At 44.8% G+C, this 253,270-nt stretch overlaps 18 protein-coding genes and 5 long non-coding RNA genes across 37 annotated transcripts; 12 read left to right on the top strand and 11 right to left on the bottom strand.

Moving 5' to 3' along the window:
* Positions 1–827: 827 nt before the first annotated feature.
* Positions 828–1,496, top strand: LOC133951868 (claudin-4-like). The gene has a single exon (XM_062386093.1). It carries the CDS (start codon positions 828–830, stop codon positions 1,494–1,496), a length of 669 nt encoding a protein of 222 aa, XP_062242077.1.
* A 3,882-nt stretch (positions 1,497–5,378) lies between these two features.
* On the top strand, positions 5,379–8,990 carry LOC133951873 (claudin-3-like). The gene is made up of 2 exons (XM_062386099.1): positions 5,379–6,060; positions 7,825–8,990. Exons 1-2 carry the CDS (start codon positions 5,562–5,564, stop codon positions 8,460–8,462), a joined length of 1,137 nt encoding a protein of 378 aa, XP_062242083.1. The 5' UTR covers positions 5,379–5,561; the 3' UTR covers positions 8,463–8,990.
* A 4,172-nt stretch (positions 8,991–13,162) lies between these two features.
* Positions 13,163–18,428, bottom strand: LOC133952303 (THAP domain-containing protein 5-like). The gene is made up of 5 exons (XM_062386688.1): positions 18,260–18,428; positions 17,295–17,478; positions 15,750–16,486; positions 14,918–15,104; positions 13,163–13,659 (listed from the first exon to the last, which is right to left on the bottom strand). Exons 1-5 carry the CDS (start codon positions 18,325–18,327, stop codon positions 13,540–13,542), a joined length of 1,296 nt encoding a protein of 431 aa, XP_062242672.1. The 5' UTR covers positions 18,328–18,428; the 3' UTR covers positions 13,163–13,539.
* A 1,019-nt stretch (positions 18,429–19,447) lies between these two features.
* Positions 19,448–26,202, bottom strand: ppp5c (protein phosphatase 5, catalytic subunit). The gene is made up of 13 exons (XM_062386545.1): positions 26,060–26,202; positions 23,875–24,116; positions 23,024–23,171; positions 22,753–22,874; positions 22,600–22,665; positions 22,327–22,425; positions 22,073–22,178; positions 21,747–21,889; positions 21,399–21,486; positions 21,266–21,306; positions 20,978–21,156; positions 20,806–20,887; positions 19,448–20,542 (listed from the first exon to the last, which is right to left on the bottom strand). The coding sequence occupies exons 1-13, from the start codon at positions 26,154–26,156 to the stop codon at positions 20,480–20,482; spliced, it is 1,476 nt and encodes a 491-aa protein (XP_062242529.1). The 5' UTR covers positions 26,157–26,202; the 3' UTR covers positions 19,448–20,479.
* A 15,010-nt stretch (positions 26,203–41,212) lies between these two features.
* tgfb1a (transforming growth factor, beta 1a) lies at positions 41,213–50,898 on the bottom strand. 2 transcript variants are annotated; one of them, XM_062385901.1, is made up of 6 exons: positions 48,882–50,898; positions 44,138–44,413; positions 43,784–44,024; positions 43,109–43,259; positions 42,505–42,615; positions 41,213–42,401 (listed from the first exon to the last, which is right to left on the bottom strand). In XM_062385901.1, exons 1-6 carry the CDS (start codon positions 49,210–49,212, stop codon positions 42,354–42,356), a joined length of 1,158 nt encoding a protein of 385 aa, XP_062241885.1. In that variant the 5' UTR covers positions 49,213–50,898; the 3' UTR covers positions 41,213–42,353. The 2 variants fall into 2 exon arrangements, with proteins under 2 accessions (XP_062241885.1, XP_062241884.1); XM_062385900.1 differs by having other exon boundaries at positions 44,138–44,416; positions 48,882–50,893.
* Positions 50,899–54,430: 3,532 nt separating this feature from the next.
* LOC133951566 (cyclin-dependent kinase-like 1) lies at positions 54,431–60,517 on the top strand. 2 transcript variants are annotated; one of them, XM_062385579.1, is made up of 10 exons: positions 54,431–55,137; positions 55,809–55,993; positions 56,466–56,587; positions 57,341–57,413; positions 58,089–58,179; positions 58,515–58,715; positions 59,155–59,237; positions 59,331–59,387; positions 59,479–59,631; positions 60,366–60,517. In XM_062385579.1, the coding sequence occupies exons 2-10, from the start codon at positions 55,826–55,828 to the stop codon at positions 60,459–60,461; spliced, it is 1,044 nt and encodes a 347-aa protein (XP_062241563.1). In that variant the 5' UTR covers positions 54,431–55,137; positions 55,809–55,825; the 3' UTR covers positions 60,462–60,517. The 2 variants fall into 2 exon arrangements, with proteins under 2 accessions (XP_062241563.1, XP_062241565.1); XM_062385581.1 differs by having other exon boundaries at positions 54,433–55,137; positions 58,518–58,715.
* Positions 59,931–65,639, bottom strand: LOC133951565 (cytochrome P450 2F5-like). Its single transcript, XM_062385578.1, has 9 exons — positions 65,417–65,639; positions 64,732–64,894; positions 64,418–64,567; positions 63,810–63,970; positions 63,550–63,726; positions 63,100–63,241; positions 62,373–62,560; positions 62,148–62,289; positions 59,931–61,910 (listed from the first exon to the last, which is right to left on the bottom strand). The coding sequence occupies exons 1-9, from the start codon at positions 65,582–65,584 to the stop codon at positions 61,726–61,728; spliced, it is 1,476 nt and encodes a 491-aa protein (XP_062241562.1). The 5' UTR covers positions 65,585–65,639; the 3' UTR covers positions 59,931–61,725.
* A 1,227-nt stretch (positions 65,640–66,866) lies between these two features.
* On the bottom strand, positions 66,867–79,096 carry LOC133951410 (uncharacterized). Its single transcript, XM_062385333.1, has 18 exons — positions 78,857–79,096; positions 78,600–78,762; positions 78,352–78,501; positions 77,562–77,722; positions 74,237–74,413; positions 73,914–74,055; positions 73,633–73,820; positions 73,415–73,556; positions 73,147–73,325; positions 69,655–69,894; positions 69,398–69,560; positions 69,150–69,299; positions 68,482–68,642; positions 68,218–68,394; positions 67,920–68,061; positions 67,659–67,846; positions 67,441–67,582; positions 66,867–67,351 (listed from the first exon to the last, which is right to left on the bottom strand). Exons 1-18 carry the CDS (start codon positions 79,025–79,027, stop codon positions 67,170–67,172), a joined length of 3,018 nt encoding a protein of 1,005 aa, XP_062241317.1. The 5' UTR covers positions 79,028–79,096; the 3' UTR covers positions 66,867–67,169.
* An 818-nt stretch (positions 79,097–79,914) lies between these two features.
* LOC133951562 (uncharacterized) lies at positions 79,915–81,991 on the top strand. 2 transcript variants are annotated; one of them, XR_009920480.1, is made up of 3 exons: positions 79,915–80,368; positions 80,537–80,604; positions 81,863–81,991. It is a non-coding gene; the product is annotated as an uncharacterized LOC133951562 (long non-coding RNA). The 2 variants fall into 2 exon arrangements; XR_009920481.1 differs by having other exon boundaries at positions 80,477–80,604.
* On the bottom strand, positions 81,811–85,899 carry si:ch1073-83n3.2 (uncharacterized). Of its 2 annotated transcripts, XM_062385577.1 has the most exons (6): positions 85,395–85,899; positions 83,843–84,101; positions 83,700–83,733; positions 83,384–83,570; positions 82,192–82,590; positions 81,811–81,946 (listed from the first exon to the last, which is right to left on the bottom strand). In XM_062385577.1, exons 1-5 carry the CDS (start codon positions 85,447–85,449, stop codon positions 82,235–82,237), a joined length of 891 nt encoding a protein of 296 aa, XP_062241561.1. In that variant the 5' UTR covers positions 85,450–85,899; the 3' UTR covers positions 81,811–81,946; positions 82,192–82,234. The 2 variants fall into 2 exon arrangements, with proteins under 2 accessions (XP_062241561.1, XP_062241560.1); XM_062385576.1 differs by having other exon boundaries at positions 81,811–82,590; positions 85,395–85,898.
* On the top strand, positions 82,586–85,018 carry LOC133951564 (uncharacterized). The gene is made up of 2 exons (XR_009920482.1): positions 82,586–82,899; positions 83,357–85,018. It is a non-coding gene; the product is annotated as an uncharacterized LOC133951564 (long non-coding RNA).
* Positions 85,900–89,371: 3,472 nt separating the features above from the next.
* On the top strand, positions 89,372–117,757 carry LOC133951857 (tyrosine-protein kinase receptor UFO). Its single transcript, XM_062386070.1, has 20 exons — positions 89,372–89,911; positions 93,524–93,734; positions 94,097–94,197; positions 94,279–94,461; positions 97,537–97,617; positions 97,716–97,831; positions 100,082–100,277; positions 104,581–104,720; positions 105,288–105,432; positions 105,697–105,714; positions 107,131–107,254; positions 107,529–107,620; positions 110,017–110,112; positions 110,333–110,410; positions 110,802–110,894; positions 111,304–111,425; positions 112,086–112,195; positions 112,580–112,739; positions 113,398–113,534; positions 114,424–117,757. Exons 1-20 carry the CDS (start codon positions 89,752–89,754, stop codon positions 114,881–114,883), a joined length of 2,823 nt encoding a protein of 940 aa, XP_062242054.1. The 5' UTR covers positions 89,372–89,751; the 3' UTR covers positions 114,884–117,757.
* Positions 117,758–117,843: 86 nt separating this feature from the next.
* On the bottom strand, positions 117,844–122,661 carry LOC133952113 (galectin-4-like). Its single transcript, XM_062386404.1, has 15 exons — positions 122,560–122,661; positions 121,536–121,624; positions 120,797–121,001; positions 120,188–120,301; positions 119,980–120,063; positions 119,864–119,896; positions 119,760–119,804; positions 119,616–119,675; positions 119,505–119,531; positions 119,359–119,394; positions 119,202–119,228; positions 119,087–119,116; positions 118,434–118,522; positions 118,165–118,330; positions 117,844–118,069 (listed from the first exon to the last, which is right to left on the bottom strand). Exons 1-15 carry the CDS (start codon positions 122,602–122,604, stop codon positions 117,923–117,925), a joined length of 1,197 nt encoding a protein of 398 aa, XP_062242388.1. The 5' UTR covers positions 122,605–122,661; the 3' UTR covers positions 117,844–117,922.
* A 1,210-nt stretch (positions 122,662–123,871) lies between these two features.
* Positions 123,872–181,006, bottom strand: ryr1b (ryanodine receptor 1b (skeletal)). 7 transcript variants are annotated; one of them, XM_062385780.1, is made up of 106 exons: positions 180,807–181,006; positions 169,121–169,243; positions 168,915–169,016; positions 166,224–166,298; positions 166,053–166,131; positions 165,854–165,966; positions 165,662–165,761; positions 165,447–165,543; positions 165,263–165,337; positions 165,026–165,182; positions 164,743–164,907; positions 164,492–164,613; positions 164,213–164,399; positions 163,936–164,071; positions 163,747–163,842; positions 163,336–163,454; positions 163,002–163,135; positions 162,642–162,883; positions 162,354–162,546; positions 160,847–161,063; positions 160,640–160,744; positions 159,956–160,059; positions 159,785–159,868; positions 159,549–159,708; positions 159,228–159,375; positions 158,920–159,125; positions 158,651–158,825; positions 158,343–158,551; positions 157,915–158,261; positions 157,691–157,823; positions 157,411–157,571; positions 156,929–157,091; positions 156,735–156,821; positions 156,333–156,559; positions 155,798–156,242; positions 155,154–155,708; positions 154,863–155,063; positions 154,567–154,678; positions 154,329–154,472; positions 153,850–154,123; positions 153,593–153,710; positions 153,350–153,482; positions 153,167–153,261; positions 152,941–153,076; positions 152,681–152,864; positions 152,449–152,560; positions 152,208–152,328; positions 151,945–152,114; positions 151,633–151,853; positions 151,413–151,503; positions 151,075–151,215; positions 150,826–150,989; positions 150,234–150,312; positions 150,050–150,139; positions 149,781–149,921; positions 149,579–149,656; positions 149,427–149,502; positions 149,224–149,347; positions 148,901–149,016; positions 148,736–148,803; positions 148,437–148,558; positions 148,123–148,172; positions 147,293–147,353; positions 147,022–147,148; positions 146,836–146,944; positions 146,675–146,756; positions 146,407–146,537; positions 145,990–146,310; positions 145,605–145,845; positions 145,303–145,390; positions 145,111–145,203; positions 144,711–144,725; positions 143,052–143,222; positions 142,823–142,882; positions 142,586–142,720; positions 142,381–142,493; positions 142,202–142,298; positions 142,008–142,114; positions 141,866–141,917; positions 141,715–141,777; positions 139,278–139,377; positions 138,969–139,048; positions 138,779–138,855; positions 138,589–138,662; positions 138,107–138,124; positions 134,915–134,995; positions 134,239–134,327; positions 134,029–134,157; positions 133,837–133,941; positions 131,150–131,231; positions 129,757–131,066; positions 129,589–129,668; positions 129,024–129,198; positions 128,858–128,944; positions 128,380–128,652; positions 128,152–128,282; positions 127,980–128,022; positions 127,753–127,886; positions 127,604–127,664; positions 127,374–127,520; positions 127,131–127,265; positions 126,895–127,051; positions 126,129–126,193; positions 125,906–126,006; positions 125,702–125,753; positions 123,872–125,608 (listed from the first exon to the last, which is right to left on the bottom strand). In XM_062385780.1, exons 1-106 carry the CDS (start codon positions 180,852–180,854, stop codon positions 125,513–125,515), a joined length of 15,198 nt encoding a protein of 5,065 aa, XP_062241764.1. In that variant the 5' UTR covers positions 180,855–181,006; the 3' UTR covers positions 123,872–125,512. The 7 variants fall into 7 exon arrangements, with proteins under 7 accessions (XP_062241764.1, XP_062241761.1, XP_062241765.1 ...); XM_062385777.1 differs by having other exon boundaries at positions 141,697–141,777; positions 180,807–181,005; XM_062385781.1 differs by lacking the exon at positions 144,711–144,725.
* A 4,507-nt stretch (positions 181,007–185,513) lies between these two features.
* Positions 185,514–198,743, top strand: rasgrp4 (RAS guanyl releasing protein 4). Of its 2 annotated transcripts, XM_062385574.1 has the most exons (17): positions 185,514–186,004; positions 191,544–191,716; positions 192,957–193,068; positions 193,278–193,340; positions 193,455–193,586; positions 193,716–193,857; positions 194,615–194,788; positions 194,878–194,994; positions 195,398–195,673; positions 195,766–195,846; positions 196,106–196,210; positions 196,312–196,421; positions 196,520–196,670; positions 196,757–196,793; positions 196,932–197,063; positions 197,154–197,356; positions 197,507–198,743. In XM_062385574.1, exons 1-17 carry the CDS (start codon positions 185,988–185,990, stop codon positions 197,615–197,617), a joined length of 2,136 nt encoding a protein of 711 aa, XP_062241558.1. In that variant the 5' UTR covers positions 185,514–185,987; the 3' UTR covers positions 197,618–198,743. The 2 variants fall into 2 exon arrangements, with proteins under 2 accessions (XP_062241558.1, XP_062241559.1); XM_062385575.1 differs by lacking the exons at positions 185,514–186,004; positions 191,544–191,716; positions 192,957–193,068 and having other exon boundaries at positions 193,423–193,586.
* Positions 198,744–198,790: 47 nt separating this feature from the next.
* hnrnpul1 (heterogeneous nuclear ribonucleoprotein U-like 1) lies at positions 198,791–209,078 on the bottom strand. 2 transcript variants are annotated; one of them, XM_062385572.1, is made up of 16 exons: positions 208,907–209,078; positions 208,218–208,480; positions 207,103–207,573; positions 206,165–206,378; positions 205,953–206,026; positions 205,574–205,713; positions 205,030–205,129; positions 204,808–204,920; positions 204,412–204,678; positions 204,169–204,291; positions 203,957–204,085; positions 201,880–202,048; positions 200,835–201,104; positions 200,474–200,622; positions 200,119–200,367; positions 198,791–199,735 (listed from the first exon to the last, which is right to left on the bottom strand). In XM_062385572.1, the coding sequence occupies exons 2-16, from the start codon at positions 208,444–208,446 to the stop codon at positions 199,619–199,621; spliced, it is 2,814 nt and encodes a 937-aa protein (XP_062241556.1). In that variant the 5' UTR covers positions 208,447–208,480; positions 208,907–209,078; the 3' UTR covers positions 198,791–199,618. The 2 variants fall into 2 exon arrangements, with proteins under 2 accessions (XP_062241556.1, XP_062241557.1); XM_062385573.1 differs by having other exon boundaries at positions 209,023–209,055.
* A 1,159-nt stretch (positions 209,079–210,237) lies between these two features.
* Positions 210,238–213,893, bottom strand: opa3 (outer mitochondrial membrane lipid metabolism regulator OPA3). The gene is made up of 3 exons (XM_062385569.1): positions 213,755–213,893; positions 212,921–213,134; positions 210,238–211,293 (listed from the first exon to the last, which is right to left on the bottom strand). Exons 2-3 carry the CDS (start codon positions 213,060–213,062, stop codon positions 210,968–210,970), a joined length of 468 nt encoding a protein of 155 aa, XP_062241553.1. The 5' UTR covers positions 213,063–213,134; positions 213,755–213,893; the 3' UTR covers positions 210,238–210,967.
* Positions 213,894–213,963: 70 nt separating this feature from the next.
* Positions 213,964–215,128, top strand: LOC133951558 (uncharacterized). The gene is made up of 4 exons (XR_009920479.1): positions 213,964–214,049; positions 214,469–214,588; positions 214,745–214,847; positions 215,051–215,128. It is a non-coding gene; the product is annotated as an uncharacterized LOC133951558 (long non-coding RNA).
* On the bottom strand, positions 214,583–216,516 carry LOC133951557 (uncharacterized). Of its 2 annotated transcripts, XR_009920478.1 has the most exons (3): positions 216,381–216,516; positions 215,219–215,370; positions 214,583–214,867 (listed from the first exon to the last, which is right to left on the bottom strand). It is a non-coding gene; the product is annotated as an uncharacterized LOC133951557 (long non-coding RNA). The 2 variants fall into 2 exon arrangements; XR_009920477.1 differs by having other exon boundaries at positions 214,583–215,370.
* On the top strand, positions 216,455–231,533 carry ppp1r13l (protein phosphatase 1, regulatory subunit 13 like). Its single transcript, XM_062385568.1, has 13 exons — positions 216,455–216,592; positions 222,920–222,982; positions 223,083–223,207; positions 224,433–224,928; positions 225,600–225,692; positions 225,785–225,873; positions 226,181–226,529; positions 226,616–227,073; positions 227,270–227,407; positions 227,955–228,088; positions 228,909–229,075; positions 229,564–229,757; positions 229,856–231,533. Exons 2-13 carry the CDS (start codon positions 222,946–222,948, stop codon positions 229,889–229,891), a joined length of 2,316 nt encoding a protein of 771 aa, XP_062241552.1. The 5' UTR covers positions 216,455–216,592; positions 222,920–222,945; the 3' UTR covers positions 229,892–231,533.
* Positions 231,534–232,198: 665 nt separating this feature from the next.
* Positions 232,199–235,029, top strand: LOC133951398 (5'-3' exonuclease PLD3-like). Of its 2 annotated transcripts, XM_062385324.1 has the most exons (4): positions 232,199–233,870; positions 234,036–234,090; positions 234,227–234,431; positions 234,636–235,029. In XM_062385324.1, the coding sequence occupies exons 1-4, from the start codon at positions 233,847–233,849 to the stop codon at positions 234,787–234,789; spliced, it is 438 nt and encodes a 145-aa protein (XP_062241308.1). In that variant the 5' UTR covers positions 232,199–233,846; the 3' UTR covers positions 234,790–235,029. The 2 variants fall into 2 exon arrangements, with proteins under 2 accessions (XP_062241308.1, XP_062241309.1); XM_062385325.1 differs by lacking the exon at positions 234,227–234,431 and having other exon boundaries at positions 234,036–234,226.
* A 707-nt stretch (positions 235,030–235,736) lies between these two features.
* On the top strand, positions 235,737–237,797 carry LOC133952119 (zinc finger and SCAN domain-containing protein 12-like). The gene is made up of 2 exons (XM_062386409.1): positions 235,737–236,520; positions 236,978–237,797. The coding sequence occupies exons 1-2, from the start codon at positions 236,310–236,312 to the stop codon at positions 237,493–237,495; spliced, it is 729 nt and encodes a 242-aa protein (XP_062242393.1). The 5' UTR covers positions 235,737–236,309; the 3' UTR covers positions 237,496–237,797.
* A 323-nt stretch (positions 237,798–238,120) lies between these two features.
* On the top strand, positions 238,121–240,893 carry LOC133951369 (uncharacterized). The gene is made up of 3 exons (XR_009920448.1): positions 238,121–238,350; positions 238,782–238,896; positions 240,664–240,893. It is a non-coding gene; the product is annotated as an uncharacterized LOC133951369 (long non-coding RNA).
* Positions 240,894–253,270: the final 12,377 nt, after the last annotated feature.

Genomic DNA, 253,270 nt, shown 5'->3' with positions numbered 1-253,270 from the left:
AGAGTTAGATTTTTAGGATAGAGAACCAAGCATTAAGTCCCAGGCTTGTGTTTTAACGGTTTTAACGTTTGCCATTAGGATCCAGAGGAGTGTTATCGGCTCACACCAGTTCACCGATGTTCCCAGTTTGTTTATTTGGACGTGGAACCACGCGGCCTCCAGTCTGAGGACAGGACTGAAGCAGAATGAGTCCCTGTGTCTCTCTCTCTCCTCTCAGGTGGGGTCGAGGAGCGGAGCAACAAAAACAAGGCCGGTCATTGTTGCTCTTCTCATCTTGCAGGGAGATCTCATTCAAATGGTGACTCAGCACTTCTCTTCAAGGTTGTCACACGTCCGCTTTCTCAAATTTTGAAAAATACTTACAAGAATCACTCGTGTTTTAGTATAATCAGAACTGAGTACGTAAAAGTATTTGTGTACTCTGTGTAAATGACGTGTGGAAAAGGAAACACGTTCCTCCAGAGACCAAGTTTAATATTTTAATTGTTCTTCACAAGATGGTTTCTGCCGGACGACTGATTTTCAAACATTTAAAGGTGTTTTTACGTACGTATAGAAATTTGAAGTGTCCCCATGTGTAGTTTGAAGGTAAACATGATTCCACCTGAAGCTGACTCCACCTTCAGTCGTCTAAGCTGTATAAAGAAGGTAGAATCTGTCCCCCCCCCCTCTCACCCTCACTAAAACTCTTAGGCAGGACTTAGAGTCAACGAGATCCGATATCGCCTCCACCTCAGGAGGGTTGAGCCTCGGACACAGAGGGCCTTCTATCCACTCAGACCTGGCTCACGGTCTGACCGGCTCCTTCTTCCTCCCCGGCTCCAGCCATGTACTCCGCCGGCGTGGAGATCCTCGGCATGATCCTGGCGGTGGCCGGGTGGCTGGGGGTGATGGTGGCCTGCGGCCTGCCCATGTGGCGGGTGGCCGCCTTCATCGGTCAGAACATCGTCATCTCCCAGGTGATCTGGGAGGGCTTGTGGATGAACTGCTCGGTGCAGAGCACGGGTCAGATGCACTGCAGGGTGCACGACTCCATGCTGGGGCTCCCGGAGGACCTGCAGGCGGCCCGGGCCCTGGTCATCGTCTCCATGGTGCTGTGCATCGTGGGCATCGGCCTGGCGGTGGCCGGGGCCAAGTGCACCAACTGCAGCCGGGACGTGAGCAGCAAGCCGAAGCTGGTGGTGGCAGCCGGAGGAACCTTCGTGGTGGCCGGGCTGCTGCTGCTGGTGGCCGTGTCCTGGACGGCCCACGCCATCGTGCTGGGCTTCTACGACCCGCTGCTGGAGGAGACGGGCAAGAGGGAGTTCGGCAACGCTCTGTACTTCGGCTGGGCTGCGTCCTGCCTGCTGATTATTGGGGGGGTCCTGTTGTGTTGCTCCTGCCCCCCCAGGCCGGCCGCGGCGCCGAGGGGGGGGGCCCCTGTGCCGCCGCGTGAGGACTACTCGGCTGTCAAACCCCTGTCAGTGAACGGATACACCAGAAGAGACTACGTGTAAACGTGTGTGAGCGTGAAGAGGAAACATAACACTGACTGATCCGGGGTCAGTGTGCGGAGGACGACGCTGATTCTACTGCCACACGTCGGGTTCCAAGCTTCATGATTTGATGATGTCACAACCATTTGTCTTATGTTTCTTTCATTTTTGTGTTTCATATGTCATATCCTGAAACTTCAAAAAAGGCATTGAGAGCTTTAAATCTAATAAAAAAGGTTTTGCTTGATTGAAGCTAAGTTTTGAAGCATAATGTTTTAATGTGGGCTGAAAAAAACTAATCTCTGTTATTTTGTATTTGAGTTTTCCTTCTTCAATGCTGCATAACTCTATCAACACCGTTTCTCTACAGACCTGTTCTCTCATCAGTGCATCCTTTGTCTTCCAGGGTTGAAACCTTGTTAATACTGATCCGAACTGTTGCACGTATGTTTGAAAAAAACTACAACCATCACTTTCCAGAGATCTGTGAGCTTGTAAATCACGTTGTCTGAACTGAAACCAGGTCCAGGGTCACGTGTTCCATCACATGTCGGTCACTGGGTTAACAGGGATTCACTGATCCACAAGCAGATTGTCTCTTTTCTAATTCAGCTGTCTTTGATATCCAGATGCAGATCATCTCAGATTAAAACTTTTAAACGAGAAAAGAAAAACCTTCTTCTTGTTATTTATCAGATTGCAAATTTGCCAGCGGGGTCAGACGTTGATATAAAGTGTAACATCACGAGCACTGAGGTATGTGGCAGCTGTGGCTCCGACCAATGAGCGCACACAAAAATTAGGTATTTAATTTCAATGCAAATTGTGGAGAGGAACAAAGGGGGGGCTTGTTTCAGAAGATCAGCCTCTGCTTCCCTTCCATTGTAGCCTGTGCTCCATTTGTGAGGGTGAAACTGACTCAGAGATAAAAAAGAAAAAAAGAAAAAGTGTGTATCTGTGAGGAAACGTGAGCCAGAGTGCGGAGCCACAAAGACTCTGTTGATCAGCTGCTCACTTCCTGAGACACACTCACTGGTATCGAGACTCTGCAGCTCGAGTGCTGTCGGGAAAAGAGCCTCTTAGGATAAACAGGTTGTGTAAAACTGGAATTTTTAATAGACTTTATTTAACAATAACAAAAACCATGTTGATAAGGTGAAATAAAAAATGCAACTTGCACATTATTTTTGCCAAAAGAAGATAGTGCTTAAAAAAGGGGCCGATTAGATGAAGCAATCTGTGTCATAATCATAGAACTGTTGCTTTGACAAGAAACGGAATTCTGCGAAGAGATAAAAATCATAAGAGACATCTGAAGAGCTTCTGGCAGAGACTGGGTCAAGGTCATGGAGGTCGAGCAATCAACACACAGCTCTATAGATCTGTGTCCTCAGCAGGAGAGCGGGGGGGGGGGGCAGTGTTGTTTGAGGCTGACGATGAAGATGAGGTGAAATCTGAGCCACCAGCTGATACAGAGATGAGCCGTCCTTTGTTCTCACGGGTGGAAGCTGCATGAGCGACCAAATGAAGAAGGTCCCGGTAACCTCCTGAGAGCTGGGCCCCCTGAGAACTGGACCCCCTGAGAACTGGACCCCCTGAGAACTGGACCCCCTGATGCTGCTTGTTCAGCCTCTGACCTGAGGAACCTGCAGAACCACGATGAGATGAGAGGAACCGGCTTCATTCAGTTATCTGTTTGTCCTGCAGCTGATTTTCTGTTTGTTGTGTGAATGGCTCCAGTGAATTTTGTGGCAAATGTTTCACAACATGATGATCGTTTGCAAACGCTCGTTAAACTGGAGGCGTCTCCAGCTCGTGGTCACTGAGATGTGTGATGATGCACAATAAAACAAATAACTGCAGATCTTATAGTAGTTGTACATTAATAGCGTCTTTAGCTGTTGTCCAATAAAAGTAGTTTGTCACTTTCAATGTTCTTTCTAGCACAGGTGTGTGTGTGTGTGTGTGTGTGTGTGTCCCCTCCTCTAATGTGAGTCCGTGCTCGCTCAAGCCTCCCTCTACTCTCCTTGTTGGGTTTGTGCCCGCTCATGCACACACTTTCAGGGAGTGTGGATCCTATTTCACCTTTTGTGTGTCTTGTTTGTTCTGTCCCGCGACTGTAACTCTTTTTTTTCCTCACGTCAAAACGATGCCTTGCTTCATTCTGGGGCAAAATTTTCCCCAAAGTCCAGTAAGGACTTTTATTATCTATTACAGATAAATGGTAAATGGCCTCAGAGCACTTTACAGTATCACATTCACCTATATTCAATCAGACTCTGTTTTTTGGAATTCTGTATCACTCCGAAGAGCCAGAGATGGAACCACCAACCTTCTGGTTAGTGGACCAGGAGGTAGATTTTGCTTTTAGCGATGAAGATGCATGTGTCCAGGCCCTTACCGGGAAAACAAGGTTTCTACCATAATAATTTACTAATGAACAGCAAAGGGGAGTTTCGAAGCTGTAAGAATTATTAATGATTCCTGAAGCTACAGGAAGTGGGGAGGGGGGGGGGTAAATAGAGGAGGGTCTTTTCTCCTGTGGCACGTGCAGCAGTTAAACTGAGGAAGAAGCCCCCGATGCTCTGTGACCTTCAGAGCAAGGACACAGATAACCCCCCAACACACCCATGTGCACACACAGAGGCACACACACACACACACACACACACACACACACACACACACCCATGTGCACACACAGAGGCACACCAGCTATTGTTTCAGACCCACACTCTCTTTGTAACACTGGAAACATGTTCGATTCCTGACAGAAATACACACTGGTTCATAAATGATGTGTTTATCAGTTGTGTGTGCACATGCTGCGTGTGTACAGAGGGTTTGTGTTGTTTGCACTGCAGCTCCCACATGTGGTCTCCGTCATGAAGCTCCCACGGTCACCAGTGAAACAGATTAATCACAGAACCCTGTCAGGGAAGCTGTAGAAAGCACATAGCTCAACACCCCCCCGATTCCATTATATAATATTTTATCCTCTTGTTGTTTTAAGTGAAAAGAAACAATAGAAGAGAAGTTAAATGCCTTATTGATGGTCAAGGACTGTTTTGAGAGAAATGTTTTCTTCATCGTGTCTCTAAAAGCCTTTTTCCTCACCACCTCTGTGTTCTTCAGTATTTATGAACTCTCTCTGCTCCAATAAAAAATATAATCCGCTGATTTTTTATTCTGATCTGCCACAAATTGGGAGGAAGGCAAAACAGTTACCGATCGTAAATTCTGAGCTGCAGGAGTTCAAACCCAGAGACTCACTTTCTGAGATAAGCTTCAGATTCTCAGAAGTTTGTTTGAAGACGAGATGTTTGTGTTATGATGAGTCTGGTGTGAGTTCAATTCAAGTTCCTTTGGCCTAAAGCCCCCAGTGCCCCTTAAAAAGTCTTTGGGCCATTTATACAATGATGGTTACAGTAAATTAAACTTTAAGAGACATAGTTTGAGCAAATAATCTGAGTAATGGTCCTTTTAACCCTAATTCCCTCTTCCACAGCTTCATTAAACATAGTTCATAGCATCATGAGAGCACCAACCTCTGCCCCAGCAGCCCCGGTCAATTTCACAGCCTCATAGAAATCAGTTCCCAAAATATATCTGATTTTATTTCATCGAGATTTGTTGAAAATGTCTATGTATGTGTGTTCAGGTTAAAGTCCTAACATCACAAAATGATTCTAGGTCAGAAATGTGAAGTTTAAATCTCCTCAGATACGAGTGTAGAGGGAAAGCTGGTTCCTTCCACTCTCAATCATTCATCCACAGATCTTAACTGTGTCAGTTATCCTTTAACCACAGCCCTCTGTTGACTCTCCCCTCACCCAGACAGGTGGGAGCGCTACCGGGCCCGAGGAGGATGAATGATTAAGCCGAGGCCGTTCACATGCCAAGGCTGGTGTCCTGTTTGTTTTGTTCAAACGAGGTGGGACACAAGACAATCTGAACTCTTCACTGGCCAATAGCCAGCGAAACTCCCCCCTCTGCTCTGGAGAACTGTTGTGTTGATTTGTGCGATCGGCCTCACTCCCTCACTCCTCTTCTGTCTGACCCCACGCAGCCACACAGAGCTCAGACATGCCTTCAGTGGGACTGGAGATCCTCGGAGTGGCCCTCGGCGTCCTGGGATGGATCGCGGCCATCATGTCCTGCGCCCTGCCCATGTGGCGAGTCACCGCCTTCATCGGGGTGAACATCGTCACGGCTCAGGTCACCTGGGAGGGCATCTGGATGAACTGCGTGGTCCAGAGCACCGGGCAGATGCAGTGTAAGATCCACGACTCCATGTTGGCTCTGAGCGGCGACCTCCAGGCGGCGCGGGCCCTCACCATCATCTCCATCCTGCTGGGAGTCCTGGGGCTCATGGTGGCCATCATGGGGGCGAAGTGCACCAACTGCGTGGACGAGGAGACGGCCAAGGCCCGGGTGATGATAGCTGCTGGCGTGGCCTTCATCCTGGCCTCCCTGACCCAGCTTGTCCCCGTGTCCTGGTCCGCCAACACCATCATCATGGAGTTCTACAACCCCATGATCCCCGAGGCGCAGAAGAGGGAGATCGGCGCCGCCCTGTACCTGGGCTGGGCCGCGGCCGCCTTCCTGCTCGTCGGGGGGGGGCTCCTCTGCTCCAGCTGCCCCACGCAACCGGAGAAACGGTACGGGTCGCCGTCCAAGATGATTTACTCTCAAACCAGGTCGCTCGCCCCGAGTGACTACAACAGGAGAGACTATGTGTGACCTCAGTCCTGCAGCTTCCTCACGCTTTACCACCACGGACAGAAACTGCTCTGAGACGGGAATCGAACTGAAACACGGATCTGAACTGTTGAGAGGGAGGAACCACACGCTTCCTCTGTTAGTGTGTCTGTTTGGAAGAGTGAAGCTATGACTTTGTGTTAGTGACGTGATGTTTATTTTATACTTTATTAAACTATTTGTTTCCTACACTATGAGAACTCATTCTGTTGTAACTGTGTTTCCGTTGTGTAATGTGATGCGTCTTTGTTCAAATCTCCTCATCTGCATTGTTGACATGTTTTTTCATTAAAGTTCTTGATTTTGACTGAATTTGTCTGTTTCGTTATTATTTGAGGCTCAGAGGCGAAAAAAAATCTGTTTTTAAGAAGTTTTGAGGAAAATCGTATAAAATAAATTTTTCACATTTTTTTGTGATGTACACAAAGTGAATTTTTGAGTATTAACAAAAAGGATCAAATTCAAAAAAGTAGAAAAAGGACAAATGAAAAACAAAAAGCTTTCAAGTAAAGCTCGTTTTGAGGGATGATTTAAAAACCTTTCGATCTTCAGTCTGAACTGAGGAGTTTTTACAAAGCAGCTTAAAAATAAACCCAGTGAGATGTTTGATCTGTACATCAACGTGAGCAGAGAAAAGTGTTGGACTGGTTCCCCCCCCCCCCCACCCCACTCTGTCTATGGGAGTTTCCATCCCAGCATCTTTTCACCTGTCTCCCACATGTCTGTGCTGCTCCGTGAAAACATGAACCGCTGCTTTGTCGGCTTCTCCGCACTCGGCTCCCTGCTCCCAGACAATGGACCCGTTTCATGTGAGGGGAGGGGGGGGGGGGGGGGGGGGGGGCATTGTCAACACCGGGGCCACAGAATGCCAGAGGGAGGGGGGGGGGGGTGCTAAAGGGAGACAGACCCTGTCCCGAAGAATTCCAAGGGCAGTGGGCAGACAGGTAGGATCATTAGAGGAGGAGATAAGACGAGGAGGAGAGTTTGAGAAAGTTCCTTGTTTTTATGAAACCTTTTCTCCAAACCTCAGCATGACCTCATCGACCTGGAGGTGAGAAGTTCTCTGACACGCTGGTGCTCTGGATGGAGCGAGAGGTTTTCTCCACAGAGCGGTGATACAGAGGCAGAGACCTGGAGGAGCATCACCGGAATCCTGCAGAAGTTTATCTACAACCGAAACTAAACTGATCTTATACATATGAGCCGCTCCCTGTTGGATAAGGTGAACATTTGCTGTTGCTCTGGTTCAACCCACTCGTGGCCTCTCGGCTGCACGGGGCCCCTGAGCAGTCAGGCCCATTGGGAAGTCGGCCATGTAAACTGATAGCAGCCACTGCTCAGGTCCTTCCTCCCCTTTTTCATGATGTCAGCTCCTTCAGGGACTCCTCCCCTCCGCCTGCGCCGCCTTATAAAGGAGACTGGAGAAGTCCAGGCACCAGATCATCACAGTCCCACAGATCCGAAGCCTGAAGTGGTCTTAATTGCAGGTCGGGTCTCAGGTCGACTCTTCCCCCTCTGTGCAGATCGAGTTCTTTGTGTGATCTCCTCCTCAGCAGAGGAAGAAGAAGACGTGTCAGGATGTCTGCAGGGCTGGAGTTGATTGGCATCTCTCTGGGCATTCTGGGATGGATTATTGCCATTGCGGCGTGCGCCCTCCCCATGTGGCGGGTGACGGCCTTCATCGGCAGCAACATCGTGACGGCGCAGATCATCTGGGAGGGCCTGTGGATGACCTGCGTGGTCCAGAGCACGGGCCAGATGCAGTGTAAGGTCTACGACTCCATGCTCGCCCTGTCCCAGGACCTGCAGGCCGCCCGCGCCCTCACCATCATCTCCATCCTGCTCGCCATCCTCGCCGTGCTCATCGCCATCGCCGGGGCCAAGTGCACCAACTGCATTGAAGACGAGGCGTCCAAGGCCAAGGTGATGATCATCTCCGGTGTCTTCTTCATCGTCTCCGGGGTCATGCAGCTCATTCCCGTGTCCTGGTCGGCCAACACCATCATCAGGGACTTCTACAACCCGCTGCTCACCGACGCCCAGCGGCGGGAGCTGGGCGCCGCGCTCTACATCGGCTGGGCGGCGGCTGCCCTCATGATTCTCGGCGGCAGCCTCCTCTGCTGCTCCTGTCCTCCACGTGAGACCAGGTACAACCCGTCGAGGATGGCGTACTCTGCCCAGCGGTCCGCTGGAGGCCCCGGGCTGGAGAGGAAGGACTACGTATGAGTGACGGTGGGAAAAGGAACTGAACTGCTCGGACTGAGGGAGCACTGAGGGAGCAAGGAGACAAGGAAGCAAGGAGACTCCGCGATGAAGGATGTGTTTGAATCCACCTGTAGTGTTTAGGAGTCTGTGAATGAGGCTCTTTGTTTTTCTGAGGCTGTAAAAGTTCGCTAAGGACATTTGAGTGGAATTTATATTTTTTTGCTTTAAAACTAAATAAATATCCTCAGTGCCTTTTTTTATTTTTTACATCAACACAATAATAATGATTTTACAATCCCTTATTTTTTTTAACGGAGTCCAGGCTCCCTTCATGTTTACGACTGAATGTTTTTTATAACTGTTACTGCTTCATGTGTCACCACCTTCATAATAAAAGCACTTCTGGGAACTGAACTGAAGAACTTCACGTGTTAAAGGATCATCGACAGGTTCACACGCTGTAAATACTGAATAAAAACCATGAATAACCTGTAACGACTTGTAGTGACTGTATTAAACGCAGCTTTTTGTGCAGTGGAGTTGAGGGTGTGTGTGGGGGGGGGGGGGGGGGGGGTGAGGACGTGGCAAAGGCCTTTGAATGTCTTTGTGTCTTATATTCCACGAATGTACATGTATCTCACAAGTGTTTTTATAAATAAACGAGACTTTTTCTACGACATCTTTTCTCATTTCTCTTCACCCGTTTGTGTGTTTGTGCTCATGCTGCATCAGAGGTTGTGTAACTTCCCATCCTGCACAGCGTGAGTCACTGAGACGCTGCCAGGTGCCTGTGTAACGGAGCCCTGACATCTGATCCCCGGGACCACGTTACCTGGACATTTAACCACACGCGCTCCCAACGATTAGCCGCGGGATCGGCTAACGGGCGGAGGTGAGAAGCGGTGAGCTCAGAGAGGAGAGGAAGTCGGGCTCCACAGGTTTGCGTGATCAGTTCCAAAATGATCGTTACACATATTTAAACAGTTACACAGATCGGTTGGTGGGAGCTGCCGTGTTTCACCACACTCCTGCTGGCCGACGAGTGGGATGAAGGTAGAGGAGTCCGGCAGCAGAACTTTCCACTCCAGGGTTTTGTGTCTTCCAGGCAACTGAGAGGCTTTAAGTCCTCGTGGCAGCTTCCTGGATGGATCCACCCAGGCCCAGCAGGCCTCTTCAAATCACTCACACACTCACACACTCACACACTCACACACTCACACATTTCAGTTCCTTTCATCAAGATCTGTCGATTATTATCAAAAAAACACCAAATCTCACGATGTTAAAGATGAAACTTTCTTCTCAAACCCATTCCACATCCTTTTACCTTTAACTTCATAAAAATCCTTCAGGTAGTTTGTGTGTAATCCTACTAACACACAAACACACAAACACACAAAGAGGGGTGAAAACACTGATCTGTCCAATCAGCAACAGTTTCCATGACCCCAGAGTGTCTCTGTGTGGTGGACTCACACCTGGTGATGGAGGCCTCTTGAAAGATTCATGAGCATCTCATAGTAAATATGGGAGAGGAGCCTCGATGCTTCTCTCAAGTTACGCTGCAGGATCAGTGACATCTGCTCTCCCTGAGTCACGGTTACATTAACTACAGATCACAGATCAGTTTATACTGAGATGAGTTTATTCAAGAAGATGAACTAGATGTTATAAATGCCTTAAATATAAATAAATAAAATAAATCCCACAATTTCTATCTAGATAAATCATAATGGATAGAGTCCACATAGTAAACTTCATATTTCCATGTTTACTCAAATATCTTTATGTTTGTACACAACAAATTAACTTTAGATTTGTGTTAAAGTGAAGTCATGTTTGCGTAATAATGTCATATATTATATATTTCATGATGAATCCATAAAATACAAAAACACTATTGTAATATTATCAGACTTCAAAATGCATACATGTAAATCATTCTGTGAATTTAACTGCTGTTATAGACAATAACTATTTATTTGCTGATTCAAAACATTGGAAATCAATCAAACTAAAACTCTTTCATACTCTGCTGCTGTTTTTTTATATATTCTGTCATCATACGTGTTGTTTTGTTGTTGGTTTGAGTTTCCTTCGTTTGTATTTTGTGATATTTTGATAATAGTTTCTGAAGTTGTGATGAAAAGAAGTTTTACCATTTTTCACCTGTTCATTGTTCATTTATGTTCAGGTGAAGTCAGATCACATCAAGTTATAATATATGTCATGATAAACACATATAATCAAAGTTGTGTGACATGGCTGAAACATTAAATACATAGAATTTGCAGCATTCTGTGAATTTATTTAGTTTTATGATGATAAATGATTTATTTGCTGATTAGATGACACGTATTCCCTTAAATACACATCTATTAAAGACTTGACCCACATTATGTTTAAACTGCTGTCATTTTAATATCCTGTGTTATTTGCGATGTTTTTGTTTTTTAGACAAAACAACATTTAGACAAGAAACCTGTCAATCATTAATAAGCTAAGTTATGTGAGCAGGTAGAAACTGACTCAGGAACTCTGTGAGTCTCTGTGGTCTCGCTCCGCTGGCTCTGGTCAAGCTGTGGTCACGTGACCGAAACTAGGGAATGTGAAGGGCAGAGAGGTTTCCTGGCACCTGAAGGCAGAGAGAGAAAAAGTTTCAAACGTTCTCTCTCTCTCTCTCTCTCTCTCCGCATGTTATTCAGTTGTAGGTTCAATGAGTGACACATTCCTGCATCTACTCAACTCTTCATCATCTCCCTTCAAACTGTCCAATCAGAAACCCTCACGAAAACACAACACAACCAAAAAAAAACAATACACAAGGACAGTGCGTGTATTGTTGAGTTGTATGATTTGTTGTGTTTCTGCTCCACCGTTCAAATGTATTTTAACATTTATTTCCCTCTAATATCAAAAAAGCACAATATCATCTGTTGAGAAGTGAAACGTTGAGTCTCCACCGAACTACTGAGGGAAACCAGCATGAGAGGGATGAGCCACAGGTTTACTGAGGTCAGGTCGTACTGGTAAAATCTATTTCTGTGTGTGTGTGTGAGTGTGTGTGTGTGTGTGTGTGTATGAGCTCATTGGTGAAGCAGATTTATGTGCAAATGTACCTGCCGATAAATCTGGATCCCTCCCTGCACATTCCAGCCGTGTGCCTGAGCTCAGATAAGGAACTCTCCCTCTCACCCTCACGGCTCGGTGCCGGGGTCGAACCACTGAGGTCACGGTTTGGTGTTTGGAGAGACGCCGGCCGAACGAGAGAGAGGATCTGTGATCACAGGTTTCAACAAGGAAGCGATAGAACAACACGTTTGGTAAAGAAGACAAGAAAAAGGGCTGAGAGAGGAACTTTTAAAATGACCTGAAATCAGTAAAAACAACCTGTCACCGACTCGATGAGAAACGTTCACCCAAAGAAAGAATCAGAACAATCTGCTGCCCTCCTGTGGTCAAACTAAAAACCTGCACCAATTAGTTGTTAAAGGATTTTACTCTGTTGTTACTGTGGAATAACACAATATCTAACTTTTGGTTCCTTTCTCTTGAATCAGAATTTTTTGCTTGCATTGTATTTCAACCCATCGTCATCTTTTGCTTCTTTATCTTTATTTTACTATAATTTACTTGATATAAATCAACATCATTGTAACTACTTTAAAAATCTAACTTGTTATTCGTTGTTATTTGATCTTGAACTTTACATGTGACCAGGAGCCCGAGGGGAAAATGAGCCTCTTGGTTAATTCGTGAATATTTACATTGTTGTTATCAATAAACACTGGACCTGAAAATTAACTCTGTGAATGAATTAAATGAGAAATACATCTTTCTCATCTTAATTTTCAATGTTGAATTTCAATATGAAAATCAACAATTAGAAAACATTAAAATCATTTTGAAAGTTCATTTTCTAAACTATTTTATGTATAAACTACACAAAATAAGTTGATTCTGAGATGAAGAAGCCAAACATCTAAATTTAAACATCACTGAATATTAGATGTTCATTAGACAAATAAATGATTTATAAAAATTATAAAAACATTTTCGATTTTCTATCACCCAAATCCCAACATTTAAATTGGACGGTGATGAATTTTACAGTGTGATACAGCTGCCTCTGCTGCCACCTAGTGGAGACAGAGACACCATGCAGTTCAAACCAGAGGTTGATTTTTTTGACATTACATTACATTTCATTTAGCTGATGCTTTTATCCAAAGCGACTCACAATAAGTGCATTCAACCCAGAACAACAAGAACAAGAATGTTTTCTTGATAACTAACTCAGATCTGGAAAACAGACACGAGGAGAGTGACACGTTTTACTTTTCACATTAAAGTAAAGTCAAGTACAGTAGAGTACAGTAACCATGTGGCCTGAGTGTAAAGTTACATTTCCTGGAATGAAAAATACCGACTACAAATACAATATTTCATATATATATATTTTGTACAACTTCTAAGTAAATTTATATATTTAAATAACTTAAATTCCATTGTACTTGATTCTTAAACAGTGAATCTGCTTCAGGAGCTGAGAGCTGTTGTTCCAACCGGCTGGTCCCCGTCACTGCTGAGTCATCGTGTACAAGCACAAATACACTTCCATCGACCAAACCTGCAGCCGTCACACAACAACACAACAACACAAGGTGTGTGACGAGGCGCCTGCAGGATTTCATTCCCTTTATTCCACCGCACAATGGAAACCCCCCCCCCCCCCTCTCTCTCTCTCTCTCTCTCAGCAGCTGCAGAAAGAAGCTGAGACGTGAACGTGCAGAATCACAGACACATGACTTTAATGGGTCAGACAAGGGGGGGGGGGGGGGGGGGGGGCTTTATAAAACACAACATTCAACATCGTCCCTTATTCCTCATCCGTGTTTATGCAAAAGCTCCCAGCAGACCCACCACCACACACACACAGACACACACAGACACACACATCATCAGGAGACTACAAAACAACAGGTACTCTAGGTAGTGCTTCGTTTTCAGCAGCATCAACCGTGTCATGGGTTTTTTAACAGAACACACAGACACACACAGACACACACAGACACACACACACACAGGATGTGGACAGTCACAGCTCGTCCTCGGCGTCCTCCAGTGGCGTGTACAAGAGCGCGGCCGTGTCCTCCTCGAAGACGATGGCCACAGTCTCTCCGGCGTCCATCACCGCGGCGCTGGTCTGTTCGTACGCCTGCAGAGAGAGGGACAGAAGAGAGGGACAGAAGAGAGGGACGGACGAGAGGGACAAGAGAGAGGGACAGAAGAGAGGGACAGAAGAGAGGGAGAGACGAGAGGGACAGAAGAGAGGGACAGACGAGAGGGACAGAAGAGAGGGAGAGACGAGAGGGACAGAAGAGAGGGAGAGACGAGAGGGACAGAAGAGAGGGACAGAAGAGAGGGACAGAAGAGAGGGACAGACGAGAGGGACAGACGAGAGGGAGAGAGGAGAGGGAGAGAAGAGAGGGACAAGAGAGTGAGGCAGAAGAGAGGGACAAGAGAGAGGGACAGAAGAGAGGGACAGAGGTGAGGGAGAGAAGAGAGGGACAAGAGAGTGAGGCAGAAGAGAGGGACAAGAGAGAGGGACAGAAGAGAGGGAGAGAAGAGAGGGAGAGACGAGAGGGACAAAAGAGAGGGAGAGAAGAGAGGGACAGAAGAGAGGGACAGACGAGAGGGACAGACGAGAGGGAGAGAGGAGAGGGAGAGAAGAGAGGGACAAGAGAGTGAGGCAGAAGAGAGGGACAAGAGAGAGGGACAGAAGAGAGGGACAAAAGAGAGGGAGAGAAGAGAGGGACAAAAGAGAGGGAGAGAAGAGAGGGACAGAAGAGAGGGAGAGACGAGAGGGACAGACGAGAGGGACAGAAGAGAGGGAGAGACGAGAGGGACAGAAGAGAGGGACAGACGAGAGGGACAGAAGAGAGGGAGAGACGAGAGGGACAGAAGAGAGGGACAAGAGAGAGGGACAGAAGAGAGGGACAGACGAGAGGGAGAGAAGGGAGGGACAGAAGAGAGGGACAGAAGAGAGGGAGAGACGAGAGGGAGAGACGAGAGGGACAGAAGAGAGGGACAGACGAGAGGGACAGAAGAGAGGGACAGAAGAGAGGGAGAGACGAGAGGGAGAGACGAGAGGGACAGAAGAGAGGGACAGAAGAGAGGGACAAGAGAGAGGGACAGAAGAGAGGGACAAGAGAGAGGGACAGAAGAGAGGGACAGAAGAGAGGGACAGAAGAGAGGGACAGACGAGAGGGACAGACGAGAGGGACAGAAGAGAGGGACAGAAGAGAGGGACAGAAGAGAGGGACCGAAGAGAGGGACAGAAGAGAGGGAGAGACGAGAGGGACAGAAGAGAGGGACAGAAGAGAGGGACCGAAGAGAGGGACAGAGGATAAGTCAGCGTCTCACATCGTCCCAGGACAGCGACTCTACGTTCTACACTCGGTTCTCGGAGGTACCCGCTCCAGCAGCTGCAGCCGCTCCTCGTTCAGCAGGTTGCTCTGTCTCAGCTGGGTCACGGTGTTCTCCAGACCCAGGAGCTTCTCCAGGTGACGGCGGTGACGCTGCTGCAGAACCTTCACCTTCTTCTGCAGCTCGGAGACGATGGCCTCCAGCTGCTCTTTGCTCAGACTGCTCCTGTGGTAGCTGGAGACAACGTGGGAGGAGCAAAGAGACGGGAACGCTGGTGAGATCCAGGAATGATTTTTCTATACTTTCAAAGTTGTGAGATAAGTTTTTACATTTTGATCAATTGATGAGAAATAAATAAATCAAAACATATTTGGGAGACAGATATTTATGAAATATAAATCTGGACCGAGCAGATTTAACTGTTTAAATCACAATTTCATTTTTCTATTTATTTGTATTCTGTTTATAAATCTGAATAGTGATACGAGTTGACTAATTGTATAGAAATACAGTTTATACTAATTTAATAGATTATTTAATGTTTCTTTTAATGTTATCTGCTTTAAAGCAGCTCACATTTTCTTTGTATTTAATCCTATTTTTATATTTTGAAGTAACTAGTTATTTTTTATTTGATCTAAAATGTCCTTCAAGGGGATTTTATGGATTTCTGATTTCATTTATTGTATTTAAAAAGCCTTTGGTTGTTAAGCTTAAAAACTGCAGAATAAACAACATTTATGATTATTATTATTATTATTATTCATGAGGGGAATGAGTCTTTGCAGCATCTGTGCAGAAGTTTGACTCTGTTTCCATTTGTAAGAAAAATCTTAAAGAATCTGAATAAATCTTGAAGTTTCCCCTGAAGGTTCTCACCAGTGCTCCTCCAGCTGGTGGTCCTGCTGCTCTGTGTCGTCCTCGTCTGACTTCCCATCGTCCCCCTCGTCCGTGTCCAGTCTTTCCAGCGTGAGGACGAGGGACGTGGGGGGGGCTGGTGCGTGTTTGGACACGATGGGCACAGTGGACGAGATGGGCTTGGAGCTCAGAGCGGACGACAGCACCGTGTTCGGGGAGAAGACGAGCCGGGCGGGGGGGAGGACGCTCGGTATCGTCTCGAAGACGGCGATGACTTCTTGTCCTCCGTGGAGGCTGATGGTGTCCTCTGTCACGTCTCCTGCCCTGAGGGACGCCGCAGCCTCCAGGGTGGAGTCGTGGCCCTGAGTTAAAATGGCGGCTGCGATTCCCTTCACCAGCTCATCCTGCCCTTCAGCCCCGAGGCCGTCGGACATCACCACCACCTCCGTGTCCCCTCTACTGTCCTCAACTGTCAAAGTTAGAGGGAAACTGGTCCCTGTTTGGAATCCGTCCCCTGAGGTCAGCGAGCTCAGGTCTGCGTGGAGAGACTTGACCCCGTGGCTGGACTCCACCAGGCCGGTGCCACCGCACTGCGCCGGGTCGACCGTGATCTCATACAGGTGAACCGTGCGCAGCGAGTTCTCCACCTCCACAGCGTCCACAGCCGCCGTCCTCCCGTCTGTCCCCGGGACGTCCTCATCCCCGTGCAGGCGAACACGTTTTGTCCTCTCCTCACTCTGATCCTCAGCTTTTCTTTTCTAGAAAGAAGCAGAAGTTGTGTGTTGGGACCGATGCAACACTCACTCAATGCACAACGCTTCCCCCTTCTCTTATTGGTTTGACCCTTCTGGGCTCCTGTAGCAACATGGCCGCCCCCGTGGAAAAGAAGCAGCTGCTGATTTAAATACAAACGACTCATTCTAAGGTCATGAAAACACAATGATCCCTCGTTCCTCTCATGAAGACATAGTTGTGAATATTAAGTTTAATTTCTGCTGATGCATCACCAGAAATATTTCACACTCGACCTTTAAGAATTAAACATCTTTGTGATATGAGAAATGCGGAGAGGTGTGTGTGTGTGTGTGTGTGTGTGTGTGTGTGTGTGTGTGTGTGTGTGTGTGTGTGTGTGTGTGTGTGTGTGTGTGTGTGGTCTGTGTGTCTGTTGGTTCTGGAGCTCGACAGACCAATTCATCAGCTGATATACAAAATAAATAAAGAAAGAGTTTCCTTTAAATGTTTTTATCAAACTCGTACGACAGAGAAAGGGAATTGAGGGATTACATTTTACACTTTAACCATAAACTTTGTTATTAATAAGTATAAATACAAATAAAACACAAATACAACCAACCAAGTAAATAGAACTTGAATTAAGAAAAGAAAGATTCTGGTTAAATAAACATTAAAAACGTATCCGAGACTTTTCTGCTTTGTTTATTCTGTAAATAATTAGTTTTAAAATCATTGATCAATAAACTGTTTATTGTAAAGCAGCTTCTTAACGACTCAAGTCAAATAACATAGTGACCGTGTGGCCGGCTCCTCGTTCTCTTTTCTCTTTACCTCGACCTGGTGGAACAGCGTGGGCACGGCGTCGCTCTCCAGGTAGCGGATCCCCCAACGCACCCGGAAGCACGACGCCGCAAAGTGCTGGTGGCAGATGTACTGGTGTCGAGAGGGAGCCCAGTTCTCACGCCCCATGTTCCTCAGCCACTGCTGCAGCCGCTCCGGCTCCTGCAGAGGGAACCTGGGAAATGAGGGACGAGTTTAATATCATGTGAGAAACATGGAGAAGGCAGAGAACACGTGGAGGTCTGAGCATGGACACTATGATCATGTGATCATCGACACTGTGATCATGTGATCATCGCGTGTAATGTGATTCACCTCCAGTGTATTTACAGTCAGTGGTGGGTTTACGTAATAAACCAGTTTCTCTTATACATGACAGCTGCACCCATGGGTGTTGGTTCTCTGCTGCTGCTGCTTTCAACCACACCCCCCACACATACTTTACATCTAATCTATTTCTACTTGTGTTGTGGGAGATAAATTAATAATTAAACACCAGCATCACAGAAATGCAGCCTCCAACGTGACTTTTAACTAAATAAATACAAATAATATGATAATTAAATCGTCCTCTGCTCATGAAGAAGAGTTTGAACCCACACCCTTCACTCAAGAGGAGAAACAAGTCTTTAAACCCAGAAGAAATGATAATGAGACATTAATCCTGATGATTATTGATATGAACTGATGTGAAAACATGAGTCTTGATATGTGAGGTCTGAAGTTTCCTTCCTGGGGGGGGGGCAGCTGTGTTCAAAGTGTTTGACAGATAAACCCTCTGATGGCTTCTCTTCTCTTTCTCCTCGAGGTTCTTTCAGGAGTTTCTACGATCATCAGGAAACCGCAGTTCTCACACAGAGATCCAGCTTCTCGACTTCCGGGCAGAGACACAGGAAGTGAGACTGAAGGTGAATGAATTAAACGAAGCCCCTGGTTCGGGTCGGTTCGGGTCTGACCTGTAGAAGCTCCGGGTCCCGATGCAGGACTCGGTCTTGCAGCTCGGGACCGAACAGTACTTCGGCATCGTTCGGTTCCGCGGGTCCAGCTCACTACACAACAACAGGAAACTCGTGTTCCGTGTGTGTCCGTGTGTGAGCTGTCAGCTGGAGGCGCCTTGTGACGTCACGCGATCAGCTGCTCCTCAATCAGGAGCGACGTCATAGGCCTGCGACTCAAAGGGCCGTAAACACGTTGTTTTTTCTTTAACTGAAATAAAACATTTATTATTTTAAACAATGAGAAGAGAAAGAAGTTGTAAAAGTTAAAAAGCAAGAGATGGAATAACAGGAGGATTGTAAAATAAAATAAATGAAATAAAATAAAAAAAAAACTATTAAAATAAGTTGTAATGACGATAAAAAGCAAAAGCGAAAATAGGATTGGGCTAAAAATTAATATAAAATAAATGAAATAAAATTAAAAAAAACTATTAAAATAAGTTGTAATAACGATAAGCTAAAGCGAAAATAGGATTGGGTTAAAAATTAAAATGATGAAATAAATTGTGACTATTTTCGATTGGCGAAAGCATGTGCATTAAAATAAAGCTGCAGATCCATGAATTTACATTGTGATTGTCTGTGTAGCTGTTGAATAACATTATTATATTGTTTCGATCCACAACACGGATATATTGATTCCATCAATAGCAAAAGAATTACACAATTAAAATAAAATACACAATGATAAATTAATGATTTCTACACTTGAAGTGGTTTCTAAAAGATTTGGTTTTGAGAGCGATGAGTTTTCTGTTAAGTGTTGAAACAGAACTGTTAATTTCATAATTCTATTCACTAAAGTTGTCAAAAAAATTACTCACAAAAATCTACAGTGAATTTATGACATACTGATAATCCTGGATATAATTTATAATACATCCAAATAAAACCAATCCACTTTTCTCTGATATGAAAAAGGATTTTCTCATTTGACCATATTTGTGAGGTCACAATGTTCTTGACCTTTTTACCATCAAACTCTGTTGGTTCCCAGCATTTGATCCCAATCTAAAGAAATTCCTTGATGTTGTTCTCGAGTCAATGTGTTCACAAGAATCAGATGAACAGATAAATCCTAATCATCCACAGATAACTACAAAACAAACAAAGACAATATGGACCAACATAAATAAAGATACCAGCTTGTTTCTAAAATCACAGGACTGGATTTTTTTATTTAATATTTTTCTCCAAACATTACACGGAATCTTTAAATGATACAGTATATATACATACACGTCGGTGTATTTCTTTATCTAAAAAGTTGAGGGCCGTTGGACAATGCAGCTGTGCGTTTCAAGACAGGGTTGCATTTTGGACGTTTGTGTACTGAAGACATCCACAGAACGGTGGTGGTGGTGGTGGTGGGGGGGGGGGGGTCAGAAGTTACCGGGGATCGAGTGCCATCAGTGTTACACCAGAGCTACGTTTGGAGAGTAGAGTGTGCAGGAGCTGCCGGGTGAGTGGCACCATGACGGTCAGGGATGAAAACATGAAGAGCAGCAAAACCTTCCCTCGGCAGGAAGCGGTGCAAAAAGAAAAGTTACCAGCTATATGACGGAACCAGCTAACTACACCACTAATGGCAAACAGCACCGTTAAGAGTGTACCCAGAGACACGTGACAGACTGGGATCACACACGTAAGTTTAATTTGTGATGACTGACATACTGCCGGATGGTTTGAGAAACACTGATCCACATGCTGCTCCTCGCTGGGCACGCTGGGTTTCAGAGTCACAAGACGCTCCTCGTACAAACTGAACAATCATCTTGAAATCACAGATCTTTGGTACGTACTATCTACTTGATCCCATCTGCTGAGTGTGTTGAACATTTAAAGACCAAGCAGCTCTGAGGAGACTCGTCTTTAAATTCTCACGGCCGGTGTCTTTACCCGGTGATGGAACTCATGAACAGACTAATGACAATGGAAACAGTATTTTTCTTAAACAGATAACTTGATCCAGTTCTGAACTGGGCCGGGCTGGTACGAGTGATCTCTCCCCATCTCAACTACACCACGTGTTTTTTTCAGCATACAACTAGCGGAGGTTTGTCAGGGAGAGGGATCCCAGAGGCTAAGCCTGGATGAGAGCATGTCCGAGCACTGGAGGGAGTGAGGTGGCCGGGATGGTTCGGGTCAGATGGGAGGTTGTCAGTGTCACACATGGATCTACATCATCCCCATCTGCATTAGCGAGTTGGCGTACGCCATGGGCTTAACATTCGGATGAGGCTGTAGAAGAAAAACATTAGATCAAACTTTAACATGTGATTTTTAAACGATTTGCAAAATTAGTCATTCTTAGCCTGTTGTAATGTAAACTTCTTAAAGTACAAGTCAGTGGTTGTTTAACTGATATATTATTTTTATGGAAATGACAATCAAATTAAACTGGACCAACCTTTGCACAAAAAGTACAGAAGTCTTATAGTTATTAAAACCACCATTTCCCAAGGTTCCAGTGAACATTACGGACTGGAGAACTGTATACTCACCACAGCATTGAACTGGTGAAATTCTGGCTTGAGGTCTGATCCCCTGAGATGGATATACGCTCCTTTGTTTGCCATCTGGTCACTGGAGGAACAGATCACACGACAATGTTAGTGAACCGCTGCAATAAAAGCTGAGTCAACACTTGTAGGTTGAGCCGAAACCAGTACGTACCAGTAGTTGGGCGCTGAGAACACGGTGATGCACTTCCCTGAGTGAGTGATCTCGTAGCCCTCTCCCTTCACCTCATGACTACGCACAATGAAGTCGAGCTTGTTCTGTTCCAGGAAGCGCTCCGTCACATCGGGACCGAACTGACAGCTCACGCCTCGCTTGCTGACCGACCGGCCATTCTGCAAGAGAGAGAGAGAGATTAGTGGTCAAGCTAATTCTTAACCAAAAGATAAGAGATGGAGACAATGAAATAAACAAGTGTATAATCTTCGGTTGGTGAAATCTAACCTGCGGCTGTGGATCTGACCAGAGGAGGTCACACATGGGACCTGTGGGGAGAGAGGAGGAAGGATGAAGAGGTTGTTTTGTTTTCTTAGAGCCAGTTTTAAACCGATGACACTGATTCAGAGTCGGACGCTACCTGAGTCAGGAGGCTGTCGGTTCCTCTCAATCTTCCTGAGGTCATCCAATGTGACGCCATCTTCACTGAACAGCCCCCCGTGCATAACCTGAGAGGGACAGTGTTGTTAGAAGTGAGTGTGAAACAGAACAACACATGAAACCACCACAAAAATCATTCTCAAGATTCAGGTACGATATGGCTGTTGTTCTATTATACAAAGAACAACAGACACAGTCTCCAGTTACTTCAAATTCCGAATCAAGATGTCCTGACAGGAAAAGTTATCACTGATCAAACCCCTAAAACTTGTGGCAAGGCCTCGGTGAACAACAACAAAACAAGTTGCTCATCTCTTCCACCGCTCACCAGTATCTTGCTGTTGATGCACTGGGCCAGAGGCAGCCACTGGAAGACCTCGCTGAACAGCTGGAACATCTGGGCTGTGTACTTGGCCTTGACCTCCCCTTCGAATCCGTACATCTGGTTCATGTTGTCGGTCTCGTGGTTACCTGCAGGTGCAAGCCTGGTTATTGTATAATGTATGTTTCTGATTGAACAAATTTCAGTATTGTGCATAGACCTTTATGATAACACATTCATTGTGACACATTAATATAACAGGGACAGGACATGTGTGGATATCAAAGATGCATCCACAGACTTGTACAGAGGCACAGAGGGCGTGTTCTCACCCCTGAGCAAGAAGAAGTTGTCTGGGTAAAGCAACTTGAAGCCGAAGAGGGTGAGAATGACTTCAACGGAGAAAGAGCCACGATCCACGAAGTCCCCGTTGAACAGCTGAGTTCTGTGGTGAAGGACTGGGCCGCACAACGTTTGGATTCAGTGCTTTGAGAAGGTTTTTGTGATGGATATAAAAATGACATAAAACAAGTCGTATAACTACATTGAACCAAAATCTAAAACCAGATGTTTTAGGGAAGGATACGTAAATGTTGGTCTCTGAGGGTAAGCCGTTCAACTTGAAGATGTTGAGGAGATCGTAGTATTGCCCGTGGGTGTCACCACAAATAGTTATTTTTTCTGTCTGTGGCAAAGAGAAACAGAAACACTTAAATTATTTAAATCTTACATTCTGGTCTATTTACTGCTGTGAAAAATGAATACGTGGTAATCAGAGAATAGAACCATTCCATTGTTTTCTTGAAAGAATGCAACTTTAATTCACTTCACTAGTGATCATAAGCAAAGTGCTGCTCACCTCTTTTAATGTGTTCTCAATGAGACTTGGTAGCTTCGAGAGAAGATCTTTAACTTGCACCAGAATCTGAAAGAGCACAAAAAACAGTTTAATTTACAGCTGCGAGTTCGATTCCCTCTGTGAGCATCCTGGGTGTCACATGACCAAGCTTACCTGATAAGCACACTTTCTGTGCAGTTTCTTCTGGTCTTTGAACCAGTCCATCATCTCAGTCATGAACTGAGCTGTGATCTTACCATCATCCAGTTTGGGGCCTACGTAGTCGTCCTCAATCGCTGCAACACAAGGTGACATCAATGAGTGAGAATCAGGGGTAAAGAAAATGGAATACTTTAAACGTTGTTATCCCTTGCTCCTGTTTCACATGAAATATTATGTCTTTGATTAGAAAAGAACTTATATTTACGCAAAAAAGGAAACTTACTCATGTTTTCAATGTCCAGAGAGTCAACAACAGATTTTCTTATCTCATCGCTGGCGATGGCTCTTTCAAAAGCCTTTTGTTTCACAATCTTATTACATTCCTGAAACTTCATCTTCGCATCCTTGTCATTTGGTCGAACCCTTACTACCTGTGACCAGAGCGGGAGAAGAGAAGGACACAAAGATAACACAGGGGTTAATTTAATAAAACAGACTTTAAAGCAGAGAATTTAATGTAAAGTTAAAACAGTAGTTTAAATATGAAATTGCTAACTTATGCAAAGTTTCTTCTGGAGTTAAAGTAGTTTGCTGTGTGTGATACTGTACAACATTTAAACACAGTCCCACCCTGTCCTTGAATATACATGTGAACAAACTACATGTCATATATATAGTTTCAGTAGGATTCTATAAATAGATATGAATCTTGTTCCAACCTCTCGGAGCTCCATGAGGATTAACTCATTTTTTGTCGCCATGGTGCTTGTTTTCGAGTTTTGGCAATAAATTGCGACGGCTGAGCTTTAGAGTCTTTGTTGCCACAGCCCTGGTTTAAATTGCCCGTTATGAGAACATCATGCACAACAATAGACCCTAAATTATCTGCGGTATGAGAGCCTACACACCGGATCTAATTGGCATCATGGCTGGATTTAAGGATAATCCCTATTTTGGGCTGTAAGGCAACATGAGGAGCCTAACTCTCGGTGAAAGACCAACAGATGGAAGAGGGGAACTCGTTTCCTGAGAGAAAAATGCAGGCAAACACATTTATAGCCGTCCTATGTGATCACACCATATGGTAGCTTAAAGCGCGCTGCCACTAATAGACACGAAAGCAACACATCTCACCGTCTCGTAGTCCTTAAGTGCTGCCTTGAACTTGCCCAGTGCCATGTTGGAGGTGGCGCGGCGGTAATACCCCTTGATGTAGTTCTTGTCTATCTCCAGGGCCTTGGTGGCATCTGCCAGGGCGTAGCCATAGCACTCTGTGCGCAGGTATGCCAAGCTGCGGTTGCTGTAGTAGACGGCGTTGGTAGGATTGACCTCCAAGGCCTCCGAGTAGTACTTGATAGCATTATCATAGTCTTTATCTGAAAAGGCAAATATCACAAGATAGAAATCGGTGCTCAGTTGGTTGATTAGTGTTTGAACAGTGGTCTTATTTGTTTTAAGTGTCTGTATTCATAAGAGACACGATGAGGACATCGCTCTGGGTTCTGGTGTCATGTGTCTGGTATTCTATGTTTGAAATGTAATGATGATGACACTTTATTAATCCAAAAGGACTTTATACATTAAACATAAACAGCATATTTGCAGCTTTAAATAAAAACAAACATTAACCTTCATTTATATAATCTTCACTCCTGGATCAGTGAGTCCAGGAACAATAGTTTTGCTTCATCAGGATGTTACAGCGATCAAAACCACAGATGACATTTTGGCTCAAGTTACCATATCAAGAGTTTTGAAACACAATCTTTTAGCTCCAGGGGGAAGTTATGAGATAGAGAAAATCAAACTTTGATCCCATTAGTGGGCAAACTGTGAGGATGTAACCACTGCTAACCCAGTGCACTCAGGATACACAGCTGTCTAGTCTGGTTCCCAGTGAGCGGCTGTGAAGTGATGGAAAACCTGCAATGGCTTAGCAGCCAATCACAGCCCTGAGGCCTGCTATTATTATTCCCACTCAACACAAGTGAAAACTTCATGGCAGAGGAACGTATGAAATTTAACATTCAATATAGTTTACAAAACACAGAACGTAATTACATTAACGTGCTGAGTAAATAGAGCTTTTAGTTTAAAAATGAAATAAACATAATATGGTTGTGAATTCATGTTGATGCTTTAAATCAATTCACAGGGTTGATTTCCACCCACTTGGGACTTGATCTGACTTACAATACAAAAATTAAGTTATAACAACTTCATGGACAGATGATATACTGATCTGTATGTCTCCCAAATAAAAAAGGCAATAAAACAAAATCTATAATGCCTCTACGGTGTTTATCATATTGTGCTGTTTCACAGGGTCAAAGATCAACCTTTAAAGTTAAGAGAAATAAAAAAGAGACATTAATTATGATAATATTTGCCATTATTGATCAATTTTTGGCAATATTTCCAGCCCTACTTGTCTTTGTCGACGATTCACATTCCAGAGTATGTGATAGCGTGAGAAGAAGACAGCAAACACACAACTCGTGGCACAGTTTGTCTAGTTTGACCTGATGATTTGACATAACACTCGCTCCACGTGATTATTTTGAATAACTAACTTTGCCATGCTTCTGATTTTTGTGCAGAATGAATTCAAATCAGACACTCCTTGTTTTTTTACAGCAATCCGTGACACACCTGGTTATGTCATTTAGAAACCAGTCAAAGTTCACTCTCCAGGAAGCATCACTCAAAAGGCCACTGGAAGTCTCTGTGTGTCCCTGGGGCTGAAATGGGCTTAAATCAAGTTCCAGGTCAAACCTCAGTTCTCGAAACGAAACAGAAGCAAAATACGACTTTGAATCAATAATTCACAAAATGAAATCACGTCTTCAAAGATGAGAACAATCCAGAATCATGAATAATAATGGAGGGGGACAGAAAAGTGCCTGATAATCAACAGTGAGCATCACGAGCCTTGTTGCTGCTGCTCACACGCGTCGCTGCTCAACAACGTTCATTTCCAGTTGTTGCATTTGCGCAGAAAATCTACACAAATCCACGAGGAACAAAATGTCGCCACAGATTCGGAGGGAATCGAACCCCCTGCAGGTGTTTGGGGCACATGTGGACAGCGTGCGTCAACACCGCAGCTTTAGCGCTTAGCCGCCGCAGCTAATCCAATGAATGGGGTTTACCGCTAGCATGCTGTCCGAGCGTTGCTAGCTTAGCCTGACGTTAGCTCCCGGCTCCGGTTTGGAGCTTGGCGCGCCCGCGACCACGTCCCCCCGCGGTTCACGGTCACACCCGTGTCCGTTGCAAACCACCGACAAAAGCCACAGACCTGACAAGCCCTCCAAATTACCTTTAAAGTACTTATTCGCCTTCTCCTTGAGCAGCTCCGCATCATTTCCACCCTCCGCCATCTTCTTCTCGCTGCCGTACGCCGATCCGTGCGCCATTGACCGAACTGTCGCAAAGGTCGGGAAGTCTGTTTTTTTCTTGTTACTGCGCGAAGAAATAAATGATATTTAAAATGGTAATAAAACATAATTATTATTATTAACTTACAGTGAACAAAATACAGGGACATATCAATTCAGATAATAAACACACGCAAAGGATTTAGTTGAGTTTTTCTAATAATAATAATAGTATTTGCATTATATTATGAAAGTGTTCATATTAATATCAACAAGAAATAAGTAAGAATGTATGTAATAATTAGATTATTATTATTATTATGAGATAAGCTAGTTGAGTAAACGTCTTTAGAAGAAAACTTGAAAACATTTCTCTTTACTTCAGCCTTTAACATTATAATTTTTTACCACTTTCCTTAATTCCTCGATTTCACATTTATTTTTATTTTCCTTTTCTTTAAGTGTAATTTTAACATGTTCTTATGTTACTTAAAGTCTTTTGTCTTATACGAACTACATATTAACATGTTTTTATACTGTACTATACTTCTGTGGTGTATATAAATCCGTTTGAGCTGCATTTCTTGTATTAAAGGTGCTGTACAAATGATTTATTTATTTATGATTATTAATATTATTATCATATATATCATTGTTAATATAATTGCCATCTCATTTTGATACATCAGGTTAAATTACAGCCTTCTGTTGTTAATACATATTTATACATTGTCCGACAATCAATGTTCGACAATAGATGTTCAATAAAAGTGTGTATTAGAGACACTGATAATATCGATTTCAAAACTTGTTATTATTATTATTAAAATATCAAATATGAATATTTCCATTTGAGCCCTTAAGGTTCAGTGACCAGCAGGGGTCAGTATAGACTCGTCGCTGCAGTAGCTACTCGTGACATTGAGCAGAAATGACTTCAGTGAAGCTGCTGATCGAGGGAGTTCCATTTGTGAGGTTAACCAGAAAAATGTTCAGATTGTGAGTAATGACTTTCAAGTGAATCATTATCTGATAATTAGGTAAACGGTTCATATCAAAGCCAAGTAATGACTTTATTTGTCAGTAGTAATAGTTTGTCCTCGGGTGTCTGCTTCTGTGACTGAGTGGCAATACATTTCCAATCCATTAAAATGTGATCTCACGTGAGAGGAGAGTACAGGTTGGGTTTCTTCCAGATGCCTCCAGGCGAGACAAAGTCGTCCTCATCAAACCTCACGAGGGGACAAACATGGCACAGGTGCACGTCTCTACAACTTTAGTCACTCACACATGGAATCTGACGCACACCGGTGTCACACAACTGGTTTGAACCAACATCACGCAACATTTAAGCACAAACACAACCAACACGAAACATCTTTCCTTCAACAGAGGGTTAAAAAAAAGGGGCAGTGGAGTCAGGAGAGGCACGAGGAGAAGGCAGCGCTCTGAGGAATCGTCTTGTGGTTTGGTGTGTTTGGGTTTTTGAAGGTTAGGGTTAGAAGTTCAAGAGAGAAGGAGACGTTGGAGAGACGCATGTGACACGGAGGATCCAGGCCTGTCCAGTCTGCCGCCCTGACTCACAAGCAACACCCCGCAGTGAAGAGTAAGAGGCCAAACAGCCGGCTGAGTCACTGCGACCCCTGTCGAGCACTTACCAACCCCAGAGAGTGAGTTCACTTTCCCTTATAGCAAGATTACCTATGACTCGCCTCTTCGTCTGAGCCCTAAGACGTCTAGCTCCGTGATGGTTTTACTATAATAGAGCTTGGAGGGGAGGAAGAAGAGGAAAAACACACAGGACGAGACTGACTGTGAAGGAGCTGACGTTACTGCCTCGGCCCCACATGAGAGTAAACGCAGACAGTGAGTGGGAGAGACAGAGTGGGAGGGAGAGAGGTAGAGAGACTCTGGCCTGCTGGGAGCTCGGAGGAGGGAAACCGCCGTCCTCTTGGGTGCACGATGCGTGAGCGTGGGCTTCGGAGGGGTCCTGAGAAAGTTAAAGCAAACACATAATGGACGAGCGCGGAGATATACGAGCAACCAGAGAAAGGGACGGATGAAGGTCAGGGAGAATGTGAGTGACATTCCAGGGCCGCGAGCCAATGAGCGATGAGGCCTCCGAGCCGAGTGTGTGTTACACAGTCCTGATCCAGACCTTATTGCTATTTATTATCCTGGAGCATGCAGGACCCAGTGACACAGGGTTTTGAACACCACACTTTAATCTGTGAGGTTCCTCCATCACTTCAACCGTCATGTCTGACTCGGCCAGAGTCTTGGTTCCTCCTCCTCTGCTCCACTCAGTCCAAATAATTCACTAATGAGAGCTGGACTTCAGGGGGTCTGTCGGGGGGGGAGACGCTAATTTGAACCATATGTTTTTCTAGCAGGCAGGGCGAAGGACTTCAAGTGAAATTAAAGATAAGTGAAGAAGAAAGTTATCCTCCGGAGCGCCACCCTTCCTCCTCTTTTCTTAATTCCCTCTATCTTGCTTGTGCTCGCTCACTGGCATCTCTCTCTGTCCCTGATATGGTTTCTGAGTCATCCGCTAATTGCTCACACTGTTCCTCAGGGTAAACAAAGTCTCTCCTCCAGCAGTTCATGTGTAAATCAACATCCTGCAGTGACACATCACATCTATTATTTGTTATGTTAGTTGCGCGGAGCTGGAAATATGAAGCAAGTGGAAAAAGGGAACGTGAGGCATACCTGCTACCGGCTTCACCTTTCCACACTCAAACCTCCTCTGCTCCGCTCCTGTGCTTCTTGGCCTTGTAACCCCGGTGGTTATGGGTGGGGACTGGAGCAGCGTATGGAAAGCGATTGTGTATATATTTTGTGTAGCGTCTGTTTACATCTTGTGTGGGGCTGTTTTAAGTATAAAGTCAGGTTTCTGACCTCTGTGCCTGAAATGGAAACAGCTGCAGTCGACCACAGATGATTTATATAAGATTCTAAACCAGATAAACACAATTGTTTGTTTCTAAAAAACGATTTTCGAACTTTTTGCACGTTTTAGACAAAGTTCCTGAACTTGTTATCGTACTTATATGTGAAATATGTGTTTTGCTGGTATTTATCCATCATTTCATAAAACACTGAGGGTCTGTTTCTGTTGACATGCACATCTAAACCTTATACTCCCACCAATTTAGTCTCCATGTGGGTTTTATTACATTTATATATATTAATATGTATTTTTTTATCAATTATCAGTTATTCATTTATTTGTATCTATTGTTGTTTACTTTAGTTTGCATTAGTCTCTAAATCTGATTATTTCAAACTCACTTTAAACCTCATATGGTTTTTCCATCACCTGTTAAGCAGCTTAAAATGCATCTGATCTGTTTGAATGTGCGATGTAGATAAAGTTCTGATTGATTTGTTGATTCATGTTGTTTTTACTGGTTTAAAATAAAAACTTTTTTATTCCACGGTCTCAAATGACTCCACCATCCCCCCCATCATTTATGTTCCTTTTTTAACTTCAGCACTGTAACTTGAATAATAAAAAGCAGTGTCTGGTTTTACATACTATGGGCTGCAGTGTGTGTTTTCTATCCCTGTGGCTTTCTCTCGGAAAACTTTCCAATCAAACAGGCAGTTTTGACTCATGGACTAATACAATAAGGATAGTCGCAGAAGCCAGTGAAACCACAGCTCCATACCTGAAGCCCACACACGAGTGGAATCAGTTCTCGATGGTGGAAATGTGAGACAGACTGCACGGAAGGTTTTTAAGAGCTCATAGCCTGCAGCCCCCCCGATCGACTGGCACCAGCAGCTTGTTAAGGGAAATTTAGAAAATAGGCCGGCTAAACAGATAATTATAATCAATAAAAGCTAATTGCCATGGGGAGGGAAAGCAGCCTGGATTCCTTCAAAAAGTAGATTAGGATGGAAAACGATCTTGCAGCATGGCACAATCCTTATTTGGCCATATCTGTATATATTATATTATTATAATCAACCACTTTCTGTTTCCCCCTCCTCTTTCCTCTGGTTTTCTTTTTCCATCCACTGTCCTCAGCCTGATTCTTCTCTCGTTCACATCTCCTCCTGCCATCATCCCCTCGTTTATATTCTCTCTGTCTCTCTCACCGACTCTTGAGCAGCACAAGCGTTTCATGTGCACCGGGCACGAGAACAAGGGATCGGGTACACACCCCAAACAGGAAATGAGAAATTCAAACGAATAGGCCCGTGAATGCTTGTGTGCCTCAGAGAGAGAGAGAGAGAGAGAGAGACACACACAACATGCAGGGAGGAATGCAGATAGATAGAGCTGAGCAGACGGTGGAGGATGTGAAATAGACACACGATCAAGAGGCGGTAAGTATCTGATGTGAAAAAGGTTTTTAACAAACTGTTTGTGAGGAAAGACAGAGGAGGAACACCCAGGGGACGATATTTATAGACAGTGACCTCCCCAAACACTGATGACATCAACCGTCCTCCTGAACCACCGAGACTCACAAAGTCTTCATTGCACAAGAGAGCTCCTCCAGTCACCGGCTAACTCTTTCTTTCCAGAGCTCCTTTAAACAGCAGCAGCTCAAACATGTCCTTTCTGGACAGACACAGCACACAGCCGGGGGGGGGGGGGGGGGGGGGGGCAAGGTCACTAAAATGTCATACTGGGAACCAGCATTCAGGGTTTTGATCGTTTACCTATTTGTGGTGTTTAGGATAAGTTCAATACCATCCATCCATCCATCCATCCATCATCTAGAAGCTACCACGTATTCTCTCGAGTGTCGTGGGGGGAGCTGAAACCAATCCCAGCTGACATATTGGGGCGAGACACCCTGGACAGGTCGCCAGTGTTTCAGAGACAAACACCCATTCACACTCAAGTTCAGACCTACAGCCGGTTTCTGTGTCTCCAACCGAGTCCACTGAGTGTGTCTTTGGACCGTGGAGAGAACATGGGAACTCTACACAGAAAGACCAATGATTGTGATTACATGATTTAGAAAGTAACACAATTAATAGTGTTGCTTTGTTTTCGTCGGAGAGTGTGAAAAGAAAAGGAAATGCTTTTGTTCGACAGTGAGAACTCAGGGTCAAGATCTCTGGAGATTCATGTAGAGATATTCTGCCAGAAGTTATATTCAAAAACATATGAAATACATCTTGTGGAGCCAGATGACAGCAAAGTCACTTTCGTGTCTTTCTAAAAACATTAAGCCCAATTTAAGAGCAGCTCTCAGATCTCCTGTTCATCATCTCCATTGACGTTTCAGAAAATTCGTATAAAAGCTTCATAAGCCATGAACATTGACCATAGAATATTTCATCCAGTGCAGAAAACTATTGGGAGAAACAAAAACAAAAGTACAAGACTGAATACATAATTATTTTTAAGAGTTAAGGAACTTTACATCCCATAAACCATTTAAATGATCCTTCCCAGCGACTTCACTACTTTCCGCGATAACAGGAAGCTCCACCAATGACAGCCACCACCACTACACCTGAGGATTATGGGTAATGTAGTACGTCTCCTCGATATCCCAAATAAAACAAGAATTTCTTAAAATCCTTTACAGACTTCTGGCTTCTACAGGAATATATAACATGATCCTTCCCACCCGGGTCACAAACTCTTTGAGGTTCTTCCCTCGGGCTGGAGGCTGCGGCCCATCAGGACCAGAACCGCCCGCCACAAGACCATCTTCATCCCGGCTGCAGTTGGCCTCATCAACAAGGCCCGGGACCCCCACCTGACTCAGACTTTTAATCCACCCCCACACCTCAAGGATGTGTTAAATTAACACATTATCTCATTATACTGCATTATATTGCATATTGCAATCTGACACTGTTCACTGTTTGCATTTACATTTCCCTTTTATTTCTTTAATCTTTTATATATTTTTATTTAGATATGTCTAAATAAATGTTACTTTGTATAAATATTAGAAAAAGTGAGTAAATAATAAGTAAATAGTGAGTACATTTGTATTGCTTTTTTTTATGTGTTTTGTATTTATTGTGTTTTTATGTTTCTTTGTTCATTGTATGCACCAATAACCAGAGCAAATTCCTTGTAGGTGTAAACCTACTTGGAAATAAGTACCTACTGATTCTGATTCTGATTCTGATTATAGCTTACGGCAAGTCTACCACGGATGGTTAAAATATTATGGCTGATAATCTTTTCAGAAAATGAGTGGGGTTCTAACTTGTGCTGCAGTGGGATCAAATCGATGAAGCTCACTCGCTCATCTGGGGAAACACCAGCTTGGCGACGTCACCCCCCCGGTGACACAGTCGCGCTGACGTTCAAACCTCGAGCTCTTGACCTCATCAACTCAGAGCCCTGAGATCATCCGTCATGCGGAGCCGTGGTGGGACCCGCTGCAGCCCTTTCATCTGGCAGCGCGTTTTTGTTTTCACGCCAGTTAACGGTAGCGGCGACACGTTGTGGCAGCCAGTTTGTTTTACATCACAGGAATCGCTCCGACTGTTTATGAGCACAGAGCGCTCGGGGCTCTGCACACACGGCACAGCTTTCCCACAGAAAGGAGCTGGCATCAGGAGTGACTCAGGGCGTCTGGGAGGACACACGCTGACCATTCCATGACTACAGGGCTTAAAAAAAGAAGGCAGACCTAAATAGAGCCTCTGCACACGAGGTGGAACGAGGCTGGAAACCACGCCGGGCCTCCTCTGACTGACCTGTCTCTTGAATAACTGGGATGTGATGCGGCGAGGCAACAATAACAAACAAGCAGCACAGCAGACAGACTGTTTCACAAGTGTTCAGGACAAACAGTCACCGGCACAACATCTCTTTCACACAGGCGCTGGGACACAGAAGCTTTCTGAGTTCCTAACGAGACGCTGAACGTTTCCCAGGCCAATGACAGCTGTGAGGCAGAAACACAGACGCAGAGAAGTGTGCACAGTGTCTGAAAATATCTAGTCACACATTGGCCGTCCATCCAGGATGTGTGTGTGTGTGTGTGGGGAGGGGGGGGGGCAGTTTCCTCTTCCTGTTGCTCTTTCTGTTGGACCTTCCTGTCAGTTAGCATTAACCACTGACAGACCTTTGGGTGCCGTCCAGACTCATCCCTGGGCCCTCTCTATCTCTGGGGAGTGGAATTCCTCGCTGTCAAGTATTAGACCACATCCTGTGAACCTGGGTGGCCGGGGGGGCGGCGGCGCATCGAGGTTCTTCTCTGAGGAGCAGACAGCCGCCTTGCACCTATTTGTGGGTGAAACGGCATTAGAAAAACAAACACCCGTAGTCACATGTGTTTATCAGGTGGAGGGAACCAAAGATCCACCGCAGGTACCAAACTCTCACCGGACCTCGGGGGAGCCCAGTCGTCTCTCTGACCGCCGTCTTTATCATCGCTGTGGTCACGAAAAGTGAAGTTTATCAGACGTTGCTCAGATGATACGTGGGAATGAGTGTAGTGTGTGTAGTGTGTGTAGTGTGTGTAGTGTGTGTAGCGCTCAGTTTGTTCCAGGGAATTAAACTGCAGCCTTTGTGAATCACTGTGGTACCGATGATACGATGTGAATGGATTGAATCACAGCCCAAGTTGAAAGTCTGAGTTCTGTTATACCTGCTGGTTGTTCCTGTTCTCACATGTGTTAGCTGTAAATGAGTGTGTATATGAGTGTGGTTGTGTGTGTGCGTATGTGTGTGTGGTGTACTTTGTTTGTGTGTGTTTGTTTACGCCATGGCTGTGGCTGGGAAGAGAAGAAAAAGGAATGTGAAAAGGAATAGTTTTAGTTTTAAACCTTTTATCAATAATATAAAATAGTTCTGATTTATTACCAAGAATATGAACTAGTTAGAATAATAAAATACGTAAAATTATATATTGGGAAAAGTTACACACTGTTCTAGTTAGTTCTATCTAACTATTATAACTTGATATTTTATTATTATAAATACAATGGTCCCAAACTATGGTGCATTAATGAGGAAATGATGAATGAAGCTTTAATCTGCATGTCGATTATTATTTCCATATTTTATTTACTAACATGTTTCATGTAAAAGTAAAAATCTGCTGTTTCTCTCTATCTGTCTCTCTTTATATTTATATTTGAATAATGTATATTGCTGCCTGAAATGTAGAAGAGACTAAGTAGAATGAATGAGTGGAAGTTTAATTGGGATATGCTTAGAATACTCATGTAAAGAGCTGGTACCTCAAAAAGTACAACAAATATGATATATATACCAGATGAAGTGAAAAAGTAGTAAAGTAAAAGTTAAAAAACACACTTTCCTAGATTGAGGGAGGCAAAATGCTCCGTCAGCATAATTACATTGTGTGTGCTTCTGCCCATATACTGTAAGTATGAGTTCATATATGCGTGAGCATGTGTGCATAAACATAAAGTGGGCCCCTGTGCGTGACTTGATTGAATATTTTCCCGGGGAGGGGGGGGGTGCATATATGATATGATTGCGTGTGAGACGCAGAGCTGGATGGGAGGAGAAAGAATTGCATAAACCAAACTCGTAATTTATCTGCGCTGCTCGCTCCCAGTGGTGCCCTGGTCACAGGAAGTGGGTGTGAAGGAGTGACTCAGCTGGCTCTGACCTCCGTCACCCCCGCGACTCCCTGACACCCCCACACACACACACACACACACACCCTCTCCTCCAGGGCGGCTTCAGTTAGAAAAGCAACTCGTTTGTTTTTCTCCGTCTCAACATCCAGTCTAGTCCCACTCAATCTCCCTGTTAAAACCAGCGCATCCCAAGTTTGGTGATGAGTCATAGCTTTCTCCTCCACCCACCGCTCCCATGCACTCTCCCTCTCTCCCCCTCTCTCTCTCTGTGTGAGTGTGTGTGTGTAATTCGATTGGCCTAGATTCCGCCCTGGGTGCAGAGATGTAGAAAACAGCTGTCACACAGATGTGTGCCCCGATCGTACCTGCTCAGGTGTGTCCAATCTGCACAATACGCACAACACGCTCGAACACACACTCCGACTGTGGCGGTGTCATGCTGAAACGTTTATGTGTTCGCCAAGGCTCAGTTGCTCAAGGCTAACTCACACAAACACTCACGCACACACACACACACACACACACATTCGTGCACCCATGCAAATACACGTACACAAACACTCACCAGGCTGCTTCAAAGGATGGCGTGTCATAAACAGAGGGACTGGGAAGGAGGAATGTGTTGTTCATTGGGGAATTCAGAGCCGGTGGGGAGAGGAAGGGGGGGGGGGGGGCTGACCTAATGTCCCTCTGTGGAGCCTATGGAGGAGCCTCTCTCTCTCTCTGCTGTCATAACCCTTGTACGGCCATCAACACAGCCCCGCTGACACAGGAGGCCACAGATCACGGCTGGCTAATCCAAACCAGGCCCCGCCGCCGGCTCCCCCTGAAGACCTGACACCCCCCCACCCTCCCATTTGTTCAATACGAGGAGTCGGGTTTCCACTCGATACGACAATATGTGTGTATGTAAAAGTGTGTGTGTGAGTGATTGTGCGTTCACAGAAAGGAAAGATAATATTTTTTCCTGTCCACTGTGTCAGCTTGACTCCGGTGTGTAAGATTTGTGACTTTGGTCACACCTCTTTTAATTTGAGGCAGCAGCCTGTAGTATCTGTGTGTGTGTGTATGTGTGTGTGTGTGTGTGTTTGTGTGTGTGTGTGTGAAAAGAGTGCATTTGAACTTTAGTATGAGCTCAGCCTCCCTTGGCTGTTCCCACTGTGTAGTTTACACAGCAGAGTTGTCCACATCATTTTATCTTATTTTGTTGCTGACACCAATGATCCCACAATGCAACACTGAAAGTAGAATATGAATCATGGCAAAGAAACAGAAACTATGTGAGTATGTGTAACATTTAGAAAAAGTTATACAATAACTATCATGTCGGGAAACACCTTCAGTCAATAATGATCTGATTATCATGTCTCCACTCTGAGCACAGCTGCGGCCGGAGGAATTGTGGTTTTGAGTTGTCAAACAAAGCTGCAGGATGGAAAACACAAATCTGCATGTACAGCTCACACCCACCAGCTCACTCACTCAATCAATCACTCACTCAATCGCTGGAAGCTTCATAGTCGGCATAGAAAGCTGGACGATGTCCCAACAACGTCTTCAGTCCAAGATGAGATATTTTGGTGGGAGGAAGTGGAGGCACGTGCTTATTTACAGTCTATGATCTATCTGCAGCCTTTCAGCCTGTTGTAGTGTTTTGGTTTGATTTACCCAACAGCAGCTGCTGGTTTCAGTTTTCAGTTGAAAAACGGTCTGATACTTTTATGAGGAACCGGTGAAGAACGATGCACAGCAAACATTCATATAGTCAATGTGAGACTATATGAATGAAAACAAGTGAACAGAATTTGTTTGCTCCATGGCTTGGCCCTGGCTCAGCCTCAGAGAGAGGGTGAGGAGTCCTGAAAGCCGGAGGGAGCTCAGAGTAGAAACCGCTGGAGTAGAAATGGTTGAGGCATCTAATCAGGATGCGTCCTAAGCAGTTTTTGGGTAGAGGTTTACTATGAAGTCCTGCTCTAGGAGACCCTGGGGTTGACCCAGATCTCGCTGCACATATCCCATCTGGTCTGGGACCTGGCTGGTTAACTCAGCAGCCTGTGCCTGGAGTAGCAGAAGACAATGGATGGAAAAACAGAAATATTTTGTCCTCAAGTGACCAAAGTCCTCGAAGGCAAGACTCGCCACTCGCCTGCCATCTTGGAAATGGACCCAGTTATTCTGGGCCGACAACAACCGGCTCCAATCTGAGTGAATGGGGAGAGAGAGTCGTAACTGTGAAGTATCACCAGGAGAGAAAAGCTGCATGATTGAATCAGCATAATCAAATCTAATTTAATAAAGCATAAACAGTTTGCCTCTGAATTAATCGATTCCATTCTTTCTTCTTTGTTTCCCCTCGTACAGCGAAACCCAGAACGAGTTTACAAAAAGAAAACCTTCTATTAAAAACTCATCGACTTGGCTCGCTAGCTCGGGGATGCTTGGTGGCAACCTTACAAATCTCAACCAGCACCAGATCTCCTTCCTCCCCGGCGTCCCAGCCGTCCACTGGGGGACGTTCCTGTGAGATTCACATGCTATTTAGATCCTGTGGCTCGGACCCCAGAGAAGGACCTCTCCCTCTGTGTATGACCCCGGGAGATAGGGGCTGTTTGTCGGGTTGAACGTGTCCCAGAGCCGGAGCGAGGCGCAGAGGGGAAAGAAGGAAGGAAGCGGAGGGGCGGCACCGTGAGAAGGAGCCGGGCCGGAGATGTAATTGGTACCTTTCCTTTTTTTAGAAAACATTTCTTACTCAGTGAAGTCCAGCAAATGAGTCAGGGCTCTGTAACCGCAGTCACACACTCTCTCATGGTTTATCGTGTTTTCCCCCTTTGTACTTTTCTCTTTGAAGAGGCTTTGAGTTCCTCCTCCATCTTTGATCCTGCATGTGTTCACGTTAGCTACCGGTTAATGTGAGTGAACCCCTCATCCTGGGGAAAGGAGAACGAGCTCTCATTAGTATCTCATGTTTATTATTTGTTTTCTAAACATTAAACCATTTGAGCTGGATGCCGATCCAGCGGAGGTGTGTGTGGTCTTTTATTCTCTCTCTCTCTCTCTTCCTCACTCATTCCTTCACATTCATCTGTCTTCTGCCCCTATCGCTCGCCCTGTTGTTTGGTTCAGGTGATAAGTCGGGGAGGAGGCTTCAAAGAGCTGCCAGCCGTGTACAAAGGGATGAGAGAGGAGCCGAGAGAAAAGAGGCTGAGTCAGGCCGTGATAACCATCTCCACTCAAAGTGCAGGTGTGAAGTGAGAGGGATGGAAGCACAGACAGGTGGACGAACCGTCTGCTCAGCTCTGTGTTCACTGGTGCTGCTCTATGAATTTATGCTTCATAGAAAAACAGGATATTTTTAGTTTGGTTTGTTGTGTCAAAGTGAAAAAACAACCAAATAACTTGTTATTATTTAATATTTTAAACTTCAACTAAATCAGCCCAAGTAAATACTGCTTTACTTTACTTTAAGGTAAAGTTAATACTACAACTTCTACTATAATAATACAATTAATAATAATATAATAATTGTAATAATAATAATGTAAATACAAAAATGAAGATGTTTATAGTAAAACATGACACAGATCTATCTATCAATCTATCTATCTATCTATCTATCTATCTATCTATCTATCTATCTATCTATCTATCTATCTATCCATCCATCCATCCATCCATCCATCCATCCATCCATCCATCTATCTATCTATCTATCTATCTATCTGTCTATCTATCTATCTATCTGTCTATCTATCTATATATCTATCTATCTATCTATCTATCTATCTATCTATCTATCTATCTATCTATCTATCTATCTATCTATCTATCTATCTATCTATCTATCTAAATATCTATCTATCTATCTATCTATCTATCTATCTATCTATCTATCTATCTATCTATCTATCTATCTATCTATCTATCTATCTATCTATCTATCTATCTATCTATCTATCTATCTATCTATCCATCCATCCATCCATCCATCCATCCATCCATCCATCCATACATCCATACATCCATCCATCTATCTATCTATTTATCTATCTATCTATCTAACTGTCTGTGAGTAGAACTTTAGTTTTTTTACTTTTATCAGGGCAATGTAAATCAATAAGGATGTTATTAGTAAGCAAAGTCTTAATTTAGCCAAAACACAATTAAAGTAGAAATAATATGTTGCGACATCACAGTCATAACTGTGCGAAGGAAATGTGTGTTTGTTGATATATGTTTATTTGTGTGTGTGTGTGTGTGTGTGATTCAGCACCTGGAGCAACAATGGCTCGGGGCAGCTGTGTGTTTGTGGAGCGGAGCTGAGCAGCAGCAGGACACCGGGCCGTGTTATTAAGGTCAAGCTCCGTCTGAGTCCACAGGCTTTACACCAGGCCGCTGCACCGCTCCACCTCTAACGACCAGTTGTGGCAGCAGATCGGTGGACGTATAATTGCAAATGTCATAGATGTTGTAATAAGACAGAACCCAAAATAGCATTTGGAGGGCCTGGCTGGTTGTGGCTGGAATCAGCTGGAGTTCAGCTCGGTCGGACTCCGTCGTGAACTTGTAGAAAACGCTCCAGGCGGCGCTACATGAAAGGGGGAGGGGGGGGGGCTCTCATTTCTGCAGATGCACAAAGAGGAAACGCGGCACATGGATGCATTTAAAGGCCCAATTATGTCAGATGTGAATGACTTATCTGCTCTGATGAAGTGCATCAACACAACGATCTTCCTGTTACTCAGTCCTATAAACGCGGCACGTGGATTGTGTTAGTGGTAAAAGACGAACACCTGCTTGACCTTGAAATGCTGCAGGCGTCCGTCTTCACTCCTTTCTCTTGTGTAACATTCATAACGCAGCATTCAAGTGCCCCCCCCGTTTTTTCTCCCTCTATGGATGGGTCGGTTCTGGGATGTACTTCAGTCTGAGGCAGGGGGTGTCAGCAGTTTGTCCCATAAAAAGCCTCGAGGCCTTGAGAGGAAGCAGCTGCTGAGAAATGAACATTGGTTAGGAGGACAGGCCTACTTGAGTCTGACTTCCCTCTGGGACCGTTCCATTAGCGCCCTGATAGATTTATGACCCTCTTGACATTCATACCCTTTCTTTGGTCATTACAGGGAAAGTCAAGCAGGTGGAAGCGCCGGGGATTTCAGGAACTGCGTTTAATGATCTGGTCTCCTCCAACCAACCTCGTGTTTTACTTGTTTAGCTTCGGTAATGGTCGTGTTTCCTTGGTGAGAAAAAAGCCTTTTAGTATTCCAATTACATTTTGCTCTGCCAAGATAACACAGCACACATTGTGCCTCCACACCATTAAATATCAAAACTTGGCAGCAGATCAGTCTGAATCTCACTGAGAGGTGAGAGGAGCGGCCATTTCATTATGCCGATCATGTTTCATTTTACTTTGTTTATGTGCTCTTTCTAAACAAGCTCCCTCAGTGTAGGAGAGAAACATTCCTGTGCTTTCCGGAGGAGGCCTGGGTAACACAACCAGCGCTGGAACAAGATAGCACAGATCACTGTCACCTTGTTAGCCGCACAAGTATCCAGCGCCCGGCTCGCTCGCACAAAGCTTATGTAAGATGCTTGACGTTGATGTGCGAGTGTGTGTCAGTGGGTTCAGTGTTTTCATGTGCATGTGTACAGTATGTGTGTTTAATTTTCCATGTAGTCACTGCCCTTAAGTCTGGGACTTACCAACGGGTCTGGACCTGCTCTCCTCATTCCCAATTCAGCCTCATGGGCTGCCAGTAATCCCTTGAGTACTGAGGGAGAGGGGTGGGGCTGGCAGGGTGGGGGTAGAGTAGGTGCAGGGAGATAGTAAAAAAAAAATGAAAAATGTTGGGATGGTGTGCATCCCTTCGGGTGGAGGCAGTGCCAGGAACGGGGCTGCGCGTCCCGGAATCCTGATGTTGGCTCAGCCGTCGGCTTGCTGCTCGTCTTCAGTCAGACTCCAGCCGTCCAGAGTAAACAGGCATCCACTGGCTGCCCAGAAATAGACCACACGCACCTGGCACACGCCCACGCCTTTCCACTGGAGATCTCTCCTTTCTGACGGACATTCATTACTTAATTGCACAACCTGGGCTTATAAGATTTGCTGAAAGAAGCGTATGTGTGCTGCAAGCTGAGAGAAGCTGAGAGAAGCTGAGAGACATGAAGTCTGAGCCTGAAGCCGGGTGGGAGGAGAGGGAGGTGTGTGCAGGTGGGGACATCCACGCCTTGAACTACACATCTACTCAGTTTCAAGTGTTTAATGATAAAGAGTTTTTACCTGAACTAACTGTCCTCTAAACCAGTTGCAGCTGATAATATTTCCTATGACTAAAAGTATAGAGATAAAACCTTTCATTCATATTAGTTTTGTCAGTTCTGTCGTCAGTTTTTAAAATGTCCTCTCTCCTTTCCGTCAACACAAACACACAAATGCGAGCATTGACAAGTGTGATACTCACACCCTTACACAACTCAGCCCTCTGACAAGTGGAAACACCTCAGGTGGTTTTATTTTGCCAAATAAAAAAATCTTCCATTCTGACGTGATAATTTAACACCAATGTTTATTTCAATTTTTTTTAAATATTTACAGATACAAATTTCAAATGGCAAGTGCACTATAAAAGAGAGTAAACAGAAAAAACAACAGGTTGGTTCCTTTTCCTAAAAAACAAATGCTACACGATTGATTCATTCTGGAGCAAAACGAATCACACTTCAGTCGAAAGTAAAAAACTGTCCTGATAAAAAAAGGGCAATAAAATGGTTTAACAAAACAGCAAAGTGTGAATCAGGTCCTGAACGGCTTTCCCCCTAAAACCAACACCACAACCACATCCCCTGACCCACACCATCTAAAGACAACACGCCGGCTGCAGGTCCCTGGAGAGGAGACAACAACACGGAGTCATCACTCTCACAGCTGGTGATATCACTCGCTTGCCCGAGGACAAGCTGACGTTCAATCACGAGCACAAACACAGTGACGAGGAAGCATTGTAAAAATTCACGTGGGCTGAAAAACAAACAGGTAAAACTGATGGACGGCTCCTGTGAAGCGTTCAGGCGGCTGACAGCTGCTCGGGGGGGTTTCCCCAGGTCGGCCTGTCCCTGCTGTGTCTCGTGTCCTTTCGCTGGAGCTGGAGCCGAAAACACCTGCAGCATTATTGTCCAGGGAAAACCCCCAACAACCCCCCTCCTCCCTTCCTGGGGTTTCACGCTGTTGACTGTGACCTTTGCGGGAAGAGGATCAACGTGAAGACAGAAAGTTCTCTTCCATCCGGGTCGGTCCTCGTGTTCGCCGGCGTCTTTTATCCAACTTTGTTTTTATTCATAACAAATCCTTTTGATCCTTTGTGAATCGCTGCTTTAGAAATCTGTCCGACCAACAAATAAATTAATTCATTTCAAGACAGATATTTCAGTACTGCAAAGAAGAAGTATATACACATACAAATATTATCTATAAAAAGAAGTCCATGGATTGATGTGCTTCTCAAATGATAATGGCCGAGATGCAGCAGGACTGCTTGACCACAAAGATCCTGATTACTTTCACTACTTGTTTTTCTTGTCTTCTTTATTCTCATCCTCTTCATCCGTGCGCTCCTCTGGTCTCAAACGTGACTTCTTCTTCTTCAGTTTACGTTTGAGGGGATGCAGAGCAGGGGGCCATCTTGTTTTTTTTTAGCTACACTTGCAGGACTTCACGCTCATATTGGACAGCTGCTCCACCTGAAGGTAAAAGATATACAGCAACGTGAGAAGGTTTTCAAATCAGAAATGCTCTGCAAACACTTGACCTGAGAGTCGGGTTACTTGGCTGCAGTGAACACACCTTGTGTTGCCTGCCCACGTAGTAGAGGATTGGCAGTGGCTCCAGCGCCTGGGGGACGCAGCAGGGCTGGGCAGAGGCTCCCGGGTTGTGATGCTTGTACAAGGCCAAAATCTGTGAACCATTAAACATGATGGAAATACAAGAACACAAAGAAGTGAGTTTCATGACTGCAATTACATGTACAGGTATTAGCTTGTTGAACAGTCTTTGTATGTTTCGTTTATTTATTTATATTTTCCCCAGTTTGTCTGTTTGTTGGTTCATTTGCTCTTCAACAAATAAAAACAACTGAACATTTGGGACATGGGCCATCGAGGCCGCTACATTTTTACCAGAGAAACTATCTTTAATCTTGATGGAAAAGAAATCAGGGATATTTAAAGGACTGAAATGTATGAGTCTGTCCAATATGTTGCAGTTCAATCGACTTTTAATCACTGTAGTTTTAATAAGTGATATTTTAGAGGCTATTCCACTCTGAAGAGAAAACAGTTCATAAAACTATATGTTTCGAATACACATTACTACCAAAAAAATGTTCCACAAAGTCTACACCAGTGCCTCTGAGGTCAGGTTTCTGTAGCTGCATGCCGTGGCACTATACCTGAGAATATTTGTTTTCAGCATTCCAGATGTAGGTGCAGGATCCCATGCAGTAGTTGGCGTGGTAGCCCGTCGGCTTGTGTATCCACTTCCAGCCCAGATCTTTCCTGAAGTCAATGTACAACTTCCTCACGCAGCAGGTCTCCGTCTGGCTGCAGGAGAGAACCCAGGGAGAGCGAGGTGAGATGATGACACGCTACAGACAGAGTGTCTGTAGAGCTCCCATTTTTAAAATCAGTCAGTTCTCAAGCTGCAGTAACCATAGTTTTAATTTAAAACACAAAATGTCTCCTCACAGCTCCGAGCCAGTGCTCCGGAGCAGTTGTGGTCTAGAGGCTTCAAGGTTTGTGGTTTGAATCCCAAATCCTCCGTTCCACACATTTAGGCATCCTTGAGCAAGAAAACACAAACCACCAGTGATCCTGATGGTCAGGCCATCTGCCTCGTGTGGCAGCGTGGCCTTGTTTCGGTTTGTGGGTAAACGAGAGGAGCATTGTGTTTTATCCTATAAGGCTGAAAACTTCTACGCAAACACTGTGCATTTACAGATATTAAAACCAACACAGCCTTTTGAAGTGGAATAACTGGAACAGCTGACAGTGAGCCGCCATTTCTTTATGTTGTCAATGAAATACAATCAGAACATGTAAACAGTGTGATGTGTAGGTTTGCTTACGCTGTACACGTGTCCGTCCCGTCTGTGGAGCGCTTTCTGCGTGAGCTGAGGTGGGTGCTGGTGTTCTGAGGGATGGACATGGTGAGGATGTAGGGCGGTTGCTGCAACAATGCTCTCAATTGTCCGATGTCTCCTCTGTCCTTCGTGAGGCCAGAGATTTCAAAGCTGAAACTGCTCTCCGTGCTCGGCCCGTTCTCGCTGCATCCGCAGAAGAGCCTGAGCTGGAAACTCTGCTCGTCCCCTGGCGGGACAGAAATTTAAACCATAACTGCCTAGTCACTCATCAGGGAACAGATAGACAAAGGTCATAGCACTAGATCACTAGATGAGCTGCACTCGTTCACTGGAACCCACCTGTGTCTTTGAGCCAGGTCTGCATGGTCTCAGTGACATCGAACGACAACCACTTGTCCTTAAAATCGTTCGTGATGAAGCGGGAGGCAAGATACCGGGCTGACGCGCCCTGACCGCGGTACAGCTCCACCCGCTGCTCCTCGGCTATCGTGGTTTTCTGGATGAGCATCCGCAGCTCGGCACTCGTCAGCAGGCGGTAATCGCCGACACTCTGTCGTATGTTAGAGATGTTGAAGAACATCGGGATGGATTTCTTGACATCAGTGTCGTTTCTTCCTGCTATTTAAAAAAAGGACAATTGCTTAGTTGGAGTTTTTTGTTTTGTTTTTTTACAGGCAATAAAGTTGTTTAATTGCATATTTGAGAGACGTGGAAAACAGAGTTGTTCTATGAGGTCATCTGCTTGTTATCCCTCATCAGTTTCTGATCCGTTGTGTATTGCAGCCCAGCTGTCTTATCATCTGGTGTCTCAGTCTTCTTTCCATAAAGATGGGGGAACAACTATAAAGGGGAATTATATGTTCTTTTTTAATCATATCATAAAAGACAAAAACAACTTCTCCCTCCAAAGCTGTCATAATCATAATCGAGAGGATCATCCACTGAGGTCCCACCAAACAGTTTCTTCTGTTTTACCACATTCTCTGGAGAAGGTCTCAAAAACAAGAAAGAAACCAACCTTACTTAGTGTCAAATGTGTTTTAAATTTCCCTTTTTAAAGCCATGTGAACACTGCACTGTTTTATTATGTAAAAAACAACAACCATTAAATCAAGACTATGTGAGTAGATCAATGGAAATCTACGCTTTCCCTCTATTCTCTGTTTTGTACCATTTTGTGGTCGTGGGGTGGTTGGTTGAGCTCTGGTGTGTTTTTGATAATTGGCAAAACCTAATTACAGTAAAAATGCAGTGAACTTAGTACTAAACACGAAAAACATTGTGCAATATCTCTTGGCAACAGAGAGTATGAATTCTTTCATAATAGAACATGGATGGCAGTGGGACAGTTAATGGACGTGAGCTAAAGAATCAACAAACCACTTAAGATTCTGCCTCCTAACGTTTTTAACACTATAATGAAAAGTCCCTTTTAGTATTTACTTTATAACCTGCATGCTCAGCACATTCAACACAGTAATTTACTGCGCAGTATACTGTAGTAGTGGGAAGTTTACTACTCATAAGTTAACTTGATGAAAAGTTCTTGGGGAAAAAGGTATTTCATAACTGTTTGTACACACGTTCATATACGGGAAATGCCAAGTTCACGGCGTTACCCAATATTCGTAAGGGCAGCAAAAACCTGGTCTCCTCCAGCAGCTGTAGAGTTGACCATAGACCATAGAGAGCGTCTTGTTTTCTTACAGTAGTGCTGCCCATTCCAGCAGCTTCTATGCCTCGGCCTGCCCATAACATGACAGCAGGAACATTCCCCCGCACAGAGCCTGACGGAAAACAGAGCCAAGCTACTGAAGGCTCTAAGACCGTAAATCTTTTAGCGTTACATTACAGCGGATTCAGTCACATCGAGATGTGCAAAGATAAGTGCAGGAAGGCAGGAGAGCGAGAGTGAAACGCTGTGTAGAAAGAGAATGACAGGAGGTGGTTGAGGGAGGAGGGGGGGGGTATAACAGGGTCAATGCAAAGAAAAACAGCAGAGTGAAGAATGCACTCATGTGAATTTCACTCTCAGCGGTGAGCAGAGACGGGTGCGAGTGGGAGGGCGCAGAGAAATTGGAGAATTGAAGCCCAGGCCCCGAAAAAGTCAACTGTGCCTCGGCCCTGCCAAACGTGGGTATCTCATACTCTCAAGTCCGGGAAGTACTCTCTGACAGCAGCTACACACCGCAGCACACATACTCTGTGCTGCATAGTTGATCCTCGTTGTCAAAGGCTGCGTGTGTATCGTTTACCAGTATCGCCATCTGTGTTGCTGCTTAGGTAGAGTTTCACCCCGTGTACCGAAGCCAAAGTGAAACTGAAAAGAGCTGGTGTGGAGTGCAACGGGAAACGAGATGACATTTCACCGGTCCCACCCAGAGCCGAGTCGTAGGTTTGGTTGTAAGAGTGTGAATGGAAACACACAGCGTCACCGGCGTGTGTAGTACGTGTGTAGAGCGGTGACCTATAATGATGATGTACCGAGCAACACCGGGCATGGAAAGTCATCGTCTCTCTAACTAGTTCTAAGTAAACTGCGATGAATGTTTTATGGGTGAGAGGAGTGTTTACGAAAGAGGAAATTAAGTCACTTCCCAGAGGAAGCATATTGGCTGCAGCAGCATAAATTTCTATCCTCACTTCTACTTTGTAATTAGCACAGCTCGCTTCACCTTTGGCCGATTCTCACTGAACCGTTCGTCGAAATAATGTAATGGCAAATTTCTTCGACACGACGTCCAGGACCAGGCCTCGCTCTCTCAGATCGGGGCAAAGACAGCATCTGAGCCGGCGCACTGACATGGGTGTGGGGGGGGGATTTGTGTGTTGAATCAGGGCCTATCCGCAGGACAGCTGTTGCAACAGGTAGGGAGACAGCCCTGTAATTACCAGTGGGAGGAACCAGATTCCAGCAACAGGCTAAATACCTGCCTCCTTCATATGCTCGGCTCCACCTTCCCATTCCCCACTGGCCGATGTCTTGCTTCCCCACCTCACCCTGTTTTACACACGGAGTCTCGGACCCCTGTTGCTTCTCCTCTCCATCGGAGGGTGGCAGGACCTTTACTTTCCAATAAACATGATAATTAGTCTGAAGTCGTGGTGTTCACCTCAGTCCTGGGGCGGATTTCCAAACGAGGAGAGAGTTCATTGGACGAGCACCATATTAAATATAAGAGGTCAATTTGTGTGGGCATCCAGGAAGGGTGTTACTGCAGGAATTCAGCCTCATCCGTCACATAGTTACCACGTTGGATATTAAATCTATTAGGCTCTAAAATGCTCAGCATATAACGATGCGTCCCTGACGGCTGCTGTGGGGCATCAGTAGAGTTAAGTCAGGGCGTGCAGTAAAAAAAAAACATAAAGTGAAATAAACCACAAATAAGATTGTTAATGAAGGTTTCAAATAAAGTACAGAAGCCCGATTGCCTCCCACACACGCTCGTAAAAAGGTAGAGTTTTTATTTTCTTCACTAAATAATTGCAATTACACTTGGCGGTCGCCCTTTTCCCAATGTAAGAGGTTGGGTCTGTTTTTAAGAAGCCTCGCTGCGGGTTGAGAACAAGCAGGGCTGTTCACTGGCATTCCACAGAGGTAGGAAACACATGCTCCCCATGGGCACCGCTTGCACCGGACCTGAGTCACTCAAGATCTCAGTGGCCATCAGCCTGCCTTCCTTCCTGCCAAGCTGCCCTGTCACAAACACGCTGCAAACACACTGATAATAGGCTCAGGAAACCCGGCAGAGAGCGGCAAGGGGGGGATAGAGCCGGATAATCAAGGGCAGGGAGACATGAAAATGAAATAGAAAATGGTCGGGGAAGAAAAAGATATGATGGAGAACAGGTGACAGGATAAGCGAAGGGAGAGCCCGATGCTCAAGTTTCAGGAAACCCCCAGTCCCCAAGGGACGGAGAGAGAAAAACACTCAGAAAATGAAAGAGAAGTGGAGAGGGTGAAGGAGTGCACTTCATGTCTTCTCTCGTCTAACTTCTTTTCTGTTTTCCCTTCCTGCTCTTTGGTTTTCATCTGAGCAGAACAAACATCGTGCCCATCGTTGTGAAAGTTTCTTTTGTTCTCCCTCGGGGCTGCACACGGTCCAGCCACTCTGTCTTTTGAAGTGGTGGATGAAAGAGGGATAGTGTGGATGCCTGCCTGATAGAGTGAGGAGTGTAGGCATGTAGAGAACAATGGAGTGAAGAAACAAAACCAAAGTAATATGTTTATCATAACAGCCTCAGAGTCATTGGATGATCGCAGCCCAAAAGCATTTGGCTGCACAAACAGTGCACACATGCTCGCCAAACAAACAGCGCTAATAAAGCAGTAAAAACGCTGTGGATACCATGAAGGCCACACGAGAGCATCGGAGCAGATGCAACTCACAGCCCTGCTAACGCGTAACGCATGTGATCCCTGAACCCGTCAAGCCGCCTGAAGATGTTGGGTGGAGATCAGAAGGGGAACACGTGTTCAGGGAATTTATAGATGTAGATTGGCAATGACACCAAGTGATGATTAATTTGGGCTGGAGCTGCAACGTCCGTCGATCCCTGCGATTACAATGTTGAGTCGGTCGAGCAAACAAAGCGTTTTGGGGTTTTTGGTACTTTTACATGTCGTCATTCTGGTGGACACAGGTTCATTTCCCTCCCACCGCAAACAACTGTTGATGTGAGATTAGAAGAACGACCGCTTTCAAGAATAGAAGAGGTGTATCGCAATATATCATTTTCCTCACTTTCTGACCCACTTTCAATTGGCTGTTTGAGGGTAAAAACGTGCTTTTAAGGTTAGATTTCGGTTAGGGTTAGGGTTAGGCATCTAGTTATCATGGTTTGGGTTAGTGGCTACAGAAAGCCTTATTCTCACTAATACAACGTGCAGTGTTAGGGTTAGGGGTTAGGTTTAGGTGTGTGCTTGTGTGACTGTGTGTGTGTGTCTCAAGTGCCTGTAAATGTAGGAGCATAAATCAACCATTACTTGACAGTTCTAGTGGTGTAGTAAATCCATCAGTAGCGGGTGTCCACGTGTGCACAATACACACAACTTATGTTTGAGTAAACTGGTACTCACTGGTCATGTTGAACTTGTGCACCACCTTGGCAAAGTACTCCTCCTCCTCCTGCTCCGTGGAGATGTCCGTCTGGACGTCGGCCTGCTGCTCCTTCAGCATCTCCTTGGTGCTGTTGTAGAGCGACAGCAGAGGGACGGGGATCTCCTCTTTGTCTCCGGCTTGATCGGGCTCTGGCTCTTTGGGCAAACGCAATTTGCTGAGGATCTGGCTCCTAATGGCCTCAATGCGCTTTTTCTTGACCATCTCCAGATCCACCGTCTTGCAAGTGGACATGCCGCTCACATGGCCCACCGCGTAGACGACCATGAGCGTCAACAGTGCCAGCTTCATGGTGCCGACCTGACTGTGACTTCTTCTGTGCTTCGGCACTCTTTGGTCAATCCTCCCTCACCTTCTCTTTCACTGCCTGCCTCCAACGCTCAGGGAATAGTGAATCAGCGGAGAGGTGTGACTGACGCAAGGTGTTTACTCACAGCAGGACAATTAAAGCAGTGTTGAGAGTCCTACAGGTTCGGGGCTACCAGTGCCACTGCTGCCAAAAACCACCCTAACACTTGTGGGCTTGTTTGCATGGAGGCAGGTGGGAGAGAATCCCAGTGGGCAGGCAGACTAGGGAGCGATGAGCCAGCCTCTGACTCAGCCTCGCAGGTAACTCAGTGACGTTGAAGTGAGTCCAGAGACGAGCTGTCAAAAGCAAACAGCGCCCATCCAAGCCTGCACACACACACCCAGCGCCTCCAAGCCTCAGAAGACCTGTGCACCAGCCATCAATCTACCAACACACAACAGAGGTGCTTCTCTCCGACTCACACGATCGAATCCTATCTTAGTTAAAGTACGTATATAAACACCCCCCCCCCCACGTGTCAGCTCAGGGCTGTATTGCTCAACAGTCGGTCTTGTGTGTGATAAGGGCTTTACAACGTACTTACATCTGACACTACAGCTTTCAGCTGACACGGCTTCCTGTCCTCTTTGACCCACGAGGTCTCTTCAACCAGTCAGGATGGTTCTGTACATGGATGTTAAGTCTGACGCCTCTGACAAAGAGAAGATAGCCACGACCCGTTAACCTATTTTTTAACTGTGCAAAAAATGGATTTCCTATTTCCCTGCTGTCGAAGTTTGATGACTTCTGGCTTCCTTTACAACCCTGGTAAAACTCTCCGGGGCTGTGCGTCAGTCCAGTGCTGATCCAGTATCCACAGTGAAGAGGATGAAAGTAAAAAAACGTTTAAATTCAAAAAGTTTCCGCTCTTGTTCTACAGCAGTGGGAAACCTATGTTGTCAAGACATAAATAAAAGTCCCCTCAGCTCTGACTACCTCTTTTTAGCAGCTACAGCATGTGATCTGTGTACAGCTGCTTTTCAGTGCCTCATGCCTGCTTCACAGAGACAACAGCTGTCTTTCTATCTGTGTCCTCATTCTCAAATATGAAACAACATGTCAGGGGACATCTCTCAGAGGATAAAACACAGCAAAACTCTCCTTGTCTGAGTAAATCTGTCCTCCTGTGATAAAGTATGAAGCTTGACAAACCTTTCTCTGTAAATGACCGTATACCATCCAGTCACAGCAGCAGCAGCAGCAGGAGCAAAAGTAACAGTCCCTCTCCGGCTGCTTAGGGAATCAGATTGCAGTCTCGTCTGTGTCCTGTCTCTCCTTCTATCCATCCATCGGTATCACCTCGTTTATGCCCCCTCCAGCTCCTTCACACCCTCCCTCGTGAGTCTCCTCTGACACGACTCCCTATTGACACCTCTCTCTAACTCCCTGCCTTCTCTCCTTGTGCGCTCCCTCTTTCTCTGGTGCTTGTCAAAGCTTGCTGGTGACAAAGTGATTTGTGGGAACTCAGCTAACTTCTCTACTGCACTCTCTCGCTCTGCCTCTGCCTCTCACTCTCTTTTTTGGTTCCTGTTACTCGTCTAATAGAGCGAGGAGCTCTCCGCCCAGGAAATGAGGGTAACGGCCACAGTGTAAAACATCTGCTGTTTAACAGAGTTCTGCTGCCGGCCGCCCGTCCACATCAGGAAGCCAGGAGATGAACGCGCTGAGTTAGAAGCAGTCAGAGGCACCAGCTCTCTCTCACACTCTCTGGCCAGTCTGAGGCTGTGGCCATGATGACTGACAATGTCAACAAGCATTGTATGGCATCGAGTGTCTCGCCAGCTGACCGCCACATTTACCTGGTGGCTGTGAAGGTGAGCGCCTGCCAGGCCAAAGAGCTGAGGCACCTGGCACGGGTTCAGTCTAAAAGTAGACATTTGAAGGGATGGAGAGCCAACAGGGCAGGACCGTGTGGTGCCCTCTCCGAGGTCTGCGTGCTTCTCAGAGGCTGGGTTGTGTATTTTCACAAGAAAGACCAGACTAAAACAAAACCTTTTGTGATTTCAATCATCTTGTCTCCATCTGAGGGATGATTCAACAGGGAAATAAAGACAATAAATTGCCATTGTGGTCTCTGAGCTTTTTAGGTTGTGGCCTTGTTCCCTAAGGGCGTCTATTGTTAAGATGTAGAGAAGGATCTATTCATTAAACCATGATAATAAATGGTGACATTCAACATAAGGAAGCTGAAGCGAAAAATCCCCTAAAATACCAGCTACACAAACAACAGAAAACGATGCCAACTCAAACAGAGACGTTTCAGTTAATCCATCATTCACATCCGCATTATCTCATTGATTGACCTTTAATGATAAGATCTTGAGAATAAAGTGGAGGTGGCTATCAAATGTCAACAGCCACCACTGTAACTTGTTTTGTTGTGTGTGGGTCTGAGGAAATGTAAGTGTGCACTGCCACCTCCTGCTCAAAGATGGTATGACACTCACATGTTCTCTCATTGCTTTATTCTTAATGATGAGACAAGCGTTTGGGGTTGTCATCAAAATAATGTTTGTAGTTATATAAGTTTATTTTTTGCATGAAATAAATCTGTGGTGCAAAAGGTCATTATAACTGTAGCATAGAAGAGGCAGAGAACACAACAGACAATAATAATATTGTCACAGATGAAACCAGATCGATTTCACAGAAGCGCACAAACTCATTAATATAAATTTCCTAAACATCCCTCATACTTTAACAAGATCCATTAATTATTCTCAACAGGCAATCGAGATGAAAACACAACCTCCTTTGAACTTTACATGTTAAATTGCCCCGTGGCAGTAGTAGCAGTAATATAAGTATATATCCTGACCTACTTTCTCTGCTCTCCATTGGTGGTTTTGACACTGGCCCCTGAACACAACAACCCTGGTGCCGGACTGACGCCGCACAACCGACACGTCTAACCAGTCTGCCATGGGGCATTTCATACCCTTTGCCACAAGGTCCCCGTGCCAGCACCTCGAGGTGTCTGTGTGACTCTGAGCACAAGAGTGCAACATGCTCTGTGTTCCCATCATTCACTGGGAAGTCCTGGACGACTCTGCAGAGGATCCCAGAGAGCCGTGTGGCAAACACCGGCCTTTGAGCCAGATGAGCCGAGGGAGGACGCCGGGAGAAGAGATATTCACAGTGAACCGAGAGAGCAGATAGTTCATAACTCATGTGACCACATCAGAGCTGGTCCTGCAGACACTTCAGGTCTGTGGCCGAGTGACATGATGCTGCAGCAGCTTCTTTAAACAGTCTATACTCAACTGGGGGAAATATTACTCTAGAACAAGCTGGTATAGTGAAAACCTATACTGGAGTATTTGTAGTAATATGAGGCAAATACTTATAACAGAAGTGCCTCTTTTTACTCAAGTATAGATACACCAATTATACCTATTTTAAAATGGCTTCCTTATTGTTTTAGGGTTGATTTAAAGATATCGTTTATCACCTGATTATATGTCAGATCTTTTAATCCCCTACAAATCAATGCATTGCTTCAGATCGTCAGGCAGAGGGCATCTTACTATTATATTTAATAGAATGAGGGGACAGAGCCTTTGACCTCAGGGCACAACATCTCTGTGATGACTTGTCAAACGAAACAAATCTGCTGAGTCATTGTCACCTTATAAGTTCCTCTTTAAACCTTTCCTGTTTATTAAGTATCTACATTTTCCTTAAATTAATACAATTTACTTTTCAGACTGAAACGTTGCGAAATCGGAATTGGCAACTGTGGTTTTAAACTGGAATTATAAATAAAGGTAATAATTATAACATGTTATAATGTCTTTAGGTATAACTTATATTATCATCTTCCTTTTTCCATTAATTATAAATTGCGTGTTATTCCATCTGTCTTTGAGTTGGTACTTTATTGATTTCACATGATATCCTATTACTTACCTTCAATGTTTTATACTGGAGTTCATTTAAAGTTGTATTAATATTATTATTATTGGTAGTAGTAGTAATAGTAGTATAAGTAGTTATAGTAGTAGTAGTAGTAGTACTAGTAGTAGTATAAGTAGTAGTAGTAGTAGTACTAGTAGTAGTATAAGTAGTAGTAGTAGTAGTAGAAGTAATAGTAGTATAAGTAGTAGTAGTAGTATAAGTAATAGTAGTAGTAGTACTACTAGTAGTAGTAAAAGTAGTAGAAGTAGTAGTAGTAGTAGAAGTAGTAGTAGAAGTAATAGTAGTATAAGTATTAGTAGTAGTAGCAGTAAAAGTAGTATAAGTAGTAGTAGTAGTAGTAGTAGTAGTAGTAGTAGTAGTAGAAGTAGTAGTAGTAGTAGTAGAAGTAATAGCAGTATAAGTAGTAGTAGTAGTAGTAGTAGTAGTAGTAGTAGTAGAAGTAATAGCAGTATAAGTCGAGTAGTAGTAGTAGTAGTAATAGTAGTAGTAGTAGTACTAGTAGTAGTAGAAGTAGTAGTAGAAGTAATAGTAGTAGAAGTAGTAGTAGTAGTAGAAGTAATAGTAGTAGTAGTACTACTAGTAGTAGTAAAAGTAGTATAAGTAGTAGTAGTAGTATAAGTAGTAGTAGAAGTAATAGTAGTAGAAGTAGTAGTAGTAGTAGTAGTAGTAAAAGTATTAGTAGTAGTAGTAGTAGTAGTAGTATAAGTAGTAGTAGTAGTAGTAGAAGTAATAGCAGTATAAGTAGTAGTAGTAGTAGTAATAGTACTATAAGTAGTAGTAGTAGAAGTAGTAGTAGTAGTAGTAGAAGTAATAGTAGTATAAGTAGTAGTAGGAGTATTATTAGAAGTAGTAGTAGTAATGATATTAAAGTGTCATTAATCACGTTTTGGATTCAAACGCTTAATTGTCGAGTACATAACTACAACAGATGAAGTAAAGTAAATAAAGTTTAATTCAAACTCTGCAGAACTTCAGTTAACGAACAAATATAACTAATCACTGATTAGAGGCAACAACAAACTGAAAACCGTGAGAACAGTAGATGTGAGAGGTCCCAGTACCTGAGTGAGTTCTCCACGCAGCTCATCCTTCATTCAAATGTAGAGAATAATCTTTAATAACATCTGAATCACGAGCTAGCTTGATTAGCAGGGAAGCTAACGTTGTGTCACCCGTCTCCGCGGACACAGCGCACGCTTCTTCCGTTGCGCCGTCTCCATGGAGGCGAGCTAAACATCGCAGAGAGCGACGCGTTACTTCCGGGTTCGCAGATGAGTCGTGATCCTGGAGCGGAGATGAAGAACCACCGGGACCGAGCGGAGGAGAAGTAACCGAGAAGAGCGAGGAGGTCCCGGCCGTCAGGGAGGAGAGAGTCCCGGGGGAGGAACTGAGCTGACAGCGGAGGACTGGAACCGATAACCTTCAACTGGTAAAACTCACTGGAACACATAACTTCCAGTGAAACAAATAACCTTCAACTGATGAAACTCACTGGAACAAATAACTTCCACTGGATCAAATAACCTTCAACTGGTAAAACAAACTGGAACCAATAACTTCCGCTGAAACAAATAACCTTCAACTGGTAAAACTAACTGGAACCAATAAATTCCACTGGATCAAATAACCTTTAACTGATGAAACTCACTGGAAAGAGTAACTTTCACTGGACCAAATAACTTTCAACTGGTAAAACCAACTGGAAAGAGTAACTTTCACTGGACCAAATAACTTTCAACTGGTAAAACCAACTGGAAAGAGTAACTTTCACTGGACCAAATAACTTTCAACTGGTAAAACCAACTGGAAAGAGTAACTTTCACTGGATCAAAAAACCTTCAACTGGTAAAACTCACTGGAACCAATAACCTTCGTGGGTGGAGTCCCACCCTCGATGAGGAGCCTCTCTGCTCAGGTGTTTGACCTCAGATCCTCCAGGTGATCAACAGGTAATTAACTTTTATCTCACTTATCATATCAGGAGAATAAACTCAATGTGCTTCAGGATGAAAAGCAACTGTTCTCGTCAAATACATGAACATGAATAGAGATAGGAGTTGATAAAAAGTTCTTAGTCTGTGATAATTACAGTATTATTAAAAGCTTTAAAAGACGATATGATAATATGACTAGAACGGCACCCCATTGTGGCTCCTTAGGAAACAACATGTACATTCAATAGATCATTAGATAAATAAAGACTCAATAGCAATTAATAAAATAAAATAAAGAGGTGCTCTTTAACTCTACCCCCAACTCTTAGAATGTTTTTATTGTAAATGTTTTTAGGCCGTAGTTCAAGTCCAGAATTCCAGAGTGGGTCCACAATGACTGAAAGCACAATAAGCTGATTCAGAGTTTATTCAAAGTATTGTGAATATAAAGTTCCATACGTATATATATATATAAAGGCACTAGTTAAACAGAGTTCTACTCAAAGCGACATGGGGAATTATCTCAAAGGTTAAACATTTAGAAAAATTATATTGAAAACGTGCTTTATTTAGTTTTGTGAGGTTACTATGTCAAACTTTAACCAGCAGTAAGTAAACCTCTTTATGTTATTGTACCTGAGAAATGAAAAAGTACTTTAATTTGTCCTTTTTTTGACACGTGACAGCTAAACCAACCGCCCCAATGGAGAAATACGAGAAACTGGCAAAAATTGGCGAGGGCTCCTACGGCGTGGTGTTCAAATGCAAACACAGGGACACGGGTCAAGTAGTGGCCATCAAGAAGTTCGTGGAGTCCGAGGACGACCCGGTGATCAAGAAGATTGCCCTGAGAGAAATACGTATGCTGAAGGTGAGAGGAGATGAGTATCACTCGATAGGATCAGGTTTGTTCACATCTCACGCCTCCACACGCACTCATTAAGTTACTCTTATTAAGTTACTGGCTTCAGTCCCTTTGTGAAGAACTCATCACGCTCACCATCGTCTTACTATTATTACTATAATTAGCTTTTAAAGACTGATAAGATTAAAGATATTAAAATCAAAACTCTGCTGTGGCCCCTTATGACATTTATTTTGATCTCCACCGAATTGCACACACTCATAAATATCAGTAAACCTGAACATGACCATCAAGATCCTGGAAGTATTCTCCACAAGAAGGTCGATGTCATTCCACCAAGTTTCATGGAAATCCTACAGGTTAAAAGTTTTTTAAAGGTCTTCAGAGTTTTCCGCAGGCCTCAGATCCTCTGTAGGTTTAATTCAACTCTCTGTAACGCGCTGTCACTGAGCCTCCACGTCCTCTGCTGATCCCACAGCAGCTGAAACACGTGAATCTGGTCAACCTGCTGGAGGTGTTCAGGAGGAAGAGACGGCTCCACCTGGTGTTTGAGTTCTGTGAGCAGACGGTTCTCAACGAGCTGGACAAACACCCCCGAGGGTAAGTCCGCTGACATGTGACCTGAACGCGCAGAGTTGTATACTTGGGTACTACTCAGAGGTAAAGATATTTGTTATGCTTCTTTATACTTCTACTTTCTCTGTGGAATCAACAGGTACTAGTTACTTCACACACAAAGCCACTTGGCCTTAAGAGTGTGTTTGAAAATATGACACGTTATTCAATATTACATTAGTTAAAATAACTTGAATTGTATATGGAGCTGGTTATTTTTTTAATGCTTTTACCTGAGTGCAGTTTTAACAGCATTTTAAAATTGTTCATTATTCATAGTGTTACTTTTGTTAGTAAGTTAAGGATCTTAATATCTCCACTTGTACTAAAGTGAGCCTCCCATTTGAAGATGTCATATTTAACATTCAGTTTAACCATCATGTGTAAATTGTTTAAGAAAGGAAAAGAGGGAGTGAAGACTGTTGCAGAGAGATTTTAAAGACGTAGAGTTCTGGAGGTCGTGTAACCTGTGGTCATAGGATTTTATTTTAGCTTTTCGTGATGAAGACGTCACAGAAAGTCTCCTCAGCTTTTTCTATCCTCCCACGGGGCAGCAGAAACTCTAGCTGTTCCTGAAAACAAAGGAGCTGTCGCTGGTAGAGACCGGGCCTAAAGTTACCGGGGTGACACGAGGACTGCGTTAAGCTCCACGTCTTGATTTTAAATTCGCTGGAACCTTTGCTTTGTGTCTCCTTCACAACAACTGGTGTCGGTTTGTGTGTGTCTGTCTCTGCACAGGGTCCCTGAGGCTCAGCTGAAGAGCATCGTGTGGCAGACGCTGCAGGCCGTCAACTTCTGCCACAAACACAACGTCAGTGTATTTCTATAAACTGCTATTTGAGTTAAAACCTTGTGGAATTTCACTTTGATTTATACTTTGATTTATCACCATTGTGGTTTTTGTTTGTTCTAGAGTACATACAATAATACCTTTATACCTTATGTACGTTACATTTATCATTTCCTCTACTGGGCACAGAGGGATCAATTCCTCATGTGACTACAATGACAAAGTCCCCCAACATTACATTTCAGTGACTTTGTCCACCACAGTTTACTGAGTGGTAAGAAAGGGATAAATGTACATACGGCATCTGATTATTCTTTTACGATAGAACTTAAGTATGTGACAACATTTTTGCTGAATCATTACTTTATATAAAACGTCTTTTACACCAAAATAGCAGGTATACACCAGGTTTTTAAATTCGGGTAAACCTGCTAGGCATTAGGGGAGTTTGTGTCATATTCCATGTCCCTAATGCACCAACAACTGAGGGGAAAGGGGCCAAAGTTACTCTTAATAGTTATTACATCATGTTTGTCATTAACCGTTCCATTAGGAGCCCTTAGGTTTCCATAATCAAATGTGTAGAGGTTTTCTGATCTCTTGCTTTTGTTCCTCCACATGAATTCCTCTTCTTTACACATCCTTATAAGCCTCTTTTCTTTGTGTGTGTCATGATCCTGAGCCTTTATGTTCCAGTGCATCCACCGAGACGTGAAGCCTGAGAACATCCTCCTCACCAAAACCGGAGTCATCAAGCTCTGCGACTTCGGCTTCGCCCGCATCCTGAGTAGGTCGTCCAGAGAGCCGCGGCGTTTATGAGCATTTAGTGTTGATGTTCCTCTAATGACTTATTCAACGAGGAGCCTATAGCGTCTCCTGTCCACAGCCTCCACACTTCAGTGCTACAGTAACTGCACTACACAGGAGGAGCATTCAGCCAGTTAGTGCCCCTCTGTGCAGCGTGTCTCTGTTTACCCATCCTGCCTTAGGTTTCAGTGTTACGTTACCATACAATAACGTGTAGTCATTCATCCGGCCTTGTAATCCCCTCCTCTACAATGTGTGTGCGACTTAGTGTTCATTATTCAGTGCATCAGTGAAGGTGTGTGTCGGTTTACCCAGCAGGACCGGAGGATGACTACACAGACTACGTGGCGACCCGCTGGTACCGGGCCCCGGAGCTGCTGGTCGGAGACACCCAGTACGGGCCTCCTGTGGACGTGTGGGCTCTGGGCTGCGTCTTCGCGGAGCTGCTCCACGGGAACCCGCTCTGGCCCGGGAAGTCCGACGTGGACCAGCTCTACCTCATCCGAAAAACTCTAGGTGCACTGATAAGAAGCCATATTAATGAGCGCTTCAAAATAAGTCATCTACGTATGAATCCACTAATTTGAGTTTTACAATTATGAGGACATTACTCTCTTGACAGGTCCTGATATCAGCAAATGGAATTTACAAGTAGATGTTCTTTTTTTAATTCAGGCCAAACTCAAACAACACCAACAACACAGTATTGTGTTGTTAAAATAAAAGAAAGAAACCACAATAGCACAGACACAATACAAACCTGTTGAGTTCACTGCTTTTGGTGGCAGGTTCATTTAAATCTAAAGGGCAGATGCAGAATAGTTAAGCTGAAACGAGCAGGTTGGGAATGGAGGCGCCCTGAGGACTCGACTCCTCATCTACCAAACAAACACACACACACTTCCACATTGTGCCCCAGGATGAAGATCTAAACGTTTCTCCTTCCTGACCTCAGGTGACCTGATCCCTCGTCACCAGCAGGTCTTTCGCTCCAACGTGTTCTTCAGTGGAGTCAGTATTCCTGAGCCGGACACAACGGTACCAGCCCTCTGACGTGTGCCCTGCATGTGGACCAGAAGAAGACGTGATGTAGTCAAGTTGTTCTGATTCTCTGTTTGCTTCTGTTCTTAGGAGCCGTTAGAGAAGCGTTTCCACGGAGGCTCCTCTCAGGCCCTCCACGTCATGAAGGTGTGTTGTGTGTTCATGTAAGAGCCTGATATGTCGGCTGTGGTCATATTGAAGGTGTTTGACTCGGCTCTGTCCATGTCCGTGTGAGCAGTCGTGCCTGGTGATGGACCCGTCTCACCGCCTGTCCTGTGAGGAGCTGCTGGAGCTGCCGTATTTCCAGGAAGAAGGAGGAGCCAACTGGGGCCGCGAGGTCGAGCGCCCGGGAAGACGGCACGACAAAGGCTCCCGTCGCCGGCAGGCCGGGGTGAGTCTGGAACACGGGGACCTAACCGTCCCCACCAGTTAAAACTCAGACACTGGGCCTGCTGCTACAGTCAAGCATGTCCTTGAGCTGGTCACATGACCTTCACCCTGATCTCTGAGTGAAGAATCAACTTTTAACCACAATCAGTCGGAAGAATTCATTAATTATTAATAATAAGCTAGAATGAATGCCTCCGCCAACCAATCAAGCTGCTGGAGAGAAAAGACTTTGGTCAAATCAAACAACACACAGAGTAAATAACCAGTAATTAAATATTTACAGAAATTACAGCAAGAAACTTCAACTTTCAAAAGTTTATTCACCAAAAGAAAACAACGACCAAGGCATATGAAAGAGCTTTACAGTGCAGACTTTGAAGGAAGTTTTTATAAAGTATATTAAGTAAAGAATGTTTGTACGAGATTCCTTCATGTCACTATCGAGATTTCCCCGTCACCAGGCCAGACGTTTGTGTGTGAGGGATCAGTGACACTGACCCTCGACCAAGAAAACACAACCAGTTTATCCCTGAGTCCAAGTTAACACTTAATTCCCTCAAGGCATTAGTGACATATCACATTTACAGGTGCAGGATGGAACCCCCCCCCCCGAAAAACAATTACCCTGATACATTAAGGCATAGACAATTTTGAGATGTGCACAACAGATATTTGTGTTTTTACTTGTGTGATCTCTCTCTCCCCCTCTCTCTCCCTCCCCCCCTCTCCTTCTAGGCCCAGTACCTGCCTCAGTTACCAAACAGCAACATCTCACCAGCACCAGATATGAAGAAACTGGTGAAGCATAAATATCACCTGCCCAACATCTAGCAAACACTTTAGCACCTGCTCCTCGTGTCCGGGGTCGAGTTTTTACTTTTGTTTCCCTGAAATCATCTAGAAACACAATTCATGCTGTTTCTTCCTGGTGTGAGAGTCGGGTTTTAATCCTGTGATCACTTTCACTTGTTCTCTGTATTTTCCTTTAACAAAACAAATAGTGGACGAGGACAGAGGAGTTCGGTCACTGATCATACTAAACATCTCACAGGAGTAACAATCACCGGTGTGCCATCATCACTCAGACACATGGACCAGACTTCTCTTATTTTAGTAAAAATATAACTTCAATAGAATATACTTGTTGATATGTTTTATTATAGGAAACAATATATGCTGAATAATGCATTCTCTTTAGATTCTGTAAACGTGTTGTAAACTTTGTTCTATTAAAACAATAATATACTGCGGCACAATATTTTGCACCTAATACTTGACGTGTAAGATCTTAACCAAGTCTTATTAAGGTTTAATAGAACCTGCCATGACAACCGATACTCCGGGTTCCTCACACGCTTCAGCCTCAGTGTCGGACAATGATCCCTTAAGTCTGACACGGACGTTCACTCTGTTGCTCTGGAACACACATCTACACACATCTACACACATCTACACACAGCTACACACATCTACACACATCTACACACATCTACACAAAGCTACACACAGCTACACACCGACAGGCTGAACCGCTGCTCGATGGATCACCTGGAACTCATCAGATTACTGACATCACTCCAGGTCATGTCACTGAGCAAAGGGTTTAAAGGGCCCAGACTTATTTTAAATGATGGTATGTTACCTGTTATTGTTCATTAATATGTTATCATACAATCCTTCTCATGTTTTGTCATGTGATTCCTGCATTTTCTTAACAAAACAAAGCAAGAAAACAAAAAACTATTTCAGTTCACAAGTTGATGCTTCAAATAGTAGTTGATGATATATCATAACTTTTTACAGGAGCGGAGATCCTCTATTAGCTGTGTTTGTGAGTTGTGTATTCTGAGGTGTAATTAAAGTAAAACACGTGACTAAGTGATGTAGTGAGCGCTCTTTAAAATCTTTGGTAAACACTTTGTTAACATTTGACACACGAGCACAGAAGATATACAAGAAGATATACAAACATGGACTCACACTATTAGGTGAAGTCAAACATCAGAGTTATGGGCACAGGAGAAAAGAAATATGAAGTCCTCTGTCTGGACTTATGCTACCACGGAATTTATTTCCTTTGATATCAAATTATCCATTATTCCCGCGGCGTGGCGATGATGTCATACCTTCGGGGCACGTTGGCGAAGCTGCTGTACTCGGGGCTGAGGTCGATGCTGTCAGGACCTCCGGAGCAAGACAAGGTGAAACGCTGCAGAAGTGACACCAGGAAGAGGAAGAGCTCCATGCGAGCGAGGGACTCTCCAACACAAGATCTCTTTCCTGAGAAACCACCACAAACCAGAGAGAGTGAAAAAACAGGAAAGGCCTGAGACAGAGCTGCTGCAGGAGCTGGGTCTGTAAATGGCCTCTAATTAATATCATAGTCTAAATCATAGATTGTAAGCATGTTGTCATCCATGTCTTATGGCACAAACTCTAACATCTGTTCAACGAGAGCTGGTCCAATGTTCAGCCTGCTTCTCACGATAATAGATGGATGTTTAGTAAATTATTTACCTGCAGAAAATGGCAAGAACGCAGGATTTTTCTTAAAGCTGCCGTTTTGGTCCAGGAAGTGCTGCGGGTTGAAGGACCAAGGTGTGGCCCACTGCTTCTCCTCTTTGAGCACAGAGTGCAACAAGGGAATGATAAATGTGTTCTGTGGATTCACAAGATCGAGAGGAACGTTTATTATCTGGAAGAAGAAGGTTGGATGAAGAACACTGGATGGAAGCAGGATACCTTGGGGATCGTGTAGCCCCTGAAGGCGATGTCCTGGAGGGCGTAGTGAGGGAAGTTCATGGGAATAATGTCCATCAGACGCTGAATTTCATGGATGACTGCATCTGTGAAGGGGAGGGACTTCCTGTCCTCCATGTAGGGACAACGCTGCCGTCCAATCACAGTGTCAATCTCCTGCTGCATATCCTCTTCAGAATGAGGAAAAACACAAGTGAACACATTTAACTTGTGTAGTAACAATTACTAAATCAACAACAACAATAACACATTGTCATTTAACTGATTCCCAGTTCCAGCCTCTGAATTCTGAAGAATTGCTCCTGACATATTTTACACACACACACGTGATATTCATCTCAAGAGAGAGTTTAGAGATAGCATTTATAATGTTGTGTGTGATATGTGTGTTGCGTGGATCTGAATGCAGAGTAGTTGTGCATTTTTGTTAATACATTTCGTTCATAGATATTTTAATTTCCAGTTTTAGGGTTAGGATTTATTTAGAATAAAACTGTAAAATATTCTTCATTAAGATTTGATAATGACATGAATCAGGATCAGGAATCAGTGATTACACACAATAAAACAAGTCTCTTGAGGAATGTGAATCTACAAAGAGCAAGTTAAATCCATAGTATCAGAAAAAGTGTATTTGTTTCTTTAGTTTTTTCCTGAGTCACTGGACCAGTTTCCTTTTACAAACTGGTTTCCACTGGTTGGGACGTACCCTGTACTTTTGGATATTTGATAAACACACTAAGTGCAAATCTGATGGTGGAACTGGTGGTTTCTGTTCCTGCCAAATACAGATTCAACACCGTCGCCACCAGGTTTTCATGGTGGAACTCAGACGTGGGAACTTCCTTTTCCTAGAAGAACAAGATGACAACCACTTTACTTTGATCAAGATGGATGGATGACGCATCTCTACTTCCTCTTCTACATAAATCGACAATTGAAAACAATAAACAGTGTGATAAGAACTGCATAGAATGACTGAAAACATCTTTAGAAACATTTATTTAATGTGAATTTTTACTTTTAGGTTTTGTCCATGTCCTGTCCACTACAGAGCAGGAGGCCAGATTTACGACCTATACCGCAGACAGCCACCAGGGGCCACCTCATGATGTTATTAGGACCAGAGGCTACTTGCGGTTGATGAACTCGGTCGTACCTGACGGACTCTGAGCAGGAAGCAGTCGATGTAGTCTCTGGGCGAGCTCGGGTCCAGCGTGTCTTCGTGCTCACGGATCTTTCGCCTGACGAAATCTGTCAGAGCACCGACCCTGGCAAAGATCGTGTGCTGTCGACCCGGCAGCCATTCCATCAGTCGAGGGAAGACGTTATACAGCTGTGACGAGGAGAGGGAAGGAGGAGAGTTAAACCTGTTGTAGGGTCCACCCACCCTCTCCACCTCCTCCTCCTCCTCCTCACCTGACCCCAGGGACTGCTGCCAAACTTCAGGACTTCTGAGATGGTCTCCAGCAGGTAGAGGAACTCTTCATCGTCGTAGCTGAAGCGCTGACCGAACACCAAGCAGCAGATCACGTTGGACACGGTGCAGCTCATGTAGAAGGTCGGATCGAAAGATGCACCTGAAGGATGAAAAAATTACAAAGTGTCTGGTCTCACTGAGATAAATTCTGATTCACTTTCAACAACAAAGATTCACAGAACTAATTTCTTCCTGAAGAAGGTTCACAGGGATCGAGTGGCACCAGCTTGCTGAGTTTGGTCACAACAAAGTGAAAACTTCCTGCATGTCCAAATCTGTCCCAGCTGGCAGTTTGGACATTGAATTAATTATAGATCAAATCTATCAACTGGTTTATCAGGCTCAAAGGGACAAACCAGCCCAACCCTGTAGTCACTTAAAAACAAAAACAAGCAGACATGAAATCTCAAATATTTTCTTCAGCAGAATGTACTTCAGGACTTGAGTTAAAATCTCCTGATTAATTTACAGTTTATTTAAAGCCGTTTCAACCTGAGGGATGAATACGAATCACACTGACAGCTCCTCTGACACATTCTCCACATACCTTCCAGACTGTTGAGGCGTGCCACCAGATGGCTGCTCTCCTCCTGGATCCACTCCTCCATCCCTTTGCGTCCCATTCCAAAGTCCCTGAGCGTTGTGAGGGTGAAACGCCGCAGCTGCCGCCAGCGCTCTCCGTTACTGATCGCCAAACCTGGGAAAATGATATCTGGTCTCCACATTCAAAAGGAAACAGGCAGTTTGTTGTTGCTATATAAGAGTCTAGGGTGCAATAATCCAAGAGCAGATGTTAAACACAGATTGCAGCCTGCTGTTAACTACAAAATATGAACTGCGTCACTAAATTCCCATTGTTACCATAGCCCGTGGTCACTCTGAACAGGAAAGGAATCGGTGCTCTGCCCGTGAAGTCGTCTGCTTGGTCCACCAGAGCCTCCTTCACGGCGTCGTACCCGACCAGAACCACAGCCCGCTGAGGGCCCAGATACACGGTGATCACGGGGCCGTGGCTTTCACTGAGCTGGAGGTTAGATACCACAGCACAGGTGAATGGGATTCTTGTTCAGACGTGTGAGGGACAAACCAGTAAAGTAAACATGAGAGCATGTGTTGTCTTTACAAGTGAGGGTGACAATACTGTGTTTTAGTCCCAGAGTAAACAAGAGGGCTACTCATACGACATTATTAAAATAACCTTTATTTTTACATGTTCTATACAGATGTCCAAATGCAGTTCAAAGGGTTTTACAATAGAGAAACAACATGCAAAAATGTTTAGTATGAAAAACATGAAAACGATATAACATTTAATGTTACTTGAATGAGTATTATTTTTATATTTTTAATGTTTTTCTAACTTTAATATATTGTATTTATAAATAACATATATTCTAAATGTTACCCGGATGAAGGCATGAGGTCATGTCGATGTATTTTAAAGCTTCAAGCCCATCGAGATAAAGAAGTCAACAATGTGACCAACCGCCTTACTGTGTGTGTGTGTGTGTGTGTGTGTGTGTGTGTGTGGACGTGCGTCTCTCACTTTGAGCAGGGTTTTGAACGGGGCCCTCTTGTCCAGCTGCAGCAGGTTTCCTATGAGGGGGAGGCCTGAGGGTCCCGGAGGTAAACTCACCGGACCCCCTCTCTTCAGACCCAGCAGCACCAGCAGAGTGAGGATCAGCCCCACCACTAAAACCAGTGACACGTCCATACTGTCCCAGTGAACCAAGCCCTGTCCTCTCTCTGCAGGAAACTCTCTCTCACTGATTGAGCAACCTCCCTTGTTTTCAAAATAAAGAGGTTATCATGAGTAACTCCAGTTCTATGAGGAGTGACTGAGGACGTGCACTTCTACAACTGTGTCTCGTGTGTGTGTATTCACAGTTTTATGTTACATACATAAACACAGGTTACATATACACATATTATGGTTATTGTTTGTCTGTACGTGTACAAAATGACCATAAACTGTAACAATAGTACTGATACATTTATTTTTATTAGGCAGGAAACTGAGACTATACTCTCAGTAGGGTAAATATAGTCTGAGTAGAGTATTAATACTGTGAGTATCGGCTATATAGTGTGAGCACAGTTTACATAGTCTCACTATAGTTGATTGTATAGTCTATATACTAGAACACAGTACGACTGTTGTGTTTCCCTCGGTCTTTTTCATTTTGTGTTCAATCCCAGTTTCCCCTTGATGTCACCTGTTCCATTTGTTACCCGAGGTTCAGTTTGAGGTTCACACTCACTTTGTTTTTTGGGATTCTAACATTCAGCCTAAATTCCATCCTGTCATGGTCTCGACAGCTTTTCCAAACCTCCAAATTTACAACCAGCTCAATCCGGACATTTCAACAACCTGCTGTTATCTGTTATCAGACCATAAATAAGGACCTGGGAGAAAAGTTGGCGTCTTTAAAAGTTGATATAAGAGTGCGTTGCAACTCAGGTTCTGCTTTGTCAATGCTATCGAATGCTTGGAGCTTTTAACTTGAAAGCAAAAACGGTGGCCTTGGACTGTGTGTTTTCCTAGACGTCTCAGCCTGCTTACTATCTGGAATGTAGGAAACTCTGTGTCAATCTTTTCAATAATGTCATTCAATCAGTAACTTTTATTGACCTATATGAATTGTGAGGACATCAAGGAGAACAGTGAGTAGATTCAGAACGATCAGGTGATCTCCTCCAATGAGACACATGTTATCTGTTCAAATTAAAGCTTTAAAATCCCCTGTTCTGAGTCTTGTGACTGAAGTGTGTGTGTTTTGTAATGTGTGTTTACTTTGCACACAAACTGCCCGACAGAAAGAGATAAGGATTAAAGAGCTGAAGTAAAACAGATAAACACACAGAGCGATTCCAACAAAGCTTCCATACTGACCCACTGCTGCTTCCCTGAAAGTCGACTGCCCCCCCGTCACCCTCCAATGGTTTTATTCATCTTCTCTTTCTGCATCTGTTCAGTGTATTTTGCGAAAGGATATGAAACGCAACAATAAAAGTTTTTTTTACAGTTTTCTTTATTCTCAGAGTGACTTCGTTATCAGGGGTAAGATAAAGCTCTAAACTAATTAAGCTCAGGTTGTGCATTATTCCTGATCCACATTAACTGACTGCAAACACACTTTTGAATGAGTCTCTGCGAACCCCTGAGGTGATGGCTCCTCTTCTGGATCCACTGCTCCATGCCCTAACGTCCCAAAGTCTCTGAGAGTTGACAGGGGGAAACGTACCAGCTGGCGCCATCAGTAACAGTCGTGGTTATATTCAGCATGGAGCTCCTCGGTTCACCGCGGTGCAGCGATGACCTTGTATCTGCGAGGCAAGTTGGCGAAGCTGCTGTACTCGGGCACCAGGTTGATGCTGTCGGGGCCGTCGGTGCAGGAGAAGGTGAAACGCTGCAGCAGAGACACCATGAAGATGAAGAGCTCCATACGAGCCAGAGCCTCACCAACACACGCCCTCTTCCCTGTGAAGAGACACGAGCAGATGAACCACAGCTTCACACGAGGCTGTCAGGTTTGTTAGTGTCACGCTAAGTGCTGATTTGTGTTTTACCTGCAGCAAATGGCATGAAAGCAGGATTTTTCTTTAAGTTTCCATCTGGGTCCAGGAAGTGCTGAGGATTGAAGGTCCAGGGAGACGCCCACTGTTTCTCGTCTTTGAGCACAGAATGCAACAAGGGAATAATGGCAGTGTCCTGTCGAGACAACACATCAGGTCAGTGTCATATGACGCAGTGTTGCATGAATAAGACATTGTGAACTTGAGGATACCTTGGGGATTGTGTAACCCCTGAAAGAAATGTCCGTCAGTGCGTAGTGGGGGAGGCTGAAGGGGACGATGTCCAGAAAACGCTGCACCTCGTGGATGACAGCATCTGTGAAGGGGAGGGACTTCCTGTCCTCCATTTTGGGGCACCGGTCCTTTCCGACAACCCTGTCAATCTCCTGCTGCATCTTTTCTGCACAAGTGAAATAATCAGTTATTAAGTGTTTTAGTTTGCCATATCTGAGATAAAGAAGGTAGGGGCAGACCTTGTATGTCTGGGTATTTGATGAGCACACTGATGGCATATCTGATGGTGGAGCTTGTGGTTTCTGTTCCCGCCAGGAACAGGTTCAACACTGTCGACACCAAGTTGTCGTGGTGGAACTCATTCGTGGGATTGTTCTTTTCCTGAGAGACAATAGAAATCAAACTTAAAATATTTAAATAAAATGTGTTTTCAGCTGCTGGGGATCACAGCTCTTATGTTAACACGAAGATTGTTTCACTGTGTCGGAGCTAAATGAACAATATCACTCAGTGTGGTTTCCTGAAGTTCTTCCTGACCTGCTCACTTCGGACGAGGAAGCAGTCGATGTAGTCTCGTGGGGAGCTGGGGTCCAGTGTGTCTTTATGCTCGTGGATCTTCATCTCGATAAAATCTCTCACTTCCTCAATTCGGGCAAAAAAGTAGTGCTGGCGTCCAGGAAGACGCTCCATCAGCCAGGGGAAGACATTGTACATCTGAGGGAGAGACGCACACATCATTGTATGAAAACCAGACAAAAGACGTTTATGCCTCTCTAGGACCATCCCCCCTCCTCCACTTACCTGACCCAGAGGACTACTGCCGAACTGTAACGTTTCAGATATGATGTTGAGGAGTTGCAGGAACTGCTTGTCTTCATAACAGAAGCGTTCCCCAAACACCATGCAGCAGATCACATTGGACACTGTGAGGCTAAACTGGAAGGTCGGGTCGAAGGGAGCGGCTGGAGGAGACGAGGAGAACACGCTGTTAGTTTACATCCCAAGAGAGAAGAGGATACTGGAGAGGTCACCAAAAAAAACTACAACCTACAATGCATCCATCAATTATCAATTTAAAGTCTCCAATTAACAGGGAACTGCAGAAAAAACCCGGCTCTGAACAGGGAACCTTATTGCTGTGAGACAAACTACTGGTCCACGTGCTGCCAAACGTCCAAGGCTAAAAATTTACAAAAATCCTGCGTAATTCAATTAATATAATAACAGTTTATTATTCGTAGTCAAAGTAAAAGTTTAAAATAATGTTGATATTTGTTTGTGTGTGTTTATTTGCAGGTTTTGTAACTTATTCAGTGTTTACTTTGTACAAACTGCAGTCTGAACGAGATAAGGATTAAAGAGTTGAAGTAAAAGAGATACACACACAGAGCGATTCCAACAATCTCTTTACTGCACCACTAATTACAAACCAATGCGTGAAGCTTTAATAACAACAGCTGCAAACTCACCTTTGAATGAGTCGATGCGTTCCCTCAGGTGCTGGCTCTCCTCCTGGATCCACTCCTCCATGCCCTTACGTCCCATCCCAAAGTCTCTGAGGGTCGACAGGGTGAAGCGTCGCAGCTGGCGCCATCGCTCCCCGTTACTGATCCCCAGACCTGACCATCAGGAGGTGGACACAGAGACATTCAGGTGTGAAACCACTGAGACACCACTGCTCCTCGGACACACACACGGGTCTGTAACAGTCTGTTACCGTAGCCCCTGGTGGCTTTCATCAGGAACGGCAGCGGCCCTCTGCCCGTAAAGTCGTCCGCCTGGTCCACCAGCGCCTCCTTCACTGCATCATACCCGACCAGAACCACCGTCCGCTGCCAGCCCAGGTGCAAGGTCATCACTGGACCGTAGGTTTCACTGAGCTAGAGAAAGTTCAGATGAAGAAGCTGCAACTGAGAAACAGCTGCCTTTGGCTGTTTGTTACGAATTAGACAAAACAACAGTTGCTGAACTCACCTTGAGGAAACTTTTAAAAGGTGCATTTTTGTCCAGTTGCGGCAGGTTCCCTACGAGAGGGAGGGCAACAGGTCCTGGAGGTAAATTATACTTCCTCCTGCTCTTCACTGTTAAAACCCACAGTAGAGCTACTATTAGCCCGGCTAATATCACCGTGGTAGGAAAGTCCATGTTGCTCTGCTCTCCTCGTCTCTCTTCCACCCACTGTCCCTCTGTGACCTGCTCTCCTGTCTGGAGTATTTATACTATTGACAGGGAGCTGGCATGAGCGCTGCATTAGGTCGGGGGTGAACCATGTGATTCTATTGTAGACCTAGAGGTTTACCTGACTGTTGTCGTTTATTGGAGTGAAGCCAGTGATCTTTGACTTTACATGAAGAAAAGCAAGTCATTCACTTTCACCTCTCTTCCCTGAGGCTGATGCTGACGGACCAAATTAATTGTTTATGTGAATTAAAATATATCTAAGCATTTGTATTGATTTAATAAACAATAGGATTCAACTGTTCATGCTGAAATTTGGGGTTTGCAACAAGTTTAAAAAACAGATATCTGGTGACTGAGGTTCAAGCTTTAACTGAAACCCACTGGTTATGATCCACTTCACCGATTAGCCAGTTTCACTTCCCAGTATCTCAACAGATATAATATGGTTTACAATCCTGAATTAAAAAGGTTATAAACTTAATTTAGAAAGACTACATGTGGTTATAACCGACGCCTCACAGTTTGAACCCATGTACTTGTCTTCTTCTCACAATCATAATTTAATATATATTAATATGAATCTGTCACTGAGAATTAGCATTTTTCCAGTTTCTAGCTTTGTATTTTAATTGTTTTTATTTTTAGCAAGAAGGTTAAAGCAGCATTGCCTCTAGCTGAACTGAAAAATAAGAGTGTGAAATAACTGCAGGTTTTATAAATTTGAAATAAATTATATATATATATATATATATTTTTAAATCAACAAACAACAACTCTGGTAAACTAGAGTTCAGCTCTTGAAACTTTAACGGTTGAGCTTCACTTCTCACCAAACTTAGCCTGTTACTGTGCTTTTGTGTCAACATATAACTAAATTATAACGTCTTGGCAATCATGCAAAGTTGAGCAACAACTCTCCGAGCTATTGCATCACATTCATTATATGATAAGGACTCGTGCTGTCTGTGGTAAGGTCAAATCAATAATGGACAGGGTGAGTGTGTCATATGATTTATCTCACTTTGGAGATAATAGCATTAATAGGGCTTCAAGTTGAGACCTTCTTATATGTGACACAGGAAACCGTTGATCGGCCTGTGCAGCTGCTCTTACAGCCGGTGATGGTCTCAGCTCATGCTGCACAACCTGGTGCACAAAATTAGAAAAAACACACACAAACAAACAAAGTCCACAGCTTGTTCATTTTGGGTGAAGCAGATTAATTTAGCTACGATACAAAATCTCCGCTCAAACAGCCATTCAGGCTAATCAGTAGAGCTACAATTAGCCCGGCTAATATCACTTTGGTGGGAAGGTCCATGTCGGTCTGCTCTTGTTTTCTCGAGTAACAGCTGTCATTTCCCAATTATTTTTCCACATGACAGAAAGCACGCATGAGCGCCCCATTGGGCCATGGCTGAAGTCACCTGGTTCACCGAATTTATCCTTCGTGAACTGTTGTTTTCATTGGAGTAAAGCCAGCGTGAAGTGACTCAGCACCTTGTTTCATCGTGTGGACAGAAACAAGTTATTCAATTCCTCTGTCTTACCTGAGGCCGATGGACAAGAATATTAATAGATAAAACATGTCTATTAATATAACTTGTCGTGGCAATTTCTACAATCCCACCTTAGCAAGGAGGAAACGAGACACAATTCTCTTACAGTATTGTCACACTTTAATGCTCAGAGCATGATGCATACAACAGAGTTGAGTTTGTAATATGCACACCAGATAGGAAACAGAGGTTTGTTTTTATACATTTGGCTAGGCCCTCCCACTCGGGAGGGGGTGGTTAAACAGTTAATGACATTCAAGAAAGGCAGCACTTCAAACATCTTCAAGCTCCTCCTAGAGAGGAACAAACTTATCGATCAATCAATCAAAGTATACATAAGCATGATTATTTTATGGTCACATGTTACATTCCCCTTACAGTCTCCTAAGCTGACCCCCACATGTGCGCAGTTTTAAACACAGAAAGCCTACCGTAATTATATACTTGTCATTTCTTTCATTAAAACTTATCTAAATATAAAATCTGCCATCACAAACTCAATTACTCTCTATTCTCTATTCTCAGGGTTAGGACAGGACACTAATAGCCTGCAGGATTGATATTCAGGAGGAGTCTGCTCATGAAATCTGGAAGAACTTCCCCCTCTTGCTGTGTCCTGTACTCAGATGCTCTTAAAGGGTTATTTCTCAACTTTTGTTGACGTCATCAGAGACAGATTGATGAGTTCTTCTGTTTTTCCAACAGGTTTGAACAGCAGATATCTGCTGACTGAGTGTCCGGCCGCTAGAGAAACAGATTCAACTACAGTGATTCACTGGTGTCATATCTATAACTTAAAAATAAAACATAAAGTAATCAAGAAACAGATCGAGATGAAAATGCAAAGGTTGCATAACTTGAGATGGAAAATAAAACTCTGAATAATAAGATACATCAAATGCATGAATCCAAGTAAGATATATAAAAAAATCTAAAACATCTGTGTCAAATAAAATGACATAAAACAGTAGTGGTAGTAAAAGTAATTTATTTATTTTTACAGTGTAAGAAAGCACATCAGCAACAAATACAGGCAGCAAGCGATGATTATTATATGGGATATGAACGCAATTCATATATACTTATATATATATGAATCACATAATATACATAAATATACTAGTTCAATATAGATCTCTCGATACAAAATACATACATGAATTTACACATGAAAGGACAAACCTTTAAAAAAGGAAAAAACATTCAAAATTCTGCTCGGGGAGAAACTGATCCTTAAAATCCTGCTGGCTGTCTGCTATATACTCTCAGTACAGTCTGTATACTCGGAGTCTGTTTAACTCAAGAACAGTCTATGTATTCTGATATATTCTATATTCATGTGCAGTCTATATAGTTTGAGTATAGTCTGACATGTTATAGTCTGAGTCTACAGACAGTATAGTCGCAATATAGTCTGACATTGTATTTATAGCCTGGGTACATTCTTACACTCTGAGTATAGTCCACAGTATATATAACATGTAAAGTCTCACATAATTTAATTTTTATAAACAAATCTCTTTTATTTGTATTACTTGAACTTTAATGTATGTTTATTGTATTACGTTTTTACTGTTCTTTGGTCGTACCACTCCACCTGTAAAGCAGTTTGGTCAACCAAGTTGTTTTAAATGTGCTACATAAATAAAATTGACATTGACATTGACATAGTCTGTATACATGTATGAGAGTCATGTTTACATTCAGCATGGAGCTCCTCGGTTCACCGCGGTGCAGCGATGACCTTGTATCTGCGAGGCAAGTTGGCGAAGCTGCCGTACTCAGGCAACATGTCGATGCTGTCGGGGCCGTCTGTGCAGGAGAAGGTGAAACGCTGCAGCAGAGACACCAGGAAGATGAAGAGCTCCATAAGAGCCAGAGACTCACCAACACATGCCCTCTTCCCTGTGAAGAGACACGAGCAGATGAACCACAGATTAACACAAGGCTGTCAGGTTTGTTAGTGTCACGCTAAGTGCTGATTTGTGTTATACCTGCACCAAATGGCATGGACGCAGGATTTTTCTTAAAGTTTCCATCTGGGTCCAGGAAGTGCTGAGGATTGAAGGTCCAGGGAGACGCCCACTGTTTATCGTCTCTGAGCACAGAATGCAACAAGGGAATAATGGTAGTGTCCTGTCGAGACAAAACATCTGGTCAGTGTCATATGACGCAGGGTTGCATGAATATGACATTGTGAACTTGAGGATACCTTGGGGATTGTGTAACCCCTGAAAGAAATGTCCGTCAGTGTGTAGTGAGGGAGGTTGAGGGGGACGATGTCCAGAAAACGCTGCACTTCGTGGATGACAGCATATGTGAAGGGAAGGGACTTCCTGTCCTCCATTTTGGGGCACCTGTCCTTTCCGACAACACTGTCAATCTCCTGCTGCATCTTTTCTGCACAAGGCAAATAAAGAGAATCCACTCTGATCAGGTTTTATTGATGCTATTAGTGGGTCGTGTGGAGGGAAGGGGACCTGTTGTACGTACCTTGTATGTCTGGGTATTTGATGAACACACTGAGGGCATATCTGATGGTGGAGCTTGTGGTTTCTGTTCCCGCCAGGAACAGGTTAAACACTGTCGACACCATGTTGTCGTGGTGGAACTCTGTTGTTGGCTTGTTCTTTTCCTGAGAGACCAAATAAATCCAACTTCAAAATATTAAAGTGTACTTCACGCAGCAGGTGGCCAAGAACAACTGTTAAAAAATGTAATAAAGAACCAAACAACAAAACATGACACATCTTTGGAAATCAAGATATTACACATCAATGCAAAGGCCAGTTTGAATAAATGTGTTTTCAGCTGACCTGCTCACTTCGGATGAGGAAGCTGTCGATGAAGTCTCGTGGAGAGCTGGGGTCCAGTGTGTCTTTATGCTCGTTGATCTTTGTCTTGATAAAATCTCTCAACTCATCAATTCGGGCAAAAAAGTAGTGCTGGCGGCCGGGAAGACGCTCCATCAGCCAGGGGAAGACGTTGTACATCTGAGGGAGAGACACACACACCACAGCTTTGTAAAATGTTTCGAATATAGCAAATCGTCTAGAGGATGATATAAAGACACTGTATGAAAACCAAGCGGTAACATCCTGGGCTGAGCGATGAGGCCAATATGGAAGTGCAAAAGGCTGCAGTTCACTGGGTGGCAACTTGAGGGTGTTTTCAAGAAGAAGTCAATTCCCATTGACTCCCATGTGAAAATGCCAGACTCTAGAGCAGAATTCAACCTGTTTACAGCCTAGTTCAAAAAAAGGTTTCAGTCCCAATCACTAAGTTCAAGACAATTCTGAGTGGGGTGAATTTTTTTCTAATTCACTCATTTAAATTATATAAAGGTTTGATTTTATGAATAATTATAAAATTTATAACAGGCTAATCCCTGTCACTGAACATGACCTGAGTCTGTGGAGAGGCTTCCATTCACATATTGGATGAATAACACGTTTAATGTTCGGCTTGTTCTCCTGAACAACTTAAAGAGTAAAACATAAAGTAATCAAGAAACAGATAAAGATGAAAAGCTTGCATAACTTGAGATGGAAAATAAAACACTGAATAATAAAAAAAAATCAAATGCATAAATCCAAGTAAGATATATAAATAAATCTAAAAGAACATTGTCAAATAAAATGACATAAACAGTAGTGGCAGTAAAAGTAATACATTTATTTTTATAGTGTAAGAAAGCACATCAGCAACTAATACAGGCAGCAAGCAACGATTAATATACGGGACATGAACACAATTAAAAAGTTTATGAGGATGAGTCTTTTAAACTGAGATAGGAGACTGTGTGATTCTGGAGAATTAGCTCCACCACGTTAGATATCTAATGTTATGTAAAGTCGTTTCACTCGACAACCCATTTGACGTGACTACATTACACAGATTATTATTCTGCAGAAACAGAGTTACTGTGATAAACTAAAACGTGATTATTTAAAGTCACATCTGCATTTTAAGAGCAGCTGTTTAAAGTAGCATTACGTTTCCTAAAGCTCTTTATTCAGAGTATTGGTGTTGATGTGTTGTAACATGTGTTACAGTTAAAACTAAACTTGTCTGCTACCTTCAGTTTTTACATCGTTAATCTTAGGCAGACTTTACCGAATTATTGTGTTAAATCAGTGGACATGCAAAATAATGTATTTTTTTGTCAAATATAAATACATTTTACGAAGTGTAACTTTACTAGAATATACAGTCACATAGAGAACCTGAGGCTGATGTCCAACACATATTTCCTAAGCCGAAATGATTATGATCTGATGAACTTTGAAGTAATAAACTTATGTAGTAATAAACTACATTGTAAAAATGTATTAAGGAGTTAACCTGGCACATGTATGACTTTACATATCTGTGTATTTGTGTTTAATGTTCCTCTAGGATGTCCAACATGAGACACAACTGGAATCCAACCAGACTGAACACCGAGTCATCACTTCAACACTGACTCCAGGTACAGACCTGTTTCCATTACTTATGTGTATTGCACATAATACATCATGTTTTATATAATATATGCAATACTTTTAATGTGAAATAACTCAACACTGTACATTCAGTTTAATCCAAAACCATATTCAAATACAAAGTTGAATATCCACATAAAAGAAGGATACACACTTTGTTCATAAGTAACACTTCCTCTACAATAATGCCAACTTTACGTTTCCTATCATTTTATTAGGGACGGACGAGCCTGAAGGACACACTTGTGATGACCGTGTTCTGTCTCTTATGGCAAAGAAGAAAAATAAAACACTTGGTTCTTATCTAAAGTGTATCAAATCAGAAAATAAAAGATAAACATTGTTCTGATAAGTGTTATTTTTTAACCAACAATAAATAATATAGAAATTAACTCTATTATCCATGACACTTAGCAATGAGCCAACTCTACAGTTGCAGGCCGTCTTTAGTTAAGGGAGGAAAACATGAAGTGCAGATGAAGCAGGTGCAGGTGGTCCTCATGTTGACCAGCCTGAAGCTGCCGATATCCACCATGTTGCTGCTGAGGATATCAGGTGCTGCAGTGCTTCATCTAATGAAAAGAAGAAACTGACTATAAAAGAATGTTTTATGTTGTGCATGTTCCAGCAAAGGCTGGTTCTTAAAGTTTATTCTGTGTTCAGCAGGTAGAAGCACCACAGATGAACTGGACTCTGGGTTTGTACCCTCATGGTTGAATGCCGATCTTGTAAGTCGCTTTGGATAAAAGTGTCAGCTAAATGAAATGTAAAGTACTGAAACAAATGAAACATTGTACAAATAGATAAAATATCTTTCTACCTCATCTGTAATATTCAAGGTGATAATCTCCCACAGAGCTGTTGATAACAATCCCCATCAAGTATCTCCACTTCCCTCAGTGTGAAAACACAATTATATAATAACTGTTTACAATACTGGTGTGTGGAGATTATAATCATATCTAAACTGTCTAACTCACTCTAAACGCCATAACAGGCTAAATAAACAAGGTGGTAATAGTAATGGTGGTTGTACCAGCCTGTATCAGAACATTTGTCACATGCAATTTACACATGTAGCGTATTGATATTAACTTATTAAAATCAACTCACAACCAAACACACGACTCTGTAGATAATTTGCTTCAATCTGTTCATTAGACGTGTTAAATAAAAGGTAACTTTTATAAAAACCCACTTGAGGCATGAAAGGATATGATTATGATAATAAATAAATCAATAGGTTTTGTTGTTGTGTAGTTTCAAGGTAACTTACCTCTAGTGAGTTCTTTGTAAAGATTGTGACCATCCGGTAGCAACACCGCAGTGCTAGCCAGTTAGCAGCCGCGGGTAGCATGTAGCCTAGCTCCTTAGCCTGAGCTAGCCAGGTAACATTGAGCTGTGTGGGCGTGGCTCAGGTGTCAGTCTTCACACGCCCTCCACCTCTTTGCCCATTTATGGGTTGGCCAGGAACTAGGAGGAGTCAGCACCGGCAAGATGGCGCCGGGTGAACGCCTACTACTCGCCTCATCTTCACTCTTCAGAAACCAACGGGTGACTTCACGGACCCTACGTCCATTATATATATACAGTCTATAATGAAAACCAGACTAAAGACAGTTATGTCTCTCTAGGACCATCCCCCCCCTCCACTCACCTGACAGAGAGGACTACTCTCAAACTTTAACATCTCAGACATGATGTTGAGAAGTTTTAGGAACTGCTTGTCTTCATAACTGAAGCGTTGGCCAAACACCATGCAGCAGATCACATTGGACACGGTGCAGCTCAACAGCAAGGTCGGGTCGAAGGGTGCGGCTGGAGGAGACAAGGAGAACAACACGCTGTTAGTTCTCATCCCAAGAGAGAAGATGTTACTGGAGAGGTCACACAAAAAAAAATGCAATGCATCCATCAATTATCAATTTAAAATCTCCAATTACTTAATTAAAAGAGAACTGCAGAAAGAACCCGGTTCTGACAATGGAACCTTTTAGCTGTGAGTTGGCCGGGCGAACCACTGGTCCAACGTTCCGCCAAATGTCAAAAGCTATAAATGTATAAACTCTTTAGGTATTTTTAAAATGTTCCTGAGTATATTAATTTAATAAAATAACAGTTTATTATTCGTAGTCAAGGCAAAAGTTGGAAATAATCTTGATATTGATTTTAAGTTATATCGCCCAGCTCCACCTGGGGCTGTGCAGCTTTAACATCCCTGGTTGTGAGTCTTGGTAAATCAACGCTGTGACAGAAGTGTGTGTTTATTTGCAGGTTTTGTAACTTCTTCAGTGTTTACTTTGCACAAACTGCAGTCTGAACGAGATAAGGATTAAAGAGCTGAAGTAAAAGAAATAAACACACAGAGCAATTCCAACAATCTCTTTACTGCACCACTAATTACAAACCAATGTGTGAAGCTTTAATAACAACAGCTGCAAACTCACCTTTGAATGAGTCGATGCGATCCCTCAGGTGCTGGCTCTCCTCCTGGATCCACTCCTCCATGCCCTTACGTCCCATCCCAAAGTCTCTGAGGGTCGACAGGGTGAAGCGTCGCAGCTGGCGCCATCGCTCCCCGTTACTGATCCCCAGACCTGACCATCAGGAGGTGGACACAGAGACATTCAGGTATGAAACCACTGAGACACCACTGCTCCTCGGACACACACACGGGTCTGTAACAGTCTGTTACCGTAGCCCCTGGTGGCTCTCATCAGAAACGGCAGCGGCCCTCTGCCCATGAAGTCTTCCCCTTGGTCCACCAGCGCCTCCTTCACTGCATCATACCCGACCAGAACCACCGTCCTCTGCCAGCCCATGTGCAAGGTCATCACTGGACCGTAGGTTTCACTGAGCTAGAGAAAGTTCAGATGAAGAAGCTGCGACTGAGAAACAGCTGCCTTTGGCTGTTTGTTACGAATTAGACAAAACAACAGTTGCTGAACTCACCTTGAGGAAACTTTTAAAAGGTGCATTTTTGTCCAGTTGCGGCAGGTTCCCTACGAGAGGGAGGGCAACAGGTCCTGGAGGTAAATTATACTTCCTCCTGCTCTTCACTGTTAAAACCCACAGTAGAGCTACTATGAGCCCGACTAATATCACCGTGGTAGGAAAGTCCATGTTGCTCTGCTCTCCTCGTCTCTCTTCCACCCACTGTCCCTCTGTGGCCTGCTCTCCTGTCTGGAGTATTTATACGGTACCATGCAATGAAAAAATTCCCATCAGTTTCGTTTCTCCCCGTTGAGCCTTGAGGTTATTACGACACGGATTAGAGGAACGAGCGAGAGCTGCAATGCCAAAATAAAGTCCTTAAACAAACAGACAATCCCAGCTCAAAGGGCATCATATGAGGTGGCATATTTAATTGCACATGCAAAAAAGCCACACACACAGAGCTGCAACAAAGCTTTTCTTTTGACTGCACCACTAATCACAAACCAATGCGTGAAGCTTTAATAACAACAGCTGCAAACTCACCTTTGAATGAGTCAATGCAATCCCTCTGGTGCTGGCTCTCCTCCTGTATCCACTCCTCCATTATTGTATAAATATATACATAAATATGAGTTGAAATTAGATTAGATTAGATAGATTAGATTAGATTCAACTTTATTGTCATTGCACAGTACAAGTTATTATACAACGAAATGCAGTTTAGCGTCTAACCAGAAGTGCAAAAAAAAGGAGTTAAAGTGCAGAGTATTGTGCGTATTTAAAATGGAATGTAAATAAATAAGATATGTACAGTAGCAAATATGTATGGAATAGTACAGTATTAACAAGTATTGTATGATACAACAACTATGAGCTGTAATAAAGGAAATAGTACAGTATTAACAGGTAATGTATGATATAAGAACTATGAGCAGTAAGTAATATATCTGAAGTAGTACAGTATTAACTATAGTAATTATAGGTATTGTATGATATAATAACTTTAAGCAAGATAAATATATAAAAATATATAAATATGAATATACTTTAGGCAAGATAATACAGTAGTTAAAAAAAAAGTAACAGTGTAGTTCAAGTGTTCAAATGTTCAGTGGTTAATTAGATAAATTAGAATAAAACCATGAAAAAAAAACATTTCCATCAGTTTCGTTTCTCTCTGTTGACCCTTGAGGTTATTAGGAAACGGATTAGCAGAACGAGCGAGAGCTGCAAGGCCAAAAGAAAGTCCTTACTAAACAAACAGACAATCCCAGCTGCAGCTCAAAGGGCATCATGTGAGGTGGCATACTTAAATGCACAGGCAAAAAAAACAAACACACAATCGGTGAACCGTTAATTAAACCCGCTGCTGTAGCAAAAGTCCAGCCATGCATGGGGATAAATTTGCCCGTGATCTGGAATCAGGGCCGCTGTCTAACGGGACTATTCCCCGACGCATCACCAACACGGCCCAGGACATGACTGCCAGCTGGGGGATAGAGTTAACAAAGGGAAATATGCTTTACAGTAAGTTGAATCCACAGATATTTCAAACTCTGCCTAGCTGCTTGTTTTCATCAGATACAGTTTTGACGGTGTATTGGCTGTTGTGGTAACATTATATACCACATCCAGGGTCGTTGGGGGTCGCATTAGGCCCCAGGTGAACCACGTGATTCTGTTGTCAACCTACAGGTTCATCTGACTGCTGTCGTTCATTGGACTGAAGCCAGTGATCTTTGACTTTACATGAAGAAAAGCAGGTCATTCACTTCTCCTCTCACAAATGTTTATGTTAATTTAAAGCTATCTATGCATTTGTATTGATTTGATAAACAAGAGGATCGACTGTTCATGCTGAAATTTGGAGTTTGCAACAAGTTTGAACAGCAGATATCTGGTGCTGAGGTTCCAGCTTTAACTAGCTTTAGTTACTGGGAAGTGAAACTGATTGGCCGGTTTCATTTCCCAGTATCTCAACACATATGGTTCACAATCCTGATTTAAAAAGGTTGAGTACTGAGTTTAGAACCTTTCTGAGTTGAGTTTTTATGTTCTCCATGAACTTGTCCTCTTCTCACAATCTAAAGACATTTCAAATTATTAATCTGTCACTGGGAATTAGCATTTTTCCAGTTTCAAGCTTTGTATTTGAATTGTTATTTTTTTTTTAACAAGAAGGTTAAAGCAGCATTGCATTTAGATGAACTGTGAAATAAGAGTGTGGAATAACTGTTTTTTTAATTCGAAATAAAATAAAATATATATATATGTTATTTTAAATCAACAAAAAAAAACTCTGGTAGACTAGACTTAGGCTCTTAAACCTTTAACGCTTGAGCTATACCAGCCACAACACATAACCTTATATGTGCTGTTGTGTCAACAACGTCTTGGCATTCACGCAAAGTTGAGCAACAAGCCTCTGATCTATTGCATCACTTTCATTATATGAGAAACACTAGTGCTATCTGGGGTGAGGTCAAATCCATAATGGACACGTCATTCGAAACTTACTGGGTTTATAAGTAGAAGGATTTAAATTATCTTCTGAGTGTCACATGGTTTATCTCACTTTGGAGGAAATATGATTTTCTGTTCGATAAGGCTTCAAGTTGAGACCTTCTTACACGTTGCACAGGAAACCAGTGAGCGGCCTGTGCAGCTGCTCTTCCATCCGCTGATGGTCTCAGCTCATGCTGCCCAAACTGGTGCACAAAATTAGAACAACACACACAAACAAACACACACACAAACAAAGTCCACATCTGGTTCATTTTGGGTGACGCAGATTAATTTAGCTACGATAACAAATCTCAGCTCAAACGGCCATTCAGGGTTAACACACACAACACACACACACACACACACACACCAACACACACACACACACAAACATCATCCCTCCTCCAAAACCTGCCACACAACTAACACCATGCATGCAGAGAGAGAGACAAAGAGACACACAGTCATGATTACAGCAGGATTTATTCAGAGCTTCACCTTTGCACTGCGTTTCAGGGAAAAGACACCGGTCGGACCAGATGGCAGATGATCTGTTGATTTGTGAAACCAGGGTAAAGTGGAATCGAGCACCGTGCCAAACTAGGGAATGGAGAGAATGTGGATGATGAGAAAGTATTCACAGAGGTAATGAATATAAAAATATAAAATATCAAATGAAGAGGAGGAACACTACTGCAGGCTTAAATGTCAGGAGTCACGATCATGAATGTTTTAACCCGAGGAGCATGGGCATTACGCCAGGAAGAACACCTTCATGAAATATCCATTATATAAAACCCAACAGGTGATTAATTAATGCTCTTATATGATAAAGGAAAACCTACACAAGGAGAATTAAAGGTCTTTGAAATAGTTTCCGGGTCACGACTAAAAAGCAAATCCTCCACAGTCGAACGCGTCAAAGTCGGAGTCTCCCTCAAAGTCGAAGCTGTTGAAGTTGGGGGTGTCGACGTCCTGGCTGCAGGCGTGGAAGGAGCCCCCTGCAGGAAGCTCCGAGAAGACGCCCGAGCCGTGGGCCATCTCCGGGCCCCGGCTGGCCAGCGGGGAGGACGGGGAGCAGGAGCTGAGGTAGCCCAGAGCAGAGGAGGCCGCCGCCCCCCCCATCAGCAGGCACACCGCCCGCACCGCCCGAGCATCGCTGCTGTTACCGTGACGGAGACAATCCGACACGCGATGGGGGGGGGGCACGGAAACGTTAGGCAGAGGCCGTCGGGCTCCGGGGGCTGCAGAGGCAAAACAAATCAGGGAAGTGTCGGCTTGTTGTCGTGTTCACGGATTTTTTCATATTTTTTATATTTTATATTTTCTATATATTTATATTTTTTATATTTATTTTTTCTCTTCATCCTTTTGAGCCGTTCAGTCATTACACAACCAGAGCTGTGACTTTGACTGGTCCTTAAATGGACGACAAATCTCAACCGTCTCCCACTAGAGGAAAAAATGAAGCCAAATGATCTTGGACACGGGAGCTGCCATCTTGCTCTGATGTTACTTGGGAGCAGAGTGTGCACAGTAGTGATCAGGGAGAGGTACTCGGCTAATTGCAAGTCATTCTTCACTGTCAATCATAATGTCTCGCCTCATTTTTAATACGTCAAATAACTAGAATGGAGCTGAAACCTCTGCCAAGGTCCAACAGTCCCCTTATGGAACCACACTCAACTTCCTAGAAACGGATTTTCCTTTTGATCTGAACCAAATTGCACATAAAAATTAGATTTTTCTATCTCACGATGTTCAGTAGTTTAATACGCTTGGATGAGGTTATTAAAACATCCTCATCATTTAAACTTGAACATTAAAATAAATAACATGTACACTTACTTTTAGTTCGGACATCATGTATTTTTGCACAGTTGCCATTTACGTGGTAAATCAACCTCTGTGTGTTACTTTGTGATTCAGAATGTTGCATGTGTCTCTTTATTTTTTGTAAAAACAACCGACTGTTTGTGTTGTTTCCTCACCTGTATCTTCCTCCGTCAGTTAACTACAGACGAGCCACATACACACCTTGGTTCTGGCGTCTGTCTCGGAGCGAGCCTCCTGGTTCGGGGACCTGACCCAGAGGAGGCGTCCCCTCACAGATCCTGGGGGACCCGGGGTCCTTCTCACTGCCGGAGTCGGGCAGCGGGTCCCTGTCGGTGATGCAGGGGGTGATGCTGCAGCGTCTCTGAAGGGTCAGCGGGGACATGACACCCTGGACGGGAACAATATATCAATAAGGTTTTGAAATACACAAAGTGTTCCCTTTGAACACGTGACATAATTTACTTATATTATCAGAAAAGGGAAAACAGGGTTGAAATGAAAACTGCTGCCGACTCACCTCTCTCACCTTTCTGATCAAATTCAGCCAAAGACTGAAAGATAAACATGATAAAAACATTATTATATTTCACTCAGAAACCTGTGGATTACAATCGCAACACATAAGCACGATAGGTGCATATATAGAGTGTATACACCCACTTGCAGTCCTCTGGGTTGTCAGTGAGCAGCAGCAGGAACTTGTTCTGGGGCAGGATGAGGGCGAAGCAGCAGTCCCTTCTGCCCCCTGGAGGCAGCCGGGGCAGGTCCAGGATCTCTCGTCCCTCCACGATGGACCCACAGCTGGTCTGCAGAGCCACCACCTGATCGGGGGGGGATTCTGCGTCGCGGCACACCAGCAGGTTTCCCTCCATGGTCAACACCAGGTGCTTCTCCTTCCACTGTTTAAACATGAAGCCCCCTGCAGACAAACAAGACACAAGGTCCAGTTATAGATACTTATATACTTATATTCATATATTAAAACGACTGTGTAGGATCTCAAACTTTTAATGTGTGGATAAAAAAGTTTGTGTGTTGATAAATTAAGTTTTTTGAGGCTATGGTTTAGTTTGTACTCAACTTATATATGTTCTTTTTAGTTTTTGTCTTAATTGGACAAGTAGAAAGAAGAATTATTACAAATATACCACATAAAGAGCAATAAATAGCATTGATGCAATAACAATCAGTAATGGTTATAATGTTGGGCCGGGTCAGAACAGGAGCACTGAATATTATTACACTGCACAAGAGGATATTTAATGATCTGTTCAGAAACATAAAGTCCCCCCATGAGTGACACCTTAAACACTCATATTTAAAATAAGGGCTATTCTGAAATGTTATATTAAAGAGATTACTCGACAAAACAGGGGAGACTGCATATGGCTTATGATCTGAATTCTAAAATAACTGTAGAAATGTAAACTAGATATAAACAATAAAAAGAAAACTACGTGCAAATGATTACAGCAGGTGATTCTACGTGTCCTACGAGCTCTATCAGTCGTCACCTTCAGGGATCAACAGTGAAAACACGTTTCCAGGGCAGGACACACATGATGGATTGTCCCAGACAGCGATCAGCTGAGTAATAATGATAATAGACGGAGGACACATGTTGATGGATGGGGAAGACTCGCTCTAGTTCTCCACACAGAGGATTAAAGACGGACAGGTGGATTTTCAAAAGAGAGAGAGCAGAGAGGTGGAGAGGCCGAGAGGTGTGGACTGATTTATTTATATGACATCATGAGAGTGATATAGCAAAGTTAGTCCTCTAGAAGAGTGTCTGCTAGAGAATTGTGGATTTCAATAAACATATTGACTAAAGCTGCCAACAAGGTTTTCCTCTGCATTTGTGTGTCTCTCAATTGGCAGGACTACGTAAAATCAATTTTATGCATTATCACAAAAATATGGATGGAAAAATGGGTCGGGAAAGAATGTGTTACATTTTGGTGCAGATCTGTATCAGGGGACAGATCCAGCATTTTCTTTTTAACTGTTTAAGGGGACTGAAGTTTGTAATGTGCTGCAGGTCCACAAGGTCTACATCAAAACACAGGAGTATAGGGAGATGATTCAAAAGAACCTTTAAACTCCTACATTGAATGGACCAATACACATAATGCACAACATGAAACACAAGCTGTGTCTCAGATATAGAGTGAAGAACTACCTGCTGCTGAGGGAATCAAATCAGACCTACCATATTTCCTGAGGAAGCCTCGATGAACACCGGCTGTGCTCATGCCTGTGGTCATCACGGCACCAGGTACTGAAGTGAGGCATGGAGGCTTCTGATGATGAAGAACAGGGTGAGAGGGAGAGAGAGAGGGGTGGGAGAGAGAGAGAGAGAGAGAGAGAGAAAGAGAGAGAGAGAGAGAGAATAATCCGCACTATTTAGGCCTCCCCTCCTTAAAGCCGTGCCGCTGTGAGAGGAATTGGAGCCGTCCCTGCTGCACAGAGACATATGAGCCTCGGAGGGCGAATAATAATCATAACAGCGATGGACAAATCCCATCAGAGGGATCCTGAGATTTTCATCATGGCCGTCACCAGATGTCATGTTCATGTTGGGCCGTCCCACACTGCTCCTCTCTCAGAAACACAGATCTAAGCCTCTGTTATTTGAGGCCTGGGACGAACCATATGGGCGACAGGTCAACATTGAAATGTCATCAAACCTGCTCCTCGCACGGCCTCCGAGGAGACAGGGTTTGGATCACCTCCCGCTCAGGCAGATTAAAAAACAACAGATTATTATTCTTGCAAAGCTGGAAGCCTGTTGTTGTGGTGCTGAAGATCCGACCACGGTTCTAATCTGCCCGGACCTGGGACACGTGCCCTCACCAGTGCAACAACCTCCAAGATATTAACGGCTTTTCAAGGTCACATATCCAACCTGGATTAAACGTCTCTCATTGTCTCGGCCCGGGCTTGATTATCACAGTTTGAAAAACGTTATGTAACGGGAGGGATAAAAATCAAAAAACTTCCACTTCCAGACCGAAGTCAAACAGGTCTCAAGTATACAGCTTTCATGGAGGCTTGGTTTATAAGATGGAGCCTGAACGAAGACAAAAGGCTTAAAAATACACACTTTGATTAATCAGCGATTAAAGAGGATTCAGAACAACAATAAAAATGAACACAGAGTCAATGGATCTTTTATTTTCACTCTCACTGAGGTCAAACTACAGAGTCTCTCTCTCCCTGGTTCTCCTGTTCCACTTCAAAAGCGAGTATGATGCACATGTGCAATAGTCAACACTGTCTCCTAACATGCAGATGTAAATGTTCTGGGTTCAAACCTATTGGTCCATCAGGTCTTCATGGGTTTCCTCCCAAATTCCAAAGGCATGGTTCTTTGGGTCTATAATGTCTATATCTATCTGTACACATGTAGATCTGTATATAGACACAAACAGCCACTGACTTCTATCAGCCCTGTGATAAGGATGTTCTCTTCCTCTCTCGCCCAATGTCAGCTGGGATTGACTCCAGCTTATCCAAAGGATAATCGCCACAGATAATCAATGGATTGATGGATGATGGATGATGGATGATGGATGATGGATGATGGATGATGGATGATAGAATACAATCCTAACATTTCATCTTCTTATGGGACTTATGTCCTTTTTTGCAACCAGTAGTCGTGTTTTATGATGAATTAAAAAAAACCCATATCGATAGATTTTTGCTGATGCATCAATGACTATCGACACAAAACGAAAAATGTAACACAACTGTATGAATTCAAAAACAACAACCTAATAACAACAGGGAGGAGACAGTTTGTTTGTTTTCACGCTTACAACTTCTGAAATGGAAACTTTAAAAAAACAACTAAAACAGTATTCAACAAATTAAAAGCAAGAAATATAACTGAAAAATACTGTCAAACAAAGCTCCTCCCACTACCTCCCCCAAATCATTATCAAAGGGAAACCATTTGAATTGTGGAGGATTTGCTCCCATGTGAGGAAAGAGGGATTTTCCGTTTGCCGCCACCAGGGGGCAGAAGAGCCCTCTGAAACTCCAGGCAGTCACATGTCACGTCAGTTCCTGTGATGCATCAACAGGTTGGGGGAAGCACTTCATCTTTGGCTGCAGAAACAAGGAGGTGAAGAAGAGGAAGAGGAAGATGCCCCCCCCCCCCCCACGGGTGGTCCTGCGGCTGGTAGAGCAGCCCCGAGGTGTCTCCCAGGTCCTGCAGCCAGTAGATTCTCTCACTGGAAACGAACAGGTTGTTTTGTTCAGAGCCCACTGGGCAGAATGGTGCAGGAGCCCAACAAAGTGACTGTGTGACTGGTTTTGCTGGTCCGAGTGGCTTTTTGACTTGAGGCATTTCAAATCCACTCTCACTTCCTTTAAAATCTGTAAATCCTGAAGTCTGGGGGGTTCTGGTGGATCAGGTTTGCAGGATTTGGCTTAAACCTGAATGCTGATTCCTGCAGCTGACGCCCATCCCCCCTCAAAACCCAAACATTCCCAGCTTCCAGGTTCATCCAGCCCCCAAAAACTTTGTGTTCTGGAGAAGAACTCCCCTCTTTCTTGTACAGGACCCCCTCGGTGACCCCCTCTCCCCCCCCTCTCTGGGCTTCTATCTGGGAGCACTGAGAGCGCCATTGCTCAAGCTCCTATTGAAAAGGGAGCAGATACAATGGGGTCTTTCTCAGTCCCTCTCTGTCTCCATTAAAGACCCTGGGAACACAACACTGTCCACAGAGCCACTCTTAAAGGGCCAGTGGGACCAGGTCTCTCCACAACCTGCGTCCCAGCACCTCCCAGCACTTTAATGAGAGAGAGACAGAAAACAAATGATTCATGTGAACTCTGCAGGGCCTTCTCCCAGTAGAGAGGAGCTGCACCACCTCAGACATCCCAGTCCGATGTGACTGGACCTGCAGCATTTATTTAGTCTGCAGCTCAGGATGCACCAGTGGAGTTTCATGCAAATACAGAAGTTTGATGACTGACCTCTGTTTGTTTGAATCCCTTTATCCCATCAGGAGGCTGTGATTCTCAGCCTAAATAAGATGTTGGTTAATTAAAGGTTGAAACTTTTAGCAGCAAGTCAATAAAGTTCACGTTGTAGTGTGAATCCACTTAATTAGTTTTCTGGCCGATTGAGGAAATTCATTAGAAGTCGTTGGTTCTTCAGGAAGTCCTTTAAAGAGCTGACGGAACAAGTTGGTTTTTATTAACAATGCAAATTAATGAAGGTGTTAATGTGTATTGTGGCCCAGACACGGAGACTAATTCATTCATCCATTCAACCTTTGTGTTGACCTTAGGAACACAATGAGGTCGAGGTAATGATAGAGCTGCAGTGCAGAAGATAAACAAAACATTCAAAGACACACAAACCGAAAAGAGACGCAGTAAAATCTGCAAAGTAGAAAAAACAATAACAAAAGAATAATTTGAACAAAAATATCAACTTAAACAAATGGAGGTATAATAAAGTAAGATAAAAATTAAAAACTGTAATGTCCTAAGAATATCTGTTGGATAAATACAATATGGAGACAGTGATAAGTGTTTATGAAATCAGCTGCACATATGATTAATGTCTCAATTAATATGAGAATAAATTTAATAATCAAGAAAATGAAGTTTTCAATGTAAAACTCATATCATTTTAATCCTAGTCTCTAATCTCACTTTACTTCACCTCCTAATCTTCTTGTTTCATTTGTTTTAATTGATTGATTTGATTTCAATTTCATTTTTACTTTTACGTTAAAAGACTTTGAATTTTTGCTATTTTGCCAATTTCCCTGTTTCCTATTAGTGTTTTAAAAATAATCTGATTTGAATCTGTGAGTAAACAGACTCGTTCGCTCTCTGCGCAGGTTTCCGACATCAGACAGACTCACACACACACACACACACACACACACAGGCCACTTTGTTTCCAGCGGCAAATGGACGATTCACTGCGGCTATTTGCAACTTGTGTGGATCCGTGCGTAATTAAAAAGCGAATGGGGGATTGTTCGGAGACAATCAGCATGCCGCAGGGTTCCTCACATCCTCCGAGGGAAGGAGGGAGACCCAGGAGGAGGAGGAGTGAGAAGAGAAGGAGGAGGAGGAGGAGGAGGAGGGTGGAAAGAAGTTGAGTTGAGGAATTTGAATCCTGTTTGAAGGGGGGGAGAGAGAGAGGGAGAAGAAAGGGCGAAGGGGGGGAATGTCTGAGTGAGTCTGAGGGAACCGGTGAGAAGGAGAGAGGCTGCAGGGAACACTGGTTTGAAAAATAATACTCACTGGGTTTCTACAGTATAGACTGGGATTTGGAAAACTTCAGAGGGAAAGTTTGGAGTGCGCTCGTTTCGCCGCGCGCCCTTTGGAAAGCCGTTCGTATTTGGATCAAAACAAAACAACAACAACAACAACACAAGCGGGGAAGCGACCAGACGCGCGGACGTTCCTCTCTCTATCCACGATCTGTGTGAAATCGGATTTGTTTTGGTTCCGACTCGCGGATAAACCGGTTTCTGGATCAACTGAGTGGGGAGGAGGGGGGGCGGAGGTGTTGGAGCTGCTGAGATGCGGTGATGGAGTCCGGAGGTGTTTCCAAGATGACTGCGTTTCTCCTGAAGCTGCTTTTCAGAGGCGACCTCACGTCGAGAGGAACCATGACCGGGTTTCATAGATGGTCGCTTCTGATCCTCTTGATTTCCGCCTGGAGGCCGGTGGGCGCCGGTTCCCTGACAGGTAAGCTGGAGCCCCCCCCTCCCTCACTCCTCAGCGTTGTTTGGCAACTTCACCAAACATCTTAATGAGCAATTAGCTCAGTCAGCTTTCTGCTCCTATAACTCGTTAAATCAATTTGCTGTGGGTTGTATGAGTGGAACCGCAGCTGGAATCGCTTCAACATCTGTGGCCAACACCAAGGGAGTCGTTCCACTTTTAAAACAAGGTGATAAAGAAGGCTTTTAAAAAATCTGCTGGTGTTGAGACAGTCACAGCAGGAAAGTGTGTGTTTTTTCTGGAGAGCTGTTTTTCCACGATGATCAGGTGCAGCAACAAGCTGAGGGTTTCCTCCTGATGGGACGTTTGAGAGACATGTCTCTGCTCAGAGGCTTAAAATACACCCTGCTGGGAAAGTGAGGGGATGTCATTAAAACCCACTCCTCAGCCAGAAGAGCAAAAAGACAAACCTTGCTCTATAAATAGTGTTGACACTTACAGTTCATTTTAAACTACAGCCGTAAGTGTGCATGGGAATGCGGCCAGCTATCACCCAGAGGTCATTCTCTGTTCCAAATCCCTGACTTCTGGAGCCAGCGGATGAAAACACAGAGTCCCTACAGGGGCCTCCACCTGTCAGCTCATGTGTTTTGACCATTACAGCCACGCAGCCTCTCTCTGGGAGCTGCACCTCTGCCCTCAGTTAGATCTATGACCAGCAGGGACAGAGATTACTCCACGCTGCTGTGATTTAATAGCTTCACAGGAGAATTCCCCCTGATGTCTCAGTTCCTATTTGGATGCAGGTACGGCTTGGGGCCCGGGAGTTGAGGAGGAGGGGAGGGGGGTCGAATGCTTTGGTTTGTGAGTCAGAGCCGGTCTGACTCAAGCACTGGGATGATGGATGGGGTAAGGGGGCAAGAGCGCAGGAGAAAGAGCTGAGAGGGGAGGTGGCAAAATGTGTAGCCATGAATCTGAAGAAAGGCATGAAAGGGAGGCCAAATGAGAAAAAGGGCAAAGGAGAATGGAGGAGCGTCAAAAAGCCAGAGAGAGGGAGAAGGAGGGAGCGAGAGGAGGATAAATGCTCGGACTGTGTCGTGGTATTTTTTTTTTGGTATGTGCACGTCCACTGACATTTAACATCAGAGCATTTTCCAAAGACACAGAAAGAGGAAGGGTGGAGAGAGACAGAAGAGTGTGGGACCTCGGGGGACAAAAGAGGACAAAAGGGAGGAGATAATCACAAATGAAGCAGGGGCCACACACACACACACACACACACACACACACACACACTTTGACCATGACCTGATGCCACTGTCTACATCTGCATTCTCATAAAAGGTTTACAGGCTTATTATTACATGAATGCAGCACTGAAGAGACAGACAGAGAAAGTAGGGCTGGTTTTGTTCCGTGTTGCTGCTGAAGGGTGAGAAAAAAAAGAAGAGAGGAACGAGTCGGGGCCGAGCAGATCGATGAAAGGACTCAGCCAAGCTTAGGAATAAAGGGAGGAATGACTTTTAACGCCAAAGAGGCGGTGGAGCGGAGACTCAGCAGGCCCCTTGGTTTACTGCACGCTCCCAGATCAAGCTCTCTGAGTCGTGCATGTACGCGTGCACGTGAAGTGTAAAGACCATGTTCATATGAGGGGAACTAGACGGGCACCCAGAGAGCGTGCACATCCACCAAGGCCCAGCAGTCCCCTGTAGAGAAACCACATTTAAATTCATTCGATCTGGATTTTTCATCTGGATCTGCACCAAATGGCACAAACACTTACAAATATCAGAAAACACGTAAATGAAGTCACAACATCTGCTGCTGTTGTTGCTCGGGATGAACGTCACTTGTCACAACTGTGAATTGTCTCCACATTAGTCATTAAGTATTTGCACTGATTCATCTATTTGGCACTATAATCACACACTGAGGTTCATTTCCTCCCTTTGCCCTTTTGACTGTGTACTTACATGTTGTGTACTTACATGTCGCTTGTGTACTTTTATGTTGTCTACTTATATGCCGCTTATATATTTACACTGTGGATCAGAGAGAAACAGCATTTCAGTCCTGTATATTTGACTTTGAAAATGTTGAATAACATCTTGTACTTCTTGGTTCTGTGGTTTAATAACTGAAGTAGTTTTCTGCGTCATCCTGCTGACAAACACACAAACAGATGAAAACATAACCATAACTCTTATTTTTGGAAATCCTCGATCCTTTGGTCTCATCTTAACTTTACACTCATTGTATCAAGTGATGAACTCTGGCTTGTGAGAACCGACCGACTCCTCAGCGGAGGCCAAACGTTCTGCCAGTTGTTTTAAGGTCTGTGTGGTGCGGATGAATGATGAGTGTTTACGTGTGTTTTTCTCTCAAACCTCCGGGGTGAAGGGGTCAAAGGTCGGCCATGAAATAGACGATGAGGGCGGGCTGATGGGCTTGAGAAAATCTTTACAGGCGTCACTCTGTGAAACGTGTGATTTATTCCTGTCCAGTAATTCTAAAACTCCGGCCGAGTTGGAAGGTTCCCAAATCATTTAATCTTTTAAGTATTCTTATAAAGTGCAGGGTGCGCGTGCTTCGGATGCTCAGCATTTTTATTTGATACCTCGGAAGACAGAGAACGACCCGAGGACTAAAGGACCAAACAAACCCACGGGAGTGTCTGTTCTTTTAGTTTTCAAACCGACGCACATGATTTATCCTCAGCTTCATCTCTCGTTTCCGTTAAATGTCTGAAAAGCGAGAGAAGCCAGAAGCAGCCACGAGAAGTTTATAGTCCTCGTATTTCTGGCGATCTTCACGTTGTGGACGTTGAGCAGATTCCCAGTCGACCTGCAGCTCGAGGAGAAGCCCTGGATGTGTGTTTGCTCTGTGGGCTGTGACACTGGGGCAGTAACAAGGAGCCTTTGTCCCAGTATCAGCTCTGTGCTCCTCAGGTCAGCCCCTCTCTCGCTCACCAGATAACCAGACTCACCAGAGAGCCGCTGTGGTGCTGGGTGAACTCGATGCTGAGATGAAACCAGTCCTGCATTAATGGGCGGATTTATCAGAGCGAGCAAACAACACAATGACGGGTTCAGAGGTGAAGAGATCAGTTGATTCATCGACGTGTCAACATTAATATTGATCATCAATTACGTGTTTGAGTCGTTCGTTCAATCAAATTCTGCTGCAGCTCCCCAAAGTGTATTAATCTCACTTTACATAGAATTTCTGTTGGTTTTGCACATTTTCACCAATTTCACAGGGAATAATTCACAGATCTTGATGAACAGAACCTGCCATGTTGAGAGGACTGATAGTGAAAAGTGTGTGAAATAAAGTTTAGCAGAGGTATGCGCTCCACTCAGTGACTTTCTATGTTCCTTTTGGTTTTTACCTTCAAGAGAAGTCATGTTTATCATGTTCACACAATACGTTCTGATTGTGTTTGCAAGATTCAAATCATTCAAAAGCCAAAGATCTAGACTTTCTGTGTCGAATCCCATTTTAATATTGTATGAACATATTATAAAGTCAGACCTAAAGACCTAAGTCTTTAGAAGGGAAAGCTCCAGGTTGTTAGATTAGGTTTTACAGAAACACAAACACACTTCTCCTTCATCCTCCTTCTCTCAACCACAGATTTGGAGTTTGAGCGGAGTCCTGCTCATGTCATCTCCTCGCTGGGCCGACCCGTCAGGGTGCACTGCGTCCTGACGGGGTCGGGGGGCGAGGAGGAGGACCCGCCTGATGTGCTGTGGCTGAGAGACGGCGTTCCACTCCAGTACGCAGACACCAACCAGTTCCAAGGTCACACTGGCGGCCACAGTTGGACGATAATAAGCACGCTGAGGTAGGCTTCTTCCCTCAGGACGCTGCATGAGATCTAATAATGAATGTTGCGAGGCGGCCACACCTGCTCCAAACCTGCTGTGATTGTATTTTACTTCCTGTTCCTCCACCTTGTCCGTTCACCTGGCTGAACCAGTTCTGTTGGATCCGTGCACTGACTTCCAGCTGCTGTGGAGAGCACTTGAAATAACTGATTAAACCAGTAGAATCCCTGAATGTGTTTAATCCCTGCGTGATTGGATAGCAAAATGTGGAAGGGAAGTTATCAGGCTCGTTCTCCCTCTATCTCCCACTTTTGTCACTTTGGTTTTGTCTTTGCTTGATATTTATGAAAGCACTGAAATCATGTTCCTTTATGTGCAGTATCGAGAAGGTGCAGCTTCCTGACATGGGCTCCTACAGATGTGCTGTCCTGTCGGAACATCTGCAGGTTCTGTCTGAGGAGGGGAGCATCCAGCTGGAGGGTGAGTTCATCTCCTGACAGCCACAAAGCAGATTTACTTGGACTGTTAGTAAAAAGTCTGACTCCGTTAATCCTCCCTCAGGTCTTCCTCATTTCTCCGTGGAGCCCCATCACATGTCGGTGGTGGCCAACGTGTCCCTGAGCCTGAGCTGCGTGGCCCACGGCCCCCCGGAGCCGGTCAGGGTCATCTGGCTGCAGGACGGGGCCCCGCTCAACACCCTGTCGGACCCGGTGGCCATGTCGCCCTCCACGCTCAACCTCACAGGTATCAAACTCTACTCAGCGACCAAGGCCACATCTAGACAGTTTCTGTCCATGCCAAGGCCGGGAGGCTGGAGGCTTTGTTATCAAGTCGTCCGTCTGTCCGTTTCCATTGTTGTGAACACGATATCTCAACAAGGCCTTGAAGGAATCCTTTCAAGTTTGGTACCAACATTCACTTGGACTCACAAATCAACTGAGTAGATTTGGGTGGTCAGAGATCAAAGGTCACAGGGATTTACATTCCAGTAAGTTCTAGTTCTAGTCCAAGTAGCAACGTTGTTTAAATCACTCCAACAAAACAATAAAAAACATAATAAAAAACACCCTTGTTGCATTTCATCCATTTAGGTTGATTATAAATTGCTCTTTAAAAAGCAGCACTGAAACTTTCTTCTATAGTTTCAAAGACTTAAGAGATCCTCCCCCCCTTCATGGCTGAAACAAAACCACAGAGCAACCACCCTCCCCTGAGAGAGAGAGGGTCGGCTGGCCCACTGCCACTGGATCCATTGTAACTTGTGGTTTTGTGGTTGTTGGGTAAAGACAGAGCAGCAGGCACAAGATTGGACTAATGGGAGAAGAGGACATGAAGAGATAAAAGGACAGTTATAAAGAGGAGGAGGGCTCTGTTACTGGACCTCAGCTGCGTGCCAGAGACCTGCTCTGTGTTAAGTCCAGTAGTAGGAGGACAGGCTGAGTCAGACTGATGGAGTGAGGGGCAGGCGGCAGTGGTCCCTGTGAGGGTCTGGTTTGACTCATCCGAGGAGGCTGCCAACGCGCCGACCCGCTCCCGCTGCCGGGAACCTGCACTCACAGCTGTGGAATGGGCAGCTGCTCCGACCGACCACAGGTCCGCACCAACGCAAATAATCATTCACTAGGCTGGTGAGGAGGAATGACACGGACCTGCGAGGCGTCAAGGACAATGCGTTCCCCTGTTACTGCAACTTTCCACTCACATGTGATTGACAGTGAAGGAACTAAAACCCCTGTTGTATAATTCCCAGTGCACAAGTTATTACAACTTGAAGAAAGTCCTTACACACTGTTCCATGCTCGTGTTCTAGGGCCTAGAATCCACTGTTACTGGAGGGTTTTTGTGTATTTCTCTGTTTTGTATCTTTGCAAACTGAATATATTTGCAAGTTGGCAAACAGGACTTCATTGGAGTTTATGATGTTTCTTCTTAACTTCAGCAAAGTTATGACGCTTTACCAGAAGGGGGGGTCTTAAAGAGACAGGCGCCTCTAAACCAAGTGTTTCCGACAGAGGCTGGAAAGAGGAGCTGCAGCATTGGACAGTCTGAGGAAAGTCACGTTTTCTGGAAGTCCGAGCATGAAAACATTTAAAAGTAATGACACGGTTTGGATTTATGAACCTGAACCTTTCCAGAAAGTCGTTAAATCAACAATGACTATGACACATGTAAAACAAACCAAACAGCTGGAGTACATCTAAAAAACTATGAAAAGTACAGTAAGCCCCTGTCGTAATACTCTCTGACTAATATTGTTCAGTGCTGCGATGCCCATGAGCTCAGAGCTTCCTGTTGACCGACATCTTCTTCTGCTGCTCGCTGGATGTTGTGCTGCAGTTTGCTGACGGGGACGGAAACTGACAGAAGGGCGAGTGGCGCAATCTCGAGATGGCCTGATGAGCAGTTCATTCACCCACACAGCCGCCAGTGATCAGCCCTCCCTGCTCTTCCACTCTCACCCCCCCCCCCCCTCACCCCCCCTCACCCCTGCCTCACCCAGCGAGGATTGGACCCCCTGTTCTTTTTTCCGGCTGCAACACAATGGAGGCATGGTGCCGTCCGTGCAGAGCGACACACTGTGATCCTGTGTTGGTGGCTGGTGGTCAGTGTCGGGGTGTTAGATAACAGTGATAAAACGTGAACATCACATGTTTCAGCGTGTGTGAGTGTGTGTGTGTGTGTGTGTGTGTGTGTGTGTGTGTGTGTGTGCACGGTCTTGTGGTATGACTGGAGTGTGTGAGCACACTGTGACTCACTTCTGTCAGAGGACTCATTCTGTGTTGAATGGCGGTGTCACGGTGTCAGAGGAGCCTCAGCAGCTCCGACTCTGCAGAACCGATTCTCTCTGTTCTCAGATAAATGCAAGAAATGTTTCCACCATCAACGAGCTGCGGGCATGAAGAAGTGTAGTCCTCCAGTCTGAGATTAATGAGTGACATAATGAGTTCAAGGTGGTTTGAACACACAGTGTTTTCACCCTTTTACTGATTTACAGATCTAAAGATGAGTGGTTCTATTAAATATCCAGATCCACCGATATGGATGTTTTGGGGCCAATGCTAATACCGATACCAGAGAGTAAAAACTTTCCAAGAGGGATAAATTGTCCGATACATATATTTAAACATTATTGGATCGTCGTTATCAAACCCTTAATTGAACAGAAATGTATTCTTGAGTTTAACAATAGACTTTATCTTAAATAACTATTAAGAATACAACCAAGTATGTTGAACTTGAAATATCTTCTCATCATAGTTTTTCCTGTTAAATAAAAGTTGTCATGTAGGCAAACATGATGTTCCCACAAACTTCAATGAATATTTATTTTAAAAACCATATCAAGAAACAATAATGGGAGATGCTGTTGAATCATATTTCACTGTATTGATTCTTTATTAACATGTAACCTCAACGTCATGGTCAAGACAACAAACTGATTCAAATAATATCATAAACAAAGAAGAAGCTGCTTTAACAAGACGCTTGTGTTGAATGAAGAAAGTGAAATTTGATGCTTTTATTTTTTAAATGTAGCAGAAAGAGTCTCGACCTGTTTTATGTCTTCCAGCCCTTTAGTTTTTTATTCTCTTAAAAATGTCCTCACGCACACACACACACACACACACACACACACAGGATCATAACAGGGTTGACAGAGAGAGATCACGTTACCTTATGGAAACCATTACCCTCTCACTATTCTCACTTCACCTCAAACTTTCACCCCGTTTCTCACATAATTATTATTTGCGACTCATCCCCCTGGTTTGTGAAGAGCTCCTCACACGTGTGTGTTGTTCTGATTCTTCCGTCCAGGTCTGAACCGGACCAGCACCTTCTCCTGTGAAGCTCACAACCGCAAAGGTGTGGCCACGTCTGGATCCGGCACCATCACTGGTAGGTGGCCCGATGATCTCCGGTCCGGCCTCTTTAATAAACCTCTCCTGGTTTGTTGTTGTTTATCTAATCAGTCTATATTTCTGTCTTGTGTCTAGTTCTTCCGCTGCAGCCTCAGAACCTCCGAGCCGTGGAGGTCACTCAGACCAGTCTGCTCCTGTCGTGGCGGGTGGGGTTCGGTGGCGACTACCCGATCATCCGCTGCTCGGTTCAGGTGAGACCACGTGACACGACCAAGAGAGAGAGAGAGAGAGAGAGAGAGAGAGAGAGAGAGAAAACGAGGCTGGAAACCTCCCTGTGCCTGTTTGACCTGTGTGTTAAATAAACTCATCACTCTGTTTGTGGGACGCTGCAAAACAGAGTCGCACCTTTTTCCAGGGAGGATTTTTTTAAAGAAAAGAGGTCTTTCTTCTCTTTTCTTCTCTTAACTCATCCTCTACCCCTCCCTGCTTTATTCCTGCGCCAGTGGGTCAGGTTTCACTCTGGGAAAGTGGCCTCCTGGACCAGCACCGCTCCCTCTCTCTCTTGTTCTCTGTCAGTGTCTCTCTGCCACTTCTCTGGTCGCAGCAGAGCCGGGGAACTATTTTTCTTCTGGAGCAGTGCAGCACCACCCCTAAACGTCTGGTTCTAATAAAGCTGCCCCTCGTACCTCTCGCTGTTCTTTCCCTCCCCCCCCCCCCCCCCTCACCCCACCCTTCCCCTCGGTCTTCTCTCAACCCCTCCACCCCTCCACAAGGCGAGGGGCCAGCCTCAGCAGCACGGGGCAGAAATCATTTGAATTTAACTTTTCTTTGTGTGGCAACGAGAAACAAAGAAGGAAAGAAAGGAAAGAATGAAAAAATAAACGGAGATATTAAGGAATGAAGGATGGAAGAAACATAGAAACATAGAAACAAAGAAACAAAGAAACAAAGAAACAAAGAAACATAGAAACATAGAAAAAAAGAAACATAGAACCATAGAAACGAAGAAAGAGAAAGGTTGTGGGTATAGGCAGCAGGTACGGTTTGTCTGAGCCATGCGAGGGGAATGTAGTGTGACTCAGACTCACAATTAGATTAAACACACTTGTTTACAGGCTGCACGGTGATTCACCACATTTCTGACACACACAGACACACACAGGGCATTCATACACTCATTCAAGTAATCTAATATATCTCGAAATTACTCAGATAACTCAGACTGCTGTTGATTTTAAAAGTTACTGCCAAAGCAGGACACACACACACACACACACACACACACACACACACACACAGACACACATTCTGGTGACTTTCTTGTTATCTTATTCTAACCTTTACTTCTTTCCTAATCCTAAACTTCACCTAAACCAAACTTTGACCTACTAAACCCAAGTGGATTTGCTTTTTGTCCCCATAAGGAAGACAAGTCCCCAGAATGTGAGTGTATAAACAGACTTAGGTCCCCACAGCACGAGGAACACCCGGACCCCACACACAGTCACGTGCACACCCCACTCACGTGCACACACACGGCTAATCGGTTTCTGCTCATGTAATTTGTAGCTCCCCTGTTCGGCGCAGCTCTGACTGAGATGCAGCGTGTTGCCTGCAGCCGCCTCTCGATAATGAGCCGGTGCAGCAGAGAACAAAGAACCAGACACTTTGATGTGGTTTTCAAGATTTGTGCAATGAAGGACTTTTTTATTTCTTCTTCTCTGCTTTGTGTTCCTCTTTAAACGTGTTGTTTTTCCACCAGCGAGGCTTTGCAGCGGCAGCAGGTTTTCATGTGTGTGATCGTTGGGTTAATGAGTTCTGCTCACGGTGCACCTTGCTGAGTCGGGGTCACGCTCACACAGCGGTTACACAATTTTACACAATTAACACGTAACGAGCGTCAACTTTCCAACCGTGGTTAGGATCAGACAACAAACTCCTTTATCGCCCTCCACAATAAGTCATAAACTAGGGTCTGCCAGTGTGAGACTATGTTTTTTAATCTCGTTTTGACAACTTAACCCATTGTTTTCTATGAATTAAATTAATTAAGCATTGATTATTATAATAAAAAGTAATTTAAAGTCATTTTATACAAATTTGTTAAGAATACATGATAGATTTTCTTAGATAAGTTGTTGTCACAGCAGCTTTTTAATCCACTGTATTTTTCACAAATATCTAAAACCCTTAAATTGTTCAATAATAATAATTAATTAATAATATTAATTCAGATGACTTTTCCCTTTTGAATCCAGTTGCGTTCTACATGTTGTTGCTCTGAGTTTGTGTGTATTTATCCAGTTTAAGCGTTGGCTGGGTGTGTTTTAGTTTTATCTTAAATCGTGAACATGTTGGAACAGATTTCTCCGTCATATGAGTTATTATTAATATATAAAACCTATGCACTACAGGAGCAGCGTCCCCTTCCTGTTTGGGCCTTTCAGCAGTGAACCACATTCAACAACATGATATTTAAGTTTGTCTTCTCCGTCCTCCAGGCCCGGCAGGCGGGAGAGTCGCTCGCCGACGGCCCAGAGAAGATGATCCACAACCAGAACGTGAACATCCCGCCCTCCACCCACCTCATCGGGGACCTGGAGCCCCACAGCCTCTACACGGTGAGGGTGGCCTGTCACAGCAGCCAGGGCCCGTCGGCCTGGTCGCCCTGGGTGGAGCTGCGCACCAGTGAAGGAGGTGAGAGCTCGGCCATTCAAGGAGATGTTTGTTTTCACACTGGAGGTCGTGTGTGTGTGTGAGTCAAGGTCACGGCAGCGTTATCGTGCTACTGACTGGGATTCCAGTCCAAGTCTCCTCCCGTCCCCTCAGTCTGACGGGAACATAACAAACGCTACAAAACAGCTGATACGCACAATTGAGACACTTCTTAAAGTGCTGTGGATTGTTACATTTCATAGATTTCTCCGTTTCTTGGCCGTTCTGCTGCTTTCCACTCGCATCTCCAGTCGTAGATTCACAGATTTGATACGAACTGTTTTTGCTCAGCAAGTCATGTGTGTCAGTTGTTCTCTGATGATATCTTCTGTCTGTCTCGTTGTCAGTAATTCAAACTGTGAAGTTGTCTGTTGACTGCTTTTCATTTTGACTCCCAGCGGGTCCAGACACAGAGAGAAGCGACTCCTGTGATAAGCAGTCACTGTCATAATAATCCTTCCTGGGCCCCTTTTACCTTTAAGTCTGTGTTTATGAAAAAATACCAGACGCCAGAGTCACTGTGCCACCGTGAACTGGGATCCAAATGTAAACTCCTGAGGTGGAAGGCAGACTGGTACTGAAGGGACAGAGTATGTGGGACGAGAAGGAGGGAGAGAGGGAGGGAGGGAGGGAGGGAGGGAGGGAGAGAGAGAGAGAGGGAGAGAGGGAGGGAGGGAGGACGTTAAAGTCTCCTGAAAGGCCTCAGTTAAGATCTCAGCGAACTGTCCAAGCTGTAATGCTGGCCTGGTGTGTGTGTGTGTGTGTGTGTGTGTGTGTTTGTGTGTGTGTGTGTGTGTGTGTGTGTGTTTAGACTGAGGTGGGATTTTCCATGCCAGCTCATGCCGTCTCTATCCGCGGATGAATAGGAAATATGAAAATAGAGTTTACTAAGAGCAGAGATATGCCACGGCAGGGATGACGGGGGCTTTCCATAATGGAATCTGCTTACGACCTGAAAAACACAGATTCTCTCACGAGCAGCGAGAAGGAGAGAAGTAGAACTCTCTGTAAAGGAGAAGGAGAATAGTGGTTTCCAGATTCTCCTGTTGCTGTCAGGACCACAGAGTTTCAGTTCTTTGTTCAGCAGAGTTACAACAACCTCTGTTTCACTTCAGTGGAAAAAGGCTGTTTTTTGCCAAATTGTATAAATCCCCCGTCGGGCTTCTTTTTTTTTTGATTTGATCTGCGGCTGCTCTCTCGACACTTGTTCTAATGAGTCAGAGGATGAATTAAAAAAACATGAGGATGAGATTGAGCTGGTGGTCAGATGTAGTTCAGGAGGCATCAGAGGTCGGAGAGAGGTGGACTCTGTCACTCCCGTAATGTTTCTCATTAATAGATTGTGTAAATACTGGGTTGAACTCTTTCTAACATGTGGGCGAGTTTCCCCTTTGCTTCTCCTACGTCTCCTCCCTGATTCTTGAATGTTTGGATTCATCACATGAACTGAACTCTGCATGTTCTCCTGAAATGATCTGGAGACGTCAACTCGAGACTCCGCCCCTCGCCTGAATGTTCCTTAAACGTTCCTGTCGTGGAGAACGTGTCCGACCCTGACTATGTCCTGCAGCGTATGTCTCCTCATGTGGAAGCCAACGGGTTCATGTCTGCAAACGACCGCGCTCTCATCCTTCTCCTGCCAACTCGCTTTTATTTTCATATCCATCCTCCACTTCCCGAAACCTGCTCTCGTTTCTTTTCCTCTCTCAAATCCCGCAAAACACCACAGAGGAATTTATTCCCTGCATCTCAAATCGAGGCAGAGCGAGGTTTTCCAGTCTTCATCTCTTAGTTCCCCCCCCCCCCCCCCCCCCCCCTTTTCTTGACCCCAGGTGACCTGTGATTTGTGATTTCTCTTTTCAGAGCACACAGCCATCGGCACTGTGGGAAAAAACGAAAATAGCGGGCTGATGATGTGAGTAGGCGAAGGAAGACCAGGGAAATGGGGGGGAAGGGGGCGCTTTGAGAAAACACTCATTTTGCTATTTTCCCAAAGTCCCAGATTTTCCCTGGAGGCTGAGAGAACAGAGGGAAAGGGGGGGGGGATGGAGAGGAAGACAAACGACCCGTGTCACCCTCCTAATCCTGAAGTTTGCAGTGGGATTACGTTTTAAATGTCCGTTCTGTAAATGGATTTTCTTCTTGCTTCGGGAAAGAAGTAGCTCCAGAAATGAATCTTTCCAAAGCACAAAACAAAGGAACCTAACTACGACTGGTTGTAGAAACACACAGATCAGAAGAAGGATTGAAGATCCAGACCCATAACTCATAAACATTTCAATCATCTATTTTGTCGGAGCGTTTCTAGCCTCAGCTCTTGTCCTTTAATGATGCTGCATTCAAATACATGTCAGATCTGTGGAAGCAGAAACTTAATGTACACTTTTCTTTATTTCTATTATCCCTGCAGTTCAATGAGATTAATCAAAAACCGACTAAATAATATAACTCATGGACATTATGACACATTTTTCTGTATGTGCAGTTTGATTGGACTGTCCGTCCCTTTAATGTTAACTAATCCAGAATTACGGGACGTTCAAACTCACCACGCTGAGTCATGACGACCTGGCACAATGCACACACGAACACACACACACAGTCATATGTATTTCCCTTTAATGCTCCCGTCAGCAGAAAGGCCGCGGCGGAGCATTAGAGGACGGCCGATCTGCTCCGTCGTGAGAATCGATGAGAGTTTTGTGATGACACCAAACATTTGACCGATCTGAGAGGTTTCCTGTTCCGTGCTGAGCTTGTTTTCATTAAGAGAGCAGCTCCCAGGGTCGTGAGCCGACACGGCTGCTTCAATAGCAGGACACAACCCTCTGTAGAACAGTAGGCCGCCTTGGATGCAGATGTTAACCTTCGCTGTTGTGAACTAATTGTTCCTCAGATGTGTTTGTTTCTCGGCCTGCGTTGCCAAGCCAGCAACACTTTCATGTGGAAAGCAGAGAAGCGACGTGAGGCCATTTTCTTCTCTCTGCTTTCCAGAAAACAACTCCAGCTCACGTCTCGTTGATTCTGCAGAAACTTTCCCAAATCGTGCGACTGGACTTTTCTCAAGACGTCTCAGTTCACTTGAGCTCACAGTTCCATGACGTGAGAGAGAGAGAGAGAGAGAGAGAGAGAGAGAGAGAGAGAGAGAGAGAGAGAGAGAGAGAGAGAGAGGCATTACCGCAGGGAGGGAGAGGAATACTTTGAGATGGGGTCGTGTGGGATGGGAGGAGGGGATGGAGAGAAAAAGAGAAAGGATAGCAGAAAGGTGGAGAGGGAGGACGAGAGAGAGAGAGAGAGATGACGTCGGAGTTTGGTGGAGACGAACTTCTGGAGCGAACTTGACTCGGAGGTTGTTTTTGTTGCCGCTGGCAGAAAGAGCCGGGACCACATGTGGAAACAATCAGCCGCCAAACGCTTCCTGATAACATCATCCATAGGCTGGGCCATGTTTCTCAAACTCACACTGACTTGTAGAATGTGTGTGTGTGTGTGTGTGTGTGTGTGTGTGTGAGTCGGGGGGTGGGAGTGTTAGTGTGTGGGCGTGTGTGTGGGTGTGGGTGTGTCCACCTTGTTTGTGTGACTTTGTGAGCGAGACACAAAGACAAAGACAGTCCTTACTCAAGCACCAACAAAGGAAATAGACATTTTTGTTTCCTTGGCGAAAAGGTTCCTGGATCTCTGTGCTATCCAGAGCATCAATCTCTCACACCCACACACACACACACACCCACACACACACAAACACATTCCTCACACTATTTCTAGTATGCCGTTCAGCTAGATTTCCCTCCACTGGGTATTTCTGCTGCCAGCAGCCTTTTCATCGCTCTCTGCTCCAGGGAAAAGAAAAAGGAGGAGACGGGAGTGAACAAAGCAGAAACAGGGAAGGAGTCAAGGCAGCATGAAGGAGTCAAGGCAGCATGAAGGAGTCGAGGCAGCATGAAGGAGGCGACACAGGCCCCAGCATGCGTCCATCTTAGAGAGAGAGCAGTGGCTTCTGAACCCAGCTGATCTCCCCTGTCCCCTTCCCTCTGCCTCCTTGTTTTTGTCCTAATAAAGACGAATTCCCTGCATTCTCGTACATCCTCTCCTTCCAGTTGTTGTAGTCATCCACACCCCGGAGGCTCCAGGCTGTCAAAACAACACACGCCTGGCTCACCCCCGGCCCAGTGGCCCCTGACCGCCGAGCCTGCAGACACACACTGAGCTGCATGCTTATAAATACCTCGGCAACAACTCTGCAAACCCATAATGCCGTAATGTCCCTTTTTGTTGTGTGCCCCAGTTCCAGAGAACCCACCTGTGAACGTGACGGTGGCGCTGAACGGGACGGACGTGCTGATGGCGTGGGAGGAGCCTCCCGGGAAGCTGAATGGAGAACTACAGGGCTACATGGTGGAGTACAGCACGCCTGTCACTCAGCAGGTCAGTCACACACACACACACACGCACAACTACACACAATACAACATCATCATCAGACACTCCATCCATCTATCCTTCCGTCCATTATCAGTACCACTTATCCTCATGGCACTTAGGCACTTTTCTCCTATTTGCCAGATCTGGGCCACAAGTCAACCAAAGGTGGCCTGGATTTGTTTTGTGCTCTTAGGGCCATATTGACCATTTACCACCTGAGCCACTGTAGGTTCACATCCTGTTTCCACCTGCAGCACCACAGGTTGGACCTGAAAGCCCCACGTTTGTGTTCGGGATGTTTCTGTCACATTTGGGCAACTTTCAGCTCACATCCGTTTTGTTTAGGCCACAAGAACCAGAGGTGTGGCATCCTCCACATCTGTCCGTTATCTGGGTGGTGCACCACAGGACCACAATCAGGCCTAGGGTCAGTTTAGAGTCTCCAATAAACCTGACCCCAGCCTGCTTGTGGCCAGTGGGAGGACGTACCAGGAGGAAACCAGTATTCCCACTGTGCCGCCCCATCGTAAGATAACGTCTGCTTGATCCTTTATTTCCCTTTGTCGACAGGTTCTCAGGGACACTGGGTTGGACACTGAGCTGTCAATCAACCTGTCCATCCCCCTGTCCAATGTGACCTATCGAGTGTGTGCCTACACGGGGGCGGGACAAGGGCCGTGGACCCCGACGCAGACTCTCACACTCATCGTTCCTGGTGAGTGAAACTATAAATACTGCTACTGCTAAAAACTATAAATAGAATCATGTTTCCTGATTCTAAATCAAAAACAAATGTTGTTATTTAAACTTGTATAAAAGAGTTTGACACAGGAAACGTTGTGAAATAGATTCTTTAACATTCAGTATTTGAATTGTTGGTGTCAGATACATTTTCTTAAACCAGTGTCCTATTTGGGGTTTTATGTTTTCCTCCTGAAAGTCAAATATTGACCCAGGCCGTGTTTTGTTCTTCCCACAGAGATGGAGACGTTTCGAGGTGAGTAATGGCCGACGTCTCCCATGTGTCCTCTGTGGACACACTGACAGTGGAAGTGAGCTCAGCGTGTTATTTTCTACCACAGGACTTCTTGTTCTCACTCTCTGTCCTCAGCGACAGTTCCTTTCTGTGAAGAAAAGAGAAGGAAGAGAAAAAAGAGAAGAGAGAGATAGAGGGGTGGGGGGGATAGGGGGAGAGAGGGGGGGGAGGAGAGGGCTGTGAATGGGGAGACGCATCATAAATATTTATAACTGACAGGAACAGTGTTGCATCTCTGTTTGCTTAGTCTAATCGAGCCAGACAGACAATTCAAACAACAAGAATGGCAGATAAAGAGAGGGAGAGAGAGAGAGAGAGGGAGGTGGAGGGAGAGAGAGAGAGAGCGAGAGAGAGAGAGGGCGAGGGAAAGTTGGGGGAGGACGAGTGTGAATGGGAGGAAAAGTTGAAAACAGCGGGAGGAGGTTGTGAGTGTCGGACAGGAGCGGGAAGCGGGGGGGGGGGGGAGGAGACTGGAGACGGGACAGAAAGAACTCAGACGACTTTAGAATTGATTTAGTGAGAGAACAGAGATTTAGTTTTCGACTGTGAAGATGTTTTTCCTGAAGGCTTCTTCTGGGGCTGTGAACGAACACCTGTTAATAGTTAATCTCATTAACTGTGAGGAAACACTGGAGACAGAGCTCAGAGTAACACACTGATTTTCCATTTACAGTCAAATAAAATCTGAAATAAATCACAACAACCTCAAACAACATCTGAAAAATATTTAGAATATTTTTGCATTTTTCTAACTTGTGGATTATCCAAAGCTGCTTTCAGACATGCTCTGGTTTGGGTTTTCCATGAAGGAGTGTATGTGAGAAAGTCTGAGTCAGTCATTTGGACATTTTCTGTTCCTCCAAAAATATCTGGAACATGTCGGAGTGTGTGAGAAAACATCTGGAAAGAAATCCAGAGAAGGAGGGCGTGGCCTGTCACACGACAATGTTCCAGACTTTCACCTGAACATCTCCTGGAAATATCCGGATCCAATGTTTCCAGACATTTTCCTGGCGTTCATGTCTGAGAACAGTTTCAGTCAAAAGTTTGATTCTATTAAACATATTTTTAAAAACCACAATAATTCGACATTTTACGATGTTAGTAAAAGTCAAGTCACTGATGAACTCACAACACAACACAACTTTATTACTAACCAAAACCAGTTAACTAGAGTTGAGGGCAATTGCATGAAAAGAACACGCACACTGGAAAACATCCACTAAAACAATAACACAATAAAAGCAAACAGAAAACTTGTTGTGTAACATATAAAACACACATCATCTGTCACCTCAGGGCTCCGTGCTCCTGACTCCTCACCTCAGGGATAAAGACTGAAGTGTCCTCTGTCTGTGTCCACACCCCTTCCCTCAGGTCCGCCCGAGGCCTTTTCCTGGCACTGGTGGTACGTGGTGATGGCCGTCGCCGGCGCCGTGTCCCTCGCCGTGCTCATGGCTGTTTACGTGGCCAAGCTGCGCCGCAAGGAGACGCGCTTCGGGTGCGTAGGCTGTTAGTTCTGCTCGTGGGTACAAAGGGTGGAGCTGGGCGGCTGTGCCAAAACCCCAAAGAGGGTTTTTCATTTCATTTCCTCGGCCCGGTTGAGTCACCGCTCTGAGGATTTGGACGGAGTGGACAACATCTGTTTTGAAAGACCACCAGTCATTCCAGTGAATCATGGAGCGATGTAATACGCTCAGCCGGACTGACCTGTCGTTGTGTTTTGTGTGTCTGTGTGTGTGTGTGTGTGTGTGTGTGTGTGTGTGTGTGCACAGAGAGGCGTTCGAACCCATGATGGAGAGCGGGGAGCTGGTGGTCCGGTACCGCGCCCGCCGCACCTACAGCCGCAGGACGACAGAAGCAACACGTGAGTTCCCCCCCCATCCCACCCCCCCCCCCGGCCCTTCCTCAGAAAGATGACACTGTGTATTAGAAAACACCGGATGTCCCTGTATCCCTATCCCTGTGGCGTGTCCCAACCCGTCTCTGTCCTCGGGATAACAACACTGAACTGTAGCAGAGTCCTCACTTTCCCCGAACACAGGGAAAGATCCGTGGGAAGGAATCTGAGGAGAGGAACCGACTAATCATCTCAAATGTTTCAAGAAAGCTACTCTTGAGTCTCCTCCACGAGGTCACGTCTCCTCCACGAGGTCACGTGTCCTCCAGGTGGAGACACAAGGTCACATCTCCTCCACGAGGTCACGTCTCCTCCAGGTGGAGACACAAGGTCACGTCTCCTCCACGAGGACACGTCTCCTCCAGGTGGAGAGACGAGGTCACGTGTTCTCCAGGAGGAGACACAAGGTCACGTCTCCTCCACGAGGTCACGTCTCCTCCACGAGGTCACGTGTCCTCCAGGTGGAGACACAAGGTCACGTGTCCTCCAGGAGGTCACGTCTCCTCCACAAGGTCACGTGTCCTCCAGGTGGAGACACAAGGTCACGTCTCCTCCAGGAGGTCACGTCTCCTCCAGGAGGTCACGTCTCCTCCAGGAGGTCACGTGTCCTCCAGGTGGAGAGACGTGACCTCGTGCATGGCCGTGGTTTCTCAGCTCCTCCATCAACAGCGGCCTCATGATTACAGACGCACACTCGTACCTGTAAACACGGCACACACACGCTCACACAGCTGGGTCACATTGTCCCGGGCGAACGCACAATACTTGTGTCCTACGACAAGTCTCAGCTTGCCGCCGCCACAAAGAGGCCGGGGGGGGAGGGGGAGACAAAAACAGTGCGGAGACACGAGACAAGAGAGAAATGAGTCCAGCGAGTGAAACGAGAGGAGATGTGGAGATAAGTGAGTGAACGGTGAGAGGCATTCTGGGAATACAGGCCGGGGTCAGATCGGGGGGGATTTGGGCGGGACGATGTTGACCGGTCTTTTCTCAGGACCCTTGGGGGGGGGGGGGGGGGCTCAATGTTATTTCATGCATTGGCTAATATCTGGTCACGGCAGCATGTGTTGGAACATGCCTGTGGACTGAGCACATCTCCGTCTGACAGAGGCTGCGGCAGATTGATAGTGTAGCAGCAGCTGGAGGAGTGGGGGGGGGCGGGGGGGGGGGGGTACGAGCATGTCCTCGCCATGTCATATCCTGGGCCAGATGTGGAAGCTTAGAGAGAGAACGTCTGTAGCTACGTGCACGACGCGGTGATGACCAGCTGCTGGAAGAGAAGGTTATGAGAACCTTGCCCCCCCCCCTGCAGGGTCACATGACCTCCACACCTGAGAAAACGCTCTAAGGCTTCACGTCAGATTCCATCTGCTCGGCTGTTTGGTTTTATATTCGTATTTCAACTGCACTTAGGTTTTAATTAAGTCTGGCTCTGCTTTAGTTTCAGTTCAGGTTTTATTTTGATAACATCTTCATTTATGTATTATTGATTTTGTCTTATGTCAGATTTTTCACCTCTATTTTCACTGAACTGCTTTTTGTTGTGTGATGACAACCACGGCTTTCTATTCTATTATTTTCTAGTGTAGTATAACATAGTATAGTATAGTATAGTATAGTATAGTATAGTATAGTATAGTATAGTATAGTATAGTATAGTATAGTAGTACTACAAGCCGTTTTAAGATGGTTAATTGGCTGATTAGTCTTTGTTTATGTTTTCTGATATATACAGAGTTTTATTTGATATAACTTTATTATATGTACGTATCGTTCATCTGTAATGAAGTTTACGGTTAAACTGTAAAATATCAATCCTCTAGTTCTTTGGTTTACAGACATGAATTGAGTTCATTCTGTGGGAAACTCTGATATTGTTCAGGCTCTAACAATAACAGGAGATATTTAGAACTGTGGTTTTCTGTGTAACAATAGAATCCCAGTTTTGTATTCCATGACTGCAGCTTCAAATAATAATATGTCAGGTCCACTTCCATTTATTGTTTCTGGTCACATTCGATGACACAGCTCCTCGTCATACACAGGTGATTCAAAGACAAACGATTAGAAGATAAAACAGAGACAGGTCATCAAATACAAAAGATTTAATATGAGATAAAGTATGGAGACTAATAAAGACTTAAAGCCTGTTGTTGTGAGTTTTACGAGCAGCCTCCTCTTTGTCTGTGTTTATTAACTCTTTGTTTCTGGCTCGGGCGTCGAGCTCTGTGGTTCTGGGGAAGCGAGGGATTGATGTTGGTACATTCTGCTTCTCTCTTTCTTTTCTGTGTTATTCATTAAAGCGCTTTGGGCTCCGCAGCACCATTAACATTCCTTCTTCTCCTTTGTCCCTCGTCCCTCAGTGAACAGTCTGGGCATCAGCGACGAGCTGAAGCAGAAGCTCCAAGATGTGATGGTGGACAGACACAAGCTGACCCTGGGAAAGACGCTGGGAGAAGGTACAGCTCGGTCTGGGGCCGGTGTTTGAACGTCTGCATCATATCAGTACACGCTGCTGCTGAACCCTGTGATAGATGTGTGCACAGTACACAGTCAGGATGTTATCTGGCGGAGAACCAATGCGTGTTTTCCTCTTATCTCCAGCGATTACCTTCGACACAAATAGGTTCTGACCCTTGGTTCTGTCTGAACTGGGCGTGTGCTTGTGGTTTTCCTCAGGGGAGTTCGGCTCGGTGATGGAGGGGCTGCTGACTCAGGAGGAGGCGGCGCTCAAAGTCGCCGTCAAGACGATGAAGAGTGAGTAGAGAGCGAATCGCCACAATGGATCCCTTCATGTTGGGGGGGGGGGGGGGGGGCCCAGGCTGATTGAGGGACAGTCACGCCAAGTTCCAAAAATGTAGTTTTTATGGCTGAAAATCTCAGTTTTTTGAGGATAAAACAGACAAAGACGCAGCTTGTAACAAATGTTGGCAGAAGAAGAAGTTGACCCCGAATAAACCACGAGGCCAAAATAAAGGGAGTTGAATAAAAAAGCTCCAGAGTTTGAGAGGAAAGATGAATTCTGTCGTCCGTACGTTTTCCAGCTGTTTCAAACTGAGGCGAAGAAGTAAAAACAAACGTGGTGGTAAAAGTATGTGTTTCCCGCTTTGCTTCACAAACTCTCACCTCTGCACCGTCTCCTCTGCAGTCGCCATCTGCACCCGCTCGGAGATGGAGGACTTCCTGCGCGAGGCCGCCTGCATGAAGGAGTTCGACCACGCCAACGTCATGAGGCTCCTGGGTGAGTCCGGTGCTCCATGGCTCCGCACAGCAGGGGGTCCAAATGTTCAGTTCACAAGAAAAGCTACATGTCTCATGCAAACCCCGGAAACAGTGGTTTCTCTGCAAAGGTTTTGAAAAAGCTTATTTAGATTTAGAATTTAGATATCAGGCCCTTTAAATACATCTGGTATTTAGTCTGGATTAGGATTAACTTTATATTTGTCTAGATCTGTGCCAAAAAGATTCTTTCTGTGCTCATGTCCCGTCCTTCCATCAAGTTTTGTGAAAATCTGTTCAGTAGTATTTGGACAAACCTGCTGACAAGCTAACGAATGAACTGGGGTTATATCATAAGCAATTGTTATTCTGATCATTCTGAATATTTCTGGCGTTTACGTGCACAAAACTGATCCGAGGTCTGTTTACAGGTGTGTGTCTGCAGACGGTGGAGAGTGAAGGTTACCCCTCCCCCGTGGTCATCCTGCCCTACATGAAACATGGAGACCTGCACAGCTACCTGCTCTACTCACGGCTCGGGGACTGTCCAGTGGTCAGTCTGAGTGCACACACACACAGACACACACACACACACACACAATTCAACAGCTTAATGGGTTCAGGGTGTATAAGTGCAAGGGAGTGTCTGTCAGAGAAATGGGCTCCAAAGTTTAAAGTACATGTGAAGTACAGAGTCTCCACCCACATCTCCCTGGCAGCCAGTACACAGTGAGATCATGAAAACACAAGATGTGTGAGTGTGTGTGTGTGTGTGTGTGTGTGTGTGTGTGTCGTCAGTCGTCAGTCTCTGCCGTTTTTCTTATTAATGGATGAAGTGTTTTCTGGAATCTGAAGCCGTGATACGCAACAAGTCCCTGAAGAGCCAGAAGGAGAATCACGGCTCTAATGAAAACAAGAATTTGAGCAGAATGTTGAAACAACCATGAGTTTGGCAAACGTTCATGAAAACATGGCGTCGGTGCTGAACCCTGTTCCTCCCTGAGGAGGAGGAGGAGGAGGAGGAGGGGGAGGAGGAGGAGGGGGAGGAGGAAGAGGAGGAGGGGGAGGAGGGGGAGGAGGAGGAGGGGGATAGTGTGTGTGTGGAGCAGAGAGCAGAGGGGAACTACAGCGTCCTCTGCTGTCCATTAAACAACATGCATGACTTACCCCCCCCCCCCCCCCCACCCCCCTTCTCTCTCTGTGTGTCCTGCAGTACCTCCCCTCTCAGATGCTGGTGAAGTTTATGACTGACATCGCCCGAGGGATGGAATACCTGAGCAGGAAGAACTTCATCCACAGAGACCTCGCCGCTCGCAACTGCATGTGAGCACAAGGCCTGCTTCCGTTTTCCATTTGGTTCTATCTGAATATAACCCCAAACAAACCCTCTCTCAGTTCCCGTATGTGTTCTCACTTCTTGCTCTTAACTTTTTTAATCTTCCATGCGAGGGTTCGAGGAAATCTTTAAAAACAGCTCAAAGTTTAAATATTGGGTTCAAAACAACATCTGGGGAAAGAGGAAGTCCAGAAGAAGGAGCTGCAGGAGGAGCATGGCACTTAGAGCAGAAAGTACAGATACAGAAATAGAGATTGAATCATATTCTGAGAGATTATCCTTAATTATTAATTGATTCTTGAATCTGAATTTGCTTAAGAGTGCCTCAGAGTTGTGCTGTGCAGCCGTGTGACTCTGTGTCTGTGCCTCAGGCTCAATGAGAACATGAACGTGTGTGTGGCCGACTTCGGCCTCTCCAAGAAGATCTACAACGGAGACTACTACAGGCAGGGCCGCATCTCCAAGATGCCCGTCAAGTGGATCGCCATCGAGAGCCTGGCCGACCGCGTCTACACCACGAAGAGCGACGTGGTGAGTCGAGCGCCCGAGTGGCGGGCTGACGGGGGGGGGGGGGCACGAGGGATTTAAGAAGTTTCTATGAATGTTTTTGATATTTCTTTCCACTTTAAAAACTTGGATTTATTGGGATAGTTCTCCGTATAAGAAGAAAATACTAAACAATCAGTGTTTACAGGAGTCAAGTTGTTCTTAAGCGCTCATAGATTATGGGTAATAAGTGCTTTAAGGTTAATGTAAAGCAAATGAAATGTTCATTAATAAAATCAAGTTTAGTTTCATCCATCAAGAAAATGACAGTAAGACGATTCAATGTCCTCAAGTTACAAAAACAGAAGAATTTAAGTCAATTAGTTCTTTTTATGTATTTACCTCCATTAATTCCTTTTTAAGTAAAAAGTAAAAGGTCATTTCCAACATGTGTGACCAGCACAGCTGATGACATCACCAAACGAGGCCTGGTTTCTGTTCACGTGTGAAATCGTGGGTCAAAGTGTCAACGTAAAAAAAATGATGAGCTGTCTTTAGTCACATGTGCGTGAAGTCGGACGTCCGGAGAAACACGGCTGTGTTGTTTCACAGCCAGTGTAAGAGTTGTGTGTGTTCAGGTTTGTGTGTGTGTGTGTAAGGAATTTAAACCCAGTAACCCCCCCACTCTGTGTCCGTCCCTCAGTGGTCGTTTGGAGTCACCATGTGGGAGATCGCCACCCGGGGCCAGACTCCCTACCCCGGGGTGGAGAACAGTGAGATTTATGATTACCTGAGACAAGGGAACCGTCTCAAGCAGCCGCCCGACTGCCTGGACTGCATGTGAGTGTCTGCACACTCCTCACAGACACACACTCCTCACAGACACACACTCCTCACAGACACACACTCCTCACAGACACACACTCCTCACAGACACACACTCCTCACAGACACACACTCCTCACAGACACACACTCCTCACAGACACACACTCCTCACAGACACACACTCCTCACAGACACACACTCCTCACAAACACACACTCCTCACAGACACACACTCCTCACAGACACACACTCCTCACAAACACACACTCCTCACAGACACACACTCCTCACAAACACACACTCCTCACAGACACACACTCCTCACAGACAAACACTCCTCACAAACACACACTCCTCACAAACACACACTCCTCACAGACACACACTCCTCACAGACACACATTCCTCACAGACACACACTCCTCACAGACACACACTCCTCACAGAAACACACTCCTCACAGACACACACTCCTCACAGACTCACACTCCTCACAAACACACACTCCTCACAGACACACACTCCTCACAGACACACACTCCTCACAGACACACACTCCTCACAGACACACACTCCTCACAAACACACACTCCTCACAAACACACATTCCTCACAGACACACACTCCTCACAGACACACACTCCTCACAGACACACACTCCTCACAGACACACACTCCGCACAGACACACACTCCTCACAGACACACACTCCTCACAAACACACACTCCTCACAGACACACACTCCTCACAGACACACACTCCTCACAGACACACACTCAGCCGATGGCGAAGGGCCTTTGAAATGTTTCAAAATCCAGGATTGACAAAGACCAGTAAAACAAAATGTCCTTTAACAAAGTGCAATCACTAACTACTGGTGACTTGTCTTTGTCCTCTGCAGCTACGCCCTGATGTTCTCCTGCTGGCTCCTGAGCCCGAAGGACCGCCCCTCGTTTGAGGCCATGCGCTGGGAGCTGGAAAAAGCCCTGGAAGATCTGCCGGACCTCCAGGACCCCGACGAGATCCTGTACGTCAACATGGACGAGTCCTCCACGGAGCTCGGAGCCGTCGGGGGTCGCGACCCGCTGGCGATGGCGTCCCCTCTCTGCCTGAAGGGTCTGGACTCTGTGACCACGGTGGAGGTCCACGAGCCCAACCGCTACGTCCTCTGCCCCCAGCACGAGACCCCCCGGGCGCTCTCCGAGTCCCTGGAGAGTCTGGACATGGGGGTGTCGTCCTCCACTGCCACGCTGCCTCTGCAGCCGTCCTGCCGCTCCAAACCCAACCCCACCCCGGCTCGGACGCCCCCCGTGGAGCTGCTGGAGGACAGGGACGGGTCCAGAAAAGTCCCCTGGCAGTGATGGAGTCCCTCTCAAACTAAGACTGGTCAGGGCCATGGTGTGCCGTCCTTTCCCCCCCGTCCAAGAACCACGTCCAGCCTCTTGCTACTGACGAAGAAACTTCACGTGCCCTCACACTCATGTGCATGTTTTGCACAAACACACACACACACACACAAAGCCGAAGACATTCCAGGGATTATTTCCTCCGTCAACTCCTCTCTTCTAAAAACAATTCCAAGTGTCTGATGATCAGTTCCCTACAACAAACAGAGAGTGAACTGGTTCCGTGGCCCCTGCCCACTGCAGCACAATCAGAGAACTCCCAGTCGCTCCAGCAATAAAACATCACATCTGCACAAAGTGAAGCTAAATAAGAATCAAACGTGTCCGTGAAACCAGCTCGTCACTGCCAGACCCGACCTGCCACTCAACCCACTCAGGAGCTTCAACCTTCCAGCGAGGAAACAGAAAGTCTCTTTCACTGAAGGCGACTGTCGGCTTTAAGTTTCTACCTGAGAACAGCTTCAGGATATTTACTGGCTCACGCTAAAGTCCAGACTCACAGCTTCTTGTGTTCCGCAAAAAAATGAAATATGATTTTGTTTTTTTCAAAATCTCACGAAAGATTCAAGTGAAAACCAAAATTGTCTGAGGAAATGAGGCTCCGCTCTGGATTCTCTGAGCCTCGAGGTGAAGCTCTGGATTCTCTGCCTCTGGATTGTCTGAGCTCTGGATTCCCTGAGCTCTGGATTCTCTGCGCTCTGGATTCTCTGCGCTCTGGATTCTCTGAGCCTCGAGGTGAAGCTCTGGATTCTCTGCGCTCTGGATTCTCTGAGCTCTGGATTCTCTGAGCTCTGGATTCTCTGAGCTCTGGATTCTCTGAGCCTCGAGGTGAAGCTCTGGATTCTCTGAGCTCTGGATTCTCTGCGCTCTGGATTCTCTGAGCTCTGGATTCTCTGAGCTCTGGATTCTCTGCGCTCTGGATTCTCTGAGCTCTGGATTCTCTGCGCTCTGGATTCTCTGAGCTCTGGATTCTCTGTGCCTCGAGGTGAAGCTCTGGATTCTCTGCGCTCTGGATTCTCTGAGCTCTGGATTCTCTGAGCCTCGAGGTGAAGCTCTGGATTCTCTGCGCTCTGGATTCTCTGAGCTCTGGATTCTCTGCGCTCTGGATTCTCTGCGCTCTGGATCCTCTGAGCCTCGAGGTGAAGCTCTGACAAACCCCTGCATCTTCTCCGTGGGGCTCAACTGCCGGTCGTGCATTCCAATGTGAGACACTTATCGACTCAGGAAGCTGAGACGTCTCCTGCACGGGGACACAGGTACGAGTCAAACCAGGAGGCTTCAGGACACCGACTCAAGGGGGACGGACACGATGGACTCGCCCGAGGCGGACGGCAGGAGAAGCTCCTCACGTTTGCTCTCGGCTCAAGCACAGTGTTATTTTACACATTTTGTACTTTCCTCTTTTTTTTTTTATGCTGATGTTTGTTTTTTCTACAACTTTGCACTAATGTTTTTATATAGACTCTGTCTGTTTATAATGTGTATATCTCTCAAGCTTTCAATGTGACTTTCTGTATATTCTCAGTCCACATGTAACAACTCGTATATTCCTGAAGGCAGAGAACACGGCCTGTGAAAGTGCCCCCCCCCCCCCCGAGCGTTTTCTGTGACTGGGAAACACGACTAACCTCGTCACCTGACACCATCCTGCCACTCTTTTATTCGGGTATATATATATATATGTTTTTGTTTTTGCGAGGTTTGGCACTGTAAATAGACAGAGACAGTTCCCGGGCAGAGGGGAGGAGGAGGAGGAGGAGGAAGAGGAGGAGGAGGAGGAGGAGGAGGAGGAGGAAGAGGAGGAGGAGACAGAAAGCAGCAGCTGAAACCTGAATGTACGTGAAGATCGTCTGCGTTCTGAGGACGCTCGGCTGCAACTTGACATCATGCATGCACTTATTTTTTTATATATACGCTTTAGTTCATTATTCTGTTGAACGTGACCACGTTCCAACACAGGCTTTGGGAGAAAGGCACGTGATTGGACGAGACGCTGTGTCTCTCAGCTGTAACGGTACTTGTACATCAGGCAGTGGACAGGTGGACGTGGAGCATCACTGTGTACATTTCATTGGTGCTGACAACTCAGAGTGGGATCGTCCCACAGACTGGTTCTGAGACCGAGGTACTGGTCTGTTTTAATGTTTCATAAGTTTGAACGTGTTGATTCAGAGGCACCGACTGTTTTATACCAACCAGGGTGTTAAACACAGTTTGCTCTCTACAGTCTCTCTCTCTTTATTAGATTCCCCTAAAACTTTTATTTTTGTGATTAAAACTATTCCATCAAGGCCTTAAAATGTTTTAAAAGAAACTCTGCTCCCTCCTTCCTCATTTTGTGACTTCCATAAACACGTTAATATGACCCCACCCCCACAGCGCCACCTGCAGCTAGTGAGCCCCGCCCACAAGTTGACGGGATGGTTTGTTAGGGTTGTGACATCACAAACTCTGGCTGTTTAATTCAGTTTCCTGTGGCACAATATTTCTGATTATATAAAAATCACAAGGGCGACATGTTAACGTGAAACTTGATTAAATCAATTAAATCAAATTGATCTTCCAAAGCAGATAAACTCATAAACTTATAAACCTTCAAGAGTTAGATCTCAGAATTGAACGTTACCAAGTGCCTTCCGAGAGCCAGTGCTTTGCACCAGTAGACGTGTGTGTGTGTGTGGATTGTGATTCTCCTGGTGTGTTGAACTGGGAGAAGACAACTGGTCTATAACTGCCTTTATATCGTCACTGTCATGATTTGTAAACAGATTTTTTTTATACATTGCTATACAGTATTTTGCATATGAAATAAACGTGTTCGATCATGAATGAGCTTCTGTGTGTCGACTTCATATCAAGCATGTTGGAGGCGTGTTTATTAATTCCACGTGTAATACACATGATGAGGTAACCGTTTGTCTTGTGTAGACTTGTGTTCATACAACAGGATTATTGAACAACATGAGACACACAAGGGTCAGACTTTAGAGAGTCTCAGAAGTGGATGTAGGAGATCTGCACGTCGCCCTCGATCTCCAGCATGTCGATCTCGTTGAAGGACTGGAAGCGGTGGAAGAAGTCAAACAGGTGCTGCCCGTTCACAAACACCTTGAACCTCTGGTTCCCACAGCGAATCGACATCTGAGGGACACACACGTGGAGACACCACAGAGTCAAGGACAAGCAGGGACATGAATCACAGGACTGAATTGATCCAGGAGGAAGACGGGACCTACATCGAAGTACTGCCCCTCCAGGAAGGGGTTCATGGAGAGCTCCCGGTCCTCCTGACCCCAGCTTCCTCCGATCATGCTGTTCCTCACCACAACCCCCTCCCTCACTCTGGGGTTCATGTGGAAAACGATGTCCCGCGATCTGCTCACCACAAAGTTGATGGAGATTCTGCAACACACACACACACACAGGAGTGAGTGTCTGTTGGCACACACACTGCACCGTGGTGACGTGCACACACACACACACAGACACACACACACACACACACCTGTCTCCCCCATAGGGCACCATGCCTCTGACGATGACGGTCCTCTTAGGGAACATCCCTCCTTGGATCATGCTGGAGTAGGGAACAGGCTGGAAACACACAGGAGAACACATGAGACACGTCATACAATAAACACATTAGACCTCTATAGCGCCACCTGTGATAGTTGTGATGTAGAACTGCATTTCATCCGCTTTACAGTAATGTTGAACTGCAGTTTCTCTCTGTCACCACTAGAGGGAAGTGTTTGTCTACAGGAATAGTGATGGAATGCTGGAATAGTTATTCCACTGACTGTTAACAGAGACTGTAAATAAAGATGGACGACCTTATAGCTGCCAGGTGAACACAAAACATCTGGATCGCCCCCTGGTGGCCGGCTGCAGTATGGGTCATAAGCCCCGCCTCCTCCATGTTTACAGATACACTTTAAATAGATTTTTTAAATTTTAGGTAGATTCTTATCACACTAATGTTTGATCGAGTGATAATTTAGATATTTGAAGATTTAAAAAGACGCCCTGATTGACAGCTCAGTCTGACTCGTGATTGGTCAAACACAAGTTTGACCGGGGGGGAGATAGTGGAGACGTGTCGTCCATCTTAATTTACAATCATTGACTGCACATGAGGGTTGAGGAAGTTTTACTCACAGGGTTGTAGACCGGCTGCCCCCCCATACTCTGGAATGAAAGAAGCAGTATTAAGTAGGATGGACACAAGGAAGAAAGTGTGTTAGAGAAACAGAAGAGGAGTCAGGTTCCTCACCGGCAGGTTGGATCCTGGGTATCCTCCCTGAGGCAGAGAGAAGATCCATCAACTTGGTGCCAAAGTCCATTAAATGCTTTTAAACTTTTTTATTAACTTTACAATATTTAAATAACAAACGTGAAATAATATAATGATATTATGACGTCTTTCTTACCCCCATTCCACCTCCCATGCCTCCTGGATAGCCACCCTGTAAAAAGGACATGTTTAAATTCAGATTTAATGTGACTGTGATTCTGACATGTTTATAACATCCATGAATTTGAATATTGATTATTATAAACCAAAGTATTAGTTCACCCCCATGTCGCCTCCTGGATATCCTCCCTTTTGAAAAGAGGAGAATATGTTAAATTACATATTTAGTTTAGAAACCTGTATCATAAACAAAAGCCTCATAAATATACTTACTCCCATGCCTCCACCCATGCCTCCTCCCATGCCTCCACCCATGTCTCCTGGGTATCCTCCCTAGATATTAGAAATAGACTAAAATATAAATATCTGTCAAATATCAATATTTCACTTTGTTTATATTTTCAAACACCAACGTACCCCCATGCCTGGTCCTGGATATCCTCCCTGTGGAGCGGTAAACATGTTAAAAACTATTCAGTGATGTTCAGAATGAAATCATTTATCATTATTAGTTGACAGATACTTACCCCCATGCCTGGTCCTGGATATCCTCCCTGTGGAGCAGTAAACATGTTAAAAACTATTCAATGATGTTCAGAATGAAATAATTTATCATTATTAGTTGACAGATACTTACTCCCATGCCTCCTCCCATGCCTCCTCCCATTCCTCCTCCCATTCCTCCTCCCATGCCTCCTCCCATTCCTCCTCCATTTCCACCCTGAAAGAACAAACACAAGAGTTAACCAGTAACATGTTTACTCCCACTCCTCATGCACAAAGTGTATTTCTTGAAGTCTTCCTGCAGCATTGATTCGCTCCAGGGGGAGAGCGGAGGGTCTCACCCCGATGACGTTGATGGTCTGGATGGAAACGTCTCCGCCGATCTGCATCGCGCGAACTCTCTGCAGAGGAATCCGGTGCTCGAACATGTGGAAGTCTCTTCCGTTGATTTTGAACTGCAACAGCAACAAATAATGGACAAATATGTTATTATGGTCCAATTATACATAAATGTGTTTTCACAAAACTGCAGCTGAAAATGTCACATTTTATTGAAACACTCCTATAGCCAGAATATACATATTTACTTAAGGGTTTATATAATATACATTATATAAGACTTATGTAGTAGTAAAGCACATGAGGTATTTATTTATGTTTTTGTCATCAACTATAAGTCCATTTGTCAGTAGTATAAGTAGAAACTGTTGAATAAACAGATGATGAATGATAAAACGTTTGTGTTTTACACTGTTAATAAAACAAGTGTTTGTCTTCTTATGATTGTTTGCAAAATATTGAAAATTCAAATGAATACAAATGTCCTTTAACAGCATTAAAGTGTGTTATCGACTATAAATGTTTATAAAGTACTTGTAATGAGGGTTTTCCTATTTTAAAAACACGTATTCTGATATCATCACGCTGTGTGAGCGTCAGGCTGGGGTCACCTGGTAGCCCTGTGACGTGATCATGATGACCATCTCAAAGTTCTCTCCCTTGCTGAAGGGCATGTCGCGGACCTTGTCCTCCGACTCCCAGCCTCCATTCTGACAGGTGTTGAACACCACCTTGTCCCAGCCATCGAAGCGGGGGTTGAAGTGCAGGGCGACGTCGCTGGACTCGGACTCTCCGCAGAGCAGGTTGATAAAGAATCTGCAGAGAGGAGGCAAAGCAGAGTCCAGAGGAGACTGTGAAGCTGGTTCAGTGTTGGGAGAATGGGCAAACAGTGCAGGTGGAGCCACAGAGAAACATGAAGATCTGTCTCCATTAGGAAACTGCACATGTCCCGACACACTCAGGTATGCACGCTGTTTGCTTTGCCTGCTGACGAACTGTTAAAGCACCTTTCACAACTCAGATAGCACTGTTAGCAAGGAGGAGGGATGGAGGATAAAAGTGGAGCCCTGAGGGAGACGGTGCTGCTTCCACAGAACAATGCAAAGAAACCGGCTCCACCCACACTCAGAGTACACAAGGTGTTCCTGCAGGGGCTTTTTAAAAGGTTCTGGTTAAAGATTAAAAGAGGAATGTGTGGATATATCTGATAACACACACACCCACCTGGTTGGAAGCATGTAAAACACTATGTACCACACCACACCCACAAGATCAACTGATAAACTGACCAGGAGCTCAGATGATTACATGTTGAAATACTGTGTTTGACATGTGTCCTGCTGAGGTCACCTGGTTATGTCCTCGGGGATGGAGCCCTGCAGGTAGATGGACGTCCCCTCCCTCAGGCCTCCATAGATGGGCCCCAGGTAAGGAATCCTCTGGGAAGTGCAGCACAGACAAAGAACCTCACACACGTGTAGTAGTCAATCAATTTGGTTCAAGCTTAACTTTACTTTACTTAATATTTGGTGGTGTTACTGATTACTTTTCAGATTAAGTTTTCATTTAACAAGTTGCTTTCTTTCAACTGAACTTTCTAACACGTGAGAAACAGACGGTGTCATGTTGCAAAATCTGACGTCTCCTCAGATGCTCTAGTGTAAATATCTTCATACAAAGTATTTATATCATATAATGTAGTTTTTATATTTCATAAAGAAATAAAAAAATACTAATCCTGAGTAATGTAATCATTCTTGTTTGTACTTTGAAAACTAAACCGATTAAAGTAGTTAGATTCACTTCAGACATTGATGCATCAGTTTTAATTATGTAAAATATGATTTGAGTGATAAGTACTTTTACTCTCGTACTTTTGATATTACTTCAAAAATTTGGAAAGCAGCCTTTTCATTGGTAATGGACTATCTTCAGGGGTAGTGTAGTATTTTTGTTGTGATATATCACTTTAGCTTGTGGGTCCCTCTGGCTCAGCTACTTGTCCCTGATTTTCCATGTTAACAACCAAATGTGATTATTTTTATATTATATAAAATATTTTTTTAAGTAAACGGCCAAACTCTTCCCCAACTTCTCCTTCATAACTGTTCACATATTAACAAACTGTCCTGACAACACATTCAATCCATTACAGAAAGAGAAGAAAAGTATTTTCCAACAAATTAATTCACTTAATATCATAATCAAACTTATTTTTGTATTTTGTATTTATCTAAACTATGTCACACCAGCATATTTTCTCATCATGGCTGTTTGGTCAGTTTGTATACGTGCTCTGCATCACCCATTGCATCGCACACACTGGGACCATCATGATTTAAAGCCTCCAGCAGCAGCCGGGTCAGATACTCACAGGTCCGTAGACGGGCTGATAACCAGGAGGAGCAACGAAGGTCATGGCAGCGGCTGAGACGGACGAGCAGTCAGAAGCAGGAGGCCGGTGTCGGGAGCTGACCTCTGCTGGAGGCCTGGTTTTATACCGGTGAAGAGGGAGGGGCCGGGTCGGGCACCGAACCCAGGCCAGCATCACCTTATTGACTTTGGCGGCACCAGAAGTCAAATCTGACCTTCGACCCAGCGGAGGAGCGGCACGTTACGACAAAGACACAATGTGTGTTTTACCCGACGTGTGGAGCACGTGAGACAAAACCAACACAACTGAGACGTGCAGCTACAACCAGGATTCAGACACATCAAAAATACACCTGTACATGGAGAGTATATAAGTGAGAAGTATTTGACTGTTGCAACGCTTCACTTTATATAAAGTTGTGCGATCTGTAGCATCAGATATGATCAGCTCATCTTTTCAATGTATGATCTCAATCTAGTAAAACAGACCAGAAAGTACAGAGAAGTAAAACTACCTCAAATATTTACTTACAAGTACTATACTCGAGTTTAACTTTATATTTATCTTTGGATACATGATCCCTTTTCAGCAGATAATGTAAAGCCCCCCCCCCCCCCCCCCCCTTTATGAGTAGTGGAACTGATTATGTGTATGATTCATGAATTATTGAGAAATCCCCGTCTGCCAAAGACAAACAGAAACACAATCAGCTCTTATCTGCCTCAGGTTTCCATTCACAGGTCTGAACATAAAACTGATTCATGGAACACTATATTCAATCAGTAAAACATGTAAACGGATTAAAGATCAAACTCTCTGCAATGTGAACTAAGCAAACTAAATATATATGATATATTTTTTTACTTGAACTACCTTCAAAGTATGAACGCTGTAAAAGTCTAAAAGCTAAAGTTATTATATTGATAAGTGTACTTTACTAATCTAAAGCAGAGGAACACTTCTTTCATAAAGGTTCAATATTCACATATTGCTTGAATGTCAGTGGATGATGTGATTGTACCTTTGTTAATATTGAGACTCAGGTCAGAGAAAAGACAGAAAGGAACTTAATCGAATCAGATCATCTTCTGCATGAGATGGTGAAATCACAATTGAAGTCACATTATCACAGTGTTGATATAAAATCAAAGAAAATCTCAAAAAGTTTGCTTAAAGTTGTTTACTTTACTCAAGTTTTGTTCAGTTAGTCTGCGTAAAATGTTATTTTTCCTTTTTGAACAGTTAACAAAAACATCTACACACACATACACACGCACAAAATGTTGCACATAAATAAGGACGCTGGTTCCAGTTCTCCTTAAAATAATCTGTTTATTCAGTATTGAAACACAGGGTTCAGTCAGAGGACTCTCAGTCGGGTGGATCTGCTCTCAGCTCCGTGCCCGAGACGAGGAGCCGCTCGGCGTCTGACGAGGAAGAGTCGTGACGTCGAGTACAGGATGGAGAGGTTGTGAGTTTGAGTTCCGAGCAAGGCGCGGCGATACAGAACCGTCTGAGATCAACGCACACGCACGTGGCTTTTTTCATTTGATCGAGAAAAAACAACTGATTTGCTGGATTCCCTTAAAAATATCTATCATAAAAACCTAACTAGCGAAAAACAACAAAAAATCGTCTACTTTTCTCTTCTGGCTGCAAACTGGGCGTGAACTTCTGTGAGAGACTGGTTCTCTTCAACAGTGGTTCACCAACATGACGCACAACACGCCCCCCCGTCCCACACAGCAGCATGGATTCATCCAAGCCCTAAAGAAAAATAAATATGTATCTATGATATTTATGTAAAATACGTCTCTTCATCGAAAGGCCTCTCAGCGGCCTCGTAATTACTCGGTTATACAGATGACACGTCGGCCAAGATGTATACATTAAATACATTCATTACTTATTTTAATGCACTGACAACAAAACCTATTTGTGCATAAAGTGTCGTGAAGCAGGCTGTTGGCCAGAAATACAGACGGGCTAAAACGGTCGTCTTCAGAAGGTCTCATCTGCATATAAACAATAAATAAATAACCTTGGCATCCTGGTACTCAGGATGTGTGAGTCGCTATCTGCCGTGGCTCGGAGACACCAGTGGAGACAGGGGGCCACGTACATCCAGGGACCCATCGTAAGACTTCAGAGTGCAAACTGGGTTTTCGTCAATACAGCCGATCCCCCACCAGTGAATGTCACGTATACTCCGTTTTTCGTGAGTTTGACAGTTCAGTTCAACAAAAGTTTCTCCACACGCCGTCGCTTTGTTTTGATTCTACGTCTTAAACGTCCGTTCAGGATGCGTCAGAGAAACGAGCGTGAGCAGCTGAATCGTTTCTTTTTCAAAATCGCTCTCAGCGAAAAAAAACACGAGAAATCAGAAAATGAAAAATATCAAACAGCAGCAGCCACGTAGGGAAAAGAAATCTTCAACCTTACAAACAATATAAATACTACACATCCACTCTAGTCTCAAATAAAAGTGTTAAAGCTATAGATCGAAGCTGTCAGGTGGGTGAAGCAGTGACGTCGCTATAGGCACTGTAATGTTTACAGCAGTAGCTACTGAGAGAGCCCGTTGTGTAGATATCCTACACAGAGAAAGGCCATGTAGTGTTTTCATAGCGGAATAAAAAGGCCCCTGGCTTGTTGTGTCTTTTTCTGCCCGTGTGATATTTTTTGATTCTTCTTCTCAAATCTCATCCTTCGACATTCTGCTGCAGCTGGTGACACGAGTGCAGTCGATGTGTGTGCATAGCTTCAAGGGAGGAGAGAATAAATGTGCAGAAAAAGGACAAAACAAAGACATAGACGCGTTTCCTCGCTCTGGATTCCCCTCCTCCTCCTCCTCCTCCTCCTCCTCCTCCTCCTCCTCCTCCTCTTCCTCCTCTTCTTCCTCCTCCTCCTCCTCACGATTTCTCCGTCAGACACGCATTCAGGACGCGGGACGTTATCCGAGTTGATCCTCATACTGCTTCCTGAAGCAGTCTCCGGCCGGGAAGAAGTCCCAGCATCGCTCCGAGTACATCTTCCACACGTAGGACTCCTGAATCACAGACGACAGAGAAGCTTCAGAAGAGAAGCACAGACACACATCGACTCCACCATCTCTTTTACAGTCATCTGTGTGTCCACTGACCTGTCCAGTGTGTTCTGTTTCATCTTTATTGATGAGATACATGAGGAAGAACCTGAAAGAGGAAAAGAACAGAAAACATCAACTTAAAGCTCAACAACAACAGAAAACTTTTGATATGAGGGTGAAAGAGCTGAGGCCTGTTGATCTGAGACAGGATCAAACCACAAACGAATAAACAAACAAACACACGAATCAGAAACTCACATGTAGTTTGCCAAGTTGTGTTCTTCCAAGGTGTGCGTCTCAAAGCCGTGCGGCGTCGTGTCAAAGTAGTCGCTGCCGATTCCACAGATGAAGCACTTGGTCTGCAGGGAGACAAACACACAAACACACACACACACGTCACATGACAACACTTTGCTTCCTTCTCTGCTCGAGAGCTGCAGGAGAGTGGAAGGTGTGTTCCCTCAGAAAGTCATGGTCTTACCTCCATGTCCTCTCTGACCTGCTCCTGCTGGTCCCTCAGCTCTCCAAAGGCATCAATGATCAAACCTGACACACACACACACACACACACACACACACACACACACACACAAACACACGCACACACACAGTGTTATTTCTTATTGGACTAAGGATCATAGTGATTCACAACAACATTAGAGTTTGTTTCGGGAGATGAAGATGATTTTTGTGACAGGTTTTCACAGTAAAATGTATTTTCCCCAAAGTTTTGACCGGTCCAGTTTCCCAAAGCTTTTAAAGTCTACAAATCAAGGATTTTCAGATGTAAACATTTACAGACATGTTTACAGATATTAACAAAGAGCTACAGTCTACTACACGTACATCTCCCTTTGAAAGTTCAGATCTGCAGGACTTTGCAAAGACTTTTTGAAAGAAGAAACTCTTTTGGTTTGAACTTGAACGTAATTTAGTTTTGTTTGTTTTCTTTCTGTATTTTCGAGTTTGGGCTATAATTTGTTGTGTGATGGTGACTTGTCCGGGGTGTTTCCACTTCTGCACCAATCTCAACCCCCCCCCCCTCCCCCCCATGACCCTCACAGGACCCTGCCCCAGTTCGTCTATACACTGGTGTTTCCTGTTCACGATCCTGAGTTTCATTTAGGTTTTGCTGTTACAGTTTTTTACTTCTAGACGACCTGAGACCGTGTGACTCTTCCCTTATTCAATATTCTTCACTGCAGCCACGTGCCGAGCCCAAGCATCTTAAATAAATGGGTTCGCACCCTGGATGATGGCCAACAGGATGACGATGACAAAGAAGAAGAAGGTGATGTCGAACACGACTCGGTACAGCTCGTATTCATCTCCAGCCGGATCCTCGATCTCATCTCCAATCCCACCACCGGCTCGCACGCCCACATACATGTGGAACAGGTAGCACTGCAGGAGGGAGAGAGCACAGGGGTCAGGTCTGGAATCAGATTTAGTGATTAGCAGTAGCTGCCCCACGTCCACTCACTGTCATCATGTCGTCACACTTCATGTCCGGCTCGTCCTCGTCCTCACTCATGTTGTAGAACTTGCGGAAGAAGTTGAAGGCCACCACGGTGTAGAGGTACACCACCACCGCCAGAAGACCCACCGTCATCATCAGCTGGGAGGAGCACACACAAACACACACACACAAACACACACACACGTCACCGATGACAGATCTTTTGCAAAAAGCGTGACAGATGGAAAAGGGTGGAGCCGTGCAGACCTGTTTGCCGTTGTGAGTGACGGAGGACAGGATCGTGCGCAGGGTTTTCACGCCCATGGCGATGTCCAGGAGATGAGCGGCGTAGAAGAAGTTGTTGTAGTGACCGAGCAGAGACATCAACATGTACCACACCAGGTAGAGGAAGGTCTGAAACGGGAATCAGGGCCGTCAGCGCCGCCAAACTCCAAACAGACTCTGAGTTCTACTGACAAACTGCTTCTTGAACTCACGTTGTCGGTGAACACGACACCGAACTTCCAGATCTGGTACTTGATGTCGATGGACGTGATCCTGCAGAGACAGAGGGACACGTTTGTTCTGCTGCATTCTGGACAATAAACCTGTTCATTAAAAGGACTTGAGAGGAAACTGTACACACCAGCTGAACATTGAGGTGTCAGGCTCCGGCTTCTTCTCATGTGTCATGGCGCTGACGTCCAGAGAAGCCAGGTCCATCCCGAGCAGCTCGGCGATCCTCTCTCTGCCGTAGATGTCTCCGTATTTGTCCAGCACCTGGAGACGCCGCACACAGACGTCCATTACTACCAGATGCATCCCTGCAGAAAACATGGCTGAACCTCATGAGGCCAAATCTGAACAACTCACCTTTCTCTTCACAAACTTGTCCCAGTAGTTGTTGGGGAAGGAGCTGCATGGACAGAGAAACATGGTAAAGAAGTGTAACGCTGTGTTTTACATGACATACATACATATATCTATATTAAACATGACATTAATATGCATATTAGTTGATTGTTGATTGGGGGGGGGTGCTTACGGAGTGTTGAGCACCATTCTGTCCCACTGGCCCTTGATGTCGTCCTCCTCCGGCTGCTCGGTGACGTAGAGTCCGTCGAACTCCAGCTTCCTGGCCAGCTCCTTCTCCCTCTTGAAGATAACCAGAGGGACCTGAGAGCATCGAGCGGAAAGGGGACAGATACCGTGAGACCTCGGAGCAGACGTTATAAACACTCAGGTGGGTTCCGGTGGAGCTGTCGCCGCTCACCTTGAGGCAGTTGTAGCCGATGATGCAGATGATGGAGAGGAGGGTGTGGACGATACCGAAGAAAACCATGGACGGTTGCATGTAACCCGATCTCTCCTCCAGGAAGTAGTACATGGGACCTTCTTCCTCCTCATCCTCTCCTCCGTCCTCCACTCCGGAGCCGTCTTCCTCAGCACCGGAGCCTTCAAACATGCCAGAGGCCTCGAACAGGCCGGAGCCCTCAAAGTCTCCAGAGCCCTCATAGTCGCTGGAGCCTGGAGGACTGTCGGACACCTGGGAAGAACAAGGATGGTCTTCAAGTTTATTATATCCATGTGGCTTGAAAAGAAACTTCAAAAGAGAGACTTCATGTTGCTGAGGGACTTTGACTTGTTGGGTTATTAACATTTAAACGTAAAGAAGGCGAAGTGGCCCCTGCTGCAGGTGGAATGTCATCGATACTGGAGGTGAATGTGTGAACGGCTATAAATGCACAGACCTTGTAGAAGAGCAGGATGAAGTTGAGAGCAAAGGAGATGAACAGGGCCAGGAACCGCAGGTTGTAGAAGTTACGAGATAGGTAGTTCTGGAAGGAAAGACCCAGAGGAGTGGGTTCAAACCTCAATATGATAATATCTGAAGAGATGACATAGAGAAGTGCTCACCATGAATTTAATCCTCTGAATCTCCAGCTCATTCCACAGCTCAAAGCCTTGCTCGGCAGATTTCTTCTCCTTCTTCGCCTTGGTCTTCACCACCGTTTCCTCCAGAATCTCTGGCTCTGGCGTCTTCACCTCAGGTTCGGGTTCCAGCTTCTCTTTCTTCTCTCCATTCTCAGTGCTGGAAGAGACAGAGACGTGAAAACATGCTGCGGACCCAGGATCAGCACTAACTGAAGCCTGATCGCTGCCTCAGATCCACCAGCTGGGCTTTCCCATCATACATCACTCCCACTTCGGGATTCAGTGTCTTATTCAAACATGTGGAGGAGTTGATGATCGAGCCGCTGACCTTCTGGTAAGTGGACAACCCGTTGTACCTCCTGAGCTACAGCCACCTATGGCGTACTCTTGACTACTACCAGGGTTGAAACTATCTATAATCTTTTATTAACCTTTTGCAGAAATGTCTAATCTCTGAAATGTGTATTTTATACAACACAGCTGTGATTGGTCCAAGTTGTTCCTGTATTGTCCTGGTGACCTTTAACAGAAGCTGCCGACAACTCACTCTGCCTTCTCGGTCTCTGGAGGAGCCTCTGGTGCCGGTTGGACCACCACGTCCTCTCCTGGTGCCACTGTAGCCTCCAACTGTTTCAATCACACTCAACAGTTAACCAACGCAGAGCAAACACATCAACGCATTGAGAGTCGACAACCACGAGACGGAACATCTCACCAGCTTCCTCTTCAGCAGCGGTGTCCCCTCTGGAGTCGGAGGCTCTTCTGTTGTCGTTTCGCCAAAGTCTCCGAGTCCCCCAGGGGTATTGAAGCCAGGCAGGCGTCCCCCTTCTCTCTCCTCACCATCCTCCTCTTCCTCCTCTCCGCCGGCTGCATCCAAGAGTTCCGCCGCTTCGTCCGCGTCTTGAACATCTCGAGCTCCGGGTTCAGGTGGCAGGTCCCCGTGAACCTCGTCCTGCGTTGGGTCCGGCATACTGGCTAGGATCTCTGTCACCGTCATCTTCTTGGCGCCCTCCACCAAGCCTCCGCCGAACAGGACTTTCCATATGAACGTGAAGAAGCCCTTACATATGCTGTAGACGAACATCAGGATTCCCATCACCACGGTGTAGATGAAGGTCACCAGGCTGATCACCATCTCCTTCACGGTCATCTTCCGGAGTTTGCGGTAGCGTCGCCGCAGATTACGGAAGGTGAACATGCCGAAGAAGTCCACCACGCTCTTCAGGAAGTCGGCAAAGGCTGAGGTGGACTCCGGTCCTTCGTCCTCTCCGTTGCCCTCCTCCCCGTCTCCAGACTCTACTTCCTCGGCTCCACCCTCCTCTTCTTCCTCGTCATCTTCCTCCTCTGCACCGTCTCCCTCCGGCTCGGAGATGGACGCAGCGATGTTCATCTCAAAGATGGTGTCCTCACAGAAGTTCACAAACATCTCCATCTTCTCGCTCTCGCCGCCCTCATTGACCACGTCGAAGATGAACTGGCGCTTGGACTCTCTGACCTGCGGCATCTCCCACTGGTTTCTGTTCGCCTCGCTGATTTCAAAATAAATGCGCTCTATCTTCCTGCTGGCTCCCATGATCTCAATGCGGCCGAGGTACGGGCGGAAGTAGTTGAGCACGCTCTCGGCCTGCTCCAGGAAGTTCTGCAGGCGAGTGTCGTGAGGAACGTGCTCCGACAGGTTCGTGAGCAGAACAGCGATATTGAAACCGATGTCTTTAGCCGGCTCCTGGAAACGATCAGCAAACTCCTCGAAGTTGATCATCTCGTTCTCGTCGGCCTCTGAGCAGGAGAGGAGGAACTGGATCTCTGAGGGAGAGTATTGCTTCTGGCTGTCCATGGCCTTTGAGAAGTCCTTCTTGGAGATGAGCCCACGCGGGTCGGTCACGTAGTCTCGGAAGGCATCGGACGCCACTATGTCCTTGAGCTTCAGGAACATGTCGAAGAACTTGAGGATCATCTCCACGTTGCTGGAGGACTCCACCAGCATGTCGACCATCTGCCGAGCGATCGTGCCATTTACCACGTTGCCTGGAGAAGCACAAGGCGACAGAGGTGAGGGGAGTTCAAAGGGTTTGTGACAGAAAGAGCAAGCACGACATCGGAATCCATACCTTCAAGCAAAGACAGAAGCATCACGACCATGTCTTTCTGCAAATCCAACAGTTCCTTCAACAGCCCAATCTGACTGGAATCCTGCGAATTCGCCCCAAACACAAACAAGACGGTAGAGAAAACAGTTTTCTTAGGATGTGGACAGACAGTTTAATTTGAGAGCATGTGTGTTTCAGCTCTGAGACGTAAAACCTTGAAGAGACGCTACCTCAGACTGGACTCTACTCCAAAAATGATCCTGGGTTTGCATTGTTAAATAGAGAATATGCATTTTTAACATGGTAAACAGTAACACTCTATGGGATGGAAAGCAGGACAGACACTGGAGGACAGGTGGAAATGGGGAGAGACAGCTCTGCCTTTTCCTCTTTATCAGGGAAAGTGTCTGCAGCACAGGAGCGATGAAGACATAGAGGTATTCACTCCTGAAGAGCTGCACCAGCAGATAACCAGAGAATAAAGTGGTTGTCAGGCTGGTGGAGATCTAGAGCGTCAGGAGCGAAGTCACAGAGGAAACTTTGAAAAGAAACTTAAATAACAAGCGGCTGAATGAACAAGAGCAAAGCGAGATGTTTAAATCAATCAATCAATAAGCTTTGGAACGGACTCTTCATAGAACAGCTTAGAAAAACGTGTAAGGTCACATTGAAGAATATATTTTATGATTTTGAGAACGATGTAATATTTAACTTTAATGAGAAAAAGGCTCAAATCCTATTATGACAATAATGAAAACTATTTTTCAGGAAATAATCCGCAAGGAGAACATGTGCTCGCCTTCGGGATCCAAAAATCCTGAACCAATGTCTTATAAATAGAAAAAAAAAATAAATAAACATGACGTAGATTTGACAAAACAAAAGCTTTATATTTAAGCACAGTATTTATAAAACTTGCTTAAATATAACTAAAACAGGACAATCTGGTAAAACCACACAGAGCCTTACATTTCTCCTGTATTCTTGTAATCTCAGATTTTCCAAATACTCCGTTGTGCTATTTGTATACACACTAAATTGAAGTTTTCTCTCTTCAACAAAGGAACTCCTATTCCTAAAGCATGTTTATACTTGATTAATCTGTAGAACTCGTCTGAACATGCAGTGTCTGTACCTGCTGTACTCTTTACCTGCTCTAACTGAATTGATGGCTTGTTAGGAAAAACAAAAAAAACATGAAAAGCTGGTGAACCTGGCGAATGCAAAGAGAAGCCGTGAGTTGCTGCAGATGAGATACACAAAGGGAAGGGGGGGGGGGGGGTGAAGCTGGTTGTTAAACTGTGGATTAAACAACACGGTGAAGCGTGAGCCCCTCAGGAGGAAAAGCTTGGTGGGATATTAAATGGGATGATAATCGCAGAGAGACACAGAATCTTACGCCGTTTCGTTGTCCGGGGTCGGGGTGCATCTGACGGGGGGGCGGGGGGGGGGTACACACCAGAATAAAAATGTCATCAGCAACATTTTTACGTCATTTTTGTATTTAATGGAAAAATATTTCTTTCATTATGAAGAACTGCAACTGCTGTCGTCTCCCCCACATCTTCTAAATTATAATTATCAGACCAACACCTGATATAAAAAATAGATAAAAGATATTTTTATCCATTAAAACAGGTCGGAGTGGTTTTAATGTTGTGGCCAATCAACGCGTTGTTTCTACCTTACTCTATTAAATCACAATATTGATTCTTCAGAAACATTGAAACCACTTACTTGCTTTAATGCTGTGGCTGATTTGTGATAAATCAGAGCACATTTTAAAGTAAATGGTAATAGATGATACAAAATAATGAATAACAAATCATTTGTAAACTAATATAAATGTTGTTATTTCTATTTTTTAAAAGAGATCCCATCAAAAACATATTACAAGATTTAAAAATACAAAAATGTCTTATTTTTCTTTAACAGCAGCATCAGTAGCAAACGTCACACACAGTTAGAGCAGGAGGAAACACTGCAGCTCGTTGTTAGGTCAAACAGGTCACAGACACACAAAGCAAACACACAATCAAACCTCAGCACTGGTCAGTATGAGACGATATTCAAATTAAGTAGGTGAGTAGGATTAGTGGTTTTTTATATAGAATCTGAAGATGTCAAATAATAAAAAAATAGAATCAAAGGAAGAAAAATGAAGACTGGTCGTTTTTGAATCAGACTGTTTCCGCCGTCTTTACTGGAGTTAGACGCTCGTGCAGTAAGAAAGTGTGTCAATGAATTATTATGTAAATGCATTTAAATGATATAAGCTAATATAATATACTATATAATAGCCCATATTTTCTAATTTCTAATATATGGATTTAAGCCAACAAGTACAATGTTGTGTAAATACATTTACTTTATCTCAGTAAAGAGGCAGAAACAATCTGACGGAGGAAAGAGGAAGAAAGCTGGTTAAACTAACAAAAGAACTTCAATTTAAAAGAAGACAAAGAATAAAGAAGACAGAGAATAATCAAATAAATACATACTTTACTCTGCAGGAACCATGAGAGAGACAGTTCACAAGATTAGTCAAAACTCAACGTGGAAAAGTGAAGAGAAAATATGTTTTTAAAAATGTGTTTTATCGACTGTCAAGGAGAATTATAGATTCCACAGATACGATCCCAGAAATGAAATAATGTGCTGCACAGGAACATAAATACTAAGTGGTGGTTTGTTAGGAGGTTTCTCACCTGAGCGAGTTTCATCATCATGTGAGCGAAGACGTGCAGGAAGCCGACCACAGCGTCCCACAACCTGCTGTGGGCCAGTGACTGCTGGTTTCCAGTACAGGGACCCTGATGGTGACGAGAGGTGGAAAGTTAGAGGCTCAGAGCTGCAGGAAGATAACAGTGTCTCTGTTTCTGAGGTGGGACTCTCCTTACCTGGATGTACTCCGTCAAGCTGTTGAAGACCTGCTTGGCCACGGTCATGGCTTTGGAGAAGTTCCTCTTGCCGGGCGCGTCCATGATGTCCTTCCCCGAGTAGTACCAGTAGAAGTCACTGATGGACTCCTGCAGACAGAAGGAGTTCAGGAAGTTCATGTATAACGTTGAGGACCTGGAGTCAGTGTTTACTCAGTGTGTGACGGGGACCTGCAGTCGCAGCAGGTAGTCCACAGTGCAGATGATGATATTGATGGTGGTGGTGCTGCCTGTCTGAGTTCTCAGGTAATTCTGAAAATCTGATCACAGAAAACAAGATCGACAGAATCAGAATCAGAATCAGAATCAGAAAGTATTTATTGCCAAGTAGGTTTACACCTACAAGGACTTTGCTCGTGTTATTGAACATAGAAACATAAAAACATAAAAACACAATAAATACAACACACATAAGAAAAGCAATAAAAAGAAACAGTATATATTTACTCACTATTTATTTCTTATTTACTTTTTCTAATATTTATACAAAGTAACATTTATTTAGACATAAAGATATCTAAATAAATATATATAATAGATAAAAGATATAAAAAGTGTAGTAAAAAGTGAAATGCAAGATGCAAGACAGTCAACAGTGTCAAATTGCAATATGCAATGTAATGCAGTATAATAATAGTATTCAACAATTCAAATAGTATAAATACTTGAAATAATCTAGCACAAAAATATAAAGTGAGAATCTCCCAACACAGTCAAAGTCTACTTAAGACTTTGAGAACTTAAGTAGAGGATAATTAATCAGAGGTTTATTGCCTTTGTATCTGCTGGACGTTAAACCATCCTGATGTGCAGAGAAGAGACAGCCCCCCCCCCCCCAGTGACTCACCGTTATTGTGACCCTCGCAGAGAAGCTGCAGGAAGCGGAAGAGGTCACATGTAAACTCATCGTCTGCCATCACTTTCTCATCTGGACAGAGGGAGAGACGAAAGGCAGAAAAATGAGTCTGTGCAAAAATCAAGTTTTTATTTTCCGTTAGAAAACACAGTTACAATGGAAACCAGCACAGAGGATTAGGAGTGTTAGAGGAGAACACCAGTGAACAAACCTACTCTGCTGCTATTTAACTTAAAAAAAAGAATAGGATCAAAATAGAGGTTTATAGGTGTAGTTAGTATATAAAAAAGATATCTGTCCTAGCTCCTTGCATTTAAACACTTTGTCTTTGTCTATTCTGCTTTCAGGGAAAGGAACAGGAAGGTCAAAGCAACACAATAACACACTGGTTAGAAAATCCATCTCAACAAGTCGTTAAAGTTACTTTAGGTCCAATCAGATCTGTGAAAAAAATGTGCTTTTTAATGACTAAGAGTATTATTAGTAAGTATTTGTCCCAGTGAAATGCATGACCATGCCAACATGAAAAAACTACGTTAAAAGTATTTTGAAAAACTGCTTTGGAAGTGGAATCATCTTAATGTTTTATTGTGTTTTTAAAAATCAATCTGAATCAGACTTGTTAAGAGGGATTAAATGTTAATTTACTATAAGACTGATACATCTGTGTTAATTAAAATCATCACATGTTATAAATCAATTTTAAATGAACACGGCAAACTGCTTCAGTGAAGTGAAACGTGAGGTAGTAAATATTAAGCAAATATTCTGAAATATTCTTTAGGGCACATGTATGTTGTATGTTCTATGTGTGTGTCTGTGAAGAAGCGTGGACAGAAAACAGAGAACCTGTTACATCACCTCAGACTTTGTCTTCTCTCATTCGAGCGTGTTAGTGAAAAACAGAACCTTACCACTGTTTGTTTCAGGTCACATTAAAAACATGGAGAAATGACAAAGTGGAAAAACAGACATTTACATAAACAGAATAACACAGAGGACAGGAGTGTGACGGTGAGCACAGGGATAAAGTGAGGACACACAGCCATGCAGGACAGATCTACTGAGCTCTGCAAACTCCACTGAGCTGAGACAACGGGAGATAAATACAAATAACACACTGATGTGTATCGGATGCTGGGAAAATGCAGATTGTGTGAGTTAGAGCCTGTTTGTGTCAGAGTGGAGCTAAAGAACGACAGCTGAGCTTTTTAAGTGTGTTATCACTTAAATCTGGGTTCATACACATTTTGACCAAATGGATTTCCATGACTTTTCTGTGACTTTTCAATAACTTTAAACCAAATTTCCATGACCGAACATTTTGTGAAATCTCGGTGTGTACGCGAAAAAGTGACAAAATGTAGTATTTAAGGCATACAGTATACCTTCATTGACATAAACCCAAGTATGCCTGCTTATATTTTGAGCGTATTTCTTTAAAAGCATTTGAATTATTTAAAACTCAGCGTAAATGAGCGACATGAAAATATGAAAATAACAAATTGCCATGACTTTTCAAAAACTTTAGGGACTTTATTTTTTTCCATGACTTTTCATGGCCTGGAAAAACACATTTTAAAATTCCTCATGACCGTAGGAATCCTGTTAAATATTTATAATCCCATTCATCACAAATTACAGATTTCTATAAACATGCCTTCAAAAGTACCTTCGGGTTGGGACGACTTAAAAAAAAAAATGACTCACGTTTCTCAAAACTGCACAAACATGCTCAGAAGTAACGACAAAAAGAAACTGAGGTGCTGATGCTGGGTTTCACGTCTTCAAACGACAAACACAGTCGCACACAGAGTCGGTGCATGTGACTACATCTCACATTAAGATCAATGAGACCCCGTCCACACCTCGTCTTTACATCTGTCCTGAGGGATCTGATCAAGAGGTCAGGGCTGAGTTCAGATCTGAACCCACCCAGAGTCAGGACCCATTTTAATGGGAACAGACTAACGTACACTGGCCACTTGTGATGGTTGAAACCATAGATATATATATAAAGGCTAGATGTATCGGCCAAGGGAGACGAGTGTCCGCACATGGCGGCCATCTTGCCACAGTCAGCTCGCTCACCCATAACGTACTTTTTAAATAACTATAACTTGCTCCATTTTCAACCCATTTTTAAACGGTTAGGTTTGTTATAAACGTCAGAGATGTAGTTATGTCACTGCATACTTATGAATAATTATGTTATTTTCTAAAAAATAAAATAAATATTGTTCTAAAATAGGTACATGATTTCCCTTTACAAATATACATCAAGAATTATTTATTTAATTTTAATTAAATAGTACATGTACCACTACCAACACGATGTTATGGGTGAGCGAGCCGCCTGTGGCAAGATGGCCGCCATGTGAGGACGAGACATCTAGCCTCTATACATATATCTATGGGTTGAAACCATGTCTGAACGACGACTGTTTACATGGACACCGATATTTAGATTTGAACCAAAAGACAATACTCTGAATATACTTTCTTACTTGCAGTATCATTTATATTTAACTGCTTGAGGATGGTGTGAAAAGATGGAAAAAAGGAAAAAAGGAGGGAGTTGTAGTTTGTAGTTGAAGTTGAATCGTGCATTAAACTACCAGGTTCTCAAGACGCATTGAGATCTGTTTGCAGGGACTTTACACAGATATTGTAGTGGGTGAGGCAACTGGGGGCTTTAATGGCTTTATGGGATTGGAGAGAGTCTAGTTGGGAAAGGCGGGCAGACAGAGAATGGGGGACAACTCGCAGCAAAGACGCGACAGGGAATCGAACCCGGTCTCAGAGATTTGTCCTTCTGCAATTCACTTCAGACTTTGTAGGACACGGAGGGAGTTGTCAGAGTTACAGTAGATCTGTGATGAAAACACTCAAGCACCAAAATCTAACTTTACAATCACTTCCCGAGGGAAAGAGAGGCAGAGACACAATGTGTGAGTGTACCTTCAACACAATGTAACACAACAGGAAGTGATTGTAAAATCAGATTTCACTGGTTCCTTGAGTGTGAAATGAAATGCATGTTAAGTCCACAGCAAGGAGAAGACTAGTGAGGTGTTGACAGAGAGCGAGGAGAGACAGAGGGGGGAGGAGGAGGAGGAGGAGGAGGAAGAGGAGGAGGAGGAGGAGGAGGGAGAGAAGGTTTGACAGCAGAGTTTCATTTACCACGTTCTAGCTTCTTATCTGAGAACCGCGAGGGCAGCAAATAGATGAGTGGGGACGATGTGGGGGGGGGGGGGGTAAATGAAATGGGCAAATTGAACGAGGTGTGGGGGAGAGAGAGAGAGGGAGAGAGAGAGAGAGTAAGTCCAAACATCACTAGTTTCAAACATCAGTCAAAATGCTGCCACGGCTAGAAACACTCGACACACACAACTTACCTGCAACCAGGCACCCAGAGACACACACAGACACTCACAGACACACAGTTACACACAGACACACACAGGCACAAACAATAACACTCTACACAATACAACTACAAATACAAATCAAGTGAAGTGCAAGAACGAAGACATGTGTGTGTGTGTGTGTGTGTGTGTGTGTGTGTGTGTGTGTGTGTTTGTGTGTGTGTGTGTGTGTGTGTGTGTGTGTGTGTGTGTGTGTAGATGTGTGTGTGACAGTAGGAAGCTGTCTGTCATACTCACTGGTTCCTTCCTCTGAAACCATCCCAAGTCCTTCAGCCTTGTTTTGTCTCTCAAACGCATTCAGATCCAAAACGCTGTGGACACCAAACACACTCGGTCACTTTAACGATGTCGACATCAGGTGGTTTAATTAAGACTCGTTAGTGATTCAAACTCAGGAAACGTGAAAAACTGTGAGTTCATCCCGAACCTGCAGGTCTGCATCAGAGCCTGAACGCTCAGGAAGAATCCCACGTCCTTTTTATCCTTCAGATAATCCAGCATCCGCTGCACACAGACAGGAAAAGATTTAGGATCATCTGTCAAACTGGTGTTAGACTATGAGACGTAGAAATATAACTGTATAGAATGTGACCACACATCTGATGGGCTGCGTTTACCTGCTGTACGGCACTGTTGCCTCCATTGAGGATGGAGATTCCCAGTTTGAGAGTAGAAGAAACCATGGCTCCAGGTTCGCCTGAAACAAGTGCAGGCGTCAGTTGTAGTGGAAACTTTTAATTTAACAGACATGGATCATCTCAGCCTTCACAATTCAGATTTTATCAATACATGTCAAATCTGATTCACCCCTGGTATCTGGGAACATCAGTCCTCACTTCCTGCTCCACATGCAAACACACACATGCATCAGTTTTTAGCCAGTCTGAGTTGTGTGTGTGTGTGTGTGTGTGTGTGTTAGCGTCTACCTTTGCAGGCACTGATCATCTGCAGCACCATCTCTGCAGCCCCACGGTTGTGTAGACGGGACTGCTGGTACAGAAGCCTCTGTTTCTCCATCTCCTTTTCCTGTGGAGGAGAGACAGAGGGACACGGCTGTAACCCTGCAAACACCGATTGCACTGCCCCCCACACTCACACACTCACACACACACACTCACACACTCACTCACACACATGTGTACGGACGCACACAGTCTCTTCCTTTGGAACACGACGTGGATTAGTGGGGATCGTTATTCCAGCAGTCGAGGTCTTCTCGTGGCAGCAAACATTCGATAGCAGCAAACATTATTTTCCCACAGCACAAAACACACGTCACACACGTCACACACTCTTCTGACAAAGGTCACACTTACAGCATGCGACTGCTAACAACAGTAACACAAAGTGACGAGCTGCAGTTACAGCGTTGTGTGGCTCCTGTCCGAGGGAAATGCATTTACTTTAATTCACTTTGCTTATTCTTCACTTTAAGAGTTAAATGGTTGATTTACTCCTGTGAAGTCTCTGTGAGATTAAAATTTGTATTTACTTTAAGCAAAATATCAACATTGGGATATTGACAATTCATCTTCTACATTTGCTATCTTCTAGAAAATGTATTCCAGTTTGATCAACTTGAACAAAATTAAATGATACTATTTATCATGTTTATTAATGTACAATATAATATGCAGACCTGCAGTGAAAAGTTTTTACTTATTACTAAAACTGTTAAACTGTGTGGTGGTAAACTTTGTTGTACTAAATACAAAATGCTGATTAACTGCTGTGCAACGTTTCTCTTATTTCCTTTGTTTCAGTTGTCGTAGTAAAAGTGATACGAGTGGTCATCCTGTTGACAAAAGAGGTTAGAAGTCCCCCACCCACTGCACACCATGCACAGAGCCCCCCGAGCCCCCCCCCCCCATATCCACCCACAACTGGGCTACCCCTCCCTCTGATCCTCCCACCCCAATGAGCCTGATTGTGTTGCTCTGTAAAAATTTACAGAGCAACTTCTTCTCTGGCTGCAGTCTTCAGGATGAGTGGGGGAAAAAAGAGAGTAGTGTGTGAGTTTGTCTGGATGAATCAGAGTGTGTGTGTGTGTGTGTGTGTGTGTGTGTATGTGTGTGTGTGTGTGTGATCGTATGATTGCATGAGTGTGAGTTTGTGTGTGTGATCGTATGCTTGCATGAGTGTGAGTTTGTGTTTGTGTGGTGGAGACGGTGCACGTACGGCTGACTGTGCAGGCTTTTACTGTTCGTGAGCACAGAGAGTGAGACTTGTTAACATTCTCCAATTCAAAGTAAAGACAAACGAAAGTCAGTTACTTGTCAGTTACTTGTCAGTTGTTATCAGGCGAATAGAGTGAAAGCAGGTGAGTACCGGAGGGTGTCAGTCAAGGGAGGGGGGGGTGCACGTCTGATCACAGACACATTAGAGTCAGCACAAGAGAGCTGGTTCTACTGGTAAAGAAACTCCAGATTATCAAAGTTTCACAAAGTATAGCTTCTCAATTCGGTCTTGGGTGGCAGCATCACATTTTTGTGCAAAAAAATGGAGATATTATTAATCTTCAATTGGTTAAAAGATAAACACCAAACTCCCTGGAGAGATTCTGGCCGTGCAGACGGGTGATGCTGATCTCCAGGAAAAAGCCGTGGATCTAAAGCTGCAACATCCCAGTTTCCAAACCTGGACTTTGATCAAAACAAACCATTTAGATGTTCATTCAAATAACTAATAAGAGTAAGGAGTTGATTTAATACATTTACATTTATGTCTGGCTGCAAATAAAAAAAGTAATGCTTGGATGTTTGAATATGTTTACAGCCATGTTTATGGACAAATAACTGATGCGATAATATATTTTACTTTTGAAAACTATAAAGACGCTGGGGGGGTGGGGGGGGTGGGGGGGAGCCTCCCTCTGCTCATATCTCCACACAAAACTTTCTTAATTCTTGGGTAAACAGCTAAAACCTCAATATACAACTGCTGCTGTAACAGATAATTATAAAACTCTGCCCAAACATCCGTGGTTTGTTTTGAGCTGGTGTTTTCATTTTGTTCTCTTTAGCTGCACCATCTCTCTGCACTCAAGTCATGCAATTTTTAGAGACTCGAACAAATTCGGGTCCGAAACGCCGAGGCGCCTGGTGGGGGGGAAGGCGGAGTCCAGCTAAGGCATGCACAGGTCAGTCCACCAGAGCAGGAAGGAGACAAGTGTTGTGAGTGAGCGAGGAAAAGCCAGGAAGAGAGAGAGAAAGAGAAGTGTCGTGGCAAAGATCTGGTGGTGGTGGTGGGGGGGTGTGCCGGGTGTGATAGAGTGGTGTGGTCACTCGTGTCGGGAGCTGCTTGTCCGCTGACTCCCCTGTGCCCCTTCCCCTGGTCCCCCCATACCATCTCTGTCTGTCGCACCTCAAAGGCTGCATCCTCCCCTTCCTGTTCTCCCCCTTCGTCCTCCTCACCAATGTGGCAGCTCTGCAGGGAGACGACTCAGAGTCAAGGACAGAGGACGAGGACATTTCATGGTCTCACAGAGGGGATGAGATGATGCTGACCGTCTTACCTTTGCCATAATATCAGCATATGACATATAGAGGTGGTCGACATCAAGTTTTCTGTAAGGAGACATAAAACAGAGGAATCAAGGCGTCTCGCTGGAGGACAGGTCACATGGCTGCTCCGTGGACAGAGGACGTGTCTCTTACGTCTTCTCCGTAAGAGCTGTGCGGCTGAAATGAAGAATCAGCTGATGAAGGGGGTCGGGCTTTGTCTCGGTCTCCTCCTCCTCTTCCTCCTCTTCCTCCAAGGCTTTCTATTTGTGAATGACATGAATTGGGGTTAAAGCCCAGGGGGCCGTCAAAATCAGGTTGCACATTGAAACAAAGCAAGGCGGACTCACTGATAGGTCGTCGATCATCTTGTCCTCAAACGAGTACCCCTCGGTCTCCAACCAGTTGCGCTTGTACGCGTCCAGAAACATGTTGGTCGCTCTGTGCCTGTGAGACGAGAAGCCATCGATGTAAACTCTTCAGACTCCATTAGATATTGTTTTTGAAGAGAAAGAAGATAGATGATTACTTGGGGATGTTGTAGAGCGGCGTCATCCTGAAACAGGCCACCACTGCCCTGCGGCGCTGTTTGGACAGCAGCTTGTGCCAAACCATCTTCTTTGACTTGAAGGGATGCTCGGTCTGAAGAGAGGAGAAGACATCAGCACAACCAGTCCCTGCTCAGAATATGTCCACAGTCGTTTGTGTTGAGTTGTGTTTGTGTCTATACTCACCACCTCGATGTGGTACAGGACAGCAGACACCTCCTGAACCCTTTTGACCACCTTCTCAGGCACCTCTGCATCTTCAGCCTTTCCAGACATTTCCTTGTAGAGAGACATCTGCCAGCGCATGGCAGGGTCCTCCACCTGATACAGAGGGACACATACAGGTATGCAGAACTCATGTAGAGATATTAACAGAGGAATTTGTGTTTTTTAATCTGTAAAATGATTAAAAGATGGACTCACCTTGCCCTGAAGATGCAGGTTGTTGTGCAGGAACTCTCTCACCTCTTCATCTGTGTCTTTCTACAAGGACGAAAACCACAAGATTCACATAATAGACTTATTTATTAATGACAAACAAACAGAATTGATTATGGACAAAATCTATGTTATAGATCGTTACAAATGATGCTATAACAATCTATCTGGACCCAGTGTAGTCAATGGGTCGGCCTCAAACGCTTCCCAGTACCAGTGAGTATCTGATCTTGGCGAGGTTGATGAGCTCCTGGTCGGCAGGAGAGCACATGTTGAGTCCGATGGGGAGCATCTTCTTCAGGGCTGCGACGATGAGGGAGGTCTGCACGGAGTAGCGATCCCCCCGACGCTTCTTCTTCGTGCGATCCTCCTCCGAGCCGCCGGACTGGAGGAAGAAAGAGAAGCTCCATTCACAGCCTCACACACCACAACTCTCCTTTTTACAGAAAATATCTTAAAAACCCCAGAGGCTTTTTGAAGATCTTCAACAAAGGGGGGGGGGGGGGGGGGGGGGGGGTGAAGAAAAACTACTTAAATAGGACATTTTAATGCAAAGACATGCTGAGACACTGAATCCACAGCTAAGCAAAAAATAACTGCACCTCAGATGACGACAGACCAACAGCTGCAGCTCCTTGGAAACCTCAACCTGGGATTGAGGTTTCAGGTGTTTTCATTGCTGCAGACTGCGCACACATCGCAGCCTCACTGTTAGTAGAGCAGTGGCCAGTAGCACGGGGACACAACCTGTCCAGCAGACACAGCAGCACAAGTCTACAGGCTCGGCTCCGTCGCCCTGGAGCTCTTCTCACGCACACTCCTGTCCTGAGGCGGCCAGGGCTCATTACTGACTGTTGTCTGGCCTCACCACGCCCACTCTGCCGCCAGTGTGTGTGTGTGTGTGTCTGTGTGTGTGTGTGTGTGTGTGCGTAAGGGCAGAGAGCGGCGTCGTGATGATCAGTCAACAGAAACTCTCTTCTCAGTAATGCTCGGCTGATCGCCACGGAGAGGAGGTTTCTGTTATTCTTCTAACAGCGACCACGTAACAAAAAAAAAAGAATACATCAAACACTGATGAGAAACTGAATGATTTAACAATTTAATGGAGTCAATGAATTAGACATGGAGTCCAGTTAGTAAATATGATGACAGCCTCAGCTACGTGTGCTACAGACGGAGCAGAGCAGATCTAAAGGCAGCGGTGGAAAAGGGATGATGTGACTTTTTAGGGTTGTAAAGAGAAGAGTGTCCCCCACCCCCCCCCCCCCACCCCCCCAGCGCAGAGATCTTCACCACGACAGGAAACAAATCCAAGCGTCAACGACCACATTTCCAAACCACAGATGGAACAGCAGCTCATCAGACTGTATCTGACCGTCTAAAGCAAAGTGTGTATCACTCAAACAGAAACAGAGTGATGGCGCCCGGCGAGATGCTCCGACCGAGCGCCATGAATCCTTTCAGAACACTACAACCTCCAGCAAAGACCTTTCATCAAGCCGCTCCGGACCCCTACTCACACAGGTACAAACACACATAGAAGCATATAAAGGCACATCTCTAACACACACACACACACACACTGACACACACTCAGTGTTTCTCATCTCAGATACGTCCCACTCACACAACACGTTCCTACCAAAAGTTTTTTCAACCAAACCTGCGCTGCACAATGTTTCCTTCGACCTTCATTACCCTGTTGTTGTGTGTGTGTGTGTGTGTGTGTGTGCCTGTGCGTGCATGTGACTGGGGTCTGTGTGTAAGAGCAGCAGAAGTCTGTGGGAGCGCTTGATGAACCCCCCCCCCCCCCCCCTCCTAACTCAGGGTGCCATGCGGTCAGCACAGCGCTCGTGCACAAACACAGTCTAACCTCTCCGTCTCCGGCCTAGTGGCCCAGCGTCCAACACCGACACAGGATATAAGGAGAGAACAGAGTTAGCGACACTCTACCACTGCCTGAACGCTAATCTGCCACTTACATTGTCCTGGAAAAGGATTTATTATTATTATGTAATTACTGTGAAATTCTAATATCTATAAAAATATAATTATTATCCATAGCAACTTAAGGGAAAGAGAGGAAATCATAAATCTAGAGGGGTTGAATCTTTCCCTGCTTGAAATGGAAATGGTGTTAATGAAATATTATTATTAGAGTTTAGTTTCTTAATGAGTTACAGCTCTAGTAAGTGAATAAAACCTCTTAAGAAGAATGAAGCCATGTTTTAACTTGGACACGTGTGTGTGTGTGTGTGCTGGTCCACTCTCACCTTGCTCATCTTGCTCTTACTGTCAGCGGTCAGGAAGGACATGTTGTTGATCTCGTTCATCACCACGAAGTTCTGCTCCTCCCTCTTGAAGTTCTGGAATAAAGAAACACGAGGAGAAATGAAGGAGAACAGTGACGTCGAAATAACAAAAAACAGGAAAACTGAAACGAGCAGAGACACCAGGACACTCACGTGAGACTTGGACCAGAAGATGAAGACCTCCCCCACCATCCTGAACAGCTCCTCTGCATCTGGGTCCGGACACGTCAGCCACCTCGCTCTGCACACACACAGCAGCACATTAAGAGTCTGAGCCCAGATTCATTTGTGTTATTATTCTTTCTGTTTGCAAAATTAAAATGTAGTTTGTTTATCCTGAGATGCTGGAGAAGGCTTATGACACAATATCTTTATAAAGAGGCACTTACACATCTTTTAAAATAAAAAATACATGAATCCTGTGTCCGCCGTTTGAAACCTTTCAGAGTCTCTACCTGTTGTTGTCCACGTAGCGGATGAGCAGCGGGTACAGAGCGTACAGGTCCCGACACAGAACCGAGAACTCGTCCCGGATGGTCCCGTTCTCACTGTCCAGCTCGATCTTGCCCTCCATGCGCAGCTGATCCTCCTCAGCCACTACTTTCCCCGTACGCTTCTTCAGCTTCTCCATGGTGGGGATGAAGTGAGACTTCAGCATCTCCGGTTTGGCCCTGCTGACGATGGGCTGGGCGAACACTGGACGATAGACAGGAGTAGAGAGTCGGTTCAGAGGTTGTGAGAAGGTTCAGAGTCTCCAAATATCGTTATACAGAATGTGAGAATGTCGGACATGACCTGAGAGACTTCTTCTGTCCTATTGTGAAATCTCTGCTCGCTCACCTGCCAATCTCTTCATCCAGGAGGCCTCATCGATACCCAGGTTGTTCACCACAATCTTCATGATGCTTCCCAGCAGCTGGTTGAGCTGCTCGGAGGTGACCGAGGTGCAGAGCTGGCCGTCCTGCTCGGGGAAGTTCTCCAGGCCCCTCTCCCACCAGCGGGGGAGATAGTTACACAGCATGGGCAGCGTGATCTCGATCACATGGGGCATCTCTGTGTAGCGAGCGCCGGACTCAGAGAGGTCGTTGATCTCCTTCATCAGGATCTCCAGCCCGGGGATGTCGGTGCACAGCTCCTCCACTTGGCTGGGAAGACCCAGAACTGAGGAGGGAGGAAAGTGACAGGAAACGATTCAGGAGACACATTCTCATAATGTACCACATGTTTTATCAAATGGTAGAAGACAGTAAAACCCACTGGTTCGCTCTCGGGGAGTCTTGGTGGTGTAGACAGAGAACGCGTTGAACTCATTCAGTTCAGGCTCAAGGAAGGCGACTGGCATCGCAGCTGCTAAATGGGCCAAACACTCGCCAAGAGCCGGTCGCTGCCTTAACAGGAGAAACACACAATCGAATCCATGTGAAATCAAACACACATCAACGCACAATCGTTCTTTAAATGTAATCATTGACCGTTAAAAGCTTTGCCTCTGAATTCCTCCGAGGACAGATTGGTCTTTACTCACTTCTCTGCATGTGGAGTCTTCACCGTGCCCAGGGAGTAGATACTGCACATCAAACGATAGCAGGATATCTGCAAGTCGTCCACTGAGGATGAGGAGAAGAGAGGTTGTTGCGTTAGCTGTGAGTCGGTCAAAAGATGAAGGAGAGAGAAGGATTCACTCACTCATGACGTCATCTCCGAACTGGTGCTGGGCGATGTGGTCGAACAGCGTGGTGAGGACCGGCAGCAGAGCGTTGGTGGTGTAGTTGATGTTCTGGGACACACCTTTAACCTACAGGAGCACAAAACACAGGTGTAAGGGAAAAATAAAAACGGTTAAAAACAAAGCTTAGCGGCTGCATCTCTGACCTGGTTTCTACTGGACACTTTGCCCAGTTTCAGGTTCTCCACCATCTTCTCTATGTCGTCGGCAGCGCTCTCAAAGAACTGACGCAGACCGGCCTTCACGATCTCAGGGCCCGACTTCATCACAGTCCTAAAGAAGGCCAGACACAAAAGAAAAAGTCAAATAAAGATGGCTGACATCAGAATTTAATTAATCTATGTTGTGTCTGCTTTGGGGAGTGACGGGGTGGGGGTGGGAGGGTGGGGGGGGTGATATGGAAAGACAGCGAGGTACCTGGCGTCCAGCGATCGTGAGAGGATGTGCAGACAGTTCACCACAGCCCCTGCATCCGTTCCTGAAAACAGAAAACCAAAGAAGCAACTTTAAAAGAGCAGAAAACAAACAGTTACGGTCGAATGTGTTGGAAAACATGACAAAAAAACGTAATCACATGAAAACCATCAACTTCCACAAACCACACATGATGTTAGTTACATCTCAAACAGGTACTGATAGTACAGTTGAACCACGGGTTATATTTTGTGTAAAAAGCCCCAACACACATTTTATAGCTTGATATTGACCAAAGTATGACGTTATCGTTACAGTGGTGCACTTTGACCTTCATACTGGTCAAGCTAAAGGGCACGGACCCAGTGTTTGGTGCTTGCCAGTGTCTAGTGACCACAGGATACTTAAGCGTGTCAGACTATTGAAAACACAGGGTGGTGAGAGGGGGACGGAGAATGAAGAGCATGTAGTGCCAGGCTGAGGACGCATCGCGGGAACAATACAACACAAATCCCTAGATACCCGACACCACATGCTTAAATCACTCCCAGTTTGTGAGTAACAATCTGAATTCAAGACCAAAGACACTTTTTAAAAAACACCAGATCGCAGAAAAACAACAAGGCCAAGCAGAAGCTGAGCTGGAGAGAGAGAGAGAAGCGTTAGACGTGGCGATTCAGTGATGAGGAGAGAGAGAGATGAAGAGTATGTGAGTGAGAAGGTGGAGAGGAGGATGAAGATCTGGAGGAATAAAGGAGGAAACTGAAGAGTAGAACAGATGGAGAGGGACAGAGATGGTGACAGGGCGTAACGCCACCATGCAGATTCCTTACCAAAGAGAGAAACTCTGTGTCTCACCAGAGCAGCCAACTTACAGAAGATACTGAGGTCAGAGGAGAAAAGAGGAAAAAGGGAGGGAGAGAAGGGGGGAGGGGGAGGGGGGGGGTAACAGGGAAGGAAAGATGTTTGAAGTGACACAGAAAGCAAAAGGGAGGTCACGGAAATGAAGGATATCTCCTCAACAGGGGAGAGATGAAGAGACGTGGAGGAGGGAGAGGACGGACACTAACACATGAGAGGACTGCACTGAGGGAGAGGGACACGGTGAAGTCACGATTCCACTGAAATCTACGTTTACTGCACTTACCTTGCAATCATCTCCTTCTCCTTATTGGAGGAATGGCCTCCGCTGCCCAGGACCTTCGCAGGCGTGGAGAGGAAGTACAGGCAGTGGTTCTTGTAGTACTGATTTATCAGCGGTAATAGAATCTGCAATGTTAATCCAATAAAAAAAACATGAAGCATTACTTTGATATGAGTCAGGCATCCTCCACAAAGCTGTGTAAAGGGTAGAACATATATATATAAATGTATAAGCATGCAGAAATGGAGCCAACCAGGTGAGATTCTGTCACAGCCCATGACGTCTGACATCAAGTATCTCACCTTAGCAAAGAATTTGATCTCCTGTTCATGAGGTGACTTCTCCACTCTACCACTGCTGACCACAGCCTCTGTGAAAGACAAGAAAAGTCATCCTCTTATTCAGCTGGTGCGTTCTGTCAGCCTGGAGAACGTTCGGACACGAGAGTCGTTCTCAAACCACCGTACCGAGATGAGCAATGAACTCCTGCGCGATGTCCATCCACTTCAGAAGCTTCTGGAGGAAACCGTAAGCGAAACGCTTCTCGATGGAGGAGATGTCTTGCTCCATGTCCTTCATGCCCCTGGGATGGAGAGATGAAAAAATAAACAGATAATCAGAACTGCGGGCGATACGTGGTCTCTACAAGTTTATAGTGGATCTGTCTCAGTGGATGGGGACGTGAGAAGCCGACCTGCTTATCAGAAAGTTATAGAAATGGTTGGACACAAGGTTTGGAAGCATAAATCCGTCTGTACTGAATCTGAGATGTTGAGATGTTTCTGCCTACCTCGTCACAGCGTATCCATTGAGCTGGAGGAACTTGAGCAGGTCCTGGGCCTTCTCTCTGTCCCGAGCCTTCTCCTTAGCCGTCAGAGTGTCGTAGGGAACGAGCAGTGGATGGCTGCCGCCGCCTGACAGGAGCACAAATCGTTTTTCAAAGGCCTGCATCCTGTCAACATGTGCCGGTGTGGAGTAGAGAGAAGCTCTCACCTTTGCCCTGCAGCTCTAACTTCTTCTTCCTGCCCCAGGTGTTGTGATAGTTCTCAGCCAGCTGTTCGGCCATAGACTGCACAGAGAGGGTGAGAGGATCTGTCATGCTCCGGTATAATGAGCAGTGAGATTAGTGAGAGAAGGATTCATACCTGCAGCTCCCTGGACAGGGCCATGGCTGTGATGTCTATGGGTTGAGGGTTGTAACCATGGCTGGGATCATAAGTGGCCTGAAGACAGAAAACACAGGGGAACAGTTACTCTCCATGTGAGGCGTGAGGATCTCTGATGGACTCCAGGAGGTTCTCAGAACTCGGGACCGAGGCAGCAGGATTTCCCTCCTCTCTCTTGTACCTGAGCCGTCTGGGAGATCTTGCGCGTGGTGGTCTTCTTCTCCACCTCGACCTCGCCATCCCGAGCTTTCTCCAAGGTCCACTCCCAGGCCAGCATGGCTTTGACGGATTCTTTGATGGGCCAACGATAGATCTCCTTGTCCTGAGAAATGGAGAGAAAGGGATTTAAGTACATTCAGAATAAAATTAAAAATTAAAATTAAAAGAGCTTAGTTACAGTTGTAAGTGTGCAATTATGAGACTCTGTACAAGGGGATATGTGCTAATGACCTTTTCAGAGAAGGTTTTGTACGGCCGGAGCATCGGGTGAGTCTTGGCGTTCTCATCCAACAACTCTCCGTAGGTCCAGTTGTTCTGAATCTGGAAACATTGATTTAACAATTGAGACAATCTTCAAACAACGGTGACGATATCAAATCAGAAAGAAAACATGTTTACAATTTGTAAAGCTGACCTTTTCAAAAGCCCATTTGTCGTGAGTGTGCTCAGCATACTTGTTGACGAAGGTATCCAGCCTCTCCGGGATGATGGTGCTGTGGAGACATTTCCTCCCAGTTAATACTGCAAACTGGTAAACATACAAAGTGCAACCTCGGCCACCGGGGGGGGGGGGTCTCTCCCTCAAAGCAATCACACAAGACCAAGTTACAATTAAAAAAATGCGACCAAAGTAAAATAAAACTGAATAAATCTGGGGATTTCTATTGGTTTGAACATTGCTGGAAACATTTTTAGATTATGAAAATATACATAATGAACAAAATATATAACATAGTCCAGTCATGTTTATACACTTTTGAATTGTTCATAACTTATACTTTAAATATCTTTATTCACTTGTGGTAACATTAAAATATAGTGCTTAGGACACTTAAGCCTATCTGCATCTAAACTGACAATATTTCACTATTAACTGTTAAATAAATTGTTCAAATATTAAATGATCACTAACAAGTTGCTCACAATTCACAAAACCTTAAAAAACAATCTTCAAAAAGCATTAATTATAGTATATTTTGCATTAAAGACTCTTATAATGATCTCACTTGGTGGTCTCCACTGGTTTGGGATCAAAGTTGCCCTCAGCGTCCACAGAGGCCTTTTTCTCCACGTGAGCAGAGTAGGTGGCGTCCACATAGTCGGGGGGGATGGCTCCAGCTATCGCACAGAGGCAGGGCATGGCGATCTTGAACAGCTCGGCGTCGTATTTCTAGAGTCAGAAAACGTCAGAGGAGTCATTTCAACAAACGGCCGGAGCTTCGACCGAGTGGCGCTCCGACGGCCTCGGCACTCACCTTGTGCGCCAGAGATTCAAAGATTCCCCAGAAGAGTTTACGAGAGAGATGCAGCTCTTCCTCCGAGGTCACCCCGAAGTTAGCCCATCCGTTAGGCAGGCAGTAATACTTCCAACAGCGCTCATAGTGATTGGTCAGCAGCTGAAATGACAAAAGGAGGTGAAGGAATGGTGAATACAAGAAATCACTTCATTTTTTGGGGCATAATCTCACCTCTACTACCCATAACATGCCAAATCAACTGTTTAAACAGATTTTTACTGTTGACATACTTTTCTTTTCTGGTTCATTTCCTATTGTAGTAAAATGTAAGAAATATAAAACAAATAGAAGCAAACCTTGAGAGGCATCTTGGCATATTCATTGAGGATGGGCACGTCGAACACCAGCCGTCTGAGCAGGTGCTGCAGCATGGAGGGCAGGAGGTACCTGAGAGCCAGAGAGCATCGTGAGAAATCATTAAACTGTTTTGTTTTCTGGGTCTTTCACGCGATTCTCGTCTGATCTGTTTCTTGATAAAGAGATAAGATGAAGGAAGAGATTGGTTTGGCTACTGACTTGCAGAGCGACATGAGGCACTCCTCAATGACGTCCCTCTGCGCCTTGGTCAGGGCTCGGCCACGGGACAGACGGTAGATGGTGTGGAGCATGGAGTCGATCATGATGGCCCGGTGGTCCGTCCCGGCGAACAACGGGGCGCACTTGGTGAGCAGGGGCAGAACGGCTGAGCAGAGGTAGCGGTTCAGCGCCAAGGCCATCTCGGTTGTACTGAATGCCAGCTACATCCAGAGGAGAAGGCAGAAACACAGTTTACACTAATGTGATGACAGAAGTCTGTTTGACTTGACGTCTGAGTCGTTCCCTGCTCACCGTGTCCAGAGACGCTGCCGCTCTCATGTCCGGCAGGAAGCCGACCTCCAGGACGTGAAGCAGGAAGTCCTGGTTATCGATGCCGTACACTCTGTCGAGGAACAGCACCATGGACGCCTTGTGGTCGGGCACGAAGCTGGCGGACATCTTGGGCTCAATAATCTGTCCATCTGTGGTTTGGAAAGACAAAATGAAATATGCAGGAGAATGCAGGAACTTTTGTAGATATTATGTTCAAACATGATCTCAACGTTGAATCTAACCTTTGCCATAAGCAGGAATCTGCACAGATAAGCTGATGACTCCCACCAGATCCTCTATGGGCACCAGAGATCTCAGGATGGCCCTGATTCTTAGAGCTTCACCTTTGCCGGCTTGGATCAGCTGCAGATACAAACATTTAAGACATACTGTTAACTCCCCCCTGCTCATCAGATACCTGTGACCTCAGCTGCTGGAGGCTACAGAGAAATGAATGGTGTGAAAAAGCCGTTTTCCACTCACGTGCATCTCGGGGGCGCAGCGGCCAAGCAGATCGATAAGAGCCGAGTAGAAGGACATGATGGCGTTTCCCAGATGCAAGCGGTTCTCCTCATGCTGCTCCTCACCACCGAACCTGCCAATCAAGAAAACATCTTTTACTCCTCCTGTGAGGTCCAAGTTTTCCTCCCAGAAACTTGGACCTGGACAGTTCACAGTGGGTGTGATGTGTCCAACCTTCTCCACCGTCACTTACATGAAGCGTCTGTCTTTCTTGACAGTCGGCCCGTCCCTTGCTGGATCCTCTGAGATCTTGATGGCCTCCTCCATGGCGGCCAGCAGACCGTTGCCCCCCTCTCCTCTCAGGGCCGGGCCGAAGCACTCAGGGCGACGGATAAGCAGACGCACCACCACGTTGGCGTTCTCCTCCACGCTCTCTCCTGCGAGGAGTGCAAATGTTAGAAAACGTTGCTCACAGGTCATAACTCATGAATCTCATTTGAAGCCGGGGCTGACCGTTGACAAAGACAGCAAAGCGGAGGAAGTCCAGGTATCGCTCTCCTCCACCGGGGTTCCAGCCGATGTCCGGGTATCCCTTAGACAGGAGCATTGGACACATCTGCAGTCCGCAGCCCGCCAAGTACGTGACCACCTACATCACCAGCAGAGATCAGAAGATGAAGAGTTAACCCGACTCGCTCGCTGCTGTTTCTGTGTTGACATTATAAAAATATTCACAAACCATTTCCAGGTCCTGCTCTTGCAAAGCCAAGGCCAGCTCGTTGTTGTCGATGCAGGAAGCCGCAGCCACGTCCAGAGGGGTGGACCCGCGCATACCTGCACATGGAAGATAAACAAGGTGGGGTTCCAATGCTGTAAAGGCAAAACTGAACATTCAGAATGAAGATGTTTGGCTGACACTGACCCAGGCCAATGCCGCTGTTCTGCAGAAGGTAGCTGAGATGGTCGAACATGGAGCGCTGGTTCTGTCGGCTGATACGACAGAAGTAACAAAGGAACCGACAGCAGTTCGTCACCATCTGAGGGAATCGAATCTCCTGCAGAGGAAAAGTAAACACGTACATTTGTACTGTGCACTGGGGAAGACGTAACAATTAAGTAAATTAGAGTGATTAGACTGAATAAACGAAAGAACCCTGTGAGTCACCTTGGAGTCTCCTCCTCCTCCCAACACGTTGACCATCACCTCCATGACGGTCTCGTGCATCCCGAGAGCTCTCATCAGATTAGGGTGCTGGTAGAACACCTTGTTGTTCATGATGTTCCTGGAGATGTGTTTCAGATAACATGAGACAACAATTACAGATCAACTAAAGTGAGCATCATAATAATAACGATTCCATTGACAGGATAATAGAATATCCCTATCCCATCCCTCGTGCACAGCTCCACCCCCACACTGACCCGATGCTCTGGATCATGAGCCGCTCTTCCTCTGGTCCCATCTGGACGATGAGCAGCGAGCGAATCTGCCCCAAACACTCCAGCAGATCCATGGTGTCCTGGACGGAGATGGCGTTGATGGCGTAGGCTTTGGGCAGCGCTCGGATCAGCTCGCCCAGGCCGTCGTACTGCCGGTGGAGCAGACTGAACATCAGACGCACCAGCTCAGGGTTCTGGATGAAGGACTCCTGGGCCCAGTGGATCATGGTGTGGGAGATCAGTTCCTGGAGAGTGCCTTGGTAAAGCACAAAAAAAGAGAGTCGTCAATTACATTAATCTCAAAAATGTAGAAGGGATTCTTTTATGAATATTGTAGCTTTACATTGTTTAAATTGGTTCCCTTATTATTTTATTCTTGATAAAGATGACTTTTATCTGTAATATGGAATGTGCATGCTTGACTAAATCAAGTTCACAGATGAATTGGTTGTTAGTCTCACCAGGCTTTGACTCCTCATCCACCTCTGGCTGTTCCTCCTCCTTCCTCTTGCGCAGGCTCCTGATCTTGTCCACCAGACTGAGGAGTCGGCCGCTCAGTGAAGCGTCCACCTCCTCCTCTTCTGCCTCCTCCTCAATCTGTATTCCTGTGTGTGTGCAATGGCAAATGTAAAATAAAACTTGAATATTCACATGTGTGTATTAGAAAAAAATCCACCAGATCCATAAAGAATGTCTCACCGCAGTGAAGCAGGAGGTCGTTGTGGAGCTCTCCCAAAGTGTCTCGCACCTCCTCAGGTACTGGACAGACCTCGAGCTCTGGACCATGTTTAAAGTTGGTCAGCAGAAGAACCTTGAAGAGGAGGAACACAGCAGGATTTACACAAAGTGTTTTCTCCATGATAAATGTGAGATATCCCAAAAACGAACCCTCTGTCCTCATCAGTTCAGTTCTCACTTTCAAAAGACATGAGGGTTGAGATAATAGCTACGTGTGAAGAGGGTCACTAGTAAAAAACAATGAGTATAATTGGGACCTGGTCTTGTGGGGGAGAGCGGAACTCGCGGGTCCTGCGTGCGGTCTCAGCAGCCGACATGGTGAAGGCTCTCATCAGCAGGTTGTATCGAACCCGCTGGTTGCTCTGGATATCCTGGACAAACTGGTCTGAATAGGCCACGATGGCTTCCACTCTGTGTCGCAGCTCGCAGTCGCAGAAGTACTGCAGCAGTGTGCACATCTGAGAAAAGACAGAAACACGGGTTTCAAATACATGGTTTGATATTTAAGGATGTGAATATCAAATTAATCTGTATGAATGGCGAGTGACCTGCAGTTTGACGGACTCTGGCAGCTTCATCTGGAGTAATCCTTCATCCAGACCCTCCTCCTCTTCTTTTGCTTCTGCCTCCACTGCCTCCGCCTCCTTCTCCTCCTCTGCCTTCTCTCCATCAACTTTTGCTACTAAGGCCTTGCCCTCCTTCTCGTCCTCTTCTCCTTCCTCCTTAGGTTCACCCTCTTCGCCCTCATGTTCAGCTTTCTCTTCGTCTTTCAGCTCCTCGTCCTCCTCGCCGACCCCTTCGTCCTCGAGGTCAGCCTCTTCATCCACATCCTCCTCCTTTGCCTTCTCACCTTCTCCCTCAGCAGCTTTCTCTCCCTCCTCCTCCTCCTCCTCCTCCTTTCCCCTGAAAACATTGGGGTCGATCATCTTGAGGATGTGCTTGGTGTCCTCGTCGTTGAAGATGCCCATAATGAGCAGCGTGCTGATCAGTTTCAGGATGGGGACGAAGTGAAACTCCACACTGCCTCCTACTGGATCGCGCATGGCCTGGCTACCGTCAAGCACAGCTTCTGTTAACATGCTAATCGCCCTGGTCTTCAGGTCCTGTGGACGAAAGATCAAAACAAGAGTAACGTAAACAACAATTTTACAACATTTTGCACAAGAGCAGTGTTTCTGTTCTTGATTCTCACTTGTAGAGGCAGGACGGGACTGAGCGTGTACAGATCAGGGTCCGTGCCGACAAAGTTGATGGACGAGAAATGTAGCTTGGGTCGCAAGCAGGTGGTGAGGCCGACCCCGGGGAGGGAGTAAGCCTTCTTCGTGTCCGGATAGAGATGGATGCTGAGAGTCTCTTTCGACATGGGGACGATGAATTCCCTGTTGGTGCCCAGTCGAGCCCGTTTGGCCGACTCCAGGTGGATGCTGATGAGCAGGTCGTAGTAGCCGCTGCGGAGAGGTCCGGGCAGGTAGGTGTTCTCGAGGGCGTAGAAGAGCTGGGACTCGTCCACATGGCTGCACAGGGCATGAGCCACTCGGTTGTTGCCTAGAGCACACACGGCGCAGTAGAGCATGAGGGTGTGGTAGTGGAACTTCATGAGATCCTGACGCTCCGACAGCTCCAGGATGTCAATACACCTGGAAAAAAAAACATCAATACTGATCAGAACCACAGGAAAAAGGTTGGTAACCATTTACAAACTGCCTGCAGAGACGACTGTGTCCCACCGGTTCTCCTCCGGGATGTGCAGGGCCATCATGATGAGAGGCTCAGTGCACTCCACCATCCAGCCCAGCCTCTCGCTCACTTTGCCCACCTCCGGGCTCAGGAAGTGATTGGGCATACGGCTCCAGATAACCGGGGTCAGCATCTGCACGTCCAGCCTGGGCGGACACTGGGGGACGGGATTGTTGCGCTCACTACGGAACATCGCTGCCGAGATGGGCATGATGTTCTGATGTGGGAGAGAGAGAGGAGAGGAGGAGAGGTTTAGACAATCAATCAGAAAGTGAGCAACTGGTTTTGGAAAAAGGGGGAAAGCTGATGAGTAGTTGACCCGTTCACACAGATTTGGAAAGAGGACATGGACAATAGCAGTAGTTGGTGGAGAAGCAAAGGAAGTTTCTGACCTTGAGTTTGCCGAGCTCCAGCTGCACCAAGTTCTGATTGGTCGGCTGAACTAAGACGGCAGGGAACAGCTTGGTGTTGGGCTCCACCTGAAATAAAATAGAGCTCCACAGTAATAGACTGTACCTTATTCAGACTCATTTAAAGACACAAATACACACACACACACACCCTACACTGTGTAGACTAGACTCACCTGGTAGAAGGTGTTTATCTCCTTCCCATTGGCTGTAAAGGTCATGAGACCCGTTGCCAGGTCCACCAGACAGCCGACCACCATGTCCTCCTGACTGAAGCGGGTCTGCTGGTTACTGACCAGGTCTCCGCCCCAAACCATGTAACAGTTACTGTGTTTCATACTGCAAAGCAACAGCACACACAATGTTAACATCTATTTTAATATGGCAGTTTTAACAAACGTGCAGTTGATCCAAAGTGTTTAACATCACGGAGACACTGGGAAATAACACAAGACAAGGGATAGCGCAGCATAATGGAGATCTACGAATGGGGAAAACAGGGGGGAGCAAGTATTGAACCCTGAGGGACACCATGGGAAATATAAACATGATCAAGCTCCTTGTTTCTTCCCTATAGTCTGTATAGGCAGATCTCAGGAACAGAGGTACCAGCAGCTTGTAGAACCTGGCATCCCTCCAGTAAATAAAAGAGACAAACCTGTCGTGTACGTTGCCTCTGTCGTCTCCCACAGTGACCGTGACACTGCGTACTTTGGAGAGGTCAAAGGTCGGATCATACTGGTGATAGTCGGGAGTGACCCAGCCCACCCACACACCAGTGGGCTCCTGCCCGGCAAAAATCCTCACAGAATAGTAATACTGAAAACAGAAAGGGTGAAAATATCAGTGTGAAAAATCTAAAAGTAGTAAAATTGGATCATCTACAGATAATGACTTGAAAAGTACGATGCAAAGTCTTAGCAGAGGATAGAGCTCACAGTGGTGGTGCTGAGGATGATCTCAGGGTCGTCTCTGTCATCAGGGACCACGTCCTCCGGCAGACGTGGCACCGCTGGAGGTGGAGGAGGGTTGAGAGGTGTCATGGCCGCCTTCTTAGCCTTGGAGAAAAATCTAATTTGCGCAGGAAAAAGAGGAATGTTTGAATTACCTACACAGCAATGTGCACATTGAACTCCACTGGAGACAAACATGTCCCACTTACCCCATTTTCTTTCCTTTTTCTGACATTGAGTCCTTCTCATTTTCCACAGAGATTTCCTTGGGCACAGACGGCTCCTTCTTGTCCTCCTCCTGCTCCTTGCGGCTGGCGGACTTCTTCAAAACTTCAAACTCTGAGTCGGGCTCAATCACCACCACCTCCTCCTCTGGGATGGTGAGCATGCGGGTGAGAGGGGTGGTTCCTGCTGTGACCTTGAAGGTCTCGTGGAACTGGACGGGCATGCTGAGTCTGAGGAACATCATGTCCGTGTTGGCGTTCTGTGAGCCAAAGGTCTTGTGGGTCAGCTTCAGACAGGGGGCGCTGTCCACAGTTCCATCCACACGTGAGACCTGAGAGACAACACGTTTAAAGACATAAGTGATCCAGTTGTAAAGCTTCATTGGACATTCAAAGGGACACGGATCAGTTACCTCGATGTGGTTGTGATCGGTGGGCAAAGGCACAAACTGGGGCAAACTTTTACTGAACCACATGGTGATGTCTCGCTTCATGTTGATGGCGAAGGGTTCGAATCCCTCCTGCAGGCCGCAGATGGCGAAGTAGCGCAGGCTGCTGACGTTCTGACCGAGATTAATCCTCCCGACCTGAGACAAGCCCAGAGCGCACACCGGGATGAAACCTGACGGGGAGAAGTCACAGAAACGGAATTGGTAAGTTGTCCCTTCTTTTTTAAACAGTGCTACACAATGCAACACTTCCTTTACATATACATTCTTACCTTCTCCAATTTCAATATCTTTGAAAGCCATGTCAGAGCCCGAGTCACTGATCAGCATTTCTCCGTTGAGCGTGAACATGATGTTCATCTCGACGAGGTCAATCATACAACCCACTACGTCCCCAGACAGCCACTGGCGACCAAATGGGTCATTCCCAACATGCCATCTTTGAGCCTGGAAGAGATAACATCAATAAATACAGGAAACGGTCGATAAAATAAGAGATAATCTAAGACATGACATGAATTGACATTGATGTGCAACTCACCTTATTGCCATTAAAGACGTAGGCCAGCTCATCTGCTCCCAGTTCAGTGTCAGAGCGGACATTCGGACGTGCCCACCCCACTCTCATCTCCCCCGTGGTCACGGCCTCGAACTCAAAGTACCACTTCCCCTGGGTGACGGCGTAGGACCGCTCTGCCCTGAAGATCCGGACCTTGTCCCCACGGGTGTTCTCCAGCCCGTGGCCGGCTGCAGGGAAAGAGCGGAGAAGTGCCAAAACAACAGATATGAAATCTGTCCCTCGTGATATTCAATATTTAACACATGTTAGCATGAGGCAAGCTGACGTACTGCTCTCCTGATCTGGAGGCTCGATGTTGTAGCCGTAGCCAATGAGGGTGCGGACAGCGTTGTTAACACTGTCTCGGTTGGTTTTCTTAGTTCTCTCGTCCAGCAGGTTGTAAGGCACAAGGCGAGGGTTCCGCTTATTCATGATGTCCTGAGGAGAGAGACAGAACGTAACTTTATATAAAGACAAAACCTACTCAGAGGGTGGAACTATATGGAAAGAATAATACTTTAAAACATTGGAATGACAGCATTGTTTTGATTGCACATCTGTTTTCATAAATGGTCTTGAGATGAATTCAACACCAGATATCAAATGGTTACCTGCACAATACTGTAGGTCCATCCCTGTCGTACCCGGTCCCTGGCCCAAACATTATGTCCATTTTCGGCCAGTTTCTCCACGAGCTGGTTCTGATTTGGGGTCAGTTTGACATGGTTGAGGTCAAGGGGGGCAGGCTTGTATCCATTGGTCATCACATAGCTGGAGAAGGGAGATAAAGATATTAAGATGGACATAAAAGATAAAGAACAAAGTGAAAAGATCTCTGTGGTCTTACGTCTTGGGCAGTTTGATCTTCTTGAGATTCTCCTCTGCTTTCTCATCACCCATACCGACGTGACAACCCAGCGCCAGGAGAGTCCTACAGGACGAGAAGGAAACAGGATCACCACCAAGGCTCCTCCTCTGAGCCTCAGATCTGCTCTAAAGAACCTCTGTACCAACTCACTTCAGAGTCTCTCCCGACATCTGCAGGTTGTAGTTCCTCTCTGGCTCAGGAAGACTCTGGAAGTCCACCAGACACGGATGCAGTTTCTTATTGTCGTCCCTGAACTGTGGAGGAAGTTAACGTTGGATTAATCAACTCGTATACAAGATTCACCAATTAGTCGATTCTCTTCGACAGACGCTATCCTGCTGTTCTACAGATACCATCAGACTAGATAACCTAGATGGTCAATCTCCTTAGAGCCTGGGGATATATTGGTAAGACGCAATTCTTACAAATAGACTTTTAAATATCTCTACCATGTCTCTCAGGACTCTTGTTTTGTTGTTGTAAATAACTGTGTGTTCTATGTGACACTTATACTAATACAATTTAAACACAAATAAAAAACTCTCTATATAGACATCAAGATTTATTTCATCCTAAAAATCCTTTTTTTAAGTCTCTGCTACACTCAGGTAAATAGAGTTGTAAATAGTATTAGCTGCAGGTATTAATCTGTCAGGATTTACAATAAGATGGTAGAATTTAAAGAATAGTAAATAAATAAGTCCGTCTCTAAGACAATGACAAGTTATTTACCCCCTTATTTTATTAAACTAAATATACTATTTAGATCTTACTTTACTCCAAGTCATGTCAATGTGTGTCTGTTTTGTGTAGCAGTGCTGACTCTGTACTCACGGTCCCGTACGTCCAGCCCTGCTCAATACGCGTCACAGCCCAGAGCTCGTGAATGTTCTCTGCCAGCTTCTCTCGGATTCGCTCCAAGTGAGGGGGCAACACAATCTGCACACAGCCAGGGGGAAGTCAGCAAACTTGCACAGAGCACAGAGCACAAACTTTACAACACAATCCAAAGTGTGAGTTGGAGGTTCTGTGGCGTCCTACCTGGACGGTGTCCACGGGGCAGGGCGTGAAGGAGGTGTGGGTGAGCGACAGGGTGGGACCCAGCAGGTTGCGCACGCCACTGAAGTCGTGCTTGTACTCCTTGATGGGTTCGATGCGCATCCGCTCTCTGGGCAGCAGAGCCTCGTAGCAGGGGGCGTAGCCGGGGGGGGGCATGAACTTGAAGTCTCCATGACGGCCGCCGAGGAGGAACCGAGCCCTGCGGGGGGGGGGCAGACCCAGAGTCAGTCGTCTTCTTCATCTACCTGAGAGCCAGGGTCGTTATAATCCACTGAAGCACTTTATGGCAGCGGTGCCTCAGCCTTTATTTAACTCACACCAAAGAAAAACCCTGAGAGTCTGAGTTTCCTCTCCCTGTTGTCAGGGATCATTACACACGACAGCTGTCAGAGGGATTGTTAGGGAGATAACTTAAAGCTTTCAAATGCATCTGTAGAGGTAGAATGAAATCTGCATCAAGGCCCAACAGCCACCTGATAAAATCACATTTAAGTTAACTAGATCTGGATTTGTATTGGATTGGAACTGTGATATCTGGAGATACAAGAGGCTGGAAACAACAAAGTTATCTACGTCTATTTAATAAGGGGCTTTCTGCAGAAAGGATCAACACAGGGAAACCACAAGTCAAATAAAAGGGTCTTAAATAGGAGGACAAGGTGAGTTTGCCTGAGCCGGTTCAGACTGGTTCTGTAGGGCAGTTTGAGACAGGGACTAAAGCACAGTAGCAAATGATTTACATACATTTCCATTGGGTTCTTTGGACAGTCAATAGGTAATGGAAAGGTCAAACAGGTAGATAGAAAGGTCATAAACGTTTAAGGTCATGGAGTCTCAGACAGGTCTGCAAAAAGTTACTCTTCAACTATAAAATAAGTTTCAACCACTCTTAGTTCATTTTGCCAATACAGAACCAAATTGCACTAACTCATAAGAGTCCCCTAAATATATGATTCATCACGATCCATGAATCCCTGAGAAGTCAACAAAAATGTAAAAAAAAAAATCTTTATCTTCGATGTTAAAGAAAGTGAAAAGAAGCTTTCCTAGATCTGCCTCCTGACCTGGATCTGAATAACAAAGTAATGGGTTCTAGTCAGGGTCATATTGGGATTTTGGAAAAAATCAGCTGACAAACAAACGCAGATAAAAACATAAACTTATAAAACTGAACTGTCTTTCAGTTTGTTTTTGAAGCTTAATTATTCACTTACAAGTTTAAATTAATATTGTTATTTTGACGTTCCGTAGGTATACTGCTGCATTTGTTTTGTGCAAATTATAATTAAATTACATGATTTTAAAAGCGAAGAGCCTCATAGGAAACTGGTAAAACAGCCTCTGCCCCTAAATTATTATATTGCATTAATATTTGTTATATTAATGAATTGTTCCACAGAAAGAAATCAACATGAAGGGTCAATAAAAGTTTTTGGAAAATCAAAGAAGTGGAAAACAGGAACCATCTTTACTTTCATTCTGCACTCACTTGACTCCAGCAGAGAAGCTGATGACAGGGAAGAAGAGGCTGTCCACGTTGAAGTTCTCAAACATGCCCTGAACTGGGAACCCATTGATACGGAAGGAGATACTGGGGACGCTCAGGTCCAGACAGCAGCTGACCACGTCGTCCGCAGCGAGGGTGTGAGCGGTGGGCGACGCCACCTGGCGAGCGACGGTACCTGCACAGCAGAGCAGAGCGAGAGGGAGACGTGTAACAAGCAGCTGAGCATCATGGGTAATAAAACAGGAAGCCCGTCAGGGGGAGTCATCTCACCCGACCACAGATGCAGTCCATCGTAGCCGTAGGAGTAGAGGTCGTCTCCCACCCCGTTGCCCCCCCAGCCCTCTCCTCCTCCGGGGTAGGGGCTGTAGCCCTCCGTCATGGCCCAGCCCACACGCAGGTGTGTGGCCTGAGCCGTGACGAACGGCTCCACGTAGTCCACGATCATCTCAAAGTACCACTTCTTAAACTGCGTGGATCCCTCACAGGTGCCCAGGAAGATGTTGGGCCTCACGCTAAGGACAGAAAAGGACAAGACGTCAAAGTGTCCTGAGCAGACGACAGACACTTGACAGAGGAATTGATGACTTGGCAAAAAGGCAAATGCCAGCCACTGGTTGGCAGTTTGAATACCTGGTGACATAGTTCACGATGGCGGTCTGCAGCAGCAGCTCCCGACCCGGGAGCAGGTTTTCAGTGATGAGGTTCTGGTTGGACCTCACAGCGACACCGTTACACACACACAGAGAGCGCAGGACATCCAGGACCTGAAGACAAGACCCAGACAGACACTACTGTCATCCTTATGTTCAGAGGTGGCAGAGCAGAGCCGACAACTCTCACTTTAATTCAAGGGCTACAACCGCTAATGGATATTAGCAAACGAGCCAAATGGAGGGAATTGATTTGCTGCCAGTTGATGTTCCTCCCCCCCCCCTCCTTTCCCTGCCAATGAGGGAAGACAAACCTTGTGGTTCCTTCCATGCTTGTCCAGGAGGGAGATGATGGATTTGATGTGGTTCTCCTGGATGATGTTCAGAACCTCAGGGCTTTCAATCAGCACGCAGTACAGCACCTCCAGAATACCTGAGTGCAATGAGACGAGGAGCGTGACAAACTGTTGATCACATGACAAGTGATGCAAGAGTAGCAAAAAATTAAATAACGTGAGTAACTTAAAACAAATCATTGATAATAATTTGGTTCCTCCAGAAGCTTAGTGTTAAATCAACTTGTGTTCTTTAACTTATTTATTAGCAGTTTGTGCCTGACTGAGTTTAAGCTTGATCTATAAAAATCTATTATTAATCTATTTTAAATTAAACTGTAATCTGTGGCAGGAGGATGCATCAGTGACCGGGTCAGAAACATGTGGTACCAGAGGAGGCCTCCAGACGGTCCAGCTTGCTGACCAGCCAGTCCAGGTTGTCACAGAACAACGCGCAGTTAGAGCGGTTTCCCCTGATCAAAGAAGCTGTTGAGTGGAGAAATAAAGTTTATTAATTCAGTGAAGTCAGTATTTTAATTGTATTTATTGTATTGTGAGAGTTCAAGGAGAGGATTCTACCCAGAAGCTCATAGAGGAGGTTGACAATGTCCTTCCAGGACTCTGCTGCTTCCTCCCCGGCAAACTCCGAGAAGTGAGCAGCGGTGTTGTACACATTCAGGCGGTCGATGCACTCCAGCACGATGGTGATCATTCCCTGAGACACGGGGTAAAGGTTATTATTTCATTCATATTAAGAGTTCAAGTTAGACATGGACTTGTGATGTTCGGGGTTGAAAACTTGGCTTTAAGAGAGAAGGTTCGGTTTAGTGTGTCTGCTGATGTGCGAGCAGATCACCTCCTCTTGGAAGAGGTTCTGACGGTTGCGGAGGGAGCGGAGCTTGGTCTGTTTCTCCTCGTGCTCGAGCTCCTCCTCGGGCGGGCGAAAGTAGAAGATGAGATCCTGAAGAGAGAGGATGACGCCCTCCAGAGGGAGCGACACAGCCCCCGGAGACTTGCTCTTCCCGCTCAGAGAGTCCAATCCCCTGGAAGATCAAAATATGAGCATATTGAACATGACGCCGTGTCAACGAGACAGATTTCCTTCTCACTTCTACAAATTTGAAAAAGGACTCACTTGATGAACTGCCTGAAGAGACCGGCGGTGCTGTAAATCATTCGGGCAGCCTGAGACTCCTCGACCTGTGAGCGGGACACAGTCAGGGCGTCGTCCATGTGACCCTCCTGGTGCAGAATGACCTGGAGACACAGACAACATCATTAGATGATATCCCCCAGTGCTCTCTGTCCTGCAATCCCAGTGCCTGGTGACTGGAAGTGACTCGACCTTATGCTTCATCACGACAGCATCTTTCCTGTTTCTCGTACCTTTCTCTTCATCATTCCCAGACGAGCAGCTTTGGCATCCAGAGCCGCGTATGTGAGCCACAGGGCTGTGGACACATGCTGGACGAAGCACATGGACTCTCCATACTTGATCTCTGGAATGCCCATCCCCTCAACGTCACGCTTCTGAGCCACCTCCACCTTCTCCTGCTCACGGGGAACCAGGAAGGAAAGAAGAGGGTGGGAGGAAATCATGAAGGGTTTAATGAGAGAAGAAGACGGGCAGGACCACGAGGCCAGAGGACGTGAATCTGTTCATTCTGACCTTCGTGGCCCGGAAGCAGAAAGCAGCGAGTTCGGTGTTGGCCCTCTCTGGGTCGACCACCGACAGGCCCTTGTCTTCATCCATACACAGGTACCGGCCTGTGGTGATGTGGCGAATACGGAAAGACTGCCCCCACTTCATGTGGCTCCCGCTCCAGCTGCAGGCAGAGAGACGATAGAATCACAAAATTAAAAGAACTACCACATTATTACAACTAATGAAGGTAAATTCAATCACCTGATTCTTAGAGGCTCCAACCTCCACAGGGATCGAGCCTGACTGCACACAGCACCACCTTCGTAGTGCGCCATCCTGAAGTGGAGGCGAGCAGACACACACACACACACGTGATAGAACAACAGATTAACACAATATTTTATTTCTTCTTCATGCATTTATCTGGATATGGTTTAAGTTTTACCTGCGCTTCTCCTCTCCCTCCTCTGGGGTAGAGATGGCGAGACACTCGTCCATGTGTCCATGGAAGAGCCTCAAAACGTGACCTCCCGTCAGGAACCCTGAGAAGAAACACACCAGTGAGTGTGTGTATTGTTTAATCACCCACTAAATATGTGTATGTGCTTGTAAGTGTGTGTTTCCAGAATTAGATGATAGTTGCACAGAACATGTTTGTACCTTCAGCGAGTTCACACCCTGAACTGATCGGATTCATGTTCCACAGAGTCTGCATGAATGAGGCGTCCACCATCAGATCTCCACTGGCGTACGACAGGTGCTGAGGACAGGGAGGAGAAAACGATGGGACCACTTTTACCCTGACAGAGTTTATATCACGTCTAAATCCTTAAGATATAAAAGGAGTCTTACCAGGTATCTCTCAGAGGACACGCTGACGAGGATGAGGTCATCACCCACCCTGACCTTCTCACCTTCTGACCTTTGCTTGGACGCTGGGTGAATGGTCCACCAACAGGCCTCCCCTGCAGGAACAACAGGAACCACCACTTGCTATTGAAATCTGTGTGTCTATAACATTCAGAAAAGTGATCTCTCAGTTTGTGTGTACCAGTGGAATCTTCTTGTAAGCCCACGTCGAAGGCCAGCTTGTCTGTGAGGGAGCGAGATGACGTCAAGCAGCTCAGGTACTGGAGAGAAGGGTTCACAATCAGGACGGGACCACAGCATGGAGTGGTGTCTTTTAACCACAGTAGGACAAACTGGTGATGGACAGTCTTACCATGCCTGAGTGGTGGTGTCTCAGAAGGATGGCATGACCGTACAGTAGAGTACGATGACCTCCACCTTGGGACGACTGGAGAGGGACAAGATGGAAAAGTCTTCAAATATAAAGCTCACACCAACTTCTGCTGAAATATCGATCATGTTAATGATGATCAAATGAATAACAACACTGAACACTGACATTTTTCCCATAAATATAATGAGAAACAAGGAAAACAGAAGAATGAAACGGAAGAAACCCAACATTAACTAAACTGGAATGAGATATTGGAAATTGGAATCCAGTGACCGCGTATTCACAAAGTCACAGAAAGTCAAACGAATGAAACCAGTCCTACCTTTTCTCAACATCCAGCAAGGAAGCAACAAGAAAAACACAATTATTGTGGCAGTTGTGGACGGATCAGCTAAAACCACTGTTTAGTTCCACCAGCTGGACGATAGCGCTCAGCTGTCATGTCGGGTTAAGAACCCATAATCCACTGGGATGAGTCAGGGGCAGGTGTGTCAAGTGGCAGCACTATACCATTAACCCTGGTCCACATTAGCACCAGGCTCAGTTTGGACAGGTGGTGATGGAGTGTGTGTGTGTGTCCGGTGTGTGTGTGTGTGTGTGTGTGTGTGTGTGCCACGGGGTTCGAAAACAAGTTTAAATGGTTGTTTCAGGGTTAAGACTTGTTTTTAAGGGTTAATGTTTGGGTCCCGAATCTTTCCTAAAGACAGGTCTCCACAAAAATAAGTGTGTCTGTGTGTGTTTGTGTGTATGTGTGTGTTTGTGTGTTTTAAGTGGGCACACAGGCCTGTGCTCTGGGGGTTTCCAGTTTCCCTATCCACCTAACAGAGGTGTGCGGGGGGGCTGTGCTGGGCTGCATGCCATGCTATTCTCATCCTCCTGCTCCCCTTTAAAAAAGATCTGGCTCCTCCATATCTTCAAACTCCTGGAACTCCCCAAACTACCACTATGGCAATAATGTGCCTGATAAAAATCTGCAACTACAGAGACTTGAAATTAAAATAAAATCCATGATATTATCTTGGTTTTAACAACAAGGTGCTTAGGGGTCACTTGTAGACTGTTGTACAAACTCAACTGGACAGAAACCACTTCACCCTCGTGGAACATTGGTTCTAAGAAACTTAACACAAACATAACGACTTCACGAATGAGCTGAAACAAAAGGAACAACAAAAAGCAACAGAGCGTAATATATGTGTGATGAGGGCATGAGGGCGAATGGGCCGGTGATGTCTCTGCATGGAATGTGAACGCTTTGACACCTAATTCAATCATAACAGAAGAAAGTACATTAATTATAAAATCCTCATCACTAAAACAATGGCTTCATCTGTAAAATCTGCAGTTTCAGCCAATTTCAAATGTTTTGATTCAGTTTCATTAAGTTTACAATAAAGTTTTAGGTAAATATGAAATATATAAGATGAAGGAGAAAATATTAGGATACTGGATTTTTCTACTTCAGTTCCTGGTGCTAATACCAGCAGGCGTAGAGAGTAAACGCCACCTCGGGGGGGTGAAGGCCACACGGATATGAATCTGAACATGAGAACGACACAGCACTATTTCACTGAATAGGACATCCAGAGGGCAGCGGGACAGGAACGAGGACAGTTGCCAGGTTGGTCGGGACACGAGTTACAGGGAGTAAAGACGTGGGAACAGACATACCCATTGGTCCAAATCGACTGTCTGCTCGGAAGCAAGCAAGAAGGAAAGGGGAGGGGGGGGGGGGGGTCGTCAAATAGAAAGTAAAATAAATAAATCATAAGGAAATTAAAGCAATGAGTCAATCTGTGATGTTCTCACTGTTGGGACCAGATCGATATTACATAGTGGTGATGTCACAAATCCAGAAGTGATAGCAGCCGGATCTTCTTATGAATTATAAATATGCGATATTTAGTCCATGGCCCAAATAATGTATATCTATTAATTAAACAGTTTGAAGAAGATATTCCCAATTCTTCCAATATTCCCAATTCACTATTTACTTTAGAACGTGTGTTAAAAAAAAAAACACATGTACATGCAATTGATATAAGCATTTGTTTAAATATGATAAAAACATTTAAATTTAATGCATTTTTCTGCTCTTTTATAAGGATGAAGAATATATCTGAATAAAAACTGCAATTGAAATGGATATTATAATGAAGGAATCGAAATGTGTTACCTATGAGCTGAATAGTGGGGAACGCAAATACAAATTAAAAAATAAACATCACCTAATAAGCTTGAGGGGGAAAAAGCCTCTAAAACAATATATCTTAAATTAACTTTAAAACAGACAAATTAAAAAGTTAAGATTTCCAAAAGAGTGAAAAGCTGCCAACTCCAAACTGAGGGTAAAGAATAGATTGTAGAATGAATTGAAATATACATAATTCCTTTTGATAACAGTTCCCAAGAAAAACTAAACAGCTCAGCAAAATCTGATTCTGTAATCAGGGGCATAGATCAGAGCAGAAAACATTGTCAGAACAACACATTCATTTGTTAATCAGTCAAAAAAAAATCTCTTTACCAAACGTAATGTTTTTATCATTTACTGTTCATAAGACATCGTCCTCTAAAGGGACCAAAGTGACCTCTAACTTGAGCCTCCATCACTTTCCCATAGATTCCTCCGTCTATCACTGGTTCCCTCGGCCTGTGTGTGACTCCTACCTCAGTCATGTCCACCGTGTTGGCCAGCATCTCCTGCAGAGCCCGCACCGACAGGGACTGCTCCAGGATGAAGGTGCAGATGGCCAGGTCCGGGGGCACGTTCTGCAAACATGCACACGGCACGCAGGGGTCAAGTAAGGTCACTCAAAGTAAGGTGACGTACGAAGCAGACAGACGGGGGGGACCGGGGGGGACCGGCGTCCTACCTGAGCGTTGGACGTGGTCTCCAGGAAGCAGAGACGGTTCCCGAAGCCCTCGCAGGACAGACATAGTTTGATCTGCTGCTCCTTCAGGAGGGAGGCGGTGCACTGCAGAACAACCTGGTCATCCTGCACACAAGAACAAATACACAAAGTTAGCTGTTTATTCACCGGACTTTCACTTTCACATTGTTTAGACCTCGAATCGACTCAATTCCTTCCCTGGGATAATTTCTGCAGCTTGACCCTGATATTCCTGCTTTTTCATAAGGTTTCACAATAAAACTTGCTTGGAGGCTTTGTTATGTACAAAACTGAGCTTTCATTTGCTAAGCTGACACAGTTTGTGAGGGCAAAAGAAGACAACCTGGACAATAGCTATGACTTTATATGTTATATATCTATTTGCACGGCTGCTGACAGGTCATTGAAATATGTCTGTCAATAGTTTCTAAACTGTTTAAACATCAATTAGCAAACTCTCAGGAATCTCGAGGAATAACGACGACAGCCTTCTAATGGTTGTTTACGATTAAATGAATGAAGAACGATGGCTGCCTGCAAAGTGTTCTTTAATAATCATAACCATCCACACAAATTGCTTTGTTACCCCTGATATTTAAACAATCTGTGATTAAGAAGCAGCAAAAATGGCAAAACCCACAATAAGTCTTTTAAATGGAGAGTTGAAAAAGCTGCAAACAGTCACAACAGACACACAACGAGTCCGTCTCACCAGCAGAATGCCAACCGACAGTAATTTGCTGCTGCTCATCAATGCCCGGACCCTCCAGAGACCAGTGTAAATACAGCAATAAACACCCCCCCCACACCCCCCTGGTGAAACCCACACCTGACACTCTACATTCTCAGCTGCTCCTTCCTCTCCGTCATTATCCAAGTGAACCCATCACTTAACCTGCCGAGTATTCCTCCGCACAGTTCTGGACAGGAACCGGACTTTTCTCCTCTTCTTTGTGAATCCCCCCCCCCCCGTGATTCTGTGGGACCGGCGGGTCTTTCAGATAATAGGCAGAAACTCTAGACTGAGCCCGAGGGCAGCTCAGGGGTTTCCATGTCCATGTTTACGGCACAGAGCAGGGAAATGGAAAGTGCTGCAGATCGGTGACCTGGTAACATGCCCCCCCCCCTCTTAAACCCAGAGGCCTCTAATGTTTCCTTGGTTGAAGTGCGTCCTCCCTTCTCTTCCTTTCGGCAGAGCTATCATCTGTCTCTCCTCAGCCTAGAAACGTCTCCTCTGTCCTGTCCTCACGCTCCCTGCCTCACCCTCCAGAAAGTGGAGCACCGTGCCCTCTCTCCTCCTCTGCACACACCGGCCGCCCCACTCACTTTGCAGACCCGCAGGTGGACCAGGGAAATACGACTTTCAGGAAAAGGACGTGAACGTCAGAGGCTTCGCTTAAATCTAAATCTAAATGTTAAAACAAAAGCTCCCTGGAGACAAACAACACGTCCATCTCACACCACTTCCCAGCTGAGCTTCGAACCAACAACTCAATGACTGATATGACACAGCTCTTTGTTGATAAAGGTGAACTTGAGATTACAAAACGTTTCTGAATCCCTGCATCGCTGCAGAGAAGTCACACATTCGTAGAAGACGTTGAGACTCTGTTGTGGGGACAGTGCTGCAGTCCCCATTAAGGAGAGAAGACCGAGCTGGAGTCTAAAAGCAGACGAGTGAAGTAACCCAGTGACTCACTGCTACGAGACAAGATGTGCGATCGGATGACAGCCGGAGACGATAAATGCCCGAGCGCAGTATACGGCAGTCAGAGCCGTTCGTATAACGGTGTAACAGCCACAGCTACACACAGAGAGAAGACTCACTCTGCTTCATTCACCTCTACAGGCAAAGACTCAGAGGACGACTCAGAGGATCCAGGGACTAAAGAGATGTCTCACATCTCGGTTATTATCTTATCAACTTGTGTCAAAATGTGTCAAATGTAACACAATTTACTAAAATACAGAGAATGAACCACATAGAACCACATTCTTTTTATTTTCTATATCAACAATCAGGACTGAAAAACAACACAAATAAATAAATCTTGGGATAAACAACAGTTGCTAAAATGGCTGTGAACGTGCACTACTGTAATTATGATCTTATTATTATTATTGTTGTTGTCATTATAGGAATTCATATTCAGTCATCTGGATTTTGAAGTGAGGAGCTGTGAAATTATTTTCGATTTCAATTTGTGGTAAACCATGAATGTGGTCAAATATAGGTCGATTAAAGCGAAACGACACACAAAAATATTGTGTATTAATAACATGGTTCTGGTGAAGTTATCTGGTATTTTAACTCGATGGCGGCTGGGAACCTGCCAAAGCGGCGGGTGGAGCAGACACACACACGAGCCTCGGCCAACACTTTGTCGACACATGGCTGGAGCAGACAACTCCTTCCTGATTGTTGGGCTACACAGACTCTTAATAGTTCTCTGTGAGGTAAATTAGCAGCTACAGAGCCGTGTTCCTCCCACAGTCACACCGTGTGAATCACTTCCAAATCAACCATGTGAAAAGCTGCCTCCATAGACCCCACGAACCCGGGGGGCTTAGCTCATCCTCGTATTAATAGAGACAGCTTTCGGGATTTGAAGCCTGTGCAGCTGATGCCTCATTGTGAGCCAAGCACAACGTAGGCCTGGTGATTTGTTAATCTCACATGAGCGTGTTTGTTGGAGCAAGGACAGGTAGGCGGCTCTGAGCGACAGCCACGAGGTGTCGGGTGTCACCGGCCTCACCCGAAGGTTACACTCCTCGGCTCAGACGAGTGGATGAAACTCATTTGATGCCCCATCAGCTTGGCGGGTGTAGCGTTACAGACGAACCCTGTTTGGACCTGGCGGCTGAAGCATCTGGCCAATGTGGATGCTCGGGGTCAGAGGGAGAGGGAGAGACAATTGGACATAAACCCGACAGACAAACACAAAAAAACAATTGTGTGTGTGTGTGTGCAAATGGAGGTGTGTAGCGCAGCGGAGGTTTACAGCAAGAGGCCCAGATAGCGGCTGAAAGCAGACACCTTTGTGTGTCCTCCAGGGTCGAATGGTGGTGCAGACAGAGGGAAGCCAGGGTTCCCCCGACAAGTGGGCACAGTGCCCACCCGACACGGGGGAGCAAACAAGACAACAGCTGGAGGACGGGGACAGACACCGAGATCTGCTTCCCCTTCATCCTGCCATGCTGAGGAGACGGCCAGGACAACACCAGGGTGCGACTCTACACGAGCCTGTTACTGTGACGCTCATGTTTGTGTTTATTTCCTCGGATTCAGTGAGACGAGCGACCCCCCCCCCCCCGCCCCGCCCCCCTGAGCGTCAGACATTAACTGTATAACAGTCTCCAAGTGAGAGGGATAAGATCAGTTAATCTGCTGAGCCGGTTCATGGGCCATTTATACAGCGTCTCAACTGATGCTATCATGGATGTCAACACTTCGGGGACATTTTTAAATATAGTTATTCCCTCCACTTGTTCAGCTTGCTCAGGAGTTTTGGGGCTTTATCGTCTGTTGGTCTCTGTTGCAAAAGTTATTATTATAACTTGACCTTAGAAAACTCTTCCTCGAAAACAAGATTTTTTTTTTTTTTTAAACATATCAAAGCCTATAAAGCTTTTCCCTTTCAAAAGCGTAATAAAAAAACAATCAAACATGAAACATTATGAAGTAATTTCTTCATTATCTGTCTCCAACATGGAGTTCAAGTTTTCATCTGGATTTGTTTGTTAAATTTCCTTTTTTTGTTATATTGCATGACAGGGTGATTGTTGGTGTTTTCACAGATTTCCCAGGGAGTCATTCAAGTATCTGTATATTATAAACAATCTGACATATTCAGGTGATTTCTATGAGTGAATGAAAGAGGACTGGGCAAGTATGAGTTCTGCTGAGCGACATTCTTTTCTAATAAGTCCATCTCATCGCTGGTTCATTATTTTCAGCCTTTAAAGCCGAACTCTCAGATTCCGAAGTGACCAAGTGCCGATGAAAACCTGCCCAGTAATCAAATCCCATATCAAATGAATAACATCCATTATATCCGGACAGGTCCAGATTCCAAAGTGCTGCTGATGCAGGCCACCCCGCAGGCATTGATTATGTTTCTGCAGACATATAAAATAGTGAGGGACAGCACATTGCACAGTCAGTGGGTGGAGGAGAGGAGCAGCTCAATAGGGTGGAGATGGGGTTTCCCTTTGAAAACCAGAAGAGACAGTACAGGTGCAACATCAGCATTCTGTGGGGGGGGGGGGGGGGGGGGGGGCTGTGGCACTGGATCTGATCTTATCGCTCACTCTTAATCATGTCTTTGCCACAACGCCTCAAAGAATAACACCTGTGACTCTCTTATTCTTCTTCTTCTTCTTCTTCTTTTTCTTCTTCTCTCCCTGAACATTCTCTTCAAGTAAAATTAAGATTTTGAGATTAGACCCTTTTCAGAATGTCCAGCCCGTCGTCACCTGATAGTCCAGATTCAGGTTGTTGTGGGTCCGTGTCACCTGAGGATACAACACCAATCACCGGGTGTAAATATAAAAGGTCCGGCTCAGGGTTTATAGGTTACATAGGGTGCACAGGCCTACACAGCATAACTCACTTATCACCTCTGAAATAGACAAACCTCCTCGCCAGTGTCAACAGAGGCAGATGTAACAGAGTGGAGCTCTGATGGTGATTGCTGATGTTATTTCAGAGGACTGAGAAAAACAGTGACAGTGAAAAGGGACCAATGTCTTTAACACAGTTTTTTTACAAATGGATATATATGAGCCTTTCAAGTGTTCTATATTACAGAATAAGCTATGAATATAAGATGTGCATTTATCCTCACAGTTGATGGTTAATACATTTAGTTGAATTTGTGTTTCAGCTTGGTATAATTAATACATTTATAATAAAAGTATTGTAATGAGTTTAAACGCATTAATAAAGTTTACATTTAAGAAATTATCAATCAATTTAAAACATACAACATAGAAATGTTGTTGTTTATTTCTCTCAAAGTCTTAAATTCCACTGAGCAACTTGTAAACGTCTAGTGTGCACTTCAGTTAAAGGTACACATCACTGTTTCATTCATAGTGAGACAAACCTACAGTCAATTTAATCTCCTCATAACTGTAAAATAATATCAAAGTGACAGTGATAAGCTCTTTTAAACTATTATAGCAAAGATGGGGATTGTCCCTTATACCGTGGAAGGTTTTCTACACAATGTAAGTTACCATCCGCCAGCAGGATGTTATAGACAGAACCTCAGCTGTGCACCTCAGTGGCATCAAGTGTTTTGGACGTGAGGCTGAACTTGAGGAGACGCTGAGGTCAAAGGTGAATCTGACCAGCTTCTGGTTTGTATGGCAGCACTATGAAAACCATGTGTCCTGCTCAGTAGGCACCAGTGGATGTTAGTGGCCACCAGTGGATGTTAGTGACATATTATCTTCAGTTGTGCATCTTAGCGTCATCGTGTGTTCCGGCCTTTTAATCACAAGACGCCCTCGTCTAAGACGGGCCCCCCCACAGGTCGATGATGAGGTGGATGCTGCAATGAAACTATATATATATGTATGAAAGTTATTAGTCTCTTGGGGCTGAAAAGCTTTTTGCTTCATTCACTTGCTGCTGATCCTGTTTCAGCTGCACCAAGAAGAGAAAAGGGTCGACAGCATTCAGAGCTGTCACTGTATCGTCCTTTGTTTCATTCCAAACCACTTCCTTTTGATACTGGTCCATTTGTCCTCTTATCATTTCATTGCCTCCCTCTTTCCTCTCCCTCTCGCTCCAGCACCCTGCTCCGGGCCTTCCCCCTGCGCTCCTCTCCTATTTTGGGTGGCTGCACCTGTCACTATCACATTCCCTCCTTCTGCTGACCAGCAGATAGTTGGAGAGGGAGCCAGAAGAGCCTCTCGCTCACAGGGGAGAAACCCAGTGGGCACAGGGAAACCAGCTTCAGCTTCACAAGAGCAGGAGACGAAGAGTGAACTCAACCAATCACAATATTTGAATCCTCAATCAATCGGAAGTCTTTTAAAGTTCAGAGGTTTGTTAAAGCACAGGTTGACGAGAGAGAAAATTGACTTATTAGCATGAATGTTTCCATATTTCATTCACCATTAAGCTTCCAGGCACTCTTGACCTAAGCAGCAGTTGAATTTCATTGACACGTGGCGTTTAGACACCCTGAACCGCCTCTTACTACCAGACATCAAACATTGAGCAGCCTCGGCCCCGTGAAGGAGTCGAAGTCTGGCAGACGGCAGCGATTCCCCGGAAAACGCTGTTATTAATAAATTATTTCAGCTGGACTCGAGTCAAAATCCTTTCCTGTAAAAAGAAAAAAAAAAAAAAAAATTCCCTAAAGAGTCAGCAAAGATCCTTCCTGACCAGTGGACCTGCGTCAAACGGTTTATTATACAAAAAAAATTAATAAAAGAGTGAGTTAAGCACAGAGAGATTCATCGTGAGAGACAAGAATCCTCCTGTAGGCCAACTGAAAGTAAAGCCTAAAAAAATACATGTGAAATATGAAACAACCGAGTTTCATCATCTAAACTTTCAAACAAAGAAAATATCAGAAACTGAACTAAAACCAATCCTAGAGCCTCTGTGGATGTTCTCAAAGCATGATAAGTTAATTTCTATACTTTCTATACTTTCCCCCAAACTTATTCAGTTAATGTTATCAAGGTTCTATTTTTACCAGACAGTTTCTGCATCACAATTATAAAGTGTCACGCCAAATGACTGGGGATCCAAAATATTCCTCATTATTTCAATCACTATGCCTAACATTTTCCTTTCTGACTAAAATCCGGCTGTGCACACACACAGACACACACACACACACACACACACACACACACACACACACACACACACACACACACACACACACACACACACACACACACACACACAATCTGGAGGATTTGGGCTTTTTGAAACAATCAGTGAGACATAATGAGATAAACATCGAGCTTCTGGACGTTTTGCTGCAGAAGAGCTTCAGCTTTAAATCACTAGTAGGATATTCACAACAAATTGATTTCCATCCATTTCCACAATTGATTAGTAGTAGACTTAATTAACGGGTGTTACTAGAAACTTGCTTTAGTGTTATATTTCACACTTTATCACTATGACCAGCATTTTTTGGGGTCGATGCAAATACCAATACTTCGGATTTCAATTCTTTCAAAATATATTACTAAATTAAATTGACATGTTATTATGAAACCCTCATGACAAAGAAATACAATAGAGGTTAGATTGTTTATAGTTTATCAAAACTTTATTATAAATAACGATATATACAATTTAAAGACACAAATTAATGTGGATCTGATAAAGTAACCATTTCAATACATGAGTAGAAACCAATGTTAAAAAAACTTTAAATCTCTAAAACCAGTTTTACAACCAGTGCACCTCACTGGGTCGACTCTGGACTGTGGAGCGGCCACATGGAGCCGACGTGCACAAGAGATCTCTGGATACTTGACAGAGCTAATCACTGCGCCTCTGCACGCAAGAAGGCATTCCACCAGGCACAAACTACACACAGACACACACACACACACACGCAAACGTTTGCAATGTTGTGTCACTTTCCTTCTCTGTCTGTTTCTGTCTCGTGTCCGGCAGAGCAGACAGGACCACCTGTTTATTGTGTAAACTGCTGTGACTGAGGCAGACAAACTAACAGGTGCTGCCTTGATGTGTGTGTTTGTGTATGTGTGTGTGTGTGGTTTGTTATTGTAGTCCGGCTGTGGATGTGTTCATCTCCTGGGCTCAGCACTTCTAAAGCCCTGCTTCACATGCACCCGCCTAATAATCGCCCATCAGACGCCCCCCACCCCCCCAACGTCTGCTGCCTGTATGTGTGTGTGTGTATGTGTGTGTGTATGTGTGTGTGTGTGTGTAAAAGGCAGACACTTAACAACTGGGATGATAAACAGGGTATGATCAGCAACACATCCTGAGATTACAGACACAACCAAGAAGCAACAACAGAACAGAGAATCTAATCTGAAGAAGAGTTCAATCAACCTTTCAAACACTTTACTGGATCTATGTAACTTTCACCAAATTACATATATTGATAAATAAATAAATAATCTGACATTATATAAAAATTTCCTATTTCTAAAACACGCCCTCTGTTAATCAGATAAAGGATTTTGATAACCGAAATAGACCTGTCATTTACAGCCATGCTTTAAAAAGCGACGTCCAAATGCCAATGGGAGGGGGGGGGGAGGATGTCCAATGAGGAATACCATACAACCACAACATCCCCAATAAATCCTTTCTTTCATATCACTCCCTCCCTGCACATATCATGTATTTTCTTATCCTTTTATGAAGCACTAAATAAATGTTACTAAAATAAAATCCGATTAAAAAATAAAGATTATTTATGTTTTCACTGCATTTCATATAGAACCTGTTTAACAGTGAGATATGATCGTTGGCTTTAGCCTGATTTTAACTGGGACGACGAGTCGACCTTTTCACATATGAATCAGAGCGTCCTGCAAAACGATTTCTGACAAAACTCAAGATACAGTCTAGATCACAAATGTCACATTTGACTGGGACAAAAATAAAAAAAGACATCTATTCACACACACACACACACACACACACACACACACACACCGAGTCTCCCAAAGGATGCTGGCAAGTAGAACACTGACTCCTCTGGTTTCTCCCTCCAGAGTGTGCACACTTATCGTGGCACACTAAAAAAAGAAACTGCTGTTATAGACTGGAACTCAAACACCCCCTTCAAACTCCACGCGCCCACGTGGTTCACCCTGTGGCATCGTGGAACAGTGACACCGCACTGAAAAAACACAAATCATTGTGTGTACCTTGTTACCTAACGTGTGTTACCTTGTGTGTCTAGAGAGCAGGAGACGTTCTGTTGTTTCTGAAGAGAGAAGGCGAGCTCAGCGATCTCCTGACAGCAGCCGTGGGAGCTGAAGTGCTCACAGGGCGTTTCTATTGGGCAGGAGGTTGAATTCTAGTCACATGTAGTTCAATAGAGGGCTAACACTCAGTTACTGTACAGCACAACGCATCGCTGACCCCCCCCCCACGAGTGAGTAAACACCGTACTGTACGACTATTCCAGCCACGCAGTGATCGCTGTGTTGTGTGAGTCACAGGCCGTGTTAGAGTAACACAATGAAACCTGGCAGGGCAGTGCTGCTGATGAGTAATCTGTGTGTAGCCTTTTGTGATGTGGAGATGATCACTGATGTGTAGATGTGTTTTTTAACATTAAGACACTTCACTTCTCTATTTTGGTATCAAGCACCCCCCTGAGAATAAATGCACTAGGCTGTCATTTTGAAAAGTTGATCCGAAGTTAAACTCAACACAAAAGCAACACAACAAGATGGCATTCTAGATGTCACCGGTAAAATCCTTATACAAACTAACCTTCAACAAGATTCTGTCCATGCACCTTGCAGCTGGTTTCAAACCACGTGACAACTCACATCCATGTTTCCCATCCTAAACTGAGATGTGATGAAAAATGCATTTCAGTTCTAAAGTCTGAACTTGTTGTGAGGTCATGTGATGAGCTGCAGTTGAAAGCTTCTCAGTGAAGTGAGGCTCTGAACCTGCACACACAGGTTAGCTAACAGTGAAAAGCTTCTACCAGTAGATATACACAACTGGGACCAGCTGTCCCCAGTGGGTCCAGGTGAGGTAAGAGCTCCACTGTGCACTCACTCCTGTATCACACCTCCATCCTCCCATATGAGCCAGAGAACCCCCCCCCCCCCCCCCCCCCTCAGCTGAGAGAAACAGCTGAGTCACATGACGCCTCCCATCACGTGCCTCTAATTAAAGGAGAAAAAGCTGTTTGGTGGAAGCTTTAATCCAAAGAGGCGTTCAGCACCACGAGCACTGACACTTTGAGCCTCGTGTGGGGGACTGAGCCGCTGACCCCGACCGTGCTGGTGTCGGAGGCAAACCCATTGAAGTACACGATATTAATAATTCACATGGAGCTGCAACGTTTCTCCTTTAGAAGAGTCGGGGCCCCACGCAGCCTCTGGAACCTGTGAAGCTTTTCAAATTGTTTATCCTCCGGGTTTCTCATAGGAGACGAAGAAGGAAACATTGTGAGTGGTTGTGTACTAGAAACAACAGCTGTGTTGGTCTGTTGTTGTCTCGCTATGAGCGAACACCACAGGCCTGACAGGAATCCTGTCCATCAGTGTACTCTGATTTAGATGTCTGGGCTTCTACTGGAACTTCAACTATACACAGACAATTAAACATGACAGCAACAAGTGAACCATCGCTCGATGATCCTCTCAAAGATAAATGAGCAGGGATGATTATTCTTGTTTGATGATGTTTCAACTTCTCATGTAATCGTCGATTAAACCAGAAAACCACAGATTTTCAATTAATTTCTTTCATGTTATTGTTTAACAATGTTTCTTTTGGTCTAAAGTCACCAGTTGTTGTTAAAACACAACACAACAAGTAGCCAGTTTGTCTGGATTAAACCTGGTGTTGTGGGTCGGAGAAGAACCAGTTACATATTGGTGCAGATTTGGATCAGGAGGTTGGATCCAGGAAAATACTTTGACTTTCTTTAACATTGCAAGATAGAGTGTTGTTGTTATTTTTACATTTCCACTGATTTCTCAGAGGATCATTTATCGATCTCGATGTAAACACTCAGCTTTGCTAAGGGGCTGATTGGATGTTTGAGATTTGGTGTGAATTTATATGTGGATTCTTCCCGGGACTGTTGGGCCTTGGTGGAGACCTTTGAGACATTGTGGATTAAATAAGGATAATAAAATTTGATTTAGTAGTTTTCTCATGTATTGAAATCCTCTCTCTCTCCCTCTCTCTGTCTCTTTAGCTCATTTCAGGATGTCAGGTGCTTGAGGACAACGTCGGGGTCTCCTGCTGACCTGGAGTCTGTGAAGTGGACATCTCTGCACTGGGACTGTGTGCTGTCTTCTCCAAGGAAGACGTGCAGCCTTCAGCCAGCTGTCCCCTGCAGGATCTGGGAAGCGTGTTGCTCTGCCTGCTCACCCCACACTGACAGGCTCTACTTTCCTCAGATATAAATAGATAACGATGCTAACAGATGCACCAGCCCCTGTCTATCTATCTGCGCACACATATATGCACACATACACCGGTTCCCACCTATTCTTACACCCAGAACATTCTGGAAGTAATATGAAAAGAGATTGGACGAGACAACGATGCGCATTCTGCAAAGAGGAGAATGTGACCGTGTGAGGTCGGTTAACGACCCCGAGGATTAAAGAAATCAATTAACGAGTTTGAAGAGAGCAGCTAATAAGCGGGTCACGGTGCATTCAGGACCCCTGCAAAAATAGTCAACTATATACAGAAGCGGGTCTTGGCTCTGAAAACTGCAACTTCAGATTAGACGGAAATATCCGATGGCAGACGAGCGAATGGGACAGAAGTGAAGCCGGTGGGAGACCAGGGGAAACTGGACCAGGGGCAAAGTTGTAGGTCGTGAGCAAAGAGAATTAACGAGGAAATCAAACAAAAATCTCATTTCCTTTTCTCAGTGTCCTCTCCGGCAGCCGGTGCAGGTTGGCCCTCCCGAAAAGGAAAGTGAGCAGGACTCACCGTTCGCAGGAACTGGATCTCCTCCTCTCCCTCTCCCCCTTCTGCCATCCTTCGCTCAGGGTTATTCGCAGCTCCTCAGGAAAAAAGAGAAAATCCTTTATGTTTTTTCTCTCTTCAGGATCTGGATCGTTTATTTTTTTGGGGGGGATAAATCTTCCTTTGCTACGTCCCCTCCCTCTCTCCCCCGTCCTTTCTCGTTTCTGTACCCCCTCTCTCTCCCCCTCTCTCTCTCAGTGTCTCTCGCTCTCGGTGCTGGTGTGTGTGGGTGTGCTGGAGGACAGCGTGAGTCCTGTGGCTGTCACGCTGCTGTGAGAGAGAGTGACGGGAGGTGAGGCTCACCCGGGCTCCTCTCTCGCCTTGCATCCCCCCCCCCCCCACCCCCGTCCGCAGATGAGGGAGGGAGGGAGGGATGGTGGGTGAAGGAAGGAAGGAGGGAGGGAGGGAGGGAGGGGAAGGCACCTTGTTACACATTTACACCGCTCCCCATCCCACTGTGCCGCCATGTTTGTAGAAGTGGGCCACTCCTTCACACAAGCTGTCCCCCCCCTTCCAACACACACACAGACACACACACACCTCACTCCCCTCCTCCCTCATGTCTGAGGCTATAAAAGGAAAGAGGGGGTGAGGAGCGTACAGTAAGAACACACACACACACACCTTCACACCTCAAAGTGAGTCGGTCCGCTGCACTCTTCCTTAAAGCCCCTGGAATCAGGGTGGAAGTGAACCAACGCGGCTCTGACCTCAAACGAGCTCCGAGGGAAACTGAGACGTCACCTGACACTCGGCTGCTCAGCATGAACCACGACACAGACGATCCACACAAACCACAACACAACTCCTGAGGAAGAACCACGTTTACAACACAGCCGGTTATCTAGGTTGTTATTGACGAATCTGTTACATAACCTGACAGCATCTTCTTCTCTGACTTTAAAACCAGAAAGACAAAAGCAGTAAAATGGAAACTCTGTCAAGATAGAATAAATCAGATCCCTGTGTTGTGTCCTCAGACTTCCTCCAGTACCATGTGGGATCAAAAGTTTAATAACAGGATTTATTTTCACAATATGATTCAGAGAAAAGCAGCAAAACGTTTGGAACCAGATGACATTTGGCTCCTTTGTTAATATTAGAATTGTAGATTGTTAAATTCCTCCAGTAGCTCGGTGGCTGGAGCGGGCTTCGACCTGAGTTTCAGCTCGGGTCCCGATGTTCTGTCCAAACCCAAAACTGAGTCAGAGAGAGAAACTACCAGAGCCGGACCAGAGCCCGACAGGGAAGGAGTATGTTTGTGTCAGAACCAGACTCGAGCCCCATGTGTTCACCGACTACAGGCGTGTGTGGTATAAAGAAATGAAGGATTGACACCAGCCAGTGGGACTGAACCCCGTCTGAGGTCGATGGTTACAAACCCAATGGGCTTGGTGCCCATGGGCTCGGGTATCCTCACTACTCCTACACTGCAGGTGAGGGCAGGGAGGGAAGTTTCTTCATGATAAACCATTTAACTGTGTGAGTTTGAGGAACACAGAAGAGTTTTAGGAAGTTTAATGAGCTGAATTAAGCTAAAACAAGCAGCTGTGAAAGTTACAGATCGTGTTCTCCCCTAATTGATCAGATAATCTTCACCTAACAACTTTATCTGTTTGATCAGAGCAAAGCTTTGCACATTCGGAGCCGTGGACGCCTCAGATCTTTTCTCACATGCCAATCAATAATGGGGGTGGGGGGGGTGGTGCTTTGCAGAGACATGATGTCAGGTTTTTAATTAACTCTGTGCACCTTCACACTTTGCCATTACAGCTCTGGTTTTATGCCTTGGTGTTAGCAAAGGTCCCAGTGGAACCGGAGACAGTAATAAATTACCGGCCTGTTAATTTTAACAACCTTGTCCCTTCACTGTACAAATGGATGCGTCTGTGCTGCGTCTGTTGTCTGTGTCATGTCTGTTAATGACTGGACATGGATCCACAAAGGTCGTTGAGCCGCTTCAACAAATGATGATAAACAGTATCACAGCTCAACCTGATGTGCAATATCACTCTTCCATTATCATGTCCTGTATGTGCAATATTACAATATCTTTACTTCTATTATTGTCATGTAAAGTATTAAACTAATTTGAAAGCAATTTGAAGATGACACCTTGAGCATAGGAAACTAAATTATCCTCATACCTTAAGAATAATACACATTTTCCAGAATTTGCTAAAAACATATTTTTTAATGTATCTGGATATTAGGAGGTGTCCGTCACAGCCTGAACCAAACCCCCTCTCCTATTCAGTGCAGACACGCACACACACACACGCACACAAACACACACACACACACACACACACACATACACACACACACACATAGTGTAATAACCAGTGCATCAGATTGTGGCTGATGACAGAGCTGCAGCTTCTCTCCTGACTCCTGGTGCATCCATGGAGAACACCGGTGGATCTGCAGGAGTGTCCGGGCAGGGCACACCCCTCCCGGCCACATCAACCGGCGGGGATGCACCAGACTGGGAAGCGTGAAACACACACACACACATCTACACACACACACAAACACTCACACACACACACAAGGACACACAAACAGTGACGACCCACCATTCTTACCTCCACAGAATCCATCTGGCGTCCGTCACCATCCTTCATCCATCTCCCTCTGCAGGTGACGCGGGGCCGGGACGCTGCTCACCCGGATACAGCGACTCCGAGCAGCCGGTGAGTGAGGCAGGAGGAGGAAGAGGAGGAAGAGGAGGTGATCACACAGCCACTGACAAGCACAACTGACTGGGAATTCTGGGAGTTCGAGTCCTGGCTCGCGAGTGACCCGCTGCTTGCCTGTCAGCTGCAGTGGCGCCGCCGCGCCGGAAGATGGCGACATTGCAGAGAAAGTTGTGCAGTGACCCTCTGATTCCAAAAGTGGCAAAAGAATTAGAAAAGTACGGAGGCCGAGAGATGTCAACGCGCTGAAAGTGAAGCAAAAACATGCAAATCAGAAAAAACACGTGGAAATATAGAAAACGACTTCCCCAAAGAAAAGTGATAAACATGTCTGTAGTTCAATGTTCTGTGACGTTTAATCACCACTGACAAGAAGCAGACCTCATTAACTTCACAAAGCGTTGAACTACAGACATGTTTAACTACAGACACATTAAACTACAGACACGTTCATCCCTTCTTTGGGTCCCTGGAAACGTTTCTGGTGTCGTTTCACTCTCAGCAGCTTGTTTCTGTATTAGCACGTGTTGTGACCTTTTTCGAAGTTGTGTGTGTTTTTTCTATTTCCGTGTGTTTTCTTAATTCATCCCGGTTGGATAAAGGTAAGAGTGGATTTCATTGTCTTGTAAAGTAAAAGCTTCTGGTTCCTTGAACCTTAAATAATAATTTAACTCCAACTATATAAAGGGCTGATACAAAGATGTGTGTGACTCCAGAATACTGTAACGCTAACACTAGCTTAATGCTAATTCCTTTGCTAGCGGTTAACAGTGAAAACAATTTGAACTTTTATATAATAAAACAACATATCCTTAACGATAAATTAAGTATGTTTTTCTCATATTTAAAGGCTAAATTTTCCTACGTAATTCAAAACCGTAGATTAAATTAACTTCCGGTTTTACATGAAATGAAAGCATCATAACAAAATGCAATCTGTTAACAGCATTAACGAGTTGAATTTGGTTTGTGATCTTATTTAATTAATGATCTTATTAAGTAAATAATAACATATCGTGGAGTTTAAGACTCACAACCATCATCAATTCTCTTTATTTCATTATCTTTTCTATGTTTTTCTTTAGATTTACCAGCTGGAAACATTCATTGCAACTTTTCCTGTTGCTTAAGATTACAGTTCGATTTCCCCATCGCTCGTTTCTTAATTCATCATTCACTTGTTTCAGTTGCTCACTGATCGTCTTTCTAATGCAAATCCAGATGCATTTTCTTTTTTTTCAGGACTTAGCATGCAGGGGCGGCAGGAGCCCTGTGCCTCGGTGCATCTCTCCCCTGCTTTTGAAAGCCATATCACCCACTCTCCCTGCCAGCCAGTCAGCTTCCTGCTGCAAAGAGCCACCTCTGCAGACTCGGGGACATTAATGTCCCCTGTTTGATCGCCTCTTCCTCTCGGTGCGTCAAAACAAGGATGCCTTTGAGTCTCCCTGTCCAGCTGCACAGGCACATTCACAAGCACAAACACTACCTCCCTGTGTAATCACTTGCCACCCCGAGAAATGACAGAGGGGGTGATGAGCAAGAACAAAAAGGAAGAAATCTGGATGATATACGTGATGTGGGAGAACCTGGATCTACAAGTCTTGCAGGGAGATAGAAAAATTATTTCTTTTCAGGATTCTTTGGCCGAGTTCATGCGACGCTCCAGAAAAACAAACAGTGACATGGAGGTGTGGCTCTTTCTTTTTTTTGCCTCTTACAAATAACCGCAGTTGTCACTTCCTGGAGTGAACTGATGGTGCTCAGTTGATTGCTCATCACCATCTCTCTCTCTTAACTCTCCTCCTCCTTCCTCTGCTGGTACTGCATTTCACTGTTCTCTCTCTCTTTCTCTCTCTCTCTCTCTCTCTCTGACTCTCTCTCTCTCCCCTCCCTCTTGTGCACACATTCACACACATACACACACAAACACACGCACACACACACACAGAAACTAATGTGAGTTCCCCTATCTGTCAGAGCCAGTTCCTCCATTTAAGATGCTGACTTGTTTATGTTGCAGGGACAAGTGGAGGACTTTCGCTCGCTCTTGCTCTTTGAAGCTTGTGTCTCAGGGTTAAGTTGTCGGCTCGGTCGCCCGGCGGAGGGAGCGTGGAGTCTGCTCTGCTGCTGATTTGTGGTTGGCAGATATCTGCAGATTGCTCAGAGAGTGTGGCTGACTGACTCACTGAGCGGTTTGATAAGCAGGGCTGAGGCAGGGAGTTTAGTTCAGTGGATGACAGGTCGGTGGGCAGGCCTCACCCCCAGCAGCTCTCTGTCCTGTGCCCGCTCCTGCTGTCCTGGGCATATAAACACATAAAGGACACAGACGAGGAGGAGGAGGAGGAGCAGGAGGAGTAGGGTCAACCATGGAGCTGTAGGGACACGCTCAGATGCCCGTGCGGATCACCAGTGCAGGAGGAGCGCCGCTGAGGAGAAGAGCTCTGCAATGAACAAGACCAAGAGGTAATTAAAAAAAAGAAATAGAAGAGGGTGCATCAGAACTGAGAGTCTGGTGCACTCAACCACTCGCAGCTCGGTTTGAGAATGTGTCAGCAGCAAGTGTTTCATGTGCAGCGGAGACGTGTGAAGCCCTGAGGTTATCGTTATCCGAGAGGCTCCGTGGTTTCTGCAAAGGCTCTCGAGCAAGTGGAAGAGAAACTGGGGCATTAACTTTTTTTATCTGCAACTTTGTGTATGTGTGTTTTGATGCCATTTAATTGAATGTGCAAAGTTTGCAATTGCAGAAAAGAGACTCTGTGTTGAAGAGAAACGCTGCAGACACGTATCACTCACACACACACACACACACACACACAGACACACACAGACAGTCATAGCTGAAGTCTTTGACCTGCATATCATTGAGGCTATCAACTTCTCAAATTATTTGTGTGTACTGCACACAAGCGAGCCCTGAGTGACATTCAACAGTTGTGCGTTCCTGTTGAGCGCTGCCTGCTCACCTTTCCATAGAACCTGTGTTCTGCTTTTTCTTCCTCATTTACATGTCACTTCAGACGTGTTCTTATTTAATCATATATCTGCATTTGATCTTCGATGCTCCTGAAGAGCAGCCAGTTTTTTGTTAGTTGTGTTTTCACAGGTCTCTCTCTACTGCTGTCGTTGTGACCGCAGCCCTTATCAGATTACCTGGAATGAGAGGACTGATGTGTTTTGATGTTAAGGTGGAGGAGCTGCCCGGTGATTAGCTACGTGTGTGAGGTGGACTGATGGAGTCCCCACAGTGGAGAGAGGATCTTAAATCAGTAGAAAAAGATTACACGTGATCCCAAGATGGGTCTCTGATAAAATGTGCGAATGATTTAGACATGCAAGAAATTATATTAATATATTAAATAATTTAAATAGGAAATAAATGAATGAGACTTGAAAATCCACAAATGAAAACATAAAGCTAGAAAGGGGAGAAACGTGAAGTCGAGAAACTACACCAACGTGAAATGAGTGTGTGATGAATGTGTGTGTGTGGTTGAGGTATTACCTCATTCGTGGGGACTGAAATCTGATTTAATTAAGATAAAAAAAAAGTGGTCGTTATAACATACCTCATTACATTTTAAGTGAAGGATAAGAGTTCTGAGTTTTTGTTTCTGCTTTGGAACCATTAACAGCATTAATACTGACCTAGTGAGGACCAGCAGACCTGCTGGGGAACAAACTCTGGTCCTAATGGTAACGCTTCCTTTCTGAGGTCCTGGTTAAGGTTAGTGGTGAGATGTGAATTGTGGGTGTAGGTTAAGGTTAGGAATGAACTGGTCATGGTTAAGGTTAGGGAAAAGGTTTTGGTTAGTCTGTCTACAATGAATGGAAGTCAATGCAAAGTCCTAATAAGGATAGCTGCACAAACCTGTGTGTGCGTGTGTGTGTGTGTGTGTGTGTGTGTGTGTGTGTGTGTGTGTGTGTGTGTGTGTGTGTGTGTGTTCACAGGTAGATTCATAGAACAATCATAAAGCTTTAACTCCCACAAATCAGGTCAGACTCTCAAACACCAGACTCTTGTTTATTTGCTGTAGATTTTCAACAACAGTTGATTTATGTAATGTACTGATTGAATAACTTGTGGCAGCAGATGATGCAGAAGGGAACAAGTCCGCAGGTTGTGAGAGCAAAAGAGGAAAAGAGCAGCTCACAAACGAGGCCTTCAAAGGGCCCTGGCTTCAATTAATCAATTAAGGAAAGAAAGAGAGGAATTTGCATATCCCCCCGCCAGTGTGAGAGCGAGAGGGGGAAAGGGGGGAGGCGGAGGAGGAGGAGGAGGAGGAGGAGGAGGAGGCTGGGGGAAGTGGATCTGTGGCCAGGAGTCCTGACACGGATGAGAAGGGGAGTGAGAGGGGTATTTCCAAAGAGGAAAAAAAAAAGGGGAAGCTGTTTCCTGAATGGCTTGAATAGAGCACGGATGAAGGAAGAAGGGCAAAAGGGGGAGAAGGAGGAGTCAGGAGGGAGAAGGAGGAGTGGGATGTCTTCTTCATACACAATCTGTAATATGATGGACCTGCACCCGAGTTCAGTAATGATTAATAAAACCTAATTTCCCTCAGTGTCATGGACGCACCCCGTTCAATAAAGAAGGGAAATTCTCCCATCTGCCCACGTTGGGTTTCAGACTCTTTGGAAAAGCTGGATGCAAATGTCCAAACAGTAACTCCAGTTGTCCTCCGTCTCAGATTTGCATGGAGGTCCACCTCATCAGGCAGATTACTCACCACCAGCAGACAGTTGGTCTCTTCGGTGGGGGCCCCGGCTGCTTCCACAGAAAGGAGCTTGTGGTGTGGAGCGTTACCTGCTCAGCGCTTTGGGGGGAAACTCCCTCTCAGACGTCACAACATCAATAACGTTTCCCCAACGGCTCGTCTGTGCTGTAGCAGCGCTCGTGTCTCCTCGTGTTGACGGACAGATCTGGATTCACTCTGAGTCACAGAGAGAGACGTCAGGTTGCAAAGGGCACGGAGATAACGAGTCACGGATTGAACCTTTTGTTTTAAGTTTACTAAACACATTGGTTTACACTCTTTGAAATATGAAATAAATGAGTCATCAAGCAGAAACATAGGATAGTGGCTTTTCTTATATTACAATTTATTGATATTACTCATTTAAAAGTTTGCATTTGAAACAGTTAAGATCATTAATGGATAAAAGTTTTTGCCTCCAGAGTCGCAGATTGAAGGTTCAAGTCCCATCTGAGGTCGATTGATGTATAAGGGTAGCAGGGGGGGGCAGTCGCAGAAAACCCCCTCAGGGAGAACATGCAACAGTTCTTTCTTTCACATAGAAAGAACTCGGCAGCCACTGTACCACTATGCCACTGTACCACTATGCCACATTCAAAGAAGAAAACTTGAAGCAGTTGAGGGAAACCCAAAGCCAAAGTGAATAATGCGTCCGCCTGTAGAGCTGTGGAGCATAGGTTCAAGTCCCACCAGGGTTATGTTTGTATGGTTTATACTTGATCCCCATTTTTAATAACACAAAACTGAATGAGGGAGATTTATTTAAAGGTCTTCTCAGCGTAAAGACTAATATGTAGAACACAGACTTTTTATTTCTTATGTTTTCCATATTCTCAAATCTGAAATGACCTTGTACAGCAAACCACTGTGATGAGGCTCTGAGGATAAAGAGATGAACTGAACCTTTCAGTTTCTCTCACAGCACAGACGTCACAGAATGTGGTGAGAGGTGTGAGCTCTTCACTGGAATCCTATGCAGAAGTGGATCAGGTCTATGGCGGACGGAGACAATGCACCCAGTCACCTTTGTTCTGTTCTCGTTTGGCGTCTCCCGCTGAGGTCTGCATGTGTTCGTGTTGTGGGACTCAGCTACGGTACACACTGTGCCGCTGTGTGTTGGTGTTTTGATTTCAGTGGCCAGTTGGTGTAATGAGGCGAGGAGCAGGTGGAGATGGGGGGGGGGGGGGTGTCGCCCTGCAGGTTTCTAAACCCGCCGTTTGGGGCTGGACGACCAGGACCCAGAGAGTTTGGGCTCGTCCCTGTTCCGGCGTGACTGAGGGGGCAATGTGTGAGTGGTGATCAGGTCCAGGCAGGAGAGCAGTGAATGTCCCCCTGTCCCTCCATGAGTGTTCATTCATGTGTAGTGCATAAAGCCAACCTTGCATGTTTGTGTGTGTGTGTGTGTGCAATGTGGATGCGTGTGTACGTTGAGCTTTGCATTGTGTGTTGCGTGCTCGAACAAGCAGAGGTTAAGAGAAGGGGATGTAAGTCTGGTCATTCAGGGAACTTGTCGCCAGTTCTCTGAACTCACAGTGTTTCCTGGTAATGTCATCACATTCGCTGCAGAGCCCACACCAACACACTCTTTCCATGTTGCATGCGATGCAAATTTTAATTTTTTGGGGTAAATTCAAAACATGCAGTGAGGACATGTAAAGGTTTAGCTCCTTTTTTGAGGAGACACAGATAAGGAGGAGGTGTCCTGTCTGGAGGAGCCGGGATCAGACCGCGCCCTCGACTCACAAAACGGATGCAGTTCAAGTGTAAAAAGTTTGAGCAGTGTGAGTAACTGGATGTTACACATGTTGTGTAATTCAGTCAGACGTTGCTAAACTGAGCTGTGGATCTGAAGAGGAAGCTTTCATCGCATCACGAAACACAGGAGTCTCCTTCGACTCCTTTTGAAAACCCCTTAAAAAAAGTGAGTCCATGGCAACTGGGCAGAAACAGTGTGTTGCTCATCGCTGTCTGTGATTGAGCTTCTCTTTGGCACTGACCACACCGTCAGTCCGGCTTCAGTCAGGGTGCAGCCCAAGGTGCTCCTCCTGTTCCCACCGAAAAACCAACATTCAACCTTCGGGACTAAACACTGATCCCTTAAAACAAGGTCAAACAGGTTGAAGGTCTCACTGCCACTCTGCTTCAGCATTAATCCATTTGATTTTGATTTTATTCTGAAAATATATCTTGTGCAGTTTATCCAGACCGTTGTCTTCCGTCTCCTCCATTACACCCCCCCCCCCCCGTTACCATGGGCGGCACAAACTGTGATGCATTGTGTGAAACCACATCTGGTTTCCTGAGGAACCTGAAGTATGACAGTGACTTGCACATTAGTGTTGCTGTAGATGTGTGACCTCATTAGAATGTGATGTAATATTGTACTTTTCCAGCCTGACAGTCAGTTTTTCAGAGTGTCCTGTAGCATTAGCTCTCAGCTCTCAAAGAGGAAACCTGCATTTAAAAACACACAATATAAACTAAGCTGTGTTGCCAGGTTAATGCAGGAGTTACAGTTGTCATTATATTTATTTATTGACCTCATTAGTCTTCTTTGTGTATCTTGAAAGAGGATGTAAAGCCCATCCAACATTTAACCCTGTGCCCTTTAATCAACTGTTCCACCATTGTTAATTTTGGCAAGAACAAGTTTTATATACTTCTCATTTGTTTGTTTGTTCATTTGTTTTTATGTTTGTAGTTTTATAAGCAAGGTAACACAAAAACAACAGATTTCCAAATATGGGCGAAAGAAGATCTGTGAAGATGTTGGTGTGGATCCAGATAAACGTGCAGATCAAGGATAATAATATTCTTAAATAGGGCATTTCACACTATTAATGTTATCTTCTCAGGGAATGATGCATGGATTTGGAGGAAAGGATTTAGGGATATTAAGGTAATTTACATCTATGTCTGCAGTTTGAATCGGCTTGATGGAATGTGATGCTACGAGGTGATCTACCGAGTTCCACTCTGATCTGTGGCGTCACAGAACGCTGTGGAGCTGTTTGCGGTGTTTGTGCATGAAGCTTGTGCAGCACAAGCTTATCAGATCTGAAGAACTGCATCTCCTCAGATGCTGACCTGCCCTAGCTCACCACACTCTGCTCTACTTATTTCAATGCTTCTAAAACCCAGACTCTGTGTCTGTCTGCCTCTCTCACACTCTCCCTCTCTCTCTCTCTCTCTCTCTCTCTCTCTCTCTCTCTCTCTCTCTCTCTCTCTCTCTCTCTCTCTCTCTCTCTCAGGAAATCCAGTGACAGCCCTGCTGTGCTGAAGAGCAGGAAACTGGTCCAGCGGAGGAGGAACACATGTCCCAGTCCTCAGGACATCACCCGGGCCCTGCAGAGCCCCAGCTCCCCCTCCAGCTCCAGTGCTGCCAGCCTGGATGAGCTCATACAGCGCTGCCTGAACTGCTTCGGTCAGTCTCTGTCTGTTTGCATGTGTTCCCAAAGTTTGTGTCATGTGTCTTCACTCTTTATCAACCAGGTTACATAAATGAGGGACGAGGAGGGAGAGTGAGGGGGTAACACAGGGTGAGAGAGACTGACAAGGAGAGAGAGAGAGGGAGGGAGGGAGCGAGGGAAACAAAGACCAGTCTCATACAATCAAGCTTTGTTCTGTTGGGCTGCAGAGGCCAACCAGCTATTCCCATGCACTGTTAAACTATTTGAGTCTCTCTCTCCTCTCTCCCTCTGTTCCTGAAGTCTCAACCCTCTTCATTCGTCACTTCATCCAAATCACAAAAACATGCCAAGGTGTCCCCTGGCATCCAGGGCGGTTGTCACTTACTGAAAATGTCTGAATATGTCCTGGTTTGTCATCGAAGGTAAAAATAATAATCAACAAAAGAGATGCACAAATATATAAATAACTGAATGCCAACATAACACTTGGAGGAAGTGGTCGTTCTAAATTTATCCTTGAATCAATGTCAATAAGGCTTTTACATGAAAACCCAACACACAGTATGACATGTTTATAGCAGATGTCATGCATGCACCCGTTTCATTTAATAGAGAGAGAGAGAGAGAGAGAGAGAGACACATGCATACGTGAATATGAAAACTATATGGATGGAGGATAAAGGCTCACTGTGAGTAGTGACGCCCACACGTCTTATTTTTGGTCTTTGTTCCCTTTTAGCAGCAACTTAAATTTAACACTGTTAGAGACGATGACATAATATATGATGAGAGGATTTAAAATAAGATGCATGTTTTATTTGTTGGGGTTAAACACACTTTGCTGTATCATAGTGTTTTTTAGTTTAATGCTAATGGAAACATGGGGTTAAAAAGAGGGATCAAATATAGAGAGAAGTTCCTTTCACGAGACAGAGCTGTGGATGTTTAGATGTATTTACTTCATGTTTATTAATGTTAAAGTTATTTGTAACTGGTCCAGTAAAGTGAACAGGAGGGAACCACAGTGCAGGTTGTCATAGTGCACAGACACACACAGTCACACCTGAGCTGCTCATCGTCAAATGAAGACAGAAAAAACGATTCTGAGGAAACCTGGTTCTCTGAAATCTGAACCTGAAGTGAACTGAGCTGACCCGGCGGCCTGATGAGGCCCGGTGCCCTGCTCTCCCTCCTGTTGTTGTTTTGAACCCGGTTAATCCTCGTGGTGTGACGTGCTGCCGCGTCTCTCCTCAGATTCCGAGGGGAAGCTGTCCAGCCCCAGAGGCTCACAGCTGGTCCATGTGACGCTGATGATGCACAGTTGGGTCGTTCCATCTCAGACCTTCGCCCAGAAACTTCTCGCCCTATATCCTCCGCTGTGGCTCGGTGCAGCGCGCCGGGCCAACCGGTGCACTGCTCCCAATCACATGTCATTAATCAGATCAGAAAACAGACATGGCTTTGTTTTGCACTCCTGGACGCCAGAGCAGTTTGAAGTGTATATCCCTGCTGGTGTTTGGTGTGGTGCTGCGCAGTATCTGCATGTGTGTTAACATCCTTGACTCCTCGGCTCACTTATAAGGACGGTACGCTGGACAAGAGAGGCCAGAGACGGGCCCAGATCTGCCACCTCGTCAGGTGAGTACTGGCACCGGACACATGAGCGTGTTGTATGACACAATGTGTGACAGAACTGGTTATCCTGCTCTATTTCGAGTAGTAAACATGGTTTCTGTGCTGCTTGGTGGCAAGGCAGTGGATCAGCCAGTTCCCGGCCGTGTTCGAGGCAGACCCTCTGCTTGAGCAGACCATGGGGGACCTGTGGGACCTGGTCCGGTCAGACGGAGAGGAGACGCAGTCGCAGCTCATCGACTCCTCCTGCTTGTGAGACCTGTTTTGATTTCATTCACCGTCCGGAGGGATTTGTACTTTGGCCACGTCTCAAACACGTCTTTCTATAAATAGAGTAATCCCTCTATTTTTGTCGTGTTGCCCGGCTTTCCCTTTTCCCAGAGACCCTCATGCGAATGTCTCCCAGGCCCCCTCACCCTCGGTGAAGAAGAGGAAGGTGTCTCTGATCTTCGACCACATGGAGCCGGAGGAGATGGCCCAGCACATCAGCTACCTGGAGTTCAAGAACTTCTGTAACGTTTCAGTAAGTTCAGCAGAAAACTTAATTTCCTTCATGAGACTTCATCACGTCACCGTAACTGACTGCAAAGCTGCCGCTTTAAAGACGAACACAATAGGTGAAAGCACATACCGTGAAGATTAAAGAACACGCTTAACTGACCACATGGTAATTAAAATACCAAATGTCCCAGTTGATCCCTGATGAAGAAAGACGTCACACTGCAGGAGCAGCTGTATCGTGATTTGAGAAACTTTTTAGTTTGATCAAACTCTCAAAGATTAGTTTAATTTAAAGTAACTTAGAACTTAGATGCAAAACAGTAAAATAAAATTACTCTTTTATTGATCTGTGGTTTCAGGAGATTGTAAAGATTGTAAAGAATTCCTTTATCTGGTGTTTAATGTCTTCTGCAGCTAAACTTACCTTGGAGTTTTAGCAAAGGCATTTTAAAAGAAAGATAAGAGCAACAGATCTGAGCATCTCTAACAAATCCATTAAATCCATTAACTGATGAGTCCCTGCATCTCCAGACTCCAACCTGCTGTAGCGTCTGATTAGAAGGAGGATCTGGATGTTGTGTTTTATCCAGAGGTCAAATGCAGCGCTCCTTCCAAGATGTCGGAGAGGAACTTTCTCCTTCATGACCTAGTTTGGGTTTCATTACAATGAGCCGGTCGGTGAAGCTGCTGAAAGCGGCTGAGTGATGTGTCAGAGACGGTTTTCTGCTTCCCTTGCTCACCTGAGTCCAAGCCCTGACCGCTGCTCTCTGATTGGCCAGTTCATGGACTACCGCAGCTACGTGGTGCGAGGCTCGGTGAGGGACAACCCGGCTCTGGAGCGGTCGGTCATGATGTGCAACGGCGTCTCCCAGTGGGTGCAGCTGATGATCCTCAGCAGACACACGGCCCAGCAGAGGGCGCAGGTCTTCACCAAGTTCATCCACGTGGCTCAGGTAACGTCTCCTCTAACAACCTGGGTTCACGGGGACTTTTGGTTTTCGTTAAAAAGTCGAGATGACTTTATTTATCTGTTCCTCTGTAGAAACTCCGGTCTCTGCAAAACTTTAACACTCTAATGGCTGTAACCGGAGGCCTGTGTCACAGCTCCATCTCCCGCCTCAAGGACACGTCCAACCTGCTGCCTCCTGACGTCACCAAGGTATTTCACCGATTACACAAACCGTGAGTCAGAGGGCTGACGACACCGGACAGGGAAATGTTCGGTCTTGAGTCAATCTCCTTCCTGGAGTTTGGAAATGTTTTGGCTTCATGTTTTTTTCATCTGTTACATCTTACCTTCTCTGTGAGGAACCATCTGAATCTCTCTGTGTCTATTGACACTTGTACGTGGGAGAATTCATTTGTTAGAGGCGACATTTTCAGTTCTTCAGGGAAACAACTTCTCCCTCTTGAGGATTATTTCTGTTTGGATGTTTACATTACGAAAACACACTATTCACACCCTAAAATTAATATTTGAATTCTACATGCTAAGTCCTCGTCTAAATCACGAGCTGTAGAGACCTGACAGGAGCTCTGGTGTTTTCCTGACGCTCTCCCAGGCCCTGAGTGAGATGACGGAGCTGCTCTCCTCACGCAGCAACTACAGCAACTACCGGCGCCTCTACAACGAGTGCAGCGGCTTCAAGGTGCCCATCCTGGGCGTCCACCTGAAGGACCTGATCTCCCTGAACGAGGCCCTGCCCGACTACATCGACGGGGACAAGATCAACCTGAGCAAGCTGCAGCACCTGTACAGCAACATCAACGAGCTGCTGGCCGTCCACAGCTGCACGCCGCCCTTCGAGGCCAACAAGGACCTCCTGCACCTGCTCACGGTACGAGGCCCAGGCAACAAGTTCTCAGATTTAAAAAAAAAAGATTCCACGACCTTAAGAACATCTCAAATTATGTTCTTTTAATGCTTCAGCTTTCTCTAGATTTATACTACACCGAAGATGAGATCTATGAACTCTCGTACACCAAGGAACCCAGGAACCCCAAGATCCAGGTCAGCCTTGTTCTCTTCAGAGTCATCGGAGTGACACTTGTTTTAACCTTTTCACGAGAGGAGGGACACGCATGTAACTCGCTGTGGGTGTAAAACTAAAGTTCAAAACAAAAGCACACGCTCGGTGCTGATCTGCATCAAAGCCGGCCACATCAAAGGGCCTGTACGTTGGGACGGAGCGTGTCATGTGGTGGGTGTGAGCGCTCTGTCTTTGTTTTCTTGTTTTCTTGTTTCTTATCTCCATCTTGTCGCTCCGCAGCCGGTAGCTCCGGTGAAACCTCCGGTGGTGGCGGAGTGGGGCTCGGGAGTCAACCCCCGGCTCGACCCCGACACCATATCGAAACACGTCAAGCAGATGGTGGATGTGAGTATGAGGCTCCGCCGCTCTTTCACTTCCTTATTCCTCGTCAGGCTTAAAGCAGAACTAGGCTGCAGGATGTCTGACTGCTCTGTTGCCCCCTGCAGTCCATCATGAAAAACTACCACCAGAACCAAGATGGCTACATCTCACAGGAGGACTTTGAGAAGATCGCCGCCAACTTCCCTTTTTCCTTCTGCACCCACGAAACCGAAAGGTGAGGAAGCTGCAACCGGCGCCGAGCAGACACCAGGTGAGTGGATTCTAAAAACCTCAGCTCGCTCACTCTCTTGTCTTCTGCACTTGTCTGTCCAGGGAGGGACAAATCAGCCGTGAGGAGATCACCTCTTACTTCATGAGGGGAATGTCCATATGTGCCAAGCTGGGCTACAACTTCCGAGACGTGCACAACTTCCACGAAACCACGTACAAGCGGCCGACGTTCTGCGACACGTGTGGAGGCTTTGTGAGTATTTGTCTTTACGTTTTTGTGTGTTGTGGTTTTTCTTTGGCCAAACAAACTTTAATGTGACTTCTGGTGTTCCCTTGTAGCTGTGGGGAGTCATCAAACAGGGCTACCACTGTAAAGGTAGGATAAGACCAAAAACTAATAGGGCGATAACAAAAACGATTTTTCTTTCCAATCTCCAGTCGCATCTTCTTCTGCCTTGTGGATGTCTGAGGATGGACTGAACCATTAATGCCTCTGTCCCTCTCTGTCCCGCAGACTGTGGGATAAACTGCCACCGCCACTGCAGAAACCTGGTGGGGATGGAGTGCTTGAAGAAACACAAAAACACAACCGGCTCCTGTCCCTGCACCCCCGCCCCTGACTCCAGAACCAAAGGCAATAGCTGGAGTGCGTCCGTTCTCCTCAACACGCACACTTCTCACAACTCACTCCCTGTGAAATGACCTTAAACACTTAATGTCCAATGTTCTGTGGCAGGTTCAGAGGAGGAGACCTTTGTTTTCCCCCAAAGCATCGAGACGGACCAGGACAAGGGCTCCTCGGACTGGAAACACATCAGCAGTGATTCTTCTCTGTCAGACCGCTCCACTCAGACGGACCCCGGGGTGTGGACGCCTCAGAAAAAGGACAAGAGGGGAAACAACCACAAAAAGATGGTGAATGGATCTCCAGACAGACGGGTAAGAGGGGACCTGACAGGAGTCTATCGTATATTTAATTAAACGTGTTTTTTTCCCTGTCCTGTCCCTCCCCTCCACAAAATTGAATCGAAATCTGTTGTGTAGTTTTTGTATAATCCTGCTAAGAACCAAAACGTTTCCTTGTCCCAGGCCAACACGCTGCCTCCGAGGAGCCGAGGTGGATCCATGCCCGTTTCCTACCTGCAGGAGAAGATGGAGGAGCTGCATCTCTACAAAGACAAGAGCAGAGAGCCGGACTGAGCGCTCGTGTCTTCTTTAAGTTTCCCCTCACGGACACAAACGCCCGGACGCCTCCACGTTGTGACAGAGCTGCGTCGGACTGGTGTTGAACTCATGAGATTTTACTGGCCAGCAGTTATAAATGGACTCCTTCATGTTTGTCGTGTGTTTTTAATGTTGTTTCTGTCAAGTGTTGTTGGTTTGTCAAGTTGTTCAGGCTTCAAACATCCGATTCTACTGTAATTTATCAACATCTCACTTTGTTCTCAAAACTCGTGCCTTGGTTCTCTGGTGCTAAGATTCTACACAACCTCAGAAAGTCACTCACAGAATCACAACCTACAGACACGCAACCCTTATCTGATCAAATAAATGATTTTATATTCAGGGTAGGAACTTAACACTAACTTCAACATATTGGTTAAAATAAATGTTAACTCTGGCAGCTACAGTATCAGAGAACTTTGTCTGGGTTCATATATTTGGTGATATCACGATGGGCTGTTTCTTTCTCTCTGGTTTTATTTGACAATCAGTCAAACCACCGCTGCACTTATTTTTTTACGGTAACTCTCGATTGCAGTTTTGTTTTAAAAAACTAACATGGCATGTTCATCTGGTTTCTATGAAATTTCCTGATAATGTTTCTTTTTTTTATCTGCTATTACACAAAAGTCTGTTCATGTCGTCCACCACTAGTTTGGCTGGTAAATATTGAAAAAGAGGCCTGTGGAGCCTGATCTCTGTGGAGTGAGGATCCCCGACCGGAGTCCGGCTGCGTTCAGATACAACATTTTGAAGAGACATTCAGGTCCAGGTCGGGTTCGGTCCCGTTAGCTGTGATTTCTACTTGATTTTTTTACACCACGTGTGCTTGTAATCAGGGAAACATCCGGCTTGGGTCGGGTTCAGACACAAACACCAGGAAGCCCTTCAGGTTCAGTGTGTCTTCTCTCAGCGGAACCCAACTCCAAATCCATCAGCCGCATTAGCAAGCAGCAAAAGAAAATGTATTTCCTGCCCTGACCAGAGATTTTGAAGTACAGAACTCTTGAAGAGGTCATGGGGCTCAATGTGTTTTTATTGTCTGTTGTTCACAATTTCAAATTTTGTTGAGAATGAGAAGAAATACACCGATAATAATAAATCCTGATTCATGTGTCGTGTTTGAAAACAAAAAGGAGAGCGTGAACATTTACAGGCGCATACAATTGCATTTATTGTATAAAGACAAAAAGACAATTTGGGTAACTTGTCAATATCGGGTTTTCATTTTCAGGTAGAAAAAAGTGGGTTTGACAAAACAGGATTAAACTACTGGTTTCAATGGACAGCAAATCACAAAGTGATAAAAAAAAATATCTGCACATACAACTACTCAACAATAAGTGGCAAGATCTTCTCAATCAGAGATGGGATTAATGTTTAAATACTACAGTATCAACACCTATAAAAAAATGTTCCACAATGGTTTGAATTCTATCAGAGAAAAATAAAACGTTCTCATTTGGTAACTGAAAATTAAAAAGCAAGACGAAGGAGGAGGAGGGGGGTAGGGGGGGGCATGATGGTAAAAAGCATGCAATTTTGTTCTTTTGTTAAGCTTCTCAATACACATGACGTTATTCAGGGGTTCGTTGAGATTTCCTGCCTCGTCACTTATTCACTCTTCCTCCTTGAAATAAACTGTCACCTCTTCAGCCTGTCGAAAAGGGGGTTTGAAGTTCAGACGTCCACATTCAATGCATAATAGATAACATTCATTAAATGATTGATACCTATCTTCTACCACCTCACAGTCCCTGCTCAGTAAGACAATTCAGTAGAAACAAAAGATAAATGCAGAGACATTAAACTGTATACAGCTGTATACTGATCTGTGAAGAATGCATGATACCGTGTTAAACACACGGACACAGTTATGGGTGGAGACTTTATGTGGAACTGTACAAAAATCAATTTGCCGCAGAGGTCGGAGGTGTTTAGGACACAGGTGGAAACAGGTACAGATGAGGGGCAAAGCTACTGGGAACCAGAGGAGGAGCCGTGGCTGCCCTGTCCAGGGTAGCCGCCGTACTGGCTGTAGTACTGGTTCCACTGGTTCTGATTCTGGTAGTACTGCTGCCACTGCTGAGCATACTGGAGGGTAGAGAGAAAAACAACGGTGAGACAATTTCTAATTTGTCCAATTACAGATTCAATAAGAACCAATACACGCCTCTAACTTGTTAGTGTGTTGCTGCATTGTGCGTCTGTGTGCAGTGCTATTTGCTGCATGTGTCCAAGAAATAGACATGAGAGTAACGTGTGTGTGTCCGTACATGAACCTCAGCTCCCATCATACAGTAGATTGAATGGATGAAATAGTCTGAACTTGGTTTTAAACTGTTTTCCCTTCACGTTGTCTCAGCATTTCCATTTTTGGCATCAGGTCTTTTACTTTCAGAAAAACACTCCCTCCCTCCCTCATGTTGGCTGATGATCACCTGTTGGTCAAAGTTAAAGAGGATGTTCACCGGTACCTGCTGATATTGCTGGTTGTAGCTCTGTGTTTGCTGCTGCTGCTGCTGTGGCTGTGCCTGCGCTTGCTGCTGCTGCTGCTGCTGCTGCGCTTGCTGCGGTGGCTGTTGCTGGTGGTGGTTGTAGGTCTGTGCAGTGGCCGGTGTCTGGCTGTAGCTCTGGCTGTAGCCGGGGTACTGACTGTAGTTGCCGTAGTAATTCTGGTTGTAGCTGCCTTGCTGGTACCCTGGACTGTAGCTCTGGCTGTAGCCCTGGTGGTGGAACAAGAAGTTTAAAGAGATTAATTTAATAAGTTTGTCTTTTTATAATTTGATCATCTCTAAACGTTCATCCTGCCAAAGAGGCGATGGTTAATACCTGGTTGTATCCTGCCCCCTTGTAAGGAGCCGGGCGATTGTAGCTTGCTCCCGACGGCTGGCTGCGGCTGTATCCACTGCGGGAATCAGACCCTCCGTCACGGTAGCTGTTGCCCCAACGACTTTGGTTATAGCTGCCACGGTTGTAGCCTGCCAAGAACACATATTGGGTTACAACAGTAATATACAGTGTAATGCACACAATAACATATTGTTATCACAAAAATCAGAGCTCAGCATTCAAAACATTTAGAAAAGCTGTAACCGTCTTAAGCGGTGATCATCTTACAGAAGAAGGTGATTTGAATTTAAACAATGTTATGGTCGTAAGTGATGAGAAACAAACGGGACGTAGTGCTCACTTCCTCTGTAGCCACTGCCTCCATCTCCACTGCGGTTCTGGTAGCTGCCGCGGGATCCTTCACGGTTATCATACCGCTGGAAGCTGCCACCACTGGCGCCACGGCCGCGGAACCCGCCCTGCCTGTTGTCGAAGCGTTTCTCAGGGGGCGGGCCGGCCTTGCGGCCCTCCTCATTGTACTGCTTCATCAGCTTTTCAGCCTCCTCTTGTGGCAGCTCAATGTGATTCACCGCCTCCAGGAAGTCGCAAGCCTCAGGGAGAGTGAAGTTGGCTTGGAGAGTGACAGAGGTGACCACAGGAGGAGAGAGAGAGCCCATTCAGCAACAGACGGGTGGAGAGAGGAGGAGAGAGAAAGAGAGGGGTGGGGGGGAGGGTGGGGATGTAGTGAAGACCAGAGCAGCCACACCACCGGAAAACAAAAGGAAAAATAATTAGTACCATACAGGGTCAGTGGGAATCATAAAGAAAGTACGAGCAAATAGATGAAAGCAGAGGGCGGGGTAAAGGTAACAAACATTACCTCCAGGGGAACATGGAGGAAACATTTGTTTAAGCAGACACAGGGGAAGGGGGGGGGGGGGGACATCGGAGGAGGTGGGGAGGGGCACAAGGGGGACAACTAGAGGGTCGGTGAGAAGAGGAAACAGCACTGCAAACCGGGGACAGCTGATGTAACGCTTTATTACAAATTAACTTCCAACAACTCGAGCATGTGACTGCTTGTAAGTTTGCCATTTGGAAATAAAGTTTTTCAGGGGAAGCCCAGGTGTGCAACGTGGCCTCTACGGCGACAGGAGTCTCAGTTTGCAGTGCATCAGAAGTAAGCTGAATGGCAGGTGGCAGATTGAGGGCAAAAGTAAGAATTAAATTCATGTGGGCTGTTTTTTTTGTTTATAATGTCCAGGTCTGATATCTGGCCAACGGCTAATATAGGGGGGAGGGGGAGGGAGGGGGAGGGGGCATCTTCCAAGTTTGATTTTAAAGACAACACATAGAAAAAGTAAAAAAGTAGATCTGGTGTTTTGTTGTTTCCACAGCATTCCTACCTTTCATTTCTAAAACAGCATGATCGGGCACATCCTTCCCCTGCTCATTGGTTTGCTTTAATGTTCGTTCTTTTAAATCCTCGTCCGTGGGACAAATTACAATAGCCTTGCGTTGAAAACCTTCAAAAGGACGCATTTTTCGTCTCCTTGCTGATCCATATACATTTGTCTAGCAATGGTGACAAGAAAGAAGTAGAAGCTTGTTTGTTATTGTTTACTTGTAAAGGCTTTCCACTGGAAGGAAGCTGGAACCCTGCAATAATGAAGTGAGAGAGGTTTGGCTCGGATGTCAAGTCTACGTTTTTTTCTCGAGTGCTAACGGCCTCTCGTCACTCCACAGACTTACCTGCGCGTCCGTGGATCCAGGCTCCGGGGACTTCTGGTGGACATTCACTTTGGACATAGAGGGACCCAAAAATATCTGAACTGGCTACACTGCACCTTTCCTCAGTTATTTAACATTAACATATGCAGGTACTGATCAATCAGTATTAAAACTGTATCTCTTCATCTCGTGACACTGCTGCCTTTAAACATCTTTTACATATAGTTGTAACGCAATTCTACTTGGAGCAATAGTTGCCACACCAGGTGACTAGCGAGTAAAACAGAGTAAAAGCAAAGTTAGGATGATGCAACATGCAATGTTTTCCAAATGTGTCGTGCAATTTCCATTAATCACTCAAATTCATTTAAAACTAGCAAAACCTAAACCGCCATGTCTCATTAATACAGAGGTAATGCATTACTACCATAAAACTTCAAGCCCACGTGAGGTGTTTAACACCCAGTGTCATTTGGGAGGTCACTATTTTAAATAACTCCTAATAGCGTAATGCAAATACTATTCATGCAGCAAGTTCATCGTTGCTTTAAGATTAAAATCTGAAACCGCTTCCATTACTTCTAGATAACAAACTTGCATTCAACTAATTAATAGATTCAATTAATTCAAACCAATACAGATCAACGACAAACATGCAGATGATCAGAATAAACTGAGCATCATCCTGCATTGTGTTATTTAAATAGACAATGTGCTCTCACCAGCAGTTACACACTTTACTACTCAACAGCAAAGCAACTCTAAATACCAGCTGCAAATAACTGCTCAACAACAACCAGCTGTTTCTACACTGACCAACATGACACCACAGCAGTTATTGGTAAGAGCAATGTTAATGTCAGAATAACATATATACGTATATAAATGTATGCCTATATGTTGGAACAATCAGTAAGCAAGATACCAAATAGATTTAAAACTCAAACTACAGAACATGCTACCCATAGAAATACCTCCAGGGCCGGTGCTCCAGCACAGCAGATGGCGCTAACGCACCTTGACGTTACTTCCCAGCCGCCGATAAACCGAACAAAGATGAATAACTTGCTATTCTGCCGGGTCCCTCAAAACACTTACCTTGACTTACCTCATCTTCATACGGACTCTAGTCCCAGTCAAGAACACAACAGAGACAGATATAACCCACCTGCGCGTACTCACAGTGTCCAATGAAAACCCAGCGTCCATTAAAGACCCACCTACCTTTTTACACATTCGCTGATATGGACCTGAAAACCTAGAGGCCGTTATTCATTACTTACCTTCGGAGTCAATAAATTAAAACACACACTCAAAAGCTCCATGTATCTCGCTCAAAAATAGCTTTTAAAAAAGCTATCAACTCTGTCTTAGTAAAATTAGCAACAGAAGGTGTTTTTCTTACTCACCAGTCAGAGCTTACTTGTTTCTCAACATCTTTACATAGTCATGGTTTACTTGTACATTGTTGAAATTCACAAGACAAACAGTACTGTATTATGGCAAGAAATAGCAAGTGCAAATATACGGAGGGATGAAAACATGAAATATTCTGTCACTTATGAGAGCCATTAATCAGTTTTCCTTAACAATGCATGACAAGCAAGTGACAAGAGGGTGATCAATGCATCTTCTACTCTATAATACACAGAGCCACCCTGAAAGATAAATAAATATTCCATTAGAGAGATTGAACATCAGGGCACATTGACTATGGCGAGTGAGAGCAGAGTGTGGGTGGGATGGCAGTACCTGGTCAAGGATGTAGTTGCGTCTCTTGCGGGCGGCGATCTCGATCAGTCTGTTCAGACACTGGGTGGCCTGCTGGATCAGGATGTCCCAGCGGCCGGCGTAGTTCTTTTGGCGGCGTAGGCCCATGACCTGGGGGACAAGCGGACAAACGGCAGTGAAGAGACTGTTCAGCAGTTTGTGTGTGTGTTGTCCGGGCGGCGGCTCAAACCAACCTTCATCTTGTCCATGATGGCGTTTGTGCCCAGAATGTTGTACTTCTTCTCGGGGTTGGTCTGGGCATGCTTGATTGCCCAGGTAGTCTTTCCACAGGCAGGAAGGCCGACCATCATCAAAATCTGGAAACAGGCGACGGAAGAAATGAAATAAGAAATTAAATCCAGTTCCAATTAATATCCACTGTGTGTAATATTGTCGCATGAATTTCAAGTGCATTATTCTTTTCAGTGCTGGCCTACCTCGCAGTCAGATTTGCTGGCAGGTCCCTTAGTGCCTCGGATTTTGTCCTCCATCCCCAGATTGTGAATGTAGGTGTATCCCTCTGGTGCGGGGAAGTAAGGCTCCGGCTTCTGTCCAAAGTTGAACTCAACAGCACAATTCTTCACCAGTACATGAGGGAACAGGGCACGGCCAGCCAGCTCCTCCTTGGTTGTCTTAAAAGCCACACCCAACGCCACTCCATTCTTTGAATAGGTCATCTCCACCCCTTCACTCCCGTCAAAGTCCTACAATGACAGCAAAAAAATATTTAAAACCAGTATACCAAAGACGAATTACTCAAATTATAAGATCAGTGAACCAAAAAGAGTTATACGACAAAATGAAATAGTTGAATTGCTGTTGCCATAACTTACAATATAACAGCCGATGACGTCGTTTTCACCAAACTTCTCCCCGTAGTCTGCAAACTTACAATCTTCTGATTTCTTTCCTGTTCCTCCGTATCCATAGGAAAAGGCCTCCTCACCTAAAACATGACAAAATGCATTGTTTCTATTGAAGAACACAGATCTCCGATACAGCGAATTCATTCATCCATTCAAAAACAAAATTGTTTGGACAGTTGCTTCACTCACCAAGCTGAGTGCTGCAGTGGTTGAGGGACCATCCGATTCTGACCACATGGGGATCGGGCTCACTACTGGGAAGGTGCTTCACCGGAATCTCCTCATTGATCTGGAGAATTGAGAGAAAGCTCCGGTCAAACACAAGCCAAGAGACGACTTTCAGGAAATATTTGATACCATAAACATGGAACCAGTCACGCAACTAAAACGGTAGCCAACAATCTTTAATGGGTTTACATCTTGTTATGATTGAGTTCATGGTCACGACAGTTTGTAATATTTTCCTGATTCATTTGTACAATAATGACTGGCCAACCATGTTAGTTTCAGATAGCTCACTGTATGCAAATAGGAGAAACCAACAAAAGAAGCTCCTCATTCACCATTTACAAAATGCAGCAAGACTTGTGCATCAAGGACCTTTTTTCATGTGTGAAGATGATATGCAGAAAAGGATTCATTTCAATTCTCTAGCTCCATTTGAGTATTTTTATCTGTCAAGTTTAAAAACCAGCTAGTTACTTGAGGAAGATATTCATTCTGTCGATATTACCTTCATCTCGTAACACACACGACCCTGGGTGACACCATGGGAAGCTCGTGCTCCGGCCCACAGGTAAGCAAAGCCTTCGATGGTCAATGGGTATCCGCTGTAGCGATCTCTGGACACTTTGAAGTGCAGATCACAGTTGTCTGAAAAGAAGCATTTAGCATTAAGTTGCATAATAAATGTACTGCTGTAAAGTGAATGAGTTGTCTAAGCTCAAAAGGTGTGAATGCAACCTCCTGTTCACATACAATCTAGAGTTACTTTGTCAAAGAATCATTGTCAGAGGAAGAGAAGAGAGAGAGAGGTACATAGAGCGGTGAGATCAGATCACCCGCTACACATGTTAACACCGGGTATCAAGACAGATCTCATGTTTACTTACATGTGTCAATGGTAACAAGAGTGTCATCTATGATCTCCTCCTCGTCTTCAGCCGGAGGTTGTGGTGTGCGAGATCTGTACAATCACAGAGGATGATGTTAACAGACACTTTCATTACATGTATTTCACGTGTTCTGCTGTTGATTCTCAGGTACTTTTGTGGAAACTCATAACAGCAGGCAGCCTCGATTTAAAATATCACGACGCACATACCTCTTGTCCTCTCGGTGCTCGTAGTAGCCGTAGCCCCTGCTCTCTTCATGTGATCTCTTGCGGCTGTGCTCTCTGCCTCGATCGGATTCCACTTTGACTTCGTCGACCTGAGCAGCGTCACCTTCCTCGTGTTTCTTTTCCGTCTCTTGGTTTTCCTGCTGTCTGTCTCCAACAGGCTCGGCGTCCTCTTCTGTTTTGATCTCCACCTTTACTTCTGAAGTTATAAATGAACAATGAAAGTGAGCTACTTGTTCAGTGTTACTACAATCAATTGCAATAAGAAAAACGTATATGCAGTAAGTAACATTTTGTTGTGTTTTTGATGGCAAAGCAGTAAAGAGAAGTTTCCAATGTGTTGCCCTCGTGTCTCTGGGCTACATCAACCGGCGCTACACACTGAAACTAAATCAATAAATCCGTAGAGATGAGATCAAACATGTGCACAGGTGAATAGTGTGTTGGGCGTTTGTATTAACTGAGCCCGAGGCTGTTATATTTCTTTGCATAACTGCAGTTCGATTTTGGCAACACCAACCTGTTTTTAATTAACCGTCTGAATTTCTAAAAAGGATTCTGCTACATCTGACACTGTTAATATACACCCGTAGTCTAAGTGGTCATCTGTATTTGACCCATCATAACAATGCAGAGGTAGGAAACCACAGAGCAGTGAAAACCGTACACCAACTTTAACTAGGAAATTAAAATACTAATGACTTGTGCCATCCTGTAAGTAACAGTTCTGTCACCAATAAAAAAATCTGCAAATCTTTGCTGTGGGTGAAGAGTTTCTCTCTCAACCTAGTTTTTTATCCATCTTCACTACTCTGGTTGTGAATATTACGCCTATGTAGTTTAATTACTGAACATTAAAAGTTTAAGTGAAGTGCTCAGTCCAACATGATGCACCTAAAGTAAAACTGCCGCAGATGAATCACCTGGTTTGTTCTCAGCTGTCTCCTCTGGTTCCGGAGCAGGTTCGGTCGTTTCCTCAGACATCGTGTCAGCTTTGTTTATATCGACATCTGCTGTGAAGTCAGGCATGCTGTGGCCCGAGTCTGATGCTGGTTGACTTGCGTAGGGCTCGCCGTCCGCCTCCTCTTCCTCGTAATAACCGCCTGAATCTCTTCCCTCATCTTCCTCTTCAAGCGCAGCATCGTCAGCTTCAGCCAGTCGATCTCCATCATCAACCCCATCATCTCCATCATCAACCCCATCATCAGCCACATCTTCTGGATCATCACGTCCATCATCTGCATCAACACGTCCATCATCTGCATCAACACGTCCATCATCTGCATCAACACGCCCATCATCTGGATCATCAGACCCATCATCTAGATCAACACGCCCATCTGATGCATCATCCTCCCCATCATCTGCATCATCACCCAAATCCTCTACTGCATCTGCAAATCAAAAGGGAGATTCAAAACGTTTAGGTCTCACTCAAGAACATAAACAATGCACTCTTCCCCTTTCCTTCTTATCTGCAAATGTATTCTCACAGACACTAATCCACACATAGAAGGGGCAGTCACTTGTAAAATACCTGAATCACTTCCTGCCAACAGGTTGTATGTGTTAAAAAGAAAAAGCCAAGTTCACTTTGCAGTTTACTTAAAAACTATAACCTTAGAGTTGTGTTTGTGACTGTAAAAGAACGGTGAACAGGATAACGGCTGTGAACCTGCATTAAGTGCATTAAAAACTGTAGTGTATGAATACTTATACATATATATATATATTAATATCTAACCTGCTGTAATACCTCTTTTCTCTATTTTCACTATTTATAACTGGGGGAAACTTTTTGCACATTTGTTTCATGTGCACATCACATTATGCCCTGATATTATTGTACTATTTTTGTATTCTACCTCATTGCACTTTACTTTATATAATTTGCATACTTTATTTAATTTGTACTCTATTGCATCTTTTTATTCTCTTAACATTCAGAACCTGTCCGCTGCTGCATCAACTTCATGTGTGGATTATTGTTATTGAAAGCAACAGACCCCTCTAGAGGAGCTTATTTACTTGGGCTTACCTAAGTCATCCTGGGCATCATCTCCATCTTCGTCGCCGTCGTCCTGGAAGTCCCGGCCGAAGTTGCCCGCCTGCTCCCCGGGCTCCGCAGCATCATCCCGGCTGTCCGCCTCCAGCGCGGATCTGAGCCGCTCCACCAGGTCCGCCTTCAGGCCTCTGGTCTCCAGGCCGCGGCGTGCGAGCTCCTCTTTCAGCTCGTTCACCTTCAGTTTCTTCACGTCTACACTCATCGTGTTTTCGGGCGTTTATGGTTTGTAAGTTAATCTATAGCAGGGATAATAGAAAAGGGGGGGGGGGGGTGGAAGCGGTCACGCAGAGCTAACAACACCCGCGTCTTTGCTAACTTTCAAATCGATATCTGTTGCGCGGCAGACTGGAGCCTAAACAGGCTACATTAGCCGGTTAGCTAGGCTATCAGCGTTGGAGGAGCACAACAACCAACACAAACCCCTGTTCTCCCACAGACCCACAAACAGTTTAAATCTCACCTCCAACGTGTGTGAGTAAACACGCACACACACAACAGCAAATCAACAGTTTGTTTGGGCTGCGGTTTGTTTTTGTTTTGCTAACCCTAACCCCTCCGGTTGCCGCTACGATGCTAACGCTGCTAGCCCTCCTGAGGTTAGCTAACGCCCGGCCAACGGCTTTGCAGGATACGTAGCTTTGAGCGTAAAAGTAGAAACTCACGCGTTCACGGTTGTTCCACTTGATCGATCGGGGGCCGCGGGGCTCACAGGTCGCCTGGGTTGTCGTTTAACGGCGTCGCGGTGCAGAATAAAAGCAGGAATCGGGTCGCGGCCTACCTCCTCTCTCGCCAGGCGCGCGGGTCAGCAGCGGTAGATGTGTGAGAGGGTCGCACAGCGTCCCCTAGCGGCGACAGCTCAAACCGGACATTAGCGCGAAACCTGCGCGCGCACACACATATATACACACACACACACACACACACACACGTGTTTTATGCCACTTTTTATCTTTCTTGTATTTATTTAACTTTGAAAAATATTCGTCGAACGAGCTAATGCATTTACTAAGTTTTGTTTGCGATGCGACAACATGAGTTTCAGGTGGTTTCGGTTTCTTCGGAACTTGGATTAACTCCGGAAGTGGTGTGATGTTTACCCTCAAGGCATTCTGGGTAATGTAGTTTTTTAAAACACAACAGACTTTTTTTTTTCTTGCTTAGTTCTTACCCTTTTTATTTTATTTTTAATGGATTAGTCTAAATTCACCTGTTTTCGAACATGGTTTACAAGATCCTCCTCATGGTTATTTACTGCAGTAAATAGACAAAGCCCAAACCCTCTGTTGACTTTGGTGTAATCATCATATTAATAATTAGTATTATTGAGATAATGCACTGTTGTAAAGCAGGAGAGTATCTATGAGACAATTTCATAAGGTTTATATATAATGAAAATATTTTACAAGATAAGATAAGATCCTTTATTAATCCCACAGGCCGTCAGGTTCCTAAACCGTCAACTCGTGAGTAACAACCCTCAGCACATCTTTTTCCTGCCTGTACTTTATTTGGAATAATGTGAATCATAACTGTTCACAAACACACACACACTCCATACTGTTAGTTATCTTATATGCCTCACTGCACCTCTGAATGTTTTTAGTTTTTGTTTTGTACTGTATTACTACTCAATGATGGTAAGCTCTTTCTACCTTTCTTTTATTTTAATTTAACTTTTGTACTGCTGAGCTGACCAGTTTCTTCTTGTCCAACATCCTACATGGTACTGTTGACCCTGTGTTAACCTGCATGTGACAAATAAAAGTGGAAACACGATGGTGAAATGTGCAATAATACAGCAGCCGGAGTCAAAAATAGGCAGCAGTAATAAGTAACATGCTATTCTTAAGTGTAAGGATAATAATACTTAAGTGTAAAAAAACAGAGAATGTGAATGGAATATAAAATAATACATCATGTATAAAAAAGTGAGAATATGTACAGTAAAGGGATTGTACAAGGGGCATTTTAGTGGTGGTGAATCGAGTCGATACACACTGAATCTTTGTTTTATTGCCCATTTTTTTTATACATCTAGTTACTGACTACTGAGGGTATGTTATACAGTTTGTGTGCTGTACAAATACAATTTGACAAATTGCTTGTAATGTGGCACCATCCCCATATACAGACAGCATATCATTTTATTTTACACCTTCAATTTACAGTTGTCATCATATCCAGTGTACACAAACCAGCCAAGGGATTCAGAGTAAATACAACGTGATATGTGAACATGAAACTTTAGGGGCAGATAATGTCTAAAATAAACCACTGATATGACCCAGAGTCTCAAATGAAGCCAATAGAGAATACAAATCTGTGTTTACGAAGAGGTTCTGGTCCATGACAATCACTGAAATAAAAGGTTTTATGCTGAATTTGTCATCAAATATATTAGCTTTAGGGTCACTTCCTCTTTTAATCTTTATATACAGTTAAGTCTTATTATGAACATGCAAGATGAACCACAGAAAAACACTATGAATATCATAGCAATCCCCCTTTAAAAACCAGGCTCAAAACTTGAGCCTATGATAGAATCCGCAGGGCACTGAAATGCTCATGCCCACCTCCTCACCCTAAGTTACGGGTTTAGAGGACAGTGTGTGAAGCAGGGTTGTCTTCAGGTTGTACACATGGCTGTACTAAGTTGGTGCAATTATTCCTTCACACACAGATCAACAGAAAGTGCCATTATATCTAGCAAATGACTTATTTAATCACTTATTTGGAGTAGGAAAGGACACCAGCAGCCTGTTGAACTCTCTCAGGCGAGCATCCATAGTCTCTGTGGTCAGTGAGAGTTCTGCTAGTTGAGTCTGTAGGCTTGTGATGGTCTCATTCAGCTCCTCCTCTTTGCGGCGAGAATTAGCGGCCTGCCTGCTGTACTCCAGCACCATGCATCCAGTGCCGATGAGGAAGATGATGGCCTCTCCCAGCAACTCTGCGCCCAGCTCTGCAGCCATTTCCTCATTAAGCGGCTTAATGGTGGAACCCCGGAAGCCCATGATCCGCATCTTGGTTCTCATCTCGACCCAGTGGTAAACTGTGAGGGGAATGAATATACAGTACACAAGCACTTGGAAGTTAGACTTTCAATAAAAGACTTGGTTTCTCAAATAAGGAGGCTGTATTTGTGTGTTCCTTTGATTTATAGTTATTTCTAGTAAAGTTTAGGTTAAACTGTAAAATAATAAGTCCAGGGGAGGAACCTAAATAGGAGTAATGAGTGAAAACACAATACAATGCAATTTAATGCATAAAAACGTATACAACATGAAAACCAGTGCAGATTCTATATTTATTTTTGTTGGTCTTTTGCAATGTTTTGTGTGAATAATAGAAATGTCTATGTAAATCAATAGTAATTATTTAGAGCTACAGATACTTTTACGCTTAAAGTTCTAGGCGACAATAAAGAATATATATATTTACATTATCTATATTTACTATAAATATCTTGACATCTACATTGATGAAAAACTGACCTTTAAAGTCCATGTTGATATGTTGTTGTCTGACATGAGATTTTATTTTTAAGATCAAATCTTGCTTCCCTTCCTTCAACAGAAAACATATTTAGTGAAGCAGTGTTTCTCTCTGTCTTTGGACTATGATGAGGTTATTTATGGAAAGGCAGCAAGCTCCACCCTAAAACCTTTATATGCGAACCCTCTTGCATTCATTCAGGAGCCGTCACAAGTTCTGTCCTCTGAATTTGACCGCTCACCTTTAGGCAGACGTGACAGAGTCTAGAAGTGTAAGGACAACCGCCTTAAGCGCTCATTCATCCCAACGTCCATCACATCACTCAATAAGGAAACCTGTTGATTCCGTCATGCATCTCAATAACCTTTGCACATTGTGAACACTTGTTGTTTTTTTTACCTTTGTGTACAAAGCTGTTTTACAAAAGCAGTAAAGCACCCCACCGCCCCTCTGACTTGCTGTCCTCATCATTTTACCGGATCATTACTATGGCTCAGCCTGGAGGTGCCAAAGATCCACACTGAGCTGGGAAAATCTGCTTGTTCTTACTGTTTTCCACACACTTAGACTTTAACAGAACTTCAGGCTGACTTCATTAATACCACTGAGGCCATTTCTGGGGTTTAATTGTCAATACTATCAATTTTAACTGTTGTTTTTCTCCATTTTATAACTGTTCACCATTTGTATTTATTTACTTTTCAACAGTGTTAGTTTTAATTCATTCGTAGCTTGTTTGAATTGGTATAACCACGCATTATGTTATTGCTGTTTGGATTTCAATTAATCGTGTTCCCTGTATTGCAGATAGTGTTAATAATGATGTGTTTAGCTTCAACAGCCATTTTCTTAGTTTTTTATTTATATATAAAATCAGGGCACTGTGGCAGAACTATAACATGTCCTCCTGGTAGGACACAATGAACATGACCTGAGGTAAAGACACTTCCTGTCCTGATAAAATCACTTCTATTCACCCTGTTCAATGACAGACAAGACCTGCCCTCTTCAAAGCTACCCTCGTTTGTATTGGTCAGCCACACGGATGACAGAATGTGATTGGATAAGCGGCCTTAACCCGAGCCCTGTCATTGGTCGTTCCGGCCCTGCCCGTGCCGATCCACCTTCCGGGACTCGGACACGGAGCTAGCGGTCATTAGCAGCCGTTAGCCCGGTGTACTTACTCTGGGCCGGCGGCAGGCAGATGTAGCTTTTAAAGAACTCGCTCCTCCGGGCTCCAGCTTTTATCCGATTCGCCACCGGCTTGCTCATCTGCCTCACTCCCAGGTAGAGGAGCTTGGCGATGGGGAAGGCACCGACGACCATCTTGGCGGAAACGGTTCACCGTCTTCTTCTCTGTAGTTTATCGGAGGGTCTGGCAAAGAGCGAGAGGAGGCGCTATCGCCACCAAGTGGATAAGAAAGTGTTATACTGACACAATGTCAAACTGAATGGTTTTCTGGATCTAGGAAACAAAACGATAAAAGTAAAGATTAAATATGATTTTCTTTGATAGCAATTAAAAAAAGTGCAAGTTAATTTTACCTAAGATTATAATCTAAAATATAAATAAGCAAATAAAGAAAACAAAACAAATTTTCTGCAAACTTTGGTTAACGTTTTGAGCATGTGGAAGCCCTCAAATAACCAATATATGTACCTGTAATAATATAGAAACATGATAATAATAATAAGAAGAAACATGATAATAAGAACAAATTAAGTTTTAAAGTTGCTGTTGTTTTATATGAGCTCATAAAATTCGTTCTTACCTTTAAAGTCAGTAAGTGTTTTTTTCATGCGGTTTTTCCTCTAATTACTAAAATAACAATAATATCTAGGTACTAGAGTGAAAAATGAAATAAAGTCAATGGAGGGAAGAAGATGATTGCACAAAATCAAATATAAAGTTCCTCTGATGCATGAAGACAGTAAATCTGCTAAATGTTCAGCATGCACCTGCTCTGAATCTAGAATCAAAAGGTAAAGAGAGTGAAAAAGAAAAAAACTAAATTCACCTTGAATCAAAAGAGAAATCCGACAGAGGCTTTCAAGTGTCGCTGACTCGCCCGTTCAGGGAAGAAAAAATGACAGACCTCTTATATCAATATGTGTCTTCTCTTATATCAAATGACTTCCTGGTAAACTGAGTCAAAAGAATGACTTTCTGTTACAGACATTTATTCTATCTGCCTCTTTACCGCAGTTAAACCGCAAGGGTAGAACGAGTGGGTAAAGCAGCAGCGTCAGAATGACGTCAGAGTAGATCCCGACCAAGGGGCAACATCCTGGTCTGAGCGATGAGTTCTTCCGGTGAGTGAAAATCTTTTTTTGATCCTATTTGTTAATGTTAAGGCTATATACATCTGGCAAGGGTAGATGATAATAATAATAGTTATTATATTTATATATATTTGTTTCACAAGATGATTTGTCATCAGTGGTTTCAGTGAATACTAAGTTTGTGTTCCAAAATTTTTCCCGCTTTCAAACTCTATTAAACTTATCTCACTTGTGTGTTAGAAACGTGAATATGGCATGAAATAGTAACTATATGAATATGAAATAACTTATATAAGTGTAACACAAAAAGAGGCAATGCAACAAATGGATTATGTAAAACTGGGATTACTAAAAAGACTGAAGTTATTGACATTTTATTGTTTGCATATACATAAGTATGAAGATGGTAACCTGACAGATATTGTTTTGTATATATTTTTCTTGTTTAGTTTTCCTCTAGGTGGTCCTGAGAGGCTAGACCTGTGGGTGATCAACATGAAGAGATAGAACTGGATTCTGAGTCTCTGCAGTCAACACTTGAGAGACAACACTTGAGCATTGACAAAAGGGTACACAGAAATGTTTTAATAACTTCTGAGAAATCAAGCAACTTGATTGTTACATGGCAACTACAATTTTAGCATGAACTGTGTACTGTACATTTCTACTCTATTTACAATGAATTTTGTAATCAGTGTATCACATATCGGTGTGTTTTCCTCCAGGTGACTCAGACAGCCTGCACCAGTGGATGTCCAACATGAGGAGACAGAACAGGACTCCAACAAGACTGAACACTAAGTGTCATCACCTATGCACTGACTCCAGGTACAGACTTGTTTTCATACCTGAAAAACAATCAAAGCAAAGATAATGTGGAAGAACTCCATACTGCATTGTCTTGGTAGTGCACTGTTTAATTCAAATACAGAGTAGAATATCCACAGAATTTTTTGGACAGAAACTTTGTTCATAAGTAACACTTCCTATACAATAATGCCATACTTTTATGTTTCCTGTCATTTTATTAGGGACGGACGAGCCTGAAGGACTCAGCTGTGCTGACGGTGTTCTGTCTCTTATGGGGAATTAGAAAAATAAAACACTGGGTTTTTATCAAATCAGATTGTAAAAGATAATAATTTTTTTAACCAACCATAATGAATATAGAAATTAAATCTATTATCCATGACACTTACCAACGATTGCCAACTCTAAACAGTTGCAGGGAGAAAACGTGAAGTGTTGGGCCAATGAAGCCTGTGCAGGTCATCCTCGTGTTGACCAGCCTGAAGCTGCAGATCTCCACCATGTTGCTGCTGAGGACAGATCATGTGCCGCAGTGCTTCATCTAATGAAAAGAAGAAACTCACTATAAAAGAATGTTTTGTGTTGTGTTTGTTCCAGCAAAGACTGGTTCTTACAGTTTATTCTGTGTTCAGCACCACAGATTTCAAACAGAACCGATGTACTGGGCGCTGGGTTTGTACCCTCATAGTTGAATGCACATATTGTAAGTAATTCTGGAAACTTTTGCTACGATTGTTTTTATGTGTTGAAGCCCTAAAAAGCCAATTCATTTGTCTGAAAAGTAGTAGTTTTACGTTCTACTGCAGCAAATTGAATATAAAATGATCTTAGTGATGTTTTCACTGGTGTGTTTCATCTACTTTATACAAATTGTTGTTTTATTAACCCTAGAACTTTTATGACAACTACAGGCTGCCACAGGTTCATGTTTGGAAGGGGAGGCTGAGAAGAGGGATATTCAGCTGCTACGTACAACTTCACCTCAAGACATCACTAAATTCTACAGACTGAACCTTTACAACTTGTTTTGATTATTTGTTTGAATGAAGTGGACACACTCAGGGGCTGCACACATTCACTACAGCTACACTATCTTTTTACTTTGCCATTTAACAATTGAAGGATAGTTTTAACTTTTCAAGGTTGACATAGAAAAACATAATTATGGGAGTTGCCAATTAATACAATTCCAAGCAGACAGTTCCTGTTGAGGCATGAAATCTGCATTTCACCCTGACTCACCAGCAGGTGGCTCTGGAGCTCTACCTCATCTACATTAGTTTGTAGAACATCTCAGATACAGAACTGTACAAATTGTAATCCTGGATCAACACAACACATTTTAAACTCAAAAGAAACATGATAAATATTAATATTTGTAATAAGGGAGAAAAACACGCCAATAAATACTCCTAGAAAATTGATATAAATATAAACAAATGAATGTTTAAAAGAAAACTAAAAAAGTAAAATCCCTGTGGATGGAGTTTCCGGTCGTCCCTGTGCGTCCTGTGCGCGTGCACCTGTGCCAGCTGTGGCCCGGGTTCTCACCTGGATCGGGTTTCAGCTGCGCATGGAGGCGGAGCAGCTGGAGAATCACTGCGCTCGGTCAGTGCGCAGCTATGACTCCATGTCTGGAGCTGGAGACATAAGGAGACAAACACCGAGACCCGCTCGAGTCCAGGAGGAACCGTGTGAGCTCAGATCCACGTCCACTCGAGTCCGGGACCAGAGAAGGGAACCAGACTCGGGACTTTTCTGAGGTGAGAAACTTTCCCATTCGCTCTGTTTGCAGCGTCAGCGACGGATTAAACAGTCTGACGTGATTCTTCACGAGGAAATACCTTTTTCATTTCTCTTGTTTATCACCAGGGGTTCGATAGTTCACTGTGTTCTTTGCTCCAGATGTTGTTAAACACTTATTTCTATTCTCCGGATTCCTCTTCTCTAACCACGGGTCCCTCGGTCACTGTGCGAGAGGGGGAGCTCCGTCTCTCTCTCTAATGAAAGTCAGATGTTACCTTCCTGTGCCCGGCAGCTCGCACTGTCCCTGCCCCAGTACACACACACACACACACACACACACACACACAGCAGCTGGACACTGACAGACAGATGTGCGGCACCCTTCACCTGTATAGCTCAGATTAGACAATTACATCCCCTAAGAACCAGGGTCTACGAGAAGTGACTATCCACAGGGACCTGGGGGCTTTTGTCTGTTATCTGATTTAATTTGTGTGTTTGGGTTTTTCTAGGGGCCATATTGTTAGATATTTATACCATTGTCAGAGGCCATACAGATGTGGGCCACTCAGACAATGACTTGGCACTTCTGGTCATATTCGAAGTAGACAAGCGCCTAAAGTGGCCCAAATATCCCTGAGCAGTGGTAGGTCTCTTTTTGACCAACATGTTGAGTTCCAGGTGTGATCTGGATGTGAACCTCATGTGGCCCTAATGGTAAATATGGCTTCTATAGCACAGAACAAACAGGGGCCACCTTTGGTTGACTTGTGGTATTGCTATGGCCTACGTGTGGCTCAGATCTGGCAAACAGTCCACGTGGTATGTGGGCCGGATCGGGGCCAAAACACTTTTGATTTCTTGGGGAAATTATTTTAAAATGTAATGGTGGTGATTACGACATTTGTAGTTATGCAACGATTCTCCCACCAGAACCGGATTCAGTGCTCTGCAATAAGCCTCAGTCTAAACCAGCTGGACGGCATTGTTTTCTATTTTATATGTTGTAACCTGCTATTTAAAAAAGTGATTACACTGCCACCAGTATCTCTGCTTAGAGCGATAACAGCAGTGCAAGTACACACATGTATCTACACAGACATCTGAGGTATTTGTCATCTCTCAGTAATTCTGGCCCGGCCCTATCTCTTTGCACCTCAGCATGAGTGTGACACACTGCAGCTTGCAACCTGCCAGAAAATGCCTGTTATGTGATGCAGCACTGAGAGATTCCTGAAGGCTGCAGAGAGCAGTGGTTCTGAGGGGGGGTCACGCTCAAAGCCTCCAGCAACGTGAACTCAAAGACAAACCAGTGCAAGTTGTAGTTAAGGATTAGTTGTTATCGTCTGAGACAAACTCTTGATCCGGGCTCTCTTTGTCTGGCAGAGGCCGACTCTTGTCCTCCGCTGCAGGAGATCAGTGGAGCTGCATTGTGTGAGGTTGTTATCTTTGGCAGTAACAGTCGCTGTCGGGAATAGAATGTACTCAATGTGTAGGTAGAGAGCTCGAGCAGTTCAATGAATAACCAGGTCAGAGGTGTGGCTGTGGGTGGAGGGTTTGTGTTTGAGGAGTTTACAGTTCTACTGGAAGACAGAGGCGTTGACTGATGTGTGAGGTATTTGTGGAAGGTCATGTGTCAGCGAGGAACTCATCACTCCGCGGGCACATTCGACTCAGCAGGTCAGGAAGCGGAGAACTATGAGTGCAGCTCACTGCTCCGTGGTCTCAGCTTTATCACCTGTGAGACCTGAGGTGCTGGGGGGGAACGTCTTTCTGTGACGCTGGGGGCAGAAGCCAGAGAGGAAAGTGTTATACGTACGAGGCCATAAGCAAAACGCTAAGAGGTTATGGACTTTTACTTTTAAAGTCTCTACTCTGTGTGCAGATAGATGTGCCTCATCCAAAAAACATAAATAAAAAACAAATGTTTTTTTTGCAGATTCTTCCCGATACCTTCATTTAACCAAGTCTAGTCAGAAAACTGGATCCTGTTCATTTGCACATTAGTAACATGTGAAGTTTTATAACCTGTGAGACTTGAGGCCTCTTTCTGGGATGGGGGTGGCAGAAGCCAGAGAGGAAAGTGATATATGTACGAGGCCATGGTTATGGACTTTTACTTTTAAAGTTTCTACTCTGTGAGCAGATAGATGTGCCTCATTCAAAAAACATAAATAAAAAACAAATGTTTATTTTGCAGGTTCTTCCTGATACCTTCATTGAACCAAGTCTAGTCAGACTAGTTAATTTGCACATGAATAACCTGTGAAACTTGAGGCCTCTTTCTGTAAGGGGGAGGGGGGGTGGCAGGTGACACAGACTCGGATGTTTGACGCAGTGTGAGCACATAACTCCACCTGCATTTGCACAATCGACTTCGGCCTTAATCTACACTTACAATCCAGAAACACTCGCAGCTTGTTTCAAATCCTTCCCAGGACATGAGATAGTGAAAGCGACAAGGTAAACATTGGACTGCAGCCATGAAAATACCTATGTGATCTATATCTACCAGTGGTTCATCATTTAGTTTGTATCGTCTGCAGGCTGACAAACAGCCACAGGACTTCATGTAAAGAAACCACAAAGAAATGCGTTTCTTTCTGTTATGGTTTGATTTGAATCACTCAGTCACACCGGCCAAGTTCCTTTGCCAAGAGCGAGCCGACACAAAGAGCAGGAGGAAGGATATGAAAGATGGAGCCGAGATTGTGAAACAGGAGAGGGAGGAAATGAGTGGACGCCCCGATAGAAATACAGAGTTCACCAGAAGAGAATCAGTCATATGTGTAATCATGAATTGTTGGTGCAGGATATAAAAGGAGAGGGAGTGAAAGAGGGATGTTGTTTGGGAAACACCCTGAAAGTCTTTAACGCTAAATGATTATTGTCTTCAACCCTTTAATCTGCTTCTCTCTTGGACTCCCCACTTTCCATCAAAGTTTCTGTGTTGGAAAGTTTTTAGCGGAGAGCCCCAGATGTTTTTTAGAATAGCGTCGTGTGTTCGTCTCGAGTCTTTCATCCTTACGTTACCACTCGGGGAAGCTAATTGCAGCGTGTTAAAACAGCAGAAGCAGCTGAGAAGAGGAACTGGAAAGAAAATGAATATGTGGTTTCCTCGAAACGTTTCATGAGAAAGTGACCTCAGAGCGGCCGCAGGTCAGCGGGCCCGGAGCAGAGGGCCGAGCCACGGCAGAGACCACAAGCCGTCAGTCCACCTTCAAATTTCAGATGATTAATGTTTCTGTTTAAAGACGAACGCCCAGAAGAAAAACACATAGGAGGTTATGGGCTTTTAACTTTATAGTCTCCACCGTGTGTGCACTTCGACGGGCTCGTCCAAAAACAGTAAATACATACAAAAAAACAAACATAAACACAATGCTGCTCTGTACTTTTCCTCCTGAAACTTCCATTTAACAGAGTCTCGTCTGGTGAAGGAAACTAGTTTCGCTCAGTTTATTTTCACAGTAGTAAAACACGCAGATAAGAAAAGCAAATACAGACTTTTACCTGATGTGTTATCTGCTGTTTTCGAAACTATTTGATATGTGCACAGAGTTTGGGTTTTTCAAAACATGCATCTGGTCCAGAAAACTACTTTACATTAGTTTATTTGCACAGTGGTAAAATATCCAAACAAAGACAAACTATTTAAAAAGTGTCTCACTTAGAAAATCACCAGATAACCACAAGAAAAATATGAAGACATAATCTAGAATAAAGTGATATTGATAAAATTACTTTGGAAATGAGATCAAACTATTGGTCCATGTTTAAACTTGTGCATTTTAAAATTAAAATGTTTTTAAATTGACAAATAAAACTAATGTTTTTTATTAGATGCCTATCATGCCATGTTATTGATTGGGTTTTAATGGAGACATCCCTCCTCAAAGTTTTGTGTAGATCTGTTCAGTTGTTTGGATCTAATCTTACAAATAAACAAACAAGCAAACCAATAGACAGCCAGAGGTGAAACTATAATCGTCTCATAATAGGTAATAACCTCTAATTGTTTTAATGGCCTCTAACTGCTCAGTAAAAAGCACAGTAAAGGTCATTACAGAGAAAACTATGTGGAGAGTTATAAGAGGAGGGATGGAGGGGAGGAGGTGGGCTGTTGTTGTTCGACCAGACCTTTGTGAGTCAGTGAGAGTGAAATGTTTTGTGTGTCTGAGATAAGCGACCCAGACTGTTTGAGAGAGGAGCGGCGAGGAATGTGAGTCTGTCACCAGCCGAGACCGAGACGTGACGAGTCCCCGGGACAGAGCAGCAGACACAGGGAGAGAGGAAGAGTTATCAGCCGACCCGCTGGAGTTTGATGACCTTACATAGCACGTGTTCTCCCCCCCAGCCTGGCTAAAGGTCAGCTGGCGTTGGCTCATCCAGTGAACGAGCCGGATGTTTGGGAATCGGTTGAGGTTCAAGTTCAGCTTGAGTAGAAACACGCCCGATGTGTCAGGACTAATGACAAACTGGGTTTAACGAAGCTTCTCCTCTTTGCTGTTTGATGTGGTCTCTGCTCCTCATGTACAGATGAGTCAAAACATGATTTACACAAAAAGTCAAATAATCATAAAACTAATTTAGCACTTGTCTTGACCATGTGTAATAGAAGTAAAAACTAAAATCTAAAATCCTGACAAGGACCTTTGCCACATAAAAGATAAAGCAGTAAAAATAAGTACAACAAAATGACACAGTATTAATAAATGTAACTAATATAAACTGTCCTATTTTGACTTTTTATTAAGAACACATTCGACCTTTTAACTTTTTTATGTCCATATTGTTTTAAGAGTCTCTTTTAACTAGGTGAAGTATTTAAGTCCTTTTAGTCACTGGACACTTGGATTTTAAAAGTTACTGTGGAAAAGTTGTTTATATAACGATTTGAAAGACCTGTTGACATGACCTGTTAGAAGAAGCAGGTAAATCCATCAATCTGTGACAAACTAATGATATAATGTGGTTCAAGAGAAGCCGCAGTGTGAGACCCGGCTGCTGAATCCTCACACCTGACGTCCCTCTCTGTCCGTCTGTGTAACTCCATGTGCAGGACAGGATTAGTCAAACATGGGAGGGATGGTAAACGGTGACAGGTGTGATAATCCTCTAATTATCTAATAATCATTAGCATCAACATGCACATATTTACTATTCAATGTCAATAACATTGTTTACTTTGTGCAGAAGTACAAGAGTGACAAGGAGATTGTGTAGTAAAGGTCTAATACAATACAGTTCTACAAAGAGAATAACATCAATTAAATCTTAATTTCTATGAAGAAGATGTCACAGAATAATTTATTTTTAAGATTTCCCCTCTAATTAATAATCAAATTTGAAATTAAACTTGTTTCAATATGACAAAATACGACAAAATGTTGTCATATGAAATGAAACCTGACAATTAGATACAGACTTTTATTTCCTCAATATTTGACCTCTGAGTTCTGTTTCTACACTTAGACGTAGATCACAGATTCCATTATTTTCCTTTATTTATTTAATATATACACATTTATTTATCTATTATTTAAAAAATATTATATTGGCGTTATAGCTGTTATTGTGAGGACAGTGCACGGTGGAAATGAGGTGAGAGAATGGATCGGGTCAGAATCGAACCGGTGGTCGCTCCACAACAACTCAAGACTCTATTTCTTTTTTTTACAGCGTTGTATTTTCACAGTGGTTTGCACTGTTGCTTCACAGCAAGACGGTTGTGAATTAGGACTAATTATTGTCCAGGTATTGTACAACAAGTGATTAGGCGTTGAATTACAGCTCTTTGCGATTGCATGGATTGTGATTCCTGAGTATCTGTGTATCGCACCTGTCTGTCTGAAACCAGCTTTTAACAAGACCAGTCATATGTGAAGTTAACTGGAACACCTGGTTTCACAGATTATATGTGGCTGAGTCAGCGAGCTCTTTCCAGTGAGCCCAGAGGACGGCCTTGTGCGCCACTGTTTGCTCTCAAGTGTTGCCAAAGTTAAGCATGAGGAAACCGAGGCTTGTTTAGACACGAAGGTTAGTGTTCAGCAGTCGTTGGCTCTGTGTCAGAGCACCGGAGGGGAGGAGAGCGCTGGGAGTCTGAAGAGATACGTCTGACTGCCCCGAAGCCAGTCACCGCTTTAGTCAGATGGAATGGGAGGAACCCGGAGAGCAGAGCTTGCTCAATCAAATCTTTGTGCTGCAGCGGAATCAGAGCCAAGTGGTTGGACGTGTCTGTGCCAGGCGCACACACACACATCTCACAGGCCTGTAGAACATTCTTGGCTGAAGGTGGTGTGAGACTTTTCTCCCTAAAAGCTGTGGTGGTTTTTCTCTTCCAGGAGCAGCGCGGTGCCGCCTCGCAGCCATGAGTTCTCAGGCGGGCTTTGGAAGCAGCATGCTGTGTGAGTTGTCCTGGATTTGTTTTGGCTCAGCTTCTATTCGGTCACGTCAAAGTAATCTCCTGCGCTAAGTGTCCGTGCTGCTGCTGTGCTTTGTTTCCAGTCCAGACCATCAATGATGACCTGAATGCATCGCTGGCCACGGCTGACGAGTTGTCCCAGGAGTTCAGCTCCCTGATGAGTCAGGCCTCCTCCAGCAACAACAACACAAAGTCGGGGGGCCCTGAGGTACACACACACACACACACACATATATTGAAACCCATTCACACATAAACACCGTGAGTGCTGGTTTCTCCCTTAAGCTGTTTGCAGTGTGGTATTTGAAGTGTGTGAACGGCCTCACCTGCTTCTGGGATTTACTTTTGAGGGTTTTCTCCTTCATTATTGATTGATAGCTGGAATGTGTTCCTGAGGTTTACCATATTCTATGCAGCCGAGAGGTCGATGATGTTGTAGAAGTTGTTGCTGATGAAGGAAGGACTCCGAGGACCCAGTACTTTCAGAATAACAACGTTTATTACAAGAAATTACAGATCGGGACGGGCATCTAGATACCCGGAGATACACAAGCCAAAAGTGAAATCTGACGTGCAGGACTCTTACACACATTTATATAGGGAGGTTGGTTCCGCCCATGACTTCAGGTAAAACACATCCCAGATGGGATTTCTGACTAAAGAAGGAAATGTTTTTGTGTCTGAAGATGAAGACACATTGGTCAAGAACATTCCTTCTGCACCCATCCATTAGCTGGTCAGAGATAATTCCCTAGGTCAAAGGTCATCCCAAAAAGGTAGAGAGCAAATAAGTTGAACATCCCGAGGACTCTCTGAGAATTTCCGAGAGTCAAGAGGGCAGGCATCATAAATGTACGCCTGTCATTGTGTTTTAAGCACATACCAACATGATCTACTCTAACGAATATACACGACAACCTCAAGTCAAATATAAACACTGCGCTGAAACCAACAGTCATTTTCACACCAGACCGAGGCCAATTATTCACATCTAACCAATCACAATGTGTGTTGTTGACAAAGTGACATCTTGAAGCTGTGATAGTAAAAGAAGTAGAAGAAGAACTTCCTCCTCTATCCAGCCTGATCTATTGAATATATTTGACTTTTAGTTTATATTTTGAAACTTCAAGGACATGAAGTTTGAAGCTAGGATCAAGCAACAGGCGACACAACTCCTGTTGATGAATGAATGAACTAGATGCTTTCAACTTGGACTTCCTCAAATCAGATAGTCAGTGAAGAATCCATGATCCTGGTTCGAGCTGCTGCAGCGATTCGTCAAACTGTCTCCTCCTGACACACGATCTTTCTCTGCTCTCTTTTTTCTCCATGTCACGTCCGCTAACATGGAGGAGGTGGGGTTTAGGACCAGCCATCTTTGTGTCCATTCCCGATCACTTTCTGACAGATTTATAACATCTCCCCCGCAGGTCAGCATCACAGTCACCAGAGATCGGCCTGAGTCCAACAGCTCCATCGGCAGCAGCAATGGCAGCTCCTCGGACTACGTCTTCTCCAGCAATAAAAATAAAAACACAACGTCCCCCCCGGTCTTCTCCCACAATCCTCTCTCGCCCCACATGGAGTCCAGCTCCTCCGTCTCTCGATCTGGAACTGACAGCTACTCCTACAAGCCAGCGAGCCGCAGCCCTTCGCCTCACTCCCCGAGGCGTGACTCCCCCGTTCGTTACGACAGGAGCCCGCAGGGGTCAGTCAGTTACGCAGAGATGAGCCCCCCGCCGAGTCGGGCAGCCGCACCTGTGGACCAGTCCTCCCACCACGGCTCAGGCCGCCCCTCCACTAAGCTGCTCAGCCCCCACAGCCAGAGCGCCCGTCTGCCGCACCGGAGGGACAGGAGCCCGTCTCCTCTGGCCTTCAGGCCAACGTCCAGCACGCTGCCTCGGAATTTTAATTATAGACAAACTGGTAAGTACCTCAGCATAAACACAACAAACTGATGGTTGGCAACAGGTTGGCTACTGGATTATGTTTTTTTCGTTGGTTCCCTGTTTGTTTTAGAGTTAATTTTAAAAGCTGGCAAGCTGCTTATGAAAGAATAAAAGGGATAAAGCTATGAGAGAGCTTTTCAAACGAAACCAGATTAGTGTCGGATGAGATTAAAAATCAAAATATGCTGCTGGATATGTGAAGCTTTGTGAAGAGTTTGTGAAGAGTTTGTGAAGAGTTCTTTTTCCAGAGAAAGGAAGGAGGTCAGTGATCATTAATGACCCTCCAGCTATATGATGTCACAAACAGGTCTGGAAGCCATCTTGTGACGTGAATTAACTTTGGCAAAAACAAAAACAAATGTTCTTCTAGAGAAACGATATAGTTGTTCGGCCAGTTTGTTCAAAAGTAGAAAGAAAACACAGCCACTCTTTAAACAGTTAGTGTTCCCCGGCCAACGCCACCGGAGGAATTTAGTCACTCTTTGAGTTTAATGTCACTGCTCCTTCAGAGATTCCTCGGCTCCAAAGTCTAATCAAACAACTCTCCGTGTCCCTGTCCCTCTCTCTCTCTCTCCCCCTCTCCCTCTCCCTCTCTCTCTCTCTCCCTCTCCCTCTCCCTCTCCCTCTCCCTCTCCCTCTCTCTCTCAGAGGAGGGTGTGCAGCGGCAGAAGAGTCCCAGCCAGTGGAACGAGACAGATCTCGACATGTCCTACGAGAAAAAACCTCACCACACCTATGACAGTTGGTTGACTTTTCTACTTCTCTGCTTTTATTTTGCCAGTAGGTCGTGGCATTAGTCAACACTTTCCTGTTTTTTCCCTTTCCTGTTGCAGAGACAGAGTGGCTGCGGCCGTCTGTGCCAAACAGCGGCTGGAGAGAGACCAACCTCGATGGGCCTCCTCCATCCTCAAGCCCCAAAAAGGTGGGTGGTGTGAGCGGAGAGAGAGAGAGACATGTCTAATTTCACGCCCAGCCAGACAACATCATTATCCCCTTTGGAACACTGTTTCTTTCAACCTGATGAAAGTCAGGGCCCTATAATTATAAGTACTCACCTGTTAGAAGTTGACAAATAGCTGCTCAATTGTTAATAAAAACTTGTTAATAATAAAAATGAGACCGCAACTTATAATAAATCTGTCAGCTGCAACAAAAGAAATTGCCAGTAGAGACGCAGAATTTGGCTTAACTATAACAGAACCTGATTCTCTATCATCTTTCTCTTCCAGGATCCTCGTTCTCCATCTCAACACTTTCCCCTCAATTCTCTGCCCCGTAAAACCCGTGTAACAGTATCTCCAGATGGGTCGTCCCCAGTCCACTCCCCTTACTTCCCTCAGCCCATCGCCTCCAGGATCTCTATCCCCCCGACCAACACAGAGAAGCGTCAGCGCCGGCCCATCCCTCTCTCCGTCCTCATGCGTCTCCAGAACCCGCACTGGGGAGGGCTGGCAACCTGCGGAGGACAAGAGGACCTGACACCTTACAAACCAGCGCCGGTCTTCCCGAGGGAGATCGTGCGCCAACCTGGGCCTCCACCACCACCTCTGCTGAGGCAGCCGGCCATGTACAGCGATGGTAAAACACGTCTGCACACACAGTTCACAGGATGTTTGTTCAGGGAACTCTACGATACTAACGTGGTGAGTTGTCCCTGTGTGCAGTGCTGAACCCTGGGGATATAGACGCGGAGTTAGAGAGGCTGGATTACATTCATCACCTGCCTGCGATCCAGGAGAAGCCCATCGTGCCAGGAGTTGAGCAGGGCGAGGTGCAGCCCCCGCGGCCCCTGAGCCCCACCAGGCTGCAGCCAGTGGTGGCGCCCGAGGCCCAGAGCCAGGTGATGCATGACACGGCGGCGGTTCTCCTCCTACGGGCGGAAATCCCCCGGGCGCTGAAGAGACGGGGCTCCGTGGACCAGTCGCAGCCGCTGCAGAGGGCGTCCCATTATCAGCCGAACCAGTACAAGAACCTCATCGACAAACTGTTTCGCAGGAGGGAATTGCGCCGGAAGGGGGAGCACGTGAGCACCGACACCAGCAGCTCCTCAGAAGGAGAGGAGGCCGCTCAACCTCCTGCACCTTTACCTCAGACCTCCACTGTGATTCCTACCGACTTCAGTGTAAGACATGAAATCACAGGCACTGATGATGATGAGAATAATCTGTTATTCCCTCAGAAAGTGTCAAGGATGAAAGGATTAAACAATGGGATCTAGCAATTTAATGTTTTATTATGCTTTTGATTTAATGCAAAGAGACATTTGTTGTTAATCAATGTTCACATGTTAGTAAAGCTTCCTTTTTTTGTCCCTTCAGAGCTACCGTTCCATTTTGCGTCGCTCCAATCGGGAGCGTAAGAAGATCGGAAACCGAGCTCGGCTCAGTCCACTGGTCCTGCTGCTGGACGGAGCTCTGGTGGGAGAACTGGAGACGGTGCAGAGAGCAGTGCAGGAGGTGTGTGTGGAGTGTGTGTGTGTTTGTGTGAGAGTGTGTGTGTGTACCTTATTCTGTATACTGTTAATTTTCCAACTCCTAATAGTACTACTTCACTGCAGTTAGTATTGCTCCTACACCACGACTACTACTCACATATTAAGAGTTGAAGTACACCTAAAAATAAAAAAAACAATACCACCAATAAGTAGTTTATGTATATTATCGATTGTAGTAGTAGTAAATACAAATGATATTTTTTAGTAAAATTGAGACCTCTGATTTAGTAAGTCATAAAGCACACATAATTTAAATTTGTATTTTATTACACACACATTATAATAAAGACGATAATCATTTTATAATATTATTTGTTTTATTTATGTCCAGTACTAACTAAACATCTTAAATCAACAGCTTCCATAAAAACATTTTATATTGTTAAAACTCAAGTCGGTTTGAGGGTGTTGTGGATTTGAACTTTATGAGGCGTTTAATATATTCATATTTAACTATCTTACACTTGACCTGATGAAGCTGCTCTGTGGACGATGTGTTTGATCTGTAGATGAACGACCCGAGCCAGCCGAACGACGAGGGCATCACCGCCCTGCACAATGCAATCTGTGGAGGCCACTACAACGTGGTGGACTTCCTGGTTCGCATCGGAGCCAACGTCAGCGCACCGGACAGCCACGGATGGTAAACATCTTCCTGTTCATGCTCTCTCATTGATTCTGGTCTGCAGAAGGTTTTGTACAAAAGAAACGCTGATGGAAACTCTATCATTTCTTTCTGCGGCTGTGCATTCATTAATGTGTGACGTGTGTGCTGGAGACTTTGCTTCTCTGTGCCTTCGTGGATTCAAGATTCAGGATTCAAGATTCAAGATTTTTATTATCAAATGCACAACAATAACATTAAGCAGTCATTGGCAGTGAAATGCTTGAGTCACAGGCTCTCTTCTAACAATGCTCAAGTAATTACAACCTAAAAAATAAAATAGAAATAGTATAAAATAGAATAAAATAGAATATCAAATTTAAAAGAGAAAATAAAGCATATATATCTAAATATATATAGATAAACAGCTGAAGAGAAAATAAAACAACAATAGTGCAATTATGTGCAAATATGCAAATATGCCACAGTGCTAGTTTGGTGGAGTTATTGCAGTTCAGAGGAGTTAAAAGGTCTTATGGCCTGGGGGATGAACCTGTCTCTGAGCCTGGTGGTGGTGGGGCCCGGATGCTGCGGTACCGTCGGCCAGACGGCAGCAGGCAAAAATGTTTATGGCTGGGGTGAAAGAGGTCTTTAATAATCTGACTGCTCTTCTTCCTGCACCGCTGGGTGTAGAGGTCCTCTATCGATGGAAGACGATTCAGGATGGAGCAGCTGCCATACCAGGCGGTGATGCAGCCAGTCAGGATGCTCTCTATTGTGCACCTGTAGAAAATGCCAGGCCAGGTCTCTTGTTTAAGTTTAGAAGCTAACGTTTGACCCTGGATGTCTGAACCCGCAGGACGCCACTGCACTGCGCCGCGTCCTGCAACGACCGGCCCCTGTGTGAGTTCCTGGTGAGGAACGGAGCGGCGGTCATGGCCATGACGGAGAGCGACGGCGCCATCGCCTCACAGAAGTGTGATCCCTATGCTGTCGGGTTTGACGAGTGTGAGAGCTTCCTGAAGGGTGAGGCGAATACACTCACACGAGCACTGTCACACACACACAGACACACACCCTATGACACTACGGCACTGACACAGTTGTTAGTAGAATGAATCCTTGGATGACACAATGAAAGTCTCTCATCACTCATTCACATAATGATGATGCAAAACAGAACATATGAGACCTCTTAACTTACTTATAGAGCTTATTTACTTTGAAAGGATTGAAGGAGTGAAGTGACCCCAAACAAGACCAGATGTGGCTTTCAAAATAAAACAGGAAACAAGACAACAAACAGGATGAATGACAATAAAGTAACTCAACTAAATGTAGGGATGTGCTTCCATCTAAAAGACATAAAAAGATGTAAGAATGGAAATCACACAATGCAAAACACAAACAGTTGCCAACCTCCTACACACAACCCAGAATAATGACCCACCAGGCTCACATGTTTGTTTCTGCAGTATTACATAGTTTGATGGATCTTGTGTGTGTGACCTCAGGTGTGGAGGTGGCCATGGGGACGGAGAACAGCGGGGTGCTGTACGCTCTGTGGAGCTACCCGGCTCAGGCGGCTGACGAGCTGAGCTTCAGGGACGGGGACATGGTGACGATCCTGAAGAAGCCAGAGGGGCCGGGCTGGTGGTGGGCGTCGCTCTGTGGCCGCGAGGGATTCGTTCCCTACAACTACTTTGGGGTGAGATATAAAGAACTTTAATCCTGACCATCTTACCACAATGAATTTCATAATGTTCATCAACACGGGTGTAACGTTCCTCTCTTTGTATTTTGCAGCTTTTTCCAAAGGTGCGACCAAAGTCTCTGTGCTGAGCGACGTCCTGATGCCCCCCCCCCCCCTCCTCATCACGTTATAGTGCAGAGGACTGCGTGTTACAGCTTCACACTGTTGTCTGAAAGGATCGTGTGTGTGTGTGTGTGTCTGTGTGTGTGATGACGAGAAGGCTCCGTCCTGCTGCTGGGAATAAGAACTGTTTGTGATCCGTCACCGGAGGAGAGTTGAAGGAGGAAGCGTCAGTGCTCACCTTGTCCTTCCTGACGAGGACACATCTGAACAGAGGACGTCTCGGTGCTGGCTCTGGATTTATTTCTTGCTCTCCTACTCCTTTACATTACAGATCACACACACACAGAGTATTGTCTCTCACTCACACACCGTTCACATACTTCGCCATGCACACTGGAAGAGCTGGGTGTCGAACCACCGAGTTCCCAATAGGTGGACGACCCTCTCTTCCTCCTGAGCCACAGCCGCGTACTTCCCTTGTGTAGTATGTCCGTGTGGCGTGTGCGTGTTCTTCTCGTGTCTGCACGGGCACATTTATCTTAGGATTATTAATGGTAGATGGGTTGTATTCATATAGAGATTTTCCAGTCCGATCAACCAGAGGAACGTCAGAAGAAATGTTGGGGGTTCAGTATCTTCCCCAAAGACACTTCGGAATGTGGCCAGGAGATGCAGGGGATCGAACCACCGACCCGGTTAGTGGACGACCCTCTCTGCCTCCTGAATGGATGATAATGGGTGAAGTTTGAGGAGTTGAACGTGGCTGTAAACTTTAAACTTTAAACCTTAAACCTTTTTAAATCAGTAGCTTTTGTTTTGCTTCTTCTTCACTTCAGTTCTTCTCACACTACACTGCAGTCTGTTTGCATTTAATGCTGCCTATGATATAAATGGATTTGAAAGAGAGTGTGTGTTTTTAATGATGATGAATGAAACTGACTATTTTGAAGAAGCAGATTTTTTAGTCTGACCAGTGAATAATTCATGTTGAGGGGACTAAAGTCTCTTGAGTGTGTGCACATCCAAGTGAAACTCCAGATGATGATTTATCTGTGGCTCAAAGGGCCTCGGCGGAGTTATGTGCTCTGCTGAGTGACAGTTTATATGTTATCAGTGTTACACTCATCGTGTGCACTTGACCTTTAACCCCTCACCAGATACACGAAGGGACCAAATCTGACTCGATACACAAATGAGTTTTACTTTGCATAGCAGAATTATGCAGCAACTGGATTTGACGGAGGCAGCACATGAGGAGGAAGCTTCTTTATTTTGGTGCCTGGTTTAGATTAATGGGTTAATTCATGATTTTCTTTTCTTTTTTAACTTTCCGTAACATTGTGGAATGTTGGGGCCTTTTTTTTTTTACATTTCCACTGGGAGAATAATTTATGGATCTCGATGAAAAATAATCAACATGTTTAGAGGACTGATATTTACAAGTGTTTAAGTATAAATCTAGTGTCTTTAAATGTGGTTACAGGACTGTTGTGACTTGTATGAGCTGAGTGACAATATGATTGTGTGTGTTTTTGGAGATAAAACCGTGAAACGTCCTCTCCTGACCAGCAGATGACACTGTACAATCAAATATGAATCCAGCACCAGCACAGAACTTACATTTTAACACAACCAGCGATTGTAAACTAATACACAGTGAAACATTTACCAGAAGCTGTTTGTGTCATTCCTCTGTGTCACGTCATGTCTTTTTTTATATTATTATCCCTTGAAGTTATTTTTATTCTCCCCCTCCTCTTCTATTCCACCAAGCTTCCTGCTGTGATTCTTAATGAACCCATTAGCTTCACTATTATGCATAAGCTTAATTAATAAAAAAAATAAATAAAAACACATGATTCATATTTTTATTAAATTATGATCTGCTGTCTATCTCCAACCCCCTGATATCAAGAAATCACTGGAGTCCCAGAGGAAGATTAGCGTTGACGCTGTGTGAAGCCCTTAGATCCCCTTTAATGTTTTATTTTATTATTATTTGAATGTTATGTGGATTAAAATAACAAATGACGACACACACACGCTCAGTTCACTCATACACACTGGCAGGGGAGCGGTTGTGTGATGAGGAGCGGCTGCAGATTCCCTGGTGAATAATTCAGGTGCATTAAGTGGACAGAGCTCCTGTGCCTGTGGCTTCAGCTGAGGAAAAATAAATCAGTGCTTTCCAACAAGGGGGTCAGGGGTAAATCTGTGGGGGGGGGGGGGGGGGGGGGGGCAGAATATTAATAAAAGGATATAAGAGATTAGGGGAGAAAAACATATTTGTGTTTTTTGCAGATTATGTTCCCGGGCGACACGGTGGTACAGTGGTACAGTGGTACAGTGGTTAGGTTCTGGGGCCTTTCTGTTTGATCCCAGAACACGTCCATGTTGGGGTTGGGTTATTTGGAAACTGTAGAAACTGGAGGTGGAACGTGGATGGTTGTTGAACTTTGACGATCCGGTTATTTTGAACTATGACTTATTATTTTATTGCGAAACACGAAACACTGGAGTAATTACCTCCTTCAAACCTCTGTTGACTGAGACGATGTGAAAGGAAACTGGATTTACTTGATTCAGTTGAATAATTTTATTAGAGTAATAACACTTATAAAAGTTATAGTAAGAAGAATAGCACCTTAATACATTATCTTAAATATCTACAAATATTACTACATAATCACAGGTATAACATTCTGTGTCATTAATACACATGTGATATTTGGGTTAGAGAGCCAAAAAGCAACAACTTTCCACGACTTATGTTGTTTTCTAATATTCGCTGCATGAAAACACTCATTGCCCCAAACAGAATATTATATTTGATTATGTGAAAACAAGGTGATTTGACAGACGAGAATGAATCATTCATTATTCTGCGTGAGGTGGATTTCTGTTTCCGCTGATCTCGGACTCCCGGACTCGCTTCTGCCACAAATACACATTTTCATCGCGGCTGTTTGACAACGATGGCTCGGTCGTGCTCGAGGAACTTCTCTCTCGTCGTTGCTCTTTGACCCCGGAGAACCAACCCTCTCTGCGGCAGTGGAGACTCTTTTGCTGAACAGTGGTTCTGTTCAAGCGGAACTCATTTGCTGCCTCATTGAAACGCCATTATAACCAAGATGGAGTGAAATGAACTCTTATGGACGCGCTCCGCCGCTGACTCAACCAGTCTTTCTTAAATTTGATTTCTATCTTGTTCATATTCTCCTCACTACCCCCAGCTCCACCTTTACACGTGCACACCGTGACTTCAGACATGCTAGTCGTTATCGGAGCCGGGGCCTCGACTCCTGCTCTCAAATAAACACACAAGAGCACTTAGGCCAGATGGGCTTCAGGGCCATGAAGGACAGGACAGAGCAGGTTCAGGCTTTACACAGAAAGAGCTGAGACGATTGAACGAAGGGGAATAAAGAGCGTGATCCAGGGAATGGAAAACCTCTCTGATCGCGCCACACTGTTTTCTTCCTGATGTTAAACCTGCCACAGCAATAAAAGAGAAAACACATTTCATGTATTTTGTTTACGAACACGGAGCTGAGGTAAATGAAACGGGACACACAGCTGTATCCGTGCCGACATGCCCGGGGTCCATGATGCCTCCGTGTTGAGATGGAAACCAGTCGACCCACAGGTCATCAATGTTGTATGTTTCAGGCTTTTAAGTATTGAGCAGAGCCCCCCCCCCCCCCGTGAGACTTCTAAGGAGATTGGTTCTGTCAGACCAGCAGCAGGAAAGCATCTCATAATGTGATCTCAGCAAGAGCAGGGCTTTATTATTTAGAGACAACAAACTTGTCTGTGAGTGTGTGAGAGTGTGTGTGCGTGTGTGTGTGTGTGTATGTGTGTGTGTGTGTGTGCGTGTTTCAGGAGCTGACATCAGGACAGTGAACATGAGAGAGCTCACTTCAGGCGTCCTACACACTAAGTTCTGGGTCGTGGAAACACATTTACATCGGCAGTGCCAACATGGACTGGAGGTCCCTCACACAGGTAGACACACACAAATACACACACACCCACACAAACACAAACACACAGGTTGATTGCTAGTTGTAAACATCAATTTTATTATAGTTGTAATATTTTGGTATCTCGTGTTGAACACTTAAGTCAGTGATTGAGAGTAAGTGAATGTTGTGGTGTGTTGGCGTCCAGGTGAGGGAGCTCGGCATGGTCGTCTACAACTGCAGCTGTTTGGCCGAAGACTTGAGTAAGACCATTGATGCCTATTGGTTCCTGGGGGAGAGTCAGTCGATCCCATCGCCGTGGCCAATCAGCTTCTCCACCCTCTACCACAAGGACACGCCTCTGCAGCTGATCAACACTGACTCTGGCTTTTCTTTGAGGTGAGCTGCTGTGTTCAGGGGACAGGAGGGAGGTAGAGATCCCAGGTTGTTCGGTTTGGTCCGTGGAGCTGATCAAAGATCAACTTTGCAAACTGGTGCAGGAGCGAGACGGAGAGACATGTCACATCAACTCCACAATCATGGACTTCTACAATGTGACAGATGTTCATACGAATGGGCTTCTCTCAATCTGTAATGGAAACAGGTGGGAAGTTATAATGTAGCTTGTTTGTCTGTGTGGGATGTGTCACTGTTTTCCATTTACAGACAATTAAAATGTTTATTTTACTGATATGATATATATCTAACTTTGCATGAATATTGTCATAAAATGAGATGTGTTTATAGGAAAGATCTTTGCAGCGGTTTGTACTGGATAGTGAATCATTGTGTTTATTTTGACCCAAAGAACGAGTGACCTACCTGTGGAACGTGTAGAGCCGACAGGAGTCTCTGGAGACAGGAACATCATCACAAAGCAGCGTTGGCACACTCCAAGAAGAAATCTACAAGTGGGCGATATTGTAATGGACGCTGATGTACTGCTGCCCAGAGGTGATTGAGACTTGCCAGGGTTTTAGAGACAGTCAGTGGTAAAGATGGGCTTGTGAGGAAGGTGAAAATCACAGTGGGAAATAAGAACTTGAATGTAAAGGGTAAACGCTCTGGTAAACTTTCTGTGTTGGAACTTTCAGTGCAGAAGTTAGTTCTGCTGTTAGAAGCTACTTGAGCTATGTTTCCAAAATGCACTGATATAGTAGATGATCAATTATTTGTTGTTATCGTCATTCGATTACAAACACTCATAAAGTGTAACTAACCCAACATGTGTTATTGTTTATATCGCCAGAAGTGTCTTCTGTTATTTATCGTGAAATGTTCCATGCTTTTATATTGAAATGGTTCAGGTAGAGTCGCGGGCATCCTGTGACGAAGGAAACTTCTCAAAGGAAAATGTTTATGTTTTTAGCGACCCTCTGAAGAAGCACAAGTTCTTACGGTGTCCACGGTTGTTTTAAGGTATTTTACGGTGTTTAAGGTGTTATAAGGACGGCTCAAATAAACAACCAGAACATCAGTTTAATTCTGTTTTCCATTTACAGTTAATTAAAATGTTTAATGTTAATGAGATAGAACTTTTTCTAACAAGTGATCTCAATGTGCATACTGTAAATCTGCTGTAATTTGAACCAATACTAACAGTGTTGGCAGGATTGTACTGATATGATATATATCTAACTTTGCATGGATATTGTCGTAAAATGAGATAGTGTTTTTAGGAAAGATCTTAGCAGCGGTTTGTACTGGATAGTGAAAGTTTGTGTTTATTTTTTATTGAAGTATAAGCTAAAGTACATATATCATGGTGAATCAGAATGTTAGTCACAAAATGTTAAAATAAATCTTTTTTTAATAATTATTTTAATAAATCAAGTAAAATGTATGTAAAGAGTAACAAAATATGACTATATACTACATTTAATTTACTGCTAAATTAAATGTACTCATCTGCAACCTTTATTTCTAAATGCTAGGGTGAATGTAACTTGTTTTAAATAATAATCATATTTTATTTGAAAAGTCCAGTAACAATGGAAACTTCCTTACTAGTAGCTGTAGGCATATCCCTTGTAAATAAAGCACCATTGGGGTTCTGTATTAATTGCACTTTAACAAATATTTGACTTATGCACATAAATAGCAGCACTTCACACTTTCATAACATTATTGGTGCTTTATTAGCAGGATTTGCACAGAACAATTTCAACTTTGAATAGCACACCTCCAATCAGGTAATCGACTGCATTAGAGTATATTAATTGTAAATAGGATGTTTCAAGTGCTTTATAAAATGGTGTCTCAAAAATGTAGCACACGGAGCATGAATCCTTTGATGCTGAACCTTTAATAAACAACGCCAGTCTTTTAGTGACAGTGTCAGTGGCTATAGACCAAAGGAATCTTTATGTCTTGAGACGTCTCTCTCTCTCTCTCTCTCTCAGAATAGAGACATTTCCAAAAACCTTTTTTTACATTGAGATTCGACGAAGATTCATCCTTAACTCTGAGGTTATTTAATATAATGGAGAAAGGAGAAGGAAAGAATCAATTTCCGGCAGTGAGAGCGATGCTCACCGAGCGGCTCACGGCGGCGGAGGAGGAGATCCTCGCGGGGCTTGAGGAAACCTTTGCAGAGTATGAAGACAGAGAGGAGCGGTCCCAGCGGGAGATCAGCCGCCAGAGGAGGCTGCTCGATGACGTGATGAAGGACATAGATCAGCTGCAAAGATCAGGTCAGTCCCTAGAAGAACTGCTCACAGGCTAACATTAGCTAGCATCAGCCTGAGCAGAGGAGTTAATACGTCACTTCCTGTCTCTGTCTGCTGCACCTGGCTGCTCCACCTGTCACCTGAATAATGAGGAGGATTGGATGCTGTTGTGAACAAGTCTGTGCAGACAACCTGCTGCTGTGTTGCTCGTGTCTGAAACAGAAAGTCTGGAAACATTTCTCTGAGTTTTACCCACAGATCTTGTCTGAAAGCAGCTTAACCAACTAACTAGCTTCCCCTCGCCCTGGCCTCCAAATAACAATTGTTTATTTGACCTCAAACTGTAAACGACCTCAACATCTCTACTTCCTGAATGTTATCGTTCAAAAATCACAACAGTTGACATTAAAGGACACATCACAAGTTTTTCAAAACACTTCAGGAAACTCTGAAATGATAAACGTGTGTATTTGTGTTACAGTGTGTCTTGCAGATGTACAGGTTCCCACTGAGCAGCCGCAGTGGAGCCCCCTTGTGGACCGGGAGAACCCAGAGCCCCCCCACATTAAAGAGGAACAGGAGGAACCCTGGACCAATCAGGATGGACAGCAGCTTCAAGGACTGGAGGAGGCTGATATCAAGTTCACATTGACTCCTGTCGCTGTGAAGAGTGAAGAAGCTGAAGAGAAACTTAAATCGTCAAAGCTTCATCCGAGTGAGATGAAGGAGAACAGAGCTGAACCAGCAAGGAACTCAGGTCCTGATGGACATTTACAACCAGGTACTGAGGACAAGTCTGAGGACTCTTCTGAGACTGAAGACAGTGAGGATTGGATGGAGACCAGGGAACCTCAGACTGGTTTAAATGCAAGAAATAACAAACAGCTTCTAAGTGATATTGGATGTAAGACAGAAAAGCATTTGTTCAGTTGCTCTGAGTGTGGTAAAAGATTTAACCAAAGGGGCCATCTAAAGAAACATATGAGGATTCATACATGAGAGAAACCCTTTGTCGTACATTATATTGGACGACAAAGCTCTGGAGCAGTCACGTGCCCCAGCAGCTGATTCACAACCGAGGCTTTCCATTTACAATATGACAAACTGGTCCCTGCTCCACCAGTGTTGTCTCACACCACTGTCACTGGTTTAACCTCCACTATCAGAGCCTCCACATTTTCTAGTTCAGAGTCGTTACAAGGATCCAAAGTAGAAAATGTTCATCTGTGTCCGGGGAGTTTTCTGCATTGTCCTGGGAGCGTTTACACACGTGGAGCCATCAGCTCCGAGCCTGTTTCCTTCTGCTGCAATAAATGGTTTAATGATCACGAGACTGTTCCTGACTGAACTTTTATAAAAGAGATATTCCATGTTATTCCATTTTAAATACATCTGACATTGTGAGTAATTGAGTGTGTGTTGATGGCGACCGTGACATCTTCTATCATCTAAGAATTAAATCTACAACTCAATGAACTTTAAAGAAGTGAAAAGGAGATAAACTGAACATTATGTCTGCACTCAGCAGAACTCAGCTATTACTATTAATATCCTTATGGAACCTGGTGCTGTCAATCACAGTTCTCCAGCCTCCATATATGTTTCCCCTCGAGCCTCCATGTGCGCAGCAGTGGAGGAGGAGGCAGACATGGCGGCGGCGCAGCCTCGTCTCACCTCTGCTGCTCCTCTGGAGGAGCTTCTCTCTGAACGAGTCCAGCTCGGAACGTTCGATTCCACGTGTCGACACGGACGGTTTTTATTTCTTCCTGATGGTCGGTGCGTCAAAACTTTCTGTGAATGAAGCAAAGTTTCCAGACTGAGCCTCGAACCAGCGGCTGCTTCAACGGGATGAAGGTACAGACACATATTTACATTTAATCCAGGACAATATATAGAAATATTCATTTTCCATAGTCTGAATATTAGTTTTGAACCTGTCTCCAATCTCCAATCGTGTGTATTTATTGTGCATTAACGCACCAGTGAGTCCTGCTGTTCCATATAAGGCTGAAACTCACCACTGACCTTCATCTATTATTAGACCTGAAGTTCAGAGACATAACAGACACATGTTATATCAAGTGAGTTCAAATATAAACTGATAATCAAAGTTTTAAAGTTTATTGGTTGGTTATTATCAATCCTCCACATGTGGTCCTGCATGCTGCGGTTTTATTATGAGGAGAAAATACTTTATTATGTATTATGTGTGTACTAATAATGTTTATTTCTGTTCTCTTATATGTGTTTTGTTATAATAACGTGTTTCCTCTGTGTTGTTGCAGAGATCCTCTCTCAAGCTGCTGCCTCTGCACTTTCAGCGGCTCAGCTCGGATTAAACCCGGCTGCTGCTGCTCAGTGTTCGGCTGCTCCGCTCGCTCACCAGCCTCCGAGCTCCAGGTACAAACACATGTTCCCTCAGAACCACATGAAAACTGTCTCCTGACAAAAATCTTCTTTTGCCATTTGAACCTTTTCACCTCCAGTAGAATCATCGTGGTTTGACCTCTTAGAGTTTGTCTCTCTTTGTAAATTGCTTTGCTGCATCTCTGCACTTTGGTTTTATTAATCAATCAAGACACAAATTAACTAATCAATCAATCAGTGCTACTTCTACTTTTGCAATAAAGTAACTAACGTTTGTATTTCTGGCCACATTATGACGTGTTTTAATAACCCTGCCTGGTTACTTGGCCCATGTGCTGTTGCAGTAGCAGACTTCTAACACTTGTGTGCAGCACTGCAGCAGGTTTAACAGAACTCTGCTCTCACCTCTCTCAGCTGCTACTCCTCTCTGGGGAAGAAGGGGGGGGGGGGGGGGGGCGGCTGGACACTTCTCAGTTTCCAGCATTTTCTGCATGAAAATTCCAATAAAACCATCAACAATATTAAGCTTTTAAGTGCTATCCCTATAGATATATGTTATAAATATACATGGGCTATACCATGACACACACACACACACACACACACACACACACACACACACTGAGGTATCTCCTGCACTCCCAAGTATCTAAACTATTTAGTGTCTTCAGGGGTAATCAGCACAGCCCGATTCAAGAAGTTATTTCTGTGTCCAGCCAACTGATAAGATAAATATGAGTTAAAATGTGGCTTCAAGGAAAATATGATCCATTATGGAAAGGGAAATCTAAATAAAGGAAATAGGGACACTGCCATTTTAAAAGGAAGATCTCCTCTAAAATGGATATGTGCTGATTTCACTAATATGTCACCACAACCTGCCTCTTCAAATTTAAAAACCCTAAACATGACAAAGACATGACGGAGGCACAAAGAGAAAGCAGATGGAACGGCCTCGTGCTGCAGAGTGTCGTCAGTCTGAAGAGAGGAGTGGGATGGACCCCATGTCCCTCAGCTAACTGCACTTTAATTAACACCGTGTCCTCTCTGTGGACTCGCGTGCTGACGAGGGTGCAAACAGTAACTGGTGGAGACTCGACCCTCGACTCGGCCGGTTCTCATCGTACCTGCCTGGTTTGTGGGGGGGGGGGGTTCCACTACACAGTCAGAGCTGATTGGACGACACGTGACTTACTTATTAAGTTTCAGATTTGATTTGGGTTCAGGGGAACTGTCGGGCCTTGTGCTCCACTGAGTGTGATTCTTGTTGATTAAATTCAGAAGAGCAGCATTTTACTGTCAAGTTGTGATACAAGCCCCTGAAGCTGAGGTATTTAATTAATGACTCATTATAAAATGATGAATCCGTGACATTAACAGCTTATTAGCACAACTGGTTTATTAGAAAGTGACTGTGTGGTCTGGGAATTTAACACAAAACAACTTTCAGACTGTTTGTGTCTCATTCTGCACGAAACAAACCAAAAGTCCAAACTCAAGTTAAAACTCAAACTGGAACACGAGAGTGAGGAGCTCAGGGACAATCCACACACATGTGTAAAGAGTCTGTGTATTTATTGTATTTATTTATTATGTAATTCATATATTATTCAATCATATAGTTAACACAACAAACTGCAAATCATAGAATAAGTCACAAATGTCTTTCAAAAGGTCATTAACAGTAAATTATGACTCAGGGACAGAACCTTGTCTGTTTGTAACAGCGTTGATATATATGTATATATCTGTTTACTATATATAACTTGAGGTCCCCCCCCCCCCCCCCCTCTCTCTCAGGGATGGTCGATGTCGATCAAACGCCTCAGCAGCCGGGAGGAGGAGACATGTCATCACAGCCGCTCACGGTGGATTCACCGCTTCACGATGTTTGGTGGAGAACTAGTTCATCCTGATGTCATCATGTTTGCTTTTATCTTGTTTTCTTTATCTTAAATGTGATTATACTTGAGTTGTGTTTCAAAGACATGTATGTCAAACATTAAAGCACCTTTTTTACTTTCATACAACCTGGGTCTTGGTGTCATTGGTATTTCCATGAAGCGATGAAGTTTCACACTGTTTGATGTCTGTGACGAAGGAAGTAAAGGTTCAGCTCTGTCTCAGATCTCAGTTCCTCCTCTCGTCTACTCAGGCTCCTGAATGTGATCAACCGATTAAGATGGTTTCTCAGTTCTCTCCCCTGTGATTAGATTAAATGTGAATGTCCTGTCTCGCTGGGTCGCCTCTCACACACACACTGTGCTGGTTTGGCGAAGAAAGAGAAAGTTCACTCGTCCATGTGTTGATATGTACACACACTGATGAGATAGTCCTTCTCTTCTTCTGTCTTTCTGTCAATCCATCCATCGGTCCAGCCATCCCTGTCTGCGTGGAATATTCAGAGTTACCTGGACACCTTCCTCCAATGCAGGTCAGGATGAACAACTTGTCTCACTCTATATGTGGAGCCGCTCAGCCTCCATTTAAGCAGCAGTTTTAACAGGATTATTTTTTGGTTGTATTATTTTTTTACCTATACTGGAATATGTGTAACTTTTACTGGACCTCATCTGTTTGGATGTAGAGCAGCACTCTCACCTGCAGTGACAGGAGGAGGCTTTGTTCCACTCGTGGTTTGAGATGTGTTGAATATAAACTCAAGTTGTTCTTCAAGGCATCATATTTTGTTAACAGTGGTTATTTAACTCAGGTTGATCAGATGGAGCAGAAATTCAAGTTAATAAGCCCAGAATATATCCTCCCCTTGCAGACCGTAACACACACACACACACACACACACACACACACACACAGCCTGTTCCAGTTTCCTGGCCCATTTACACTCTGATGGCTGAGGTCTGGTGGCAACTTTTGTCCGACTTGAACCGAGCTGCTCATCCTCCTGAATCACACCCTCCCCCTTCCCCACTCTCTTTATCCTGCCCTTCTTTCTATCCTGACGTCCCTCCCTCCCAGAAACATCATTTACAAGGATCGTGCACAGTCCGTCCATGACGTGTCTCTGAGACGAGGCCTCACTTGTAGCTTAATGATCACGATGAGGGAAAAATCATTCTGATTCCCAGCGATGTGCCGACAGATAACCTCCCCTCCCTCACCCTCCATCCCTCCCTCACCCTCCATCCCTCCCTCACCCTCCATCCCTCCCCTATCTGACCCAGCCCCGGTTCCAGGCGTCCAGTCCTCCCCCATATCTAAATCCGGGCTTTGTGCGCGAGCTGGAAAGCAACAATGAGCATGTTAGCTGACACAGTGCTGGCTGCCTGATCTGCGCTGACAGCATCTCTCCCTCACACTTCTGCCTGCCTCACTGGAATCCATCATCATGGGCTGAGGTCAGAGAGAAGCCCAGTTGCTGCTGTAGCCTGAGCAGCGACGACTATCTGGAGAGTTTCACTGGAGTTAGTGAAGTTCACTGTTGCTCCGGTCAACAACTCTTCAGAAACCTGCAGGCAGCCATGTTTGATACGTTTTGTCAGATAAACTCACTTCATCCAGCTGAATCACCTCCAGTGGAGCGGATGCATCATCAGCTCGTTTCACCTCAGTGAACTGGAAGTTGTGTTGGACTTGATTTCCTCACATCAGCAACACCTTGAGTGATTTCTCACGGCGGCAGGCGCTGATATGAGTCTAGCACCTGGGGACAGAGGTGGAGGACAAATACAAATACTTAGTACCACAAAAACTACTTTTCTATTTGAGTAAAAGTAAATAAGTATTTATAAGCATTTTAAGTGAAGCTTTACCTGAAACAAATTTGACTTAAGTACAGATAATTGCACGTAGTCACGTCCCACTGCTGACTGAGGACCCACCTGTTGTGTTGGGTGACCTTGGACCTCAGGTGATCAACCAATTAGTATTATTAATAAAACAAACGTAGACATGCACAGAAATGCAAACAGCAGGAAAACACCAAGCACACAAATACCCCCCCCCCCCACACACACACAAACACACACACCACACAGCAGCTGCTGCCTGAAAGGAAGAGTCTTACTTTTCTAAATAGAGATCCATCGCCTGCTGTTTCTATTTTCAGACATTTGCGATAAAGATAACTTCAATTTTTTCTTTTATTCTTGAGTTTTTTTAAGTTTGCTCACTCAGCAAAGGAGGAATACAAAATGGCCGATGATTCACCGGAGAGTGAAAACCCTTGTAACTGAAATCAGACGTGTGCCAACTCATTTGAATCACCATGGGCCCAATGCACAATACGTTTTTTGGAAACTGTTCCATTTTGAATATGAAGTCACCAGCAGATGCAAACGCAGCAGTTTACAGTGAGATGGTAGATGAGCTTTATCTGATTTTATTTGACACAAAAAGATAAACAGCTCTGTGTGTGTGTGTGTGTGTGTGTGTGTGTGTGTGCTTGGTTGTGTGTGTGCGTGTGTATGTGTGTGTGTGTGTGTGTGTTGGGTGATGGATCATGCCATGTCTGTTTTCCAACAGCGCAGAGCAGAACTGGACTGATGTCTCAAAATATTTGTGAGTATTGTACGTGACAGCCAACAAACTGCCTGGGAGGGAGACCCTGCGTGTGTGTGTGTTCATGCGTGTTCATGTGTTTGTGTGTGTGTGTGTGTGTGTGTGTGTGTGTGTGTGAATATCTGCATGCATGCTCAGACACTGAGGCGGGCAGACAGATCTGTGGCCCTGCAGAAACACACAACTCCAGTCCACCCCGCATCAAGGACACACACACACACACACACAAACTAAGAACATGAAACAAACACAACACACGGAGAATCAGTTTGCAAAAAACAATTTCCCCTCTGTTTCTGTCTCTCTCTCTCCCTCCTCGGTTGTTCCAGCCCTGCTCTCGCTCTGCGCTCCTGTGGAGTAATGAATAATAGAGGAGTGCTTGTCCTCCCTCGTTCCCCTAGTTAATCAGAGCTTGCCTGGCTGCCCTCTTCTCTGCCACTCCTCTCTTTAATAAATCATTCAGGCCTTCAGGACGACAAGTCCGTCGGTGCAGGCTAAGCGAGTACCACGCTGGTGTAGATGCCATCTGCCATCTTTTCCTCCTCCTAAACCAGGAACTGCCCCTTTCCCACCATCATCCCTCTTTACTCTGTGTGTCCTTCACTTGTTTTTTAAAGTCGCCTCAGAACGCTGGCAAGGAGTCCCCCCCCTCTCCCACGGGGGAACCATTTCACTTAATCTCTCACTCTGCCAGGACTCGACCCGGCACGTAACGTTTCTCATTTCTCATCTTTCCTCCTTTACTCCTCTGACGCCCCCCCCCCCCCCGCCCAGAAATGTTCCTGCCAGGAATGACGTCACGTGGCTTCACCGAGGGTCATAAAAGGGATATTTGCTATGTAGCCACGTTTAGAGGAAAAGACAAATATAGGATGTTGAGTCACCGGCAGCCGGGAGGACAGTGAGCGTGACTCACTTACATTTAACAGCATCGTGTAATGTTATACCCTCGACTGAAAAGCTTCCAGGCACAACTGCATCGTGTTTTACTGAGGCCATTGTCAGAAGAACATTTCTCTATGATTGCAGAGCGTCGGTGCAATACTCTGACACCGGGACAAAGAAAATGTGACTTTCACTGCTGACGTTTCTGAATGAGGAAAACAGCAGCAAAAAAAAACACCACAAGGACAAAGAGACATGAGACAAACTGCAGGAAAAGGATCTGGATAATCAGATCTGGAGTTTTCATCAGGTGACAAAATGCAGCAGGAGATTATTGTCAGTTCACTACAACAGGAAAAGGTCCGGAGCATTCGTGTGTTCTGGTCAGAGATCACATGTTTTTGTTTACAGCTCAACAACTCCAGCGTCTTAAGATGTCAAATCTCAGTATTGTTACAAGTGAATTCATTTCATCTTCAGATATCTGTTTTCTTTTTAGGTTTTTTGGAGCTTTGCATCCATTGTGTGTTAGAAACATCACCGAGGGCTCATTGGAGACATCTTCAGCATGTTAAGGTCCAAACCTTCTCCAGAGTTTTCCAGGAAATTTTGTGAGTTAGATGCCTTGAGGACAGAAGACGGTGTGGAGCACTTAGGTGAGGGCTGGTGCCCTGGTAGAGCAGCAGGAGGCCGGACATGACGTTTAAAATTCTTCATGATTTTGTTTATCAACCCTGGTTTTGGGCCTTTTCACCAAAAGCTCTCAAATCTCTTTGTCTTTCCAAGTTGATGAGTTGATTCGTCTTTTTTCCTCCTGCTGTTTTCTGGGCTCACTCAGACATTCTCCAGCATTTTTACAGGGAGGTGAATAACTCTCACATAACAGCCCCTTCCGGATAATTTCAGGAGAATATCTGGAATTCAGTTCAAGTCTGAAACACAGAGAACCACAGTAGAGTCAGCTCACAGGAAGCTGTCCAGACTTTTGCCACAGTGCACAAACTAATTGCTCCTAAAACCTCAGCGTTCTCCCGTTGCACAGTCTCTGTGAGCCGACTGACATTGATCAGTCTCGTCATCCACGACCACAGAAACCGCTCTCAGCAAGAATTTCACCAAAGCGCTGCACTCAGATCCTGGATCAGGTCTTTATTAAGAGGACAATCAAGGACAAATGCCAGCACGGATTTGTTGGTGGGATTTGAAAGCTTTTATAAAAAGCCTATGTTTGCTCCCTGTACTTGAAAATGCTCTGTCACTTTGTGTTGTTCTCCTTTCTCCCCCCCTTCTCCATCCATCCTCCCTCGCTCTCTTATCCCCCGCTGCTTCAGTATCATCGATTTGTGCAAACAGCCCGTCTAACTCTCTCTCCTCTCTCCTCTCTCCTCCTCTCCTCCTCTCCTTTCTCCTCCTCTCCTCCTCTCCTCCTCTCCTTTTTCCTCCTCTCCTCCTCTCCCTTCCGGGTGTTCTCGGCCTCAAAGTCGTTTACAGACAGACTTCCCGAGCAGCAATTATTATTAATCTGGCTCCATTAACCACCCCCCCCCCCTCCCTGCAGCAACTCCTTGGCGAGAGGGTATTAATCACTGTAATTGTCCAAAAGCCTTAGACCCCCCGTCCCATTCTCCGTCTCTTATCCCCTCCCTCTGGATGTTTCCCTGTCTTTCCTTCCCTCTCTCATTCTGTCCGTCCTCTGTCTCTCATCGTCTCTCGCTCACTGACGTTCACACACGAATGACTCAACCTCAGCTTCTTCTTCATCAACGCTCCCCCTCTCACTTTGCACGTCTAATCCCCTTAAATGACCACTTAAGCATTTATTACATTATTTAACACCATTTCATTACAGTCATCAGGATCCAGCAGACATTCTCAAAACTGGTGCGTGTGTATGTGTCTGTGTGTGTCTGTGTGTGTGTGTGTGTGTCTGTGTGTGTGTGTGTGAGGTGTCTAGGTATTTCTTATGATGTGGGGACCTGACTCTCTTTACAGAGTATCACTTTGCAGACTTTTTTCCTTATAAGGAGTAAATCAAATAATTTTATGATTTAGGTAAAGTGAAGTTTAGATTAGATTAATGTTGGCTAAGGTAAGGGAAAGGTGAGGTTTATGTTTAGGTTGGATTAAGGGTAAGGGTAAGGTTATGTTTGGGTTTAAGTTAAGGTAAAGATAAGGTTAAGGTTAAGGTTAAGGTTAAGGTTAAGGTTAAGGTTAAGGTTAAGGTTAAGGTTAAGGTTAAGGTCAAGGTCAAGGTCATGATAGGGTTATGTTTAAGTTAAGGTTAAGATAAGGTTTAGGTTAAGGTTTAGATTCAGGTTAGAGTTGGGTTTAAGTTGAGATAAGGTTATGGTGTATGTTTAAATTAAGGTATAGGCTAAGGTAAGAGTGAAGTTATGGTTAATGTTAGTGAAGCCTTAGTCTCCAGGAAATGTATGTAAATCAATGTAATGTAATGTCCCCTGAAGTCATGGTAACAGGAATGTGTGTGTGTATGTGTCTGTGTTTGTCTGTGTGTGTGTGTGTGTGTGTGTTTGTGTGTGTGTGTGTGTGTGAGGTGTCTAGGTATTTCTTATGATGTGGGGACCTGACTCTCTTTACAGAGTATCACTTTGCAGACTTTTTTCCTTATAAGGAGTAAATCAAATAATTGTATGATTTAGGTAAAGTGAAGTTTAGATTAGATTAATGTTGGTTAAGGTAAGGGAAAGGTAAGGTTTATGTTTAGGTTGGATTAAGGGTAAGGGTAAGGGTAAGGTTATGTTTGGGTTTAAGTTAGGGGTAAAGATAAGGTTAAGGTTAAGGTTAAGGTTAAGGTTAAGGTCAAGGTCAAGGTCATGATAGGGTTATGTTTAAGTTAAGGTTAAGATAAGGTTCAGGTTAAGGTTTAGATTCAGGTTAGAGTTGGGTTTAAGTTGAGGTAAGGGTATGGTGTATGTTTAAATTAAGGTATAGGCTAAGGTAAGAGTGAAGTTATGGTTAATGTTAGTGAAGCCTTAGTCTCCAGGAAATGTATGTAAATCAATGTAATGTAATGTCCCCTGAAGTCATGGTAACAGGAATGTGTGTGTGTGTGTGTGTGTGTGTGTGTGTGTGTGTGTGTGTGTGTGTGTGTGTGTCTGGGTGTTCCGGTATTTTCAGTGTCCGATCTGATTAGTGCTCGCTGCTCGTTATGTTCCTAACGAGGAGCAGTTTCAGTTCACTGTGAGGTTAATGAATAAAAGAAGGAAAAATTTCTGCATCAGTGGAAAAATAAATATTCCAGTGCCACCAGACAGAATGAGAGAGAGAGAGAGAGCGAGAGAGAGGACAACAGACAGTGGAGAGTTGAGTCTGTCATCATTTTGTCTGTAGAGGCTCTGTGAGGCTCAGGTTCGGTCGTGGTTTGAGCTAAATGCTACATGATGCTACCAGCTGAGAATCATAGTGGGGAGGCCTCTGGTCCAATTCAAAATGGTTTATAAGCTCTGAGAAATAATGGATTACATTTATAATGTCGAGTTCTGTTTGTTAGAAAGGAACCGAGCATTTCACTCATCATCCACACGTTTACCTTTATAGCATCTCACAGCCTCCATCTGGTGGGAGCGTGACTCAGGTGGGGGTGTCTCCGTTCTCCTGTCCCTCAGGAGGATGGATGTCAGAGAGGCCCGACGCCGAAGAGATGGAGGACGGATTAATAATCCTCCGGAAGCTCGGTCCTATTTCAACAGGACCAATCCCACCGAGGTGAGCCGGGGGCGGCGGCCCATCAATAACGTGGACAGGACAGTTACTCTCTGGGCGGTAACTTTCCTCCACACTCTTCATATCTCTCCCACTGTCTGGTTTTCTGTTTTCACAACGATTGAACTGTGACTCGACCCCAAATCTTTTGAGCATCAAACACTCGTTGACATGTGGCTGTAAAGAGTTTGTAGCGTCTGCAGCGGCGGTCATCTGGAAGTATGTCAGTTACTCAAATTTCAAGTTTTCAGAGGTCCAGCTCCAACGATCAATGCTTTATCAACATGTGGCTAAAAAAGTCTGAGTCTGTCTCATGAGCTGCAAAAAAACAAATAGCGAGAGAAACTCACACATTCAACTTACTGCACATGATTTTTGAAACTCCGGAGATTCTTTTAAAAAGTTGTGCTAATTTATCATCTTCTGTTCAAACTATTTATCATCCATTATTTAAAACAGTTAAAACTTTGAATTTGAGATACTTAAGCCGGGTTTAGATGTGAACTCTGGAAAATTGGGACACACACTTGGTCCGGCTCAAGGAAAGTGTGTGAAAACATCACAGTGTTATAGTTGATATTGTTTGCAGGTTTAAATCTCTTTTGTTTGATGGTAGGGTTTAGGGTCAGGGTCAAAGTCAGGGTCAGGGTTAGGGGTCAGGGTTTAGTCCTGGTCAAGGATTCTTTCCCCCGGTGGAACAGCTTTGCAGCCCTCGCTCTGTTCCACCGTCTTCAGCTCTCTTACTACAGATTATCCTGAGGAGCAAATCTACACGACGGTTTTAACCCGACGTCTGGTGAACTCTGACATGTGAGCAACTTAACTTTGCAGACGAGACAATCCTGTCTCTCTCTCTCTCTCTCTCTCTCTCTCTCTCTCTCTCTCTCTCTCTCTCTCTCTCTCTCTCTCTCTCTCTCTCTCTCTCTCTCTCGCTTTCTCTCTCTCTCTCTCTCTCTCTTTGGAATCTCGGTATTTGGGGAAATGCACTTTTATGCTTTGTTGTGAAGATCAGAGCCGCTCTCTTGTGTGTTAGACGCAGCAGCATCTTTACAGATCTATTAATAACAAGTTGTACAGTATTTCACAATTGGAACATCAGAAACATCTCAGCTGCACAGTGTCCTCTGGGGAAAGAATAATTCCAGTGGAGAAAGCTGTTATAATTCTCATATATTCTCACAGCTGTTATGATTCTCATATATTGAACAAGTTGATAAATAAATAATAAACCGTACATTATAATATCAAACTCAACTACTGATAATAATTTATCTATGACAATCTCTCTCTCTCTCTCTCTTTCCCCCTCTCTCTCTCTCTCTCTCTCCCTCTCTGTCACTTCCCTCAGGTCTCTCGCTCATGTTAATTCAGGCAGACCAGTGTTCCAAATATAGAAAACCAAAGCCGTCTCCGAGCATCTACATGATGACACTTTTTTTCAGACGTCTATGATCACTGGAGCTTGCGTTATCCGATTTCAAACCGTGTGCACAAACATTTACTTGTGTATCTTTGTGACGAGCATTTTGATTTAATACCTTGCACTGAGGAGAGCTTTTAAGGTTTGGTTTGAATCATGTATGGGTTAGAATAGGGGATTATAAAGATAACACAGTGATGGTGAATGGTTTATGTTCTGGTTAGGGTTAGGCATTTAGTCAAAGAATGCATTATTCCAATGAGTGTCCTGGTTGGGTCAGGGTCAGGGTTAGGGTAGGCCTTTCTCCAGAGTTTGTGTTTTACACATGAGCAAGGCAGCAGGAGATTCTCAGGTCGGACGTGTTCTTCACAACAACACAGGGATCTCTGGAGCGTTCAGGTGAGGTCGTGCAGCAGGCAGGATGTAACGGGTTAATCCTGCTGTTGAAAAGTGTTAATGTCTGAAGTCCTGGTTATGGTGGTGGTGGTGGTGGTGGTGGGGGGTCAGATGCATTAACTGGTCATGGTTCAGGTTAGTGATGATAAGCCTTTGGTTTAGCCATCAACAATGAATGGATGTCAATGCACAGTCCTACTAAGGATTGCTTCAGGAACCTGTGTGTGTTTGTGTTAAACTCCCTGCATGTGTTGGCTGTGGATTGATGCCTCACATGTGCGTGTGTGTGTGTGGCTGTGTGTGATTTTGTGTCTAACGCTGAGCTCGTCCATTTTGATTGTCCTTGTCTCACACTTAACATTTCTCTCCTTATGTGCGATAAATAATTCAGGCTTCCAGAGGCAGAAAGACGAGTGAGAACATTCATGAGGAAAGAGCTGAACGAGTCGAGAGCCCATGACTATTATCCATGAATTGTCTTTCAGGGAGAAATGGAGGAAGCAGGAGACACACATTTCCTTCTGTGGTAGAAACTCTGCAGCGCACGCACAAACAAATCAGGCCTCATCAGCTACATGCGGCTCAGACGGGAGATTGAGCTGCTCCATTTGCATTTCCCCCAAAGTGCCCGGCACACAAACAGCCTCTCCTGTGTAACAAGGATAACAGATCACATCTCGCTGAACTATCGATACATCCCTCAGGGCTGTTTCACTGTAAAGAAACAAAGAGAAGAAACAGCCGACCTGGTGGACGAGCATCCTGGACATGTGTGTGTTTTCATATCTGAAACGAATGAATGATAATGTTACGAGCCGGGCCTCACAGATTGAACTCTCTCTAGCTATAATTACGTTTCAGGACTCCATAGTGGTTTGGTTTCCTCTCCTCAGTGGGTATTGGATTAGCTGTGTTTTCCCTATTGAGCTACTTACCACCTCAGGCTTTAATACTACACCCCCTCCCCTGCTCTTCTACTCATCCTCCTTCACACGGTTTGCTGAGGAGGCCGTTCCTGGAGAAGCGTTGCTGCCTCTGAGCTCTGGAAGGAAAAACACAAGCCTCCTAATAACGTCGGCCTTTCTCTGTTTGCCTGCAGCTTTTTGTCTCTGTTGTCTATTCACGAATGTTGTCGCTGAGCTTAGTTTAGAGTCTGACTGCGATGTATTTTCCTGAAAACCCTGCCGCCGTGTGCCTGCAGATAAGAGGCTGCGTGACCATTCGACTGTGATCCCGACTGTGAGGTGGTCTTTGCCTCGTCACCTATAGAAGTTGTCTCAATCCCCCGTGAGCTCATTATTTTCGAATCGGCTTGTCGGAAATAAGTGGGTAAGGAGTTAAGAGTCTTATTCTCACACGGTGACACGTCCCTCAGCAGCAGACGGTGACAAGCAACGCACAAGACGCACAAGACGCACAAGACGCACACACGCACATACTGAGCAGCACAAGACGAGAGGAAGGCTGGAGACGAGGCTGAGAAGCTAACGGCTGAAGAACAAGCGATGCATTCATACATGAAGAAACTAAAACAGGCTCATTTATTCATCAACTCCATTTCTGAGTCTTAATTCCAACATTGTGCATCTTTATACAAAAATAAACTCAACGACCACCAGACAAAGAGTTTTCTGTATTTGGAAATCATGATCAAACACACTTCTGGCAGTACAACAGCTCAATACTGGGGAGTTGTTTGAGACTAGAAGGAAGGGTCTCCCACTCAGATTGACTCACTGAGGCAATCAAACATGTTTTATTCGTAAAGCCCATATTAAGAAATCCCAATTTTGCCTTTAACCCTCAGCAAGAGTGAGGAAAAGCTTCCAAAATAGAAAGCTCAGAAACCTCAGAGAGACTTACACGTGGACGATCACTCTCCCAGGATGGAGACATCAGGGTTTAACGTATTTGTACAAAAGGAAAACTCTGGCGAGACGAATAGAGCAGTAATGATAATTGCAGGGATAGCGATTCGGCCAGTAATTGTAGTAAATGTAAGTCTATCGATTACAATCCGGGATGCACTGTTACAGCATTAGTGTTGTTTGTGTTTGTGTAGAGTTTGTGTTGCTTCCCCCGGATTCACTTTGGCTAAATGTCAAACAAACCGATTTTAAAAGCTCATTTGTCTCTGCTGTCTTTGGCTTTTGAATTAGCCTACATGTGATTTTTAAATTGAATTTATTTACATGGTTTTTATCGATTGTTGGTTTTGTCGTGCACTGATTGCTGGTTGTGCAACAAATTGCCCCTCTGGGATAAAAAACGATTCCATGATGTGGCCTGTGTCACGACCCTGGAGCTGCAACAATGTGTTTCTATGCATTTTACCTTGTTTACACAGAAAAAGACACTTCTTCAACACAAGTGTACATTTTGTTGTCTTCCTTTTAATCAAAGGAAATGTTGGTGAATTCATTTTTTTATAAGGCTGTTTCCTTGTTGTCCTGTCGTTGTAGTGTCGGTTTGTCATATGACTGTTACACTGTAAAATCAATATCGTTCATACACCAGCACATTGCTTTCACCTTGTTTTTTACTCCTCCCACCAAATCAATCCCCCCACGGCTCCTTCCCCCGTCCTCTGCCCTGCATCCTCCAGCTTCTAGGTAGAACTGACAGATGAAGATGGAGAAAGATAGGAAAGGACAGAGAGAGATGGAGAGCTGCAGGACGGAGGGAAGAGAATAAAGAGATGGAAAATAGAGTGATGGGGGGGGAAGAGAATGTGCTCAGACTGAGGAAAGTGTATTGATTCCTGCATCATGATGGACTGAGAGGCCTCTTGTCATGCTGTGTTGACCGTCTGGAAGGAACCAAACAACAACAACAACAGAAAAACAGCCCAGAGGTGGCGGCGGTGGTGGTGGTGGTGGTGTTGGTGGTGGTGGGGGGGATGGATTCTTACCAAGAGCAGTGCACCTCATTAAATACTCAGCGTAAGCCCTTTGGATTTCATTGATTGCTGGTGTCCAGTAATGCTCGAGCTTTCTCTGGCACCGCCTCCTCCTGAAAGAGGCAGAGTGAGCACGAGGACAAATCCTTTCTGCCTCTTTGGTCATTTTCTGACCAGAGCTGAATGTGGGCGAGCGAGGGGGGGTCAGAGGGTGAAGTGGGTCGGGGTGAAGTGGGTCGGGGGTGAAGTGGCAACGAAGAAGCCCAACACAAAGTGGACTCATCCTCGCTGGAGGGCATCTCCCCATCTCCACTCTGGAACAGCACATACAGTACACAAACTCTCTCCCACACACACACACACACACAACATCCCTCCTTCTTCCTCCAACCCCCTCAGCCTCTGTCCCCCGCCCACCCGCCTCTCTGTTTTGATTGCCGCCTCTGTCCTTCCCCATGTTTGCAAGAGCGTTGAGGAGATTCTCATCTCATTGTTGCACCTCCCAGCACTCTGCGGATATTGCATTTGCAGCCTGTCCAGAGCCCTAAGACCCCCCCCCCCCC

The sequence above is a fragment of the Platichthys flesus genome, chromosome 4 (genome assembly GCF_949316205.1).
Source record: "Platichthys flesus chromosome 4, fPlaFle2.1, whole genome shotgun sequence".
Lineage (NCBI taxonomy): Eukaryota > Metazoa > Chordata > Actinopteri > Pleuronectiformes > Pleuronectidae > Platichthys > Platichthys flesus.
The sequence above is the reverse complement of the archived record's forward strand: the minus strand, read 5'-3'. Positions and strand labels throughout refer to the sequence as shown.

Bases quoted from the DNA above. Each gene is read 5' to 3' on its own strand.
- LOC133951868 (XM_062386093.1), top strand. From the start codon at position 828: ATGTACTCCGCCGGCGTGGAGATCCTCGGCATGATCCTGGCGGTGGCC.
- LOC133951873 (XM_062386099.1), top strand. From the start codon at position 5,562: ATGCCTTCAGTGGGACTGGAGATCCTCGGAGTGGCCCTCGGCGTCCTG. The intron at 6,061-7,824 runs GCTGGGCCGCGG...GGATGTCTGCAG, and splicing joins CGGCGCCGCCCTGTACCTGG to GGCTGGAGTTGATTGGCATC.
- LOC133952303 (XM_062386688.1), bottom strand. From the start codon at position 18,327: ATGCCGAAGTACTGTTCGGTCCCGAGCTGCAAGACCGAGTCCTGCATC. The intron at 16,487-17,294 runs GTAAAGAGAAAA...GCTTCTTTCTAG, and splicing joins CGCTGTTCCACCAGGTCGAG to AAAAGAAAAGCTGAGGATCA. The intron at 13,660-14,917 runs GTACCTCCGAGA...CTCTCTCTGCAG, and splicing joins GGCTGCAGCTGCTGGAGCGG to GCGTACGAACAGACCAGCGC.
- ppp5c (XM_062386545.1), bottom strand. From the start codon at position 26,156: ATGGCGCACGGATCGGCGTACGGCAGCGAGAAGAAGATGGCGGAGGGT. The intron at 21,890-22,072 runs GTGAGAACACGC...TTGCACCTGCAG, and splicing joins CAACTTCTTCTTGCTCAGGG to GTAACCACGAGACCGACAAC. The intron at 21,307-21,398 runs GTAGCGTCCGAC...CTCTCCCCACAG, and splicing joins CCGACAGCCTCCTGACTCAG to GTCCCATGTGTGACCTCCTC.
- tgfb1a (XM_062385900.1), bottom strand. From the start codon at position 49,212: ATGAAGCTGGCACTGTTGACGCTCATGGTCGTCTACGCGGTGGGCCAT. The intron at 43,260-43,783 runs GTAAGCAAACCT...TCTCTCCTGCAG, and splicing joins GGGACGGACACGTGTACAGC to CCAGACGGAGACCTGCTGCG. The intron at 42,616-43,108 runs GTATAGTGCCAC...AATGGTTCACAG, and splicing joins CTGAAAACAAATATTCTCAG to ATTTTGGCCTTGTACAAGCA.
- LOC133951566 (XM_062385579.1), top strand. From the start codon at position 55,826: ATGGAGAAATACGAGAAACTGGCAAAAATTGGCGAGGGCTCCTACGGC. The intron at 56,588-57,340 runs GTAAGTCCGCTG...GTCTCTGCACAG, and splicing joins CTGGACAAACACCCCCGAGG to GGTCCCTGAGGCTCAGCTGA. The intron at 59,238-59,330 runs GTACCAGCCCTC...TTCTGTTCTTAG, and splicing joins TTCCTGAGCCGGACACAACG to GAGCCGTTAGAGAAGCGTTT.
- LOC133951565 (XM_062385578.1), bottom strand. From the start codon at position 65,584: ATGGACGTGTCACTGGTTTTAGTGGTGGGGCTGATCCTCACTCTGCTG. The intron at 63,242-63,549 runs GTACGACCGAGT...TTGTTCTTCTAG, and splicing joins TCCTGCTCAGAGTCCGTCAG to GAAAAGGAAGTTCCCACGTC. The intron at 61,911-62,147 runs GTAAATAATTTA...GTGGTTTCTCAG, and splicing joins GTTCTTGCCATTTTCTGCAG to GAAAGAGATCTTGTGTTGGA.
- LOC133951410 (XM_062385333.1), bottom strand. From the start codon at position 79,027: ATGGACTTTCCTACCACGGTGATATTAGTCGGGCTCATAGTAGCTCTA. The intron at 73,326-73,414 runs GTATAACACAAA...GTCTCTTCACAG, and splicing joins GTCCATGCCATTTGGTGCAG to GGAAGAGGGCATGTGTTGGT. The intron at 69,561-69,654 runs GTGAGTTCAGCA...AACTTTCTCTAG, and splicing joins CTTTTAAAAGTTTCCTCAAG to CTCAGTGAAACCTACGGTCC.
- si:ch1073-83n3.2 (XM_062385577.1), bottom strand. From the start codon at position 85,449: ATGACCACAGGCATGAGCACAGCCGGTGTTCATCGAGGCTTCCTCAGG. The intron at 83,734-83,842 runs GTGGGTGTATAC...TTTATCTTTCAG, and splicing joins GACAACCCAGAGGACTGCAA to TCTTTGGCTGAATTTGATCA. The intron at 82,591-83,383 runs GTGTGTATGTGG...TTGCCTCTGCAG, and splicing joins AGACAGACGCCAGAACCAAG to CCCCCGGAGCCCGACGGCCT.
- LOC133951857 (XM_062386070.1), top strand. From the start codon at position 89,752: ATGGAGTCCGGAGGTGTTTCCAAGATGACTGCGTTTCTCCTGAAGCTG. The intron at 107,255-107,528 runs GTGCGTAGGCTG...GTGTGTGCACAG, and splicing joins CGCAAGGAGACGCGCTTCGG to AGAGGCGTTCGAACCCATGA. The intron at 110,411-110,801 runs GTGAGTAGAGAG...TCTCCTCTGCAG, and splicing joins CGCCGTCAAGACGATGAAGA to TCGCCATCTGCACCCGCTCG.
- LOC133952113 (XM_062386404.1), bottom strand. From the start codon at position 122,604: ATGACCTTCGTTGCTCCTCCTGGTTATCAGCCCGTCTACGGACCT. The intron at 119,897-119,979 runs GTAAGTATCTGT...ACTGCTCCACAG, and splicing joins GCATGGGAGGAGGCATGGGA to GGAGGATATCCAGGACCAGG. The intron at 119,676-119,759 runs GTACGTTGGTGT...TCTAATATCTAG, and splicing joins ATCCAGGACCAGGCATGGGG to GGAGGATACCCAGGAGACAT.
- ryr1b (XM_062385777.1), bottom strand. From the start codon at position 180,854: ATGGCAGAAGGGGGAGAGGGAGAGGAGGAGATCCAGTTCCTGCGAACG. The intron at 164,400-164,491 runs GTGAGTCCTTTT...TTGATCTTCCAG, and splicing joins CTCTTCAGGCAGTTCATCAA to GGGATTGGACTCTCTGAGCG. The intron at 145,846-145,989 runs GTGAGCGAGCAG...TCTATCGTCCAG, and splicing joins CTGGATGAAGAGATTGGCAG to TGTTCGCCCAGCCCATCGTC.
- rasgrp4 (XM_062385574.1), top strand. The intron at 193,341-193,454 runs GTGAGTACTGGC...CTTGGTGGCAAG, and splicing joins CAGATCTGCCACCTCGTCAG to GCAGTGGATCAGCCAGTTCC. The intron at 196,422-196,519 runs GTGAGGAAGCTG...TTGTCTGTCCAG, and splicing joins TGCACCCACGAAACCGAAAG to GGAGGGACAAATCAGCCGTG.
- hnrnpul1 (XM_062385572.1), bottom strand. From the start codon at position 208,446: ATGAGTGTAGACGTGAAGAAACTGAAGGTGAACGAGCTGAAAGAGGAG. The intron at 205,130-205,573 runs GTAATATCGACA...TCAATTCTCCAG, and splicing joins GTGTGTGTTACGAGATGAAG to ATCAATGAGGAGATTCCGGT. The intron at 202,049-203,956 runs GTACTGCCATCC...CACCATTGCTAG, and splicing joins GCAACTACATCCTTGACCAG to ACAAATGTATATGGATCAGC.
- opa3 (XM_062385569.1), bottom strand. From the start codon at position 213,062: ATGGTCGTCGGTGCCTTCCCCATCGCCAAGCTCCTCTACCTGGGAGTG. The intron at 211,294-212,920 runs GTAAGTACACCG...TTCCCCTCACAG, and splicing joins CTGCCTGCCGCCGGCCCAGA to TTTACCACTGGGTCGAGATG.
- ppp1r13l (XM_062385568.1), top strand. From the start codon at position 222,946: ATGAGTTCTCAGGCGGGCTTTGGAAGCAGCATGCTGT. The intron at 224,929-225,599 runs GTAAGTACCTCA...TCTCTCTCTCAG, and splicing joins TTTTAATTATAGACAAACTG to AGGAGGGTGTGCAGCGGCAG. The intron at 229,076-229,563 runs GTGAGGCGAATA...GTGTGACCTCAG, and splicing joins GTGTGAGAGCTTCCTGAAGG to GTGTGGAGGTGGCCATGGGG.
- LOC133951398 (XM_062385324.1), top strand. From the start codon at position 233,847: ATGGACTGGAGGTCCCTCACACAG. The intron at 233,871-234,035 runs GTAGACACACAC...GTTGGCGTCCAG, and splicing joins ACTGGAGGTCCCTCACACAG to GTGAGGGAGCTCGGCATGGT. The intron at 234,432-234,635 runs GTGGGAAGTTAT...TTTGACCCAAAG, and splicing joins TCAATCTGTAATGGAAACAG to AACGAGTGACCTACCTGTGG.
- LOC133952119 (XM_062386409.1), top strand. From the start codon at position 236,310: ATGGAGAAAGGAGAAGGAAAGAATCAATTTCCGGCAGTGAGAGCGATG. The intron at 236,521-236,977 runs GTCAGTCCCTAG...TTTGTGTTACAG, and splicing joins AGATCAGCTGCAAAGATCAG to TGTGTCTTGCAGATGTACAG.